General features: G+C 37.3%; 4 protein-coding genes and 2 long non-coding RNA genes across 8 annotated transcripts; 2 read left to right on the top strand and 4 right to left on the bottom strand.

The window, feature by feature from the left end:
- The first annotated feature begins 19533 nt into the window (after nucleotides 1-19533).
- LOC108609499 (uncharacterized) lies at nucleotides 19534-106269 on the top strand. Of its 3 annotated transcripts, XM_089463356.1 has the most exons (8): nucleotides 19534-19971; nucleotides 20830-21413; nucleotides 21488-21750; nucleotides 22247-23428; nucleotides 101579-102148; nucleotides 102326-102526; nucleotides 103560-104241; nucleotides 104559-106269. In XM_089463356.1, exons 2-8 carry the CDS (start codon nucleotides 21008-21010, stop codon nucleotides 105059-105061), a joined length of 3807 nt encoding a protein of 1268 aa, XP_089319482.1. In that variant the 5' UTR covers nucleotides 19534-19971; nucleotides 20830-21007; the 3' UTR covers nucleotides 105062-106269. The 3 variants fall into 3 exon arrangements, with proteins under 3 accessions (XP_089319482.1, XP_089319483.1, XP_089319484.1); XM_089463357.1 differs by lacking the exon at nucleotides 19534-19971 and having other exon boundaries at nucleotides 20784-21413; XM_089463358.1 differs by lacking the exons at nucleotides 19534-19971; nucleotides 20830-21413; nucleotides 21488-21750; nucleotides 22247-23428 and adding an exon at nucleotides 64102-64766.
- LOC108611350 (uncharacterized) lies at nucleotides 27064-28981 on the bottom strand. Its single transcript, XM_018003925.2, has 2 exons — nucleotides 28821-28981; nucleotides 27064-28763 (listed from the first exon to the last, which is right to left on the bottom strand). The coding sequence occupies exons 1-2, from the start codon at nucleotides 28863-28865 to the stop codon at nucleotides 27255-27257; spliced, it is 1554 nt and encodes a 517-aa protein (XP_017859414.1). The 5' UTR covers nucleotides 28866-28981; the 3' UTR covers nucleotides 27064-27254.
- Nucleotides 32552-37796, bottom strand: LOC149269845 (uncharacterized). The gene is made up of 3 exons (XR_016268873.1): nucleotides 37297-37796; nucleotides 36836-37171; nucleotides 32552-33900 (listed from the first exon to the last, which is right to left on the bottom strand). It is a non-coding gene; the product is annotated as an uncharacterized LOC149269845 (long non-coding RNA).
- Nucleotides 106270-107573: 1304 nt separating the features above from the next.
- On the bottom strand, nucleotides 107574-135747 carry LOC108611347 (uncharacterized). Its single transcript, XM_018003923.2, has 5 exons — nucleotides 135256-135747; nucleotides 110025-112901; nucleotides 109828-109965; nucleotides 108554-108761; nucleotides 107574-108495 (listed from the first exon to the last, which is right to left on the bottom strand). The coding sequence occupies exons 1-5, from the start codon at nucleotides 135352-135354 to the stop codon at nucleotides 108185-108187; spliced, it is 3633 nt and encodes a 1210-aa protein (XP_017859412.1). The 5' UTR covers nucleotides 135355-135747; the 3' UTR covers nucleotides 107574-108184.
- Nucleotides 135748-141640: 5893 nt separating this feature from the next.
- Nucleotides 141641-206273, bottom strand: Dyrk2 (Dual-specificity tyrosine phosphorylation-regulated kinase 2). Its single transcript, XM_018003924.2, has 10 exons — nucleotides 206124-206273; nucleotides 205386-205457; nucleotides 193835-193876; nucleotides 163495-163770; nucleotides 162026-162404; nucleotides 161067-161236; nucleotides 160709-160986; nucleotides 150276-150414; nucleotides 150026-150197; nucleotides 141641-144546 (listed from the first exon to the last, which is right to left on the bottom strand). Exons 4-10 carry the CDS (start codon nucleotides 163516-163518, stop codon nucleotides 143453-143455), a joined length of 2256 nt encoding a protein of 751 aa, XP_017859413.1. The 5' UTR covers nucleotides 163519-163770; nucleotides 193835-193876; nucleotides 205386-205457; nucleotides 206124-206273; the 3' UTR covers nucleotides 141641-143452.
- A 51-nt stretch (nucleotides 206274-206324) lies between these two features.
- On the top strand, nucleotides 206325-211769 carry LOC149269844 (uncharacterized). The gene is made up of 3 exons (XR_016269437.1): nucleotides 206325-206714; nucleotides 206935-210905; nucleotides 210961-211769. It is a non-coding gene; the product is annotated as an uncharacterized LOC149269844 (long non-coding RNA).
- The last annotated feature ends 14650 nt before the right edge of the window (nucleotides 211770-226419 follow it).

Here is a 226419-nt window from a genome sequence, read left to right as displayed (position 1 = left end):
TTATTAGGCTAACTGAGTCAAAGAAAAGAAAAGATAGATAAGCAAAAAAAAAATATATAACTATATATCTTCTTGAAAATAATACTTCAAGTCAGTTTATGCATGTAGCTTTTCTAGATTCCAAAATTTTCTCATATGATCAACAATTCCATTGCTTCCAACTAAAAAAAAAAAAAAAAACATTATTTAATAAAAAATAAAAATAATAAACTTTTAAGGAATTGTATGAGCTACATAAGAGTAGAATCCCATAGATCAAACTGCATTTCTAAACAGAACCAATATGACGAACTACATATCCAAGACATTTCTACGTAAAACCCTTCCCTTTAACATTTTTATTTTATTTTCGAAACAAACCTAAAAACCAAAACAATAAAAACAAATACCAATCCCTAAGCTAAATGCAAAAACAAAACCAATAGAATAATCCATCCTTCGAATTGAAACCAGAGAAAAACACATATAATCAATTGGAATTACAAAATTTAATCAAATAGAAAAAATTGAAAAACGAGCAGTGTATAAAAAAATACTGAATATCCCTACTCAGTATATAAATAATAAAAGAAAAACCTAGCCCAGAGAGTGCACAGCAAGTGGAATGCAAGCTAAACTGCATTACATCTGGATGTGAACGGCAAAGCAAAAGATAAAAAAATATTGATTGAGTATAAAAAAAACACACAAATGATTGAAATTTTAATGGTTGCGAGCAATAATATCTGCGTGTTGATGAATTGCATGATTTTTTTGGTGATGCAAACAATGATCGATCGATCTATTGTTTGATGCGCTGAGGCACATTCAAGCAAAGGTTCGCTCCTTTATTGCATTGAGAACAGCGAATGTATCTAAACAGAACACAAAACTATCTTTCGGTATTCTTTTATTTATAAAACAAAAAAAAAAACAAAAAAAAAACTTTTTTCTTACTCTACTTTCTTTTTTATTTTCATAAAAAATAAAAGTTAAATAATAAAAAAAATACATTAAACTATGGAATACTGAAATTTGGTAGTAAACACCAAAATGCATACAATGCTACGCAACACAACAAAAATACCAGAAAAATACTAGGCAAACAAAATACCAATAACAATGAACATCATCAATGTACACAAAACATGTACGGTGCATGGCAAATTATGTGCTTTGCTCCAGTATTGCGCGCACAACAACATACACAACCACAAGAGAGAGAGCTTTATACATACATATTACAAAACACACAAACAAATATACACACACATATATAAAAAGAGAAAAGATTCATTAGACTTGGGTCTCACAATTTCATTCACACACTCACTCAATTATTGGCTGCTGATGTTTTCATACAAATGTATCTTGAAGATCTTCCGATCAAGTCGTATGTTACTGTCCACAAAACTAGCCAAGCACACAATTTCGAAACATAAGAAGAAAAAAAAAAAAAAAAAACAACAGCATAATAGAAACAACAACAAAAATCTTAAAAATTACAATCGCATGTACATCAGGCGAGACTGAAAAATCTCAAGCGATGCTCACATGCCTAAACTCAACATAAATTTCTAATGTTAAACTTTCACAGATCTTAACATTTTACTTTTATAATTTTTAAGTTACAGCAATTCTGCTTCTCATTGTAAATCTTGTGCATTGAAAACAATCAGAATTTTTCTTTGAATATAAAAAACTAAAACTGAATAAAAAACAAACCACAACGAGAAGAACAACAACAAAAACATTAATAACCATAAAATCAATATATATTCATTTGCATAGATATAAAAAAAAATTCAAATATTTCAAAATACAATTCCAGAAAACAGAAAGAAATATAAAGGAAATAAATGTCATATGTTTAAAGTAAACTTAACACACATCGTAAATAAATCATAAAAAAGAAAAAAATAAGAATTAAGATTCAAACAATGAGCTCAACAACAACAAATATATTTATATAGCAATAGTTTAACTCGTATATGGAATGACTTAGCAGAGGATCGAAAGATTTATAAAATAACTCTTGATTCTATTTCTTTTCTGTTTATTTTTCTATTTATTTTCGGAGTTTATGAAATCTTTATATACTGTTTTTGATACCGTTTATAAGCAAACACAGAATTTTGAAACTCTACAAAAACAAAATTTTTATTTTGAATTTTCGTATTACATTTTTTTTACAATATGAACATACTTTATTTTTTAATCAATTTTGAAATTGTAGTGTTTTTAAGATTGTCGAAATTTATGGGACAGTTTAGTAACGTTAAGGTTAGCTTTTGATAAACTAAAAAAAAAAAGAGGTAAAAACCAACTGAATTCCAATCATTGCGAAAATTATATAATAAAAACTACGTATGTATATTGATAAAAAGGTGAAATTGTAAATTTTACTTTGATGATATTTGCTCAACACGATTCACATATAGTTTTCATTTCTTATGTTCAATTTAAGAGAACAAAATTTCGATCCTATTAGGCACAAACAATTACTACAAAGAGAGATCATATAATATAGAGATGAAATAAATAGCAAACAAGCTGCCAGCATGAAAAATAATAACAATAATTAATTTTAAAATATTTTATAACATTTTGTCATAATTTGAGCTCAATTTTTTTAGTATCTGAACACAGCTGAGTATATATGAATATAAATATGGAAAACAATTGTAAGACAGTCTAATTGAATATAGAGCAACAGTGTAAGGCTTGCCAATCTCTTAACAAGTAAATATTAAAGTACAGACCGATTGAAATTAAACTTAAGCAATTTTTAACAACCATCAGCAAATAGATTTAAATACTAATTACATGAAAGACAGCGCCCAAAGACAAACCAAACAAAAAAAAAGCAAAGAAAAAAATGTAAAAAAAAAAAATAAAAATAAAAAACGAAAAAGAGAAGAAAACTAAAAAAATAAGAAAAATACAAATATTAATAAATTAACAAAGTGCACCCGTGAAGATGAAAGCGCTGAGCAGCTTATGCAGGCGGTTCAAGAGTTTAATACTACATATAAGAAAGGAAAAAACAAAGCATACAAATTATATATATAAACTACATTTCTAATACATACAAGAAAACAGTTTGGAAAATGTTTCTTTCTTTCATACACAAATACATATATAATTATATATGAATGCGTATATACAATATGCATCTATATATACTATATAAACATTTCTTTTTTACACTGAAAGCAAATATATATATATATATATATATATATATATATATATATATATATATATATATATATATATATACATATACATAATATATGTATTAAATATACATATATATATATATATATATATAACTTAGCGTACTATGTAATAAAAAAATTAATAAAAAATATTTAAACGCAAATGATGAAACTTTTTCCTAAAAACTAGTTGCATTTAAATGAATTTTAATAAATAAAACAAATATACATAAACGTATATATTAATTTAAAAAAAAAAAAAAACATGCTCCTTTCTCTACTAAAAAAAAAAAAGAAGAAAAAAAAACAACTTTAATATAATACTTAATTAGAAATTAATAATAGTAAGAAGTGAAAAGACAGCAGAAAACCAAGCAAAAATCGTAAACTAGAAAATATTAAAATTAAATTAATTTTTAAAAATGAGAAAACAAAACAAAAAAAAAAACTAAAAAAAAAAAGAAAAGAAAAGAAAAAATGCGCTGATTTTTTATGTCGTTATTAGTATTTAAATTTAAATAATTGCATAAAAAAAAACAAAAATCATAAAAAATAAAGAAAAAAGAAACCAAGAAGTATATTAAAAAATAAATTAGAAAAAATTGAAAATTGGTCATTTTGACCTGAATAGTAAATTATAGAAATAATATTAAAAAAGCAAAACAAAAATAACAACAAATTGAAAGGCAAAACAAAAACAAAACGAGAAAAACAATTGTAAAATTTTAATTATTATTCAATAATAAAATATAAAAAAAGAAATGATTCGACAAAATAACAAAAAAAAAAAAAGGATAACCAGTTGGATGATTCGCAAGATTATTTTCTCTATAAAGGAACTAAGGACGAAGACGAGGCGTGTGGATCATCCGATTACTATAACTTTATGGAAAGGTAAAAACTCTAAGGCTAAGCACATGTATTAAGATCTGTGCATTATATGATAAATATCATCGGAACAGTTCAGTGTATATATATTATTTAATTAAACAACATTCAAAACTCATTTGCAAATATGTATGAAAATATAAAAACATTAAATTATTATTATTTTTTTAACTCATACATTCATCTACTTAAAAATACATTGTACAAATAAGTCGTATGTGGTTATGATCAATCATATAGAACTAATCAGCGCAAGTATTGCAATTTATATTCAAAGTGGTAAAATTTCACATCAGCTCGCACTTTTAGAGTCCTGATGTCATATTCTGATTACGATTAATCGAAAAAGTAAATTTTACCCCAACTAAAAATTCTGATGTCTCGCGCGCAGTTTGTCAACAAAAACCAGCTGAACTAAAATTATTAAGTCCTTTCTTTACAAGACCTTCTTATAACAGCTATAACAAAATAATACAATATAAAAGAATATATATCAAGCTAACCTGAACCAAACAAATCAAACGGATGCTGTGTGTATGTATAAAAACAAAAATAACAAAATATTTACGTATATATCTTCCATTTCATCTTCAATTTATGCTACGTACAAGTGTTGACAAATCTGTTTTAAATCGAAACAAAATTTTCCTATCTATATAGTGTACCCACAATTTCGGCATGACTTCTTTATATACTCCTGCTACTTACTTCCAATTCCACTATAAATTAGCTAACGATAATCGACAAAAAAAATCAATACCAATAAAGCCTATATATATTTTCATAAATCTGCACTTAGTTTTGCACTCAATATCCATTAAATTGCATGCGAATATCACCTCACATATACCTTATGTACTCCCTATTAATAACATATTATATAATCAATACTAATATAATAAATTTATTCTTCTTATGCTAAATGGCGTTGAATGTCGAGAGGTCAGTTTAGTATGAATATTAATAAAGTATTTACTTTGTGTCTGAATTATATACTAATACAAATCTTAACCCTCTTCTTAGACTGCTAACTCTACAAGGATCAAGGATGGCATAAACTTATATTAGTGAATACTAATACTGTGCTACTACAATAATAAATTAATTATTTTAGATTAACCAAAATTAAGAAAACGAAATGTATGGACTTTAATAAATATATTTTATAATGTTTTAAAATATGTGTTTTAATTGATTCAAAATAAACTACCTTATTTTATATAAATTTAAAATATAACCGCTCTTAGTTTCGGCAAGTGTGGAGTAAAAATTGTTGAGGAGCACTCAATCACGACTATCGCAGCTGACTATCGGCATACAGCACCCAAGTTCACGCAGTCAACTTATAGGTAGTCCATATGTTAAGGGTTGATTTTCAGCATCGCAGCCAACTTCACTTGACGCAGCAATTTGGTTCTGCCTTGAAGTTTGTGCCACAAATTAATGTCCTGCGTTAAGTTGGCTGCGGACATTTTTCACAAACACTTTTAGCAGAGACACAAACCCGCACGATGAGTGTGTAGTTGGGAAACAAACCCAGTATTTAATGAAACAGTTGGAATTTAAATTTTATTTGCCTCTTGGGTAACCAATAGCAGATGCCACACCAATATAATACTTCTATGTTACTGTATTTTTATCGCTACTACTAATATTATTTTAATACACAATATTTGAATACAAAAGCAAAAAGATTAAACGTTTATTAAAACTTTGGGCATTCCCATTAATGTTTTTATTGTTTCAAAAGTTTCCTCAATGCAATGACCTACTCCACAAATTTGTCTTTTCGTGAAAGAGGTAGTGTTATTTACCGTACGTTTAGTACACACAAAGGCTATCATAGAACTCATAGCTACAATCAATTGAATACTTTAGTTATTTATTTATACTTAAAGTCATTTCCTATCTTCATCTAAAGCCTCCGTATATACTTATGGTATTACTAGCTTTTAATGAAATTTATTTTTTTATTAATATTATTGATAATGTTTTTATGAAGCCATATATTATATTTATATATATGTAATAAAAACATTTTTATATTGCTGTAAGCCAAATTTCGTTCCCAAATCTAATTTTATTATATCAAATTAATTTTTATTTATTCTAAAGATCTCTGTTTCATCCTTCTTTCCCATCTATTTCGAATGCACCTACCAATGTAATTTGATTTTTATATCTATAATATAATATATCAATTTGTAGCTTCCGCCATAATCTGCAGCTGCTCCTCTCTCATTTTCTAAGCCTTCCGCAAAGTTTATATCCACCTCGCTTTGTTTACACTTACATTTTGTTTAAATATGTTGCGATTTTTTCGCACTTGTAAATCAAACAATAAGCTACACGCACACACACATAGACTCACATGAATTCACATGCTGCACTTCCGAGTGCATGAGGAATGCAAATCAACTGTAATCGGACAACAATAACAACAACAATTGAATACACAAAGTGCATTTTTTTATCTTTTTTTTTTCTGTCGATCAAAATTGCATGGCAAATACTCAAAGCAAGTGCTGCGCTTGTGGGGCATGCCTCAACGTTTGATAATGAAACCCAAAACATGGCGGTGGGGATGGGGCTGGTCAGCATCCCTAAGCCCCTCTATACACACTCAACCCCCCGCACTTAAGTGTTTGCTTTTTTCATTGCATACTTTTGTGCGTGCAAAAAATAATATGCGGCTTTTTTACACACACACACATACACACACAGGCACAACAAGCGCGGTTTAAGCTGGTATATAAACTATGTATAATACCTTTATGCATTTGTGTGTGTATATAGGCATATATTTATTGTAGTTGTTGTTTATGTAACTGGCATTCTATGTACGCCATTGCCCACGCACAATTGCGCCAGCGAACAACAACAACAACAACAACAGCAACAATGGAAAATGTAACGCGCTTTTGTTGTATATTAAAATTGCCGCCTGTCTTACTGTCAATGTCTGTACGCGCGTTTGTGTGCGCGTGTGTGTGTCACGTAGGCTAGTGTAAAGTATATAATTAACGGCATTTCACATATGCATGTATGTGCGGGTAAACGTATCGCGTATATAAGCCGCATATCCCACCCAACCCAGAGCCAACCCCCTATTTGTCGCTGATTACACGGAATACATAAAGTAAATGTCAAAAGCGATACACACACACACACACACACACACACGCAGCAGTTGTCGCTGTTGTTGTTGTTGCTGATTGAGTTTGAGTTGCTGATGAGTGCAACCGTCGACCCCAATGAACCAAACTCCCTTGCGCCAGTCCAAGCAAAGCTCAGCGACACCCCACACACACACTCACACATCTGCTGTTGACCACTCTGAGCCTACCTCAATATTAGTACACACACACACACACACCCACCATCCACTCACACAGACACATTGAGCTGCATGCTGTTTGTCTGTTGTGCCCACCCGCTGGCCGCTTCTTTCGTGTGGGCGCTTGCCATCTTGAGCGCCCCCCCACTTCAAACTCTTGTAGGTACTGTCCAGCATCTCCGCCCCTCCACCGTCTTCTACTCCTCTTTCTCCTCCAACCATTGTCCATTTCCAATGTACTGCACAATAAGCACAAATTACGAGTACGCATTTGACTGGTTCTTAGCGTGCGGGTGTTTTGGCTCAAGCTATTTGACTGTCCGCCTCCATTGGGGGTCAATGTGTTGGTTGTTGTTCAGCTTCAGTTTGTTGTTGTTGTCTTGATGGTTGTTGTTGTTGTTGGTGGTTTTTCCTCTGTACAAATTTATGTAAAGTTTTAACTTCTGCATTTGAGCTTTTGGCTTTGGGTTGTCGCTTGAAACTTATTTAGCTTAAAGAGTTTGCTCAATAAAACCAGTTTTCAAGACTTGTTTAAAATTATTTTTATTTATTCATTATTGTTAATATTATTCACTTTTTCTCATGTGATTCTGTAGTAAAGAGTACAGAACAGAAATTGTGTTTCTGTTTGGGTTTATTAATTTGATGAGATTGATTTTTATACGAAGAATATTTTCAAGAAATATACAAAAAAATATATATTAAAAATTAAATTATTGTAATTTACATTTTTATTATATCAAATTCTATGAGTTATTTAATTTACTTTATATTTTATAAGTTATATATTTTACTTTCTATATATATTTTTTTTAAGATAAATAAATAAACCTAAGCCAGTTGCAGATATAATTTATATGTTTTATTTAGTGCTTCTATATTTCACTGCGGTCAAAAATAATTCAACTGAAGTTTTACTTTAACCATATTTATTTTATGATTTTATTTCGATGCTAAATGAATATTTATTTAGCTAGGCAATAATGTTCAATATGAAATATTTTTGCGAAAGTTTGTTTAGCATTTTAATATTAAAAATAAAATATATTAATCAAGCACTTCATACCAATAAAATTACATGAATGCCCAAACCTTACTTCAAAAGCAGATTAAAAACTTAATGAAATATACAAAAAATTAAAACCAAATTGCAATTAAATATCACTCGCTCTATTGACTCTTCAAAAATGAACGTAAATTGTTTTTAATATTTAAAGTAGTTTAACAGCTACACTAAGGGCAGCAGTCAGATTTTCCATCCAGCAGGCCATTGGGAAAAAAGTTAATTTTTTATAGATATTTGAAAACTGCGAATCGCATCATTAATACTAAATGCAAAAATACGAAAGTAAAAAACTATGCAATTACATAATTTGGCTAATGGCTGATAAACAAATGCCGCATGCACAAACAACAGTGCGACACACACAAACAAATCCCACTCCCACACACACACACACACCCGCACATTATTATTATGTACACTTGATAGATACATAAGTGTTTTGCCTGCTGTTGGCAAATTTTACAGTACATAGAAAACTGTACTCGTCGTCGCCTGGCATCTAATTATATACAAACAGTGTACTTGCCAGGGGTTAGGGCGACTGCGGGGGGTGCCTATGAAAAATCACTTGAAAATCGACCAACCACTGCCCTAAAATAAACCTTAAGCCCCCCTCTGAAGCTGGCTGTGGCCAAAGCAGCAGCACACTTGAGAACTTTCAAGGGGGGAGGCGAGCAGGCGAGCTGAGATTGCCAAAGTAGGCTTAAGATTTTCTTCGAGAGAGAGAGTGCACAATGCATGAGGCAAGACAAAACCGAATATAATGCAACATTTTTGACAAGATGCAGTACGCACACACACACACACGCATGCACACATATGCACGCACAGCATGCAACTGCAGTTTGTTTCTCTGTATTGGTTTACTTTACTCATTTGCAATGTTTTTGGTAGAATGTAAAATTGAATTATTTAAAATTTAATAGAAAATCTTTGGCTTGTCTCAAAAATATATATACAAACATGTATGTATATATATATATGAGTATATGTGCATGCATTATATCAACATGCATATGCCGTATATATGTTTGTATAGGTATATGTTTGTTCAAAGACAGAGGCTTGTTGTGCTCCAGCTAAATTGTGGTGCATTATAATTTGTCTTGCTACTTGTCACAATTTCCATATGATTTGCTTAAATATTTTAATTCCTAAGAATCCAATATATATTTCATATCTACTTTTATTTATATATTTTATTTTGTACCCAAAATATTTTATTTTATACCCAAAATACCAAAGGGAAATATAATATATACATTTTCCCATTCAAATTTTTATTTGGTGTATTTATTTATTTTCATATTGCTAAGTGAAATATTTATATTTTTTTTTCGATTTTCAACTTTCTTTATCATTTATCATTTCACTTCGAAAGTTGTATAAATTATTATATATATGTTTTTATTTGTATTTTATTTATTTATTTTTATTGTATTCACATTATATTAAGATGAATATATCTATTATATATTATTGATTATCTTAACTATATTTTTAAATATTTGGGTTGCCTATTTTACTTTACTTTTTCATCAAAACATGAAAACTTTCAATAGGAATAAAAATTTAAAAATAAAAATATTTTAGCAGTTTTGTTAGAGCATATCTAGTTTGCTATATTTTTGTTGGCATTGTTTTTCTTAGCCGCATTTATATATATTAATATATATTTTATGCTTCACTTCACATACACACACACACACACACACACACACATTTACTTAAAATATCAACATCTTGAGTTTGCTTGGCAGAGTTTGAAGACGGAATCGTTTCGAATCCTCTTTTGCATCCATAGGCCATGTTATCATTTCGGTAATTGCATTTTTGTGTTTGTCGTTGTTGTTGCTGTTGCACATTGTGTTTTAGTTGTTGTTGTTGTTGTTGCTGTTGTTCGTGCTGCACTTTACGGGCTTTTGTTTCCTTTGCTCTCTCTCCAAGGGGTTATTTTGGTAATTTTCTCAAGAAAACTCAAACCTTTGCCAATGCGGCCCATAAATAGTTGACCTGACCGCTAGCTCTTTCTCTCTCTCTCTCTCTCTCTCTCTCACACTCTTTCGCTGTGGCATCTATCTCTGTCTTACTGTATGTATATAATTTGAGACAAACAAATACACACACAGCCACACATATATATATATATATAGATAAATATGTAGAGCTGAATTGCATTAATAAATATGCACAGCAGGCATTTATATAGGATACATTTAGGCGCCGTACAGCCAGCATCCTTTGTGACTGCAAAATTTATTTTGTATTTATTTCTCTTGCAGCTTCTAGTTTTTTCTTTGCCATTTTTTGTCAGCTCCTTGAGGAAGCTGCAAATAAATGAATGAAGTCTTATAATTGGACTTTGCTCTTACACCTTTTGGCTTTTGCCAGATATTTTGATATATGCACGTTGATTCGCAGCGGGGTTGGGCCATTCAATACATACCCGAGGCTGGCCATAAAATGATGTAACAAATGTACTTTTTTAATAAATAATAAATAATGGAAGCAAATTATTTTAGACTTTCGTGTAAGTCTCTGTCAGAGACAGTTGGCAGCATCTGCAGTCCTTTGAGTGAGTTTATATTAACTGTGTCGATCAATGTCCCGAGGCAAAAGGCAGCCTTTACGACTCCATAAAGCATTGACATATGTATTCCTGCCAAAAATCACGGCTTGAGTCGATTTGTCTGTGTGAAGGGGAAGCGTGAAGAGTCTCCCTTGCTATATATATAAATATCCACATATATGAAAATTGAATCAGCTGAGTCGAGGTAACTCTCAGAAACCAATGTAGCTTACTTGTCTCTCTGTAAAAATAATCAGAAGGCTGCTGCTCTAATAATCAGTGCTAATATATACATATATCTCATTATGTATATATTTGTCTTTAAGGATGTGTGCCGATCTAGCGCTGTGCGACGCTCTGTCCTGAAGCATCGACAACCCTGTAAAGGATATGGTATAATAGTATGATGATATGTTATGATAGATATTTCTGGTTGTGATCAAACAAGCAACTAATCAAATGAAAAGACGGAAAGGAGAAACGAAGAGAGCTAACTAAACTAAGCTCTCTTCGTTTCTCCTTTCCGTCTTTTCATTTGATTAGTTGCTTGTTTGATCACAACCATTTAGCAAACTAATACAGCTAGGCACGACAGAGCAGACTTATAATAAGAACTTCAAATATTTTCTTTCAATTTGTCATCCGATTGAAAGGATATGAGCATGTCAAGTTGTTTTTTTTTTTTTTTCTACATTTTTGAAGGATTTATTAAATTCTATAAAGGAATCCATTTACTTCGTTTCCTCATGCCATTTAGTAATATTTTTATTTATATTTTTACTATTAACAAATTTAAAATTCAATTACTTTTTTGCAGAGACAACAAACTTTCATCTCGTTTTCCCCCCCCTCCCCCCCCCCCCCAAAAAAAAAAACTCAAATAAATAAATAATTTAAAATAAATAAAATTAAAATAAACAAACAAATAAAAATATAATAAATATGTACATGTATATATACTTCCTTTTCTCTGTTAATGTATTTACAATTTTCTTTGCGCACGCACAGATTCAAAGATCGAATAACTTTGATAGCCGCAGCAAATATGATCATTAACGCATTGTCAATCTCATTGTAAATTGCATTTAAATTACAATCGAAAATTAACGAAAAAAAAGAATGAAAGAAGAAGAAATTAACAATCAAATGTATGGCTGAGTTAATGTATGGATGGATAAATGGATGGATGGATGGTTGGATGATATCGCATAGTTTTGAAGCTGAATGGTATTTTGTGTAATTCTTTGCCTGTTGGCGAGCCAAGCCAACAAACCAATTGATAGGGCCACTAAGTGGGAGTGGGACAGGCGACTGAGAGAGATAGAGTGAGTGAGTGAGAAAGAGGGCGAGAGAGAGAGAGAGAGAGAGAGAGAGGGAGAGTTATATGGGTGCTAGGCAGCAGGGGTTAAAAATAAATAGCATTGTACCGGCATACAGGAGTGGAGGAGGGGGAGTGGGCAGCGCAGAGCGGGCTGCTTCGAGTGGGCAGATAATGAGCGGCAAAAAAAAAACCCAAAGAGAGAATGGTTTGAGCGTTTGGTGTGTGTTAGTGTGCTTGTGTGTGAGTGTGTGGTGTGTGTGCGTGCGGCTTAACAACACAACATAAATTAACGCATATTTCAGTTGCAATTTAAAAACGCACAAAGAGCGAAAGGCTGCCGCTGCTGCAGTCGACGTTGACGTCGACGGCGATGTGGTGACGCCAACGTTTCAATTATATGCTGTTGTTGTTATTGTTATTTTTATTGTTGCTGTTGTTGTTGTTGTTATCATTAACATTGTTGTTGTTGTCAAAAGTACCAGCACAGCGCAATAACTGTTTGCCATTGTTGTTGTTGTTGTCGTCGTTGTTGTTGTTGCTGTTGCTGCTGCCGCTGCAACTGCTGCAGCTGATGCAGCTGCTGCAGAACGCACAAAAAATGAATAAAACAGACAACGCCCCTATGAGGCACACGCACACTCACACACACGCACTTGCTGAGCTGTCGCCGCGCCTAAAAGTATGCAACGCATTGGCTGCCTATCTGTCAGGCTGCATCCTGCATCCCAGCCTGCCCTCGCGCTCCCCACAAGCGCTGTACATTATTTACCTCTTCTTCGTTTTTCTGGCGCTGCTGCTGTGTGTGTGTGTGTGTGTGTGTGTGCGTTTTTTTTTGTCCCTGTTGCGTTCGTTTTTTATGCGTTTTATTGTGTGCGTGCGCGAATGAAAAATAAAATGTATAAAAATACATATAACGGTACCGCTCCAACAGTCGCCGCACACGCACATTGGCCTCGCCGTCGCCCAAACTCCACGACGGCAGCGCCAGCATCAAAAAATGAACAAAACGCAAAAGAGATGCCCAAATGCGAAACTGCGTGCAAGCAAACGGGCCGAAGCGATAGTCCTGGCCACCCAGGATCAGGGCGCAGCTATATAATATACAAACACACACGCATGCACATACACATATGTATATATATTTAAGTATATATATATAGGTGCACTGATTGCATGGCGCATATCGACGGGGCCATATGGCATAGGGCAGGGCGTAGTAGGGTCTGCAGCGAAAAAACAACAACAAAAAAATAAATAAATTGAAAAAAAAGACAGCGAGCAGAAAAAAAAAACAAAAAATAAATACCCTCGCACAGCCGGCGGGGCCAATGGTGCGTATGTGTCACGGCGACAACAACAACAACAACAAAATGCAAATAAATTAAAATAGGTTTGAGCCGCTGTTCGCGTTGTTGTTGTTAAGCTGCACAAATATATTGCAAATATATATTTATTGGTTTGCTTTTTCACATATTTTTTTTGTTATTTTCTTTGTAAATTTTTTTTTTTGTTATATTTGTTGTTGCTGTTGCGTTTTATTTTTCGGGCACCTAAAAGTGCACAACATTTTTTAATTGGGTTAGCAATTGAAATTTATCGAACTGCTGCCACGCACACACACACAATGCCCACTCACTCACATACACACACACATACACAGGCTTCCCCAGAGACATGCATAAAAAGCGACAAATGAATCGAACGCATTTGAAAAGTCGAACGCACATAAATAAATAGAAAACAAAGAAAATTGCAGCGCTTCAAAGAAATGCATTTAAAATTATTAACAAAGCAAAAAAAGATAAAAGAAAAATGAAAATTTTACCCAGCGGAATTCAATTTAACGACAATTATATTTGAGGCTTTAACAACAATTTACCTGCGGCTAAGAGCTGCACCTGTCAACTGTGCAATATCAAAGCAGACGAAGAGTCAAAGTATTTTTTAAGTAAATCCACACAAATCCTCACAGATATAAGAGAAGAAGAAGAACTTTAAGAAACTGCCCTGATTAATTTTAATTTACTTTTTTATGCAGATAGAGTTGGAAATTTCATATATATTTAATCAATAATAAATTGTATAAATCAAAATAAAAAGTTTACTAAATTAATTCAGTAATATAAAAACGTCTAGAAAGCAATTTATATTTCATAAAAAGTTTTTGGGTTCTTTTTACGAAAATATTTGAAGATATTAAACAAGAGAGATAAAAGACATAACTTTAGTTTACAAAGGTAAATATGATAAGAGAGTAAAGGCCTAACTAATTGTTGAACAAATTTATATTAAATCGAAAAAACAAAACCCACATTTTTTGCATAAATTTTAAATTATTTCATTATCATCAAATATAACAAATGAAAATATACTGAAAAAAAAACATTCAACGCTCAAAAAAATGTATTTTATAATAATTGAAAAAAAAAAAAGTTAAATAAATTATGGAAAGTAAGTAAGACATGCGGGGTATTTCAGAAACCTTTTTGTTATCTTAGTGGGCGCGTCGGCATTTATTTTCAAGTATTTCACTGCCATTAAATGTAACATGCAAAAATATACCAATACACAATATACTAAATTGTCTGTAGGCCTATTTAATTTAAATAATTCCGAAATATATATTATATTAATTTGTATAAATTTTTATTAAAAAAAACCCTATTTTACAATCAATAATAATCAAACAACTCTACCCAAATCTCTGCTCTGCATTTATTTCAAATCCTTTCAAGAAAATAAATACAAAAAAAAACTGGTTGTTCATTAAGCGAAAAGTCACATGGATTCAAAAGATGTGCGGACTTTTTATGAGTGTCCTTTGGCACAGCATCATCAACAACAACAGCAAGAACATCAGCAACTTGAGCCGCAGCAACTGGAAAAGCCAAGAGCACGATCAGCCCATCGAAAACTAAGCATTCGAATTTCATGTACAATTCTGGACCATTCGTTCTCACACACACACACACACCCAGACAGAACAGAGAACAAACTGGACATTATCTCTGCCGAAAATAATAAATAAAAAGCAGGAAGATATATCTCAAAAGAGCAGAGCATGCGGGCCAAGCAAAAGATTGCGGATCACGGCGACAGCATCTCAGCGTCTCAGCAGAAAACCCACCCCGAAGAGTGACCAGCGTCCAGATTGCCAAACTGGTTGACCGAAATAGAATAGGAGTAGCCAAAGGGGTTGTAGTAGCAGCATCTTGGCCGGAATGGATGTCAAAGTTCAACGTCTGATGCGATGCTGTGTCCAGTTTAAAAAACCGGCCTGGCCATGGATCACAGATCTCTGGGCTAAACTAAGGAAAACAACAACAAAAATCTGTTGAAATTTTGATGTGAAAGTTCAGCAGATTTTTATAAAAGTTTCATGTCCTGCCACGGATGCTGAGCGTGAGAAAGTTTCCCGAAGAAAACCAGAAAAAAAATAACAGCAAATCTAAACGAAAACTTGTTTCCCAAAAAAATGTCCTGCATTGCAGTTGCTGCGTCGCCTCAGCCCGAAGGCAGCGAGGCTGCCGAGGTATGGCCCAATGTCTTGGGCCACTTAGTCAGCGATTTATTCATGCTATTTGGCCAGTTGGCTAATTGCTAACCAAATGCCAAAAGACGTCCTCTCCTTAGACGTCTTCCAAACATTAGCTCACCAAATGGCCAACGGCTTTGGCTGTCATTGTTTGCCTCTTAGCTCGCAGCATGCCCAACACTAATTGTCCTCCAAGGAGCACGCCTGCCCGCCGTCCAGGCTGCACTACGTTGCAGATTGTGTTGCTGCCCCATGTTTGGCGGCCCTATTAGCTTAGGTATTCCATTAGGCGGCATCGATTACTCAGACATGCATTGATTTTTTCACAAGTGACTGCCAATTTCAATGCATAAACGATTAGCTGCAGTCCTTAATGAGCTGAAGCATCAGCTCATGTTTAGCCACCAGCCAGTTGCAACATTTCTGCGGTCAAAGTTTATATTTGTGTATGTGTGCATGTGTGTGTGTGGGAGTTGTCATCAAAAGGTTAGTTAATGTTACTCTTCTGTCATCTTTACTTACATACATACTGACATACTCCCATGCCATCACATATCCTTTCTACATCTTATGAACTGTGCAGATTGTATTTGTTTTATGGATAGAATATGGCTAAGCTCCTTGGAAGTATAAAAGATTGGTAGCCACAGTTACAGGCATGTTTTACTCTTGACAACTCTGTCTATAATATATAGATCATATGGTAACTGCTATTATATCATTTGATGATATTTGAGTGGAAGAAAGGAAAGGAAATTTATAGAGTATACTATACTATCGAATTTATTTCTGAGTTTGTATTTTAAAGAAAAAAAGAAAAATGTTGGCAAACTATTCTAATTATTTATAAAGGTTTTATTCCTTATATGGTTGCTTTAAAAATTAAATCATGTAACTATTGATTGAACAATTAATATTTGCATAATATTCGTAAAAGAAAAAAAAAATAAATAAATAAAAAAATTTAAAAAAATAAAAAAAATATAATAAAAATTTATTGATTTTTGTCATCATTTTAATTTCTAAATGAATAATTTTGTTGAAATTGACCAACCAAAAATGTTTAAATTTTTATCAATATAAATTGGCCTATAAGGATTGCGTCCTACGACTTTGTATTCTTTTAGACAATTGTGAATAGAAGCAAAAATATATTATCTTTCTCATATTTCACTAAGAATATTTTATAATTTAGTTTATAATTTATAATTCAAGTAAAGTATGTGCATCAAGAAATATTTTATGACTAGCGATATCTTGACTTTAGAGACCCTAATGGAATGGAATTTGTATCAACTCTTATTTTCATATTCATTTCATATTTAATTCTAAACTAAACTTTGCTTAAATATGTACAAATTCCTAAGCGAAATGAAATCCGTTATTAATTTTACTCATAGACAAACCATATAGCGATTCAATACTTTGAAGCTTTTCTGACTTTTCAGCTCAAAATGAAAGATATCTGACCCATGCCCATATCTGACCCATGCTTCGTCTGGCTAATCCCATCAAAAACAAAAAATGAAAACATTGACCGCTGTGGCTTATTTACGACCAACTTAAATGAACGTTACAAAGATTTTTCTTAGATGTTTTTAGACAAATAAAAAAGTAAAGAAAAAAATCCAAAACGAACGTTACAAAAACCGGTTGAAGCTGAAAAACTGATGCAATTGATGCTGACATATTTTGGCGGCAGAAAACAACTCGATTTTATGCAAAAACATCCAGTTTTGGTTGCTTCCTTTAAACGGGTCCAGCAATTAAGTTGAACTTCGGCTTGGCCCGATGCTGAGCTGCAGACAGAAGTCACATAAACAAGACAAGAACAGGGCGGACAGAGGCTGCGGCTGGGTAGTTGGGCTTTGCCTGGACTGGGACAGTGACAACCAATCAGCAGTCAAGACTTCAATGCAACACACACACACACACGCACGAGCATAATGAAATCAAATAGCCTAACCCTTAAAGAGATAAACGCAGAAAGGCAACTCACCCCAACAAGAAATGCGAATAGCAAGGAAAAGACTTGCGTCCCAGCAAAAGATGAGCGCATATATGAAAAATAATGCAGCATTCTTTTGAGCGCGGGGAAAAATATGAAAAAGAGATAAGCTGGAGTTGAGCGGGACTTAAATATAAAGTGTTTGTTTTAAACAGGTTAAATTAATTGGAAATTAAAATTAGAATTTCCTATTTAATAACAATAAGAAAGGAAATCAATAGGATTATATCAATTGATATGAATATCCACTAGTAGTAAATTCAACAACAAATTAAAGCTAATTGAATGCAATATAGAAAGAAACAGGTGAGATGGCTTCCCTTAAGTGCATTAAAAAAAAAAATAAAACAAAATAAAAATAATTGCCTATTATTCAGCGCGTTAAAATGCATCTCTATATATATATATATAGTATGTTTAAATAATTTTATGCCTTTCTGTTAATATTTATAAAAAACATTAGGTTTCTACCAATAGCAAGAAAACTCATTAAATGAAATATTTAAAAAAAAAAAAAAATAAGTAAAGAAAACCAAAAGTTGATTTTGTTAACACAGAAATAAATAAAAAGTTGTAAACCATAAATGTGACAGATATAAATTGACTGTAAACCAAATTAAATTGACCATATGAAGGCATGAAATGAGTTTGACAAAAAGTGAACGTGAATAATAAATTCATTTTGTAAAGCAGGAAAATAAATGTGATGTAAATTACTTTGTTTTAACAAATATTGTAAACGAATTAAATTAAATTAAAAGTAAGGCATTTACTTAATATCAATCACCAATCTTAAAATTCGGGATAAACAAATAATACGAAAATAAATAGAAGAAAAAAAAATAAAAATAATAATAAAAAATATTAATTGAAAAATTTTATAAATTTATAAAAAATAATCTTTAAAAAAATTTTTAAAAAATATTACAAAAAAAAAATAAATAAATAAATAAAAATAAATAAATTTTATGCATTTCCAAAATAACATAAAGCAGAAATGCATATACAAATATTTTTTTTAAACACTCACATTTATTAAAATTATCAATAATTTTAAATTATATAACCTATAAACTATCATACACATATTTTAAAACTTAACTAGTTTACAACTTATACTTATACGATAAATCAACCCAGTTAACTTCAACGCACACTACCAATAATACCCCAACATCCTCGTGACTTTCAAAGTAAACAAAACAGGAAAAAAGCTAAGCAAGGACAATGCCAGCTTCAAGGCTAACGAAAAGGCGCAACAGGCGTCACATCGTGGGGGTGTGGCAGGGCGGTGAGTGGAAATAACATGTGCGGGCGTCTCAAAAGCATAAAAAAAGAGAGAGAGCGTCAAATATTTGAATGCAAAGAAATATGAGACACTAGCAGCGAAAAGTATGCAATGAAAAAATGCAAAATATGCTTAGCTAACACGAGGGTGGGTTTCTGAGAGACAGAGAGGGAGTGAGCAGTGAGGTGAGAGTGAGAGAGCAAGAGCAAGCACTTCTTAAAAAGCGCAAAAGACGTTTCGCATTGAGCGCTCTCACTGGGTTGGCCCATGCCCAGCCTTAGCCTCAGCCTCAGCCTTAGCCTTAGCAATTGCGCAACTGTTGAGGTAGGCTTAAGGGTTAGGCGCATACCCTGTACTGCATAGACATGATTACTTGCTGAGCTACCCCCTTTTACTTGTGTTTTCTTTTTTTGCTCTGCCTTCATTAACTTGACTTGGGCAGTTCAAAGATGAGCGGTCAACGGGTGAACCGGTTCGCAGCCTGTCTTCGACTGCTGCCTGGTGATCCACTCAGCATCCTTGAGCAACTGGACTGGACTCTCTCCTATGGCCCATCAGCCCATCAGATCAGTTGTGTTTGAAACTTCATTTCGGTCGCGTCGCGCACTTTTTTATTGTTGTTGTTGGTTTTGCTGTTAGAGGACGAGAAATTCGTCGCGTTTTGTTTTGTTTTTCTAAATCAATTTCGTTTAAATTTAAATTTTCTGTTAATTTGCATGAATTGTTAAAAAAATTGTTTTCTTGGAATTTTTCGTTAAAGTAAGTGAAAAACTGTGACTGTGAAGATCAACTAAAAACAAAGAGTTTGAGAACCATTCCTGATTTTCTTAAAGAAATTCGAGAATTAACAAATAAATAAAACGAACTAAATATAAAATATATTTCATATACAAAATGTTAAAATGTGATTCAGTGCAGTGAAAAGTCAAGCGAATTACTAGCATCTTAAATAGTTTTACAATATTTATGAATTTTTTGCTTGACTCTTAGCAAGTTTTTTATAACAATTCTTTGAATATGTGCTTAAATACAATTTAAAAGCTTATATGCTATAGAATGTTCCATTTAAGGATAAATAAAACCAATTCTGTGACTTTTACCTCAAAATATTGAAATGATTTAGCCCAAGTCTAAAAAACTTCCAGAGTTCATATTGCTTTATAAAAGTGAAACGACTCATATCATATTGAAATAAATCTTACAAAAAAATTGTTTGAAATCTTTTCACAATATGATAGATTTAAACTGAACCAAAAACTCGCTACATTTCATTTGACTTTCGTTTTAGTACTTAAATCAAATGGTTTCAAATCAATTATAAAAACTTTATTTTTAATTGAAAACTATTTTAAAATACATATATTGAAAAAGATCACAAAACGCTATAGCAGTGTTTAAAGTTCTTATAAAATCATAGTTTAAATACATTTATATTTATTATATCGATTCAAGATCTTACCTTAATGAAATGCTTATTGTGTTTGATTTTTTTCATTTTATTCAAAATATTTTTAAATATTCTTTATTTTATATATCGATTCAAGGCATTGCCCTGATGAACTAGACTTTGAGTCCCCTAAAAATTTATCTAATCCATACATTTCCGCCTCTTTACAGCTCCATGAAGAAATATATCTAATTTACCGCTTAGCCCATTATTCTAGAAATCCTATCACAAAATCTATTCAAATATTCCCTGTTCACTCAATGCGCTACTTTATCGCTTGGACTTTGCCCTGATCAAAAAGAGTTTTTTTTTGTTTGAGTAGAACGTCCTCTGAGTCTTGTAGCTCCCATGGATCAGTCCAATGGCAAGCATCGTAGGCCCAGTCTCGATCAGGCTTCGTCCGCAGAGTCCTCGAGCTGTGGCCAGAAGCGCAAACTCTATGCAATAGAGGAGCACGAGGAGCGATCTGAACAGACGGAGCCTGACGCAGAGACGGAGACGGCCTACGATGCGGATGTGGATGAGATGGGTGAGCAGCCGTCGGAGCACCAGCCGCTGTCGCTGAGCAAATTGGCCAGCGAGCGAGAGGTGATCTACGAGCTGTTCCAACCGTGGGCGCTCAAGACCTACGGGGATCAGGCAAAGACCAAGACGATAACGCTGCGCAAGAAGGTGCGCATCCTGAAGGCGCTCGAGGGCAAAGAGCACAGCCGACCAGACAGCTCCAAGTTTCGCTTCTGGGTGAAGACAAAGGGTGAGTCTACAAACTGGACTGAAGACTCTCACAATCCTTATTCATAGCTGCATCTTTCGCCTACTCTCCCGCAGGCTTTACGACCAAGCGTCCAGAGGGCTTTGAGGAAGCGCCTGGCAGTCGACGTCGTTGCGAGCCCTTGTCCAGCACGGCTGTGCTCTCTGACAATCCCGGCGCTGTGGATCTGTTCGCCGCCTCCAAGAGCAAGGACTTCGGTCGTCGCATCTACCGAAAGGTGGCCTGCGTTGAGGAGTTCTTCGACATCATTTACAATGTGCACATGGAGCTGGGCGGACGCAGTGGCATGCACGCGGGACAGAAGCGCACCTATCGCATTGTGAGTGTAGCGTATGAGCCAGAATCATAATATTTAGTTTTAGCATTAGCATTGGCAATGGGAATAGTATTAGCATTATCATTAGTAATACTATTAGCATTAGCATTTAAATTAGCATTAGTATAAACATTAGCATTTGCATTAGCAATATCATTAGCATTAGCATTAGCATTACCATCATCATTAGCATTAGCATTAGTATTATCATTAGCATTATCATTAGCATTAGCATTAGCATTACCAGTAGCATTAGTACAAGCATTAGCATTACCATTAGCAATACCATTAGCATTCGAAATAGCATTAGCATTAGCATTAGCATTATCATTAGTAATACCATTAGCATTATCATTATAATTAAAATTAGCATTAGCATTAGCATTAGAATTAGCAATAGCTTTAGCAGTAGTATTAGCATTAGCAACACCATTATCATCGCAATAATCATTAAATTATAAGTACGTCTTATATTTTTTTCCATTATCCTCATCTTCAGATAACCGAAACATATGCATTTCTGCCCCGCGAGGCAGTCACTCGCTTCCTGACCATCTGCCCCGAGTGCAAGAAGAATCTGCGCCCCTCCTCGCCCTCGGCCGCCTCCAAGGACGATCTGGCCGGCAACGAGAGCTCCTCGGAAGTGGAAACCTATGTGAACTACTCCTCGCACACGGAGAGCTCTCTGGAGGCGGGGCCCACGGCCAAGCGTCGGCGTCACTCGAGCGCCGAGCTCAAGGCGCATGCAGCGCTGGCGGCTGCCACCGCCGGTGGTGCGGCGGCGAGCAGCGCCAGTGCCAGCCACTTGGATGCCATTGCACCACCGCCCCCAACAAGTCCCATCGCTGCGCCGCTCGCTGAGGCGGCTGCCGCGGCATCCGTTGAGGTGGGCGTGCCCAAGATACGAGTCAAGCCCCAGTTGCAGCGTCCGTTAAGTCCGCCCGTGGAGCCACAGGCTCCACCACAGTCCGTCCCACAGCTGCCCGGCGTCGACTTGCAGCTGCTCAAGTCCCGAGATAATCTTGTCCGCTATTACGATTTCATGAGACGCTTCTATGCTGGCGGCTCGCTGTTGCCTCAACCGGTCTTAGCGCCGCCCCTCTACGGCAGCAGTCTGCTGCAGAGTCTCAGCTATCCTACAGCACCAGCCACCACCAGTAGCAGCAGCAGCAGCAGCACCACTACCACTACCACCACTAGCACCACTACAGCCAGCAAGGCGACGCCGGCTGGCGGTAGCTCCTCCCCTCCCCAGGCGACTTCGTCTGGTGCACGCTCACCCACGGCCACGCCCACCGCCTCAGCTGCAGCCGCGGCAACAGCTCCTCATACACCCATCAATCTAACGAAATCTTCATTTTCCAGCTCCAGAAACGGCCAGGCCCCGACCACATCCACGCCTCTTTCTGCTGCACCGCTCAAGCTGGAGCTGCCTAGTCCGCCAAAGACGCTGCCACTGCCGCTGCCTCTGCCGCTGTCAGCTGATCTGCGTATACCGCAGGTGCTGCTGCGTGGCGGTGGAGGCGGAAGCGGCGGCGGCGTCGGTGCAGGCAGCGCTTCGACGCAGCAGCCGTTGCCGCCACTCGATCTGGAGCGACTCAAGCCAATAACATCCACATATTTGCAGTTAACTCGCAGCATGGGCCTGAGCGACGAGGATGCTCTGCGCTTCGATAATCTGGTGAGTAAAGATTTCAAATATACGCTATAAATAACTAAAAGAGGCGGGAGGCAGGCATAGACACTATTTTATAAGAGCTAGAAGTCAACCTTCGTCATACACTTTACATGTATGAGGATAGAGTAAGATAGCAGATCATAAAAATTATAAGAGCTGCTTTATAAGAGAGCTTTGCAGCAGCTAAAAGAGTTCGTGTAATTTAAATCGTCGATAAATATGATCTCTTATATTGTGTTCATTTTTCTTCCCTTTCTTATACAATTGTGCATATCTTTACGTGCAACATGACGTCACAGTTATATATACACATAAATTTTTTATTAAATTTGCAAATATTATATTATGTTTTTATAATATAAGTATTTTTACACATTTGCAATCAAGTTCTTAAAATATTATTTATACTATCATTACCATGACAATTGATTCTTAATGGTTGTTTTCATAATTATTTATTGAATTTCATAATTACCCACTTTTTATACATTTATCTAAATTTTAATAATATTGCCACAAACAACGAATTACAAATCACTTTTTATTCTATACACAATTCAATTTGCAATTTTTTTCCATTTTATATTAAATTTTTATTCAATTTAAAAGCCTTTGGCGCATATTAATATTTATTAAATACAAAAAAAAAAAAAAAAAAAAATCGCTTATATATTTATATACACATACATATGTTATCATTTTTACTATTTTTCGACCATTGTTGAGCGGCAAAACAATGAAATGCGCAGAATTAAGCAAAATTCAATATGCAAGCAAATTTTTCAAATATTTATGTCCTTTGTAATAGATTAATAATAATATTTTTTATGCTTACCGTTTTTTATGTATTCGTAGGCAAAGCTTTTTAATTAGTTGAACGCCTTTAGCTGAGCGTAACCTTTTTTATATTCTGAGCATACCCCTGCAGAGTGCACAGAGTGTGTTTGTGTGTTTAATGGCAAAGCGAATTAGTTCTCTTCATATTATCCGTAACAGTCAATATTTATTTGTGTATGGGTTAATATGGGATCGCAGCGCTAGCTGCACGTATTTATACACAGAATCCGAACCGCTCTCAACAGCAGTCAGAGAGAGATGGTGCATTTATTTTTCAGAATAAATAGCGGCCCGATAAACGAGTGGGAGCGAGTGCTAGGTAGGAATTTGTTGCGTTGAGTGGCCATTGTGAAGACAGCGCACTCACACAGTCACGTTCTTTGTGTGTTTGATCTCGTTCTGCATATTTGCACACTTGAGCAAATCGTGTGGATTGTATGCATGTGTGAGTGACAAGCGGGCCCTTGGTATTGTGTGAGTGAGAGGTTTAGCATAAGTTGTCATTTGCGCTCTTATTTTTGATCTCGCTTTAAATGAGTGTTCTTCAAATGAATAGTAGAAGACGATAAACTGCTCTCGTGTGGGTATTACGCTCAAGTCGAAGATGTACGAATTTGAGCGCCTTTTAACAACGCATCAGTCGTTTAAGCGGTGTGAGTGGGAGAGTTAGATTATTTGCGGGTTTCGCTGACAAAATGTGCTCAATTGAGAATAATAATATTAACGCGGTTGTTTTCGATTATATTTTATTAGTTTATAATCCAAAATAAATAGTGTAGTCAATATGTGAGTGTGAGTGAGTGAGCTGCAAAAATAGCGACGCATAAAATTCACAAAATCCACATGATCCCACGAATAGGATGGCGAATAAAAAGCTGTGAAAAGTGAGTGATTGATACAAAATCTGAAAATAATTTTGACAGTTATTATAGACTATTTTTGTGTACTCTGCAAAGGTATTAAGACTTCGGACACTTCGAAGATTATTCTTTATAGATTTTTATATCGAAACCTAGTTTTAATTTTTACAAATTTTATAATCTAAGCAATTTTTGTACTTTACAATTGATCGACAACAAATGTTTACTAATTTAGTTTCTTTTTTCTATGACATGCTTGGCTTATAAATCTAACGCATCTATCGCAATGTAAATGAGCTAATGAGAGAGCGAGACCAAACCATGCTACAGAAAACAAACAAAAACCAAAATCTCCAACAGCAACAACAACAACAATTTTCGGCCACAACAAATGCAAAATTACGCAATAGTTTTTTATATTATTTATTTGAATTTGTTTGTTTTTTGGAATTTAAATTGAATTCCTGTTTAATTTATTTTTTATATTTATCTATTTTTTATTACTTTTGATGCAATCTATTTTTATGCTTTAATAACGCTGTAACACGCCTAATGCGAATGCTATTTTTGTATTTTGCTTTTTTTTTATTTAGTATTTAATTGTTTTTTCATTGTATTGCATTTTATATTATTTTATTTTGTTTTCCTTTTTTTTCTCTTTTTTTTTCATTTTCCAGCTCAGTTATTAGCGCAAGTCCAGCAAAGAAAAAAAAATGTAATAAATTAGTCAAAAAAACAAATTTTAATGCTTATTTCATTTTGTGTGTTAAGCGAATATTTCTGCTCTTTGCAGTTACCAAAAACTGAAAATGAAAGAAGAAATATGTAATAAATTAGAATGCTTATTTAAATTGAAAATTCCATGCGCTTAGTTTATTTTAGACTGCTTTTTGTAGTTGCATAGTATTTGATAGTACAGGTGTTACCTTTTTCCCAACAGGTGCGGTAAGTAATTATATGGATTAATTATTTAATTTATATATAATAAATATAAAATAATATATATGGAACACATAATATTTTTTTATTTTTAATTATAATACTACAATTTTGATGCTCAAATTATATGAAATTTCTCGAAGAATTTATTGTAATCACAATCAATTTATTAAGAGAAAAATTAAATGACTTTATTGTTCATAAGCTTAAATTATTCAATGATATATTATTTTGATTGGTATATAACATTATTTATGAATTAAATAGCTCGATAATATATATTCAGCTATATGGGGAAAATTTTACCAGCTTTAACAATATATTTACCAGATTTTTCTGTCTATCTCTTTACTGTAAACAAACAATTCATATATTAGATTAAAGAGAATCAACAGCTTCCCTTACCCCTCACCTTATCTCTGTTATTTTGTATATATGTTTTTATTGCTTTGATTATTGGTCTATAGACATTCGAGTCAAGGTCAAGTCAATCCATTTTAAAATGTAAAATTGTCTCATTACACCCATTTACCAGTGAAAAAGTATACTCTATAAGAAAATTTACGAAACTTCTAGAAATTCTGGTCAAGTTTTTAGCTTGAAACAAGAAACTTAAAAATATATTCACCTAGATATATTAAAATGCATATATATAAATCTGTAAAATATATATATGTATATATATTTTGTATATAGTAAATATATTTATATAAAAAAACATTATACCCTGCTTCAGGGTATAAAATTATATCAGCCTGAATATCATTTTCATTCTTTTCTCAGTAATATATATATTCTTATATATCTTTACTGAGTTGGGATTATATTAATGATGATTAATAACCGATTAAAATATATTTACTAAAATATACTTTAACATTTACTATATTCTCTGTGCTGATATACGCGTATTTATGTGTTTTTCTATTTTCTGTTTATAGGGCTATTCCTAGTCTGGCAATCTTTAATACATTCATAGTTTTTATGATTGCAATCAAACAGTTTTAGACTTGCTCTGGGCTAGGCCCGCGCTGATAAGCTTTTATTGATACAAGTTCACATAGGCATTTAATTTGTTTACAACTTTGTACATATATATTTATATATAAGTATATTATATATATGTATATTCATTTACTTGTTTAGTATTTTAATTGTCTCACACTTCACTTGATTATTTTCACTCTACTTTTCTACTTCGGTGGCTGCTCTTGAGCTGCTCTTTGGCCCTCGTCTCCCTTCACATCGCTTAGCACAAATCTGACACTCAAGACGCGTCCATTTTGGTCGACAATCGTTTTGACCAGTTCCCCGTTTTGATTGTGAATGTCCGTTGGCGTCAGATGCACCTGAGACAGAAAGTTTTCGATTGCGCTATCCCGTGGTGGGGGTGGTGCAAGTGGTGCAGGTGGTGCAAATGCTGCGGGTGGTGCACTCCCTGTCAAGTTGTTAACGCGCACCGTTGTCTTGATTATCCTGCCATCGGGCAGGACACGCGTGCGCACCACTTCGTTGCCCAGGTCCTTGGCGCGTTGAATGTCGTCGTCGGTGATGCCGCCACGATTCAGCATCTCCCTTACATGTGGCTCCAGTTCGGCGGTCTTTGGTGGCTCAACCGAGTTGAAGTTGCTGCGATAGCTAATCTTTGTAGCGGGCAGCTCGTCCAGATTGATGTTGGTCACCGGCCTGAGGGGCTCGTCGTACGGCTTGGGCGGAGCTGTGGGCAGGGGCGGGTAATCGCTGCTTTGCGGTTGTCGGGTCGGGAAGGGCAGCGGCGTGGGCAGCGGCACGGGCTCCAACACGGGCTTAACCGTAGTCGTTGGCACTAAACTGGGTAGCTCTCCGGCTGCTGGAAGAAATCCAGCTCCAGCTCCAGGTGCGGGTGCAGCAGCAGCTCCATCTACTCCAGATGCGAAACTTGGATTCTTGAACCATGGCGGCAAACCCTGATCAAATAGGGCAGGGGTAGATGGCTGCCAGCTGGCTGGCAAGCCTCCTCCAACATCGCCGCCAATCGAGGTCCAAGTGCGAAAGAGCGGTCCACTGTAGGTGCGTGTCCTGGTCGTAATCGTGTTGCCCTGATTATCCTGCTCCGTTTTGGTGCTTGTCTGCGGCACAATGCCCGACGGGAACTCAAAGCTGGGCCAGTTCGGCTTCAGGTCTGTGCCCGCCGACCAGGTGGCGCTGCCCACAGGTCCTCGATATGTCTTGATCGTGGTGGTCACTGTGCGTCCTTGATCATCCTTCTCGGTTTTGGTACTTGTCTGCGGAGTTACGCCCGCTGGGAAGTCAAAGCTAGGCCAGCCGCGAAAACTTGGCCAATGCTCGTCAAATGGCGAATTGCTACCCAGGGTGAAAGTGCGTCGATTGCCCACGCTCGATGGCAAGTATTCCCAATCCGTTTGAGGATTCGTCGCGGGCTTGGGCGTCGACTGCGCTGGGGGCGTTGCGGTCGTCGTTGACGGCAGTTGGTCCTGGCTGGAAGTCTTGCTTATGCTTTGGCCATCCGGCGAGAGTGTGTAGGTCGTCGTATGCAGCTGACCCAGTGCATCCGGCTTGCTGACTATCACCGGCTGTTTGGTTCTCCACAATTCTCCCAAAGCCGCTGGCTCCATGCCCAGCTCGATGGCCTGGCGGGTTAGAGCAACGCTGGGTGTATCATTAGTCCCGCTGCTGCTGCTGCTGCTCGCTGCGCCGCTTAGCTGAGATAAGCGGGATGACGTCATTGAGCGCACTCAATCGAATACAAACTGACCTACCTTCAGGGCCAACAGGCAGAACAGAAAATAATTTGCACCTTTCATGCTGCGAGTGCTGAAACGAAACTGAGATCAGCACTGGAGCGGCTGCCCACTAAATAGACTCCCGATTGAGGAATTACTTTATAGCTATATAGCTGAGAGAGCTGGGCGACGATCGAATAGATAGCTATAATAAAGTATATATAGAATTGAGTAAAATCAGATGAGCGTAAGCTTGTTCTCTTGAGGTTATCGCTGATCGAAGCCTCTGGGCAAATTCAGAACTGATTGGAATATGAGAAAATTAATTATATATATATACATATTTTTTATTTTTTTTTTTCGTATATATTCCCTTTCGATGTGTTGCGCTCGACTATGAATTAAACAGAATTTCCTGGAAAATTCTATTCCATACAAAAATTAAAATTCAAGTTAATAATTAAAAAATAATACAGCATTTTAATTTAATTAACTTTTACTACAGCATTTCAATTTAAATCTATAATAAAATCATTAATAATATATATTAATAAATTTATTCGGATTTTATATAATTCAAACCATTTCAAACATTTTCATCAACATATGAAAATGTAGAAAATGTATTAAAAAAGAAACCCAAAACAAATTCTAATTGAAATTGTTGAGCTTTATTTGGGCACAAATTAAACAGGAAACAGGAACACCCCTAGCCATTCCAAATCTAGAAATCCTTTATATAAGGATATAAAAAAAAATATAGAAGATGCTGTCTGTGGCTTAGAAAGGTAGTCCTGGGACCTTAGACCAAGGTCCAGTGGCGGCTCAGTAAAAAGGTTGTTCACAGGGTAGTTTGAGAGGGAGACAGGCGTGGGGCGTAGTTAGGCTAGCTGCAGGGGTTACGGGTTGCCAGTTGCCAGTTGCCGGTTACCCATGCAGGATTTACGCTAAAAAGACGCCATAAACTTTGAATGTTGGTAGAGGCACAAAAAGAAAAAACATAAAAGTATAAGCGTCAGAAGGGTATGCATGACTAGCAAGTGCCCTGTACGTAACTGAAATCTAAAGTGTAGAATGTATTCTGGGAAATGTGGAGGAGAAGAATTTTATTTAAATGACATCATTAGGCTAACTAGCCTCTACTCTATATAAAGGACTTTATAGCAAATACTAAAAAAGTATTTGATATACCTTATGCATTCCGCTTACCACCAAGTACAGTCGTACAGCATACCCACCTTGCTAAGCCATACAGGGTGTAGAAAAAACGGACCGAAATTGGAATTTGATAGACGCCTGGGCGTCGGTCTGTGACTCGTCCTTCGACTGTCCTCGTTGGCGCTGGCAAAGTTCAGAGGCCGTTGCACGGTACACAGGAGCCGCTAAGTGGGCGGCCAGAGGTGCAGGCGGACATCGGACGTGGGCTCAAGATGGGGTTAGGGTAGCGTTGGCCGGGGCTGGGGCTGGGGTAGTGTAGGGTGAGCATGCCAAGTATTGACGACTTTTTAAAAGGGTCGAGTGACGTCGCTGCTGTTAAGGATGGGACAATGTGTGTGTGGGTGTGTGGGTGTGTGTGTGTGGGGCCGCACAGCTGTGGGCTGCGTTGGCGCGTGTAATAAACCAAGCGATTTTAACACCCGCAATGCGAAGGGTGTAGTGTAGGGCATAGGGCATAGGGTGTCGGGTAGTCCTTGGTAGCCGGGCAAAGTTATAAAACTTTACAGTTAACTAGGCTTGGCAATCAAGCTAAAAGCAAAGGCGTCGTCATCAGTGCCTCCCAAACAAACACACACACACACACACCTACTACTACTACTCCCACCCCCTCCCCCTCTGTCCCACTCTCTGTGGGCGTCGCGTCACGTCTGGCGCCATCTAGCGGCCGTTGCATGAGTATGCCAGCCGAAAAAAAAAGAAACCAACTGGAAACGGAACGGCAAGCACCTCTAAACGTGGACAGTTCTCGGCACACAAACACACACACCTGCACTTACCCACTCACACACTTGCACACCCCCACACACTCACACCCACACTCACACGCTCCTGGACGTGTGTGTCCTTTTTTTGCGACTATCCTATCCGCCGGGCTTGGCTTAACCAATGCGACGTTTGTTTGCTCAAATCGTTTCTCGTTTTAAACATTCGCCTTTTGTTTTCTTTTTCTCTGTTCCTTTCTTCTTTTTTTTTTTTTTTTGGTTTTTCTCTTGCCTTTTGCCATTCCACATTTGCCATTTTATCTGTCTCGTTCGTAGACATTGTCTGTGGCCCAACAAAAATGGAATGAAAGAGCCAGCTCCCTTTATTTTCTAACGGCCTTTTTTTTTTACCCATCGAGTCTAAATTAAAGTCTATTCAAAACGCAATATTTGCTAGAAGAGATCTGATTATTTAGCTAAGGGGATCAGAAGTGATATTGGTCGAAAATTTGTTTAATTGAAAGGCCCGATATTACAGAAGAACCCCAAATATATGGCTAAAAATATTTGATATATAGAAATTAAAAGTATTTAAGCTTCTTCAGTCAAAATATTCAGAATTTAAAGCAATAATTTTGCATGGTATATTAAATTTAAAACTCAAAAAATATCAATTGATTGAAAATTATTTCTTATATAAAGATTCCTGAACGAATTTTATTACAATAGAAAAAGTCAATTTCTCAATAAATAATTACTTTGACATTTTTATAGCTTTATGCTGAAAATATTTCTCAAAAACTTCATAATGATATTTTCTAGAAAAGGTAAAACTCTTCATTCGCAACTCCCATTATGATTTCAAAAATGTTTCTAATTTCAACAGTAATTTGAATGTTAAAAATATTCCTCGATAGACTTCCCTCAATGCAAAATTGATCTCTAATCCCTTAAGCAGAATTTGATCTGGTCTTTAATAAGTAGCTTAATTAAAAATGCTCTGTGCGCTAGAAATAATTAAAGAGTCCGCATAAATGTGGGACTACTTCAGTAAAAATTGAGAAAATGAGGATGAAGTATAAGAAAAACTAACGGAGAAAAAAAGAAAATATTTCTTGGCTTGGTTTTAGAGGAGTGCACAGGAGTTGGCCAAGAGTACGGCACGCACCCTTAGAAGTTGAAGGCAGAAAAATAAAACGACAAATGGAGCTTAGGGTGCCTTGTCCCACCAACACCCTCCCCCTCCCTTCCCCTACTCTTGTTCCCTCTGCCCACCCCACCCTTGACCGCGTCGAGGGATTCGGGCATGTCAGTCAGACTGTGTGCGGACCGAGCGGAGTTTTAGGACCGTTTGGAACATGGGTCGGGCACTTCTTCATTAATTTTCATGGCGGCACAAGAACAATGCTCGCAACGAAACCCCCAGACCAGGGCTGGACTCGTCCTCTTAGCGCCCAACTGGCTACCACTCCCCCTACGCCCCACAAAGCTCCAATATGAAAACGTAGAAAGCAGAAATGATGGGAAAAAAGAAAAAGGAAAACACTTTACGAAAGGGGAGCTGTTGCTAGTTGCATTGAATATGAAATACACTTGCCTAAGATAAAGAAGATAAATCAATATATGAATAGATAAACTAAATAATAAATAAAAGTGTATTGAATTTGTGTTAACAAAAATATTCTAATTTTAATTTTTATATTTTCTACTTGTATATTTTCTACTTTTTATATTTTCTACTTCCCAAATTTCCCGAGTATTCCCTGAAATCCGTCAATATCTGCTTATTCATTCAGTTAATATTTAATATTCAATCAAGTTTGGAATATCAAATATATGTTCTTTTTATTTTCTATTCTCTCTTTTCTATTTTCTTTTCCCGATATATGAAATTTCCTGAGAATTTCCTGAAGTTCTTCCTTAAGAAGGATCCCTCAAGTGCTGGCTACCCACTCAACTGAAGTACTTGGGTTTTTTCGCCAAGTGTATGGAAAAGTTACTCCTGCTGCCAAGTTGTGGGTGTGTTTTGTGCAAATGAGTGGAGGTGGGGATGGGGCTGGAGGTGGAGAGTCAAGCGAAGGGGGTGGCTTCTGGGGTTGGAGATTGGGGTCTGGTTAGAGCGAGCTATGCGCTGTCCTTCCTTCGCTGTCTGTCTCTATGTGTATGTGTGTGTGTTTCTGGATGGGTGTGTATTTGAGAGTGCGTCTGTGTGGGTTGATTACTTTCTGTTTTAGGTGCCTGTCCGTCCACGCCCACCAGTCCACTAGTCCAGCAGGCGCCCCCGCCCAAGCCGTTTCAGGGCGAACGCATTTTTATGTTTGCTCGCCTGGCTAGCGGTCCTTATTTTTTATCGCCAGCACAGGATGCGAAGCCCTTTTTTGCTGTGCCCCGCTCGCACCCAGAGCCACGGTACGTCCAAATGGACGACTGGCAGAGACAATTGTCCACTGAGCTAAGGGCAGCTGGAGATGTAGCGATGGAGACGGCGATGAGGATGGGGATGGAGATGGGGTAGACGGTTTTTGTTAGAATTGCAATTTTTGCGCAGAAGAAAAAGCCAAGAGAAAGCGTCTTGGCAACTGCTTTGACATGCTCCTCAGCCTCGGCCGCAGCCTCCGTCTCCATTTCCTTCTCCGTCTCCGTCTACGTCTCAGCATCTTTAGCGAAATGCTCTAATGAATTTCCGTCCAGGCAACTGGGCAACAACCCTCAAAAGAAAGCACAAAAAAAAGCAATGGAAATAAAAAACAATTAAAGTGTGCTTACGAGGGGTGCTTGGTCAGATATATAGGGGAGCGGGGGTTGGTTGAGGAAATGAGGTAGAGGCAGACGCACCCATAATCATAATTGCGCAGCCCGAAAGTGCGGACGAAACAAGCTCTAAGCGCCCCCGCCCAACACCCCCGCTCGACTTGTCGATTGTTTCTTGAACCCGTTTTTTCTTTCTAATTGTTGAGCCGGTATTCCCGTTAATTTCTTCTTTTTTTTCGCTTTGCTTTGCTTTCGCTCTGCTTAATTGTGTGCCCGGCTTGTTTTCCTTTTGGATAGCCTGTCCTTCAGCTATGTTTTCTTCTCTTTTTTTTTATTTTTTTGTAATTTTGCTGGTTAGAGCGGAATTTTCACTTGCTTTTAATTTGTCAATTTTGTGCGTTGTCTCTTGTTGTTTTCTTTTTGCTGCCTCTGTTTGCTGATGAGCCCTGAAAGTTGCCAAACAAGGTGGCAATTACTTATTTTGGCTTTTCAGTGAGTCGCGTTTTAATTACTTGAAATGGTTAGAGATAGCCGGGGATTTACATGAAACTTAACACATTTGGTTGAGGTTAGAATTGAGCACTTTACACTAATTGAGATTAATATGGACAGAGAATTACTCTTCTCTTACTGAACTTTCTATTTCTCTTTTAGTTACTTTTTGTTATTCACACAAATATTTAAAGAAAGGGCCTAAAAACTGAGCTAAGCTCTCAAAGATATATTATAGAAAGAGATAGAGTAAGAACTAGAACTAAAGCATTTACTGCACGCATTCTCTCTCACTCATTCTATAGTCTATGAGTATTTCTAGTGATTTCTGATTGGGATACCCACACACAACCACATTCAAAGAAATCACTCATAACAAGCAATTTGACTACGATTAGGACGAACGGCAAGAAAAAGAAAGCAAAAATTGCATTGCAAACGATTGAGCTTCCGTTAAATGCGAAAACAACAGCAGCAACAGCAATAATAAAAGCAAAACGATAAAAATAACAATGTCAATGATGATGATGATGATGACAAATAAACAACGGACTTAAGCCAGACAATGCTAAACACAGCACGAAAAGCAGCTAAGCATAGCAGGAGATGAAGCAAAGCGAGCGTGTGTGTGAAAGAGTGAGAGAGAGAGAGAAAGACAGAGCGAGCTGGCAAATAATGAATTCCTTTGGCGAAACGCAAATTGATAAATTAAGCGCCACTTATGCTGCAAAGTGAAGAGCCGGACAAGTAAACAATGCGAAAGGGAGAGAATGAGAGTGAGACCGAGACGTGCTGCCGGCGTATAAAAGAAATAAAGAAATGAAAACAACGGCAAGGCCACGCACAACACAACAACAACAATATGGGAAAGAAAAACGACCACAAAGTGCACGCAAATTGAAGCGGCAACAACCAAAAAAAATCAAATAAACAAAAAAAAATACAAACATAAACATGCCAAAAATAAAAGTCAAAAGACACGCACACCCGCTCTCACTCGCACTTGCACTGGCACTCACATGCAGCGAGTCTCGCATATACAAAAAGAAAATAGAAGCAAAACAATTAACGTCCTTGGCAAATGTGTTTTATTCGTTTTTGGCTGCTGCAGCAAAAGTAAAAGAAAAACTTGAGTTTCGCCCATATATAAAAGTGCAAAAAGCAAACGAAGAAATTATGCACAAGAGTGGAAGCAGAAGTAGTAGCAGCAGCAGCAGCAGCAGTAGCAGCAGCAACAGCAGCAGCCGCAGTCGCAGCAACAAGAAGCGCACAAAAAGTGAAGCAAAACAAACAAATAAACAAACAAGGCGAACAAACAACACAAAACGAGCGGCATGTCGGCGTCGCAGTCGCCGCTGCCATCGCCGTCAAAATGCTGCTGCTGAGAGCGCAGCGTTCATGTCGTGAGAGAGAAAGAGCGCACAAAGAGAAGATGACAATGATGATGATGATGACGATGATGACGCTGACGACGACGACGCACGCACACATAAAGAAATGCGCAGGCAAAAGTGTTTGAAAGCAACAAAAAAGACGAAACTAGAAAACGAGCAAAAAAAACTCAATGACAATGCCAGCAATAACAACAGCAGAAGCAACAAAACAGCCGAGCCGGAGACAACAACCTGTTGAGCCTCGTGCACACACAGACAAACACAGTAAGAGAGAGAGAGAGAGAGAGTAGCCTGCAACTCAAGCGGAAATGCAAATAAACAAACACGAGGTGCTGTGAGACGAGACGAGCAGGAGAACGAGACAGAGACAGAGAAGCAGCAACTCGCGTCGTGCTCAACTATGGATGCCTTTCATTGTATGGCGACACGCATACACATACATACACACATACGCGCAGTGGCTTTGAATAACATTATGAGAATTTCGCCTTTTACTTTTAACACTTTTTACAAATAAAAGAAAACAAAACAAAACAAAACCAACAAAAATCGCGCTCAAAATGCAAAGCAAAACAAAGCACAACACAGAAACAAAATAAAAACGCAACGACAAGCGAAAGTTGTTGCCCAGAGCCAAAGGAATTTACGACTTTTGCGAAATCAATTGAAAAGTGGCACAGAAAGGAGATGCAACAACTCGCTTGCTATTCCTTTCACTCACACGCGCAATATGTAATTCGAATGATTTTTGATTTTGCATGCTAACTGCAAAGATTTTTGTTTGCTTTTTCTTTCCTTGTTGCGCTCCCTTGTTATTTGTGTGACAAAGGATTGCCGAATTTTTTTTTGGTGAAGTCAGTGAAGCGAACGGGTCGAAGGTACATAGATGGTCGGAGAGAGTAAGAGAGAGAGAGAGGAAAGTACGCGCTGCTGGACTACTCGTATCTTTGGGCCATTCAATAACTGTTTGCGGTTGAGCTTTTGTTGTTTCGTCGTTTGATTGATTTGTAATTGCTTTTTATTGGAATTGAGTCAGAAGCTTTTGTTTCTTTTTTCTTTCACTGATTGCGTGAGTTAATGCATTTGCAATTATGATAGAAAAGCTGTAAAACAACAAATTCAAAATAATAAAGCAGATTTAAAAAAGTGTCAAGTGAATTTTGATGACAGAAAAGTTCTTATTGGATGAACGAGTTCCTATTAGATGAGCTGTGATATTGGGATTATGCATATTAGAATTGATGTTGAATATTAAATATATTAGACAAAAATTTAAGTAAATTCTCGAAGCCCCGAGAATATTCTTATCTAATATAATACATTCTAATTGGAGACAATGCTAAAATATTTCTAGTTGTAAAAAATTCAGAAGAGTTTATATTGAAGAGATTATTACAAAGCAATTTCAACTAAGTTGACATTCCCACATATAAAACCATCTCCAAATCAACGTTTCTCTAATTACGAGCAACTATTTAATATTTACATATCTTACCTCCAAGCATCCAATTAGACCATTAGAAAACGCCATCAATTTCCTTAGCTCCATTTGGCCAACAGTTCTTCATACCTTTGAACAGCTATCCATGATAAAGATGACGAAGAAGACGTTCTGGGTGTAGCATTAGTTGATGTATTTCTGAGCAGCCATAAGCATGCACACATATTTGCCAAAAGCTTGAATTATACTTTCCAACAAATTTTGGGCAAGGCATTAGTTTGACCCATTCCAAATGGAAAATAATATGATATAGCTCTCTCGCTCGCTCCCGCACACAGTCCAACTAGCTCTGGCTAGCCATCTCTCTGTCGCTAGCCATCTCTTTCGGTTCTGGAAGAAGAAATGCATTGATTATGCATGCGTAAAGCTGAATTTCTAGTTCTCCTGTGGATGCTGTTGCTGTAGCTGTTGTTGTTGTTGTTGTTGTTGCCGTTGTCGTCTGCCTTTGATCTTACGTGTGCGACTCGTTCCTTGACAATCCTTTTGCTCCTGCAGCGGCTACTCCATTTGCTCCGGTGGCTCCGGCTGCCTTTGCAGTCGCCGTCCTGTGGCAAGTGGAGGCTTTCAAGTAAAAAGATAAGATGGAAGCACAAGTTACAGACGCATACTGCTCCAAGATTTGCCCAGACCATCAAAAAAACATAGTGTTCGGTGTGTGTGCGTGTTTGCCTGTGTGTATATGTGTTGTGTGTGGCTCCTGCTGGGCTTTGTGTGCATTAGTATGTGTAGAGTATTCTTGAAAATTGTGCCTTTTGTTTGTTTGTGTGTGTCCTGCACAAATTAAAAGCATTTATGTACATGCACTTGAAGAAATTGGGTGTGAGAAGAAGAAATCTTACTAAAATTTGATACAGAAAAATTTGGGGGAAAAAAATGTATGAATATGAATAGAGACTTTTATAGATATTTAAAAGATTATTAGAAGAGTCCTAAGACTCAAAAAAAAAAAAAAAAAAAAAAAAATTAGAAAAACCTCTATATATTCATATATATGAATTTACTTTCTTTATTTTTCAGAAAGTGTTTATATAAATATAATTTTTTATTTATTATATTTTATATTTATTTCCTTCTTCATTTTAAATTTTACTACATATTTTTCGAACTAAACAAATCAATTATGAATTTATTTTATATAACATATATAAACTAAATAATACGAATTTATTTTCCTGAATATCCTAAGAAATTTCTAGATTCTCAATATAATTAATCATTTAGTTTTCTTATTCTCTGAGTGTATTTATATGCGCATACCTTTGTGCCTTGCGTCAACCTCTTGAGAGAAATTAACCCAAACCTTGGCGACAACTACTCTCTGCGCTTTTGCCTTCACCTTCGTCTACGCCTTGCCACGCCCCCAACTACCTTCGATACGAATTATGCAGAAAACTTCATTCGTTCAACATTGCGTTTACGTAACGTTTGGCCAGAACGAACTCGGGACCCAGAAACCAGAACCCAGGCCCAGCCAGCTCTCTCTCTCTCTCTCTCACTCACTCTTTCATGCTCCCTCTCTCTTTCTCTCCGTGTGTGTGTTGATTAGATTTTCTTGCAAGAAAACTGACCAAAGAGTGCACATACGTCAGCAATACATATATACATATATGTGTGTCTACATGTGTGTGTCTGTGTGTAGGTAAATGCATGTGGTTAGACATACACACACACACAGTCACACAGAGAGATTGTTATATGTGCAAGCCTTGCATTACTTTTACTCGAAGAATTTTGGACTCTGCCTTTGTGTGTATGTGTGTGTGTGTGTTTCTGTCAGTGTGTGGTCAGCTTCTTAAAATGCAAGCTAAACTGCATAGCTCATGCACATGTGCAGCGCCCACACACACAAACACACACACACACACATACACAGATGGTGCAGCTGCAGACTATCAAATGCTTGATGGGTGGGAGGAGGGGCGAGGTCTTTTCTTAGGCTTTTCTAATGCACATTTTTGCATTTCCGCCTAGAAAGAGTCGACTGCAGTGCTAGAGCGAGAGCGCCTACAATTCAAAATGTCTTATTAGTGCACACACACACGCGCTAGTGTGTGTGCAAGAGCGAGTACGATATATTTGCAAAGAAAATGCAGCAAGTTTTGTGGTTTAAGTTTCTGTTTCGGTTGCCGAAAACTCAACTTGTGGGTGTCAACACACATTGTTTATGCGTCTGTGTTGGTGTGTGTGCGTGTGTTGGCGTGTATGCTTTGCTGACTGGGCACAACAAAATTACAAATATTTTTTTTTTCGTATGGGCACATATTTAATTTTAATTGCCAGAGCACAAAGCCGAATGTAAGGGTGAAAATCTTGAAGGAAATTTGAAGCTGAGAAATAAAGGAGAGTGCAGGAAAATATGATATAAGGAGAGCTACAAGTTAAGAAAGAAACTGAATTGATAAGAAGAAGGTAAATGGAATAACTTCGAATTAGGGTCTTGAAATGGAAAGAGATAGAATATGAAATGCATTAACATATTCTAGAACTTCCAATAAAACAATTGATTTTAAAATTGTATTTTATTTTTCCTTTTTTTTTTTAATATATACAGAGTTGGCTGCATTATATTTATTATCTGTTTATTTAATTATATTTTATTGAAATGAAAATTGAAAATCTGAATTTAAATTAGACTTCTTTACTTGAATATCATTTTAATTAACAAAAACTAAAAACAAAAACCTAAAAAATGTAAAAAAAAAAAATAATAATAAAAAATGAACATAATTAAAATATTTTTTCCAACGCTAATTAAAAAAACTAGTATCTCGAAAAAAAAATTAGAAGTCAAAAACATCACATCACAAAAATCACATAATATACAATATTAAAATATTGAATTAAAAATCCAAAAATAATTCAAATACATTTGAAATAAAAACTGCCCTATTCACAAAAACATATTATTATTCGTTTTCGATATTCCCTAAAGAAGTGTGTGTTAGAGAGAGAGAGAGAGAGAGAGAGAGAGAGAGAGAGGGCGAGATTATTATATAAGAATTTCTTTTACATATCATATCATATATATAGACTTATGAATTTATAAAATTAAGCTCTTTAAATACTTCATTGAATACATTGTATTTCGTATATTTTCCTAATATAAAATATTTCCTGGAGGCAACCAAAATGTTCTCAATATGTACAATATATATGCATCACAAATATAAATAAATGACTAGCTGGAGTGCAAATTAATCTAAATGCTAGAGAAGCACAAATGACAAAGTAAATTGCTCATTTATGTATAAAACTGGACAAAAACTTCGAAGACGTTGAAATGTGGCAACAAGAAAATGCAATTTCTTAAGACATTTTACTCGAACCCCTCAAGAATAAGAACACCCAAAAATTGTGCATAAATGCATGTGCATGCAAACATGCATATGCATATATATATATATATCAATATATATGTGTGTGTGTATATACAAGCAGTCTGAAATGTTAGGCTAAAAATCAACAAAGACATAACATATACACACAAATGCAAGAGAAATATCTCAGGTGTGCGTGGGTGGGTGTCTTTTGGTCAAAATTGTAATCAAAATGCATCTTAAGAAAAATGGAAAATGAACATAAGACAAGTGCGTGCGCTAGAGCGGGATGTATAGAGCTCAAAGTGGTGGGCGATGCAGCAAATCGATAGCATTGCATACTTTTAGGCCTCAAGACGTGGGCGTCACGCACACGCACACGCAGGTGCACACACAAACATAACCATACACACCTGGCATAATAATAATTATAATAGTACAAACAAGCTCGAAACTAAATTTCCTGTTCAATTTTTGAAGAGTTTGCTAGCCATCTCTTTTTCTTACGACTATAATAATTATTATGCATACAATAAAGGTGCTAGCTAACTCCTTAAGCTGGCCAGCTCGCCGCAAGGCAACCCCAACAATGGGTCGACTCCATTCCCATCTATTGCCATAAAGGCAGCTCAAAGCCATCGATTGTCTGGCCAAGTCATTGATTAGAACAGACACACGCACACCTATACCTCAAAGCTGTTCCCTCATCAGGATAGTGCAGCTCCCATGTGTGTGTGTTTGTGTGTGTGGTTGCAAAGGTGTGGGGGTGGCAACCCTATTTATTGTGTGCGTGTCGCTGCCAAAGCGCCTTTTGTTCTACAATGATGCATCGCCATCATTATGATTTTCTCTATACACCCACACACACACACAGCTAAATACACACATGTGTGTGTATATACTGGCCATGTATGCGTGCGTGTGTGTGCTATGTTTGTATATAATTTTCCACATATAAATATGCACATTGCGCCGCAGTTCAACATTCAGACTGCCCGCTGTGTGTGAGTAATTATATTTGTGTGTGTGTGTGTTTTTCCTTTTTTTTTTTTTTTTTTTTTTTTTAAATAATTGTTTTCATTGCATTCCCGTGTATGTTTTTAGTCCGTTCTACACGGCCAGACCCAGCCCCACCTCGCCCCACTTTCGTTGTTCGCTCAACATATGCAGCGTTCATTCAATTAAACGCATTAACTTGATTTTCAATTAACTTTAAATATGCGAGATTTTTATGATCAATCTATATGAATATATATACATATATATGTATTTATGTATGTAGCCAAGAAATTATGTTTGTATAAATCGTGAAATTTATTGAAATTTGATAGCATTCAAATGTGCGCAACAGCCAAGTTAAATGAGTGCTATATGAGTGCAATATGAATGACAGCTGTAAGCTGTAAACTTAAATGAGTCTGAATTAAATATTTGATGAGAATGTCAGAAAAATATTATATATATTAATAAAAAGAATATATAATTTATTATTATATTAATTATTATTTATTTATGCTAAAAATATGTAAAACATAAAATATATGCATAAAATAATATTAATGTGTCTAAAAAACCCCTATAAAAATATCTAATAGCCAGCATACATTCAAAATACAATATCAATTCGTGATAAAAATATAATATAATATAATAATAATATATATATATATATAAATTCACCAATATGGTTCATATAACATTTTTAATATATGTATATATACATAAAATTTTTAAAACTATTTTTTATACCGACTTGAAGCTACATTAAAAAAATAAATAAATAAATAAAATAAAATAAATATCATTCTATGAAAAAATTGAATACCCAACACATAAATATTCATTAAAAAAATTTATATAATATCAACTTGTGTTCATTTAATTTTTGTAATATATATATATATATATATATATAAAATAATTAAAACGAGTTTTATACCGACTTGATACTATATTTTGAAAAAAAAAAAAAAAATAATAATAATAATAAATATAAATAAATAAAATAAAAATCATTCTATTAAAATATTAAATACCCAACATATACAGTACATATATAAAATCAATTTTGAACAAGCAAAAATTAAATAAATATTTTAACAAAATATGGAACGTCTATACATAGATATATAAATTTAAGGAATTATTAAAGAGATATGATTTATTTTTGTTATTTATCTTATTTTATTTTATTAATTATTTATATTGTCTATAATTTCTCTCATGACTCTAAAGAACTGGCTTGGTTTGCTTGAGGCCTTTAACAGCGAACCAGTAATAAATTTTACATTATCTGCTGCTCCTTTACCATTCACTTATGGATTTCCTTTCTGTCCATAGTAATTGTATAATTGTTTGTTGAGATGCGAGTTGGCTTGGCTGTGCTATCATATCACACAATCTGGGGATCACTTGATCGTACTATGGGACGAAGTTGCTGTCGCAGCAGTTAATTGCAGTATATTCTCGAATCGCTCTAATCGACCTACCTATTTTGCCCTCGGCGCTGTCTAACAGACTTTACATAATCAAATTAATAACAATCATTACCACTGACTCCCATTTCAGGTACTTTCTTTTGAAATATTTACCCAAATGGCAACGAACCGCAACTCTTATTCAACTCAAGACCTGAACACATGACCAGCACAAATTTGATTTATATAAGTAATTCTTGTCCAGACGATTTCGCTTTGCCAACTTGAACTTCAATCTTGGTACTTTTAAGAATCTTTGGTCAGACTGGCAAGTCGTAATACATATATGCTCATATATGTATATATTTATGTTTATATGCATGATGTGTACCCCTCTCATTTTCAGCTCACTTTCGTTTGGGAAACTCAAAAACTACTCAAAAGTAACTTTGCCAACTTTCGCTGTTAAATACAACCCTTTAAGTCTCCGCATCCACTCTCGCCCGTTCCTCCCCCAGTGTGTGCCTCACTCCAGGTTAGCTACCCCCTTGGAGAAGCAAAATCCTGTTCTTGAAGAAAATTTTCAGCGATTTTCTGCTGTTATTTCCATCAAAATATATACGAATGTTTTTGCTGAAATGCAAAACACAATTAACTGAAATTAAAATAGGCGTACAGTCAGACACTGTGGGGGTAGCAACCCTTATAGAGTCGTTACCCCCACCCAACCTACCCTGCCATCAAAGGCAGCATTTCACCTGCAAACTTCGGCACATCTTGTGCGAGTGCCCAACTCCCGAGCGTGTCTTGCCCGGCCTTGCCTTTGCTTTCCTTTCCTGTGCCTCGCCTTGCCTTGGTTTTTAATCACTTTGTCACCCCCGTGCTATGGGTAGCGTCATCTAATCCTAATTCAGAGCGCGCGTTTTGCCAAAACCCTTTTCACAAAATGTGCCGCTTTCACATGGGCCCGCAAAGCCCTTTCCCTGGTGCCAGCGGGCGACCCCTTCTTGTCCCGTCCCGTTTGTAAATGCAAATCAGACACAATTTTCCGACCCAAAATGAAAATTCCAAGTGAACGCGTATAAAAATACGACTTTGTGTGCCCTTTTATATACATATATATATATATATATACAATTTTTTTCAGCTCTTTTGCTTTTCGGGCTTTTCTCTCCCCATTTCACTTTGAAATGCTGAAATTTATTTTTGATTAGGAACACCCCAGTTGTGCAGGCCCAGCCTGCGCCCACCCATGTGCCCAGGCACTGCTGCTCATCATCATCATCAAAACTTCAGGCCATCAACGACCCGCCCCCCATCTAGATGATATCCTGAGTTGCGTTACTCGGTGGTCCTGAAGACTTTGCGCCTGGTTGCCTTGACGCTGATATTGGACAGGCGTTACCCAAGCCAAACCCTACAGCAGGCCAGAGCAGAGAACCTCCCCCGCTTCAACCCAAAGCCGGGAACAGTTGTAGCTATCCCCCCTTGGCACATCTCGGTTCGGTTGTGCCGTAATCCTCCACGTAAAGCGTAAACTGAGCTCGCGTCGTTAGCGTCGCCTGGAAGGACATCTTTGTATTATTTTCAACATTTAATTTGTTGCCGGCGACAACGTGGAGGAGCAGAACATGGACGAACCCATCACCCACGCCACTCTCTGTCTCTCTCTCTCTCTCACTCATTCCCTCTTTATCTCTTCTCTTTGGCTGTAACTGTGTTTCACATTTTTGGTACCGCCAAATATGTATAGAAAAGAAAATTGTCCGACTGTAAGAACCCGAAGCCAAGCCATTGCCTCCTCCTGCCAAATGGTGCGTATGTGGACTCACAATTTTTGTTGCCTCGTTTGCGCTTATCCAATAACCTCGAATCTAATTACTTTTATATATATATATACACATTTTTTTCACATAATCTCAAGTGGGGTTCGCGCAGGAAACAAAATTTTCTTTTGCTTTTCCCTTGATTTCATTTTCATTGCCCGAGTGTATGGGGTAGTTGGTTTTTGGCTTTCCTCGGGGGTGTGGTTAATTTTATTGAAAGACTACACCGTGCCAGTCATCAATTGAAACTATGATGAATGTCTTTGGATAGCATTACGAAATGGATATACGAATGCAATGCAAGTCGAGAGTAGATGCATATTAGATATCTAAAATTTCGCTGGCAGATATATTTCGCTGAAAAATAATGTTGCTATTTATTTCAATGCAATTTAAATGTAATTTAATACTCAGACCAATGAGAAATGCAAATTAGGGCCACACAACAGGTTAATTAGGGAATGTAATGTTTTTCTTTACTTCTGGCTTTAGTTGATTTATGAAATTAGTTGCAGTATTTGGCTTGGGAGAATTGTCGAGAGTTAAAGAAAAATGATTGATGTAATATGTCCATTCAGTTACTCTTTAGCTCTCCTTAATTTATGTTAAAGCTCTATCAAGTGTCTATTTATCCAGAAATATACGCTTAGTAAAATTTATATTCCTGTTAAGCTAGCGATAATTCAGCTTTATTTATTACAGTTATAGATAACTCATACATAGAAATACTTTATTCCAGACATAGATATTTGAGCAAGATGTTCTCGAAGTAAATATACTTTATCTAGAGATACACCAGCTTGATATACTTTAGATAGAGATACGTCAGAAATACTAGATTTAGGGATACCTAAGTTATAGATAGATTGTGCTAGAAATACCTCACTTAGAGATATTTTAGCTAGAGTCAGTTAAAGATAACCCAGCTGGAGCTACTTTAGGTAAGGCTATCACGGCTAGAGATACTTAAGATAGAGAAACTTCAGAGATACTAGATATACTTCACCTAAAAATTCCTCAGTTAGGGATGCCTTTGCATAGACACTTAAGCTAGCTATAGATACTTTATCTAAAGATACTCCAGGTGGAGCCATCTCAGCCAGAGATAATTCTGTCAGCTAGAGATACACCACCAAGATATATCTCACCTAAAAATCTCTCAGCTAGAAATACCTCATCCCTAGACTCCTCAGCTATAACTGCCAAAAACTTTTCATATCTCTATCCATATCTCTATCCATTCAGTAACACCCTATACAGCAAGCATTTTACTTAACCTAGATATTCCCTCTGCACAAGTCTCTTCGCTAGAAATAGTGTTAGTGCAGTTTGTTGACAGATATAAACTGGCTTTCAGCCTTTTTGACTGGTGCCAAGCCGAGCTGTTACCTCGCATGGTAGATACTTGAAGAGTTGAGCAGCTGGCACCGTTACCCCATCCATTAGCTATTTCTAGCACCGGGTTTTTTCAACCTTTTCCTCTGCTTTGGCTGGCACCAATTCGGCGATTCGCCTCAATTTTCCATTTTTTCTTTTGACTGCCATAACTTTGGCATCTTATAAGCGAACTCAGATACCCCTCGCTCAAGGTGAGGCCGAGTTAAACTCTATTTATTTCACCCCCTTTCGCTGTGTGCAAAAGCCTTTCATATTATGCAAAACAGCAGCCAGCCCAGCCCAGGCACTTGATGAGCGGCGAAAGGAAAAGCGTAAGAAAAACCCCTTGAAATCGAAATGAAAAGGCATCTGGGGTGGAGGTGGGCTTTGCAGGGGTCGAGTGAGGAGCATCTCCTTTTTGCGTCCTTTTTTTTTTTTTTTTGGGGGCTTGAAAGTAAACTTTTTGGTTGCCCAACGCGCGAGAAAAAAAGTTATGAAATATATAAAAAGAAAGTAAAAGAAAAATAAAACCTGTAAGGGATCGAATGGAAGGGTGAGTGTGAGTGTGAGAGTGGGTGACTGTGGCTGTGAGGATGTGAGACGGACCATGCGGAATATCCTTCATTAAATCGAAGAACAAACGAGTAGACAAGCAGCATGGCGACGACCAGAGCACAGAGCCCATGGCCCATGGCCCAGAACCCAAAGACTAAGCCGAAGGACGGACGAAGGGCCAGCTAGCCGGCTAACGGGTATTAGAAGGCGAAGCTCAAGAATACACACATGTACTCTTCGTAGCCCACACTGGGTAGCCAGGCAGGGAGTAGGATTTCTTTCATTTTAGTTTACCATTTCTTTCGTACCCCCACTGCCCATCAGCTTCATCAGTCCTATCCGTCCCGGTCTCCCTAACCCCGGCAAAGTGTGTGTGCCAATGTGTGGGACCCTCTTCAAATGTGTTGCCTTTGGCCTGGCATGTGGCGCGACGACCGGACCCCCATATAAACCCCCATGCCAGGAAGGTGGCGCAACAACGTTTCAAATTCAACAACGAGCTAGGACGACGACGACGACAACGACGACGACGACAACGACGACGATGACGACAATGATGAAGGACAGGGGCCGTAGATGTTAAGGGAGAAATGTCGAAAAAAAACAACAACTTTTTCTTGGCATTTGTTGAACAGGAAACCAAGTCGAGAGTGGGAGAGGGGGAGAGAGAGAAAAAAAGGCGGCGTGCCAAGCTAGACGAATGAGCCAGGGCAGCGTCTGATGTGTCCTGGGTTTGGCACAGGCCCTTGGCACGAAATGGGCATAGGACTTGGATTGTGGCATAAGGCAATGGGAGCTGTGGAGCTCTGGCACTGTGTGGCTGCGGCGCGCTGGCTGACGGACTGACTGACGGACGAGCGCGCATTTCTCGTTTTGGGGCTGCGCTGTGAATGGCTGGAGGTTTTTATTTTGGGCAAGGCAATGCCCAAGGATATGCCCGGGGACCAAATGGCGGTTGGACTCGGAGTTGGAGTTGGTAATGGAGGTGGGGGTTGGGGATTGGGGTTGGGCATCTGACTTCGTCATGTGTTAGTTTGAGTTAGGGCCAGGTCTGGGCTGGGCCGGGCATTCGCTGGGGAGGCTCGCCCGGTCGCTCGCTGCGGTAACCATGTCGCCTGATAAGACACAATGGACATATCAAATTGTGGCTTAGCTCATGTATGTGTGTGCAGTCCCCCCATCCGCCAGCCACCATCCTCGATGCACGCCCCGCTATATTCGCTGGCCCAAGGGGCGTTTGCCTTGGGGCGCGGCTGTCGCTCGAAGTTGGTAGAAATATAAATGGAATTTATGTTGAAGCAACCCCCGCCCTTCCTCAGCCCCAAAAGAGCATAGCATTTGCTTTATGTGGGAACCAGTTCAGCGACCAGTTGAAGCGGACAGCTCTAATAACTAACTGGCTGAACGTTCTAAAAACCAAAATCCACATATACAAGTCAAATATATATGTATGTATGTGTATGTATACCTGCATATATACTGTAATATAATTCCAAACCACGCCCCCTCACACGCAGCGCCGAGTCGTAGCTGCCCCAACTGCCGCTTGATGGACGCCAAGTGCCGTGGCAAACATAATGCGCGTAACGTGAAATGAGTTTTGATGTGTGGAGTGTATGACAAAGACTGACATTCGCCGGAGGAGGTAGCGGCAAGTAGGTGTAGGGGCAGGAGTAGGGACAGCGTACTATAGGGTCGTCATCCTGTGCACAACGAACCCTGCACGAGGGACAATTTGATGGCCTGGGGTCGAGGCAAGCGATGTTAAAAAATGTAAATGGTTAAATTCATTAAAAACAATTTAGTAAAACAGCAACTAGCCTGGGGAAGGGGTAGGTAGGATATGTGAAGGGAAAAGACAGACACATATGAACAGTGTTAGCTGGATAACAGGAGAGTATATCATACCTTGTCAGGTAACATTAGAAGAAGGTTTAACATTTCAGCAACTTTTTGAATAATCGGCTAAATGTTTTAATGCCAAAAACCCCTATCTAACATCGAATCTAGTTGATCTCTCGGACTATACGATATCTTGAGCTAAAGCTCACTCTCTTTTTGGTTTCCATTCAGCTGATTAGCTGCTCATATCTTTTATTTTAAATATAGCTGAAGTATCTTTGGCATATTTCACCAGCGTCATTTGATACCCATATATAAGTTTTCATAGTTCAGTTTTTTCAAACACTGTTATATTTATTGTGCACATTTCTCGCTTGTCTTTTGCGAACGTTCTCCGAATTGGTTTATTTTCCTGTTTATCAGTGGATGTTTGAGGGGCTTTAACACCATTTACTTCCAGCGTTGCTCACAGCAACCCGCACTTCAGTGCGTCCTCGCCTCGATCCGGGCCCAACCCTCCTTTTATGACGATTATTTTTATATCCTTTTCCACCCACTCTGGCGCCCACTTCTAACCAAGGATTTCGTTTCGGGCTCCCGCCTTCCAAAAACTTTTGCCTGCTACCAAAAAATGTTTGCGATTGCTTTAGTCCACACCTCCTGGCAGCCGTACTCCAGTCGGCCGGGCGGCTATCGCCCCTTGCTTGGTGTCTTAGCGCTTGCCAAGCTTAGCGCAATGGTAAAGGATTTTTGGTCTTTTATTGCACGTCAGACGTTAGTCCGTTCGCAGGACTTCTTGGTTGCCGAGTCCTGCTACTGCTGCTGCTGCTGCTGCTGCTGCTGTTCCTGTCCGTTGCCTTGGCCATTATGCTGCAGCAGCAGCATGAAAAAATTTAACGTTTATTGCTTGCGCCAATGAGCTAGTCCTTCTGCTCCTGCTCAGACTCCTGCTGCGGCTGCTGCTGCCGTTGCTGCCGTTGCTGCCTTGGCTTTGCCTGTGCAGTCCTTTCGACATTTTGTCGGGCGCCAACTTGTCCCCGCTGCTCTGCTTGCTCTCCTGCTCCAACTCCTGCTGCTGCTTGCCAATGCGGCCACGGCGTTATTCAAGCGCCCATCCCAGCTCGGGTGTTGCCTTTTGCTTTTGGGGTTCCTTTCGTCCTGAGCAGCGCCATCTTGTTGTTTTGCTGAAATGCGAAGGACATTTGATGTAATGATGCCTGGAGGCAGCCACCACTCCAGATCTCTGCTTCGCTCTCCTTCTCTGACTGTGTGTGTGTGTGTGTGTATGTGTGTGACTGTGTTAGCGTGTGAGTGCTATCAGCGAATGTTAGGCGAGGCGACTGGGGGTCCTGGCTCGTTCGTTCTGCTCTCTACTTTCTTTTTGCGCAAAAGGCTCTATGGGGGCCGTCACCGCCACCGCCGCCACCTCCGCCACCTCCGCCGCTGCTGCCGCCTGCGCCTTTTGTTTGAGTTCACTTAAGTTCAGCGCTTGGGGTTCTTGGGTTCTGGTTATTTGGTCCCTCTACTTGTGCCTTGCCTTCGCCTTCGCATTCAGCTCTATATATATATATATATATATATATTTTTTTTTTTTTTTTTTTTTGCAAAACTTTTGCCGCTGCTGCTTTCATTATCCTTTTGGCGTATCCTTGGCAGCCACTGACTCATGTGGGCGTCTTGAGCAGCGACCAAAGCGAAAGCAACGTGGAAAAAATAAGATGAATTACTTCTTTTGGCTGCAGCGCCAATGACCAACACCCAGCTCAGAGTACCCTCCTCCCTCTTTGCCACCGCCCGCCCGCCCGCCAGCCTGCCTAGTTCAGGACCCTCGGCAGCTGCCCTGGCTGGTCATCAATTTTCGTTCTGGACTAGGGCGCAGCTTTTGCTGCAAGATGTCCGTTTCATTTTTGGCGCTAAGAGGGAACTGAAAAGGAGCAGTGGCGTCGCCAATGTTGGCCAAGGGGGGGGGGGGGTCGATGGGGGGCAGGCAGGTCTTAGCAACCGAGCTGCAGGTCCAGCTATAGCAACAGCATAAGCAGTCGCTAGGAGATTAGATTTGATGGGTTTTAGGTGCGCCGCCATTGCCACAAACCAAGCGCATGTGTCCTGTCCCGTCCAGGCTGTCCGGGTGTCCGCTTTCATGTCCTGTCGCCTGGCAGACTCAAGCTCTCTCCCGTGCGGGAATATGTCTTAGGATATTATTTTTTTTTTCTGTGTGTGTGTTTGGTGTTTTTTTTTGTGGCAAATGTAACTCCATCTATTGCGCCCCCATGTCAGCGCACATTTCTTTACCAACTTTTTTGTTGAGTTTTGAGGCAAAGTTCGATTTAAGTAGGGGTGAATATTCTCGCTTTAAGAATCTGCATTATTTTCTAATTATTTCGTATTAGGCTTGGTTTTGCCCGAGAGCAAAAGGTTTTGATTGTAGTCCTTTCTGAAGTTTTTTTTGTTAGATTTTCATGGATTGATCGTAGCTCTGCTTTGGTAGGCAGAGGCAAATCTAGGGGCTAGCTAGCTTTGTTCTCATTGTTGATAGAGTCCTTCATTTTCACTGATCTGTTGCTTCTGAAGAAGTTCAAAACTTATTTTATTTATATATTATATTTTTCAGTACATTACTAAGAAATGTTTTACTGTCCTGGCAGTTTTACTGTCAATGTTGAGAATGCAAAATAGATAAAGGGGACATATAAAAAGGAGAAGGAAAAAGGATCACTTTATCTAGAATTGATCCCTTATAGATCTCATAAGCTCTAGATAAATGTTGATAATTATATTTAGATAAATAGACCCTTATAGAAAGGTTTTAAGCTAACAATCAATCCAGAGTAAGAGTAGTAATTTGAGTAAGAGTAGTAATTTGAAAATAAATCATATAAAATAAGGCAGTGGAATAATCTAAATCTTGCATTGTATAAATTGTTAGGGAATATTTTATAATTTAATTGAAATAAAACTTGCTCCATGATAGCTTTATAAAGTATGCTTCATAGCTTCCCATCTATTCTACGTCTCCAGATCGATAAATCCTATTCTCACATTGAGCAATTGGGCGCGCTCTTAGTGTAAATGTATGCTTGAATGCATTCGCAATAATTTTAGACACTTTGCAATGATTATAAAAATCCAATTGCATTTATTTGCTTCAATCAATTTTAATCAAGCTCAACTTTGCTCACAAAGCAAAGCACACACACACACACACATACACACGCACACTAACTATAGACCGAAAATGCTTTATACAAAGAAACATTTGCTCACACCTTAAGTGCGTGGGTGTGTGTGTTGGTGGGTTGCGCCTGCGGGGCGGTTTTATCTTCGGGTTATTACCGCTGAGTGTTGCCACACAAAATAATGCATTAAAGACGACAAGGAATACGACAGAAGCAGCAGCAGCACCAACAGCAGCAGCAACAGCAGCAGCATCAACAACTGCGTCGACGAGTGCTGCGAGGGGGCAAATGTGTGGGAGGCTAAACTGAGGCACTAAGTCGTCGTCGTTGTCGGCGTGTGCAACCCCTGCGAGAAGCGAGACAAATACAAACCCCCCCACCCATACAATGGCCACGTACTCAGAGCTCTGACATTGCAGTCAACCTGCCTGCTGTGCGTTACAAAATGCATTTTATGCACCCAAACCCATTTGCCACCTACACTTGCCCTCTCTCTATCGCTGCCTACGCTCCCATACCCATCCAGATCCCCATCCCCACCTCCGTCTTTAGGCCTGGCGTCTGCAGCCTATCCCAACAAAATTTATGATGCTCGCAAAAGGCCTAGTGTGAGTTTTCTTGGGCCTTTGGCCAGTACATGCTTAGGCACCAATACTACTATCTCTCTTTCTCGCTCTCTCTCTCTCCCTGTCGGTTTCTCTCTCACTCTTCTATACATAAGAGCTCTCTGGGTGCAGAGCAAAAATGCATTGCATACTTACAGGCATCTCCTGCATCGCTTGCTGAAGCATCTTAAAATTTAATGAAAATCTGCAGCTTACACACACACACACGCAAACACACACACACACATTCGCATACCCATGCACACACTCTCAAAAAGTGCACATTGTCTGCCCTCATACTTCATCATTATATGCCCAAAAATCTATATACATATCTATTTATATGCCTCTGCTTGCTTATCTGCTGTACTTGTTGTTTCTATTGCTCTTCTTGTTGTTGGCCTTCTTGTTGTTGTTTTTTGTACTTGTCAGAGCCTGCAATAATAAGTTTTCTATGCACTTAATGTCAAGTAAACAGAGAGCCAACTCCCCACACAGCATTCTACGTACTCCCCCCATCTCTGTTAACCCAGACTCTCGTAAAACACTTAGAGGTGCAAGTCGAGCAAAGGCACTTGGAGAAAGAATTGTTGAGAAGTCTATGATAGATTCATATATTAATAGATGATAATGGTAATCTTAGATTTTATATATTTCATAAAAGAGCAAAAGGAGCTTCCTAATAAATAGAGATAAAAAAAGATTTTATATGCAATTGCTACTTAATGAAAACAGACTTTTTAATTATTATATTATATACCCTACTATATATATAATATAAAATATAAATTTATGAGGGCAATTCTTCATATGACATCAAGTTCCGCATATTATATCAAATAGGAAGATATTTCATTATAGTATTTGGCAATTATAAATATATGTACATACGCATATCTAACGATTATTTCCTAAAATCAATTTATCAAAGATGTGCATACAAAAATATTTTTTATTTCAATATCTATGAAAAATAATGAATACATTTAATAAATAATTTCATATATTGATATTTTATATCTCAAATATTTTATATAATATAAAATTTATTTATATAAAATATTTGTATTATTTATTTGAATGTATTATTTTGCCTGAATTTTAAATAAATTTCTGAAATATTTTTATTTTTATTACAATAATTATTTTCATATTTTTTCAAAATAAAATATTTAAATTTCTAAATAAAAACTTGTTAAAAATTGTATATAATTTATCTAAATAATTTAGATAAATATAATATTTAGCTGTGATAATTTCTTTTAAATGTTTCGCAGTTTCACATTCATTTATACCAAAGTCCATACCTTGTACTCGATGGCAACTTTTATTCTTCTACCCACATTTGTTCGTTTCTTTTTCTAAGTGTACCGCCGAGCTCTCTACGAACTGCAACGGGCAATCTGAGCTGCTAGTTGGGGTTCGTCTCAGGGCCGGCAGCTGGGTGCTCGGCTTCATAGTTTTTGAGCAACGCATTACGCATACGCACCGACGCCCCACACACACACACACATAGTCCCAGAGTTGATTTTGAATGCAACTCCAATTGCAACGGCTTCTGCTGCTTCTGCCGATGCCGATGCCGATGCTGCTGCAACTGCAGCTGCAGCAACTTCTTGTGCAATTTTCTTAAGATTTCTGCACTGCTCCCACACTCTCTGGCTCTCGCTCGCACCTGTTGAGAGTGTGCCTTGCACGTTGTCTTGGCCAGAAATTTGTTGTTGCTGCATTTTCTTAAAATTTTCTGCAAACATTTGAGCTCGTCTCAGCCTATGTATATGAGGCTACAATTATATATGTGTATATATATATGAATTTATGTATGTGTTGATTTTGATTTATATATGTATAGATTTTTGTTGGCTCGTATATTTTGCAATTTTCCTGCTGCCTTTTGTCAACCCGCTCGGAGACTTACATGAATAACTAAAATTTTAATATATGTGTTATTAAAGTGCTCCTAAGTAGCCAAAGGGGCTTGGGGACTCGGCAGCGGCTCTGCAACTTTTGATTGGCCATTGATTGTATACTTTTGGCAGGCACTGTTTGGCTGCATTAAAATTGCAATTGCCGTTGAGCAGTAAAAACGAACTCCTACTAATTCATGCACATTAGACATATACATATCAGCAAATAAGCAGCTAATAGGATACCATGCGAGTGCCCAACTCAACACAAATTGCTAAATATATGTGCATAAATATGTGGGTGTGCGCATGTATACTCATACGGTAACTCACATAATCAAAATCGAGTCACACACGAATGGCAAAAGCTGAGAATTTATAATAATTTATTAAGAAAACTGCAAAGCAAATCAAGTTGAAACCATGTATGGGCATATATGTTGTGGTCGAAATGAAAATCACAGCATGGTAGTATTATTATTTGAAAGTTAGTCCGGGTTCAATGCACTCGAAATGCATTAAGAACTTGGGCATGAGCAGAAGATGAAAAAAATACAGAAATATGTCTGAGAAATGCTGAGCTATTATTATTGGAATTCTTCTGAGATTGTCGTCATGGAAATATTCTTGCTTTTATAATGTGATTACTTTTTCTATTATCAATTAGTTTTTTCTTTAAGTTGATTTCGTGAAGGTAGAGCAGGATTGGAACAAATATATATGCAAGATTTTGAAGTTTCCCATGTTGATTACAAATATTGCAGAATAGAAAGAGAACCGCGCTCGAAGCTGTACTAAGATGAGTGTTAAGTGTTATGAGTTGTTAGCTCCATATTGGGTTCCTGGTTTTCGAGTAGTCACAAGAGTCTTTCCTATGTCTCAATAGTCGATCGACTTGTAGCTGGAGATGATTGCATATGTTTATGAATGCATATATATGAATATATATATTCTTTAAGAGCCATAAACTTCGCTGCATAAACCTCTCAATCAAAGGAGTTTAGGGTAATTCAGATACATTTATGAAAAAGTTCTCATACGATAAATTACTACCTAAAACTCTTATTTAGATTATGATATATGTATATATAGATTATAATGATATGAAAGTTAAATTAAAACAAAATATTTTAATAATATTTTAATTAAGTTTATAAAAATGCATTAATATATTAAAGTGCTTTATATAATCGATTCTTATGATCGCTGTCATTTTGAGTGGAATGAAATTGTTTTCAGTTAAGTTAAAAAAAAAAAAAAAAAAAAAAAAACAAGTTTAGCTTGAAAGACAATTTGAGTTTCAAATTTTAGTTTAACACCAATAATATTCAAAATAAATAAATAATAATAAATAAAAAATTAAACTCTCTGTAAAAACAAAACAAAAAAAATGTTAAATTTTACCCGATTATAGACCACACCCACAGAGCGAACTATACCTGATTAACCATATCTATGAGGTATAGAAAATATATAATACACACACTCACACACACATACACACTGACCCACACTCTTTCACTCATACACGCACACATTTTTGCTGGTTTTTCACTAGCTTAACCTACCTCAATGAGCTACAAATTGTGGGTGGTTAGCGAGGGGGCGCGGGGGCGTTAGGCTGCAGTGCAGCGGCCAGGGGGCGTGGCGGCACAAGCGGCCAAAACAAACAAATGCAGCCAATAGGAAAACACGGACGCTATGAGCGCTATGAGCTATCATGCCACAGTCATAACCATAACAGTGCACTGAGCTGCATGCCCCACGTTGGCAGCAAAGCCTCTCCCCCTGCCTATGCAACACCCCCACCTAACCTGCTGCAGTTTATGGGCCATGTGCAGCCCGTAAAGCGTTGCCAATTTTTGGAGCGCGCGTCAAAGCAGAAAAAAACATTGGGACACAATAAAAGTTTCTGAATAGGCGGGCAACTGGGGTCTAGCTAAACGGGTGTTGCATAGGGATTTGTTAAGGGTATGTGTGTGTGGTGTGAGCGTGGGTCCCTTTGCCGTTTTTCTGTAGGGAAACCGGCCGCTGGCGCAAAATATTTCGATCAGGCGTAAAATGTGCGCAAAATTCAACGAGAGTTTTTTGTGCAACATCAAAAAACAAAGGGGAACGCGGCTGTTGCCGGGGTGTGGCATGCATATGCGTGGGTGTGTATGCTTTATTATTTATTATAAACACACACTCGCACACACACACACACATACACACACATGTTTTGTTGAAGTTGTTGTTGCATTTGGTCAAGCGCAAAAAATAGACAAAATGCACGCAGCGAAAAAAGACAAAAATTCAAACAAAATGTTCTATATACAATAAATGTAGCTGTGTGTTTGTGTGTGTGTGAAATGCAGTTTTGCATAGGTATGCGTTTATTATTATTATTTTTTTTTTTTTTTGACTGTGTATAGGTGTGCGGCTGTGCGCTATTTAGTTTCCTGTTAAGCTGCAGTTGCAACCAGGGCTGACAAACAGAACAGATTTTTATAGATATATTTATACAATATATATTAATACATAATCATTTTATGATCTTTTTGCTCTTTAGAATTTGGGGCAGAGTATTAAGTGTAAAGTTGCCTTTGAGATTTCAGCTTCAGCTTTGCTTGGATTTAGGCTTTTAAATTCAGCCGTAAAATATAATATAATATAATAATAATAATATAATATAATAATTTAATATAATTTTCAATCATTCAAGGAGAATTATTTTTAAAAATTTAATTGGAATATCTTCATTTTGAGTTATTTTAATATTTTACATTTTATATTAAATATTTATCAATATTTAATTAAAATTGTATTTAATTTTATAATAAATATTTAATAATATTATTTAATTGAAATATCTAATATTTATTTAGTCAATCGCTGGGATTTCTATTTTTAAATTTTAAATGTTTTATTTAAAAAAAAAAATCTAATTTATTGATTTTAAGCTATTTTAATATCTGAAAATTATTACGAAATATTTAATTGAAATATCTGATTTTTAATGATTAATTTTGACTTAGATTAATATTTTAAATTAAATTAAATATGAATTATTGAACTGAAATATATGATTGTTTTTTATTAGTTTTGAGTTATTTTAATATTTTAAATTAAATATAAAAAATTTCATTGAAATATCTAATTTTTAGTTTGTTTTTCAATTTTCGATTAATTTTTGAAATTTAATATTAAAAACTTAATTGAATTAAAATTACAGTCTTTGTCTGGTTTCGATTGAAACTGTACTTTGTTATATCTATTTTCTTAAAAATATTGACTTTTTGGGTTTTTATTGTTGACAAAAGCTGCTATGATTGATTCAAGAAATTCATATACCGTTCTGTGTTCAATATGAAGACAATTTTTGGCTAAACAATATAAAGATATCGCAACAGGTAACAGATCTGGCATCTGTCCATGGTTTAGAGTTTATGGCTCTATATTCAATATACTCAATGCCTTGTAATTTGTAGCAATTGCACATTCTATTCCCCATGCCTGGTTGCTTTGTCATTTTGGTTGCCATGTGGCACCCTGCGCCAGGCCGGCAGCCTCCGTGTGGCTGCCTCTCATACCCTGTGGAGCTTAAGTGGCAGATTTTTAATTGAATTGGCTGCAGTTGCAGTTGCATTTGCAGTTGTTGCACTTGCAGCTCACCCTTTGACCGCCACCCACTCTTCTGCTCCACGCTTTGGGCTTGTCACATTTGAATTTTTTTGCCATATTACTAACCATTTTGTTTTTGTTTTTGCATTAGTTTTGACCACCTACAGCAAAAAAAAAAAAAAAAACAACTAACACATACTGTGAATGTCTGATATTATATATATATATATATATCTATATATAGACCTATATGCGTGGGAGGTAAGGGCTGGCAGTGGGGTAGGTGCCTGCCCCCTCGCGGATATTTGAAAATAGAGGCGACTGCGCATTTTATGCGCCTCTTTTTTCTACACTTTAGCTGCGCATTTTTGCAAAATTTATATAAATATCTTATATATTATTTATTTTACACATAATATATACATATATACCTTAATATATATATAGTACATATTTTATATATTTTTTATGCTCTATAAATATTGCATTAATTTTATTTTTCTGCGACGTTTTGCGTGCTCGCATTTATGCATTTTTGATGAAATAGTTTTTGGATTTTATACAACTAATTTTATTGCAATAAAAAATAACTTGAATTTATATTGCATATATTAAGAAAAACATATACAAACATATATATATTTATATATCTATATATATTGCCTGTGCAAGATTTACGATGTTTACATTGCGATTCTGGGACGTGGGTTGATTATTTTTTCAACGATTCTTTGCACGTAAAATCAATTTTATATAACAGTCAATTGAAGTGCATATTTATTTAATATGTTTTCCATAAATATATTAAAAAAAAAACAAAAAATGTTTTACTGACTTTATAATTAACAAGTTAATAAATTTATATAAATTTTAATTAAAATATTTGAAATTTTATTAAGATTTCGCTAATGATTGTTGACAATTTATGATATATTTTGCATGGAAACTAAAAATAATGCTAAATTCTGCTTACATACCCAGCTATATACCAAGCATTACATTGCTGGATCCAGTTACATCAAAATATTGACTTCAATATGAATTTTAAACTCTATGTACTTTTGTTAACATTTTTGTTTTGGATTTAGCAGCTCATATCGAAAGCGAAAATTTGTTTTCGCTCTGATATTAAATTTCCGAATGAACGAATTTCATATCTACATAACATTTAGAAGCTATCATAAATATGATTATATTAACAGCTTTACCTTGATATAGAATTCTATTTACCTTACAGCTCACTCAAACTATGTAGCCACATATATGCCATAAATATATATATATATATATATATATATATATATATATATATATATATATATATATATATATATATATATATATATGTATATAATCAGAGCTTAAGCTGCATAGCAGAGCCAGCGCTCTACTCAATTCCAATTGAGAAACCAGAAACCCATTCAAACATTCTCATTCTCATTTCACTTTCAATTGCGTAATTGAATAGCGCTTTCATAATACCAATCAGAGCAGTTAGTTTAAGCTGCTATGTAATTAATCGATAATTAACAAGAATATCTATTAAGCGCACAGCAAGCGGTTTTCTGAGTTTTCATCCAGCGTCCGTTACCATTTGACGTTTAAATGCATAATATTATCTTCGCAAATCAATTGTCTGGCTCATTAGCCACTGAGCATATTCATTAACCTAATTATGGCGAATGCCACTTGCGACTGCTACAAGATGCGTCTGATACATATACATATATATTAATACATGTATAATTATTTGTATATATGTATATGTGTATTTATTGTATATTAATACACTTGACGCCCGATGCAACAGTTTTGTGTCTTGGGCCAGTGGCCAAGTGGCGCTGCGGAGCCAACTTAGCGAGCTTTAATTATATATTAGCCAATTGGCCTTCTCAACTTGAACACTTTGACTTGCAAATGCTAAACACAAACACCCACGACAACACACACAAGCACAAGCACACCCACACACACTCACACACACACATTAATATGCCATACACTGAGCGTAAAATGTCTACAACTTGAGCTGCTCGTAACTTTGGCAGAGTCAAGCTTCAATATAACTTTCGAGGCTCTTACAGATAAATAATTTATGCATATTCCTGGCAATTAATTCGGATTGGGAATATTCCCAGCTAATTTTCAGTAGATGAATTCTCTCCTTAAGTTTTAATGCATTTATGGATTATTTTCATATCAAGATATTTATATATGTTTAACTTGAATTAAAGAGTTTTTAGTTCAAGCTATGCGATTTTTCTTGTAAATGAATTTAATATACACCCATTGCCTTGCACTCATTAATCATTCTTGGTGAATTTTTAATATTGAATTATATTAATATTTCAGTTAATATTTGTCCTTTCTGGTATGAAAATTATTATATGGCATTTCCTTCATACTTTATTCAAGCATTGTTTTTCTGATTTCAATGCATCCGAAATATAAACAAAAAAGAAAAAGAAACAAGTTAATTAATGATTTGACAAGAAAAATTAAAGAAAAATAAACATTTGAAGCATTGTAAATTCATGCATATAAATGATTTTTACAATCAAAATATAAAATATTAAATAAAAATTTAATTGAATATCTTTTTAAAATATACAAAAATAACAATTTACATTTTACGAATTGAAATATTAAAAATATTTTTACACACTAAATATCTATCAATTTATTTTTTAATTTTAAAATTGAGCCCAAAAATATTAAAGCTTAAGAGACAATATAAATATAATTAATAAAAAAATGATTTCTATACTTCTTCATAGAGCTGAGCAGCATGAATTTCTTCAAGTGTATTTATAATATATACATAGTATATATGTATATGCATTCCATTCAATTGTTATTTGAAACTTGGAGATTCGTCGAGCGCCGTCAATTTGGCTGGCAAGTTGTAGACATCGTCTGGAGGCCTCGTCATCCACACATCATATTGTCCTTGTGGTCTTTGTTATTGTTGTTCTTGTCGCTGTTGTTGGTGTTGCTGCTGCTGTTGCTGCTGCTGTTGCTGTTGTTTGTGTTGCTGTGGCCGCCTTTTGCGGGCTGGCACGTGTTGAATGCTGTGCGAATCATTGTTGACACACATACACGATGATAGCCATTATAACTATAAGAATCAGCTAAGCCTCGACAGCCGCCCTCGCTGGCCCAACGAAATGCTAAACAATGGCTGTGTTGGGCTTGAATTGCCACTGACAGGATGTTTTGGACGCTGGCTGGCAGGGCAGCCAATTTGCAGTCGCCAGAGCCATTGACATATTGAACGTTAAGGATGCGGCATCATGTTACCACTCCACAAACTATTCAACTATGTATTCCACCCCCCACACACCCACACACCCACACTCTTCCAAAACCAACTACTATGTAAAGCTTGGTTGTGTCCCATCCACTTAACGATTTTCGTTTTTCCGTTTTTAACATTTTTTGATTGCGCCGTGGGCCGAACTGATTTCCTTCGAATTTTAGTTGGCCTGTACTACCTACCCCTTTCCCACCCCCTGCTCTCTTTAGCTATTTTGGTCAGTTTGGCGTGACGAAGACAAAAACCATGAAAGCGAAGAAGCAGAAAAACTCTGTAGACAATCATCAAATAACTGACAGTCCAATCGACGCTTGAAAGCGTTTCCCGCTCCCCATCTCTCGGAGTTGAATTGCGTTCGGTTTCGCTTGTTCCTCTTTTCCTTTTTCATTTTGGTTTTCTTGTTTTTTTTGGTTGTGCTTGGTGTGGGCGCACTTTTGTGGCTCATGCGTTTTGGGAACATTTTTGGGAATTGGAGCGAGAAAGTTTGCATTGCGGTCTGGGAGAGTCGGCTCTTTAGCTGAAGATGAAAACCCAACATAGTCGAATTCAAAAATTGGAATTACTAAGGAATTTCGGAAATGTTTGCTAGCGAAAAAATAGTTCTGATCCTGGCCACATAACATAGAGAATCGACAAGAGAGTTTCAAGAGAGAGGTTTTTATTTTTAAATACAAATATTTTAATATTAAAAATTGAAATAACCAGAATGTATATGAAAAAGAAAAAAAAAGGCTTGGAAATATTTTTAAAAAATAACTAACATTAATTTTTCAAGCAGAATGGATATTCACTTTTAGTATTTTTTTAATACTAAATATATATATGTATTTGTAAACTTTTATATACGCTAGAGAGGATTAAAGATTATGGGTTATGGATTTTTATGGACATGCATAAAAATATATGTTTTTTTTTTTTTTTTTTTTTTTTATTTACGCTTTAACTTTTCTGGTCAGAATATTTCAAATACATATTAAATATTTAATATTATACATTGATGATAGTAATATTTATAAATAATTTTCATTTTACAAATCTATAAATATGTTTAAGGATACAAAAATAAATATTTGAAGAACTTGATATGATAAAATGTGCAGATTCTCCTATATTCATCGTGCCTTTCTGTTCGATTGCATGCCCCGAACCTATTCAAGAACTTTGAGGAATGCGTTGCATAAATCCCAGTGATAAAGACCATGAACTGAACGCAAATCAAGAAGCAATAGGATAGATGCCGCCACGTTTTTTTTTTTTTTTTTTTTTTTGGGGCTTTATTTTTTTGACTAGCCACCCCAGACAGTACCCAAACCCCAAGAAACAATAAAACGATGACACACAACGTGCCCAGCCCTACGTGTCCAGTCTTGTCGAAGAAAAACAAAAATCTGTCGAGTTTTATGATCGCCGACGACGACGACGACGACGACGAGGAGGACGTCGACGACTCACTCTGAAGGCAAGCCTACAAAATTTTGAAACAGCGACGGGGCTGCAAAATTGAACTTGTGTGTGGATGGCGGTGGGAGGAGGGAGGGGGCACGCTCAATAAACACGCACAACGCCCAAAAGCCCAACCTGAAGCTTCTAGCTGAACAATTTCTTTGGCTAAAGGTAGTCGTAGCCGTAGCCATAGCCCCAGCGCTCTTGACCCTTTTTGCACTCACACCAGCGCCGCGCGAGCTCACAGAATAACAACAAAAACAACGAAAATGAAAAAATATAAAAGACGAAAAACAAAGAGACTGAATTTGCCCGTCGCTTTTTTTCGCTTTTATTCCTTTCAAAAACTTTACGCTGGCCAAACGCATAACCCCCGCCCGCTCTCGCTGGCCCGCCCCCGCGCGCGCTCACTCGGCAGACAAGCGACAACAACGTTGTCCACTTTCGCACTTGCCTTCACGGCCTCCCTCTCGCGCTCGTTCGCTCTCTCGCTCGCTCACATTCTTCACTGCCCGCCTCCTGCTCTCGGCACACGCACAGAGCGAGTCGCACTGCCCGCCACCTCCTGCCCCCTCTGTACACTCCGTACACTCCCCTGGTTGGGTTGTCCCTGCCAACAGTATGACGGTACAGCAACAACATTGCCGGCTCGTCGTATATTTTTCTCATTTATTTTTCAAGCTCTCAACTCTGGTCTGCCAACTTTACCAAACACCCGACTCCAGCCCCAACCCCAATGCCACCCCCAACCAACTCAAACCCAGTCCAACCCAAAATGCCGCAAAGCATGCTTTATTTTTTGTGCGTTTTTCATATCCGAAACGCCGACGAGCACCCGCACACCCCTTCTCCACTTGCCCACTCGAATTCACAGTCACACTCACACTCACACTCACTCTCACACTCATTCACTCACACAGCGACCTCCACAAACCGCGCCGTCCGTAAACCAAACGACGAACCGACCGATCCCAACCGGCCTTTTTTTCGCCATGCCGGCGAAAGACAAAAGCAACAACAACAACAACAACAACAGTTACTCTTACTCACACCAGACTGCTTACAATCCGACCCACACCAACAAAGCCAATGTGCGCGCTCTCTCGCTCTCGCTCCCACTCTCTCTTTCTCTCTCTCTCACTCCGTCTCTCTCTCTCTCACTCAGTCTCACGCTGCTGTTGCATTTTTGTTGGCGACGCGCAAAAAAAGCAACAAAAATAATTGCCATTTCCCCCTCTTCGGCCCGTTCCACACAACAACAAAAGCAAAGCAAAAAACAAAAAAAAAAAAAAAAAACCTAACACCATGCCTCCCACTCCCATTGAACAGCAACACCTCACACCCCGCAGCCTCACCCCGCCGGCCCAGTAGCCACCCAAACCATTCACAAAACTCGGCACTCAGCTGTTTGTCAACTCATCTGCCGTCGCCATCCGCTGTTACTCCAAAGCCAAACTCCGCTCTCTCTCTCTCCCCTCTCTCTCTCTCACTGCTCGGCCGTCGCGTTGGTTCGTTGACGCCGCAGCTGCCGTTATCGGCGTTTCTCTGTTTTTGTACTCATATCCCTCGGCTCGACCACGCACTGTGTATGCTCGCCCATTGCCCATTCGAGCACATTGTGTTGCACACTTTTTGGCATTTGCCTTCCACACGCACGTTCCGCGTTCTCCATGTGCTTTTTGGCGGCGTCCCACATTCAATTCGCCTCGCATAAGCGCATGTTCCGAGCGCTCTCTCTCTCTCTCTCTCTCTCTCTCTCGCTCTGTCGCTGATTCGCTCTTTCGCAGGCTTTGGCTCAAGCGCGCTCGCTCTCTCATGCTGCCGCTGTCGGCGTCGCTGGGCGCTAGCGCTAGAAAACGCATTTGTCTGTCTCTGTTTTGGTCAGTCAGCAGTTGGCTTTCGTCGTGTTTGGTTCGCCTCTGGTAGAGCGCTCTAAACTCCTGAGAACAAATCTCAAACACAATTATCACAGAACAGCCGTTAGCGTTTAGTGTGCCAAAAAGCGTTCGCTTGTTGCATTCGCCGCGAACCAGAAACAACAACGAAAGAAAACAAAATAAATAATAAGAAATAAATAGAAATAAAAACAAAAACAAAAGAGCAAGGATATAAATATATCTAAAACAATACCCACAAAGTGCTAAATGCAAAAAGAAAAGTTAAAATAAAATTGCGCCAAAAATATCAAATTTACAGTTTTGGATATTTGCATGCACTTTTCAGTCAACAAAATTGCGCTAAGAGTGTAAAGTGTTTAGTGCTAACGATAATACTAATAGTTGCCTGCTGCATTGCAACTTTGATATCATCGAGTTTTGGCAACGTTTGCGTCAATTCGATTATATAGTTTTTGGTCAATTTCCTTACACACAGCAGGCAATCGAAAAATTTGCCAAAATTCCGAAAAATCCGAGAAAAACACCAAAAACATCGACACGTACCGCATCGGCAACCGGTGGCGGTGGCGGAGGTGCTGGCGGCGGTGCCACCACCAGCACAAAGATGGCTTCTAAAAGAAAAGCCTCGGTGTTGCTGCACAAGGTGAGTTCAGATAACTCCCAACTTGATAACTCCAATCGGTCGACATTATTTGACAAACAGTTAGTGAAAATCTTTTGAAATTTGTTTGCGTATTCTGGCGAAAATGTCGAATATTTTAATGGTCTCCTTACAGAAATTTTCTAATCTTAGTTGCACGATTCTTGGTATCTCCATTTAACTTTGACTATATATAATCAATTCTTTTGAAATGCAAATTGTTTTGCCCTGCCGACCTTAAGATTTTAAGAGCGCAACAGATTTGTCTCTGCAGGCCAAGGCGCAACATGTTCTATTAGCTAATGATTGAGTTCAATAAGATATCTGATGATATATACATAGCTATATGGGCTATATGTTATCTGTTATGATATTTGCGTATTGTTAACATTGATATATATAATTTTTATAAATATTAAATTTATTAAGAAATAATAATATTTAAATATACTGAAACGATAATATAAGCTATTATTATTTAAAAAATTTGAATACAAATATTTAAATAATTCTTTGTATTAATAGCAATTCTTTTTCATATTGTTTTATTATATATTACAAATTTAATTATTCAGTTTCAAACACAATTCTTTTCAGCTCTAATGAATATATTGATGTGTAATTATAATGAAATTGTATTTAAATATTATTTAATTAAATAATAATTTCGTAAATATGGAATACATAGAAATTTTGATTACATTTCAGATTATGAAATTTCCTTTTGAATAATCACCTGGAAAGAAATTGAATTCATCTCACATTTCGCTAAGCCTATTCCACTTCTATAGAATTAATTTCTTTAGATAATTCTAAGCCTCCAACAATCGCTTACCGAGCTTATGCCCTACGCCCAATCCACCAACTCTCAAAGTTCACTGGGTCATTTGTAACCCTTTAGCTACCACGCAATTTGCTTGCCCACAAAGAACTCACTTTGAATTTTAATTTTTTGAGGAACTTCATTAGCCACGCTTAACACTTTCACTTGATTTCCCATAATTACATTATTACAGATAAACAACTATTTACCTGCTCATGATGATGCTCTAGAATGTTAAGTTGATCTATGCTATAGCATCATCATTTCTTTGCACCTTAAGTATTATCTATGATCTATATTATTATCTATATTATTGCAATTCAAACAAGCACGCACAAGTCAAGCCCCGACCCCTTATCATGCCTTCACTTTAAGACACATATAAAACCAATTTAAGAGACTCGCAAAAGAAAAAACAAAAACTCATTCGCTAGTTTTGCCTCTGCCTACCTGTCGTCTGCTAAAGAGAGAGAGAGAGAGGCAGAGAAGGAGATGAAATCGAAAAGAAATCATCGTAGACAGTTGCACAAAATATTGCTAATACGCCGCGTAGACAGCGGCAGCAGCCGCATAAGAAAACCTGCTCATAATGCCGATTTGGATGAAATGGCGCCTAGACATGAGGGCACACACACACACACACACTAATGATATACGACTATATATATGTATGTGCGTATGTTGAGTACATAGAAGCGCGAAATGAGTTGGCGGGTGTGAGTGTGTGTGTGTGTGTGATGGTCGTGGCAATGGGTGTCTGCAGCCCAAAATGAAACGCAACACACAGACACAAACACTCACACCTCATGCACACACACACACAGACAGACGCTCACTCACATAGAGCGAGCGAAACACGCCCCCTTCTCCAAAGGGCGCACATTTTGCCCTGCACGGTAATTCATCAAATGACGAAGACGCGGGTACGATGGGACGAAGGCAAAGGCGCTGCCAACGCCAAATGCCCGACGGGTTGCTCTTGCAAAGAGAGGGTGTTGTGCTTGTTGTTGTTGTTGTTGTGGCCGTTGGAACTTGGGCGCCAGCATTGCCGCCACAAAAGAAGTAAAGCTTCTTGAGCCAAATGCCGCGCTATGTGCCCGCCCCCCAACTCCTCGTCGCTCCCCAAAAATCTCCCGCAACCGATGTATGTAACCCACACACACATGGCCGCAAAGACCAAAGACTGTCCAGCACCCAGTCAAGTTTCTATGGGGCTGCTTATGCGTTCAGCTCAAGCAAGGGTATACCAACTATTTTAGAAAGTTTGTGAAAGACGGAGGAGAGCATAGAAGTAGGAAGAGAATGAGGAGTTCTTAAGAAATTTAAGTGAGAATAAGAGAGTTTTGGGTGTACATTTTGTAGGAGATTAAAAAAACCTTAAATATATGAGATGTATTTCACTGATTAATATAAAGCATTAGCTCATTTCTGGTTCATTAAGAACTTTCTAGAAATAAATAAATAAAATTAATAAAGTAAATAATGACGATCATAAAATAAAACTTATATTTTGTTCAATCTGAACTTTGCAGAATTTTAAAATAAATAATAATATTGACTCAAATATAAGGGATCATAAAATAAAACTTATAACACATTATGAACTAAAGAAAAAAATTAAATAAAATAATAATGAGCACAAGAATGAATAAAATAAAGAGGATCATATAAGAAAATTTTTAATTTTCCAGATGTAAGTGGTGCTTTAACAATGTAATGAATAACACAATAATAATATTCAAATTTATTTAGATTTTTTTTTAAATTTATTTCATTTTTTACTTGGAAGATAATAATTAATTCGTTCTTATTTATTTTAATATGCATTCTATATTTTAGTCGAGCCTTGAATAAAAAAAATGATTTTATTATTTCCTTTGCAATAAAAAAAATAAACTTAAAAACAAATATATCAAATTTATTTTCCAGAAATATACAATATTGTTTTAAGTTTAAAACCTTATAGTAAAAGGTTTCAGTATTTTTATAGACTTTTTAAAAACTAAATTTTATTTTATGCTTAAGATTTTATTATAAAAATTTAAGCGAGATTTAGTGGCATTCTAGAAAAATCATTACTTAAATTGAAATTAAAAAACTTTTCTTTTTTTTTATAAAATATTAAATTGAAAGTAAATCACTAAATAATAAAGAATTGTTTGATTAGTAGTTAGGGCATTTCAAATGCGCAACACATATGAAAAAATGTTGCGCTTGTTTGTTTATTGCAAATATGGGTGGGTCAGCCTAGGGTTGGGGATTGGTCATAGAGGGGCTGCCAAGACGAGCCCCCAAACCCGTGAAGCAACAAAAGCATCGAATTTTGTATATAGTCAGCGGCATTTGTATATAAATAGTGGTGTGTGTGTGTGAGTGGGTGTGTGGGCAGTTGTGTATTGGAGTGTGTGTGTGTGTGTATGTCAAAAGGAACTTCAAGTCAGGCGAGGGCAGGGACTGTGACGCTATATATTTGAAGGGATGTGTGTGGGGGAGTGTGAGTATGAGAAATGGAGTTTGAATGTGTTAGTGTGTGTGTGTGAGTGTGTGTGTATGGTCAAGCTTTGTGCTTAAGCGCACATAAGCCGCCGCAGGACATCGTGTCGAAAGCGTCTTTCGGTTTAATTTCTACCTAACCTAAATCTATACAATACTTAAAGACTGAAGAAGAGTTGCAGCAAAATAAATTTGTGTAATTTAAAAATGGAGTCAAAGTGCATACACTGAAAAAAACAAACAACTTTAAACATACATTCATAAATGTATATAAATATATTTATGATAAATATAGACCATTCCATATAACTTTAAATATACATAAATGTCTATAAATATGTATATGATAAATATAGAACATTTTCCATATGGCAAGGTATTATATAAACCGTTAAATGGATTGAAGTGTACAAGTCCTTTACCAATAGCAGCTCCAGACAACAGCTTCAACACTTTAAAGATTTTTTGATTTGATTCTTTCACCTCCAGTATTTAAATCCTGACTTCCAACTTTCTGTCATTCTTCACTTTGGAAAATGTGAATTTTTCCCGAGTTTTTTTTCTCTTCTTTTCAGTTCTATGAGTGTATCTTGTTATGCTGCTCAGCTGTAATCAAACATGATTTTGGTGACGGTGACGTTGCCAGGCGATTGGACTTAGGGTTGGGCTGGGTTCGCTCGAGCACCCCAGCTCATCAATTTCGGGGTTGGGGGTGATACGGTTCACACAAACTTTAGATGCGAGATGCGAGCTGCAGCCTGATGGTTACACATCTCAGCATTAGTGTCGCAGGCAGGCAGGCAGACAGGCAAGCAGGCAGACAACAACGTGCCAGGCGAATCGAAGCAGACGAGGGAACCAGTCAATGTCGTCGACAGGAGCCCGGACCCGGACCAGAACCAAAACCAAGCACTAAGACCCGGACCCGGACCAAGATACGGCCACGGGCACGGGTAAGGGTACAAGTGCGGGTGCCGGTATGGGCAGCGTAGCCAGGAAGTGGGCGGGTATTGAGTCGAGAGAATAAGAAGGAGCTGCAGGCTTTGCGACAACGTCTTTCGACTTGGCTGTCTTGGGCCATTCTCCATCTTCCTTTCTCTAGTTTGGATAGATGTTACGGAAAATTGCTTACGGTTTTTTGCACACACCAATACCCACACTCACAAACCCACACACACATGTCTTCCACACATGAATAGATCAGGGACATGAGGCTGGGTGGGCTGCTGCTAGCATCACATCATACAAACAGACAAGTTAGACAGCCCAAGACCCTCATCTGCTCATCCAAGGCATCGAAAATAGAAATAGATGACAAGAAAACCGACGAAGACATTTGCCGAGTTACCTCCCAGGGAATGGGCATGGGCGTCTAGCAAGAGGAAGACTGTATCCCCTCCCAGAGATGAGGACGACTTTGGCTAAGGGCAAGCGACAAGCTCGACGGGTTACATTTTGGCTGATGCCACAGACACTGCGAGAATGAGTTGATACACTCGATGAAGGGCGTGGGTGAGCGTTGGGTAGTTTTGCCCGAGGGTTGAGACTTTGTGCCTTGGGGTAAAAGAGGCGGCAGTTGGACATGATAGCCCTATAATTATGGCATCCATTCTAAGCTCTGTGATTAACTTTCCGACTTTAAAAACCAAAGCTCGCTGGGAATGACAAACCTAAAATAAAAAGGTTAAAGAATTTAATAAACTAAATAAAACAAGTTTCATCGAACTTCTCATATTAGTTATAAATCTGCAGGAGTGTTTCTCAATATATTATGTTAGCTTTAGCAAATTTGTCTGTAAAATTTATTGATGGGCTAAAAACAAAATCTGCGATACCAGAATTTATCGATAAATCTGTCTTTTCATCTGCATTATAATGATTATTTTAAGAATTTTTACCATACTTTGCTGTGTGTCAATTGCTTTTTAAACGAATTTATATCGATAGCTTTCAACAGAATGTGTCGATAATATTACAGATGTCAACATCTATGATCAAGAAAATATATAAATATATTTACCGATATCGTTTAGATGAATATCATTTTATGTGTGTATCGATACGGTATGTATTGATCATACTTTTCGAATATATTTTGGTATAGCATTGCTTTATATTCAACCTATTGTATGTATCGATAAGACAGGGAATGATATAAGCACGTACATATATCATATATTTAATAAAAATAAATATGCGATTTTCGCCGGTATCGATATATGTACAAATCGATAACATAGCTTTCTGTTAGTATCTACTAGCAATTTATCTATAGTTTTATCCTATGCCTTGCCTTCAACCAGCACACGCCCTTACCCATTCTCAGGACATACTTTGCCATTTCTCTTGGTGTAGCTCATCACTTGCTTCTGGGCTTACGGTACGAGCTCCCCAATGCGCCCTCGGCCATTCACAGACACATTCAAACACATGCACAGAGCGAAGCACATACATCCATATAAATAGCAGCCATCAGCTCAAAGTCCTTCCCCAGTAGAAAACGTAGCATCAGACTCCATGCTCACGAAAAACCTGCCAAGGAACGTCTTTACGTACTGTCAAGCGCAAAACAGACAAACCTAGGTGGGCCAACACACCCACCCATCTACACACACACACACACACACACACACTAACACACATTGGCAGCTGAACTGAACTCCATCTTGGCCAAAATGAAGGAGCTGCAGCTGTGGCAAGCAGAAATGTATTTCAGCTACAGCCACAATCAAAGTTGCTGCGAAAACTGAGTTAGAGGCGGGCACAGACTTAGCTCAGCCCCAGTCTTAATACGCACACACATCCACACACACTCACACACACATTCTGGAATCCCACATCACAAAAAGCAAGCCCGACAAGCGATGCCGCCTCTAATACACACACACACACACACACACACACACACACACACACACAGCTCTCACACTCTTTCCGAGACACACACAAAAACAATGCCAAAAGTTTCTACAGAGAGACAGAGGCAGAGCTTATGGGCGGGATAGAGGCGGGACAGGGCGGCTTGCATTGGGGTTTGAGTGGTGGCTAGGGGTTAGCTACAGGCGCCTCACCTTGCTGCCAAGTTTCGTTGGCTTGTCTTGCCATGTTGCCAAGTCAAAGGCTCCATGCACTTGGGCGATGCCCGTCTTTGCCCCCTTCCCAGCCCATCGCTTCCAAATTCTATGCTACACTTTTCATAGGCACAACCTCAGCCACACACACACACACACACATGTGAGGCTGTGTGTGTGCCTGTGTGAGAGTGTCTTCGACTTTGGCTTAGTATTTTTGGTTAATTTTCTTGCAGTTTTAGGTTACATTTTTGGCTTTTCCCCCAATGCTGGCTGCCACGGCCTCTGCCCACATTCAATCCACTGCCATGCCCGCCAGGCCTTTCACTTGTGAAAGACGTTTGCTTAAAAGCCACCACACCAACAATACACACACATACATAGGACACCCCCACTCACACACACACACATTCGCCTTCGCATTTAGTTAGTTTGTGATGCTTTTTAGTGCCAGGCAGCGCACGAGACATCTTAAAGGGGTGCCGGCACACACATGTGCCAGCAGGGTCGGGTCGGGCTCGAGTCCTGCCCTGCCCTGGCTTGCCTTACCCCCACGCATTGCTCAACCCCACCCCTACTCCTACCCCTACCCCTACCACTACCGTTTGCCACTGTCGCCAGCAGGCAGCATACAAATGAAACCCATGTCAGTTTTGTAGCAACTTGTGCCCTGCCCTGCTCGGCTGCTTCGAGCCCGTACCGCCTACACCGTACATCGTCTGATCTCAGCTTGGCTCTAACCACTTTCTTTTGAGCGTGCTGCTTACCCTTCATTCTATGTTTTTGCTGGATTTAGCTGATGAGCCACGGGCCCAGAGCGTAGGCAAAGCCAACAAATTTTTATGCTTTCTGCCTTTGTGCGCTGTTCATCAGACGCATTTTACTTTTATTACGTCGCTCAACCAGGAACCCAACTTCTCCTCACATTTTCTTTTCTCTTTTTTGGCTTAATGAAAACGAAGAATCCCTTCTTCTAAAGCCCTATCCCCAGAGCAACGCCCAGCTAAAAGCCAAGGTATATATACATCTGTATAAGTATATATAAAGAGAGTCCAGCCTTGGCCACACGATTGATGTGTAGCTGCTGCTCCTGCTGCTACGGCTGGCGCTGCACACACTTGAAGGCGTCACCAGCCCGAATGTCCTTCGCTTTCCATCCCAAACCCCAACTCTCCAACGTCTTGCCCCATCTGAAGCTTATTGCCAGCGACAGTACGCGGACGTTGTCGCCCAACCTTCCGTCGCTTTTTCTTGGCACACAAAAGCAAGCTAAACCCAATCCCCAAACCCCAAACCCAATCTAAACCTCTAGCACAAACATGCCCAACCCCCCGCGGTACTTTGCCACTGCCTCTGCCTCCGACTCCAACTAATGGTCGCCCACTCGAATGCTCAAAACGCCAACACAAAACGATTCATCTTCTTGTGCTTTCAATCCCAAACCGAGCCACAGCCAGCCAGCCATTGGAGCCAACTTTTCGCTTAGCTAAAACGTTGGCCTTCATTGTTGAAGGCACGTTGTTTTTTTTTATTCCTTTTGCCTGGCATTCCCCCTTTTCCTTTTGCTCCTTCTATTTTTTTCCTTTTTACTTTCTTGCTATTCCTTTGGCTGAGTTTTTGGCTAGAGGCCTTATCTTTGGGGCTTGAGCATCGTCTTCAATGTAGCCTGATGCTGATTCACAGCGAAGCCTGATGCCTGCCTCCCCATCCACACACCAGCCCAATCGTCTTGCCTTACAGTCCCCGGATAGCTGGCAACAGCAGTAGCAGGAAAAAAAAAGGTTTCCGGTTGCGACTTCCTTTTCGACTACAGCGCACTGGTCGCCGCCTCTCACAGCACCGTCCGCTCGGACACCAGAAGCTCAACACACACAAATTAGAGAACTTTGCAGGCAACATTCCTCGAGGACTCTGGCCAGGCACAAAATATTGGAAAAAAGAAAGAAATTATATTATTTATGTATACGTGTATAGAGCTGCAGTAAGTGAGATAATGAACAGCAGTTGAAGGGTGCAGCAGTATTCTACCTACACTACCAGCCTCTACTATAGAACTGCTGCTTGAATTGGGATATCATTCGGCAAAGCTATTGTAAAAATGAGTGTAAAGATCTTTAAAAAATGAATCGGAGCAACTTTTGAAAACATTCCGAAAACCCCCAATGAAATGAAGAAATACAGCTGTCTTCCAGCAACTTCTCTCTCAATATATATAAAAAGAGGAATCGGGGAGATTTCATGGAGCAAAAGTTCTACAATTTACTTTAGTATACACTCATACAAAGAAACTCCTACGATCGACAAAAACTACTTAGACTGCTAAATATAGGTGAGAAATGCTCGGAATTTCTTTAGTATGGGTAATTCTACTTAATTTTCCATGGACTACTTTCGTAGAACACCATTCGAAATATATTAAAACTCAATCAGAGCTTGTCGCGTCTCATCAAATATACAATTTTCTTTTGCTTTAACACTTAAGTCACACCTACAGTCGGTAAGGGGCTGCTGCTGCTGCTGTTATATTCCCAGCTCGGGTTCAGCCTACAGCTAAATTAGCTATTGAGTGCGCACGCTAGAGTCCTAGTTGCTACCCTCTTTCTTTGGCTCTGCCCCCACTGCTCCCGCTGCCATACTACCCCCTGCTTGCTATCTAAGTACCCCAGAGCAGTACCTTCCACGGCCACTTCAATCTACTTGCTCCCACTATCATCAAACTGCTAATGAAATACGCCACGTAGCGTGCGCCAGCAACTTTTCCCTGACTCTAGGGGTAGTTGTTGCTGTTGGATTCCTACGCCCTGCTATTGAATTACTCAAGCATCGCTGTAGTCAGCCTCGACGGCGTCGTCGTCGACATACTCATCGGACCCCGGCTCTGGCAACTAGCTCAAGTCAGCAACATTTCAGCGAGGACGCTGTCTTGTACCCTTTCAACGGTCTTGTGAATCATGGGCGTAGACCATACTCCCACCCCACTAACAGTAGTCCCCTTTCTAGAGCGCACCGAAAAAAAAAAAAAAAACCAAGCAAGAAAACAGAATAAAACAGAAAAAAAAATATAAAGAATTTTTTATTCTGCAGGCGCTTTAACAAGAATATGCGCTTTATTTTCTACTATGAATCCGGCTATCGGACCGCCGCCTGCTGCCTGCTGACGGTTGCCAGCGGCCAAGGTGGTTGCCATTGGAGACACACAATGGAATGAATTGGCAAATATTTATAGTTTAAATATTAATATGTGCTTGATATAGCTACATATATATCCATCTGAACAGCTGAAGTAAATTATCAATTGACCTCGTTTTAATTATAAATTTAAAGAATTTTTTATTTTTAAATTTTCAATAATTTTTGGCAGCTTATTATATATCTTATATGGTAATTTTTTTTTTTTTTTTTTTTAAATTTTAATTTTTTTTCTATATAGAAAATATTAATATATCGATTTTCGAATAATAGTTTTATATTTTCTATATTGAAAGAGACTTATAGAAAAATTAGTTATACTTAAAATATAACTATTATTGACATTTCATACCATTGCCAAGCAATTAATATTTTAAAAATTTTTTATTCAGTTTTTTATTATTTTTTAATATATAAACAAATTTTCATCTTTGAAATACTTTTTAATATTTTAGTTTAGCCATTCTATTCTTTAACTCACCTCTCTACACTCATCACTCTCTTTTCGTTATATCCATCAACGATATCGATAATTATTTATTTTATTTTTATTTATTTTTAAATATTTTTATATATCTCTTTAGTATATATTTACTTATATATATCTATATAGTAAATTGAAAATGTTTTTGATTAATTATCAATTACTTACAGTCTGGAAAATTTGTTATATATTTCTCATATAATTTTTTAAAAATCATACACAAAAAATTTCAAGTTTACCTTCGACAACTTCATCGATATACATATTATCGATAACTGCTCTGTATGATCTACCTCTCTGACCACTGTGATGCCAGCTCGCCAACTTTGTCTGTTTTCTTTGATGCTGGCAGCTGCCCTTCGCCCACGGCCGCTGAACACACCCCACATCCCACTCTCTCTCTCCTCCTTGCTTTACCTCCCTTGCTCTCACTCTCTGGTTTTTTCTGTCTCCCTTCTATTACTTTACCCCGCCTTTTGTCATGCTCCTGCTGAAGCTTTTGCCTTGTCCCATTGTTGTTACCCACACACAGATGACAGTTGGGATTGCTGCGAGTTCCCTGCCAAGCGAAAAGCAGCGTGAGCTAACCTAACCCTTCAGCAGCTGCCCAGCCCACACCCCTGTAGCCCCCCGCCCCACCCAGTGGATGGTTACCCTTGGTACGGTCACTGTCTGCCCCGTTTTGCTTACTTTGCCAGCGCAATTTTTATACAAAAATTTTCTTGCCCACCAACAGCTCCTGCCACTCGGCGCATAATTTTTTGGGGGTGTGGATGAAAGGCAGGAGTGGCAGCAGAAACACGAGCAGGAGCAGGAGCAGGGGCTGAGCAAGGCAAGAAACGGAAAGTAACGTAACGGAAGGGCACCCTCGCGAAGAGTCACTTGGCAGTGTGGTGCTGTGGGGCAGGGGCTGTGGATGGGGTGCGGACTGGCGACTAGAGTACTAGGGTACCGAAAGGACTAAAGGACTAGTTCACGCGGACGTCGTCCGCAACGCTTTTTATTAGTATATTTCAGATGCTTCGCGCTGCTGTTGCTGCTGCTGCTATTGCTGCGACGCCATCCACTTCGCTCCCACACTCCAGCCACCCCACCGCTCCCCTGCTGCTGTCCTGCGCCAGCGTAGTTCTTGCTCATCAGTGTAGCTCATGGGTTGTCCGCCTCCTGCCGGCTGGCGACTGCCGGCTGCCGGCTGCCTGCCTTGCGAGCTGCCTTTGCACGTTTGTCCATTTTAAGTTTGAGCTCAGCCCGTGGCACTCATCCGGCAGCGTCGAGTCCTTCAGCTGTGTACTGTACCCAGCGCCCTCGCTCCCCATTCCTCTATATGCTCAGCCATCCCCGCCGTGCGCTCTGCTAGCTCCTCATTTATTTTGCACCCACGCCTGCCAGGCAAAGTTTGTCTTGCGTTCCGTTTGGGTTTTCGTTTTTTAGATTATTCCTTGCCACTCGCTCCATTCAACGATATTTCGTTCTTCTTCTTTTTCTCTTTATTTTATTTTATTTTTTTTTTTGTTGCCATTTCTGCTGCTCTGTTATCATCCTGGGCCTGGGCTAACGAGCATGTTACTCCTTTCGTTGCCTTTCGCTTTTATTATTATGCTTTGGCGCACATTCCAGCAGAGAGCGAACAAAATATAAAAAAAATATAAAACTTTTGTACCGCTGCAGCAATCCCACACCCCAAGCACAAGCCCAAGCGCCAGCTCCAGCCCCAGCTCGAGCCCCAACCATTATTTAACCCCTGCGTTGCCTGGCTACCGTGCCCAACGATTCAGTGTGCTGCAAAAAGTTGCATGTCCGAGACTCGGAGTCGAACTCAGACTCGAGCTCGGACTCGAACTCGGACTTGGCCCCAGCCCCACTGGGCGTGGGGAGGGTAGGGGATGGGCGCATATAAAATAATAACAACTAACTAAAAATCCGTACGCTTTAGCTGCAAAATCCTTTTGTTTTGCCAGCCCCTCGCTCGCTGCCTGCACGAATAAAAACCCTAAAAACTAGTCGCCAAAAAAAAAAAAAGAAAAAAAGAGGGAAAATAAAAAACAAGACTGCGGGGGCTTTGTAAAAAGAAAAAAAAAAAACAGAATCTGTTTGGCCCGCTCGAATTCAACGTTTCGCCTACAGTCAACATAAATTCTGTGCCCCTCTCCCAGCCCCGCTCCTCCATCCCTTTGGCCTGGCTGGTAAAGTTTATCAGCGTTAGCCCCGTGCTCAATCCGCAACCCTGCAGCCAACCCCGGAGCCAGCCAGCCAGCCAGCGAGTGCTGCAACGACCCCGACCGCTTGTTTGTCTTACTTTTGACCTCTATAAACGTGGCGCCGGCGGAGGCGCTGGTGCAGCAGCCGATAATAATGAATTAGAAAGCTGGCAAAAAGCTGCAAGCCCGAATCATATGAAGTGCATGCGGGTGCACATCGAGATCAGCTGGATAAACTATGTATAAACAGCGCTCTTGTAATGAACTTGACTAGTGTTTACAGCGCAAAATACAAACAGTGCACGTGGTGCTTATGGCAAAAGTATCTAATTGGCTGTTATGGGCTTAGTACTAACAGTGCTTCACATAGGAAATAGATAAATTGTTATAATGAATTATTATAGTTTAAATGCTGCAGATAAAGTATTCAAATATGTAGCCATATAAGCAAAAGTTATTCACATAGGAAGTATATCAATATTATAATGAATTATTATAGTTAAATGTTGTAGATGAATTATTAATATATGTGCAAGTGTCGGTAGGGGCGTTATGACGGCAGAGACCTTGTTGATCTCTTAGTTGATCAATTGAACTATGGGAGACCGTAGAAAACTCTGAAGGTTGTTTTAGCCTTCGTTGGCTAAGGGATGGTAAAACGACTAATAGGAACTAAATTTCTTCAAATGTATATTTAGATTACTAGGTAGCACAACTATGGATACATAATATTTTAAAAAAATATATAAAGAGTACAACAAAAAATAAATAGAAACATGATTGCTTAAAGTTCTATTATATTCTATTTATATTTATTATTATGTTGTAGGATTTTGTATAGATTCATATTATTATAGAAATTATAAAATAATTTAATTTACATTTTTATTTTTATTTATCAAATATAATTTTTATTTATTTTTTGTAATTATTTATTTGTTAGGAGCATGAGACCTCTCTGCATGCCCGCTTCATGCTCCCACATAATATTATAATATATAATAACTAATAAAATAAATATTATGTTTGATATAAAATGTACGCTAAATTATTCTATAATTTCTATAATAATAATTTTCGAAGAAAAACTAAATATATAAACAATATATTCCGCATCTTAATGAACAAAATAGTTTGACAAATAATATCATTTTTAAAACATTAAATATTTATATCAGCGTAATGATGATACTTATCTACAATAGATCTTTAACTACCTCTAAATGTCTCTTGTATAACTCAACTAATTCAGTTCAATTACTTTTAATCTCATTTCAGGTAAGCACTGACATCAGACCTATATAACAGAATTACAATTTTATTGAATTTCCGTAGCCTCGTGAGTACAACAAATATTTTGGGCAGTTTGTTTGCCATTAACTGTTTCTTTAACACCGTTTTTGTTTTTGTTGTTCTGGCCTATTTATGGCGCCACGCTGAAAAATGCTCACAAAAACTTGGTAGCACGGCGCACTTTATAAACGCATAAAGGCGCACAAAATGAAATGAAAAATGTTCTCTCTCTTGGCGTAAGCAGCTTAAAATTAATTTACATGCAACTGGCAGAGTAGCGAGTGTTTGAGAGATGGGGGAGTGAATGGGAGAGAGTCGGAGAGCGTGGAAGATGGGAGCGGAATCGGGTGTAGTTGGTTTCTAGGCTCGGGGAGGCACGAAAAAATATCCAGTTGCAGTGGCATAGAATTATACATTTGCCGGCGGAAGTTGAAAGTGGCTGTCGCGTTGCACACACATACACACACACACAGATACACACACCCACAGGTTAGTGGGGTGGTCAGCATACCACCTAAGCCCCGATCCCAGCCGTGTTGCCCCTTTTGCAAACAACGGCCCAACCCACCCACGCACTTAATAATACGGTTTATTAGCGACATAAGCACATCCGAAGCTGGGCGCAGACATTTTAATTGGTAGGCGAGTGCATGGTAACATAAAAATTATAGTCGAGTGCAGCAGCATTAAGGGCTGCCACTGAGAGTGGGAGGGGAGCTGCTGCTGCACCCTGTAAACAGTGTCTGTCAGTCAGTCCATCAGTCAGTCCGCCAGCCCGTTAGAGACTGGGGCGTTAGGCAAGGGGCAATTGAAATGTGGGATATACTCGTACTTCAATCATTGGCGCTACATTATTTGGATTGATATGTATATATATACATATATCTTTCAATATATAGATACAATAAAATCCAATTCATAAAATGGACATAACCTTTTTCTGATACAAAAAAAAAAAAAAAAAAAATAAATAAATAAATAAGAAAAAATAATAATAATAATAATAATAATAATAATAGTAAAAAAACAACAATAAAGCTCAGATTGGTTGACTTTTATTTATTTATTTATATTATTGCACAAAAATTCATCTAAATATAAATTTTTAAAATACTGATGAGCTTAAGTTTTTCATATATCGTTAATCGTTAATATTTTTCGAATTTTAATAAGTTAATTAGAATATCTTAAACTTTTAATGCGTAGGATATTTTTTTTTTTTTTTAATATGGGCAAATCGAAATATTCTTTTTTATATTTTATATATATAATAAAATTCTTTTAATAATAAATATTGGGTATTAGTATGAAATTGTTTTCTTCGAGTTCTACATAAAATACGTTATTATGTTCGCTGATATGATGATACGGTCAAGATCTCTACCTCTCTCTCGCTCACTAACTCTTTGTCCCTTTTTAATTACAGTCTATCTATTTCTAATGCTCAATAGGTTTCTTCTTCTTTCTTCTAGTTGTTACAAGTAAATTTCAAAATAAATTCTAATCCTTCTATAGTCTATAGTTTAATTTGAGCTGGATTTCTAAAGACACTCTGCATAATTTTAAGAATCTCTAAACTTGAGTGGGAGCTATAGATATATACGTTCTTTTTCCTTAGCCTTAGCTGTGTCTTTAATAACCCCCATATACCATATAGATATATACGTTCTTTTTCATTAGCCTCAGCTGTCTCTATCATAATTTTTAGCTCCTCTCCCAGTAAATCGCCCCTCAGCAAAACACATACGCTTAATTTCTGCACATGGTCTCTAGCTTTTAGAGCTCTTTTAACATCCGTCTGCAGCGTCAAACCAAAGTCTGCTGCACAGTGTAATTCAGCGTTTATGAGGGGCAGGCACACACACACAGCCCGAGGTGGAGGGAGCGGTTAGTCCGTGTCGGATCGCTCGTCTTGCCCATTTAAATGCGTCGCAATGTTGCGCTGAAGTTGCAGCTTAACATTTTTCGTGCCTCGTTGGAAGTGCTCGAAAAACAATTCCGTTGTTGGGTATTTCAAGTCGGAGGTTTTACAAAATCAGAAAACAGCAGCCGGGAACCCTTTTCACTCATTTGCTGCTGGCTGTTTGGCTGGCAGACGTATGAATTTTCCACATCCCTAAATCGCTAATCTGCTACGCATTTTTGCTGTGCCGCAGACCCTGCCACACCGAGCCCGGATCGCCCGGCGCCCACTCCCCACGCCCACTTGGTAATAATTTCGCTGTTTCCTTTTTTTTTTCCTTTTTTGTTTTGCCCACTTTCCACCTACCGCGCAGTCCATGGCTCTCTCCTACTCCTGCTCCCACTCTCGCGGTCGTCCTGCTGCTGTTGCACCCAAGCGCAAATCGGCAACTTTTTAGCTGGAAAGTTTTGGCGGGTTTTTAGCTTGTGTTTCGGTGTAGGGCTCAGCCCACCACACCACCACTACACCCAACATACCCACACACATATGTGCGAGGGCGCGATAAGGCGTCAGAGAAATTGAAATTGTTACCGTTTGTGAAGGTTGCCGCCAACGCTAGACGCAGCCGACACCGACGCCGGCGCTGACGCCGGCACCGACGTCGACGACCCTGCCAGCCATATTCTGAAGGTGTGTTAACCCCCCTTCACCTCGGGGGAGCTGGCAAAATGGAGAAGAAGGAAAAAAAATGAAAAGGGACCAGCGAACGCAACTTTCGCCTCGGCGAAGGTTGTAAAACCGCCAGCGACGACATGGGAAATGTGAGGAAAATGGTGGAAATATGAAGGGAAAATGGGGTACGGGTCTTGGGGCATAGGGCATGGGGCCGTTCCGAGCATTTTGTGCTGCTCTGCCAACTTTCTGGCGCGCGCGCTCGCAAAACTCAAGTGCGCTTTGGGGACGCGTGTTTGTTCTGCCAAAAGGGGTTTGGGGCGTTGGAGGGGAGGTCGGAGGCATTGGCATTACAGGAGGTGTGGCCGGGTCTGAGGCGTTGTTGATTATGATGGCACCGGCCATCAAATTGAGAACGGCGGGCGACAGCAGCAAGGATGTGGACCTTGGGCTTGGGCTTGCCTTTTGGTCTGGCCTGGCCTGGCCTGGCTTGGTTCGGTTTGGCTTGGCTTCGCTTGGCTTGACTTTATTTCGGTGCGGACATCGAGTTAGTCTAGAGAGCAGTTGACTCAGCATCGGGCGTAAATTGCATTTCAAAATGACTGGAAAATAAATTGGATTAAGGCGGAGCAAAATGATGCCCTACACGAGCTATAATATCAACAAAAAAGAAAAAAGAACAAAATATATATTTATGCTCATATATAAACAATTTAGTTTAAGAGCCAATAAACTAGTTTTGTGGGGTGATAGGAGAGAGAGAGTTTTAGAAGGAGAGAGAGAGAGAGAGATATGAGATGATCAGCTTAAATTTCAATTCAGATCTTGATTTTCTGCTGGTTCAGACTTCATATCTAATACAAAAATTTTGTGTAGAGAGATGAGAGATTGATTTATAAAAATATTAATCAGACTCAAAAGTTTACTTATAGATATATTTCCTTATCATGCTCAGTATTGCTAATCTGCAGCTCTATTCCTCTACCTATGTATATATGAACACTATGTTCCGCCTGTTTTAATCACTCATTAACGCATTTGTTCACTCTATAGCATATCTACTCTCATTAACATCTTTTAGTCTTCTTTCTTCTTTGTTCGTATTTCTCCACTCGCAATCCTCCATCTCAGCCCATCGAAATCTTACAATTTCTGTTCAGCCCATTTCCTTTGCAAGCCTTTCAAATGAGCATTCATAAAATTTCATAACATTTTGGTAGCGTCCACCACTTCACAAAAAAAGTTCAATTCGCTGATAAACCTCTCGAACCAAAGAGAGACATCCTCAACCCAGCCCAACCTAAAACAAACCCTTTGCAGCTTGCCTCCTCGGCTGCTGCGCGTTGTTATCCAAATAAAAAGTTTTACTCTCTCTCCCAAAAATGTTTGCTGTATTATCTAGCTGGGCTACAAAAAAAAAAAAAAAAAAAAAAAAAAAAAAAGGGCCACATTTTCACCATGGAACAGAAAAAAAAACAAGAAGAACGGAAGAAATATAAAAAATGAGCGAATGTGAGCAAAGCAAAGAGAAAAGCCCACGTGAAGCGATGCCAACAACAAAACGTTTGGCGCATCTTTTGGGATTTCTTGCCTCGTTTAAAAATCATTCAAGCAGCAGAGCAGACGCAACCTAACTCACACTCCCCACACACACCCACACCCACACACACACACACACACACACACACACAGAAACAGCCACAGTCAGTGGCACAAATTGTGTCAAAACCGTTTGGCTTTGGGGAATGGTAAGGGTTTGCAGCGGAGGTTTTCTTTTTTTTTTTTTTTGTAGGGGGAGGGGAAGGAGGGTCCACCTCTAAAACGTTCGTTTGGCAGTGAGTCAAGCCCTGGCCCAGCCCACTTTATTTTTATGTTTTTGCGCAGCAAGACGCCCCCCTTTTCCCCTTGCCCTGGCAATCGCAACTTTGACGCCTAACGAAAGAGGCAGCAAATAATTCATCATTTTGCCTTCAGACTTCAGGCTGAGCATTTCCTGTGCCCCCAGCCCAGTTGGCTCTGCCACGCAGCTTTGGCTAAGATGTGCGCCTAAACTTGGCCCAGCGAACAGTCGAGCAGCCGAGCAGGCTAAGAGCCCAATTCCAACCTCCAGCCCCCAGCGGGCAAAAGGAAGCAGAAAAAAAATATATTATTTGGAACGGTTTATCATCAATTTTATGTGTGATTTTTCTTTTATTTCCTCTCTGCTTTTTTCTCAGTTTGCGCTTTGCTTTTAGTCCCTTTCTCGCCCCTTGCCCTCCTCACCTGTCCAGGCCGCTCTGAGCTCTGGCAATGAGTAGTCCACCCCCCTCCCTCCATCCGCTGCCGCTACTGGAGGCTACTCGCTGTGACTCTCGCTGTCTTTGGGAGTGAAAATCAACTGAAATTCGATTTGATTATGATTTGTTTCGATTGGAGCTGATGGTGGAGTGGTGCGGGTGGAGGTGGAAGTCGTAGCTGGCGGATGTTTCCACGGCAAACCCACTCCTAGTTCCACATTGCAATAAGTTGGAGTCCATGACTCTTGCTGGGAAAGTTGAATTTGATTTTTCGCATTGCTTGGCAAGGCAAAGGACTCATCATTTAATGGGATTTCCAGCGACAGTTTCCTGCCCTCTCTAGCTGTATACAGTGGGGGTGAAAATAAAAAATATAGGAAGTTATACGAGTATTTTGATTAGATCAAAAATAGACTCAACTAAATACCGTTTGCTCATAGCTTGGGAACTAGAAAAACAAAATAACTAAAGGCATTGTATTTGAAAGAAAACAAAAATTTTACATTAAATAAATTTGAAAAAAAAAAACATAAATTTTAATTCATATATAAATTTGGAAAATTAAAAAAAAAAATATATATATATATATATATATATACATATATATATATATATATATATATATATATATATATAGATATATATATATATGTGTGTGTATAAATAAGAATAAAATACAAGTTTTTAAATAAATTAATTTAAAAATAGATATTAAAGTAGCATAATAAAGCAATTAAAATATTTTTTGTTTATTACACTAAATAGCAGGAAAATCCCGAGTTCAGTTTAAGATTTACCGTATTTCCTTAATAAAATTGCAAATGTTTCATTTGCAAATATTAGCTCTAGAGACATTTCATTATTATTTAATTTATTGCTTCTTTTTAAGAGCATAAATATTTGGTAGGTTTCCATGATTTAATACCTGTTCGTTTCGTAGAGAACACATGCCACATGCATATTTTATATGTATTTTGTTAGCTATTGTTTAGTTTTTATGAAAAACATTTATTGGTACGTGGGCTGGCAAAAAACTGTCAAAGGCAGGGCAACGCATCAATCAGCGACAGCAAATGCGAGAGCCAAAACAATACAACACAAATTAAAAAACAAAACAAAACAAATTATAAACACAAACATATTTGTATATGACTTTTTTTTTAATTTTTAATCATTTTTTTTTTTTTTTAAAGATTTTTGTTTAATTTTGCTGACGTATTTGTTATGATTTTTTGGATGCAAATTTTTAGTTTGTTTAATATTTCAAGCGTTAAATATTTGATAGCACACATTCGCCGTGCAATACAGTTAGCTACATAAAGCAGCGCATATATTCACTCATTTTTTTTCTGTGAATCCCTTCAAAATTTACATGTAATGAAAAAAGTGGAGTAAGCACAATAGAAATGAATTTAAAAAATTAAATATATACAATATATTGTATGTATAGTAAGAAAAAATAGATGATCCTTTTGCTGTATTTGCAGTATTTGCATATTCAAATAATTTTTTATACACACAAATATATATATCTACATTATTTATTAAATAGGTATACCATATAAAAAGCCAAAGAAAGCAGTCGAAATGTTATTGCACACAGTGCGTATACGCGACGTACGCGTTTGCATAAAATATTGGCATATGTATGTGGCAGGGGGCATAGAAAAATCAGCGCCACGCCCTGAGCCATATTCTATTTCAATTAAGCATTTTTTATATATTTATTTACGGACGTATGAATTTTATAAAATTTTTTCGCATTTTATTTAAATAACAAATATGCAATTTTTTGCCATGCTTATCGAATACACAGGAGTTGTACACTGAACGAAAAGGAAGAAAGAAAGAGAGAGAGAATTAATGAAGAGATATATAAATATTTAATATTTGAGAATTTTGAACTAAGAAAAAAACTTCAAATTTCCCCCTCTGAACTTCTTAAATTTATTTGTTTAAAAACTCATATAAATCTGTATATGGAATTCAAACTATTCTATCAATATATATGATCATATACAATTTTTTTTTAAATAATAAATATTACTTTATTAAGTAATATTATATTTAATATTTTCATATATTTTGGAATTTTTTCTGAAACTTATTTTCTCACATTAAATAAAATTTATAAATAATAATTTATTTTTAATCAGTTAGACAATCTTTTCTCTTGGTGTAGATTTTTATGTGAAGCCTTTTATTTAATTTATTGTTTGCATAATACTATGATTTTTTTACAAAGCAAACTGCTGGCAATTAAATATTTTTATTAAATACTTGACAAGCGAATTGCGAATATTTCCAATTTGTTTCCTTTTGCCAAATAGTAGCAGGAGGCAGGAGCCATGAGGCATGGCCAAGGCACACCTTATTAAATGAAGCTGCAGAAGATGAGGTTTTGTGGCTGGCATAAACTGTGCGCTTATTGTTGAGACACTTGGCAGTCACTTGCTGCGCTGCTTGTCAGTCGCTCGTTTTGCGTCTCATCTGTCAGCACTTTGGGGCCGGCAGGATGAGCAGGACATGCAGGAGATGCTACGAGTACTTGGCGTACTCGGACTCCTTGCATGGAGTCCCTAACGCTGATTTGCGTTTTGGATTTGCATATGAATTCTCATCATGAAGTTTGATGTAGCTGTTGTTGTTGTTGCTGTTGTTGTTGCTGCTGACGACATTGCACTGCACAGTTAACTGAAATCTATGGCACATGGCTGCCCCAACTCTAACTCCACCCTTACCTCCTACTTCCACCCTATTACACTTGACCAGCAAGGCATTAGGCATACGCCGTGTGTGCGTGCCGTCGTTCTGAGCTTGCGAAAATATCATCACACTTTAGGCGTGAACAGACTGCAGCAGCATCAGCCAGACAATCGGGTGTTGGGTCTCTGGCACGAGCCAGAATGCAATGTTGCAGCAACAGCTATGCGATCAACTGCACTTTGTGCCTCATCTGCCTGTGTGTGCGTGTGTGTGTGTGTGTCTATGCATTTGTATGTGCAAAGCTGTTCCCATTTCGCACGCCTCTTTATCATAATGCGCAGATTTGGCCCTAGTCTAAGCGTTTCAAACAAATTTTGTGGCTTAGACATCTTGGCATGCTTGACTTCATTTTGATTATAAACAAATAGCTCCATAATTTGGTTAGTATACTTACATTGCAAAAGAAAGATCATAAGATTTTGTTTTCAATAAAAAAAATTAATAAATAAATAAAAAATAAATAAAATATTATATACATAATTTTACACACACACATTAATAAGCCTAATTAAAAAAAAAAAATAAAATTAAAAAAAAATACATAATAAATGCAGTTTAATAATTTCGAAGAAATTCAAAAATATATAAAAAAAAACTATTTAATAAATAAATGAATAAAAATAAACAATAGCAGAGATTTGTTAAAATGTAAGAGTGAAAAAAATTATTAAAATATATTAAAGAACACATCAAAAAAAAAAAAAAAAAAATCAACAAAAAATAAATATAATAAAAAAAATCAGTTCAAAAATTTAAATTTAAAAAAATTAATATTATTAATAAAAAAAAATTCGAAAGCCTCAATTTGAGAACCTAATTAAAAGCAATAATAACAAATTATAAACCAATTTATTATATTACACTGATGATGTTTCTCAACAAATTTAAAAAAAAAAACACCCACACACACACCCACGTACACATTCAAAACATAAGTCTCTTTCGTGAATTCTTTCAAGTAAAAGCACTTCACTATTTAATTTTGCTTGCCAACAAATCAACAACAACTTTTACACTAATCATAGCTATTGCCAACAAGTCCTGCCACGCCCCGTTTCACGCGCACAATTCAAAAAATTAAAAAAAAGAGGAGGAAAAAAAACGCCGCCTACTTGCTGCCAACACATTTGCCTACTTTTGGCTCTCCGCACACACATTTTACGCGTTTGCATTTGCATTTGGCAGTGCGGACGTGCGACTCGCCCCGCCCCACCCCTCGTGCCTAATGCATTGACTAACGGCACATTATGCGTACGCGCCGTATGAGTGATTTGTTGCAACAGCAACAGCAGCAACAGCAGCAACAACAACAACAAGAGCGAAAAAACGTAAAATGAAAATGAATAGCAAAAACTCGCTTTTGCCACGTAAAAATAAAATGCAATTTTTGTTGCTGTCAGTCGTTAAAATTATTGCGAGAGCGCGCCCGAAAGTGGGTGGCATTAACTGGCCCCCCCTGCAGCCACCCACACACACGTATACTCTCACTGGTTGTGCGTGTGTGTGTGTGTGTGTGTGTGTGTGTCGGTCGGCATTAATTGTGATGTCTGGCGTGGTCGGACGCTGAGGCTGATGAGTAAGTAGATTTCCTTGTATGCAGCTGCCTGACCAGAACCCGCTCCCCCTCCACCCCCAGCCCTTCGCATCCCACACACATCGTGTTGTTGTTGCTGTGGGTATTGCCTACTTTTTGCACGCACTGTGGACTGAGTTATATGCGAGACGCGGCTTCTGCTCCTTTTTTTTTTTTTTTTTTTGTTGCAGTTGCGCCCACTTTTTTTTCTGCCTTACCTCATTGATAATAATGCCACCCCCTGGAGCCGCGCCTCTCGCCTCGCTTGGGCATCGGCTGCAGTCGCGTGGCTGTGCGCTTCGTTTGTGCGTTGCACGCGGCGTATGCGTAATATTTTTATACAGGCACACACACACACACACGCGCAGGCACTGATTGAATAGGGGCATCGTCCAGTGAGAGAGTCGTGTTGTGCGTGCAGCGCGAAAAAAGGACCAAAAAAGCTCCGCCTTAAAAATATGCGCGCACCAATTGCCATTTGTGTCTCGCATGTGTTTTTTCTCTCTTTTTTGCACGCACAACGGCCCCCAAATGTGCGGCCTATATGTTGCACACAGTTGCTGTAAATGCAACAACAGCAGCAGCAGCAGCAGCAACACCAACAAAAGTGGAAAATAAAAAGCTGCAGCTGACAAATGAAAAGTGCAAAAAGTGCGTAAAAATTGCAGACAGCGCGCTCTGTCTGGAGCGCTTGTTGCTGCTGCTGCTGTTGTTGCTCTTGTTGTTGTTGTTGTTTTATTTCTCCTTTTTTGTTGGCCAAGCCATGTTACTGGTCCATGGACCTTGGCCGAAACATATGGCAACAAAAACTTCACATACTTGTAGGCGTACTTCTTTTTTTGCTACCCTCGACTTTTTACGCACCTCTCGCACAACAGCTGGCCGCACGTGGAGAGGGTTGCAATGGTTGGTGGGAGGGGGTGGCGAGAGAGGGATAGTGTGTGGGTAGGTGTTGCGGACTGCGGTTAAGTGGCCAAGCGAGGAGCAGTGCAAAGTTGTTGCGGTTACGAAGGAAATGGGCCTCAATGTCTGACAATATTATGTTTCAATTTCTGTTTTGGAAGGGTGGAAAGCTCACATTAATACATACAAGTATGCACACATATATATGCGTACATACATACACACATTATCTATACATATGTATATAAACATATTGATATAAACGAAATGTCGGCAGGCTGGAGGTTATCTCTGTGTGACGCGAAATTTGACTTGATGATTGAAATATTAATAATGTCTCCGGGGAGGAAACATATTAAGTTGCGTATTTATGCACATAACAGCCAAATGAAATATGTCTTTGGTTTTTTTTTTATAATACCGAGGAGCTATTTGACAGATGGAAAATGGTTACAGAATTAAATATTAAATAATAATAATAGTGCTTAAATGTATCAAAAAGTTGGCAGGAAAATAAATTGCTTTTGTAAAGTGAGCTTGGACGAATTAGAGGAGTAGCAAAATCTATGAACTTATCCAATAAAATAATATCGTTTTTGAGCTATGCGGATGTAGATGAATTCAACTATACATAAGGCTAGCAGCTTTTCATATGAAAAACAATTGACTATAAAATAAAAAAATTGTTGAAATTAAATTTAAAATAAATTGATAACAATTAATAATATTTATTAAAAAAAAAAAAAAAAAAAAAAAAAAAAAAAAAACATTCATATTGAAAAAATGCTTACCCAATACAAAATATATATATTTTTAAATTTATATAGAAAACAAATATTAAAAATTACTATATGAATTTATAACTGTACAAAAAGAAATATAAAGTAGAATTGAAAAAAAACCTTGAAGAAATACTTTTTATCCCTTTACAAAATATTTAGATAATAAATATAAAAATATAGATAATATATAAAATGCTTATTTCTCCCTTTAAATTAAACTATATATCAGTATTTAATTTTTAATACGAGTATAACTCTGTTTAACATATTTAAAAATTTACATATTTGATATTTGAAAACATAAAAAATTAAAAGTAAATATTAACTCCTTCTTAAAAGTAACAAAAATTTCGCTAGTCTCTCTATCTTTATCTCTAATAATATATAATGTTTTCGACCACTCTCGTTATCCCCTCTAATCACAAAAAATACCCCTTGCGTACCTTAATCTTTTGTATATGTATGCACCTAAATGTCAGTCCATACACCACTGGCCATGGCAAGTGCACATTGCACATACGCCACGTATGCGTCATTATCATTTTTTTTCCTCGCTCTGCTTTCCTTTTATAAGCGCACAACCCACGCACTAGCAGCAGGAAAAGCTGCCATTCTGGAAATTTTTGCTGCTGCTGCTGCTGCAGTTTGTTGCATTGTCCAAGGCAACTAAAAAGCGTTGGCGTTTGTATGCACAAACACGCCCCTTCTAAATGGATATGTAGGTGTGGGAGTTGGTGGGGGTGTGGGTGCATGTGTGTTTGTAGTTTTCTACTCATTTTTATGTTTTATGCTTGCCGCCAAGCGGCAAATGGACAAAGTGCAACAACAATTGGCGGCAAAAAAATGCAGCACCAATGAAAAATCAACAAGAGAGGGATAGAAAATTGAATAAACCTATAACGAAACACTCTTATGAAAATATATAAAAATATGAAAATACAATGAATATAATAATAAAATAAAAATTAATTGAAGATTGTAAATAAATAATTTTAAATCAAATATTAAATTATTTATTTTATTTATAATTATTTATTTGCAATCTTCAATTAATTTTAATTTATTTTATTTTATTTTTCAATTAAATTACAAAATATATAAATTTTGAAAAATTAAAAAAAGAAAAGTAATTAAAACGTTAAAATATTTATTTATGATTATAATATTTTTTTTTTTAAATCAGACCATACATGAAAAATGATATGAAAAAAATTAAAACTTTTAAACAGAAAAATTATATAAAACCATAGTGAATGCAAAATAGATAAAAATAATATTTAACATACAAATCAAATCAGATTTCAAAAATAAAGTTAATACTTATTCTTCTAATTCAATGCATTTTGACAACAAGCAAGCTTACATAGTTTATATTCCCTCTCATAGAGTATTCGCTGGAACCCCGAAATGTGCAGCATAAAATCGACGGTTTAGTGTGCACAGTTAGGCCCTCTGTGCAGTATCCCATTCCGTGTGCACAGTGCCCCATTCCACATGGTGCCTATACACCCCAGGCTCCACTGTATGCAGTGACCCTCCCCCTCCCCTCCCCCTACCAGACCCACCGCGTTTCACTTTGCATTGATAGCATTGATGATGTTTTGGTTTACCATTTTTGACCCATACGCCGGTCCACAGGCTGCAGCTTATGCAGGCGAGTGCCCCCACCCGCGGACGACTGCCCCCTGGACAGAAAGAAATATAAAAACCTGCAAATATTTATATAAAAGGGCAGGCCCCACAGCCACCCAGCACCCGCCCTATGCGCTAATGTATATATTTTCAATACTTTTTTATTTCTATTTGCCAAAACAGCACGTGAGCAGCGAGCTTAAGTCGGGCGTGTAATTGTTTCAGCGTCGCGTACTTTTGGGCGGCACTGTAACTAACGCTATATGCCACTCAATCACACAACAACAATAAGCAAGGGAGCTGTCTCTCCCCCCCCCCCCCTTTCTCTCTCCTCTCTCTTTGCTGCTGGCACGCGAATACTATTTGTTCAGCTCCCCCAATAAAGAATGCAAAAGTTCTTTCTGTTCCATTCCCCTCGTGTATTTGGCGGCGTTTCGCATTTGAGTCCAACTAGGCAACGCCTGCAGCGCGCTTAGCCTTTGCTTTCGAGTGTACCGCACCTTGTCTGGCTGATTAGTTTATGATGTGGTCGGGCCGGACAGCGATGGGGGTTTAGATTTACGGGCTTTCGACTGGGATTGAATTGCATTTTTATGCTGCGAGTTGAAGGTTGCTTTAGTTTCTGTTTTCCTTTTTTTTTCCTGCTGTCGACCACATGCAAAGTTCACTCGCTAATTTGAGTGGACAAGGAACAAGGGGCGACTAGGCGAAGGGGTGAGAGCGTGCTAAATGTATGTTTTGTCAAGGAAGTCGTTAAGTGCTCAACATAATTTCAAGGCAATCAATTATGAAGTACTTTTAGTTAGAGTTTAGCAGGGTAGCTTTATATTTTCTTATTATTATTATTATTATTATTATTATTATTATTATTATTATTATTATTATTATTATTATTATTATATTATATATTATTTTTGCAAGAGAAATATAATTGCTAGCTATCATCCTTTTTATTGTACTATCAATCACTTTTATCTTTGTCCCGCGATTACTTTAACGTTGAGCATGATCGAAAATGCCTCAATAGTCTCCTGACAGCGTCAAAAGGATATTCGTAATTGAATTACTTTAGATATGAAGCTAATAAATAAATATAATTTTACAATAATAGTTAATACAAAATAGTTGGCAATAGTTCTTTAACTTGTTTAATTTATACTTTTACAGTTATTACTATTCTCTTGCCGCTTTTTATATACCATTCCCGTTTATAGCTCTGTAAATATATCATTTGTGAATTCGCATATTTTCAACGCTTTCATCGGCCCTTTGTAACTGTCTACCTATGCATATTTTTTGCGCTGAACCATTGACCCTCTAAATCCCACTCGATGCATATGACTTTCTCTCTGCATCACTCCCTCCCCCTCTCTCTCTCTCTCTCTCTCTCTCTTCCCACTCTTAACTCTTGCGCTTTGCTAATGGCTGTTAACATGACTGCCAACTAATTTGACATTGCCCAGCGCCCGTATATATATATATATGTATATATATATTTTATATATACTATATATATACTATATATATATATATTAAATTCTATTTTGTTTATTTCAATTTTTTTACTGTTGTTTTTGACTGGCCTCGTCGCCCATCCGTGGACAACTCAGGAGAGTAATTTTTTTTTTTTTTTTTTTTTTTTTTTTTTTGCAATTGCTTTGACTAACGCTCGCGTTTTGGTGTTCACAGCCCTGTTGGAGGCAATCGTAAATGGGGCTACATGTTTTACAATATATACATATGCATATATATTTTAGCATATACAATATATATATATATATATATATATATATATATATATATATATAGATACATACCTACATGCATATAATGCACTTAGAGACTGCAGCTGCATTCGAATGATGCAGCGTAGAACTGAAGAGAGCAAACTGAAATGGAAAACATGCATATGGATATGCTGTTGGGTAAATATTTATGTGCATATTGATGCCCTGGAAGCAGTGCCCAAAAATGATATTTGATTGAGCTGGCTATATGAAAATAGTTGGCTTTTTGCTTGAGCTACCTTTGTCTAACCAAAGGAAAAGGGGGGTTAAATGGAATTTAGCATAAGTCCAAACACAAAGGATGCAAAAGCAATGGAGAAATGTGAGGTAGTAACTTAAGAGCAGAGGCAGACCAGCTTGAAAGAAAGTGTAAAAGAAATTTGAGAGGACTGGAAATAGAAATAGAACCTTGAGAGATTTGATGAGATATGAGGAACAGCAAGGAAAGACTAATAGACATAAAATCAGAAGCTAAAGAGAAATTCATGGGAGGTGAAATAGCAAACTCATTGAAGATTGAGAGAGACTTGGGCTTGAACTAGAAGTGTCCAGCTCAATTCCATCTTTTTCTCAAAGATATTACGACTCTCTTATGAGACCTAGGATAATATACAATGAGAGTTCTGTTAGAGACAAGTCAACCTAACAAAAAGGTACGATATTGCAGCACACATTTAATGCCCCATGTCCAGGTCTTTCCCTACATTTCCAGCAATTTTACTTGGCACTCAAATACCCCCTCACTTGCCCAATAAAGTGTCGATGGGAGCGACATATATAAGTCAAATACTTTTTGCTTTTTGGTCGCTATGAAAACAACTCGAGTAAATATTTATTTGATTGCATTCTCAATTTGAGCTGAAACTGTGCACACACTCCCTATGCACGTATAGAGATGTCTATATATGCGTATGTGTATAAATATGTATATATCTAACATTTGATATTGTCTTGAGCAATTTCTTTTAATTTCTTCAGCACGATTGCGTAGTTAAGTTTTCGAATTCTCATTAGACTAAGTTGCCAGCCCACAGACACACACATACACACTCACACACACGCACGCACACAGAGACACACATACAGAGAGCTATCTGAAGAGCTAGACCGACTCTGACAGACATCAGGGCTGCACCGCAATTCCCCTCCGTTCCACCCCCTTGGGCTGCTCTCAAAAGCAGTCAACCCCCGAAAATCCCCCCAGCACAGCCCCCTGCCAATACCGTAACCACAAAAACTTTGCAGCTTTCCCAAGACTGAGATGGCAATACGTAGCCTGAGCTTGAGACAAAAACTAATGCATATGTTTAGGCATTTTAATTTATATACGACAACCCACACACACACACATGCACACATAGGCAGACACTCAGACAGGCAGGCAACTTCTAAGAAAGCTCACACATGCACACGAGCTAACCCCAGCCCCTGGCAGCGTGCTCTGCCTCTCTCACCCCCGCCCCTCGGCTGGCTGCTGCCGGCGTCGTTGATAAAAGCAACTTCCATTTCATTTAAACTACAATTTTCTTGACAGCGCACAGAGGCAGCCGCCTCAGCATCCGTTTCGTATGGTTGGGGGCTGGATGGTTTGTTGGTTGGGGTTGGGGCTGGGGGCTGGGTTGGTACGTTTTGGGCTAGGGGTTGGCAACCCTTTCACGCACTTATGAGTTAAACGCAAATTTTCTTAGCTGCCTTTTAGGCGCTGAGTCTCTGAGTCTGCACAAATATGTCATCGGCAGTTGGCAGGCACAAGCACTACACACACATGCACACGCACACTCATTCCCTCTCTATCGTCTCTCTCTCTCTGTCTCTCTCACACACACACGTCGCTTGGTAATTCATTATGCGTGTGCTTAGAGGCTTTTGCAGCATTGTAGTTGTAGTTGGAGTCGGCTGCCTGCTTTTAGGCGCAGCAGACAACAATAACAAGCATATACGCCCAAAAATTGAAACCTTTTACCCCCATCTCTGCAGCCCCTCCCCCGCACCCGGCTGGCCTTGCCTTACATTGAACTTGTATTTCCCAGCGAACGTTTCCAATTTGAGTCTTTGGCTTTCCTTGCAAGATGCCACACAGCCCGCATACTTCACTTATTAGGCATGACAAGCAGCGACACTGGGCTATGTGTGTGTGTGCGTGTGTTCTGTGTTTGTGTGTGTGGAGGAGCTGCTGTAAAAGGGCTACAATTTGTCTACTAAAAACTTCAAAAGCGACTACGTTGCGACGCTCGCAGCCCTATGCGAAATAAATGCTCGGATTTATGTCTAACTCTCTCTGTGTGTGTGTGTGTGTGTGTTTGTGTCTGTGTGCGTGTCTTGCAGGTGTTACCCATACGCCTAGTGGGCTGACAGCGTACAACAAATTGCTTAGCACATCGCGTCGCCTGCCCGCCCGCCCGCACCTATCCCCTCGCTGTCAAAGTCAAGGTTGCCCTAGGAGCAGCTCAGCAGCTTAAGTCAATGCCAGCCTCCAAAGTTGAGCCGAACTCCTAAGCCGAAAACTTGTACATAGCCCAGGCACACGCAGCTCCTTCTCTCACTCTCTATATACGTATATTTCTTTAGATATATATGTATACAGTTGTCTGTATATATTGACTTGGTCCAAGCTGTGCGCCTGTGAAGACTCCCGGCGGAGTTGCTCAACTTCACAAAAATGTCAGTCGTTTGGTTCCTTATGCTAGATTTAACCCCAATCCTCACTCTTCCCCCGTCCTCTCTCTCTCTCTCTCTCTTTCGTTCTCTGCAGTTGTCCAGCCAGCTCTCGTCCATTGACTTTGTCCTGGACGCAGCCTTCACAGCAGCACCCTTAGCCCCCACTCCCATTCCCATTTTAGCTCCCCAGTTGCTTTTCTTGTACCGTTTTAATTAATGGAAAATTTGTACGTTTTCTTCTTATTCATGTGGTCGTTTCTTCAATGCCTCAAGCAAAGGGTAACTTGAACTAAAAGAAATTGCCAGCTAGCATTGAATACGTAGCTTAACCTAAACTCCCACAAAAAACGAAAATCCCCAACACTCGCTCCCTTTATTCAACCCATCCTTCCGGCGCCCTTTGCAGTCCCAGCCCAAGTCCAAGTCCAAATCCAACTATTTTGGCCTCTCATGTTGCGCATCTTCGACTCCTCTGTTGGCTATTTTCGTTTGACAGTGGACAAGATCCAAATTGCCATTTGGTTTCCTCTTGGTTTGATTAGAAAATCGACTTGGGAGTTGTTGCTTTAAGTAAGTTGCATCACTTTTTATTAGGTAACAGCTGCGTGTTTTTTCTTATGAAAGGAAGCAAGTCGTTGGCTTCATTAACTCCAAAGAAGAGACGAGAAAGAAAATGAAATGAATTCTAGTGGAAAATAATATTGAAATCCTTAGAGTTGCGTAAGGAATTCCTTACAAATACAATCAAATTATGTATTTATGTATCAGAGGGAGAGATATATACCTAAGTAATTCCTTGGCGAGCATCCAATTACCTAATTTGCACTTGTTTTAGCATCTCTAATCGGAGGTTTATCCAGTTCAATCCAAACTGTTTCCTTATGATTATTATACGACTTCAAGTTGTTGTAGAAGAGAGGCCTCAGGCAGAGCCATCACAGGGATGGCAATCATTGGGAGAGTTACACACCCACTCTCACAACTCCAACTGCTGCCTTTTATGGCTTACGATGTTTAATAATTGATCATTTGAGTTATTTCATCACAGGTATCAATTGACTTTAACAATGCACTGAAATATTCCGAGCTTATTTTAATAGCATATACAGTACCGAGCAAAAATGAGTGAATGTTACAGAACTTTGACTTTCATCACGCATAAAAATTAAACCATACCAGGAAATCAACAAATTTTTTTGTGTGTTTGTTTATTAGTGTATTCTTAACAAATACAAAAAAGTTGCAAGGCTAAATTAGCAAAATTCAAAAAATTAGAAATAAAAAACCGAAAAAATCCACATAAACTCAATTTTGCACGTTTAAAAAAAACTACTAAAAACTAAAAAAAACTAAACATTTTTAATATTTAGTCCAAAACCCTTATTAGCAATAATTTTGTTGACTATTTTTGGCATGCTCTCAGCCAAACTTTGAATCATTTCTTTCGGAAATTGGCTCCACTCCGCTTCTACGCGCTCCCATAAGCTGTCAATGTTCGTTGGGGCTGCATCATACTGTCCCAGCCGTCTTTTCACTATTGAACACAGATTTTCAATAGGATTGAAGTCGGGATAAGATTTATATATAGACTCTATATGTATGGAGCGAAAATTAGCTTAAAATTCTGCTTTCCTATCCATTCCTAAATAATCTTTACAGCATGTTTTGGATCGCCATCTTGTTGAAAACCCTTTCTCTGTGGGGACACGCACATTTATCAGTGAATTTGGGAAGATGGGTTTGAAGAATATTCATATAATCCTTCCTCTATGTAGAGGATCAACGTTCTACCAAGAGAAGCATCCCCAAACCATAATGCTGCCGCAGCCATGTTTGACGATTTCCTTTACATGATGTCGTTGAATGCGTTCCCCAGGTCTGCACCAGCAATATTGCTTTCCATATGATTGGAAACGGTTAAATTTTAATTCATCTGACCAAACAACTCGTTTCCAATCATAAATGCTCCAGTTTTTGTGATCCCTTGCAAATTTCAAACGCGCCTTCACATTTTTTTCGGACAATGCAGGTTTGATTTTTAACGAATGATACATATCCGAAGCCACGAATTTCTCTTCTAGCAGTCCATTTGCTAACATTTTTATTAATTACTAGAGAAACACCCTTTGGTGCTAGCAGCTTGTTTTTCTTAATTTTCGACATCATTAGGCGAGCATCAGAGCCCGAGAACAGTTTTTTGCAACCTTTGACTTGAGTTTTCGGAGTCAAATTTCGGCTGATTCAAAGCTTTTCGGCAATAATAAGCGAAGGAAATCCCTTCCCGGTCAGGCACACACCACTATTTTCAATGTCGACTGAAATTTTCCACATTTTAAAATTATATTTCACCAATTATTTTAAATTTGTTGCGAAAAGAAAATGTGCTTCAAATCGCTTTACAAATAAGAATATTAAAAGGACTAAGATAACGGTAAATCTACATGCTCAATCTACGACTAAGAAGAATACCCAAGGAGCTAAGTTATGGGGAAATCTGGATGATTTCGGCTGAGAAGAGAAGTAGAAAAGCCAAAGTATTGGCAATTATGAAACGTGCAAAATTGAGTTTATGTGGATTTTTTTGGTTTTTTATTTTTCATTAATTGAGTTTAGCTGATTTAGCGTTGCAACTTTTTCTATTTGTTAAGAACAAACTAATAAACAAGTATAAAAAACAAAATCTTAATTTGCTTGTATGGTTTAATTTTTATGCGTGATGAAAGTCAAAGTTGTAAAACATTCACTCATTTTTGCTCGGTACTGTATATCATAGCTTAAATGTGCTAGCAAACTGAGGCCATAGTGGCTTAGACTCAATGTAGAATAATTTATAACAATTTAGATTCAAAATAATTCATAAAAAATAAGCTGACTTGACAATATATTTGCAAACAACAGTTGAGCGTTTGATTCCATACGCACTTTTCCCAACATCAACCGAAAACAAGTAAGAAAGCTCTAGTCGAGACTGCTCGACTACGAGATCCCCTGAACCCTTGGAGCAATAGATATTTCAATAATTTTTCGCGTCTTTCAGCTTACACAAGAAACACGCACACACACACAGGCATACATATACACACACGCATACAGACACACATACACACACACACACACGCATACATACACAAACGCATACACACACATACACATACACACACACATACACAAACACATACACACACACATACACAAACACATACACACACAAGCACCCACGCATAAACACGCATGGGCTGCAGTGTGCGCTTACTATGAGAACTTAATTGTTTAATAACTTTTTTTATGGACGTACGATCTTCATGAAACTTTCAGATTATGATTATAACATGGATATGCATGTAATTGCCAAATCACAAGTCTCTAGTATTTGAAATACGCTTTTTACAAAAGTGAGGGTGAGGGGGTGAATTTAAGGGTGGGGGGTAAATTTTAACAAAAACCGAAATTGTATAAATTGCATATAAGCATACATTAAAAATTTGGAGACTCTAGCAATAAAGGTGTAGAAGATATAATTTTATAACTGGTTTTCGATAAGGTTTTTTATCGATAAAAAAAGATCGGGATGAGTTATCGAATTTTAATGATAAACTTGATATGCGCGCTGTAATTACGGACATTTTAAAAAAAATTTGAAGTCTCTAGCTCTTATATCTTCTGAAATCGACGCGTTCATACATACGGACAGACGGACAGACGGACAGACGGACAGACGGACAGACAGACGGACAGGGCCAAATCAACTCAGCTCGTCACCCTGATCAAGAATATATATACTTTGTGGGGTCTGCCACGCCTCCTTCTCCCTGTTACATACATTTCAACAAAACCATTATACCCTGATTTCCCATTGAAAATGGGTTCAGGGTATAAAAACTCATGCTCATTCGCTTTCGCCTTGAGCAAGAGCCTTCGGTTCTTTTTGACTTTGATTTCGGCTTGCCTCTTCGTACGACGAACATCATTCAGGGAGCGAGCGGATTGACATTCGCACAATGAAAGTCAGTCAGACTCAATGCAAACGGTCTTCACACACACATGCACACACTCAATACACGTATGCAATTGATGTGTTTAGCGACTCTCGCTTACATTCCAATACATGCACAAAAGACTTTTGGCTTCATTTAACTCAACCAAACAGTCCGAATTAAATAAAACCTCCGATCATGAGCGAACTCGTTAAAGAGCCGATGCAATCGATTGCTCTCAGAAGTTTTTCTTAGTGTGTGAATAAAATACCATATCTGCAGATATTGAGAAATGATGCATAGTTATATTAAAATTACTTTATTTTATTTTCATTTAACTTCCTTTGTGTTCAGTTTTTGTCTAGTGCTAACTAAATAAAGCTTTAGTGCCTTAGATCCAAATCTAAATAAAACTTTTTGCAGCAACTCTAATGATCAACTGAGGTGATCAATAATGTTTCTCTAAATCTAAGAGAAATCCTAAAAGCTAATGTTCTTGATCTATAGATAATGCCATAACTCACACTGCTTTCTTTTGATATTCTAATATTAATATTCCTTTAAAGGAAATTCCTCAGCTAAGACTTTCTATGCCTTAGCTGTTGTTTGGCCTCACCTTCCATGTTTTCCATGCCCACACAGAACCGCTCTCTGCAAATAGACAAAAAAAAAAAAAATAACAAAAATAAAAACAAGTAAGAAAGCTCCAGTCGAGACTGCTCGACTAGGAGATACCCTGAACCCTCCAAGCTGATATTCTAATCATTCTGCACTTCTTTTATGCACACATACATACATATGCATCCACACGCACGCATAAGCCTGCGCTCTGCTAACTGCGCAGTAAGCAGCGACTGCGCTTGGGCTGCGCTGCAGTGTGGGCAATATTATGAGAATTTATTTGTTAATTAATTTCTTTTGTAGACATACGATACATTAATGAAACTTTCAGAGCGTAATTATATGGTGAATATGTGTGCACATTCCAAAGGCCAAGTCTCTAGTATTTGAAATGCGTTTTTTACAAATTGGGGGAGAAAGGGTCGGGTATCCAAAATCTGTAAATTACAAAATCTTTGTATCGATTAACTTTTTATACAACGCAAATTTGAAGACTCCAGGTCTAAAAATGTTCAAATTAGGCCAAAAAAAACAAAATCAATTTTTCGATTATTCTCGATAAAAAAGTTATCGGACGATTTATCGAAAAAATAAAGCAAACTCGTACTGCGTATGGTACTCACGAGTATGCATGCCAAATTTCAGCTCTCTAGCTCTTAAAACTTCTGAGATCGACGCACTCATACGGACGGACGGACGGACGGACGGACAGACGGACAGGGCTATATCGACTCAGCTCGTCGCGCTGATCAAGAATATATATACTTTGTGGGGTCTGCCACGCCTCCTTCTGCCCGTTACATACTTTTTCACAAAACCATTATACCCTGATTTCCCATTTTCAATGGGTTCAGGGTATAATAAGCTAATGCACACACATTTTGGTGTCCGCATAATCAGACTCTTTGACTTAGCTGGGATGCCTTGCTCCGACTGAATGTTAATTAGGAGCCATGTTCAAACTCATTTTCATTTGGACTGGACTGCTGCTCTACCTCCCTTTTTTTTCCTGCTTCAACTTCATTTGTATTGGCAGCTGAACCCCCTACGAGGCAGCATCTAGCAGCGAGCAGCGGACATGCGGGCAACCACTGTCCTGCAACCGCAACCCAAGGCACATAAGGAATGAACGAGAGAGTGGGTGTGAGAGAGGGTGGGAGGGTGAGAGCTGAGACGGAGCCAACGTCTTGGAGTCGATCGAAATGTTTCATTAGAGCCATGTTGGCCACAAATAGCAGAGACTTCGAACGTACCCCAAAAACTTGCCGTTATACCTTACCCACTCCCCCCTGCCCAGTCCTAACCCTCTCGCAAATCCTGGCAACTAATTTGCAGCACAGCATAAAAGGCAACAAAAAAAGAGAAAAGAAGAAAACATCAATCCGTCGGGTAAAAAAGAAACCCCGACTCGACTTTCATCTTGGGCAAGAAAAACTTTGCTGCGAGTGCGGAGCGCGGGGCAAAGGGGGTGGAAGGCAAAGTCGAGGGGGGTGGAGGCGCTTCTTTGACGCTTTTTGCGCATACTTTTGAATGGTCTAACGAGCTCTGGGGTCTGTCGAGTGGAGCAACCTCGACTAATCATTGGGATTTTGGTATATCGAACGCTGTCCCAAAAAACTTTGTTGTGCGGTCATTGAAAGTTCTCCAAAATTGAACTTGTGCTCAGCTCAGTCCGACATTCCTTAACCAGAACCCAAACTCTGCTCTTATTCTATAGGAAACCATACCAGCAGCACCGGCCACAAGCACCGACACCAGCAGCCTGGTTGGTGTAGGAGGCGGCGGCGGCGTCGGCGGCGGTGGCGTTGGAAGTGGTGCTGGTGGTGCCGGCAGCGGACTGGTTGATATTGCCAACAGCCTGAGCGGTGGCGGCAGCGGCGGCGGCGGCGGCGGAGGTGGCATAACCAACGAGTCGGAGGCCTACGCGGGCCTCATGAAGGATGCGGACAAACTGAAACTAATGCTGCTCGCCTGGAACTACCAGAACTCGACGGCTGTGCGCAACGGCACCGAGGGACCCGACCTCAGCGTTGTGGGCGGCCTTTGGGCGCAATATCAGAATGCTTTGGCCCAGAATGCGGCGGCGGTTGCAGCGGCCAACAGTAAAATGGACAGCTCGCTGTCGCCGGTGCCCAGGCAGGATGCGCCGTCGCCCATGGAGGCGCAGGACGAGACGAACTCGTCCGGCCAGAAGGAGGAGGATGAGGTTTCCGAGGATGACTCTGATGACAAGCTGGACGAGAAGCTGGCCACCCCACACGATCCAGAGCGGCTCAAGGCCTTCAATGTGAGTAATGTGCGAGAGTAAGAGGGAGAAAGAGAGAGAGGGGGAGGAGAGAGCGCGTCTCGTCTCTCTCTCATGCCGAATGTAAAGCGAACGTTGCCAATGCTGCCACTTGAAATGGCCAGAGAACCACTCGAATTTCGTAATCAATGCTCATGCCTCTCTCCACTTGCCTTGCAGATGTTCGTGCGTTTGTTCGTGGACGAGAATCTGGATCGCATCATACCCATCTCGAAGCAGCCAAAGGAAAAGATTCAAGCCATCATCGATTCGTGCGCTCGACAATTTCCCGAGTTCAGCGATCGTTCCCGCAAACGCATTCGCACCTATCTCAAGTCCTGTCGCCGCAACAAGAAGACACGAGACGGCTGGGAGAATACGGTAAGTGGAAAGAGTTCATAACATAAGAGATGATGATCTTGCAATGGATTACCAAGCGCATATAGCATAGTCATCATTTGGAGAGAGATCTAGAAGATTTATATATAGGGGCTCACGACTAGGCATTGAGTCTCAAGAGCCTACAGTGATCTCAAAGTTTCAAATATATATTTATATTTGGCGGAATTAAATTTATTAATGTTTTATTTAGTAAAATTGTTCTTAGTATATTTTGTATTTTGTATATTTATATTTATTATATATTTAGATAAACGGATTCGTTTTTTTTTTTCTATTTACACAGAAATTCAAATTATCGAGAATTTTCGAGAACGTATTTTTTCAAGAGGATAGAATTTTTTGCGATTTACCGCAATTTTTGTTTTAGCGGGGCTCATATTATCGAGACTAGACTGTATTATATTTACTAAATATATTATTATGTAATCTATGCTATTTTTATGAAGGACACACTTTTTCACTACTTTGCTCATTTCCGAACATTATTATTTATTTTGTTATTTTTTTTATTTATTTATTTATTTTTTTTTAATTTATAAAATATTGAAGCAATTATGATATTTTTAATCAAAGTCAAGGACCTTGCTACTTATTTAATACAGCTGTATGTGTAAAAAAAGTACAGCTTATACCAATATGGAATATATGTATATGGAATATATATACTTTTATAATTTTTTCATTATATATGTACAAATATACATGAAAACGGAAATTGGCTTTGAGATCTTTTTAGCCACTTTTCCTCTCCTAGCTGCAGATTAGCTTGAATTTACTCTCTGCCCTTCAATATTACGGTATTACGATAGCTAACAAGAATTGACTTGCTAGAGCTCATGGGCTGTAAGATTCGACTCAACAGATTTGGGGACTAAACCAAATTCCAAATTCGAAGATTACAAGAGAAAAACTAAGGCTACTCATTGTTTATTCAGAGCAATTATAAAATTTATAGAATTCATATTTATAAATAACATATTTAATTTTTTTTGTTTTTTTTTTTTTTTTGCAGACTCGACCGACGCCCGCTCACCTGACCTCCGTGCAGGCGGAGCAAATCCTGGCCATCGCCTGTGAGAACGAGTCGATGAACGCGAAGCGTATGCGCATTGGCCTGGAGCCCATCACCCACGCGGTGCCGGCGCCGGGCAGCGTTGTGGCCGCCGCAGCGGCTGCCGCAGCGGTGGCCGGCACCAGCACCACATCCGCAAGCAATGCGGCGACCGTCACCTGCACCGCAGCCGACGCGGCTGGGCTGAGCAGCGTGGCCGCCGCGGCGCTGCCATTTGTGAGCGCCGTCGGCTTTGCACGCTCCACGCCCAACTCGGAGCATGCGGACGGCGCGTTCGGCGGCGCAGCGAACATTGCGGGCGCGGGCAGTGCAGGCGGCAACAGCACCAGCGGTGCAGCTGGCGGCGGCACAGGTGGCATGAGCTCTGCGCGCAGCTCTCCGCTGGCATTGAGCTCGAATGCGAGCGTCGGCAGCGCCACTGTAACGGGCCTAGCGCTAGCCAACGGCGGCGCCGGAGCATCCAATGGCGCCGGCCTGCCCTCCAGCAGCCCCTATACCACGGACTTCAGCTCGCCCTCGGCGGCCTCGCCCTTCGTGGCAGCCGCAGCCGCCGCGGCCGTCGCAGCCGGCCGTGCGCCCAGCTATCCTGGCTACTTTCCGGGCGTCGCCAGCCTGGGTAATGGTAAGTAAACATCTACAAGCGCTGCGCTTAAATGAATGCTCCATTGATTGAATGAGATGAGCTTGTTGAGTCTATTAATTAATATAGTTGTAAATGAGGTGGAACTGAAAGTGAAAGTGGAAGCTAAAAAGGAAAACAAAGAGTAGAGCAAAGCCAAGTGAAGTTTCAGCTTTGAAAAGCTATATGAATGATTGCCAATCTATAAGTGTAGATTCAAAAGTTCTTGAAGTCAGTTTTCCTAATATTAAATATCTAAAATTCTTTATTTAATTTGGTTTAACAACAATTTCAACTTTTCTTTCGCTTCTCACTTGCAGTCACGCCCACCGATCTCTCCATGAAGCCAACGACGCTGGGCGCTGGCAGCGGCCTTGCCAGCAGCATCAACAGCAGCAGCAGCAACAACAACAACAGCATCAACATCAACAGCAACACAGTCAGCGCACAGCTAAGTGCCGCCAATCTGGCCACACTGAGCAATGCCAGCAACAACAATGCCCTGGTCACAGCCACACAGCAGCTGCAACAGCTGCAGCAGCAGCAGCAGCAACAGCAACAACAGCAGCAGCAACAACAGCAACAGCAGCAGCAACAACAGCAGCAGCAGCAGCAACAGCAGCAGCAACAACAGCAGCAGCAACAATTGCTGGCCGCCTCGGGCGATGCCAATTGCTCGCGTGTGGCGCCCATCCTCCCACACAAGCTGAGCCCCAACGAGGTGACCGCCGCCCGCCAGGTGATCTCGGCGTACAGGGAGAGCGCCGCCTTCCTGCTGCGCACCGCCGACCAGGTTGAGCAGCTGCTCGTGCAGCAGCAGTAGGCGTGGCAGCAGGCAGCCTGGTAAGCGCCGCTCACGTTGCTATTCGGTGGTGGTTGGTGGTTAGGGTGGTTAGGGTGGGGCAGGTGGATGATGCTAGCCTTGGTGGGTCACTTTCCAGATTCAAGCGACGCTTAGCGCGCGTTTGGATTGTTCCTATATAAATTTAAATTTTAATTAAATTACACAGCAACAGCAACAACAACAACACACAGCAACTAAGCAAACTAGCAAGCAAAAACAAAAACAAATAGTCAAAGCATAGATGCAAAAAACATATAACGAAACAAAACAAAAGTAAAACCATAAATAGAAACAGAAAATAGTCAAAAAGTTCGTTTTTAACAAACATTTTAAGTGTTTTTTCCTCCAAACTACGTACAGCATATTACAAAATAGAATTAACGGTAAACAAAACAAAAATATCCAACAGCAGAAAAAAATACCGCAAATACCGAAAAAATAAACAATAATTACGAATCAGTATATATTGCAATTTATCAAATCAGCAAATTTAATTGTTTAATTGTTTTCTAGTTCAAAAGCTCGTAGATAATACTAAATAATTTCCACAAACTTTTAGCTTAAAAGTAAATTTAAAAAATATATATACATTTTTAAATATATTTTAGAATTTTCAACATATGGAAAATATTTGTTTTTCAAGATTTACAACGAGTTTTTGAACTAGAAAAGAATTCAAACTCTTAAAACACAAAAGAAATAAAAATAATTAAGAAATCAGCAACAGATTTACTAACTACAGTGTCTACTAAAAGTAAAACTACAATAGCCACGCCCAAAGCAAACTCACACACACACACACAAAGTTTTTGTTGAGATTTTAGAAAATTAAAAATTATGAAATTATAAAATAAAAACAAATTTTGATGCTCTACTTAGAGCGAAAATTTCCGGCCCAGTTTCATGTGCGCGATTTGTTAAAAACTAAATATAAAAATACAAAAAAAAAATTAAATAAATAAATAAAATATTTTATTGTATGTAATTAAGTTGAAGTATTGTTGTAAATTTTAAGGCGTATCAGCAAAGAAGGCGAGAGTAAAAAAAACACGTTTTAAGGCAACAAACCACGAAAAATAAAATTATTTAAAATATATGAAAACTATGAGAAAACACAGGGTGATACTTTCAGAAATTAATACAAAAACAAAAGAAACCAAAAAAAAAAAAAAAAAAAAAAAAACAAAGTAAATACTAAGCTAAAATTTAAAACAAAAATTAAAATGTGTAAAAATATAAGGCAAGCGGCATGGCGTAGACGTTGGTATATGTGTATTAAAAAAAAAAAAAACTAAGAAAAAAATTAAAAAAAAAAAACATATTTATATATAAAATTAATTTTTGGCATTTAGTTTTTTATGCTTTGAATTTTAGTTTTTGAAAGAAAACTCTGATTTTACATTGCTGTTGACTTCTTGATTACTTTTATGCCTAATTAATTAATTGATACAAGAATTAATTTATTTTTTAATATGCATATGAAATACGAGAATAAAATATTTAAATACAAAATAGCCATTAATGTTTTTTGCAACTATAAATGTGCATGTAAAAATAACAATATAAATAAACAACAACACAACAAAGGAACTCAAAATTAAATAAAAAGAAATCGATTAAGATCCAGATGCAAAGCAAATTATAGAATTTAATAACATAAATCAAATACAAACAAAAAGAAGGAAAAGGCAAAGAAAAGGTATTTAATCAGCAAATAAATTAATATTAATTATACGAAACGAAGGGAATTCAGTTCAGAAAAAGAAAAGAAAATGAACGATAATTATAATGAAAGAATAACGAAAATTTATTAATTATAATAATTATAATAATAATGGATTGGTATTTGCATAGTCAAGTAAACTAAACTAATTAAAAAAGTCCGAAAGAAAAACAAAAACCAAACCATTTTAAAAGTCGACTTAATAAAGAATTTATGAGAATTATATGTATATTAAAAAAAAAACACTTGTTGATATTTATTTAATATTTCTATAGACAGTTTCAGTAATCGAAAACTGTGCAACTTAGCAGTGACGCTTACCTTTAGTACAATTTGCCTCAAACTAGTTGTTGCCACCCTTTGCGCAGTGACTCTCAAACTGTGTTTAGCTTACTTCAGTTGCTTGACGTGTGCTCACTTTACTTACCTTTCAACAGTAGCTCTCTAACTACGCTAAACATGTTTCAGTTGCTCTTAAACTTTACCAGACTTTAGTTGTAGCTGAACTATAAGCAGTCGCTCTATAACTGCATTTAGCATATTACAATTGCTCTCAACCTACGAGAAGCCCCTTCAGTAGCTCTTTGACTGTATTTTTCAGCGGCTCTCAATCTTCGCTCTACGTAGCGCAGCTTTGTTCAATGACAACAAAACTGTATAAAGGTGTCTGACCCGAATCTACTCAAAATGTATTACGTATGCACATACTCAGCATGCAGTGACGCCACAACTGCAAAATTGCTTTCATTGAAATCATTTAAACACCTATATATATATATTTTATATTTATTTTTATATATTTATCATTTAAAACATATAACGCTTTGCATCGTCTTAATTCGATTTCTTAATTGTAAATAATTTTAGCTTGGATTTCACGACCAAACAATAAATTAGATATGTATATAAAAACTGCCTTAACTTTAACCCATTTGCTGTCCTCTTTTTTTGTCGCATTTTCTAACAAAACAATATCTTTTGTACACTCTTCTTTCGAAAATCTGTTCGGTTTTTCTCTTTCACTTAGATTAAACTATTTCTATTTTTAATGACTGTTTACGAAAGCGAAAGAAAAAACATTACAGAAAATACATTAATGAAAGCACCGAAACTTTTTGTTCTCTGCTTAATATTTCGTTGTTGTTGTTGTTGTTGCACCAATTCTGTAGAAGAACGCGATATTTGTGGCAAGATTTCACTAACAATTTGCTGCTGTTACGTATTTCAACTATAAAGAAATTTACCCCCCCGAAAAGTTTGGTCGACGCAACCAAAAAAGCAAAAAAATACGCCAATAAAAACTTAATCGACTAAGAGCTGCAACAGTTTAACCAACGCCCGCTGTCAAAGCGGGGCCGTAGTCGCAGGTCCGGGCTGCTCTACGCCAGCACACCGTCCAGTGCGTGAATGACACCGTTTGTGGCGGGAATGTTGGAGGTGACCATCTGGGCATCGTTCACCTTGATCTTGCCAGCCGAGGTCTTCTGCAGCACGACCGTCTTGCCCGTGTACAGCGAGTCCTTCACCTGATAGAACCGCATGCCGGCCGAGTACAGTGCCCCGGGCACAATGTGCTTCATGGCGAACTGTTCGGCTGCCTCCTTGTCGGTGAAGAGCTTCTCCAGCGTATCCGAGTCCAGATCGTTAAAGCTCTTGTCCACCGGTGCGAAGACTGTGTACGTCTTGACACCTGAAAAGGAATTTGGTTTAGTTTCCATTACGTTCAACATATCATCAACATTTCTTACCCTTGCCTTGCAACTTCTCGGACATGCCCGAGGTGTACAGTATCTTTAGGAAGTTGGAGAAGCGACCCTCGCGATCCGATTGCAGGGTCTGCAGCAAATCGCCCACTGGCAGCGGGAACATAACACGATCCACCGCATGCGCCACGCCCTGCGGTATCTTAATGTCCTTCTTGTTCAGCACAACCATTGCTCCATTAATGGTGGTGAGCTGAAATTGAGTGTGGAAACGTATGTGAGTGCAGTTTGATTGAAGTAGATTGATAGTGAGTGAAAAATTCGTATTACATTGAAGTTGATACTAGGTATAGCCATATGGCTAAGGGAATTGTAAAGTGAAATGAGTCGGTCGTCTTACTATAAGCAATATCGACTGGCCCAGTAAAGCTCTCGGAGCTGTAGGTATAACGTCAATCAATCAACTAGGCAGTCAATCGTTATGTCAGTCAGTTAGGCAGTCAATCAATCATTCTGCTTTTATCGACAGCTAGATTGGAGGCTGTCTCTTTACATATCGGTCAGTCAGTCAGTCAGTTAGTCAATCATTCAGTAGACAATTAGTTGAATTTCAATGTCTATTACTCTTCTAGTTTGCTTGTCTTGATATATGTCAATCAGTTAGCTAAACTACCTGTATCGTTATGTACTAGTCGTCAATCAGTTAGTCAATCATTCTGTAAGATTATCAATTAGCTTGTCTGACAGATTTACTATATGATTGATTGACTGACTGACTGACATATAGAGACAGCCAGACGTCTCTTTCCATAGCAGTCAGTCAATCAATCATATAGTAAGTCTGTTAGTCAAGTTGTCATTGTCTCTATTACTTTGCTAGTCTGCCTCTCCCTTTATACATCAGTCAGTCAGTCAGTCAGTCAGTGAATTATTTAGTTAGCCCATCAATCAGCTAGCTAGTCTGCCTACCTGCCCAGTCAGTCATCTTGCACAGCTATTGTAATAGAAAACTATCGCCTAGCTCTTACAGCTCTAGCTAGTAATTAATCATCAGTCAATCTGACCGTCAATCCTACAGTCAGTCAATAAGTTCGTCTGCTGCACTGACTGACTTGCAACTCTTTCTCTCGTGCTCTCAATCTTAGTGATGGGCGATTCAATCGACTCAATCAGACAAGCCCAGCTGAGTGCTCTTCCCACTCAATGTCCCAGTCAGGCGTTCTCTCAATCCTTTAGTCCCCATGATTGTCTATTTTCGATGATTGTCTGTTCCATTCGGTGCATTCATTCACAAATTCAGTATCCAAATTTGGGCTTACAGTGACATCGTTCCACTCCTGATCGTGCATGTTATACTGATTGACGCGCAGCTGTGTGCCCGCCAAGGACACGCCGGTCATCTCGTCCTGCAACGTGGCAATCTCAAAGGCGCCAGGGATGACATGATGCAACAGCAGCTGGAAAATAGAAATCCATGTGAGTACACAGAGAGTCAACACTATGAGGCACCACTTACACCACTCAACAGTCGAGGATTCGATTGGAACTTCTCCTCGGCGCGCTCGGGTCCACCGAGCTGGACGAGCAGGTTCTTGAAGGCCTTGTCGGTGGGCACGAAGATCGTGTAGGGACCCGTTTCGTTGAGTATGCTGTCCAGGCCACTCTGGCGCAGATACTTGGCCATGGCGAAGAGTCCATTGCTCTTGAGTATCTGCAGCAGATCCTCACTGGGATTCGAGAGCACCGATGCACCGCCCGTGGAGGCCGCCTTCTCCGTGTTCTCCGTCTCCTGCACCAGGGCATCGGCGTATTGTGCTGGCGTCTGTTGCTCCGGCGTCTGCGCGATGTCCGAGAGACGCTCAGTTACCACTGGCAGATGAGTGGAGGCGCCGCCCGGGTAGGACGACTGCGTGACAGGTGAAGAGTGATAAATGGGTCCGGGTGTGGTGCGGATCAAGCTGGCGGCGGCGGCAGCGGCGCTGGCTGTGCTGCTGCTCTCGTAGACGCCCGTGTAGCGGGGCGTATAGGGCGTGCTGGTGGTGCTAGTGGTGCTGATGGGCGGGCTGCTGGTGGTGGTGCTGGTGCTGGTGGTGGATGTGCGCGATGGGTGATACTGGCGGTGGTTGCTGGGCGCGTTCCTCGAGACGAACGGCGCTGGCGTAGTGGAGGTCGTCGTATATATTCTGGCAGTGGTTGTGGTCGGTGGTGGGCGAGTGGTTGTCGTGGTGGTCGTCTGTATAATCTTGCCGCTCTTGATCTCCACAACCTCATCGTTGGGCAGTGTCAAGCGATAGACGGACGGAGGCAGCTTGATCTCTCCGCTGCGGATGCGCTCCAGAATGCTCTCGACCTCGGCGCCCGTTTGCTTCGTCTCCTTCTCGCCGTTGGCCTTGACGCCCTGGATCTTGAAGCTGCCGTCGGCCTGCTCCTCCAGGTACACATATGTCGCCTTCTTCTTGGGCGGTGCGGTGGGCGGTGCTGGCGTGGCCTTGGCAGAGTCCGAGCTCAGGCCCTCGATCTCGTAGCCGTCGGGTATGAGGCCACGCTTCGCCAGCTCCTCCAGGGTGGGCGGGCTGTCCGAGTCGGAGGTAATGACCGCCGAGCTGGCAATGCTGTTGGCGCCATTTGTCACGCCCTGGATATCGCCCGCTCCGCCGCCGTACAAGGCAGCCAGGCTGGACAGGTCGACGCCGCCGGGCAGTGCCTGGGCGGGCAGCGTGTCCGACTCCTGCGGATCGGGTGAGCGTAGTATTTGCACCTTGCCACCGCCGGGCAGCACCAGATCCTTGCTCTTGCTAGGCGCCACATCGCTCAGACTGAGCTTCGCCTCCGAGCCGAGCGCCTGCTGGGCCAGCAGCGCCTGCAGCTGGTCCTGCGAGTAGGCCTGTTGTCCCTGCACAAGATTCGGGTCTGTGGTGCGGATGACCTGCACACGCTGTCCATTGGGCAGCACCAGGTCCATCTCATCGTAGGTCTTGTTGCCGGTCAGCGGCTGCTGTGGCGCCTCCGACAAGGCAGCCTTCAGCTGCTTCAGCAGATCCTCCCGGGCAATCGTCTTCACGGGCTTCTTGCTGCCCAGCTTCGTGGCGCCGTATTTGCCCAGCTCCGCCTTCACCTGGGCGTAGATGTTCTTCTTGGGCGTGGTGCTAGCCTCTGTGGTGGTGGTGGTCGTAGTGGTTGTGGTGGTGGTCGTCGGATGCTCCTTGTAGTACTGCTGCAGAGCGCTGTTGAACTGGCTGTACTCCGTGGGATGGGCAACGGGTCGGCCACGCGGCGGCTGCACGTACTGCGGCTGCGGCGGATAGTTGTTGTGCTGGCTGATGATGGTGGGCAGCACATGCTGCTTGATGGCGTGCTGCTTCGCCAGGAACTCCTCGTGCTGCTGGCGCACCTTGTGCTGCGACTTCTCGTACTGCTTGGCCACGAACTGCTCGTGCTTCTGTATCAGCTTCTGCTTGTATTCCAGATCGGCGGGCTGGGCCTGCGGTCCGTTGCTGATGAACTGATGTTGTTGCGGGGGGAATAGCTGCTGCTGCTGTTGTTGTTGTTGCTGCTGCAGATAAGTCTCTCGCGAGGGCTGAGCGGGAAAAGCTGTCGAAGGCAGATTGTTAAAGATTTGCGGCAGGGGTAATCCCAGCTGTGGTGTCAATGGATATTGCTGCTGCTGCTGCTGTTGCTGTGGTTGCTGCAACAATTGCTGCTGTGGCTGTTGCTGTTGCTGATAGTTCAGTGGCGATTGCTGCAGTGTCTGGAAGGTGGGCACGGGCGCCTGACTGGGCAGCTTCTGTGTGGTCTGTTGGCCAAGTTGTTGGGGTTGCTGGTAAGCGAATTGCTGCTGTGGCAATGCCTGCTGCTGCTGTTGCTGCTGCTGCTGCTGCTGATAAGCCTGCGCTGGAAACGCTGTCGATTGGAGTCGTGCATCGGGGAATTGCTTGTGGCGCTGGGGCTGCTGCTGCTGCTGCGAGCTAGCATAGTTGCGCAAGTCCAAAAAGTTCTGGTGGTGCAGGTCAAGATTGCTGGCAGTTGAGGGCAACTGTTGCTGCTGTGGTGCTTGGGGATATTGTGGGGCTGTCTGCAGTTGATTTTGTGTGGAGCGCTGGAACTGCTGATTAATGGGAGGACTTTGCTGCTGCTGCTGCTGCTGATGTTGGTGTGGCACTTGTTGCTGCGGCTGCTGCTGTTGCGGGTATTGCTGCGAGAAGCGATGCTGCTGCTGGTGGTGCTGCGGCTGCTGCTGGTGGTGATGATGGTGGAGATGTTGCTGGCGGTGCTGATGCTGCGGCGGTATGGGCAGCTCCACGCCAGCTTGCAAAAAGTTCTGTTGATTAAATTGCGGCAGATTCAGCTGACGGCGATTGCCATTGTGAAAGGGATGCGGATGCAGATGCGGTGGCTAAAAGAAAAGACAATGATTCTATTAGCCAAGTAATCAAAAATATTGGCTTAACAATATAGCGAGCTTAACCATGTATGCCTCACATACATATTTTCCATAGGAGTAGCTGGTGAAATTTAGTTTACATCAAATGAACTGCAACAGCAGACATTGACAACTCTTCACATGACTTAATAGGGGAATGACCATATCCACAGCAACTGGATTATATTGTGGATCGTTACATAATTTGCTATTGACACTAATACGAAAAACAAAAACCAGATTTAATGCCAGCGAAATTGAAAACTGGCAGCAGAAAATTGATCATTGACTGAGCAAAAGTGGGCTGGTTCCCCTTTTCGAACGGCCGCCACATCGCTCATATGAACCAGTTTTGTTGTTTGTTGGCCAAAGCCTGCTCCATATATGATAGCTACAACAACACTAGTGCGTCTACTGTGGGTCCTTACAAAAGTCGAGCAAAAGTGAGTGAAGAGAAAAAACTAGTCAAAGTCATGAACTTGCCCGCATTATGAATGTTATGTTAAACCGGATTACAGCTAAAGTGAAGCGAAAGTATGGCAGTGACGTCACAGCGAGCAAATTTATTGCTTTTATTCTTTCGCATTCCAATGTAAGCAGAAAGAGAGCAAGCGAAAGCCAGAACAAGTAAGGTTACGAATTTCGAAATCGAAAGAAGAGCAACAAGACACACTCAATTGAGCTTTTCTATGCGTATGCAGTTAATGTTGTGAGCTACGAATTTCGAAATTGAAAGAAGAGCAACACAAGGGAAAGACGCACTCAATTTGAGTTGCGCTCACTAATTGAGTTTGAGTTTCTTTCGTTGTCGAAATAAGAACAACATAACGGAAAGACGCACTCAATTTGAGTTGCGCTCACTAATTGAGTTGTTCTATGCTCTTCGCTGCCACTGCGTATGCAGAACGTTCTTCGTGTCTTCCTTTTTAACTACTTTTCTATGTATTGTGAGTGTCAACTATTTTCGAAATCGAATGCACAAGCAGACTAACTCAATTTGAGTTGCGCTCATTAGTCGTTCGGTGGTTTTCGTTGCGGCTGCGTAGGCTGCTCATATTTCTATTGTGTTTTAATTAAATTGTTTTGTCTATTGAGCGTTAAATAATTAAGCTTGTATTATTAAAACCTAAGTGATTGCCATTTTTATATAAATTGTATTGAATACAAATTGTCAACTATTGCAGAATCGAAAAGAACACAAAGCGAAACGTAAAAGACGTGATTTCGAAATAAATGTAATCGCACAAAAATATTATAATCAGCTGAAAGTGTACAATGTTACATGGCGTGTTGGAATTATGATTACAGATAAATTCAAAAGAGAGATCTTGATGAAGCCATCAAATTGCGTCGCCGTTTACAAAGTGAGACATTTGATTGGCGCCATTTGCTTCCGCACAATTGATGAGCTGTTGCTGAAAAGAAAGAAGAAGAAAAACGCTGTGCTGCAATGGCCAACAATTTCTTTTGTTTTCAATTGTTGCAGTTGTACAGCCGCCGCCTGGGATCTTTCACAAAACTTACGCAGTCTGAGGTAAGGTTTAAAATGCTTGTCATACGCACCGCACACGCATTCCAGTCGGATTGGAATAAACTGGAATGATGCGGCACAATGAGAGAGAGAGAGAGAGAAAGAGAAACGCAGCAAAAACACAGCGCAGATAAACAGTTATTCAACGAGAGGAAGATGAGCGGCGTGTGCAGGTGTTTGTGTTTAGTTAACGGATAAAGAGTGGCTGGCACAAAGACTTATAAAATGCTGAGCAGCATGCATAATTTTTATCGCTCAGAGCCCATAAATCTTATGGCTTTTGCATTATCTTACGACATTTGGGATGCGTCTGCAAGATTTTTAGTTTCATTTATGCCACACCAGCCGTTCCCCCCACCCTGCTGCTGTACCCCCAGTGGCTTTTTCTTTTTTCGCATAGTACTCGTAATTATGTTGTTGACGCTAATGATGCAGCTCATCATCGGCGCAGCCGTCGAAGCTGCCATTCGCGTTAGCTGATTATGCAACAGCCTCACACAAAGCAGCAACAACAACAGCAGCAACAGAAACAGCAGCAGCTGCAGCTACTGCAGCAGCTTCTTCTTCCACTTTTCCACTTTTCTTTTGTATGGCTGCAAAGCCGAACAAAATTGTTGAGTGAGTCGGATTTCCAAAGGGCTTTACGGATTGGCGCTCTGTGATTTTTCTCCTGAACTGAGAACAGTCTTGAAAAGCGTATTGTTATTATTATGGGGGCCGTCCTAAGTATTTCCAGGAACTAAACTTCATTTTTTAAATTTGATTATAAGTTAAAGCTTCAGAAATATGAAATTATGAAGGAAGGAAGCAAGGAATTATAATTTCATAGGAATTTAAAATTATATTAAGGATTCTTAAAAATGAGGTAGAGGAAAGATAGTTAAAAAAAAAACAAAAACCAAAATGGACATTGAAATGAATAACAACATATGTCCATCCTTAAATTCATTTCAAGTTGTTTACAAAATATTAATTTTATTATTCAACATTTGGTGTACAGTCGCACATTTTTATGGGCAAAGCAGTATATTAAATCCGTAGCTGGATTTAGCTCTTATTTAATATTTAATATTGACGCAAGTCACATATACTACAATTACATTCCATATTATGGCATATCGCTAACCCGACAGCTAATCCATTTATACAGGGTTCAGGACCTTGTGGCTTGGCGTTCAATGACTTGCGTAGCATCCGTTTCTGCTAAAAAGAAATATTTATTTTTTCACACAAACCATATCTTTTTGACGATTTTCTTTGGCTTTCGACATAAAAGTTTCCCTCACTTGTTTTTTGACAAATTGCGCAGCTGGTGAAAACATCAATCAATCAGTCATCAATCAAGTGCCCATAAGCATTGGCACTGTAATCAGCCAGCCAAACATCTCGGATTCTGCCTGCGCTCCCAGACTCAATGAGCTCTCTTAACCGAAAGGGCTCCATAATAATTTGGCGTCATATTTCATGGGGCATGGAGCATGGAGCATGGAGCACGTTACAAACATGTTAATTTCACGGCTCACACATGCAAAGCGGCTTTCGTTTCTTCACTCCGACTGCCCCGCCCAGCCGAGTCTCATGAATGGGCGCTACGCATGCGCCTAGCACTTTATACCTGGGCCGAACAGGTGTAACCGTGTTGTCAGTTGCGGTGCTTGTCACATGCCAACACGAGACCCACATTAGCGCTGCAATGTGGTTTGTAGTGGGGCGGCTGTAGCTACTGGCCGAAGGTGTCAATTGTGCGACAATCGGAGAAGTGTTGGTGTCTCTTGAAATGAAGCGATTGATCGAAGCATCAATCAAGCCAGTGGCCATGTTCCAACAGCCATAAGACAATTAATCTTCATAATTTTTGTTTTTTACTGTCGATTCGAGTGAAATTGGTTTTAATGATTGGCAGCTGGGATTTTCATGAGGTCGAACGAATTAGCCATTTGTCGGGCTGCGTATAAAGGTTTTTTTTAATCTTAAGTATCTACTTCTATACATTTTTTATTTCATTTCTAATTCGTAATATTTATTGTTCATTTGCAGTGTGCTGGAATGTTGATGGATCTTCGTGAGTAAAAGTAAGTTTTTGTTTACTTTTGATTTCTTTTTAATTTCGTTTGTAAATATTTTCTAATTGATGTATATAATTACCCCTGGAAGATAGCTAAATGCTGTGAGGTTATTCAGTGTATGTCAGAAGTGAGTTAAATTATTTCATTGAATTCAATTTTTATTCACTCAAATCTCTTTATTTTTGTATTAGATGGTACATCTTAATGGCTATACGATGGATAGGTACTCTATGCAGTTAGAAAGGCATCCAATATGTGTCTCGTTTATTGTAAACTATTTCAAAGTCTGTTCAATCAATTTCGCTTTTCAAATCCTCACGAAGGTCAACAAATAAAGTTAGGTTAGGTCGCAAAGTGCCGCAATGAAAACGCACAACTTTCCTAACCTCACTTTTCTTTTGCTAATGTGTGAAGAGTGTGCGTGTGTGTGTGAGTCTATAACATTTACCTAATAACTAAAGTCGATAAATAACATAAGATCTATTTGGACAACAAAGAAAGTAATGCCCAGCCCAAAGAGGTGTTTCTTTCTCTTTCTTTCTATTTCTTGTTTATTACGAAAGCGTTGCATATTAGAGCTGTCATATCAAATGAGCATTATGCTAATGAATGGAGATCGGCTATTTAGATTGGAACGTGTACATGCATGTAGAAGAAACCGAGGCAGGAGAAGAAGTGAAAACGAGTTTGAGAGAAACAGTTTTTCTCAGCTCATATTTGGGGCGTGGAGGCATAATGTTATAACTGTCAGTTACACGACTCTTTAGCTTCGACTAATTTGTTAATAAGTCATAATTGATTTCACATCACACGTTGGCAATTAAAAAACAATAAAAGCAACAACAACAGCACCAAAATTATTTTGTTCGCGCCGAGCTAGATGAGCCTCGCTGTCTGAAATCTTAAGTCGGTCAAACGAAAGCGAAATCTCAAAATCGAAATTTCTTTTCGGATTCGGTTTCGGTTTCTGTTTCGCTTTTGTGGCTTTTGAGTGAAAGTGATTTGCGTACACTTGCTGATCCATAAGACGCTCCATGTTCATGTCAGAATCGTAATGCGCTCCCAGAAATCTTTTAACTTTAAGATCTCTTAACTCTTCAAGCTCTCAGCACTCAGCTCTCAGCTGGAGTTGCAGAAGTCCAACACTGAGCGTTGTCTCATTTAATTAATTGCCTCGTGGCCATAAATTCTTCAAAGTAATCATTAAACGCTGCGCCGTTGCGCAATGGGCCATGAGTAGACGCTTTGGCTTCAAGCCACAAAAACTTCAGGTACGCCAATTTCAATTTCAGTTACAGGCCAAAGAGTCGTCAACTCCGTCCGTCGGCCAATGGCATCCAAAAACTGTGCGACTGGCCAAAGTTGGCCTCGTTAGTTGCTGTTGCGGCTGCCTTTCGTGTTTCCTGTACAGGCCCCGCTCCTAGCAATGCACTGCACTGTGCTGTATTTGATTTTTGTTTATTTCTTTGGCGCTTGACTTGTCTCAAGTTGTTTTTATATTTCTTCTTTTTTCTGTATTTTTTGGGTCTCTTTTCTAGGGCGCCTGCATTTTTGGCCACTCGTCGAGTTTTCAAGGTTCTCTCTGCTCAGTTAGCTGCGATGCTGCCTTCTAGACGTGTTTTGTGATCTGCAGATGCACATGTCAGTGCTAGAACAGATTTCTTATTTTGGTCATTATAAATGAGCTAGGCTAAGACCTTTTTCTTGTTTGTTTGTTTGTTTGGCCTGCTAATTGGCTGCTCTGAATAAAGCTTGTTAACTGCTGTCAGCGGGAATAAACGTCAGCGCAGATTAGAATCCGCTTCATAATAATAATTGAAGCTAACTGATTTATTGCTGCTGTCAATGGGAAACTGCTTACACTCAATCACGTTTAGCAACTGGAGCAATACACGAGGTAGTCCAGTTACGCTTATGTATTTCCCTGGCTCATTCTTGTTGTATATACAACATATATAGCATATATAAAGCATTGTTCTTGTTTACCTTTTATTCTCACGCATATTAATTATTAATTTTAGGGTTAATGTGATTCTGATTACACATTTCATACGCCTCTTCACTGCTTAGCGTATTCGATTATGACATTCTTACTGTGCTTCACTTGTGAATCTTTTCTTTATACATTATTCTCACGCTTGCGCATTCTAGCAAAAGAGCTTCATTGGATTGATTGAAATACTGTCTTATACACCTCTTCCAAGCGAAAATAGTATATTAGGTTTTTTAACGTTCGTCTTGCTGAACATTCGTCTATCCATATGAACTTTACTTATTTCTAGAGACTTGGAGTATGAAATATATACTACTAAATGTTATATACTATACATTCTACTATAATATTTAATATACTATAATATTTCCATGCAGTTTAGCTTCATTCCCGATACATTCTATTGGCTGTGCAAATTTATTGAGTTTCTATTTCAAATGAATCCACTCTCTGCAGTCATATTCGCATTCGCAGCTGTAATCTGAGCTGAAAAATCATTTTCTCAGTCCACTTCACGTTCGATAGATTGTGCAATAGCTCTAAATCTAAATTACAGTGACTCAACTGGTAAGTCGATGGCTTATCGCAGATCGTAAAGCGCAGACTTAACTGAGAGATCGTGCACACATCATTTTGATTGAATCTGCAATGAATATGCATTTAAATGGAGATCGACAAAGAACAACGACAGCCGACAGAAGACAGGAGATGGCAGACGGCAGTCGGCAGTCGGAGAGGAGATCTTTAGTCAATTGGTAAAGCGAACTGGTCGGACGCCTCTTTGGCCATTGCCACATGGCATCAAAAATGTGCATAATAAGCATTTGATGTTTGGTGTTGGCTGTTGACCAATCTTGAAGATTTGGCAATTGGCCTTTCACTTTTGTATCGACAAATGGCTGCAGTTAGCAAACCAAAGCAAAGCAAAGCAAACCCCAAACCCTGTGCGAAGCTAAAGGCATTTTAATTGCCTACAAAATGGTCTGCGCTCTACGCAAATAAGTAATTAATTCGTGGCCGAACAAAAAGAATGCACAATAACAGCAACAGCAACAGCAACAGCAACAGCAACAGCAACAACAACAACAACAATAGCGACAGCAACTAAAAGAGAAATTTACATAAAATTGTGTAATTGACTGAAATATTTCTGGCTAAAAAAAAAAAAGAAGGTGGAAGAAGCAGCAGTTGCCTTTCAGCAACACCTACAATTGCGTCCAGTTAAGGCGAGAGGCGCAACGCCAGTCGGTCACATGAAAGCCACCCCAAAAACAACAACAACAACAGCAACGATTTTAGCCGCTAGCCACAGAAACAATTGAAAGTACCACAATAACAATAACAATAACAACTACAGCTACAACAAACGTTATTTAACCAAACGCTTTGAAAAAGAAACTTGGTCAAAAGTATTGCTTGATATTATCATCCCGCTCCATTCCATCCCAACCCGCCCCGTTCCTTCGCCTACTACCGTCCGTCAGTTCATCCGAGGCGTTGCTAGAGTAGGAAAATGCTCGTAAAACTGTTTATAAATTAGCACAATTTGTCTTGTTCTTGCTTTTGTTGTTGTTGTTGTTGTTGCTGTGAATTGTGAACAGTAACAAGTGAAAAGTGAGGTAGCAGAAGCATTTTTTAGTTTGGATTAGTTTTGAGCTATTCGCGTGGAATGAGCCTAAACAATGTCGTTAAGCAAATTGTGAATGAGTATGAAAAACAAAAATTTAACATTGTGAATGAAAAAAGTCAAAGTTGTCATAGAATGTGAATGAATTATGTAGTTGAAAACGGGAGAGATTTTTCGTGCATCATCTATGAAGGCTAATCAAAGGCTTTTGTTTAGTTAGTTTAATTAGATAATTATTGTATTTATGGCGTTCTACATTATTGTTAATGTGAAAAAAGTGAATTTACCACCAAAAAGATGACAAAGCTGCTGAGCACTTGAAGACAATTTTGGAGCACACTTACAAGCACAAATGATATAAGTTGTAAATAGGGATCACAGCAGAGTAATGTAAATTAGGTGTGCTTATGTGTTTGAGTGTGCTCTGAGCGTGAGACATCTTTAAATATATGTTAGACTTAAGAGAGCTTATTATAAGAGAGATTTTCAGCAGCTGAGCCGAACAAGAATATAGTCAGTTTTTGATAAGTTTTTGATAAGTACCAAATGCAGTTCTTGGGCAATTCTTTAAGCGTATTAAATATATATTATTATTTATATATATTTTATTTATATAACTTTTATAATTTATTATAATTTTATATTTAATTTTTTATATAACTTTTAAAATGTATTAGGAATTTCTGCTTTTAAGAATTAAAATATCGAAATAGTATGAAAATTTATTTTTTTTAAATCTTATTTAAAAAATAAACAACAAAATAGTAGACAAATTTATATTTAATTTTTATTTTAATTTTGTTTATATCTAATAATTAATTTTGAATGCTTTTCTTAATGTCATCAAAAAGAATATGACCTTAAAAATTTATTTTTAATAAACATATCAAAGTAAAGTCTTTAAATGGCAGTGCTCAGCTAGAGCACATAGAAGTTTTCCACTTTCAAGATTAATGCAAGATAACTTCTGCTTCCAAGGTGTAAGTCAGCTCAGGAAATATAACTTAGTCCGATCTACTAGTCATATAGCATTTTTATCTGCTTTATCCATAGAAAAGTCTTTGAATGCTTTAAGTTGTTATTTGCTCAAAATATGCTCTTTTTTTCAGAAATTCTTTAAATATTTTAGTATTCTTTTCCTATAAAAATGAAAAATAAATCTTGGTTTCTCTCGTTGTAACACTCACATTTAAAAATAGATAAAAACCTAGAAAGTCCGCTTGGTGAGTTGATGCAAAGCTTGATGCATCAACCTCAATCCACAGCCATATATATTCCGTTATGCTTTTGGCAAATGGAGGCTCAGCCAGCAACAGCAGGGGGAGGGTCAGCGCCTGTTGGAGTTGCTTGTCAAATTGGCTTCAATTTGAGCAACTGTTGCTGTTAGTTGGTTAATGGCAACTTTTGCATCTGGAAGATGCGAATGGTGTGGCGCAACTGGCAGGAGATTGCATAAGTATTGCCTGTGGCTGCCACTATAACAACAACAACAACAACAAGTTGCAGCTAGCAATTAACGCAATCAGAAATGTTAACACTTGCCACAAGCAGCGGCAGTGGAAATGTGTGTTGCGCATGGGGCACACTAATTGAATGTGTGGCATGCAAATTAGCTGGAATTGGGCTAAAATGCCAATGGCCAAGAGTGAGCTGTGCCCCAGCAGTTTCCTGACTGACAACACCTACGCGTTGCTGCTGCTGCTGCTGTTGCTGTTGCTGCTACCTGCAGATCTGCCTCGTGTGTGTGGCATGCCCAATTTGACACACACACACCGACACTTTACGAGCCACGAGAGATTTATGGTATCATTAGCGTCAACTTTGTATCTGTCTGAGCGCTTGAGCTTTTCAGCAATTGTAATTTAAATAAACCCAGTTTTTTTCTCTTTTTTTTTTTTTTGTTTATTTTTTGTTTTTGGCTTTTGGCTTTGTTGGTCAGGCTTTAAGCTGCCTGAGAGAATCGAGGTTTATGGGCCAGTTAATTTAAATGTTCATATGGCTAATTGCAATTGTTTACTTCAAGTCGACTTGAGTTGCTATTTACTAGGAGAAAGACTTATTAACAAAGCTGTGAAGAGAAACATGAGTGAGACGAGAGGTTTTTGATTAGCGGAAATAAAAAGTAAGAGAGAGGGAAAGAGAGAGAGAGAGAGAGAGAGAGTGAGAGAGAAAGGGCAAGCAAAGTTGTTTACCAAGCGGGAAAGTTCATAAAGGTGATCTAACGAAACCGAAAAGAACTAGAGGCATTGTAGTTAAAAGTTTATATAAATAGATTAAGAAATATTCTAAGAATTTGTTAAAGTGAGATGGAAAATGATTAAATGACGTAAAGAGAAGGCTGAGTGAGAGAGTTGGGATGAAAGACAAGAGACAAATGTACATCATTGAATGGTGAATAGATAGAATGATAGCTAGTAGGAGATATAGATCGAGAGGTTGAGAGTTAAAGATGAATGAGAAAAAAATTTGAATAAAGATCGCACAGAGTTAATGAATAAGCTATGAGAGAAGCATAGGCATATGAGTCAAGGAAAGCTTTCGATTTTCTCAGCAATATTCTTAGAAGTTTTCCTTTTAAATCTGTGAATGTGCAAAATGCGGGTAAGCTTTTTAAAATACCACAAAGAAGTCAATAATTGCATAAAAAGTAAACTCGCAATTGTCTGGCTAAAATATCTTGAAGCTATGGCTCCCCCATTTATTATTGTCCAACACATTCGACTCGGCACTTTGTGCGCAGAGGCTGCAGTTATTGAAATATCATAAAAGATCTAACACTTCATCAAGCTGACAAGCAAACAACTCAATTTCAGCAGCAGCAACAGCAAAGCAGCACAAACAACGTACGCTCACAATATGCAAGTCAACAGCCCAAAAACAACAACTAAAAAAAAGACAATAATGATAATAATAATAACAATAATGATAATGATTATAAATCATAAATAATAACCTTTAAAAAATACCCATAATTATGGTTAGACAAATCGCGTGCTGTGTAAGCATTAAAGACGCGAAGACGAAGATTTGTCGAAATAAATTCAAATAGATATATGCGAAAAATTAACTGCAATTTTACTTTCCAATTCAATAAATTTAGCGCACGCAGTACGCGACGTTGCGTGTCTCGCATGTGTAGCTCAATCTGTATCTGTGGCTGTAGATGAGTCTGTTTCGGTATCTGTATCTCGGCAACTATATAAAGTATCTGCAGTTCGTCTTTTGTGCAGCTTCAGCTTCGGCTTCAGTTTGCAGCAGACAGTTGGCCAAGATTTATTTGCTTTACTTGTTTCTTCTTCTTTTTTGTTGTTGCTAGCGGACAGTCGAGCCAACTCGTGTTGGCCAAAACGTAAACACAATGGCCACGCGAGGAGAACCGTCAACAATTGCGCTTTCATTGCGCTGCCACGCCTCGCACATTTTGCATTTATCTGGCACGGACTGAAATTCAAATTTCATAACACTAAACTAAAGTTTCATTGACAGTCGCAGACGCAGCCCTCAACTACAGTGGACACGCCCCAACGCCCCAAACTCTCAGCTCTCATCAAAAAAAGTGATTCAGTCTTTTGTCTAGCTTAGCGCAGCCTTTTGCATAACTTTAAATCATTATTTTTACTTATTATGTCTTCAATCTGTGCAAAAACTCAAAGAGATATACATATATATGTACATATATATATTATTTATATAGTACGTACACTTGTATTTGCTTTTGTATTCATAGATATTCAATGCTGATTATTTGTCCACTCATCTCTCGGGCTGTCACTTCAATTGAGGCGTTCGATTGCAATCGACGCCACGTCCATTATTGAATATGGGTCACAAATAAGCCGCCAACTCTATGGGCTGAGCTGTACAACAATATTTGTTCAGATGAGTTGCAAACTTGACCTTTGTCTGGTCTTACGAATAACTAGAAAATTTTCTACGGTCCGTGAGAGGTCTTAACTTTGAGGCTGCACTCGTCTGTGTGGGATTTGTCGAGTGAGCTGAATGCCGACAGTCCTCAAGATTTTCTTTGCAATGTGAATATCGATTGAGTTGCATATAGAAATGAGCTGAGCAGACTTTGTAAGTAAATTATATTTATAGAGATGCCTATAATAACAATATATGATTTATGCAGATTGTACTCTTTCAATTGATAAGGCTGCATATACTTATAATATTCAATTTGGGCAAATGGTAAACTAATGATATATTAAAAGTCATTCTTTTAGTTTCTATATATAGACTGAGGTACGTGTGATATTTCGTTTGCATAAATATTTTATTATTATTATATTATTATCCAGATACAGTAGAACTAGACGGTCAGCTCTCTTCGGATCCCAAATTAGATTTTTATTTTGAATTTTATAGACAGTCTATAGTAAAGTTTAAAGATTTCCAGATATATATACTTGAGAGATATATTAAAAATAAAATAAACTAAATTAGAAAAGCTTTTATATATTTAAGAAATAATTGATAAAATATATTTTATTTCTGTTACACATCTTGAGTGCTTTAGATCAATATAAATAAAAGAGCTCACGCTCTTTGATCTTTAGATTTTGTATAGTTAAAGAATTTTTTAATTAATTTTTTTTTTCAATTTTTAAATACTTATAGTTATGACCAATATATAGAATTATAAATAAATATATACTTATATCCCTGGCTAGCCTGCTGGCTCTTCCAATCTTCCACATTTACCTCAATTGCAACTCTTACTCAAGCATTCCAGTCGCTCAGCCAAAACCTCAGCTCGCATAGCTAAATTACAACTTTACGCTTTAGATCTTTCTTGAAATTTCATTTTAATGCATTAATTACACATTAGCATTAGCCGCATATATACATGTACATATATGTATATATATATTTTTTTTCTGCTCTGCCTGTGCTGAATGCATTTAAACATGCGATTGCATTTTTCGCTCCTCTCCGTTTCAGCTACCGCAAAGTTGAAGCAGGCTGACTCTGTGTCAATTGCAGCTGCTCCATTGTTTGCCGAAATGAAATGAAAACTTTTGTGTGCTCGTATTTCTTCAGGTGGAATTCATAATTTATAGGTTAGCAGTGCGCAAGGTAAAAGTCGAAATCTGACGACACGAAACAGAATTCTGTTTTATTTGGTATTTCTCTTGCTATTTATTTGCCAGAGCGCAACAATTAAGTCATTTTCAGATCATATCGACGGGCCTCAGCCTGAAACTCCTCCAGCTGCTGTTGCTGCTGCTGCTGCTGCTGCTCGACTCATTCAGCCGTGGGTCAAGTTGTCGTCGGAATTCTCCCGTGCCCGGCCGTTGGTCACGCAAGCTTTGTCGCTTTTCCGCGAAGCGCTGTCCCTCGACATGCAAATTGCTGTTTTTTGGATGTCTTGGGTTTATGGCCTGGCCGTGGAAATGCACCGCATAAGTCAAAGCAGTCAAAGCAGTCAGAGTAGTCAAAGCAGTCAGAGTAGTCAAAGCTTATGCTCCGAAGTCAGTAAACTTTCGCATTTTTTCGCATTTCGTGACAGTTTTTAACAATTGCCTGAACGACGCGACTTTGTCATCGCTGGACGAGTGAACTGACCATTGTCAAAGGGGTTAATAACCCGACTGTGTACTGGGCTGGGCCAAAAAGCTAGCTCTTTAGCGGTGTGTTTAACAAATTGACTGTTATGATTGTAGAGAATGCCTGTGATGCGAGGAACTGCAAGAGCTGGAATTTCACATGGAAACTGCATCAATTCATGGGCATGTGAGATTAGAGTAGGGCTTGGAGTGGGGATTGGAGTTTTAATAGGTATACTTAGTTGTGTGTTTGATTTACTGACCTACTATATAAATATAATCTTTGTGTAGAAAGGGAATAGCTACATTCTATGCTACTCTATATATTTAAATAATTATTGTAAAATCAAGTATTATTATTTATTTTGATCAGTTTCTCCCCTTTGCCTTGATTAGCGCCTTCAAATATTTTCATTATTTATATCAGTTTTTCACCTTTTCCAGCATTATCGGTATTTTATCAGTTTCTTGATTTTTCTAGAATTTAAATGCATTTTTTAGAGCGCATTCTTAAACGTTATAGCCGCGCACTCACATTTATGCACGTATCTGTATAGATGCCACGATGCCATGCTATATCTCTCGTTCTCTTCTCTCTTCTTCCACTCTCACTTTGCTTATCTCTAAGACAGTAGCTATTTGTGCCTTTTGTCTGTGATCCATCAACTGCTCAAATTGCCTCCCTAACTACAGGCTTTGGCAATCAGCTTTGCCTTTCTACTCTTGCATCACTTCTAGCCCAGCTGAGGCTTTGCATAATGCATTTGTCCAGTCTAGCCACTGACTTCTGCACACTCCACATTTATATGTTTAAGTACATATTATCATATTTACAGCTAAGGTCTGATGCAATTGTGTGCTTTAGCACTGGGCACACATGTTGTGCGCCTGTTTCACGGCTACGCCGACGCAGAGTCACAAATGACGATGCTAACCCACTTCACACTAGACTGCGGCCAGAGCGCAGGTTATGCCCAACAAGCGACCAACTGACAGCTAGCTACCAATCCAGCAAACAGCCCCAGCACCAGCTTCAGCGCCAACTCCTACTCCTACTCCTACTCCACCTACAGCTGCAGCCTCTGTCTTTGCCTTAGTTTTTCTTCCACTTTCAGTTTTTTAGCTGGCAGAAAAAACACTTTTTGCAAGCTTCGCTGAGTTTGTGCTTTTTTCTTTATTTTTGTTTTGTCTGTTGGGTTTAGTTATTTTCTGTTTCACTGTATAACCACTTCATGCCCATTCCCATTCCCATTTCCATTTCCATTCCCTGTTGGCTTCTTGCAGCGTGTTGCGCCTGCCGTTTTCCACAGTTGCGAATAACACATTTTAATTTGTTTTTGCTGCGCATTTGAGTGCATCAGCTGAGCATGCAAGCCAGCTAAATATGAATTCGAGGCTTTCGATTTCATTGAAGTGAAAATGGCCCAAAGCCAGCAAAATATATTATAGAAACTTGCAAGTGAGTGGTAGAAGAAGATTTGCAAAATGAAGTTTAGTGTAATGCGAAATTTAAATAACTCCCACGACCACCCACCCCCGCTCATTCTCTATAGAGACAGCATCCGTTCTGCAATCAAACAATATCCATTAGCCAGCTACATAATTTGAATATCCATTCAAATAACCTTTCACCTTTCCAACTTGGGTTTATCAAACTTTTTTTTTTTCAATTACCTCAATTACTATCGTGCAAAAATTTTGCATTATTTTTATACCCTGAACCCATTTTCAATGGGAAATCAGGGTATAATGGTTTTGTGAAAAAGTATGTAACGGGCAGAAGGAGGCGTGGCAGACCCCACAAAGTATATATATTCTTGATCAGCGCGACCAGCTGAGTCGATATAGCCCTGTCCGTCTGTCCGTCCGTCCGTCCGTCCGTCCGTCCGTCCGTATGAGTGCGTCGATCTCAGAAGTTATAAGAGTTAGAGAAAATTTGGCATGCATACTCGTGAGTACCATACGCAGCACGAGTTTGTTTTATTTTTTCGATAAATTGTCCGATAACTTTTTTATCGAGAATAATCGAAAAATTGATTTTGTTTTTTCAGCCTAATTTGAACATTTTTAGACCTGGAGTCTTCAAATTTGCGTTGTATATAAAGTTAATCAATACAAAGATTTTGTAATTTACAGATTTTGGATACCACGCCCCCTTCTCCCCCAATTTGAAAAAAACGCATTTCAAGTACTAGAGACTTGGGCTTTGGAATGTACACACATTTTAACCATATGATTACGCTCTGAAAGTTTCATTAAGATCGTATGTCTACAAAAGAAATTATTCAACAAATAAATTCTCATAATATTGCCCACACTGCAGCGCAGCCCAAGCGCAGTCGGTGCTTGCTGCGCAGTTAGCAGAGCGCAGGCTTATGCGTGCGTGTGGATACATATGTCTGTATGTGTGCATAAAAGAAGTGCAGAATGATTAGAATATCAGCTTGGAGGGTTCAGGGTATCTCCTAGTCGAGCAGTCTCGACTGGAGCTTTCTTACTTGTTTATTTTTTTTTTTTTTAATGAAATTTTTGTGTTTTTCGATAGCTAGCAACTTGGCTATAAAATCAATCAATATTTATTATCAAATTAAATTTTTTTAATAGCATATTTTAGAAATAATATAAGAGATTACATATATGTATATATGTATATTTTAAAACATATTCGCACATAAATATATAGATTTACATATATATAGATTTTAAATAAATTCTTTTATGAATATGAAATAAATTCATCCATTGATTCACTCATTCAATGAATTTAAATTCAATGTACATATAAAAATATGACAGATTTATAAAAAAATATATCAAATTTATAGCGTAATTAGAAGATTTTTTTTTTTTTTTTGAATTTTTAATTAAAACAAAATGTGGACTGAGTGAGAGAAAGAGAGATAAAGCGCGAGAGAGAGAGAGAGAGACTAGAATGCATTTTCAGAGATGTCATATTTTATATATATTTTTTAATTATTGCATAAGCTCTTCAGTTTACCTTTTTCTACACGCTAAACAACTCCAAAGCTTATTCAAAAACAATATATTTTTTCTCATATGCATGCAGAGCTTTCTTTTTTATTGAAATTTTGATTATGTTTTCAACGTCGAACACCGCAAAAATGTCATTAAATTATTGTTTTTGGCGCAAACTCAAAGTGCAAATCAATAGACTGGCTTTTGCAACGGCTTGGACACCCACCAGCAGCAGCAACAACAACAACAGCAACAGCAACTTGCTATGTTAGGTAGTTGTAGAAAAACAAAAACAAATTATGCAACGGCTGCGCTGGCTTGCAACATCTTCGAGGCAGGCCAACCAACCCAAGCGACCGACCCAGCCAGATCTTTGAGGCCGCATTGCTTGAATCTTGTTTTGGAGCTCTCTCGCAGCAGCAGCAGCAGCAGCAGCAAACGCTTCTTCATTTTCACCCAGCAGCAACAACAAAAACGAAAGTGCAACCAGTTGCTGGATGCCACAGCAACAGCAGTTGCAGCAGCATCGTCTGGGTCTGTGGGCTTGGTCGAACGCTTACGTGACCGGCGACGAGGATCGTTTGACTTTTTGTCCATATTTGTGTTGAGTTATGGCGAGAAGATGCAGCAACAACTGCAACTGCAACTGCAACGGCAATGGCAACGGCTGCAGAAAACCCGTTTTACGTGGCGTATGAGTAATGCGGAAGTTGACACTTGCTCGTGCTCGCTGGTGGGTAAAAATTTGCACTCTGATATATTTACTGCACAATTGCGGCACTAATTGCGGCAGCTCTCTTCAGCTCCCCTCCCCTTCTCAATTAGACCCGGGCAAAAAGATGCCAAAACTCATTTGGTTTTTCGAGCCCAAGCCTCCAATATTAATGATGCACTCGCAACGAAATTTGCTAAACACGACGAAGAAGATGGCAACAAAAAATAAAAGTGATGAAGAGTGGCAGGCGGAGGCAGAGCAAAAGCGTCGCCTCGCCGTGCAACCTGTCAATAATCAGCGATGAGTTATGTCGCAGACCCTTTTACTTTCTTTTCTCAGCGTCCACACTGCCCGCCAAAAGTAGAAGCATTAATGAGCTGCCCCAGCCACAAGCCATGTGAAATTTTTCGCTCAAGATTTATCTATATAGATATTTTAATATAAATATATGGGCGTAACTAATACAGCTTGCAGATCAGAGTTCGTAATAATGACTTAATAATTGAGGGAGACAAGCTATAAATGAGGAAATCATTGTTGGACTCGGCATGAGAATGTCTGTGGGAGATGTTTTGCGAAGCGTTGAGAGGGGGAGAGATGGGATGAGAGAGAGAGAGAGAGAGAGAGAGAGAGAGATAGAAAAGACATAGAGGATTGCACTTAATTTGTATTGCTTTCATTGAATTAGCTTCCACTTTTCTAAATAAGATTTGGTAAATTTCATAGTTAATGATGGATAGGCTATAATTGCCCGACTATATTAGACATTATTATTATTATTATTATTATTATTATTATTATTATAAAATAAAATATTTCTTAGGCATGTTGATCTTTTACATTTGTGTGATATTTTATTTTTAATTAATTACTAAAGCCAAAATTATTTGGTGCGCTGAAATGCTATATCTAAACTAAAATATTTAAACTATTGAATCTATATCCTATTCTGAAATATGAGTATTCTCTCATCTCCCTCCTCATTTTACGCTTTGCTATCCAAAATGATGTGAAAAACTTTGAAGAAATTCAGATAGAGGTTTTCATAACTTGATTTTTTATTTGTTTAATTTTTGGCATTTTCTTTAGATGTTTCGTTTTTCTGCTCCAGCTGAACTCTTTTACTGGACATTGTCCTTAACCTTTTGTGCAGCTGTTCCGTTGCCTTATTTGGCTTGCACAATTTTCCAATAGGAGATTTTGCTGCAGTTGCCAAGTTGCAAAGAAAAACGTGTCAGACCAGATTGCTGCCGTCTGTCTATACCGCTGCCGCTGCCGCTGCATCTGCCGCTGCCTCTGCCTCTGCGTCTGCCACTGCCGCTGCCTCGGTCTATTGACATAAGTTGGCTGTGGCAACAGCAACACCAACAGAAAACGGCAACGGCCTGCGATTACAACAGGCAACAACCCATTGCAAAGTTTTTGGTAAACAAGAAAAATAAAATACGTATTTTTATTTGGTTGTTTTGTTTTGTTTTGTTTCTTCTTTTAGCCACATCATCATCTTCCTTTTGTCCGCGAGCAGGAACTGGTCACAGTTTAAAGACCAAGTCAAGTCGGCTGGCGGCTGACGCTGAAGTTTCTTTTATACGATGCCTTTGCCTCTTTGTTTTTGGTATTTCTTAATTTTGCGCCTGATATCAAAGTGTATGTTGTATACGTATATAGATTTATATGTATGTGTGTACGATGCTTTGCGTTTGCAGTTGCCTTTTTGTGTCGTGTAAACAGAAATTGCCAGCGACAAACAGACAGGCAACAACCAACAACTGTTCAGGCCTTACAGCAGCAGCAGCAGCAGCAACAACAATTCAGGCAACATCTGTCGCCCATCATCTAAACCATGTCCAATGCTCTCCCAGCGTCCAATTGGCTAGCCATGTTACGTTGGCTTTACTGTCGCCTCCCTGCCAAATAGTTGGCATAGCTTTGGAATTTTTTTTTTTTTTTTTTTTGTGTTTTTTTGTTTTCAATTTCTCATCTTAATTTAAATTTTTTTTATACATATCTGTTGACTCTTCAATATTCAATATTTTGCTTTCACTTTCGATTGTGTGCGAGATGCGTGAATTAATTATGAAATAGCTGGGCAAATATGTGTGTCGTAAGACGAGTTAATTGCTTTGAGATGGGTTTAAGATTCTCAAGAGGTTTAGCTTAACGTATAACATTGGAATGGTGTGGAAAATATATAGTAAATCTATGCAAATATCTGCTTCATTATGAAACATTAGTTCAAGTAAAATTCATAAATTATACATTTATTTTCTGCAATTTTTCTTTCTCATGAGTCGTGCTATAAATTATAGAAAAACTTTTGTTTTCATTCGAACTAGTATAAAAATGACTATAAATAAAAGTTTAAGATTTTTATGAGACTTGGAGTTACATAGAAAATATTAAAAATTAAATGCTAAAAAGCTTTTATTTATTTTTTAATTTCTACATTTTTCCTTTTTCATATTTCGTGTTATAAATTAATTAAATTATGGCTTACTTTTATTTAATTAAAGAAATCTTTTCTTATTTTTTTGCAAATTGCAAAAAAAAGAGTAGTCTATAAATATCTAGGTCTATGTCAACTATCTGCCATTAGCATTGTAATAGACTTACGGGGCTAGCGAGCTGAGCTATGGCATTTTTAATTGGCTGCTGGCAACAATAACCGCAAGAGAAGAAGAAGAAGAAATGATAATAATAATAAAAAATAAGCAGCATCACTTATTTTGGTACATTGAGATCTGCTGCAGGCAGCGGCAACTGTCTTAAGATACTTTTGTGTATCTTTGTATCTGCGAGATACGCGCTTGACAGGCCCTTCAACCTGTTTGCGATTTATTGTATGAATTTCAAGTTGTAATTTCTTTTGATTTTGTTGTTTCGTTTTTTTTTTTTTCATATATATATTTTTTTTGCGCTTGTATTGTTGTTGTTGTTTTTGGGGAGTGTAGGTCCGTCATTCTAGCAGGTTTTGTTGCTGTTGTTGTTGTTGTTATGTGGAAAGTGGGTCAATCGAGAGATCTTTTATACAAATATATTTTGGTTGCATATTTATCGAAAACATAAATTTTTTTGTTGCCGCGACAAAGAGTTAATGGATTTGTGCGTTAAAAAATGAAAGTTGCTTGGCAACTAGAATTTTAGAGTAGTTCAAACTTGACATTTGCTGAGGTGTGTTGCCCACGCGCCCCATTGAACCAATTATATATACCTACATATAGATGTAGACAAAGGCAGACCTATAGCCTGGTCGGATTTGTTAGTTAAAGCTCGTTAAGTGGCGCCAGACTGCATCAAATGGCGTCAAATCGGCTTCAATTGGCTTGCATTGTATCACAAATAAATCGAAGTAATTGAACGCTAATCACACGCAGAGCCAATTAGGCAGCCCTCGAGTTGGATTTTACTTTGAACTCGCTTCACATTTAGTTTAGAGTGGCCCAACATGATTGAGTTGTTGCTGTGCCTGTCGCTGCTGCTGTCGCTGTCGCTGTTGTTGCTGTTGTTGCTAGTTGAGAATTAAATCGAATTTCAATTTCAATTTCGTTGAAAATGCTCGGGCGGCGCACGTGGAAAAGTGAACAAAATTGTGACTCTGATGAAGCGCTTGATTGGACAGCGGCAGTGCCAACAGTAAATGGAAATAAAGCCAAAGTGTTGAGTGTTGAGTGCCGAGTGTTGTTTGGGGCAGGAAGTGCTGCTTAGTCAAACAAATTGAAAATGTAATTGAGCATGCGATTCGCTATGATATAATCCACATTATGAAATCAGCTAGCAAAGGATGCAAACTATGGGAAATATAAGGGAAAACTACTTGAAATTCAATAAAAATTTTGCAGTAGAATATTGAATAGATATTGATTGGGATTTCGCTTGATGATTTGGGTAATTTATGCTGGAAGAGAGCCGAAACTACCAAGCGCCTCTATATGCGCTTCTCAAAAAGGCTCTGCATTCCCTTGACAACTTTTCTCAAATTGAGTCACAAAATGAGAAACTGATTCAACTTTAACTGCGCTTTTTAGTGACTCGAGCTGACTTAAGCTGAAATTTCATTTGTGTGTGTGTGTGTTTTGGTATCATAAAAATTGGTATTTAGCCCAAATATTATGAAAATACGTTTATGCAACGAAAGTGTTACGTTTTTCAAAGCAGACAACAGATGAAACAAATCCCAATTATGGACATTAGTTCATCCGCAAATCAAAGCCAGCAGCAGCAGCAGCAACAACAAAGAGCGAAAATGACAATCAAATTGGAAATATCATAAATTGTTGCGGCTGCCAGTTGGCAACTCTGAGGCTGAGGCCATGAAAGTGAAAACTAACTATAACAGCGGATGCCACAAATGCCGCATTGACCAACAAACAAAAATACAACAAAAGCTGCAATAACAACAATAGCCAAGGGATAAGCTAGATAGATAGATAGGTGTTCGTATCTCTATATAAATACATATATTTGTTGTTGTAAATAGCTCTAATAGCTCTATCAATTATGTTGGCCGCAAGACTTTGTTAATGATAATTAATATGTATGTATTACAACCCATACATACATATACATCTATATACATCAGTCTGTAACTGACCTAACTATTGAATGTCGCCTTAGAACTGAGATTCCCTTAGCCCACTTGACTCAGTTTCTTGCATATCTCTTTTTGTTTTCAAAGCGAACAGGTTTATTATCATCTGCAACTCTAAGCGTTGCCATGACTTTGTGGCTTTTACTCTCTGCTTCCTTTGCATCTTCAAAGAAACAAAGAAGATGCTGTATATAAATATCCATATATATGTATATATATAAAAAAAGGGAAAGTTCATTGAGGCAAGTCAGTTGAATATTTGTACAATTAATATGAAAATGCCCATGAAAATGTTTTGAATAATTGAATAATTTAGTCTTGGGCTTTATATAAATCTCCCTCAAGTGTTTTGGGGAATTTTTGAAATTTTCCAAACGAAAATTGCATAATATACAAATCCGTTTATCCGCATTTATCTCCTCTGTTGGCCATTCATCTTTTTTTTTGGCCTATTTTTGCAGAAACTTTCCTAAAATCTATGTCACATCCACTTCAAATAATATTCACAACTAGAATACACAATAAATATTTGCATAGCGTTCAATGGAAATGCAAATGGATTTATAAATCTTTTCAGTTTCTATCACATTGTTGAGGCTCTGTATTGGGCACATATTTGAGCTCTGTCGCAGACTTTTTATAAACATTGTCTAGGGTTAACTGGAACGAGTCCATTTCGATCTCAATTTGTTGACAGCCACAAAGGCAATTGTCAGAGTGTATAAAAATACCATTTAATATTTATTCACAATACATATCAAAATAATAATCATAACACAATATTTAAATAGAAATTCCGCAAAAAATGAATGGGGTGGAAAATATATTATTTATAAACTATTTTAAGCAAAGCAAAGGTTTGACCTAAAATCTGATATAAAGCAAAAATATATTAATTTCATGATTTGAATTTACATTTAGCTTTTATTGAAAGGCGGTTAACCTTAAACTATATTTATTTCAATTAAATCATATATGCAATATTTTCTTTACATATATTTTGGCATTATTGAAAGTCAGTGAATCTGAACAATATATTAATTTGAATAAAAAAAATATTGAATATATTTTTAAACTATTATTGAAAGTCGGTTTAATTTAAATATGTGAATTTCAATCAATGAAAATATTCAAACTATTTTTTTTATAGATTCCTTTACAGAGACTTTAATCTAGGACATTTATTTTCATGCTCATATTTGAATGAATGTTCATTAATTGTGTTTAAAATAATGTTACATTATTTCCAGCTATATTTGAATATGTTTTTCATAAAACTTACTCCATTATGTTGCACTACATTGGGCGGAATAAATCCTTGTGCATTCGCCGTGATCGTCCACAGGCACAAAGTGCCCCAAAGAGTCAACAAAACTCGCATGATTCACACCGATTTCCGCTAGATAACTTGACTATTTATTTGTTGAGGTTTTTCCAATTTACAGTTACAGCCTTGATTTTTCTTGAATTTCGATTAATCAAATATCGTTGCACTATGTTCGAGTACGAGAGAAAACATGAAGTCAAATTTTTCAAATTGTCAAAAACACAAAACTGAAATCAACTTTTGCGCTGGAACGTTTTCTATTTTTGCCTTATGCCTTATGCAAATGCAGTTAGTTTTTGTTTGGCGCTTGGGTTTTCAACTATTATTGTTTTATTTAGTATTCCGTAAGCGTTGGCTGCCGCGGAGTCGTCAGTCGAGTGCTAGCCGCAGACACGACTTGTCTGGTAAAAGTTCGATGCTTAACTGAAGATCATTAAGCGTTTGGTAACAATTTAAGCCAAGCCAAAGCGACGAAGATGCCAAAAAAAACAAAAACAAAAGCAACAACAAAAAACAAATATGCGAACGACGTGATGCGACGATGAGCGTCGCAACATGTTGCTGGCAACACGAGCAACAACGTCGGCAGCAGCAGCAACAGTTGCTGAGAGCGCGTTCGGTGCAAAGAGAAAGCATCGAAGAGCGGCTCGGCGGTTGAAAGAGAAAGTGTTGCTGGTGTGCAACATGAGGAAATGCCACGCTCTATACCGAGCTGTATTTAATTTTGGTTTTGATTTTTTGTTCACCTCTTCGCCGTCTTCTTCTTCTTCGTCTGCTTTGCACAGCAAATGATATTCGCTCTTCGCGTTGCAGTCTTTATCGAACCAGAAACACTTGGCTAGACAAATATGAAGCTATCTGCACAGTCTTCGATTGCAGACGCCCCAAAATCACGTAACTTCCGCACTCGGAAGCGTAGATAAGAACGCCAATTGAAGGCGTACGATTCGTAATGACCATAAATGCCTTTTAATAGCCGGCCAAATGAAATTGCCGACATCATCATTAGCATTTACGAGACCCAAGTGTCACATAGCCCCGCACAATGGCAACGAATATGTGTTTAACATTTCGTACAGATCATTAAAACTGCATTCCAAGCACACACCACGATCCGACTACAGTCTTCAAGTGATTCATTTTTTACGCATTTTTCACTCTGATCATAATTACCAAAAGTAGATGATTAATGTGGCCGGCGTTGTCTTTCCGCTATATTTTATGGAGAGCTAGACGGTAGCTCGGACCGGACCTGATCCAGCTGAGATCGGCGCTCCAATTGATCAACCCCATTACGCACTTACATCATCGAAAATCGATGAATAATCGTTGCAGGTTGATTTGATCTAGTTTTACATAGACCGAGAGAGGGCACAGCATGACGCTGTTGAACCGATCAAATGGATCGCTAATAATTGATGTTTCGCATTGATGAAGCTTGCCGAGTGCCTAAACTGGACAGTCATTTATGATGTTAGCTGGTGGTATTCATATCTAGTATCAAGGTTACGCTAACATCGAAAAGTCTGTGAATGTCAGATCAGTCAAGTTTTTAGTGTTTTGAAGGAATTCGAGCGAAGTACAGAGAGCTGAAGTATTTAATTGATCTGCATTGGGTGGAATTCATTAAGCTGCATTTAATCAAAACAACCTAAACGAAGATCTTCTGTTGGATAAATTCATTATGCGCTTCGGTATTTAATTGTTTTTTTCTTTTTTAAGTAGTTAAACATTCCTCAGTTATTAATGAAGATAACTTGAGCCCAAAGGCATTTACAAGTTTCTTGGATTATAAATATGGCTCTATCTCAAGTACATCTCTCTTAGAGTAAGCTCAAAGTAATTACACTATATTATATCGGTTATAGCGGTATATTGTCTTTAACTATTTTACTGTTATTAAATTGACAGCAAAATTCTTCTCTTTTCAACAGCCTGCTTCTTATCTACAAACATCCACTTGCTTTCTAAGACATTGCTTAGTTCATATTCAGCTAAGATTTATAAAGAATTCCTCCACAGATCATCCTCAGCTGCTCTCACTTTGCCACTCCCATAGATCTAATCAAAAGTTTTCCTCCATCTCTGATTATCCAATTGACTTCCTCTTGTGCAACAGCTGGCTGGCTATTGGCCGGCCAGTTAGCTGTCAATCTGGTGGCCCTTATCAAAGCGCAGCCTGGGCCACTCACACAAATTATGGCATTTGCTGCTTTCCAGCAATTATCGCAGCAATTTGCTGTGGCTCGAAAAATTCGGCAATGCGACGACTAATCGACTAATCGACTAATCGGCAAGTCCGTCAGGCAAACACTTCAACGCCAGCTTTCATTAATAAAGATTTTCACTTTCAAACGCAACGCAACAGATATGAAATATGCAAGCAAATGGCCCATTAACTCTATGCCCAATGCAATTCTAGAGTAGGTCTCAACTGCGGACCGGATAGACGAATGGGCAGACGAATGGCGGAATGGACGGACCGACCCCTCTAATCGATACGAATCTATTCGATCTCCAGTTGCATTACATAAGCAGCTTATCGGGTTTCGCTCTGGTCACTCTACACCCCACAGATAGACAGCGATAGTGGCCTATGCTCGATTTGACTGATTCGATGATGGCGCAGGTTGGGGCTGCTGCCCAACCAAGTCCAATGACTCGAGACGTTGCTTCTTTTGTATCCGTTCGATGCTTTAATTTTATTTGATAGCTTTCTTTGTTCAGCAATCGTACGGCTAGAAAAGCCATGATGACTATAAAATCTATATGGAAAACACATAAAACAACAACAATAATAACAACAATCACCTGTTTTTGTGCACGTTAATTCAATTGGCTTTGTCAGGCACAATAAATTATCGAATGGGAAAAATACCAAAATTTCATTGAAGAAGTTTTCTCCGTTTTGTCTCAAGTGTTTCTAATGATGCTCAAATTTCTGTTGTTTTTTAAGAGTTTTCAGTTTAAGAGATAGTCAAGATCTTCAAAATAAAATAAATATTTAATTTAATTTAGTTTGACGTTGCGCTTTTTATGTAGGATATTTGAAGATTTTGCTAAATTCTGAGGAGGTTTTGAGCAGCTGGGGGTTTGACCTTATTTAAAGCAAGCTGTTTTTGAAAAGTATTTATATTTATTATTAATTTTTATTTTTTTTATTTTATTTATTTGTTTCATTTTTTTATATATTGTCTTTATATATAATTTTTTATTATTTATTTGACGTTTTATTTGAATATATTTTTGTATAACTATATTTTTATTATTTATATAATTATAATTTTGTTTATATAATTATATTTATAATTATATTTTTATTATTTATATTTTTAGACTTTTTATTTAATTAGGAAGCATATTATGCTAGAGTATTGAATAATACAATCTCCTAGTCTGGTTTATTATTTAATTAAACAAACTACAAGACGATATTTAATAAGAAACCAAAATGAAATATAATAGTGTGGTATTATTATCATTTAGTATAATATATTTGTTATTAAAGCTAATATTTAATTTATTTTATATCAATACCCATTAGAGTTTATTTTCGCAACTATGTTAAAAATAACTTGTATAAGCATTCTTTCTCGGATGCATCAATCATTTGAAATCGATAACTATAATCGGACCATCTGCAATTTTTCTTATCTATCAAGTTGTTAGTCATCCATAAGTCTGCTTTCCATCAAGTCAGAAATCGCCATATTGACCTCAGACCCGAGACGTGACGGCGGAAACATGCTGATCGTAATAAAAAATTCATCTGTTTAATTTTTCGGCGTGGCCCACCTATAAATGCGTCATAAGAGGCTGCAGATAAAACGAGATGATATAATACGACGAAATGAATATGTTTTTGTACTTGAGATTAACCTAACTAAATTATGTTTTACTCAAGTGTGGGAAAACGTTGAAGGCGGCCAATTTAGAATTTGTTAATTTTTTGGCATAAATCTTCAGATAATTGTAGTGGGGCGGGACGGGGGCAAAAGCCTAATGGCTGGGCAATATTTGTGCAAGAGATTGATGAAAAAGCCAAGTCACAGAGCAGGCAAAGCCAAGCCAAAGTCAAAGTTAAATAAAAACAACAGAAATCAAAACATCGGCAAAAGCCCACAAACAAAAAAACAAGACTAAAAATGCTGTGTACAGCGTATGGCAACAAGAAAATGCTGCAGGGAGAAAGACTTTCACCTTTGCGATGAATGATCAACGCAAGAAAGAAAGAAAGAAAAAAAAAGAAGAGTCGCAGCAGCAGCAGCAGCAGCAGAGGCAGATAGAAGCGACGGCCTTCGAGCTGCCATGGACCCGAACTGGAGGCTTAAACGACAACAAAAACAAGTGCCAGACGATGACGACGCCGACGACGGCGATCATCATGAAGCTCATCATCGATGATGATGAAGAAGAAGAAGACGCGGCAACAGCAGCAGCAGACTAAAAGTTTGCGTCAATAAACCTTTAACTCAATGAGAGTTACGCGTCGCGCTTATCACTCGAAGAGCTCAATGGGAATTACTATTATTATTTTGTTTGTTTAGCTTGGATCAACGATCGTTGGATCGTGGATCGTGAAGGCAACTTTTACTTTTCATTCCAGAATGAAGATTTTCTACACACACACACACGTAAAGAAGTGGGCTTATACTTAGAATTTTCGCTTTCTCGTCTTTTTCTCAGCGGATCAAACCCCCACGCAAAACACTTGTCAAGTGCTTCACATGGTGGAAAAAGTGAAAATCATTCATGATCTTCACAGTCTGTCAGCGATGTGATGTTAAGCTGCAATTGGTACAGCTGTGCCCCAGCATCCATTAGTCTTTAACGAACTGTATGCCATTAATAAAATCCACATTTGATTCACATTATCTCCTGCAGATAGCAACAAAAGCAAGGCACACGTGCGGCGGCTATTACACAAATGCTCATTTAATAGATGCCCAAACATCAGACACATCCATAATTCGGATATTACACAACTCATGCAACTAGAAAAAAAGAAGGAGAAGGAGAGGGAGAGGGAGAAGAAAGGCAACAACAACATAAAAAAGGTTTGCAAACAAAATTAAATTAACAAATTGTTGCCCCAAAGGTATTTGCAAATGGTGTCAAAACGTTGTGAGCATCAAAAGACACACATCAATCTGACGGAGGGCAGAAGCTGAGGTAGCTATAACTTAATCAAAATAAATTAAAAGAAAAAAAGTTACATTTAATCAGCTGTAAATTTTATACAGGTGGAACAGCTCATCGCATAAGCAGCTCAACTGGTAAGATTTCTGCTAATTAATTGGTGAATGGAATAAATACTAGAGATAGCTTCGATGATCGCTTGATGAATATATTTTTTAGTTAAATTAGATAATCGTTTGTAAATTAGGATCGATGGCTACAAAGATCTGTGAAATTTGTATGATATAAGTGCGACGAGCAGCTCTTCTGGGTTAGAATATCGAATGAGTGGAATAAATAGCTTTGACGATCTGAAATCGGAACTGTATATTAAACTCATTTAATAGCTGTATATAATATTACATATATAGAAGATTAGAGAGTTGACTCTTACGAAGTCAAGCCCAGATTACACATACAAAGTGTTACCTGCTCTGCAGAACATAATTATGAAATGGATATTATAAAGCTTCAAATGTAGCCTCTGAGCACATCGTGGTCTTTTTTGAGTTTATATGAAACTAATTTACTATATAGTAAGAAAATATGCAAAAATCATAGCCAGTAAACACAGTATTATATAGCAAATCAAAATTCTATTCAGCAAGTCAGAGGATGAATATATTTTACTGCATGCCTAAAAGTATGCTATCCTTTTAATTTTCTTAAAGCGACAAAAAGCTTAACCCTTATCAGGGGCCATGGGGCATGGCTCATTTCATCCCATAGCATAATCCATTTAAAAAGATTGAAGCCAGCAAAATCTTTGTCTGTAAAATTAACATATATATAATAATAAATGCGCAAGTTTTTGAGTACATAAGTTTTTTAAATTTATTTTTCAATTATTGTAATTGTATTGATTACATGTTGTTGTTGTTGGTTTTCATTCTGGTTTCTACACCATTAAATATGATTCATTAATTAAAAATTGATATATTTGTTTATAATTAAAAGTAATTTTTGTTTTTGTGTTTATTTTTTTTTTTATTTTTTTTTTTTTTTAACTCTTCTTCATATAATTTAATACTAAACTTTAAATTCGAAACTCACTTTGTAAATAACGTTTTGCATTTTTTAAATTTTATTTTTTAAGTTTGAAAAATGAATAAACGTCACATAATACATAAAAGAAAAAATGATATAGTAGTAATAGTAGTAGTTAGGCAGAGAAATATATATATTTTGATATATATATATAAGAACATAAATAATACATAAAATAGGCAGAAATTATTGTGTATATAAGCTATATCGTGATATATATATTTATATGTATATATATTCTACGACACTATCAAAGTCATGAGCAAAATTTGCATTCTGTTTACAGTGATATCTAAAAGTACGTACACAAAACATTGTTCATACAGACAGTCTAGGCTCCGACTTATAGTGAGCGGGGGAGGGGAACGTGTTATAAAGAGTATTTGAGGAAGGGGATAGGGCACATTGAGGGGCATCTCTGCTCTTAGCTAACACTCAACTGTCTCAAGAGTGTGTCTGTGTGTGTATATGTGTTTCAAACTTTGATTATAGTAAAATTGTATTTATTTTTGTTTGTTTTTCCATTAATACGATTTACATAGAATTAGTTAAAGTTTCATTTCTTATATATTGTATGTTTTCTTTTTATTTTTTACTTTTTTTTTTGTGTGGTATTGGCAATAAATTGTTGTTGTTTCATTTTATCTTGTTTCTAATCAATAATTACGTAATATTAGTTTATAGTTTAATATAATATGTGTGGTGTGTATACTCATTAGATTATGACATGTTACTTGCACTATGTGTGAGTGTTTTGGACATATTCAATTACAAAACGATTCCGCATCGAGATCTATATCGATTGCGATCTTTCTCAAATTCTCTCATGCAAAATACAAACTTACGTTAAACTTGGTGTCAAACTTGACGCTCAATTGATATCGAACCTAATCCAGTCCTAGGTCAGAATGTTTCAGATAGGCCGTCTATATCTAGCTAGAGATATATATTTATCTATAGTTTATATAATTAACTGGGGTATTTTCGATTTGATAATTTGGTGGGTCTATGAGGCTCCCTAGCAATTGGGAGTTATTTTAGTCATAAAGAGTTCTACATTTGAGCTTTGAATTGATGATGAAACATTCCAACTTATAAATATAGTCACAATCTCTATTTGTAACTAATAACAGCCTTGATACTGTTGCAAAACACATGGAAGCTGTATGGAAATTGTTTACAGATTTTGGAGTTGAATTGCTTACATAATATGCATACATGTGTATATCATATAGATGTATATATATAACTAGGTTATGTTATTCCATTTTATTCATTTTCATTATTATTATGTTAGTTATGACATATCAATTTGATCGTGTTGAATACAGTTTTGCATGAATGCACGTGAAAAGGCGTGGAAGTCGTACGAATACTTTTGGGAGAGAAATACATTTTTAGGAAATACAAATCATATATCAAGCTGTATATGTATATTTTAGCTATGGCAGTAGCAAAAAAAAAAAAAAATCAAATAAAATACAATAAAAATAAAAATCAATGAAATTAACTGAGAATACTGCAAGACTGTTGCAAGTGTGTCTGTGTGTGTGAGTGTGAGTGTGTATATATCAACTATATATCATATAACTATATATATTTATATATATATATATTTCGCATATTTCATAAATGTCTGTTTGCAACCGGATAAAGAGAGACACACTTAATACACAATACACATACATATATAGACCTAAATACGTACATACATATATATACACATATATATACGCATATATACATGGATACATATATGTATAGCTAAACATTTACAGCTAGGTTTTTGTGGGCCGGCAGCAGCAGCTGCCTACTATTCCTCCCGCAGATCAGCGCACTGCTGTGGACGCCACTTCTAGCTCCAGAAGTCCATCATATTGACCAGCTTGCACTTCTTCAGCTCGAGCTTGGTGGGCCGCGCCCTAAGTCAAGCCCGCCCAAAGATCGCCCGGTCGGAGACATCGCCCGTGGACTGAGAGTGTGACATGGCCACATTGGAGCCGGCACCTGTTATCTGGCCACCCACCTGGCCCACGCCCACGCCCACGCCATGATGATGATGATGGTGCGTGGCCGTGGCAATCGTCGCCGTGGATGCATTGTGATGCGTCACATTGTGATGATTGTGCGCCAGCGTTGAGCTGCCGTATTTGCTGCTGCTGCTGCTCCCATTGATGTTGCCGTTGCTGTTGCTGTTGCTGTTGCTGTTGCCGTTGGTCGTGTTGCTGCTGCCATTTAGATGCTTCCTGGTGGCGGCCGAAGAAACGTGGTGGGTGCTGCCGCTGCCCACGCCGCCGCAGATGCGATGCAGCGAGTACTGCTGCTGCACCGACTCCAGATCGGAGACGCTCGAGGTGATCTTGGAGCGCACGGCCACCTTCTGCATGCTGTTGTATTTGTCGCTGGCGCTGAGCTTGATGTCGGGCAGGTGGCCGTTCGACTGGGCGTGGCCGTGGGCATGGCCATGGCCATGGGGCTGACGGGAACTGCTGCTGCTGGTGATGGACTTGGTCGTGATGGCCGCATTGCTAACGGCTGTGGTGCTCGTTATGGAGGCAACCACTGGCCCGTTGCCCGGCGAGATCTCTGCAAAGTTGTAGCAGGAAGACTTCTGGGAGACACTGTTCAGGCCCGAGCTGGACGAGCTGGTGGACATGCGGCAGCTGCGATGCCGACTCGACGCCGATGGCTGCAGGAACTCATGATGGGCGGCCTCATCGGGCGTCATCCGCTCCGCGGGATCCCACGCCAGGCACCGCTGCAGAAAGTCTATGAAATAGCGATCCTGACAGTGCAAAATCTGTGACAGCGACTTGCTGCCCGGCGACCGCTTGCGGCCCTTCGTATTGGTTATGCAGCGCGGCGCATCGCGCGAGTCGAAGAAGAGCCGGCTGCGGCGAGCCACCGAGATGAGCACCTTGGGCGGCAGGCCCAGCACCTCCATAATGCAGGCCAGCTGCTCCACCTCGTTCTCGCCGGGGAAGAGGGGAAAGCCCGTGTACAACTCGGCCAAGATACAGCCTGCAAAATACGAAAGTTGTCAAAGTAATTAGTATTGATTTCAATGCGCTGTAAGTGAGACAGAAGCGGGTATATTGGGCGGGTGAGTAAAGCTAATGGACTTAAATTATAGATTATATATACTTTAAGTTAATTTACATTTATTTTTTATTTTTGATTTTACTTTAAAGCTCAGAGACAGCTGCTTGACTAGGAAGCTATAAAAAGTAGAGGGTATTAGATAGGAGAGCAAAGAATCGGTGGGAAGAAGAGCTGGACATACTGAGTCCATCTCAGAGGCAGCTGTTTGACCCTGAAGCTAAACGAGGTATTTTCTACTCGTACGAGGTATTACGACTAGAAAAGTAAGGGGCATCTATTTGGAAGTTAAGTAAAGAGAGAGTAACAATATTATTAAAGGAGACAGAATATTTTATAGTCGTACAGGGTATTAAGTAGGTGAGCAAAGGCTCAAGTTATACAGAAGAAATTGACGTAAAGTGTCCATAGAATCGCAGAGTGAGCGGAAATATTGTGAATTAATATAATATAATATTGAGACAGGGTATTTTCCAGTCGTCCAGTCTGGCTTCTGGCATCGCTCTCACTTGTCACACATCAGTCCCAATGTCGTTTAGCTGCAGTCATTGTGGTTGCCAGAGAGAAATTGAGTGACCTTGACTCTGAACCTTCTCCGGGACAAACACGTGCCCGAGCTTGACCGCAGGACACACAGTTTACAGTTTACAGTTTACATTTGGCAGTTCATAGTTCATAGTGCGGCACAGTTGAGGGACTCTGGGGCATTATTTATTTGCTGCTGCAAAGGGCTTAAGTGGCTTTTCAGGGCTGTGCAAGTGCAGCGCGCGCATTATTGATTCGATTGTCGAGGGACAAGCCGATGCATTGGGCAAACTTGATTTAGGAATGCGGCTACTGAGTCATCAGATGACTCGAGGAGTCTGGGTAAATAGATGAGATGATGACAGTGATAAATTATTTATAATATACGAGAATATAACAAGCAATATCCGAGTTATTTAAGCTTAGTTCTATGGTTTCTGTCTTTAAAGTGAATCCAGTAATCGAAATCTTCGTTTACTTGCACACAATTTCTATCTGGCTGCATTATTTTCTAGAAGCACGCAAATTATTGATTTTATATAATGGATATTATAGGTCTACCCATAGCTTTTATCTACATTAATATTATGTTGTTTATTTTCAGTAAACCCTTTTATGTTTGCTCTTTATTAATTCAACTCCATGGAAACTGAACAAGGAAGTATTTCAATTCAATTCTTGATCTTAAAGTTTACCAAATTATTAATAAGGATATTCTCCATTCTAGAAACGGCCAAAGAACGCTCCACTGTCAACTCTATAGCCTCCACTAAACAAGGAACTTGCACTATGTCAAATTTATTTATATATAATTTAAGATTGTTTAAATATTATTACTGCTATTACAATTTAAGATTTAGTTACTTATTTGACATTTAATTAGAAATTAATTTGAGCTTTATCTGACTGGAAAAACTTTGGATTAACTATGATGATTATGACTACAATTGCTCCACTTTCATCTTAGCCTGATTTCCGTTGGAAACATTGAATTTAGCTACATCTTAATTCTGCTTTAGCTAAGTTAGATCAGTCCTAATTGGTATTAATTTAACTGAAAATCTTTCGACTAAGTTCTGTCAGCCATAATTAGTATTACTTGGAGGTTCAACAGTGACCATGATTTTCATTAAGAGAGACAGTTCTTCTAGCTATCAATGTGTGTGTGTGTGTGCGCGTGTCTTCCTATTAATTATCTTCTATTCTTCCAAGCACAGCCATTACTTCCGTATCAGTTGAGCCTGCAGTGCATTGCGCCTGCCTTGTCTCATTATGCTTCACCTATTTGGCTGCCAAATGGCAGTGTTCAATTGCTGCACACGGATATCGCGTTGCCCCTCCACCTCCCACCCCTGGCCAGACGGCAGCGCAGCGCAGCCAAGTGTAAAAACACGCACTATGCCAATTAGCAGCAACAGGCAAAAGGAGAGCCGAGAGCCAAGATAGAGATAGAATGAGCAGGTAGAGCAAGCAGTAGTCGAGCGGGGCGGGGGCGGAGGGGCACTCAACAAGTGAGGCAGGCGCGGCTAGAAGTTTATGTCTACAACAATATTGCCGGCCCCTTGGCTGCCCTGCCCTTAGCGCTGTGAACGTTGCTTCCTGTGGCGCCCGCCCTCGCCCTGCTGCCACATATCCTTTTAGCGGCCATTTCCGACTACGACCACGTCCGGTCAGCAGCAAAAAAATATATATGTATATGTATAGATATATCGTGAGCTAAGCGCTTCGCACGCTCACAACTGCCTCATTAAATGTGCACAAAACGTGAGATATAATGGATATTTCTGTGTGCGTGTGTGTGTATGTGTGTGTGTGGGAAGGAGTCTAATAAAAGCTAGACTGAGTTTATTTTTAGCCACTGTCCTCCTGACTTCTTTACGAATGAAAGCTCATGCGGGCGCTCACTTATTTGACTTACTGTGCTCACAGCAAATGGGTTACGTGTTGAATAATGTGACTCTTAGAGCAGACAGCTAGGGGCATGCCTCCTCTGCTATCTGTGCCACCTGGTATAATGTGTCAAGTACTGAATGGGCGTTGAAAGGGATCAGACCAGGTGAAAGTGAAGCAACTATTTTCCTTTTGAATATTTAAGCAAAATATTTGTTTATCCTGCTTTAAAATAGATGTTACGCTCAGAAACATTATGCCACTCAAAGCTACCGAAGTAATTTCTGATGTGTGATCACATAACATTATTTGACATAAATAAAATAAAATTTAATTTTATATACTTTTTTTTTACTTTTTTTTTTATTTTTATGGAATTCGCAAAGTAAATGTAAAAACAACTGAAATATTAGGCGAACAGAAGTGGCTAGAAAGTAGCTGGAAGGCTCTTGAAGAATCTTATTGCATACCCGCTAGAGCTGTTTGAGCCTAATCTTAAATTGAGTATATTATGTATTGAGCGATATTTTTGAGTCTGGGATATAACTGTTATCTACGTCCGCCATTTACGTTCTTCCTTGTAGTCGTGCTTACATTATAAATAAATAAAAAGCAAATAGCCCGATATAATATTTTATTTTGGCTTTTTTTTATTTGCCTTCTACTTTTTAGTTTACGTTTTTATTTGGGTTAGATAAATTTTTCGCAAACATATGAACAAAATACCAGGTGAACAGAAATGGTTAGTTAGAAGAGCTGTGAAAATGTTTATTTTTTAGTCTAATCTCAAATTGAGTCTATAATGCATTGAGCGCTAATTTGAGTATTCAGGATATAACTGTTATCTATATCCGCCATTCCTTCCTTCCTTCTAGTCATGTTTATATTTTTTTAAATTCTACTTTTTAATTTAAAATTTTATTTGGGCATGACACATTTTTGCGTAAGAATATGAACAAAATACCAGGTGAACAGAAATGGTTAGAAAGTAGCTAGAGGAGCCGTGAATTATATTTTCAGCTTAATCTCAAATTGAGTCGATTATGCCTTGAGCGCTATTTTGAGTCATTTTGATATGACTGTTATCTACATCCGCCATTCACGCTCTTTCGCGCGATTTGTGTGTTCTTATAAAGTTTTTTAAAACAGAATAATAAAAATAAGTAAAGTTATAAAATTTAATCAATATTGCACAAAAATCTGAACAAAATACCAGGTGAACAGAAATGACAGGAAACAACTGAAAAACGATTGCAATTGAGTCATCGACTGAGTGTTTTTTTTTTTTTGGGAATAGAACCGTTATTGACAGCGGCCATTATCGCTTTTGTCTTGGATCTCCAATTACAGTGCGACAAGTACAAATATTACATGAGCAAGGGAGTCAACTATATATACGTTATTATGCTCTCGTTCTATTGGCTGCTAGGCAGGGATAACAGCACAGACAGAAAGACATTTTCATATCGAGTAGGAGTTCCAGACATTACCGCTTTCTCTTTTGATCTCCTTTCTAAGTTAGCATAGCAGAATGAGCAGTGTGGATAATATACATGTTCATACATATGTAGTATGTATGTATGAAGTTTGAGTAGGTCAACTGTTAAACGATGAGTACACTGTGTTGGAAGTTTAACAGAAAACATGTATGCATATCTGTATATGTATTTATATGAATATTATTGTTGCATTTTTAAGGTAATGAACGTATAGTAAAATATTTATGCCTACATTACATATATACAAAATATTAATTAAGTGGGAGGTTCAGAAGAAAATACCCTAAATGAGTATGGGGTTACTAGGTAGCGAGCTTTTATCCACCTTTAAGTATTAACAGCTGAGGAGACAGCTTAGTTATCCGAGTTATCCACACGCGCCATTACCACCACTGAGCCTTTAAATAATGCGCCATTACGCTCTTGCTTTTGATCTCCTCTTATGTTCTCATGCAGAACAGCATGTGAAACGTAAGTGTGAATAGCTCGGCTGCTATGCTAGGATTACAGCGCTGCCAGAAAGGCGCTCACCAACTGAAATCGCTGCTGAGCTAGTTTAGAATGAACTGTAAAGCTCAACCGCCATTAACACTCTTGCTTTTGATCTCATTTATGCAGATGTTAGAGCTGCAGAGTAAGTAGCACAGATGAGGAGTGAGTGTGAAGAGGTCGGCTGCTAAGAATTGAGTGAATTTCTGTGGAGAGTGTACTCCTATAGGAAATAACTGTTATTCACAATCGCTCTTGTGTTTTATTTTGTTTACATATGCGTGTGTGTATTGCAGAACGAGTGCTAACGTGAGAGAGAGGGAGTCGACAATATTTATTGGTTTGATCTCGCTTTATATATTTGTGCTGTTACGCGAGGAGTGTAAACAGTGAGTGTTAGCCAGAGCGCTTTGAGTTGCTGTTTAATGACAACACTTGTTTATCGTACGCGTCTGATTAATGAGGCGATTTACTTTACGCAGCTCTGCTGATTGGATTGGTTGCTAGATGCACGTGCGTATTTTAAACGCAGTGCTTTAATAAATAATTATTGTCGTTTAAATTTTACAGAGTCCTCGCTTTGCCAACTTCCATGTCAATGGTTAAAAATGGCAAAGCCACGTAAAGCCCGTTGAAAAGTCGCACACGGCAAATGTCATTCGCATGACCCACTATTAAAAGGGCTAACCCTCTTTTTGCAAATACACTCGCACAAATGCCGGCCACATGCAGCGTGGCCATAAAACTGTGTATAAAATATTTAAACGCTGTATATAACCACTCCTACACACCACCCTCCCACGCAGTTATTTATAGGTGCAACGTGTGTGCGACTGTGAGTCTCTAGCTATAAATTTGCCTGGCAAATGCAGAAGGAAAAACCATTTAAAAATTCATTTTCATTGCAATGGGGCGAATGTGGGCGGCGCTCGTTGTACAGATATTGCGAAATGTGCTTTAATTAAAATCGAAAGCCCAGATCCAATCAATTCACTTACCCAAGCTCCACATGTCGATGGCGGTGCCATATTGCAGGCCCAGTATCACCTCCGGGGACCGATAGAATCTCGACTGTATATAGGTAAAGATTTTGCGATCCCCATAGCAGGAGCTGCCAAAGTCGATGACTTTGATTGAGCTGCTGCCGCGCTGCTTCAACAAAATGTTTTCCTGATGGCGAAAATTTCAATACAATTTTAATTAAAATTCAAGCACTAAATAAATCAAATAAATCATCTGTTTACTGACCGGCTTGAGATCACAGTGTATGATATTCTCTTTGTAGAGCAAACGCAGGCATTTGACAATCGAATTGCAGAAGCGTCTGATCAGACTCATGCTGAAACCGTTGTAGTTGTTCTTCTTGATCAGCTCGTACAGATTGAGACTGCAAAGAGATAGAAAGAGAAAGAGAGAAAGTTAGATAGATCGATTAAAAGACATGACTCAGCTGCGCAACCCCAATCGATTGTTTACTTTAGTAAACTATTGGGACTTTGGCATCAACAAAAAAAAAACAAAAAAAAAAAAAAAAAAAACGCCAGGCAAGCGCCGGCCGCTTAAAGCCCACAACAACGATAAAAATAACATGCATTGAATTAATTTGCATTGCATGTCGCACACAAATTTGGATATATGACGATAACAGGCAACAACAACAACAGCGAAAGGCGAACAACAAACTAGGGACTGTGGGCGGGATCGAAGCGACAATTTGGCAGACATACAAAAGAGACGTCGAAAATATTTAAAATTTAGACTCTAAGCAGAAGGCAGGCGACGTTGAAAAAGTATATATATTATAAGAAATATATTTAATTTTAGCAGTAGTATTTAATTAGTATTATATTATTTCTACCAAAATATAAAATAAATAAATAAATATGTAAAATGAAAATCATATCAATAATCAGTCAAAGGAACAGCTAATATAAATATTATTAATTATTATTAACAGATTATTTTAACCAATTTAATATTGTAAAAATAATAAGTTACAATAAAATCCTGAACGTTCTCATATCTTCCAAATATTTCTATAACATTTTTACAAATCCAATAAATTTCAATAAATTCATAAAAATCTTAAAAATATTTTTATATAAATTCTGCAAAAGTATTATTATTATAAAAATTCTATAATAATGATAATTATGACTATGATGAAATGGTAATGAGTTTCTTTACTCTTGAACATTTTAAATATTCCCAATATTATTATAACTTATAATTTTTGTAGAATTTTTATAGCTAATTCGTTTGCCTTTTCTGACTCGAATTCTTTGAAATCAATGTAACATAACTCCATAAAAGTCATACAATATAATAATATTTGTCAACTAGTGAAATAGACTAGAGACTTGACTAACCTATATATACCATACGAAGTGAGAGACTATTGTCAGCAGATAGTCTGGCACTCAGGATATCTCTTAGTTGTTCCCCTACTCTACTGTCTCTCGCTATAGCTATTGAACTCTTACTTATTTATAAATGCCTTTGTTTTAATCACCAATTTTAGTATTCTATCCCACTGTGCATTGCCGTTTCCAGCTCCGTTTTGTTGCTCACAATTTGTATTTACTTTTCTGCGCTTTTTTCGATTTTCAGTTTTTGTGATTAATTAACTGATAACAAGGCTGTTGTTGTCGTTTTTCTGCTGTCCTTCGCTATATTTTTTTGGCCAATGTCATTGCAAACGCTTTTTATTTGCGGTTTGGCTCCCACAACTATTTCCAGCTGAGCGAATTGCTCAAGTTTTGTCAATTTTTGATGGCTGTCAGCTCTTTGGGCTTTTGCGTAGCAGTTGATGAGTTTTTGGCTGTCCCACACACAACCTCATCATCATCAGCGCCATCGTCATCATTATTATTGTGGCATGTGCTACCCCTAAGCTTCTATCATCTCTCTTTGATTGGCACACATTGCTAGTTCTGCTGCTTCTTCTGCTTCTGCTGCTGCTGCTGCTGTTCGCATATCACATTTCACATGCTGCGCTTAGTTATTGAACTCTGCTGACCACACACATTCAGCTGCTGCTGCTGTCATTTCCGGTTCCGCTTGGCGCTGCCTGTGCTGCCCATGTCATCGTCTATAAATGCCATCAATAACTTCATCAATAGCCGAGCTGAGCTGAGCTGCACTTATTACTGCGATGCTCTGACCTAGAAAGTTGCCAGCCCCAAAGAGATGCCAAAAGTAATAACTGCAAATGGCAGGACATGCTGCGATATTTGTATACGATTTGCTGGTATATATAGGTATTGGTATATATGGTATATATGTGTGTGTGTGTGCTTAAGTAGTTCACTTGGCCAAACTGATGAAATTTGAGCTAAGCTTAAATTGAGCAAAGTTGCCCTAATGGAAATATGAATATGAAGTAGTTTAGTCTGTGAACTTTGGGGAAATGTTTTTGATTGACTGACGAAAATGAACTATGGAACTTTGCGAGAGATTAAAATAATCAGACTTTGTTCAAGACAGGAGCCAAAGCTGCATGAACTGTAAAGTTGCCAAATAACTAAATGTGGCATCATAGTTTTAGTTAACTTTAGACATTTCAATTTTTTATTATATCATATTAGTATCAGATATACTTTACAAATTGCAATCCTGCTTCAATAGGTAAAAGTCGCTTCAATCTTGTTTAGCATAAATAAAATAACTCTTTAAGTAGGCTTAGCTCTTCCATCCGCCTATTTACATCAATTATGATGATTGCTGTTCGCATTTCGACAAGCTCAAGCTCATGTTAAACATGTACTAAAGTCTAAGCCAATTAAGAAACGTTTCTTATCTTGTCAGACAACAAGTCATAAGCAAAAGAGAGAGGAAGAATGTGAAGGCGAGGGTAGCCAGAGATTTTCTGGTGTTATGCTGAGACTTTAAGATCTAAAGAGAAAAGACAGGAACATTTATGCCTAACATAGATAAAATAACATAGATAACGTACATAAAGTACATTACATATACAACATATATCAAATACATACTATTGATAAAATAACATAACATAGATAACATAACGCTTATAGCATACATAAGATATATAAGATACAGAACATTGATAACATATCATAACATATGTAAAGTTACATAACATAATTAACATAACATAACATATGCAAAGTTTAAAAACTTTAAGGTCACATTTTAAGTGTGAATGGCTTTAAAGAGTATTGTTGTTGTTGTTGTTGCTGTTGTTGTTGGCCAACATCTATTGATTGACGTCGCATAACAAACCAATAAGAAAATCATCAAAATGTCATAATTTCAATCGAGCGGGCCAAAAAGAGCAGAGCCACTGCCATCGAATGGCATATTATAACTGCATTATGACATGCCACATGCCTATCGACGACACGGCCAATGTCAAGAGCGAGACAGCAACAGAGGGCGAGAGCGAGAGAGCGAGTTTGGTGTACTTTGGCTGCTCATGAACTTGAAAATGGTGCTGGCTCTGCAACTATTTGCATCTCCCTTTCTCTCTCACTCGCTTTCTCTCTGTAATTTGATTGATTTGCCAGCTGCTTGCAACATGAACCTGTAACGAGCCACTAATGCAAGCATTTAGCGCCCCAAAATGTCATTGTCTAAGCCATAGTCCCACGCCCCCGCCATAAACTAAACTAAACTAAACCAAACAACATAAACTTTCGAAGGTTGCCCTCAGCTGCAGCATAGAACTCGCTTGGCTTTGCCTACTTTTTGGCGGCCTGTCAATTGGCCGCAAAATGAATTCGTTTCGCAACGCAAAATGGTGTCACCACAAAATTTTCACTGCACCAAAATGGAAATTCGATTTGTTTTTTTTCTGTTGTGTTGGTTTTTGCAAATTGATTGACGACCAAGCCGGAAGCACTGGTCGACTGTTGAGAGTGGCGAAATCCAGAGATTTGCATAGCGAATAGATGGATGTGGGCAGCTGTATATATGAATCTGAAATTTATTTACCTAGAAAGAGAGATTTACAATCGTATATTTAGAGCTTTGAGTTGTTCCAGAGAAGGAACAAAGATACAAGAGCCAGTTCACTTAAGCAGCTCATAAATATTTCGTATCACTTAGCTGCTCATTCATTCATGTTCAATAGCACAATTAGCTCAAGGTGGTTCTATGGAAGAAGTAGTTCATGAGCTACTTATTCCTCAGCCATTCACAGCTCATCGAACAGCAGAGTTCATTCTTTATTACTCATTCACTCATTACTCATTACTCATTCTTCATTGATCAATGAACAGTTCATGCGAATTCCCACTCAGACAACGCTTAGCCGTTCAGCCCTATTGAGTGCTTAAAAAACGAGCTCTTTAATATACCAATTATAGCCTATGGTTCAGCGCCTTCAGGCAACAAGCTATAGACTCGTTATCCCACTCTTTCACTCTCTATCCTCCTCCCCCTCTCTCTCCTCCGGTTAGCCTTTTGTTTGGTTTACTAATTAATGATGCTGTCCCTGGTTCAGCGACAACGACCTTGATTTGGTTAGACTAAGCGCCCGACTGTCACATTGACTCAAGGCTGAATATCCCCGGCATATTTATGTGTGGGCGACTCGCATTTTAATTAGTGCAAAGCATTCGCTGCCTTAGCACGGCTTGACACTGAATAGAATGGAATGCCAAATAAATACTAGACATAAAATATTTAAAGAGATTGCACTGGCATCAAATGAACACGATAAATGCTTGCTGTCCTTGCTGAAAGCTTCCAGGACCTGCACTGCTAGGAAACTTCTTCACTTAAATCAAATTGCCAAATTATGAAATGTATGGAATTAGCTATTTTAAAAATTTATAGTTTGACATTTATATACTTAGTACTATAAATTAATTTAAATAAATTTAATATATATATATTTTTTAAAATTTTTTTTGTTTCTTTTTTATAAATTTTATTATATATTACGTTTTTTTAAACTATATATGTTTTAAACTTTTGTCATGCAATTAAGGGTATTTATATTTTATATTTTATATTATATATTTTTATATTTATATTTTATATATATATATATATATATATTTTTTTTTTTTTTTGTTATTTTGTGATATAAACATATTTATATTTATTTATTTTTTATTTTTAAAATGTATTTTTAACATAATTTCGCACATTTTAGTCTATATCAATATTAATTTATATCCATTATTTTAACTGTGTAAACACTATGTCTCTACATTTTCTCAAGGATCTCTTCATTTATCTACATATATAAATATATCGCTATTTTAACTGGCGAATAGCAAGCTTTATGCCTGGCAAATGTCAATTAGCGGTAATTACTGTGCCACGGCACGGCATAATAATAATGGTAATAATAATAATAACCTACATCAACAACATCAACAACAACAACAATATCAACAGCAAACAACAGCTGTCAGCCAGCCACGCCCACGCACTCCTGTCCCCATCCTTTACTTTGTTGATAGTAACTTAATTCCCAGTTGCTCAGTTCGTTCGCTCTCTCCAACACTATCTCTCTCTCTTTCTCGCTCCCTCTCTGGTAATTGCAATCTACACGCTAAGTGCAAAAATTAATTTACAAGAAAAAACAACCAGTCGCAGGACGCTGCTCATTTGCATATAGACCATGAGGCGGCTGCCATGCCATCTTCCTCTTCTTCTTCGTCCTTTTCAGCTTCTGCTCCTGCCTGACCCACACAATTTTGCTGTGCATGCTGTGCGTTTTAATTAAAAGTCTCTGAATATCCAACGACTCGGACGCTGCTCAACGCCTTGTCACAAATGGACGATTACATGGCTCCTGACAGCATATCGTATGAATTGCATATGAATACAAATATACATATATGTATATATAAATACATATATACATGATTCATATTGGTGACATGACATGAGCTTCGCCATAAGCTAAAAGTTAGCATGGGTTAGCTTTAAGCAGCTTTCACAGCTCAGGGATCGTTCGTGGTATACAATTTATTTGCCAACAGAGCTTTACAGAAAGTTATTTAGTGAAGCTTAAAGGGAGCTTAATAAAAAGTGAGCGAAAGTGAAAACATCATAACTTGATAATGTGCTTACAACATTTGGTTTTAAAATGAGCTTTTAGGGATCAGTAAATATGCTCAGAGCCTTAAAAGAGCTCAATGAAAGGTAAAAAGTTTCGATTGATACTTTTCCGGATTAATTTGGTAGTATAGCAGTTCTGCTAAATACATAATAGCTTAAAAGCTGTCACCCCACTTTAAATACGCATTATTATTATTATTTTTTAGACTCATTCACGAAAGTGAAAGAGTATACTGTTTTTATTTTTATTTTAATTTTTTTTTTTTTTAATAAATATGAGTTTTCTGAAGCTTTTCAAGGTTGATCTAGCAGAGAGTTATGTATCTAAAGCAGAGAAGCAGGTTTCAGATCAAGCTTCATATTTAAGGTCTAGCAGCTTTCAGCTTTAAAGGAGCTTTCAAATAAATTCCAGCATGTGCTTGAAACATTTCTAACATTTCTAATAGCAAATGTCACTCATCCCTAAATACTTTTGCATTTTATATTAACTTCAATTAATCATTGTCCCAGTTTGATTTAGCTTTCGCCTTAAACAGCTGCCATTAGTTAACGCTCTAGCTTGAAAAAAGCCAACAGCTCATCTAGATAACATTATTTGATTATCTCATCATGTGCAAATTGAAAGGCAAAAAAAAAAAAAAAAAAAAAAACTACATTCAAAGACCCGAGACATCAAAATCTTGACACATGGCCCAAATGAGCAGTAACAATGGCTGAAAGAGAAGAGAAGAGAGAGAGTGAAGTGAGAGGGAGAGAGCGTGGAACCACTCTGCAGCAGCAACCAGAATTTATGACCCTGACACCCACAGAGACCGCACTGAAATTTGGCCATGACAACATCGTTTGGCAGCGTCATCCACGTACACACACACACACACACAGGCACACACACACAATATGCTGCATAGTTATGGTCGTCGCACAGTGTGACCATATTGTAAATGTGACCATCTTTGGCAGTTTTGGCAGCTCATTTTATCGCTGTCGCTGTAAATTACGTGTCCGCCCCACAAAACATGCCCCGATGCCATGCCAAATGGACTCAATTGCAGGTGGCAGCGACTGAATGTGTGTGTGTGTGTGTGTGTGTGGGTGAGTCGAGTCAGACCTTGTCCTTTCTCGTCCCACATGTGCGTGTGTGTGTGTGTGTGTGTTAGGCTGCAACGCCCTGGCTTATATTACACATAAATTTGCTTACCTTACCTATTTACCTATTTAGCTGCCTCTCAGCCTCGCGCTGTGTCTATTTCGTTGAGTTTTTGCTGTCTGTATTTCCGCAGCGAAGAACATGCTAATTAGGCTAATAAGCTTGTGGTTTTTTCTCTCTCTCTCTCTCTCTCTCTCTCCCTTTTTTGTCGCCCTTTAGAACTAACCCCTGCCAATTAGCAAAGTTTAAGCAGCAAGTGCATTCCATAATTGCAATTACCGCGAAAATTTGAGAGATTCTGGGAGAGGAGTTGACTCAAGTTGAGCTCATTTGAGTAAAGCTAATATAAATTTCTTGTGGCCATCACATTTAGTCAAATATTTCGCTCAATCAATCGGGGAACAACAAGTTTCGCTGCTATTTCCGGCAGCTCATGAATCAGCCGCTAATCCACTTAATCAACTCAACTAACTCAATTTGCGAGTTTTGTGCCCGACAAACAACAGCAACAACAACAACAACAACAAATTAACATGGGCCAAATTCAATTGCGTGCACGTAAATTTAATTACGTCAAACTTAAGCCGCGCAATTTTGTTTACTCGCTCAAAACAAACTTTAAACTTTGCCAGCAACGAAGGATTCGCCTTGCATCCCTGCCCCAATCCCTGGCCTGGCCATGGTCAAAAAACAGCCAAAAAGTAAAATGCGCACTCGAGCTGCTGTTTTGCGGCTAATTAGTGCCAAAAAGCACAACAACAGCAACTAAATAAATTAATTTACTTTGTGCATGGAAATGCTATTGAAATTCTTGTTCGATATATGGGGACAGCAATGGCCGCCAGATGGCGTGCTTTAAAACCATTGCCAAGAAATCGCGAATCTCTGGCGAATCGCGAAATGTCGCAACGAGCCGAGTTAGCTGCAATTAAGACAAATTAAAGGGAAATGTCAAGCGGCCGACGGTAGGGGCGTGGCACAAAGCAGGAAACGGAAACAAGTCAATGGCTAAGAAACCATGACCTTCAACAAATTGTAAAACTTTGCTTTTCTTGTTTCATTTTTTTGTTACCTTTCACTGTTGTCATATTTCTTTCCTCTTTTAGTTTTTTTTTCTTGTTTTTTGCATTTTGTTTTTGGTATCGCGTGCTGCCATATTTGCGTTGCCAGCTGTCTGAGCTTTGACATATGCAGGCAGGCCGCGTGAAAGAGTGAGTGTGTGTGTGAGAGGGAGAGAGACACAGCTAGCAAGTCCATGCAATCAACACCTGATATGGGGCTGGCTGGCTGGCTGTCTATCAATTAGATTGCGATTTTATCGCAAAGCAACAACAGGTAAATATCTATAGGCACACACTCGCACACACACACACACACGCAGCCAACTGCATTTTAGCCACGAGCCAGGCTCACTTCAGGCCAGCGGAAAAGTAGGCAACACAATATTTAAATTGAAATTGATAGCTGCGCGGCGCCGCCTGCGGTTTGTTGTGCATACACATCCGCTGCCTGTCAGTTCGAGTGTGTGCACATGTGTGTGCACTGTGTGTGTGTGTGTGTGTGGTCTGACATGCAGGCAAACTAAAATGGAAATTTATTTGCTTACTCGCATCTGCTGGCAGCTGCATTTAAATTACCTATAAATTGTTAAAGCATTTTTATGGCAAACTTTAATTAAGCTAGAGAGATTGCAGAATAAGGTATTTTTGTAATATATATATGGTTATTAAGGACTCGCACACAGTGGCAAATACGCACAGGCAAAAGGCGTTTTGTAGGGCTTCCAAAGTAGATAAGAAGAGCGCGTGTTGGCTTTGTGCGAAGCCAAATGAGTTGCCCGATTGACAGCATTAAGCTTAATGGCTTTTGATATATATCATATAGACATACATATATGCATATACCTACATATATATATTCGTATATATGTTTTATATGTAATAAAGCTTCTGCTAGAAATATATTCTTATTTTTTTTATATATACAATATTTCCTTTTCCTAATCTGATTTGATCTTTTACTTAATACATATTAGATTGATATAAATTAGTAAAGTTGTCAATGAAAAATTGACTCTGCTTTTGAGAGTCTAGATAGAGTCTAGACTCATTGAGCTATGATATGTGTTGAATCATGTGAATGTGTATTATCTAGTAATAAGTAATTATGAATCAGCAATAGCATATGAAGTTGGATTAGTAAGAGCGGGAATGCGGCTCAATCTACCAGTGCTCTCTCTCTCTTTCTCTCTCTCTCTCATTCTATGATCTCAGCTTAATACACTGTGGAAGTGTATCAAGTAGAGAGCCCAAACTCACTTTCATCTTGAGGAATCAGCTTGTTTCCACAATATACTCTGCTGAACTGTGCTCTTGACAGAGAGTGAGTATCATCAGCTTATGCAGTCTATTCTGCTGAGCTCTGTTCTCTGCTTTCTGCTCTCTATGCTTTCACTGCATTGGAGCTGTGCAGAGTTAACTACACTTATATGTATTCAAGTGCCTGAAAGAGGCAGCATGAGTGGGTGTTGGACTAGTCAATCGAAAGAGTATTTTAATCGATGCATATAATTGTTCACATATATATATATTGTCTACAGAAATTATATTAACTCTTTCGTTTCAGTTGATATCCTTGGATTATAAAATTTTCCTCATATATTGACAAAAGTAATCAAACTCAAATAAGCGCATACAGAACTATAATAATAATTTTGCCATTATTTTCAAGTAGTTTTGTATGCTTTTATAAACATATATATATGAACACAAATATATGTACATATGATAAAGAAATGGCTGCCTAAGCGCAGTAATAAAAGCAATTAAAAAGCGTTGTCAAATTATTATGGCAAATCACTTGAGTTTTATGGGCGACATTAATAAAGAAAACGCACAGCGATTTATTACGAGCCCATAGAAAAAAGGAAAGCCAAAATCGAAAGCACAACAACAACTAGTTAAACACATATATGTGACACACACACACACACACATATCACACACACGCTGCTAATATGTGTGTTAATAATAGAATCTACTCGAATCTGAGCAGGTTTTCCATAGCTATTTATAGATGGGGTCGTCTCTCACACACACACACACATGTTAACTGTGAAGTAGTGGGGGCCTTCGGTTGCCAAGGCTAAAAGCGCAACAGAGGATCGGCATAATGCGTGCTAGGCACTTGTCAGAGCCAAAAAGAAGGACTTGGCATGTCCCGTAATAGCCGCAACGCACGCAAAGGGCAAATAAAACAAAATGCGGCTGAGGAGGAGATGAGGAGAAGTTGCGAATAAATTCATTTAATTCGTGTGGAATGCTAATAGGCAAATGCGTGGAAGACGCGTTTTTAATTGGCAAGTTAAGCAAGAAATACGGCGTATTATTTGCACAGTGACAGCCAATCAAGGCGCCATTGACGTCACAGCATAAACAATGTGGGTAAAATCAACAATGAATTATATTATATATACTCTATATGAGTGGCTCACCTCATCAGCTCGAAGGTAATGCACAAATGCCGGCGAAAGTACGTATAGTCCAGCATGTGTATTACGTTATGAGATCCATCGGCGTCCTTTTCGCGCAGCTCGTCCAGAATGTTGAGCTCTACGACGGCCTGGTTGAGGAAGCGCTTCTTGTTTCTGATTATCTTGATGGCCACGTGTGTGTTGGTCTTGTGATCGAGTGCCCTGATCACCTGGCCAAAGCTGCCCTTGCCAATCACCTCCAGAATCTCATAGCGAAAGGCTATATGATCGTGCTCAATCTGGCATAGGGATAGACAGTACAACAAAAGTGTTAGCAAAGCTGATCGCATTCATATAGACCATATTGATTTTCACTTACGATCTTGTAGTTGCCATTGTCATCGTCATAGCCCAGATTTGTGGTGCTGGCTGTCGGGGCGGGCTTGTAGTTCTTGCTGGCATGCTGGCCAAAGTACCAGACCTCTTTGTATACCTTCAGCTCTTCGAACTCCAGATCAGTCAAGTAGTTGCGATATTTTTTGACAAGCTCTGAATAGGTGAGGAGAAGATATGAGAGCGTTATATAAAATGCACATAGAACAATAATGTTTTTTTTTAATTATTATGGCAAATTTCAGACAAGTATATTGGGTAAGGAGCAGGTTTGAGTTGGTTATATGGTTATATATATGGTATATAATCTCGTATTATATGTATTATGGCAACTTTGAACTATATAACTAGCTAGAAATAGTTGACGAATAATAATTATAATTATAATAGCAACTTTTAAGAAGGTCTAAATAAACCAGGAAAAAATGTAACAGATTTACATGAAATCTTTAAGGTTCGAAATCTTTTACTATAATTATTATAGCAACTTTTTGACAAGTTATAATTGGGCGAAGAGAAGGTTGAGCAGTAAGTTACTAAGATGGTAATCTCTTATTATAATTTGTAGTGCAACTTTTCAATCTGCTAACAAATTTTTTTGCCATAAAATTTGCATTGCAACTTCTTTAATCTTTCCTTTCACATCTCCCTCCCTCCACCTTTTCATTTGCTTTTTGATGCGCTCCAGCATAAGTAATTGAAAACTAGCCCACGTGGCAGATTTATTGCGACCTTGACCTCGTTTGCATACAAAATTAATTAATGCCACGCCTTCTCTGCCAGCCCACCTGCAGCCTGAACTCAGAGAGCGTGAGCTTTGCTAATTCGCATTCGATGCCAGCGATGCGTATGAACCCCACGCACTAAAAATGCAAACATTGCGAATGTTGACAAGACTCAAATTCCGACAACCCCTTAGCTGCCTCACCCCCTGCCACTACCCACCTGATGGTGTCATGGGCGAATTGCATTTGAGCTCTGCACTGCCCGTGCTGCTGGCTGAGTTGCCGGAGCTGCCGCTGCCACTGCTGCTGTTTGACTTGGTCGAGGAGCCGCGCTCGTTGCCGCTGCCGCTGTTTGTGGTCGAGCAGGAAACGGGGGAGCCCAAATTGTTGTTGTTGTTGCTGCTGTTGCCATTGCCGTTCTGTGTATTTGCTGTAGGCTCGTTTACATGGTTGCTGCTGCCATTATTGTTGTTGTTGCTGTTGCCGTTGCCGTTCGTGTGCCCGTCGAGGCGTCGCCCCACATTGCACAGCAGTGGCAGGTCCAGCCGCGAGCTGGACAGACGCACATCGCGTCGCAGCTTCTCGTTGTCCAGTTTTATCTATGGGAGCAAAAGCAAACAAAATTAATAATTTAATTAATTAATTTATAAATACATATATTTAAAAAAAATATAAGCTAATTTTATTTATCACTATTAACATAACTATTTACAATATATACATATTTTTAACAAGAGAGCTTAAGCTGACATACACATATTTAATATATTTATTATTGCATACTTTGTGGCTGCGCCTAGAAATTTATTTTCACTAAAAATCATTACATACTTTTATGAGCTTCTGAAAATGTGCAAACTTATACTTTAATTTCAAAAGAGTTTCACTTCAAATTTAAACAAGTATATTGTTATTAAAAATTATTGATAAATTATTTTAATTGTTAATATATTATTATTTATATGCTCATTATATTTACCTCAATTATATTTTTATATTGTAAATCCGTTACAACTTATTTTACATTAATTCAGAATATTTTTTTTTTTTTTTTAATTTATTAAAGTAGTACGCGGTAGTAACCCTTTGTGAGTCTATTAGATTTAGTTTTTTAACTGACCTTGTGATTTTTATTCTCTCATAATTACACCTTATAGATATCTTATAATTGTAGTCTATCTTCATTATATTTTTTGCTCTCATATAATGTTGTATATAAATAATACCAAATATTACATCTGACTAGTTTTGCTATAATTTAATATATTTCACTTCAATTTTCTGTAATCACACACTTATAGCTTATGTAGATATAAATAAATATTAGTTTTTGAAATATAATCTATATTATGAAACATTATTATTATTATTATTATTTTTAATTTATTTTTTTTTTAATAATGTTTATTAACGTCATACGGGGTACTCTAGTATTCCTTTTTGAGATTATTATCTGCCCATAATAATATTGTACTACACTAGTTTCGAATATTCATTTCTGGTAGGAAAACATATATGTAAATAATATATTATATCATATCATAAACTTCCTAATCTTTTTTTAAAAATTTTTTTTTTAATTTTCAACTCTTTGTTTTATGACCGAAAATTTTTACAATTCTTAATTGTATATCTATCCAATAACTAGACTCTAATTTGCCTTTCTTTATCAATTTTTGAGCTACTTACCGGCATTTCACATCGATCCAACATTGTGCTGAGCTATGTCTCTGTGAATGTGTGTGTGTGTAGTGTGTATTGTGTGTGTGTATGGATGTGGACTTTCCAATGTTAACCAAAATGGCACAGTGAGTGCTGTCGCCTCAGGGTGTTGCTTAGTGGTTGGTTATTCTTAGGGAACCGGCCACAAAGAGTTATTATTGATAACCAGCTGTTGGGCAATAGATCTGCGGGTCGCACAACATTTGTGTTGTTGTTGTTGTTATTGCTGTTGTTGTTGGTTAACTGCAAAGGAAACAAGTTGAGTTCGATAAGTAAAAATACCAAATAAACACATTAATTATATGCTAAAACTGAAACAGTAGCTCGCAGTTAAACCCTTGACTTTAACCCTTGACGGGCAACCAATCAAAGGAATAGCAACAAGAACAGAATATATAACTCGAATACGCGATGCGCATACAAAGTGCAAACCATAAATAAAATGCTCAAATGTTTCCCTCTTAAAAACCATAAAAATATCAAATTAAAGTAGAAAAGCTGGAGTACCCTTTATTTTTATTTTTTTAAAGTAATTTGAAAGTGATGAAAGCAATGTTAAGCTGAAGCTCAAATTTAATCCTAAAGATCTTTAGATGCATGAAGAAATTGAATTGAAATAAAAATGAAAAATTTTTGATAAAAAAAAAAAAAAATTTGTTATGAAAAAAAAGATAAGAAAAATTTTTATTTGTAATAAATATACATTATAGAAATATTTACATAAGTAATCGAAAACTCAATGCTGATAAACAACATTTAAATGAACTTCCTCAATTGTCCTGCCATAAGTCTTTTCCTCCTTATATACCCCATTTATCCTTTTCATAATGAGTATTACGTACAAAAAATATTCAACGACTTGTCAAAACATAACCATAACTAACTCAAAGCCTTCGCCCCCCTGCAGCAACTCGAATGTCAGTCAACGGCATTTAGCAGTTTTCATTGTCAAGGCGGTGTTTGTCGGCAAATCATCAAAAGGCCCCAAACTTTATTAATATTTTTTTTCTATTTTTTGGGTATATTTTGAGGGAGGCATTCGAAACAGGAACTCGCCTATGCACTTGTGGGCCACAACATAAGCGGGTGGCGCACAGTTGGCCTGCAACTTGGTAACCAAAAAGTCATGGCCAATTATTGGCTTTTTGTGTGTTGGCCCTTTATGTTTTTGTGTGTGCATTTCGTAGTGTTGGGGGCGTTTCAGCCACAAACAGTCAGTCATCGAGTCAGTCAAGCAGTTGACACTGTGTGTGTATGTGTTATGGCTGTGCATTCAGCGATATGCATAATAATCCTAACCCTTTACTAGGGGCCGCAGCAACCCCTCGAAATGTGGGCGCACAAGTTTGCTGCGCTTCACAAGTTTCTCTATGAATAGCAACATAATGAGTTAACAGTTAGGCGAGTACACTGAGCGCCTAAGTGGGGTTGCTCTTGAAATAGAAAATATTTGTGAAAATGCAAAAAGCTTAAAAAAATTTTAAGTTGCAGCTCAAAAAATATAAAAATTATAAGCAAACAAAATTTTAATAAATATGAGAAATTTTTAAATATGTATAAGAAATCGTAAAATAGTTTTAGAAATATAAAATTATCAAATAGAAAAATTATTATTATTTAAATAAAACATTATGTTTAATATCTAAATAAAATAAACAAAAACTTTTTTTGTTTTAATTAAAAAAAAAAAAAGGAAATAATTTTGTGAAAATAAATATATATTTAAACACATATATATATTTTTTCAAATATATGAAAATCAGTAAAATTGCAAATTTATAAATCTAAAAAAAAAAAAAACAACAAATTTTCCCCTCTTTTAATTTATTTGATTTCTTTTTATTTTCTATTATTGATTTTATTATTGTATTGTTTTGTATCATTTCGCATCGATATCATATTCATTCATCCTTCAATTAGCTTTTGTTTTTCCCAGTGTACTTAACTGTGTTTGTCACATTTCAAGGTGCCATTGCGAGAGCTCCCAGCAAGACTTGTCTACTTCCTATGCTTAACCTTTTCCTTCAGCTCTTGATATTTTTTGTGTGTTTTCTTTTGGGTTTGTTTCTGACATGGACTGGAAAATTTATTGGCTTTTGAAAAGTTTTCTGTCATAAAATCATAATTTACAGCATTCGTTTGCCACGCTGAGTTTTGGATCAACTTGACAGTTGTTATGGCATCGGTGGGAGTTGGGCTGGCTTGGCTTGACTTGACGTTTTTCTGCAATATATTTAAAAGCAAGCTGTCTCTTCTGGCCTGTCGGTCGATGAAGCTAACCATTAAATTTGGGTTTTTTGTTTTCTTTCTTTGGACTTTTTATTTTTCGGATAGCTCGTCATCTCGTCGTCTGGGAGCCTGTCATTAAATGCAGTTTTGTGAGCTGGTTTACTTCAGTGGCTTTTCGCAATTTCTTATATAGAAAGCGGAGTTGGGCAACATTAAAGAGCAAATGCCATAAGCCAGACAGCCAGACAGCCAGAGAGCCAGCTAGCCTGAGTCTCGGCTGAAGTTTCACATTGTCTGGCGTAATTTGATAAGCGAAAGTTTCTTGAACTCCGCACCGCACAGAGACACAGGCCAATTGCAAGGCTGTCAAATTATGACTAAAAATAGCTGTCAAAGCTATTTAGAAGGTGGGCCACATTCAAGCAGGCTAAAGAGCAGCAAAATACCAGTTACCAGTTACCAGTTACCAATTGCTTTAATTACAATTGAATAGCAAATTCTATATTTGGGCTAAAATACATTTGGCATTGCTTTGACGCCCACTGTCATTTGATTAATTTGACTGAGTATGCTCATTGATATCTGCAATTTCTATGGCTTGGCATTGAGATTCAAATGTCAGTTTCAATGCTAGTTTCACAGCTCTCAAGTCAACGAAGATGTGTCAGTTGCTTTGGGTTTTTTCTTTCTGGTTTCTGATTTGACCTTGTACAAATTGTGATTCAATTTCAATGCGCAAAAGTCAATATCAATTACACGCTTCCATTGCCAAAATTAGCTAATGCCGAAATTTGGGTCATTCTTGACTTTTGCTAATCCCCATTTAATTTTAGCTCTTGCATAATTTCTTAGCCAATTTCACGTTGGTCTTTTTGCCCAAGCGACCCAAAACATTAAAACTAAATATAAAACAATTAATTTAAAATTTCGACGTCAAGTGTCGCAGACCCTAAGTCAAAAAATAAAACAGAAATATATATACAAGATATAGTATATACAGACTGACACTAAATTGGTCACTCAGAGTAATTGAGTCTTTGGGCACCGACAAAAACACAAAAGAAGAAGAAGAAGAAACAAGTGAACAAAAAATAAGCGGGCAAAGCCAACTTTAATGGCAATAAAACTGTCAAGAAATTTATGTGCACAATTTGTCAATTTCCAGGCGAGTTGTATTTTGACAAGCGCGAGAAAATCATTTCAATCGACTCCCCGAAGAAGCCAAGAAATAATAATAAAATAATAATAATATTGTGCATCGCTTTTCAAGTGCATTTCGTTTGCTTAATAAATGTCAATTGCGTTACTTTCTGCTTCTTCTTCTTTGCTCAGTAAACGAAAAAAAAAAAGAAAAAGAAAAACGAGAAAACGTGACATTTTGTTGTTGACTTTTGACACTTGCAATCAGCCGAACGGAAGATTTATATACAATTTTACCGTTGACTCCGCAAATCGCATTTATGTAAATCAACTTTTTTCTCTCTATTTGAGCTGGTCTCACTGAGCCAAAGAGCAGCGCAAACCTTGCAGCAAATGTCAAATTTGTTGTAATCGGGGGAGTGTTGCCATTTAAATTGTTTGGCTACTTGACAATTTTTTACCAGGCAGATGTTTCTTTGCGGTTCTTAGCATCATGGCATATTCTCATTGGGCATGCCCCGCAGCATGTCAAAATGTGATGCCCTATCAAAAGACTGGGCCTATTGTTTCGATTTTTGACTTATTAAAATGTTTTCTTTTGATTCTCTGACGCCTCAAGTGCCACAAAATGCCAAAAGTTGTATCACAAGCAAAGAGATACAAATTGAAATTCAAATTATTCACTCGTTTCCCTTATTTGTTTTGTCTTTCTTCTTTCTCGGACATGTACACACTTGTAGATCGTAATGGGAAGCTTCGAAGCATCGCGTGTAAGGTTTATGGAAAAGGTCTTTGTAGCTATTGTTCCACTGCGATTCATTGATTTGTTTGGGATCAGCTCAAATATTCCAAGCATTTCTGACACATTGATGTTTCGGGGGTAAAAAAACACATCAGAGGCCTTTGATCTTGCCGTGGATGGAAGTGCTATAAATTTATAGCAGCCCAGTGTGTGTCATTCTCACTTCAGATGTATGCTTGGCATGGCATTTCAAATATATTATGGAATATTTGCGAGCTGCTACAAGCTGCCATAAATTTATAGCAAGCCTCAAAATTGTATTTTACAGACAGTTACATGCACTTCTGCCAGATTTATGTACTGCTATAAATTTATATCAAGTTAATATAATTTCAGCTGTAAGCCATTTCTAATCGTTCAACTCATTATGTCAATTTTATAGTTCAGTTCATCGTGCTCGTAATGCTTACGTAGCATGTTCAATTTTGTTAGAGCTGCACATAAACAAGCCCATTTATGGCTCGCTTTTCGTAGCCCATTACATGCTTTCTATGCCCACAATAATACGCCATAATTTGAACGCAACTGCATTTGTGCATGCAAGGCTCGAATTTCGGGCGAATCCACACAGAAATTCGGGCCACATAGCTCAATTTGGGCGCTGGTAGGCTCAATATATGCCATAACTGACCCACGACAAGGAGAAATGGCACTTAATCATACGGCACACCAGGTTAAAGCACAATCGAAGCCAACAACATCGTTTGTCACAAACATTTGGCGTGGCCCAGAAACGAATAAGAAGGTGCCCTCAAAAGAGAGCCGATCACTAAAATAGCCGAGAGTCGGCCGCGAGCAACATGCTATAAACATTTATATGTATTTCTGTTACATTTAATTTGGCGCTGGCACGACACATAAGTGAAATTCATTTAGTTTTCATTATTACTATTCACATATATGTATATACAACCTTTTTTTTATTCTTTTTTTGCAAAAGCAGGCCAGAAATCGCATGCCACAATAATTTTCGTATTGCCGGCATTAACCAGCTAACTAGCAAGTGCTAAGCTAACTAAGCGCACAGCTAACATAATTAGCCACGCCTCCCAGCCATCGTACGCCCTGCGCATACCCCAACAAATGTGACCTCATAAGCTATTGACCCAGTAACCCCAACCCCCCAAGTAATGACCTCTGGGCAAAATGTCAGCTAATCGCGTATAGATTTCAACAGCGACAACTGTCGACTACCGACAGCCGACTGCGGAGCGGAAGTACCCAGCGTTGTGCTTGAAAGAGCTTACACTGGGTAGAGGTGAATTGCTAGAGGGGGGGGCAGACGGGCGCAACTGGCGTTTGGTCAAGCGGATATAAGTCATCCATGGTGGAGGTGTTTTGCCAGAGGAGAGACCAGACAAGTGTTAAGCTGTCGGTATTTTGTAGTGAAATATTTTTAGTTTATGCTATGGCGGAAAGTGCCATAAATAGGCTTATGTCCCCTTTTACACACCATAAACTGGGAACTGTTGGAAGAAGCGAAAAAACATACAATATACTAAGAAAATACAAGCAGAAGAATTAAATATCACGTTTTAGCTATTGCCATAAACCTATGGCAAATGTATTAAGAATAATTTATGCGACAATTACGAAGATCATTTACTTTTAAAGAATAAGTTATTAAAACGACTTACTATAAAGTGCCATAAATTTATGGCATGATTATAAACGAAAATTAGGTAAGCCGCACTTATTGTGATCTATGTATGTATTATTAGTGATGAATTTAGAGGCTGCTATAAAGTGCTATAAATTTATAGCAAGTCTAGAAAATGAATTTTATTAATTTTACTGTCCATTTTATGGAGATATGTGGAGATAGCAATAAAATGAATGAAATGCATGCAAAGGATAAAAATGTGAGCCACCCATTAATATAAATAAATATGAAATATTTCTCTTATAACTTGGCACAGTGTAGGGTATTATAGAATCTATTTTTACGCACAAGCAAAAACCTGCGCCGTGCAACAGTTGTCATTCGAGCACAAGACAAAAAAATAGAAACAATTCAACGACAATGCCAGGCGTGACATATAAACCCTAATACCATGGGCAAAAAAGAGACAAACGAGCGACAGCTGCCGGGCCGGACCGTGCCGGGCGCACGTTGCGTATGTGTAATAATCGAGCAGCAAATGGTGGTCAATGCACCAGAAATGCGCGATAGCCACACTCTCATCCACTGTCCCCTAAGCTGCCCCCGGGCCTGCCAGTTAGCGTTTGCTAACAAAACAACAATTTTAATAACTTCCGTTCTACAAACATTGAGTCTCAACTGAACCCAACTCAACTCGGCTTCCCGGAGCTCGACTCCACACTTTTAGTTTTGGCTGCCGGGCTGACTGCACAAAGACAATGGACATCGAAATGTGAACCTGGGCGGCTCGACTTTTTGCTCTCCCTCTCTCTCTATGTGTGTGTGTGTGTGTATGGTGTTTGGCTTTGGCAATAAAAATTGGTCTAAGCCAGCAAGTGCAGCGCTGGCTAACGGTATTTGTTATTTGAGCCAAGTTAAGAGGGGTGCGCATGCTGTATATATGCTTTATTGAGCCCAATTGGCGCAGCGCTGAAAACAATCGTAAATCGCGGCAGTAAAAGTGCATTCAAACGGCTGCTCCCCTGAGTAGTTGTTGTTGTTGTTATCGTTGTTGCTGTTGTCGGAAAATGACAATTAGCCTTGTGCTGCAGCAGTTGTTGTTGCAGTGGCTGTTATTTCTAAGCAGCCACCCCCTGCCGTCCCGCCCATTTGACAGTTGACTGCATTTCTCACTCTCCTTCTAACTGTCTCAAATGTAGACACAGACGGTCACGGAAGTCTATAGCTGTGATTGAGTAATATCTAGCTGTAAGCATCTGCATCTGTATCTGTATCTGTATCTGTATCTGTATCTGTATCTGTATCTGTATCTGTATCTGTATCTGTATCTGTATCTGTATCTGTATCTGTATCTGTATCTGTATCTGTATCTGTATCTGTATCTGTATCTGTATCTGTATCTGTATCTATATCTGTATCTGTATCTGTATCTGTATCTGTATCTGTATCTGTATCTGTATCTGTATCTGTATCTGTATCTGTATCTGTATCTGTATCTGTATCTGTATCTGTATCTGTATCTGTATTTGTATTTGTACCTGTATCTATTTCGTTATCTGTATTTGCATTCGTATCTGCGCCAGCTGCCAGTTGCAACGCATTGCCAATTTTGTTAATAGCTCTGACAATCTCTGTCTTCGTCGTCGTCGTCGTTGAGCAGGAAGCGAAATACAAATGTTGCAAAGCGCATCGATATTCGTTTTTATTTTTCTCTCTTCTTTGTTTTTTGCCAACGGCCCATTTATTTAGCTTAAATCAACTGTGGGCAGTTAAGGAGCAGCTAGCGAGTTAGAGGGGCGTGGCTATCTGTAGGTGTTTTTTTCTGCTTTGACATGCAAAACCTAACAACTTATTGAATGCAGATATTTTCAGCTGCTGAGGTGCGGCCCAAAACGAGCTTGAGATCAAAGCGAAAAAATTAAATAAATATATAAATGATAAAATATATAGCTACAGACTTATGAACAACAAATAAAGTTCATTTAAAGTCTCCCAAAGCCTGGTGAATCGGTGCCATAAGCAACTGCTTTTTATTTATATAATGTTAGCCATATTTTTGCAGCCAAGATATATAGCTCAGTGAGCATAAACACGTGTTGTTCTAGAGGATAACATATATCTAAGCCGAATTCAACAGAACAGATTAGCTCTTTTCATTTATGTTTTGATCTTTTATAAAGTTCAGTGAACCGACATAGATTTTGCAATCAGATACAAAAGCTCGAAACAAGAGACAAACTGTGAAAATTAGCAAATGTTGATATCCAAATTTGAAGATGTTAAAAGAGTTGTACGCAGCCATTAGCAATTGATATGTTTATCATATCTAGCCATAAAACTAATATTTGGAAGGAAATTTACATAATAAATGAAATCAAAATGATATTTCGTCTGCCCGCCCGATGAGCTCACGAAATTAGAACATCAAACACTTAAAAAGCCATCATAATGGTAATAAAAAATAAATAATAATAAAAAAATGAGAAAAAATTGGGCAACATCAAAATGATCTTTGGCTTATGATAAAACTTTGATGAAGTAGGCGAAGCAGCAGCAGAAGATTGTTGTTGATGCTGCCCACTTGATAATTTCATTAGAAATTTTTGCGCAACATCTAATTAGTTCTGTCTCCCTCTCTCGCTATCTCTCGCTCGCTCCACAACAAGCACGAGTCAAGTGTGACCCAGTTTCTGAAAAAAGCATTCGCTCAATATTTCCATAAAACTAAAAAACAAAACTCACGACAATAGAAAAAAAACCCTTAAACTAGAATCACAATTGCGCTTTCCATGCAGGCAACGTCTAGTCTACAGAAATAGTAAACATTGTGTAAAAATAACACTTGATTTACAATTTCTCAATCAATATGTGAGGCTATAAATATAACATATAGAGTTTTATTCAAGGCAATTTGTGAGACATTTGACACTGTCTTGAAGTATTCTCCATGACTGCTGCTGCTTTTATTTTTTTATTTATTTATTTATTTTTGTTTTTGTAATCGAAATCGAAAGCAATTTCTCTTTGCCGCCTAATTGTCAAAAAAGAAGAAAAACAGAAGAAAAAAAACTGACAAACAACTGTCAGTCAATCAAATGTCAATTGTGTGCGCCTTGCGGTTACCAAGCAATGGAAGGGGGAGCGGGTTGGGGGAGTGGCAACAAGGGCTGGCAACAGGCTGAAGTATGGGTGTGTGTGTGTGTAAGATGAGACGAGTAACTAATCGACCGCAAAGCGGGCTCCTACAAAACGCAGCTTGCGGGCAGCATCTGCAGAAATATCAGTTTCAAAGACACACACACACACATACAGTGATACAAACATCATGATTGATCAGCGTGTGTGGCAAGTGCTCATGTTGTTGATGTATCAATTTAAGCTGAGCCAAAAGACTTCAACCCACTCGCTTCACAAACGAAACGAAATCAACAATTGAAACTTTCTTTAGAAATTGAAATGAAATACAAGAGCTGTTCAAAAATCTGTCAGTCAGTCAGTCAGCCAGCCAGTCAATCAATTAGTCAGCATATGCATTTATTGTAAGATGTCTTTTTATAGCTACAAACATTTGAAGTGTACTTATAAAAACAGAAGTCGCGAAACAAGAAATATGAAGCAATGAAATAAGCTAAATCAATAAGTTCAATCATTCATTGGAAATTCAAATATTTGTGATGGGATTTAGTTTATATATTATTATTATTATTTTGCTATTACTTTATTTTTGATTATTTATTAATATTATTGATTATTTATTATGATTATTATTTTTTCTATATTTTATCAACCAATCAGTCATTCATTCAGTCAATCAATCAATCAAGCATTTAAGTGAAATAAGTTAATGTTGACTCTCAATTGAAACATCATCAGTTGGTCACTCTGTCAGTCAGTCAATCAATTAGCTAGTGACTCTCTCTCTACATGTAGTGAGCTCAACTATATTCACTCTTATATTTCTGATTCGATCGATCGGTTCACGCTGATTTATTTCCTCTACTCCACACTCGCCCAACAGACTCACTCGACTGATTTCGCTTACATTACGTTCTTTTGAGCGCAACCTTGACGTTTATTAACCCACAAGCGCCTCAAGTTCAATCACAAGCCAAGAAAGCAATAAATACGTACACATACATATATATTTATACAAACATATATATACGTATATGAACTAATCAAAATGTCACACTTTCCATGCCCGAAAAAAAAACTGAAGTAAAAATAAAAATCTGCTGACAGCTGACAAGCCAAACGAAACCAAAAATCAAAAGACAACAATGAGAGAAGTTGAAAGAGAGTACGACTAGATAGATGCCCTGTAATAGTTACTATAATATAAAGATGATTAAAAAAAAACATTAAATGTCATTAAAAAGTTTGAGAAACTTATTGTCAAACAAGTTTAAACCAACATGTGGCCGTTTACAGGGTATCTGAAGCAGATCAAAGCACACGCAAGAGCGTCCACAACACGAGGGGCGCATTACTTTACAATGAGCCATGGAATATGCCAGCAATTGCACTAGGCCCAACAGATGGAACTCGCTGAGTGGCAACAGAGGCGTGGCAGGGGCGAGCCGAGATACTCGACGTTCAGATTACAGCGGACAGCGGACAGACAACAGCAGCGACAACTATAGCAACGACGACGACGACGACGACGACGACAATTGCCTCAGCTTTGGCGTTAATGAACATGAGCACACTTTAGCGAGCACTCCCCGTATGGCCACAGTGAGGCACGCTGACAGACAAACCGGACAGACCAGGGCATAATGAATAAGAAGTGAGCGTGAGAGAGAGAGAGTGAGAGAGGGGGGCAGAGGCAGAGGCCGGGGGATGCGCAACTGTGAAAAAAAAGAAATACTGAACAAAAAGCATTTTAACACATAATAATATGAAAATAATTGAAGCAATTACAAAGGAGAGTGTGTGAGTGTGTGTGTTTATCTCGGACTTGAGTGACAGTTCGCGGCGATGAACGATCAACGCAATTAGCGTTAGTTATAGTTTCCTTATGATGCCCATATATAAACTGTTTGTGACAATTGTTATATAAAAGTGTGTACAGATCTGGATAGTACAGAAAATAAAAGCTTTATACCAAAGAGTATGGAGCAGGAAGTAGAGAAGAGGGAGGGGGAGAGGCAGAGAGAGAGAGAGAGAGAGAGAGAGCGAACGGTAGAATATTAAGTGTCAATAATAAAGGGATTAGTATTGAAGATGTGTATGGAGTTGTGTAGAGCGAAAGAGCATATAAAGCATACGCGGCGTGAGCCACAGGTTAAGTAATATTGTTATATTATTTTATATTTAATAATAATAATTACTCTGTCTCTCTCTATCTCTCCAATCACTCACCTTCTTCAGTAAGTGAGTGGAAAGTGACAGAAAGAGACAAAAAGAAAAGCGAGAGGGACAGGAGAGTATCAATAGAACTAAATAGATGCACAAAGACGGAGATCTTTTTTGAATATCTCTCTTTCTCCAGTCTCTCTACATATTTCTTCTCACTTGAGTATCACTCCTACTCTTCCACTATTCTAGTTGCATCGTTCAACAGCTTCAACCTTCGTCTATTGCTCTACTCATGTCTGACACACTTTCCTCTATTTCTATATGTGTCTCTCTTTCTCTCTCGCTCTCATCTCTAACTCCTTAAATCTACAAAATCTGCACAACTACCATTTCGCTTTGCAGATTACTCAACGTTTTGTACATCACCTGCTCAATGCTCGTTTAAGTTCAGTTACAAATTGCACTGCAGCTCAATTGCAGCTCAGCTGCAGCAGCGATGCCATTTTTTAGCAACCACAAAAAGCGCATTGATTACCCAGCAGCTCGGCCAGAGAAGAGCTGGCTGGCTCTGCCAGAGCTAAAGTAGAAACCACAAATTGCAAACTACGCAAAAACCCATTCACTGCACACATAACCCTTAACCTGCCCATGGACACTCACTCCCACACCCTCGCCCACGCCCACTCCTTTGGCTGCTGGCTTTGACTAAAACACACAAAAGTCCATTTGGCTAAAAAGCATCTTCTCAAGTGGCTAAAAAGAGAGCACGCAAAAAACCCAACTTAGAACCTACTTTTAGTAAAAGTTTTTTCTTCCTTTTGCATTATTTCGGCAGCAGTTTTATATAACACCTGGGCCAGGTAAGTGCAGCCTTGCAAACAGACCACAAAAGCAATCGACAAAATAAGAGAAACAAAATGTAAAAAGCCCAGAAATATGTTTTTCCTTGAATTGCAATGTGTTGTTGGCTTTTGATAAATATTTGCGCCATTAAAACTGATTTTTTTCTCTCTCTCCCTTTTATTTTCTCCTTTTATTACGATTTATTTTTTATGCCCTCATATATTATATGTCTCAACTGATGTTTGTTTACTTCTTCGTCATTTGACTTTTCCAATTCGTTTTGCATTGAGGCTGGGCAGGGTTTTTTTTTATATTTGTGTGGAAGAACAAGCGATTTGCATTGTTTATCGATATTATCGGATTCTTCCATTAACAACTTGACCTAATTTTTGTTATTTTTATTATTTTTATATTTGAATTTGGTTATTGACAATTACGTAAGACTACTGCCGTCGTCATCGTAGTCTATTGTAAATGATATCTTTTCAGTTAGACACAAAGTTTAGTCAAGGCCGTAACTAATCCATTCACTCGTCTTATTCAGCGGCTCGCCGCTGCAGCATTGCGAAAATTTGATTTTGATTTTTCGATTTACTGCCAATTTTCTACAGAGCAGGCAGAAAAACAAAATACAAAAAACACACCGAAATTGAAGCATTCATTAGATCTCTTCAGGCAAAACCAAACAATAAATTGCCAATCGTCATGAAAACTAACGAAAATACAAAACACAAACTGAAAATCTAAAAACCCCACGAAGCGCAAAGCAATTAGACATGCAATACTCGAAAGTACTCGTAATGTCATATTTGTAATTAAAATTAACATCGTTTTCCATTAACAAACCGTGAAGTTGTTTATTGAGATATCTCGCTGAGTTTCGTTTGGGGATTGTATTGTAAGCGAGTAAAACTTTGCTGGGAAACTTTTTGAATTTCCTGAGAGTCATTGGCTATCATCTATATATCTATATCTGTTTCTAGATATATAATACAAAATATACTATATACTAAACTGAGCTGTTTGTCCTCTTACATAAATTAATAAAATAAAAGATTTATATATATTCAATTTACGATTAATAATAATCCATAAATACATCATGCATTATAAATATGTTCAATTATAAAGAAATCCGCTAAGAAAAACGATTTATGATATTTATCATAAGATTTTTGTTTCCTTTTTACAAACTAGACATAATTAGTATAATAAAATATTAAGCAGCTGATATAAAAATATAAAATAAATTATTAATTAATAATAATATCCTTAAATTATATATTCAAAATAATAATAATTATAAATAGTTAAATAATATAATATTTATTTCCTAATACATAAAAAAAACACACATTTAAAAAAATATATTTTAAAGAAATAAATAAAATTTTTTGAATAAAGTGCAAATAAATATATAAATAAATAAAATATATATATTTCGTAAAATAATATTCAAAAATGAAGTACTATAAGTTTAATTTATTATTTATCTAATAACTAATTTCAAAATAATGCCATATAAATTGAACAACATAATAAAAGTTATAAGTTACGACTGCGATGAAAATTTCTTTTATAATCTAAACTCTATTGAAATTGGTGTGCCATTCGTAAAAAATTGAATCATTTAACAGTTTCCCATACTCCTGAAATGAAAATTTCAACAGTTTTATAACAGTGCAACTATTGCATTTACTTTCTAGATTTAACATTTGCCACACAATGAAACTACTAAATCTTTTTTAAACAAGCCCAAACCACACACTACCTATCTCTCTCCATCTCTCTTCCTGTCTCTATCCTGTCTCTTTCACTCACTCTTAATCCAATGGCTAAATTGACATTCATATGCGATTTATAAGATGCAAACTAAACGCTTAAAGCGCTTCAGACAGGTCATATATCAACTGGAGCAGGCAGCAGACAAACTGTCAGCTGTGGCTCTCCCTCTCACACAGTCTCTCCATCTCAGTTGCACTTACTGTGGCGCGAATCAAAAACCAAACGCCGACAGAGAGGCGCAAAAGTCGAAACTCGTAAATAAAAATGTCAAATGAATTTCCATAAGAAAGCACGAAGAAGAAAGAAAGAAGAAAAGGCACAAACTGAAAGTGGAAATTCGAGCGAAAAATGCGCATAGAAAAAAATAAATAAAGAAACAAATATTAAATGGAAATGGTCACAAAAAGTGTCTGTCAACGCATATATTTCATTTTTTTAGAGTTCAACATTCATGAATTGTGAAGTGAGTGAAAAAGTAAAGTAAAACCGAAATACAAAGACAATGGTCAGGCACAGTTCAAAGTAGGTTTGAAAAATTTGCCTGGCCAGCTAATTGAGAAACAGATGGGAGCACCGGGCGGGCAGTGCGAGCTAGTTGGCTCTAAACCCTAACACGTTTTGACCACACTCAGCTGGACGCAGTCGATCGAAACCCGCTAAACAGGCTTTTCAAAAAACTTTGAATGCGACTGCTGCGGCTGCCTCAGCTGCTGCTGAGATGCTCAGGCTGCTGATGCAAGTGTTGCAGGTTTCTTGAAGATCAGGGTCCAGGCCAACTGTTTGTTGTTGTTGTTGTTGTCGCCAAACGCATGGCTACTCCTTGTTGTTGGTGTTGTTGTGGCTGTGGGCACTTAAATGCTGATTGTTAAGGTTAATGCACTTGAGTTCGTTGTCGCTTCTTTGCACACCAAAAAAAAAAAAAAAAAAAACCCCAACAACTTGAAGATCACAGATTTTCCACAGCTTTAATGTGCATGCACCAATAAATGCTCATAAAGCCTAATTAAGTAAAGCTCCATTACCCAGCTCTAAGCCTTGGCTAAAATTTACAAAAGAAAATCAAAATAACAAAATTTTTTTTTTTTTTTTTTTTTTTTTTTTTTTTTTTTTTTTTAACATTTTGTGCAGTTTTCACTTTAACAAGCGGCTAACGCAGTTTATCTCGCTTCGGGACAAAATTATTACGCATACGCATCGTTGCACAGGCAGCGAATGCAGCGCCGATGTCACAATGCTGCTGCTGCTGTTGTTATCTTTTGACATGATGTGCATTGTGCACTTTCACTTCTTTGGCAGCCGCTTAATTAAACAAACATATTATTTAACTGCCTGCCATTTAGCGAAAGAAAAAGTTGTTGCTATTCAAGAAAAAATATTTTGTAGAGATTTTTTGATGGTGGAAAAGTGATTTCAAAACGAAATTTAATTAAATTTGACAAGTCATTGTTTTATAGCACAGATTGTAAAATAATATTAATATCAATTTACATTTTGAATGAACAGCTGAAAGCTTTTTTTCTGTCAATTATTTGATTAAGGTAATAAATTAGTATTTATAGCTGCACGTACGGCCGTGCTAAGCTGATTTATTATCAAATCTCTTTGAATATATCAACAGCTTAATGAAATTGATTACATTAACTGCTGCTGAAATATAGTTATTGAATGAAGTTTTACTCTTGCTTGGTCAGGCTTTAAGCGAGCTATTTATTAGTATTATGACTATATATTTCTGCTTATTTATTTAGAAATATTTATATTTTGGCACGTGGCATGTATTATGCATTCTTGGAAAAAATAAATTTTGGTTTCAATTTACATAGAAATTTTCATCGCATTACCAACTTAATCAAATAAATGCTTTGCTATAATAAATATTCTTCTGAGTGAGTCATTCCAGATTTAAGATGAATTTCTATACAAAAAATGTTTTAGGCTTTAGCTGCATTAATATGTATCTGTCATATGTCAAAAAATATAATTTTTAAGAGCGTGAATTAAATTTAATTATCTATCATTTTACAAAACAAATTCTTCAAATGATTTGTTATAATTTTTTTTTTAATTTTTATTGTTATTTTTATTTACTATTATTATTATTATTATTATTATTATTATTATTATTATTATTATTATTATTATTATTAATATTATTATTATTAATATTTTTTAACTGGCCATTTTCTAAAGAACCATTTATATATTTTTTTATTTATATGTATTTATGTTTTTTCTTTTAATTTCCAATTGCTTATATTATTTAATATAGGGTATCACATGAGTTGACCATTTTTTATGAACATTTCCACTTTTATTAATAGTTTCGCTCGCGCGTTTTTCACTTAATTGATTTGAACTTGTGGAACAACTAAATTTAACCAAATATTTGTGCCACATGCGCTTCAATCTTTTTCCATATGGATATCAATCGATGTTCCCCATTTGATGAATGCCATCAGAAATTTTCCGTTAATTTTGGGGAATATATGCAAATCGTATATCGGAAAGAAATTCGCATGATTTTCGCTTTGTTTATGCTTGAGCACACGTTTCGTGCGTACATAAAACTTTTTATATTTTGGTCAGTTTTATGCCTGTGCTTAAATGGGTCAATGTTGTCAGCGTTTCTTAGCGGATTTGGGTCAGAAATGTGCCTTGCATACGAGTCGCAAATAAATCATAATTATTATTATTATTACTAACCTTTGCTGTGGCCATAAAAGCCACAAGACGCACACCGAGAGGAAGTTCTTAATTAAAGTTGAGAAAAGAGTTGGAAGACAAACATATATACACACACATATATATAGGTATATCTATATAGGTTTTTTTGTGGGTTCTTCTCTTCTGCTTTTTACTTTTTTTTTTTTTTTTTTTTTTTTTTATTAAAAACTGACAAAGGCGAATGCGTTAAAGTGCCTAGAATTCTTTGTTATGGTCGAGTAATTTTTGTTGGTTACATTCGAGTTGCTGCAAAGGTCAGCAGCGGGTGTGACCTCTCTGTGTGGAGTGTGTAATAACAGTTATGTTATAACAGTAACGGAAATAAAAGAAAAATAGAAATGGAAAAATGCGGAAATTTAAAAACCTGTTGCCCCTCTTATATGAAAAAAGAAAAGGTTTTCACTGCAGAGCTATATCAAATGCCCTTTGAAGTATAAGAATCTGAAGTATTTGGCTGACATATTTACCTGGAAAGAGAAGAAAAGGTGAGCCTTGATTAATATAAATGGAATTCAAAGCATTAAGAAAACTTAATATTTGCTTAAGAATAAATAGAGAGTTATAAATGAAAACAGACAGAGAGAAAGAGAGAGAGGAATAAATCAGAAGTACTGTTTCTGCCTTGTCAAGCTCTCGTAGAATTCGAGCAAAATTCTATTGTTTATCTAGCCTGTCACATATTATTTATAAATTTCATTCCAATCAAGGGAAACTTTAGCTAAACTCATTAAAGCTCCTCAAGTCTTAAGACAACTTCCTGAATCCTAAAGTTCTCTTTAAGCAAAAAACCTTTAATATCAAAGTTTTCTTGGCTGAAATCCGCTTGAGCAGCGGAACTATGCATAGAAATGACTTCCTTGTTTGCAAATTCAGACGCTTGACATTTCTCTAGACGATTTCTATTGATTGGCCGCAATTCGCAACTTCCGATTGTTGGCCATTTGGCAGAGGGACAGACAGTTTAGTTTGTCTGTTTTTCTTCGCTTTCCTTTGCTTTTCCCCCCGATTCTCGTTTGGCTCGACCGCATAACTGAGCAGCGACAGGAGGCAGCTTGCCATCTCTTAACCGGGCCATGATGCTCTGCCGGCATTTTTAAGGGCAGCCAGGGTCGTCGTGGCTATAAATACTCTCTCTCTGTACGAGGTGTGCTCAAATTCGGTTTTTTATTTGTTTCTCAGTGGCATGCAATAAATTTGTATGTTTTCTGGCCAGTTGCGAGACGCGTTGACAGCTGTCGCTGAAAATGTCTTGAGATGCTTAAACTGAGATTTCCCAGATATATATATATATATATATATATATTTCTATATTTACATATATATAAATATATATACTGTGTGAGTCCGTTAACGAAGCCGTTTGCTCATTCATCTCGTTAGCGACAATAGAAATCTCTTCCACTTTTCACTTTTCAGTCAGCTAACAGCCACGCCCATCTTAATTGATTGATGGCTGCACTCGCCGCGTCTAATCAATTAATAATTGTGCAGCGGTATTTGCTGTCCGTCAATCTGTCAATCAACTGCTGGCTTACATCATAAACCAAAGTGTACAATATCATGTGCATTAATTACAATCCTCGCATCGGTTGCATCAGTTGTTAAGCAGTCATTGAACCAGCTGCACACACAAGAGAGACTCCAATTCCAGGCGTTTCCAGTTGCGCCGAGTCGAACCGACGTCAGAGCCAAAGCAGGCTGCAAATTTCACCCAATTTCCTATCAATTGGCTATTCAATTTTTTACTGAATTTCTGTCTTCATTTTTATTTGTTGTTGTTTTTGCAGTTGTCATAGCAACAACAAAATCAGCTTTTAATATATAATAAAAGAGCCGTAGAAACACACAAAAAATGATCCGAAGCAGAAAGAAAGATAGTTTGGAAAATTAATAACAAACTGACGAAGACTCTATACACTAGAATGAAGAGTTGTATAAGAAAGAGATATGTGATAAATAACAATGTGATAAATTAATGATGGAATTAAAGTAAAGTTACAGTTATATAATTTTAGTAAAGCCTGTTGATAATACTCAAGAAGTCAAGTGCGGAATACCAAATATATATAGCAAGAAAAAAATCAAATATTTATATATTTATATATGTAATACTTAATATTAAATATCACATTAAATATATTATTATATTATTAAAATGTATGTACCTTTGAAATAATGATCTCAAAGGTGATTGAATGAAATAATGATCTCAGAATATTATAAATATACATGAAAAATAAAATGGAAAATTTGATATGAACTGTCTATTGGAATTTGCCATAACAAAAGATTTTTCTGAAATTATACTGCCGGGTAGAAATGATAAATATGTAGGACATATACGTCGGAAATGTTTATGTGAAAAATAAATTACGAGTGCACTGTCCAAATTATTTATGAATAATATATATATTATATATACATAATATAATTTATATATAATATATGAATATAATATATTGATATAAACAAAGAATACATGCATATATTGTCTATTCAACCTAAAAATAATAATAAATATTCTGAAAATCATATTATAAATAAAATGTAATATAAATACAAAAGATATATTTAATTATATTCAAAATATATATTTTATATTTATTTATATTTATATATAAATAAATATATGTGGTAGTGGATAGGTGCTTATTATAGATGTGTCATGTTTTTATATATATAATTGATATAAATAATAATTAATTATGTATATGCAATGTGGCCTTCTTTCACATCTTACGTAGTTAAGATCATAGTCAAAATACTCAGTTTCTCTTAGTGTATTCAACTCGCTGCTGGTGAACGATTTTGATTTAACAACTGCCAGCAGCAGCAACAACAACAACAACAGCTGCAGTCGCAGCAACTTTGTTGAACAGTGCAATCAACTTTTTTACTGCTGCTGCCTGCCTGCCTGCCTCTGGCCACTGACCATTGACCGGCACCTCGACATCGACATCGACTGCGACTTGGACTTCGACAACGTCATCCAGTTGAAGGCGCTGCTTAATAAGAGTGGAGCAGCTGCAGCTGCGCTCGGCTTCAGCTTCAGCTTCAGCTTCTATCAAAAAGGCGCACTTCATTTGACCAGGGGCTAATTTTGTTGTTGCCTTTCTTCTATTGGCAATCAATGCTGTCGCCTCCTCCAACTTCAAGTCGAACTCCCCGCCTCCTTCTCCGTCCCTCTCCAATTGCTGCTTCATTAGAGCCGCTGTCAAATTCGTTGACTCTGACCTACGTTACGTTTCGCTCCGCGCTTGATTACAGACTCTACCTCGGATACGATCTGCCTCTCTCCCGCTCTCACTCGCCCGCTCTCCCTGTGTTTCTTTCTTATCGAGCCATGCATAATTTCAACTTTGAAGCTGATCAGGCACAAGATTTGACATGCTTTGTAGGTCGAGCAGAGTCGCGTCGACTCGATATTGCTGCTGTTGTTTCCATCGTAATTTATGAGTTTCAAGCGGGAGAGCGCATTTAAATTTCAAATGCCAATTGAATTCGTAACGTTTGATCAACAAACGGTGGCAACTACATGGCATATATTAACATACGATATTATTTGTGCAGCCCAGATCTTCAAGACAAATGAGAACACTTCCTATTTTTATATTGCAATATTATTTCTGGCTCAGCGTAAACTTCCTATGCAATACCCACTCACTTATCCCAATTGCTAGCACACAAAAAATTCCTACATATTTCACTCAAACTTCCTGCGATTTGTGTATCCCCAGAGAGTTGCACATGTGGAAATCTTTCAGCCGCGCCTCTTAAGCAATTGGTAAACAAAGTTCTTGAGTTTGTTTTGCTTTGGTCAATTGCTACCTGTTGTTAAATGAAGCAGAAAGTAAATAAAGCAAATAAATCAAGTGGCAGCAGCCACAGAACAGAACAGAATCGTGGTGCAAGATCAGAAGACCAGACGTGCTGCGATATCGACCCAGTGACCAAGTTATGCATGTGTTAGCCAGGTCGATAGACGTTGGCCAAAGAGAAAGGAACTCGTATTCGGCGTCGTTTGCCCCCGAAAGAATTTATGAGATTTGCTTCTGCTTCTACTATTTTTTTTTTTCGTTTTTGAGTGTGCGCGAATGTGTGCTCAATATATAATGAAAGATCGTTCAGAGGAGTCGAAAGGCGGCACAGCACAACTAGAACGGCAAATGGGAACAGTTGCTGCTGCCGTTGCTGTGGCTGCTGTTTTGAGTGGCGCCCCCTGGCGGACGAATTTGTCATTGCATTGAAAATGAAAAGCGCGAACGAGTTTTACAAAACGTGAGTTTTTATTTTCACAAATCTACTGCCAGATCATTTCGCTGCAGCCGGCAAGTGAAATCGATATTGAGACTATTGACTAGCGTGTGTCTGTCTCACTAGAGATGAAAACGAGACAGAGACAGAGAGAGAGAGCGAAAGAGCTGACTGAGATGCCTTATAATTTGCTTTGTTTTCCCAGTGAAAATTGCGGCTGTCGAACATCTTCACTTTGCTCATATTTTTCGCGCATTGCTTGTCTAATTAGCGCTGCTTTCCAATTGTCTATTGCTAACGGTTGCCACACGTTCCAAATTGTAAAGCCACGCCCCCTGTATCGCCTCATGGCGATCGCCCACTAAAATGAAATCAAACGAAATCTTTTACGCGCCAATTCCTCGCATACTTTACGCTGTTTAATCAGCACGTAAATGTTTCGAGCTTTTATTTTTAGACCCAAATGAAACAGTTTAATTGAAAATGCTGCAATATGGCACACACACACACACTCACACACCTGTGCATTGTATAATGGAAAATGTTGGCGCAATGAAATTATTTTTGGCAAAACTAATTGCCGCGTGCCCGAAAACTAAGTGCATATCAAAGTCAAATTAAGAAACGAAATTCTTACATCAGATGCAAAGTGTTGCAAGATATAGCAAGTCAATGAGCAGAGCTTAAGCTGAATGTATAAACAACAGCTTGATATTTGTGTAAAACAAATCTATTTTCAGGCTTACCCTAGGAAGAAGCTTTTGAGTATTAAAAGAAAACCCTTTCTGAATATTTTCTTTGTCTACAAATAGTTCACATTTCCATTTAAAAGATTATTCTATGTTCTCTTATCAGATGCGAGATGTAGAAAGCAGCTTTTAGCCTTCTGTGTGTGTCTGCAGCTAATGGGCTGCGCTTAGTTCGAAGCTAGTCAAATATACTACAAAATCTTAATAGACGAAATCTATAAAAGTTCAAGCTATCAATTTTATATATAGAAATTATACATTTTTCAGCTTTTAAACAGATTTCATTGTCTTCAAATCGTTCACATATGAATGAAAAAAATAAATAAATAGAATGAGCTTATTCTACAGCAGGTGCAAGTTGTAGTATGAAATTCCGGGCAGAGCTTGGATTCAGTGCATAAAAATCAGCTTGAAATTTGAATATGTACATCAATTGTATATTCTGTAAAAATGAAGCTATAATATTTTTTTTTTAGTTTTAGAAAGTTTTGTTGGTATGAACATTGATTAAATCAGCATTACATTTATTATTTTTATTTTTTTTTATTAGAAATCGGTTTGAGTTAAGTTTTTTTTTTTTTTTTTTTTTTTTTTTCTTGGTTAACAAGTTTTTGTTGTTTATTATTACTTTATTATTATTAATTATTTTGTTTTATTTCTATTATTATTGTTTTTTATTATTATTATAATTTTTTTTATTTATTTATTTATTTTTTTTTTTTTTTTGTGGTTGTAAGTCGAACAAAATTGATTTTGATTTTTGTATTGAGTATTTGGTAGCATTTGTCTTAATTTCACTTTTCACTGCTAGGCTTATTACATCATTTATAAAATATATTGAAAAATAATATACTATAATTATTAAAAAAAATATACATATATATATTATAAAATAATAAAAAATTCATAAAAGTCAGACGGGCTTCTAAAGTTAGAATTGAACAATTTGATTTGGCTTAAGAGTTGTGCTTGCTCGCTCGGAGCTCGTTTTACCTGTGCTCGCTCAGCCTCAGTTCGCATTCATTGCAGCTGAGCAAATGACAATCAAGACATTGTTATTCTCACCTCCTCAACTCTCAATTCCTTAAATCAAATATTATTTTTTACATATTTCACATATGGTAAAAAAAAAAATGAAGTAAAATAAATAAAAACAATTTCCTGTCCCTGCTTCACACATTTCCTGTCATATTTCTATTGCCCTATCGTAAACTGCACGCCCATCACATTTACATGCAGAGCTCAACACATTATAACAACTTGGTTTCGTTCCACTAAACATCAACCATTACCATCTAGCGTGGAGCCCATTACGCGCACATTCCCAGCCTGGACAAATTTATGTAAATTCTCGCAGTCGTAATTTTATTTTTATTCTCTTTACATGCTTCAGCGAACTCCGCTGTAACTAGCCTATTAAAGTATCTCCTAGAATATGATGCCAGCATTTTGACTTCTTTGCTTTTTATAGAGTTTTTTTAACTCGAAAAAAAATTAGAAAACATAATTTGATGTCGTTGATTAGTTAGCTGCTGGCGAGAACAGGCGCAATAAAATGCGGTTTACTTTTTAATGGCGGCGCGCAAATAAAACAGATGATGATTCAGTCCGAGGAAGCTGCAGCAGAAAGAGATTCCATAGGCCAGGAATTTCATTGCAGGCAGAGCATAAAAATTACGCAGAGATAACTGCACGAGCAGCATAGGCAAAGGCAAATACATATGTGTGTGTATTGAGGAGAGCACATGACTGAGAGATACCCTGTATTCATTTACCTGAGCCATTAAGGCAATTGTCTGAGCAGAGCATTTGCTTCGGCTGAGTTTGTTGTGCAGGAGTGAGTTAAAGAGGGAATGGAACTAGGAACAGTTTGATTATATATTAAATATATGCTGCTCTTAAGAAAATTAATATAAAGGTAATATAATTCATGAATAATATGATCTTCAATATAAATATGAAATATATGCTGCTCTAAAAGAGAAGGATATAACTTTTGAAATTTAAGATCAAGACAAAATATATTGATAAAAAAAAAAAAAAAAAAAAATGCATCAAATAAATATAATTGAATTTATGGAATCGCTATACTAGCTGAACTTGGTAAAAATTTCATTGGAATATAAAGAATTGGAATAGAAAGAGAAGTGTAGAATTAACAGAAACACTGCAACCAGATAAAGCATCAACTAGTTATAGCAAATCCTTATATTTTAAATAATTAAAATCTAACGCCTTTTATCTTAATGACAATTTAAGGAAACTTTCAGTTTAAATATTCAATTAATTTGGAGCATAATTAACTCTCAAGTTGGCCTTATCAAAAATAACCACACAGATAAAGAGTAATATTTACACTAAAACAAATGCCTCTCCTAGGCCTGTTGCTCAGCAAACGATAAACTATACCCTGTTGCCCAGTCAATGTTAATGAGCCGAGGGACTCGCCGAGCAGCAGCACAGCAGCCCGAACTAATAAACATGCCCCACGACAAGCACTGCACGCAGATGGAAAGAGAGAGATGGAGAGAGAGGCAGAGATGGAGTGGGACAGAGCTGCCCAGATTCCATATGAAATATGTGGCAGGCGGTCAGCCACAGCTGGAGTCTCGAGGACGGTGGGCGAGGGGCTGAGCACAGTGGGTGCAGAGACTGCATATAGAGCGGTTAAGTGGTTTGGCGCGTCACGCTTTAACGGCTCTCTGACAACGGGGCTTGCCCATGCAGACCCCGGTCCCAGCCTCAGTCCCATGCCTAACCCCTTTCTATGCTCAGTTCAATTGGTTTTGGAGAGTTGTTGTTGTTGTTGTGTTTTTTTTTTGTCAGCCACTTTGCAGCGTTGCAAGTTGTTGTTGTTGCTGTTTCTGTTTGTTTTTGTTGTGTCGACCCTTTGACAAGTTTTTGCTGTGCTGCATGTTCTTCGTGCTTCATTCGTTTTTGTTTTGTTTTCATTTTTGTTGTGTTTTGTTTTTTTTCCTCCATCGGAAGTTGTTTTGTTAATTTATGACTTTTCCAAATGGAATTATGTCTACCCCACACACACACTCGCACACACACATACAGGAAATGCAATTAGTTTTTTTTCCCCCACAATTTCATTTTTGGGAGTTCTAAATTGGCGGCTGCTTAGTCTTTGGCTTTTTTTTTTTTTTTTTTTTTTTTGTTCCTGGTTCTGCCTGTGTGTGTGGCCGAAATTTGACCCACATGTTGTTCAACTTTACGCTGCAGATGGTCTCGCTCGCTTTTTTATGACACATTTGACAAATTAGTTAAAAATTTACAGCTCGACGTGCTGATAGATGCGACGCGAGCATAACTCGAAATGATGTTCGAGTTTGCCAAACGACAAGAACATGTGTAGCCGAGGAGGGTTCGCAGAGTTCCAGCAGAGGAGGGTGAGGAAACTTTATGTTTCTGATGGGCTGACGTTGGTGGAAGCAAGTGAAGAAATTGTTTGAAAATTCTGTTTAATTACTATTAATATCTAAAGAGTATGAGAATTTATAATAGTTTTTAGTCTTTAGCAAAAGCTCAAGAGTTAATACATATTTATTTAATTAAAGAACTAAATAAATGCAATCAAATTTTAATATAAACTTGGTAAAAATAGCAGAAATAGTTTAATCAGTGATGATCGAAGTTGCCTTTAATTGAAAATATACAAATTAAAATAATTTTAATTATCTGAAATCTGTAATATTTGGTAATTTTTAAGAAAATTTTAGGTTCTGAGTGTTTATATTTTTTATGTTTAACGGATTCAGTGTCTGAAAGGGTTATATAAAATTAAAAGTTTACAAAGCGATTTTCAATTGAAATTGCCAAAGCTTTTATATGTATTAATCATAAACGAATAAAAGCCACGAATAACTCGACTAAAAACCACAATACTTAAATAAATATTTACCTGCATATGTATTACTATTTAAAATTATTGTAAATATTTCGCTTTTTTTCAAGTGAATAAGCAGTTAATGTAGCCACAATGCATTACACACAAATAGTTCTCCAAGCACTCATATGAAATGCCCGACATAGGCGATTAATACGCAAATATTCATATCGAGCAATGCCCCATTGAGAGAGTCAACAGCCCAAGAACCCGACAAAACAAAAAACAAACAAAAAGAGAAAAGAAGCAGAAAGAATAAAAAAGAACTCGTCATTTCTTTTGATCATAATTTGCGAACAATCAGCTTTATTTACATACAATTGCCGTCTTTTGTTTTTCACTCTCCATGGCCAGCGGCACATGTGGCGTTACCTTTCCGACTATATCAACAAATATACAAATATACTCATGCATATATATATATTTGTATTAATATTTTCTGATATGCCACTTCCTGTTCAATATTAAGCGATAACAACGTGTGAAATGTCAGATTATGCAGTTGACCACATATTTATTTGGTCTTTATATTTTATTTATTTATTTTTGGCGATAAGCTTGATTGACGATTTATGCGATATTATCAAACCTTGACCACCTTTCTGGCAGACCTTCGGCCGCCTTTGCAGCGTCATCTGTGACTATTAGCTAATAGCTAACACTCGCGATTACGTCTCCGCGCTGCAGTTTATTTATATATATATACGAGTACTAAATATATATGTGGGTCTCCCCCAGCTGTCGAGCATCGTGCGAATTCTATATAGAATCACGCTCACAACTGTTGGCAGCATTTCGTAATACTGCGATAAAGACGCCTTGTCTATCTTCTATCACTCTGCTGCAGAGGGTGAGCGGCTGAGATTGAGTTGAGATTAAGGGTGGAGGCGATGCGCTGCCTTTGGCTCGTCTTTTGTTTAGTGTGTCAGTCTAAAAATACCAGACGTACGTCTATTGTTCTCTATCTCCCCCTCACTGCTTGTTGTTGCTTTTGCATTTTAATTGTGCATTTCAGCTGGCGAGCAATCGCAATCTTGTGTAGATGCTCACTCTCTGCTCGTATCTATGCCAAATTGTTGCATAGCATATACCAAAGGAAAAACTAAAAATGTTAAAAATTTCGAGTGATCTAAGTAAATGTTACACATATTTTAAAGTTGGGTGAAGTCAAACAAAATGTGGAATTAGCTCACTCATTTGAGTAGAATATAGATCACTGTAGGCTATTCACTGTTGATAATAAAATTTAAATTAGGAACTAAGTACAAGCAGCTATATCTTCTTTTACATATCAACAGATTTTAAGATTTATTTATGCCTCCAGAAAAATTCCTATACACATATATCTGCCTCATTCACTTTCAAATTGCCATCTTCTATTTATTTATTTTTTTTTTATATTTTTTTTTTCAGCTACTCTTTCTGTGCATTGGATCTAAATGTGAGGCTAGTCACAATCATCATTGAAGCATGTGCTTACATGTAATATGTTTAGCTTAATTGTTGCTACGTGCATTTTGTTTGCTATCTCGGTGGGTAATTGTTGCTTATTTGCTTGACTGGCTGCGCAGCTCGGGCAGGCTCAGCTCTTTGGCTGCCTCTGCCTCAGTCTGTGCACATTGTATAATGTCAATTACTTGTGATTTACGACAGCTTAATGATAGACGCAGGCCGTCTCGGATTCGGACTCCGTCGTTGACTTGAGCTGCTAACAATTTACATGATGTGCGTTTAGCATGTGATGGATGCGCGATATTTGGCTCAATGTTCTTGGCGGCTCAGCGTTGCATGTAATTGGACTATAAAATGTTGCAACGACGTTGCCTGTGGCTGGCTGGTCGCAGTCGCTGCCAAAAGGGCCATAGCATTCAAATTGTGGGCTCCATAAAATGTCAACAACTTGCCACATGCCCCCAGCCCCAAATATCGCCGCACATTCCACACTTTAAAGTTTGTGGTGTGACGCAATGCATTACAAAAAGTTCATTTCCAGTTTATATGTTCCTCTTTTAACATAACGGCTTTAGCATTTGATTATGCATAGTACGAACTGGGCACAGGTGTTGTCGGCTATTCCAAACTCACTAAATAACAATTAACCATATTTGGTTGGAAAAAATGTCTTATTTTGCGCTCTTGCTAAGCCTCGATTTTGGCAAACGACTTTTTGGGGGAATGCCAATTGTTGCTTTGAGTCAGCAAAATTCGAAGGTGACAATGGGTCGATAAGTAAGTTTTATAAGTATATCGATTTGAAGCGAGGAGCTAAGCGAAGTAGTAAGACAATTTTTGTACTTGGAAAATATTTAGATAATATTTTACAATTAAAATACATATTTTTATAGTTGAAAATATATTCATAGTTTAACATTATTAAATTATTTATATTAAAATGTGTGTTTTTCGATTAAAAATCGATAAGAGCTCAATGTAATTTGCTGTTATAAATATAGATATATGTGTTTTCTTTAATGGTGAAAAAGTAATAAAACTGAAATCTATCCGGTAGATAAAATTTCATATAGTAATCGATAAACATATAAATATTATTAGGCATGTATTTATATTCTTGAGAGCTATCAATATATGAATTAAATATAATTGTTTAATTGCTAATAATAATCGATGAAAAATCTATATTTTATTTTATTTTTTTTATCGATTATTATATTTTTTTGATGTATTATTATACTAACTTAATATCTATAATAATAGAATCATATGTATATGTATAAATATATATATATATATTTTTTAAATATATATATATATATTTTTTTTTTACTAATAATGCTGCTTTTTACAATTCTCCATTGTACTATACAGGTTCATAATTCATTTATTCATAGCTTCTATAATTTGATCGATACAAACACTTATCGATCTATATTTTAGTTTCATATGCTAATATGCTAGGCATCAATGGTGGCTCTTTAAGCAGCAGCCTGATCAGCAGCTTCCAGCTGTTTTACATTTTCTCAACATATTTCTTCATTTCTATCCCATTGTTTATCTATTTCGTTTTTGTCGTTTTGTTACTTCTTGCTGAATCACACCAATAATTCAACAGGTTCTACTTTAATACAGCTGCCCGTTGCTTTGGCCACCGCACCACTGAGCCACCTCCACCACCGGCCGACCACCAGTCGAGCGACTACCGAAAGGGAAACGAACTCATTGAAATTCTTGACAAGTTGCGCGCGCGCGAATTGGGTAAAATAATAAAAGAACGCATAAAACCAAGGCGAAGAGAAAATTATATACATATGAAAAGAAGAACACCGAAAAGAATATAAGTAAAGTATAAGAATACGAAACAAACAAGCGACTTAGGAGCGCGGATCTGTGAGAAGTGGCGACCTCATGTGGTGCCGAACGTGTTTTCCTGGGTTGTCAAATGCCTGCACACACGCTCAGGCCAACGCCTACGCCTACGCCCTCGCCCTCTCCTTAACTTGAAGCCAGAGTTTTTCCAAGTTGTATTTATTGGTTTGTTCAATAAGGCGCCGCAAAGTGGAAAATTCGCTAAATATAATATAATGTAATAAGCCGGCAGTCGTACGCAAAGCCTCTGGCACAGTAGGTGTGCTGCTGTCAGCATAAAACTTTTAATTAGAAGAACCTATATACACGGTATATGGGTATACAAGTTTTTCCTCAAAAGTCTCACAATGCGCAGCTGCCTTGAAAGGGCGTGCAGCTAAGCTAAACAAAAGACCAGCTCAATGACAGCGTCAGCAGCAGCATACCATAGAAAAGTATCTCGCGGCAGCGAGTGTCTATGAAGTTGCAAACAATAACTTGACACACATATATAGATATTTGCTTCGGGGGAGTATGTGTGGAGTGTGTGTGTGTGTGTGTATGTATGTATGTGCGACTGGCTGGCAAGCATTTATCATACAGGAAGCACTCATCATCGAGCAGTGCATTACACTTTTTGCATGCCAAAGCAGGCAGCTTCTGTCTGCATTTGTGCATGAGTTGAATGAACCGCGCCTGGCACCTTTCTATTACATTCTCAAATGCGCTGATTAAGCAGTTGCCACCAACAGCTGGCAACTGGGTCGGCAGCTGGCCGCCTGACTGAGTCAATACACAGCCACCAAGCGCTGATAACTGCGCTGTCTGTGCCCCGCCAGATGCAGCCAAGTTTTGTATTGAAATGATTAGAGTTCTCGCTTTTATCTTTTCGTATACACACTTAAGGCGTCGGTATTTATGAAAGAATTTATGATTGTTACATGTGCACTATGCACGCTATCAACTGTGACGGAGCTTGGTCACTGACTGGGTCAGTGGAGCAGCCAACTTGATTAGCGTTAGATAAGATCTGAATGGAATTTTGTGTGCTGCACTGAATATGATATGGTAGGAAAAACAGTGTTGAGACTGGGCAAGAAATGAATAGTTTAACACGTGCTGTATGAATGTTAAATATTTTTAAATTGCTGTAAGAATTATTAAAATAAATAAAACATATCTGATAAAATATCCCAAAAAATAATTGAACGAATATTGCTCTAAATCTGTTTTTATATTTCTTATCTTAAAAAAAAATTAATATAAATTACGAAATAATGTTAAATATATATCAAGAGAATTGTGATATTTTCTAGCAATTATTATGCGAAATTCAAACAAATTGAATGCAAATTATTATTCGACTAGTGGATTAACTAAGATGATTATATATCCAAATATATTCAAATATTTAACACTCTATCTGAAGCCTACCTACTCTCACAAGGCTCGCACAGCTTTGCGTTTAATTAAATCTTCATTAGACATGATATATCGTATATAACCAAACATGAGCCAAGTCAATGAACTATTAACCCCTGAGTGACCCCGACCAACACAAGCTCTTGCATAAGAATATTTGCCATTCGATACGCCTACAACGTATTTAATTAATTATTAAATTTAGATATTTTCAAATTATTTTTCTTTTTTTTATTTGCGGCTTTGAAAGTTGAACTCACCTTTAGACAGAAATATTATTTGTTGCGCAATTGCCGCGACGTCTGCAAAATGAAGAAATACAAAGAATAAACATTAGATAAATGCCAGCAAGAGCTATGAAGATAAATGAATTATAGATATTTCTGTTTATGTATATATCATAAAATGAGAAAGGCTGCATAATGTCAGCTTGTAGTTATTGGTTCTGAAAATTAATCAATGCCGCAATGTCATAAAGCAAGAGACAAGAGAACATGGAAATAAGAAACCATTACAACTCATTAACTATCATAAAGTTGACGACGACAAGCTTTACCTATACCTATAAAATTCCAACTGAACGGAGGAGTGGAGTCCACCCACCCTAGAACGGGGCGAAAACTTGTCAACTGTAACGCAGGCAATCAACAGAGAATGCATAAATTAATATAGGTAGGAATAAATATGTATGTATAAACATGAAATGAAATGAAATGATATCGACTGTGACTACCACAGCGCTGACCGTGTACGCCAGTCTAAAGTCAGGGTTACTTAGCGAGCGACTACTGTACTGAAAGGGCAACAGCACACGCAGCTAATTTCATGCTCAGTTGCACAGTATCTTTTATAATTGATAGAGCGCAGTGAGTAGAGACTAGAAACAAAGCAACAAAGGACACAATTATAAAAAGTTGTCAGCATATAAAAATTATCAAAGTAGTATAATAGAGCTAATTGGAAATACGCACTGCGGCCACAACAACTTGAGAACTTGTTCAAAGCAAACGAACTTCAAAGATTGATAATATAACCAAGTTAGTTCTGTACATAACAGAGTGATAAATGCACTTTGAAAACTATTCAGACCTTCGAGAAATTAATGACGCAGTTTTCCTAAGGCGATTTAAAATACTTTAAATTTTCGTAGGGTTCTCAACAGACTTATTTAATGAATAGGGAGCCAAATTTAACAAGGAAGACAACTGCATAACACTCGTTCACGAGCCCCAAAAAAGGTAGTTTTGTAAAGTATTTGTTAATTTCTTCGTAAATATAATATAATAAAAATAAAATATTTAAATTTTGTATGTATGTTAATTAGTTTTTTTTTATTAATTTATATATATATATATATATATATATATATATATATATATATATATATATATATATATATAATTTTTTTATAGTTTATTTTATTTTATTTTTTTTTTATCATATACATATATATTTAAATTATATATTTCATATTATATTATATATTTTAGATTTTATTTTTTATATTTCATTTTTTATATTTATGCATTATATATATTTTTTGTTCTTTGGTTTTTTTATTTTATATATTTAATTTTTTTTTTTAAATATATTATATTTCAAATTTTATATTTTAAATATTATATTTTATATTCTATGTATGATATTTTTATTAATAAATTAAAATTTTTTTTATATATTTTTTTACACTCCATCATTTCCCGCAATCAGTAATATCTTAAGTAATTGTACACATACTTAAAATTTTATGTATGTACTTATATATTTTTCTTGAAGTGCTCTTCAGCTGTTTGTGTTTACTCCACTCCTAAGCGTCCCCTTCCACGTGTAGCCTTTAGTTATTTATACATTCACAGTGTAATACTTGTATTCCTTTACGACTAGCCCATAGATTATTGTATTATTATTAAGTTTAAGTTCGCGGCGAGTCTCGCTCAATTGCCATTAGCCAACACATGAACAGGCCGCAGCTGGCACTCGACGCTCAATGTGAGCTGATGTAGCTGTTGATGACAATGTACACTGAACAGACGACTCGTTAGTATCCATTAACAGGCATAGCTATGCATAGCTATACTCTCCAGTTATCAACAGTTGTTACAACGAATTGCCAATAAACATTGTATAGCTTCCTCACCCAACGCTCTTTTAGCTCTGTCTACACTTTTGTCATCGTCTCATCATCGTTGCTGTCGTTGTCCTTGTTGGCGTACGTTTACCCCTCCACATTTGTCTTGTTTATTAAATAAATAAAATTTGCATGAATTTATTTAGCTATTTGCCAAGGAAGGATATGGATAAGCGCTTTTGATTAGCAAACACATGAGAAGTGCACTGATTCATGCATGATTCGGTAACGCGTGTTGTCTCAAAATAAATCCTTGACCTTGGCGTCTGGCTGTCAGCCACGCCTAGCGAACAGCACTTAAGAAGAAGACGCATCGCTTGCTCGTTCGGATGAGCTCAGCTTGGCATTTATACCTTGACCCAACCCAACAGACCAAACCCAACCCAAGCTCAGATCAGCTCAACTTCTCTTGAACGCTGTCCAAGTACTCGTAATAGCGCGTCAGCCATAAGTTCCGATCTTCAAGTTCCAGTCGTCAGCGTCATCGTACCCCCCATCCGCCCCCTGCTAAAGTGTAACTAATACGTAGCTGGCCCCCTGGGAGTACGCAAAACCCGAATGGACTGCTGCTCTTTGATTAATGAATATGCCGCTACTGTTTGATACACAAGCGCTGCCCATGGAGGGGCAGCCAGAGGGCGTGGCGCACACAAAGCATAGAAATTTTTATGCACGTTTTGATTTGAATCGCTTGCGGCGTGAATCTTGCCCAGGTTGCCACAGATGCCATGTACAAAAATTATAGAACTAGAAATTATAATCAAGACGACTTAGGCTAGGGGAGTAAGCGGGGCGCAAGGGGATGACTTCGGGATCACTTGGAAGGTCTGCTGTCCGGACGAGACTCTCAGTTAATCGACTTTAAGTGGTCGTCAGCTCGCATTTAAATGCTTGCCACAAATCTCTCTCTCTCTCTCACTCTAGCTCGACGGCAGACCTAGTCAAATTAGTTGAGTCAGCGTTCAATGCTAAGCATATCATTTGTCTTTTTCGACTCGATTGTTGGAAGTTAGAGAATGCCGCGACGGGGCTCTGTCTTGGGCATCTGTAGCCGCTTGTTCTGCTTGTCTAGTCATGCAAGAAGGGGGCTAATTAGCGACAATCATATAGCATACTCTTGCAAAGAGGGTATTCAACTATTCATATGAATCAAGATATGAATTCATGAAAAAGCGCAAAGCTTTGAGCTGCAAACGGATTCTTACAGAGTATAAGATATTATATAGGTATATAGATAAATGGAGTAAAAGTATCTAAGAAGTATAAATTATATAATTAATATATATAATTATTCTAATTTTACTCCCTATCTACTATATTGAAATATATTTCTATTTATTCGTTTCAATATCGAGTTTCCGTATGATTTCGACGGGTTTCTAACTCATAAAATTTTCTCATCACTCATGCAGCTAAGCTTTAAATTGTATTTAAATACTTTACCTATCTCCATCTTACTCTAATAAATATTTCAATATTCTATCAAATTAAAATTCAAATAATTATATTATACCTATATATATATATCTATCAATTTTACTTCAATCAAATATAGCCTGCTGTTTATATTAATATTACATCATATATATAATCATATATATTTTTTATAGAGCATCAAATATTCGTTATATCATTGCCATAAATTTCTTTTACCTGCAACTCGAGCTATTGTCTGTGATTATTACGAGCTCAATGCCAGCCACTTGGCGGACTTAAACGCCCAGCACTTTACTTGACCAGTTTTGTATCTCACAGATACATTCCATAAAATAATTCACAAATACATTGCATAAAATGTACCAGAGCTTTTGTTGCAACATTTTTCTTCTATATATTTTTTGTTTTTATAATTAAGCCAAATATTCAAATAAATTATCAACTAGAACAAATTGCTGTCGCAGGGAGCTGAGGCAGGGGGCGCCGCCTATCAGTTGGCTTCGCAGCTGGCACAGTAGCCGCGAGCTCGCTCGGCTTTTGTGTTTGTCGCATTGTTGCACAAAAGTTTTACATGATAATAAATTTTGTGGGCCACAGCAGCGGCAGCGGCAGCAGCAGCACCAGCACCAGCAGTAGTAGTAGAGGGCGTGCTGTCTACTGGTATGTGTGTCATGAGAGCTGAGCTTTTTTTCTAATTTTTTTGTTTGTTTTTTTTTTTTTGGGTGTAAACGAGTTGAGCAAGCGAGGCAAGAAGATGTTGCCATTGTAATCTGGTCTGAGATTCTTACAATAGCAATAGCAGAGTGCGAAGGGGAGGCAGGAGAACAAGCAGCAGCTTGCATAGTGTTGGGCAACGAACAAAAGCAAAATAGCTGCATAAAGGAATGACTGAAATATTGTAGACGATTTGCATATGCAGCTAAATTGAAAGTGATATCTTAAGCAAATGTTATAAATGAACACATTTCTAAGCATTTCTATAACTTGCTCAGAATGTAAATGAAATTTTCTATATAAAAAATATGCAGAAAGAGAGCGAATAAGAAGAGGAAGGGTCTAAAGCATAATACAATTTTATTTGACAAAAGCATTATAATCAAAAAGGCTGACAAATTAAATTGCATTGATTAGCAAATGGATAAGATAATGTATGTATTTTATTTACATATAAAAAAGTTTCAAATAAAAGACATACTAATATAAATTATATATATATATATATATATATATATATATATACCTAAAAAAAAACAAGTAAGAACGTTGCAGTTGGGCGTTACCGACTGCGGAATACTCATTCACATCCCATCAACAATTTAGTAGTTAAGTTTCGTTCTAATACTGTAGAATATACACCTCATTTTTGGTCAGTTTTTAGAAAGAGATAACGTTACCCTAACTGCAAAGTTTGAATGCTTACCCTAAAAAAATGTGAAAATTACAGGGTATTTTTCGATATGCCACGCCCCTAAAGAGGCGTAAAAATTATTTTTGGGGAATCGATAGAGGAGGCTACCAGTAACTCAACTATCCTCAACTATAAATTTGAAGCTTCTAGCTATTATACTTTAGGAGATATAAGCTTTTGCGGTTTGCCACGCCCCCTGTGCGCGGACATATATCCGACAAAACTTTTTGGTCTTGGGTGATCAGTCCGAGTATATATACAAAATTTGAGGTCTCTGCCATCAATAGTGTCCAAAATATAGGAGAATTTAAAAAATCACTATATCTCCAGGTCCGATTTGCCACGCCCCCAACGGGCGTAGACTTATAATTTATCTTCAGACTTTATAGACTCATACCATTAGCTGACGTGCAAAATTTCCGCATTCTAGGTTTACAACTTTAGGAGATACAGTTTTATCCGATTTGCCACGCCCCCAATGGGCGTAGATATATCCGCCATAGCTCGTGATCTTGGGTGGTCAACGCGGACCTACATACCAAGTTTCAGCTTTCTAGCTCTTCAACAAACATGATTTCTGGTATATCGGAAAATGCATTTTCCGATTTGCCACGCCCCTAGTGGGCGGATCGGGAAAATTTTAACACTATAAATCGGAGATATACACGAGTATGTGTTCCAAATTTCAAGTCTCTAGCTTCAATAGCGCCGAAATAGATTGCGTTCATACGGACAGACGGACGGACGGACAGCAAGACGGACATTGCACAAAACCAATATACTCATTTCACTTTCGTGAATGAGTCTAAAAATAAATAAAATAAAAAAAATAAAAATCTGTTTGCAAATTGATGCTATGGAATTTATTTAAATATTTCGAAAATGACATATTATTTATATAATCTAACAAAAATCTTAGCTAAAGAAAAAAGTTAGAATTGTTGCTTGATATATACATAAAAGTTCTGATGTTTGATATGAAATATGTTAGAAATGAAATAGAAATCATTTTAATTATAGGATACCTAACAGATTATAAAGAAATAAAAAAAAATAAAAAAAAAAAATAAATAAAATAAAATAAAATAAAAATAAAGAAAATTTAGATTACAATTTTTAAAATGATATGAGATAATACTAAATTGGATTAGTAATGTATGTTAGTTATAAAATATATGTATTTAGTTATAAATCACTTTAATAACAATTAATATATTATTTATATTTTGTTTTATTTTACTATTACTTTTTTTAAGTTCTATGAATCCTTTTTGCTTTAGTGCGTTTCATTATTTTATTTATAAGAAAACATAAATTTTATTTTTAGAAGTCTAGACTTTCACTTAAATAGGTTTATTTATGTATAATACCATCGATAGCACGAAACACCAACTATAAACGCAGTTAAACCGCGTTAAGCTGATTTCTATTAATCATTCATAATTAATTTCCGCACTCGCATATCACATAGCCTTCTGCTATAAATATATGCATATATCCATATATTAATATGGATAAAGCTCATTAGCGTACGAGACGAATGAAATTCCTTTGCTTTGCTTCGTAAGCAGCGCAACGCGTAGAAGATGAATCTATTCTCAATACTCGTTCATGAAATCATTAAGAGTATATTTGTTATTGTGCCAGTGAAAATATATATATAGTGTGAAATGTATACGCCCTTGGGGGCGTGAATAAACTGGAATATCAATCTATCTATCTGCTTCATATGCTAATGGTCTCCTCTTCAGCTGAAGCTATGAATAATGTAGTCCATCCATTTTGGTCGTGGCAAATACATAATATATCGATACATGCTTGCATTTATCTGGCTGGGCATTATGAACAAGTATTATACAGTCGCTTCAGCTCGACTTCACCATATTTACTCGATTTTTGTTTTGCTTTTTAAATGTTGGTCACACTTTGTTAATGCAAATGCAAATACCAAGCAAGTGCTTTTCAATTGTTGTTGTTGTTGTTGTTGTTGTTTGGCATGCGTTTAATATGCAAAATATGCATTGCTATTGCTATTGTTGTTGCTGTTGTTTGGTGCCACGACAAGTTGTGGCTGTCATTTTGCGTGATTGCTCATGCGACGAAACAACAAAAGAAATGAGTTATGAATTGCATTTGTGTGTGTGTCTACTTAGGTGAGTGCCTGTGTATTCGTGTCTGTGTTTCGGTTGTGCTGCTGTGTGTATATATTATTACAGGCTGCAATAAATCTTAGTCAGCTTGGACCACAGGCATGTGCGGAAGTTGTTATTGCCCAAACCAGTTAAATGATAAGGCACACATAGTCGACGATTAAGATCGTATATATACCACAGATATATAGTATATAAATAGCTGAATGTGCACATGATAGACGGCAGGCATTGAGTGAGAAACAAGGATAATGCAGGTAAGAAACAGCGAGAGTTTAGTATATCTTACATAAATACATATATTTTAATTAATATTTAAGTAAAGCTGCTTGCAAAATTTTTAGAAATTAAAATCTTATCTTTAAATGGAAATACCTAAAAGAAATAAATATAATTGAGGCATAAATTACGCCTTTTTTTTAAATATAATTGTTTGTTTTTATGAATCATTTTAATTTTAAATATTGAAAAAAAAGGTTAAAATTGATTTTTTTTTTTTTAAATTGTTAAAGAATTTTTTAACCTATGATTTCTAATATTTATATGCCAAGAGCCCTTTGAATATCTATATATTTTTGTTGTTGTTGAGATGAATTTCACGGTCAGAAGGAATCGCAACAGATACCATTAAGAATATAATAATAATAAATATGAATAACTAGCTGGCCCGGCAAACGTTGCATTGCCCTCTATATTATTTCTAGGTATTTTGAATTTTTGAGTGCTCGCTAGAAAATGTCGTGATTCTAGTGTTTCGCCATAAAGCAGGGAACGCAATGGCTCTGGTGGAGGAACCACTAATGGCAATGTCACTTTACCACTAAGGCAGCACAAACCGGGCGTTTCACCAGCAAACTTCAATGCGCCACAATGCTGGCAAACAACGTCCATTGGACCAATGCAAACTAAACGATTCAAGCTATAGTCAATGGTGCAATCATATCGAAACGCTTCTCGATTCAAATCAATCCTTGAACCATTTCTTATTGCCCATTTCACGGGCTGCCTCTCTTTGAGAAGCACGAATTAAGCCCCTTCATTGCTGGGTACTAACGCGGAGCCTTCCTCGGGCGATTTCTCGCTCTTCGTCAGATAATTGACTCGCGCTATTCCGTTGCCTAATTGCATTATGGGTCCGCCGGGAAAGATTAGATCTTCTAGAACGCGGCATTTTTATTAATAGTAATACTGCCCTCGCACAAAACCATATAAAACAATCGAGAAATATAAATATAAATAATTTACACAAATTTATGTTTGAGACAAAGAAATACCTGAACTTTCAAGATACATATTTAGCTTTTGCAAAAGTCCAAAAATATAAAAAGCCAAAAATACACTTTTTAATAATTACCTTTTTTTTTTGAATTTCGAATTTTGAATTTTTTATTTATTTTTGATTAGTCAGGTTTTAATCTTTTGATTTTTTTTTAATTTTTGCAGATTTTTGATTTGAAATATTTATAAAGTTTAAAAGTCCAAAAATATAAAAAGCCAAAAATACACTTTTTAATAATTCACTTTTTTTTTTAATTTCGAATTTTGAATTTTTTATTTATTTTTTGAACAGTCAGGTTTTAATCTTTTGATTTTTTTGAATTTTTGGAGATTTTTGATTTGAAATATTTTTCTTTTTGATTTGGAAAAAAAAAATTTTTTTTTGTTTATTTATTTATTTATTTTTTTTTTTTTTTTTTGAATAGTCTTGTTTTTTTTTTTTTTTTTTGAATAGTTTTTTTTTTTTTTTTTTTTTGTTGAATAGTCAGGTCTGCTCGAGGCTGTCTCGAGTTTTAAGTGCTAATACACTTTTACACAACTCTCTTTTATATATATAGATATACATATAACATTTTATAAAAAAAAAATAGTAAAAAAATATTCTTGATGAGCAACAATCAGGCAAGACGATTCTGCTCAGCTGTCTGTGGTCGAACTATGAGCTATTATTTCTATATCAAATAAAAATTCTCCACAAAACTCGCAGATCAAATTTACTGGCAATTAGCGACAAGTTTCAAAACGATTAGAAACAAAATAAAATTTTCGATTATTAGGCATGTGTCGCACGTTTCTCGTGTTAGATTCCCAGCTTGAACAAGATTCCCCCGAATAAAACATAAACTTCGACTACACCAACTACTATTTAACGGCTCCGAAATTGCTTAAGCATTCAGAACGCTTCGCTTTTAACACCAAGCCTAGCTGACATAATTATTATTATCTTTACTTTTTAGCACTTGACGCCACTTGCCAGAGTATCTTTATCTTGTCATCTGCTTAGCGAGCCAAGTTAATTTTATGATGTTTCATTTGTGACTTCCCCAATGAACCCAATTTGGGTTTTTGGTCTTTGAAGCGCATGCTTATTTTATTTTTCTACTTTTTTCTTACGTTTTTTGTTCTCTTGTAGTTTATTTATTCTTATGCTGTTCTTGCTTTTATTTATATTTACTTTTTTGTGCGACTTTACGAGCGTTTCTCGTGTGCAATAACCTTGCCAGACTTCGCAACAAAGTTGACTTGACTCGAGTTGACTTGACATGGCAGCTTTACAAAACACAAAGCGCAAAATCTTAGATAAGCCTCAAATTGCGTTTCTTTTATATGTTTCACACTCTTCTTCAATTTTTTATTTATTTTTTTCTTGTCGTGGACAAGTCGTTGCTAGCATGAAAAGTAACTTCATTGATTGTTCGTTTAGTGGCGCCTTTTTTTTTTTTTTTTTTTTTTTTTTTTTTTTTTTTGGTATTTACAGTTCTCTCTTTCTCTCTGTCCTCGGCCTATTCGTCAACAATCTTGAATGTTTCTATTTAGCTTCCTACACACTCTCGCCGCACGCAAGGTTAACTTTCACACACGTCTCTCATGGGAATTGCTTTGTTTCCTTTTACAGTTTTGTAATATACGTAATTCCAAATTGATTTCGATATATTTGCAATTTAGTGCACAAGGTTGACATTGCGACATTTTGAGGTCTTCTTTATTTCGAAATGGTTCTTATCGCTCGACGCTCCCTCCTAGGCACATATCGTATGGCGTTTGCAATTGTAAATTAAGTAGACATTGTCATTGGATTATATTTCAAATGAAATATGATTCGTTTTGGTTTTTTATATTTATTGCTATTGCACATTTCTATAAAATCAAGTTCTAGTTTATATTGATTATACTATTGAATTTCCTTTGTTTGAGGCTTGATTTCTGTTTAAGTGGTTCGCATAGTCAAACTGTTCGTTCCATTGTCATTTGAGTACTTGTACTTGATCTGAGTTTTTATATAGAATACATGCGTCAACAGGATTCAGCTGCTTAAAATGAGGATATCCAAAGGATATGTAGGATATACTCGAGATATTCTAGAATGTGGAATCTATGTAACCCTGATATACATATTTACATTTGTAATCAACGTAAGCCTAGTCTACTTTTCATCATAGATTTTCGGTTAATTTAAAAAAATTAATCAAAAATGAAATTGCAATTGGGTTCCAGCAAAGAGGCATTAACTAAGTCAATAAACAAATTTTCATTTTCTTTTTTTTTTTTTTTTTACAAATTTTAAAATCTAAGATAAATATTTAAAATCTATCATAATAGATCATTTACATCGAATAAAAAAGATTAAATGCGTTCTTCACACTCCAGTTAAAATATTAAAAATACTTGTTGAAACATCTCCCATTTTACATTACTACTAAATTTTGTTGGCCTGTGTAATTGTCACTTGTTTAAGTTGAAGATATTCCAATAAGCACGCATTAAGTGACGCAAATCCATTCAACTTGAATCACGTGGACTTGACTTGTGTTTCTAACCAGCAAATGTCTAAATACATGCTCAATAAAACTAGCCATTTTCTAGCTATATATACATACATATATATGTATATGTATGTATGTATTCATGTGCGTCTGTACGATAATAGCGTGCACACACATGTCTCGCCTATCAATATCTATGCAAAAAAAAAAAAAAAATAATAATAAATAAATATAGAAATATAGAAATATAAAACAGAACCTCGAATACGCCTTCTTGCATGGGCGTCGCTATCATTGGGAAATTGTTGGCTGCATAAATTGCGTTGCATGTTTATTAAATTAAATAACTGCAAGCTGATATATAGTCGCACAGTGTGTTAATGCGACAATTATTATGAACTCGAATTTATAGTACATAAATTTTCATTTAGCCCCAGTCCACAGAGTCGCAATTCTGCATAATTATTATTATTTACTGTGGGCTCAACGATATCTGGTTCTAGTTTCAGTTTCAGCTTCAGCTTCAGCTTCAGATTGTGCGCCATTTGCACAGCTGGCGCTGCTTTGATTACGCTTCAAGTGCAGCTTAATGCTTTGTGTAGGAATTTTCATTAAAAAAAGTCAACAAAATGAAAAATTCAAATGAAATTTAAATAGAAATTTGGCTCCAAGAATGCAAATGAGGTTTTTCCTGAGCACAATTTCAAATGAAATGCAGTATGAGCGGATTATTAGAAATTTCTGTATGCTTCAGGGGGATATACATGAAAGTCTTTTAAGTGCATAATTATTAAAATAAGTTTGTATAAATTACAAATAATTAACAATAAAAATCTGTACGAGTCTTAATATTCGTTTTAAATTGTTGTCATAATATTATTGAGCTCGATTCTAAAATACTCTTAAATAGATTTATCAAAAACTTACCTAATATTGCTTATGAGTTGCTTTTTGGCACAAGTTTCTCAATATATATGTAACTTCTATATATACGTTTTTCTGTAAGAAATAAATAGATGGGAAAATAATTAATAACAAAATATTTATTTATGATATAAATGCTTCAATAAAAATCTAATCAAATAAACAATTTATCATATATACAAGCAAAACCTTTTCCGTAAGCCCCCTTTAACCCACTTACAAATGAAATCCGTTCAAACCTTTTACACCAACTAAAAGCCCTTTGACCCAAATTTCATAGTTCTCACGACTGAATAGGTTTTTCTTATCGCCGCATTACGAAACCCACGTAAATTATATATGATTCCCATTGAGTGTATCTAAACAAAATGATAATAAAATGTGTTTCCAGTTCGGTCTAGGGTATTTTTGGTGCAGCGCCTGTCTGCCCCATTATCGCTCCCACTGATAAGCGTTGTAAAACGTTAATAATCCATAAGGCTAGAGGGCCCCTTAATCAGTAATTGGGGGCGTGTGAATCAGTTGACAGGTGGAGATAAGTTGCAACAGCTGTCGATAGAAACAAACCAAACAGAGAAAGAGAAAGGAAGAGAGACGGAGAACGAGAGCTGGATTGATAAGCCAAAGTTTTCTTATCGATTTCAATTAAAAAAGACTTTGACTTTAGCATATATATGTTCTATATAAATACATGAGCATTTGGCACAATCAATTTGATTCAGCATTGTGAGAGACACTAGCCTTGAGTTGGGAGCGCTATAAGTATTTGCTGAACTGGGCTCCAGACCATTTGGATAACTATTGAAAGTTTCTTCAGAACGCAATTTGATAGGCAAAGATTATAATATAATAATGCTGGAAAACCAAATTGAATGGGTTGGATTTCTTGAACATTTATTATAGAAAATTTAGAATTTTTAAGCTAAATCTGCAATAGTTTCGACAAGTAATTCCAGGCATACTTCTTGCCTACTCGATTCGATGCGATGTCATTTTATTTGATTTTCGTTTTTCTGTACACAAAACTTGTTTAGCTTTTGTATTTGCTTACGCTTATATAAATGGCTCTCGAGGGTCCGTTTCGCACATAAATCAGCTATACAAACAAATGATAAACACTCGAATGTGTCCGAGCAACAAATCAAAAACTTATTAAACAGCATAAATTTCGCATTTGCCAAAAGCTAAAGACGCGCGCAATTTATCACAGATTTAACTGCAGCGCGCCTTTTGACAAAAAGAAATAAAAATATTAACAAATGTGAACAAGGAAAAAAATGAAAGTGTCGACGTTTTGGAGGATCGCCTCTCGGATCGTCTTCTGGCATCTGGGTAGGTATATGGGGTGTGTTGAGTGCACAGCACGTCTCACACATTTTTGTTGTTTAATTTAAATATGCAATTTGCATGCATGCGCAATTTTTTATTTTATATTGAGGAAAAGAAAACAAACAAAAAACAAACAAAACAAAAAAAAAAAAAAAAGCACGCAAAAGATGAACACAAAAAAAAAAGCAACTTCCTTATTTATTTAGGTTTACTTTATTTCCAGCTGGAACTCGACGCACTCGAGCGCATTTAATTTATTATTAACGTAAATTATTTATGCTTTAAGCAACGAAATATTTTTTGGCATTTCTGATAAATCAATGAATTTACAACAAAAGAGAATCGTTTTGTTAAATAAATTTACTGCACAAAAGCTGACATAAATTAACTGAAATAATAACAACAAGTGAACCGAAATTATTTGCTTTGGCTCTTCAAAATAAAATAATAATAATAATAATAAAAGCGCGCCAAATGAAGGAAAGTAAAAGAAGAAAAACATGAAGCAAGTGAAAGCGATCAATAGAAATAATAATATCTATTACTTAGCAGCTGTTGTGCTGATTTATATTGCAGATCAAAAAGTATTTTATTTATTTTCATATGCCACAAAGAGACAGTGAGAGAGAGAGAAGGCAATAGCATGCCAAATAAATAAATAAAAAATCAGTTGTAAAGGCACTTGAATTAATTGTGGCAGATTTTTTATACATACGTCTACGTAATATGACTGGGACAACTTTTTATTGATAGGACCGTTAAAGTAAATTGAAAAAGTCAATAAATGGGGCCACAATGCAAATGAAAGAGAGAGATAGTTCAAAGTGTCTTTAATCAATTGCCAGTGATACATGTTTATTGCAATATTAAATGAGCAAATTGCGTTTTTAGCATAGGGTTCAATAGACGCCAGCATTTAATAATAAAACAATAAAATTGTAATAAAAATGTAAGAAAAAAAATATGTCATAAAAATACCTCGTAGTTTCAGGCTGCCAAAGGCAACTCAAGTCTCTTGTCTCTTTCTGCCAAGAGCTCAGTTATTTCCCAGCAAATCAAATTCAAGTCAAGGTTCATGCTCAACTGCCCTGAGCCTGGACCTTTGGGATGTCAAGGAGCCGAACAATAGCACAATTAACGCCAGCCGTAAACAGATATTGCGCATACGCCGCATGGCACATGCCCAAGTTACAGCTTCGGTGTTATTGTCTGTGGCTATGAAATGCACTCGTATCCTGTGCACAGCATTTTGAAAGCAACTTGTGTGCAGCTGCTAATTTAATAGCCAACGAACAGAAACAACAACAACAAGAGAAATATGATTAACCACAGCAGCAGCAGCAGCAGCAGCAGCAGCAGCAGCAGCAGCAGCAGCAGCAGCAGCAGCAGCGCAGCGCCAGCAAGCCGAAAGATACAAAATGAATGTTGCAATCTGCATGCAGCTTGGCAACAACAAGAACAACTGCAACTGCAACGGCAACAACTGCAACTGCAACTGCAATTGCATGATTTTTGTTTTTGGCCTGTTGCGAGTCATAATGAAACCGAAAGCTGGCAACGTGCATTGGCCAAACAGTTGGCGTAAATTAACGTTCAAAACAGTTGAGTGAGAGACCATTTACACAATTTTTTTTTTTCGTACAATTTTATTTTTTTTGCATCTGTAATTTTTTTTCCGCTTTTTTTTTTGTGCACACCTCGATTTTTTTTCGCACAGCAGTTGCTTGGCAAACACAACTGATCAGCTCGGCGGCGGCCTGCTTTATGGCTACATTTTGTGACCGTTGCTGCTGTTAAATTTGTCGCTGACTGACTTATCGGCATCTACATAAGGTAAATGCTTTTCATTTGCATTTTAAGCACCGACGGCTGCTGAGAAAGTCAACGCTGGGCATATTAGTGCTCGCTAACGAGAAATTCGCCAAGCATCGGTTAGAAAGTATAGCTAACGAGTTAAGTGTAGCTGCTTTTCTTCATATGTGTGCTCATTGCAAAGTTCATGGTAAATTTGATTCGAGTGCAGCTTAGTTACGCATTTAGCTCTTGGCTATATGGGGTTTTCATATATGTATATAACTCTCTTTTATTTACTTTTGCAAATATACATATACATTTAGTTCATGGTATACTTTTATGGCTTTATGTATTGCAGCATGAGCTTGTAAACTATACGGCAAATGCTAATACTCTTCAGATATACTAACTATTAGATATACTTATATTCTAACTTTAAAATATGCTAGAGCATCGTTGTTGTAAACTTCATGGTAAAATGATTTTTTTTATTTTTTACTTTTTAATTAATTACAGTTATGTTTTAACATGTTCAGTGTATATTTGAGGTTTAATTATATATATTTTTTTAGCTTAATAATTAATTAGCAATTAAATTTCTATATGCACACTTATATTGTTATGATTAACCGTGTTCATTGTAAAGTGCAAGTCAAATAAATTAGAATATAACATTAACATTATTTTATGCTAGCTAACTTCCCAACATTTTTCAGTCTCGAATTTCATATATTTTTTCAAAATTCTGACCTTAATTTTAATTTTTAGTGTTAACCATTCGACTTAACATTTTCATTGTAAAGTTTATGATAATAATTAAGCAAATATATTATATTTTATTTGCACAACTAAATTTTTTTAATACTAAATTCATTATATAAACGCAGCCGCAATTAAAACTATTTTTTTATATAAATTTCCGTAATACTTTTTAGAGCAGAAAATATTTAAAAATCCATTTCTATATAGTGCACATAGCTCTAAGCCGAGTTTTATTCGATTTTAATGCTCATTGTTGGAATATGAAAATTACACTTACAGCGGAGAGTTACGAAAAGTGTAATCGAAAAAAAAAAAAAAAAATAAAATAAAAATTGTTGCCTGCTGTGCGGCGAGTTTTCAACACATTAAGAGCGAACGAAACGAAACGATCGTAAATAATATGTGAAATATTATTATAGTACGCTTCAAATAACATTTTCATGTTATAATTTTTGGTAGAGTACATATTTTCTGAGCTCCCCAACTATGCGGTGCTGTCATGTCTTTGGATTTGTGATCGCCCGCCTACTTTTTACATCATTTATTATGTGGGCAAAATCGTATAATGGCTGCATTTGGATTTTAAATTACATTTAACTGAGAGGCGAGTGAGAAGAGAGAGGGTGCAGAGGGGTAGTTGAACTAGGGATCTATGAAGGGGGATTTAAATCGTTGCATGTTGTGCGTGAGTGTGTGCGTGTGTATGTGTGTAAGTGCGGCACGCTTCGTTGCATGCCCCTGCGTTTATCGGCTCGCTCAGCTGCAACAGCAACTGCAACTGGAACTACGATTGCATTGAATGATTGAATGATTGAAGGTAGTCACAGCGCAGGCAAGCAGTTTAAGTTGATTTCTGATTTAGTGTTTTTTTTTTTTTTCTTTTTTCTTTTAGTATAATAGATACAGGTAGAGAGGCAACACTTGTAGCTACAATTTGAACTGTAGGCGTTGCTGTCTGCTCGCTGGGCTTTTGAGTGTCAAGAACTAGTCTTGGCCATAAAAGAGAAACCGGCAGCAATGTGCACCGAATGCACCAACAGGCCAAATGTAATTTGATTGTTGTTACTCTGGCTCTTGTTGCTGTTGTTGTTGTTGTTAAAGTTCAACCAGTTTCATGGCTGAGCCAAGTTGAGACTTTTATGGTAACTTGCAGAAATCAGCAAATAAAAAGACAAAAAAAAAAAGAGTTGACTGTCAATGCGCAGGTTGAAGTCATGGCTAAATACCTAGGCCATGGCATGTCGCTGAAAGGGCGTTTCTACATGCTCTTTGCCAAGAAGTAAAGTCAACAAAATGGAGCAGAGTAAAGTCGTATATGAAGAGCCATAAAGAACCAAAGCTAGTCTTCAGCAAACCAGCTCAGCTTCGCTTCTTTTCTTGTGTGTGTGTATGTGTGCTACTATTCTACATAGATCAAATCGAAAAGTTAAGCATATCGAGACTTCACCTTCCACTAACTATTATGACCTGCTTAACAAAGTCAATAAACCCTTTAATCAACCACTTAATCAAAACCAAACGAGCCACAAACAAGTTTATTACGCTGATCTCCATTATATAAAGCCGGACTCAGCCACTAGAAAATACTCCAAATAGTGAGGACGCGTGCACTCGAGCATTGCGAGGCGAGAACAAATGGTAAAAAAAAAAGAATAGAATGGCGTATATATAATGATAAACAATAAATATATAGAATATGTAGTATAGCAGCTAGCATAGCGTAGAGCGAGGGCAGTGAGCAGCTTATGTACATAAGTAAGGTAAGTACGAATAAGTACCTACGACAAGGCGAGAGGCGGCGCATCGACTTTCAAACAGAAAGCGCCTATGAACCTGGCAACCGGTTTATTTTTTCAGCTCTCAAAGTACGACTACAAATAGCAAATCCCGAGCTCGAGTATCCATAAACCAAACAAGCGACAGAAGAAACAGCGACAGCAGCCGAAGCAAAGGGCAGAGCGAGTGTGGAAGATACTTGCACGAAATCGGGTTTTTAGAAGCTGCTGGCCTGGCCAGCCGCAGCGCAGGTAGATGCACCCCAACTTGGCCAGGAGCAGGAAATTGTTGGCCCAGACCAAAGCCACAAGCCAAAGCAATACACATAATGTACGCGCTGCACTGAGAGAAATCACCAACTAAATTAGTTTGCAGAAAAATGTGGAATTTACAAGGGGAGCAAATTGGGAAAATTAAAAAATAAAAAATATGAAAATATAATTTTAATGCTTTAAATAATACCTAAGTAAAACATATCGATAATTATAATGTAATAATTATATTAAATGTCATATCATTATGTTTTTGTTATTTTATATCCTAGACGAGCTAAAAAAAAAATAATTTGAAAAAGTAATGAAAAAGCAAAAAAAAAATATTGTTTATATAAAGTTGTTATTGTATACAAATATGTAAATAATAACTAAAAAAAATAAAAACGAATTATTATTAAATGAAATTATTATACAAAAATAAGTATATAAAAATAAAAATAAATATATTGGGATTGTATACAAATAAAAGACTTTTTTCCCTCTCTTTATTTTTCGATCAAGCTCAATTTTATTTTAAAAATTCTAATTATAATTCTGTACATTTTCTTATTTTATTTTATTTTTTTTTAATTTAAAATAAATATTAAGATATTATTTTATTATTATTTACTTTCGCATAATTTAAAACCCAATTAAGCCAAGCTCATTTCCATTATAGAGTATTTCTCAACTTTATGAACAGCCCAAATTCTTTCAGTGTATGCCCACACTAACAATAAGTGTTTGTGTATGAAGCCTTTTTGGTCAATGGCTTTTGCTGCGCAAAGATCACTAGCAGCAGCAGCAGCAACAACAGCAGCAGCAACAATAACCAAGAAGTTGCCCCAAAGTTGGGGCGACGTCTCCAACTCCATTCGTCTACATCATCGTCATTATCATCATTCATTTTTCATTTTTCATTTTTCATGGCTGAGTGCCTGCCATGCAGTTAGCTCTGATTGTTTACAGCTGCCGTCCGTCGTCTGCTTTGTCTGCCTTCGGCCGTCGGCCGTCCGCCGTCTGTCGTTGCCAGGGCCCAGTTCCAAGTCCGAGCTTGAGTCTGGGCTTTGAACACTTAAAAAACAAAAACAGGTTTCGCATTGCGCTCAAGTCTCGCCCCAGAGGCGTCGCGCGCACAGCTGTTGTTCCAGGCCAGGTTCTGAAATTTAATATGTTCTCTACGCAGGATGCAGCCAGACGACGACGACAACGAAGACGACGGCCAACTAACACGGACAGACAACGCACTCAACTGCAGGCCAGCGTTGCTGTTAGCCAGGAGCTGTGACTGCAACTGCAACTGCAAATGCTGACTGCGGTTTGACCTAAAACTTTTTGAAGACAAGGCGTCGCGTCGCGTCGCGTCTCGTCTCGTCTCGTCGAGTCGAGTTATGTCCGTCCGTCATATGAAAATGTTAAAATCTTGCTTTGAGCCCCAAAGCTTTGCTGTTCCGATTTATGTCTCGCCTTTGTTTTGGTTGCGGTTCTCCCTCTCTCTCTCTCTCTCTCTCTCATACCCTCTCTCTGTATCTCCGCTCTGTTATATTCGTATGAATACACTTGATGATGATATCTTATAAATGTGTCATCATATAGGTAACGGAAATACATAAGAGCTCTTCATATATGATATACATTCGAAGTACTGAGGGTGCTTCGATAGTCGTGTCACGCTAACTGTATATTGACAAAATTAATTGATCAGAGGTTAAAGTAATTCTTAAAAAACATTTTTTTTTAGTCTGGGACATTTTTATATTTATTATATAATTGGTATTTTATTAATTCTGTCATAATTAATATATTTTCTTTATTGACGTATATCTAATATTAAATATCTGTTACCTAGGAGGTTCTATTGCTTCCTTTTGCCTTTAACCGTTAATCTTCAGTCGTCAATTTAAAATTCTTCATTCTTCCATTTTAACTTTTATATTCAATATTAAATCTAATATCTTGTATTTTCTTCGAACCATTAACCATTTGATTTCTACTTCTACCTTTATATAATTTATATTTCTTCTATCATATATTTTGTTTTCTTTCTTTTATCTTCATATCTTTCATCTCCCATTTTCTAGCATTTATGATATATCCTCATTATTTTCTTCTTCAATCTGATATTTCACTTTTATTCATATACACATATAATATACTGTAGAGTATTTAATCTGAGAGGTTCTTTCATTTAAAAATTCTTTGTTTTACTTTATTTCAATCTTTTTTCCTTTTTAAAATTTTTTTTTTTTTATTTATTTTTTGCTTTGGTACAACTCATTATTTTGCGGTTGAAGAGGTTCGTTCTGGTTGCTGCGGGACCAAACTTTAGCTTTGGCGTTGAAGTGCATAAATATACAATTTTTTTCTTGTGTTTTTCGTTTTCCTTCTGTTTATTTTTTCTTGATTTTTTTTCTGTTTTTAAATTTATTTCTTTACTCTTTTTGTGTAAAACGGTAAACAATATAGCTTGTTGGGTTTTGGCATAATCTCTGGGGCATTAATATGCTATACTATGTATGTCTGATCGTTGGCTTAGTCAGATTTCAACGGGTTCTGCTGGTGGGTGAGGTTCAGTTGTGCTGAGTTGAGATGGGATGAGTCGCAAAACGGATTTTCGTTGTGGTCAGCGTGCGCCACTCAGTCACAGAGAATCCGTTACTAACGGTTTATTCTTTCCTTACTCTAAATCGATTTAAAACGCGGCTAAGGAAATGCCCAAAGGGCATCAAATGAGCACACACACTCCCATACATATACATATTTATTTATTGATATACGTGTTTGTGTGTGTCTCCCCATATGGTCAGCTGCTCAGATTTATTTCAGCTGCCATAGAAGGCTTTTGAAACTCAATTAATCTCAATTAGCTTAGGTTTAATTTGTAGCCTACGCTGGAAAACTTTAATGATTGTTTATTTATAGTTAATTACTGTATTTTGTAGATGTTATTAAAAATAAATAAATGGCAAGAAGTGCGAAAGATATAAAAATAATTAAATTAACTATTAAGCTATAATTTTGTTTAAGAAAAAAAATATTATAATTTTTTAAATTTATTTTTTCTTTTGCAATATATTTTTTAATATTTAACAAAATTTGCAATTATTATTTGGAATGAGCATTTACCCCAACAAAAAAATTAACGTTTATAAATTTGTATATATTTTTTTAGCTTTGCTTGTTTACAGTTTTTTAGTCAACAAAGAAATAAAAGCGATGGAATTATCAATTGGCAACAAAACAAAAAACGCAAAGTACAATGTCAATGGGGCCCAAGTTCAGCTTTGAGCGCAACTTACACAACTTAAAGCCGAACAAAGCAAAATGCCAACAGAGAGACAGATATAGTAAAGAAAAGAGAAGGAGAGAGCATAGGTGTGTGTGTGTGTGTGTGAGGTGGGCTGAAGTCGAAAAGGTGGCCACACCAACAACTAGACGAGACGCCTAATTGAGTTTGTGGGCAAACAGCGTCACCTGCGTCACCTGCATTTGGCTAGACTCGTTGTGCCCAAAATGTTGCATTGAGAAATATTTGTATAGAATTATATAATGATAGATGTGACATATTGATCGATTGAGAAATGCATATTAAGTGCGTTTGCCTGTGGGCAGCCAGACGACGGCGATTCATAGCGACTTTTTATGGGCAAACATTTTGGCTGATGAAGAAGCTTTTTCATTTAGTTGAGCCCACTCAAAAAATGAATATAGAGAAGAACGAGACAGAGAGAGAGAGAGAGATAGAGACTGCAGCTGCAACAACTGGTCCATTGATTACTTTTGTGTCTGCAGCTGATGAAGCGATTGTGCAATTAGCTACAAAGAGTGAGAAAAGGAGAGAGAGAGAGAGAGAGAGAGAGAGAGAGAGAGAGAGAGAGAGAGAGAGAGAGTGGGCGTTCAACAACAACAGCAAATGCAGTTCATTATGTATAATTCATTATAATTTCTTGATTTTCATAAGCTGATTACGAGACAAGTGAAATTGGTTATAATTAAAATTAATTAAGCTGTCAGACAGAATTTAAAAAATACTAAGGAGTCATCGTGCATTGAGGAAGTGCAACAGCAGTAGTCAAGTTTTTAAGTGCACTTATAGACATGTATATATATAGAAGTGTGAATAATGAGTAAGATATAATTGTGCTTAACAAGTAACTCAAATTAGTCATAAAATATTAATATTTATATATGTATACAAATATTACTTAATGCAATTGGATTCCTTTGCAGCTCTTTGGCTCTCTTCGAATTCTGTCCACTGTTGCTTAAAGTCTTTAAGCAGTAAGCTGCTCCCCTGTCTAGACAGCAATGCCATCGTCATAATCATCATCACTATCATCATCAGCAGCAGCAACAGCGCTTAGGTAAATGCTGTCAAGGTATTAACACTTGATTACAAACGTTTTATAAGCAATACAAATAAGTTGGCTAATTACAATAGCCTTTCCGTCCGCCCGTCCATCCCTCCGTTCGCCTATTAAGAAGCTATTTAGCAAAAGTGTAAGTGGTAATTAGAGAAAGAGAAGGCATGAAGAAGAGCGAGAGAGAGAGAGAGAGGGAGGGGGGGGAGGACACACACACACATAGTGAGTCAGTGAGACGAGAATAGTTGTGTAAATGCCAATGCTAAAAATTTAATTACAGCTGCGATTTCACTTTTTTATAGCTAAACGTTTTTCCTCATAGACTTGACCCAGTTGTCGACAAGTGGCCAAAAAACAAAACAAAAACTGAAGAATTCATAATTCGAAAATGAGAATAATATTTGATAATGTGTTAGCAGCTGAAGTTGTTATTGTTGTCGTTCTTCTCGCTCTTTCTAGTTAGTCATCAGCTGACGCCGACGACGACGCCGACGCAGAAGCTGACGCCCTCATGCGTGTGCGCATATCCGACCAAGACCCAATTCTCAGTGACAAAAGGAAAATTGTTATCAACTTGAACGGGCATATTGAATGACAATTCAGTACCATACACACACACACACACACATACTACAACAACAATTAAAAGACTCGTCTAGTTCCTTCGAGCACATCAAGAAACATACGCAACGACCTCAAAGAGACACTCCATGGACGACCATCGGACAGGCCACCTTCGCCGCTTGACAAGTGCCAAACGCCACCCACGGAAATGGGAAAGTTTCGAAGGTCTGGCAAAAATATTTTTTTGTTTTGCCTGACAGCTCTGCCCGTGACAAACCCAAAAACACACACACACACACGCATACAAGTCAAAGAGTTGACTGTGGGCTGTGCCGAAAATTAAATTCACTTGACGATATATATATAGTGTATGAATGTTATAGTATATCGATGTGTATGCATAGCTATTATAGGTCCGCTCTAATTGTCAATAGATTCTTGAACTATTAGCCAAGGTTAGGCTTGGCTAACTTAGATAATATACATATGTAATTTTATAGTTTTTAGCACTAAATTCTAATAAGACTAAGAGCTTATCTTATCACAATTAATATTATCTTCATGTTGAAAATAGAAATTAATTAAAAATTTAATATATTAAAATATATATTGGTTACATTTTTTGTATTTTTATTATTTTTTTTTTCTTTACCAAATTATTTTATTTTTATTTTGAATTTTATTTCAATTATTATTTATTTAGTTAGTTTTTTTTAATAATTATTTTAATGTTTTTTTTTAAATTATTTTTTAATATATTTTTCTTTTATTTGTATATATATGTTTTATTTTTTTAATTTTTTATTTTTTATTTATTTATTTATTTTTTTTTTTTATTTTTATTTTTATTTATTTATTTTTTTTTTTTTTGTTTGGCTAATTGGTTATAAATCGAGATTGGATTTAAAAATCAAAATGGGTTTCATTCTGAAATATATTAGAAGCTTAGTCAAAATGTTACAAACTATTTTTGAGCTAAGTCAGTCAAGACTCAACATGATTGCAGTCTGAGCCATATGAAAAGCTTGGCCAAAATGTTTCAAATTGTTTCTATGTTGATTTGTTGCCGATTTCTATCTGCTATATAAAAAGTTTGGCTAAAATCTTGCCAAGACAGTTGGCAGAGAAAACCAGCATGATATGAGTCCGATCTATTTTAAACTGATTCACTTCTAAGAGACAAACAAAGACAAAAACACATTTTAAGACTTTCTAATATAATGTTAATCACATAGCTCAACTTATCTTATCTAAAATATATTTGCAGAGTCTTAAGCTGTGAGCCTGCATATCTTAATTATCTAATATAATGCCATATCGCAGACAAGGGGAAATTCCACTAGAAAAGCCAATTGATGAGCTTTACGCTTATCGATTTTAGCTCAAGACAGTTTTAATCCACCGTGAGTTCATTTCATTTAAATAAATATTGTATATATGAACTTTTTTGCTTAATTTAATAATTATTTTGCTCTATTTCTGTGTGGATGTTGCGCGCCTAATCAATTTCAATTGAAGGTGTCGCATGGCACTTGTTAAGGCTGATCTATTGAAGGCCTAGAGAGGCCTATCGAGGCCTATAACACACCGAAATAGCAACTGACGTAGGCGTCATAATTGTATTATAACACTTAAGCGAAGGTCATGCGAAAGATGTCGAGCGGCTAAACAGACATCAGCTTTCATCTATGAGTACTATGAGTGCGGCTAATTGTTGAAACTGCCCAGAGAGTTGATCCACTTTGTGCCTACCTTTTAGGCTCTGACACAATCAGACAGCATTTTGACTCACCGAAACTGCAAAGAGAAATAAATAAAGAGAGAAGTGTTTTAGTTTAGTCATGAAGTTTGCACTTAAGCACTATAAATTGTTTATAGACCTGTGATTAAAGTGTCAATAAAAAACAAAAACATAAATTGCAAAAGGGAAATGCCAATTACTTATAGATATACATATATAACTGAAGAGCGATTGGCAAATGGTATTCACCTTGAAGAAATATATTTTCTAATTGGAAGAATTCGCATGTGCTAAACTTCAGCTCAAACTCGATTGCTCCAAATGCAAAGAGAACATAGATTGAAAAAATATAAATTTGAGCATTTTATACACATACATTCTTATATAACCTTTCTCTTTATGTATACTTTGAACTCTGACTTATAATACCTTGAAATACATGTTTATATAGCCAACAATTCTCCCACAATAAATTAATTGCTTTGCTGCATTTAAACATAATAGAAATCAAACTAGTTTCTGTACATTTGTTTGCTTTTGTCGCTTATCTAGATTAGACTTTCAAATTTTTTTTGTTGAATATCAGATATACATATATAACATTTAACTAATTGCGAATAGTTATCATAGAAGTTGTCAAGATAAGCGAAACTTAAAAATAAAATCGATAAGGAAAAGAGTTAGATGGCTCCAATTGGATATGCTAGACTCTAAGATACCCTGAATGCATTGTAACGTTGTTGTTCTGAGTTCAGGGTTTGGCTTAGAGCAATAGAGAGAGACAAAGATCCAATGATCATCTCTAACTCCGTTTCATTCCATTTTGTTTCATTTCATTTTCAACTAATCTCATGGAAATGAAACAAGGAAAGCCTCATAATCTCTTGACCGCGTATAGATTTCCACCAGCTTTCATTTATCAATCTCAATCCTTATCAAGCTCATATAATCCTCTTACATCAACAGCTGCCTCTTACAGAGATCTCAGCATAAACAATATACCCTATATAAGCATTTCTCAAAGGGTTCCGACTATAGGAAACAGCAAAGCAACCTCGTCGTTCGTATCATATTGTAAAATAATGTAGCATTGAGTATCAAATGGCTGGGAAGTGAATAGAAATTAAATAGAAATAAAATAAATAAAAATAAAAAAAAACTGCACTTCCTGTAGAACAAATCACATTGCAATCAGCTGATCATTTCGTATAGCTAGACCAAGAAACCCTATATAGCTCCAGCCATACATAAATATATACATATACATATAAATATTCATTTATATATATGTATGCAAGTATTTGTTTGTTTGTTTGTATGCCCTAGACATGTGCCGCTAGATTTCTGATAACTGATGCCAACACTTGTGACGCACTTGGATAGGGGAATACGTGACTCTACAATTCCTAAATAGAAACGAAGAAATATAGAATACAGTAGTTACTCAATATGGGGTAACTCTTATTTGCATCAGCAAATATACAAAATTGCATTAAAACTGTATACAATTAATTAAAATATTGCATAATAATTTATAATGATTCATGTCAATGTTATCAAGTTCTGTTTAGCTAGCGTTCACTGTTACGCTTCATCTTCATATACATATATTATATACAAACATGAATCTATCTATTCAGACTCACAAACGTTTCATTCTGCTGCTGCTGCTGCTTGACAACTGATTATTATAGTTTTTTTTTATAATGCGCAAAGCGTAGACCGCCGTCTTTCACTTCCCCTCCCCCTCTCTCTATCATTCTCCCGCTGTCTCACTCTAACAATTCCAACACCTTTGTTGAGCAATTTGCGTATCAATGAATTTCGTGTTGTTTTCTCAGTATTATTATCTATACGCTGTCGGTCGCGCTCTCTCCCGCTCTCTCTCTCTACTTCTCCCCTTCCGCCTCTGAGTATTACACCTGTTTGCTTAGCTTGCCAATTGCAAGATTCATCCGCCGCTTCGGCGGAATCTGAAATTTGTCATCAAAATTTATGCGGAAGCTCGTGTTTTTATTTTTGGTTTCGCACACTCGCATTCCAAGGTTTTTGGGGGTCTCCCTTTGTGATAAGCTTCCCAAACTTTTCTGTGTCATTTGCCTGGTTAGCGCTGCTCATTGATAAGCTTCACGTCGATTTCCAATTGCTACGAATGACGCTGCCATTCCATATCAATTCAATTTGATAAGGCCAGGCCAACTCATATAGAGCCTATCTATAAAATAATATTCCACTTTATATTTATTTGTATGTACCTATAAAATAAATGTGATTGTGTGTATAAGGTGAAAGTATTTCGAGGTATGGAAATATTGATAGTACTTGATAGATTTTATAGAGTGGGTAAGCCATCTGAGAGTAGAATAACCTAAAGAGGATAAATGTAAGTATTATGGTTTCAAATAAACCTGAATTTTGATATGGGCTTATTTCAAAGAATTCTCTAGAAAGTAAACAAAAATAATAATATTTATAAATCAAAAACTTATTTCAAATATACATTAATCTTAAGTTTGAAAACAATCTTATACAGGGTATGTCAAGTATTCCCATATAACTGACACCTTTTCCTTATACAGGGTATATGCTAGTCAGCTCTACCCATGAAAGTCCCAATTTTTTCTAGCTTCCAGCGATTTCTGTCGCTATGAAATGATAGTGCAGCACGCATAATGCCTTATGTTTGGTCTCATTCTGCTCGAATACGTTTTTCTTTTATTGGGGGTGCCAAGAACTTTGTTGCCCGAGTTCAGTTTTGGGTTCCTTCTAATCTCGTTCGATTATACACAAACATTTGGGGCGTGTGTGCTGCAGCAGAGTATGTAGAATTTTAAAATTAGGCGATCGACTGACTGCGTGTGGATTTTCTAGCGTAAAGATTCTCTATAAAGATTTGTGTGTTATTTCAGATTAACAACATGAATGGCATTGACCTTGCCTGGGCTGGGTGTATTTAAAGCGCTTTCGAAATGTTTGATTGCGATTTGTGTTTCCATCTTATTTAGGGCAAAACTTTAGCAAAACTTTTATGGATCTACCTTATCATATTTTTTTGTAATTTTTGACCGCGACCTCAAGCAGTTTTGTTTTTTTTTTTTATAATATTTTTATTTTTTATTATTATTATTTTTATACCCTGAACCCATTGAAAATGGGAAATCAGGGTATAATGGTTTTGTGAAAAGTATGTAACAGGCAGAAGGAATCATCGCAGACCCCATAAAGTATATATATTCTTGATCAGGACGACGAGCTGAGTCGATATAGCCCTGTCCGTCTGTCCGTCCGTCCGTCCGTCCGTCCGTCCGTCCGTCCGTCCGTCCGTCCGTCCGTCCGTCCGTCCGTCCGTATGAGCAAAAGGATCTCAGAAGATATAAGAGCTAGAGAGCTGAAATTTGGCAAGCATACTCGTGTATACCATAGGCAGTACAAGTTTGCTTTATTTTTTCGATAACTCATCCGATAACTTTTTTATCGAGAATAATCGAAAAATCGACAATGTTTTTTCAGCTTATTTTGAGCACTTTTAGACCTGGAGACTTCAAAATTGCGTTGTATATAAAGTTAATGGATACAAAGATTTTGTAATTTACAGATTTTGGATACCACGCCCCCTTCGCCCCCAATTTGTAAAAAACGCATTTCAAGTACTAGAGACTTGTGCTTTGAAATGTACACACATTTAAGCCATATGATTACGCTCTAAAAGTTTCATTAAGATCGTATGTCTACAAAAGAAATTATTCAACAAATAAATTCTCGTTATATTGCCCACACTGCAGTGCAGCCCAAGCGCAGCCGCTGCTAGCTGCGCAGTTTGCAAAGCGCGTGCTTATACGTGCATGTGTATGTATGTGTGCATAAAAGAAGTCCAGAATGATTAGAATATCAGTTTGGAGGGTTCAGGGTATCTCCTAGTCGAGCAGTCTCGACTGGAGCCTTCTTACTTGTTTTTATTTAATTATGAGCACAATTCATGCAAAAAGCGTATTTGGCTGCTCTTCTGGAGGGGTTACGCGCTCGTCTAACGGCACTTTTGGCACCCAAACAAAAATTAAAAAAAAAATTAAATGAAATGGCGCAAATGCCAAAAAAAAACCTTAAAAAAACAACAGCAACAACTGCAAAGTAAATACTTATGGTAATAGCATTTGAGGTCCGTTAGGAAACGGAGCAGTTGAGGGGCTCGTATCGTAAGTGGGTTAGCTGCTTCTGCTGCTTCTTCTTCTTTTTTGTTTTTAACTTTATTTTCATCTCCATATGACACTTCAACGGGGCCATAAAGAGTTGAAATTAAATATATATGTATACAGATATATATATAAACAAATGTATATATATACATATACAAATCACACCTGAGGGCATGCGAATAGTATAGTGCCACTATTTTGTGAGTGTGCGTGCGTCTGTGCGTCTCTTGCCAAACGAAGCGCAGCAACAACAAAATACAATAATATATTACATTAGAATTTCTAAGCAGGGCAGCATTTGCATAAGCAACTGCGTTTTATAGCAGGCAGACGGCGAGAGAGATTGCTTTTGGCTACATACTTGTATATTTATAAATATTCAATTTACTTTGCCAACGTTTGGAGAGCGCTTGGAGAGCGAAACAGCATGCATAAGCAATTTAAATATGCGGCTTGGCTGCTGAGTTTTATAGCAGCGAGCTGTGGTGCAGACGCTGTCAAAGCAGCGATCTTTGTTTGAGAAGAGACTGAAGGACGAAGATAAATGAGCGAGAGAGAGAAAGAGAGAGTGAGTGCTGTAAAACAGTGAGCGATGAAGCACTCAGCTTAAATAAAGTCGCCGTTACATAGCGAACATCTTATATAAGCTTGAGTTATATAGCATTCAGCTCTGCAATAAACCGCATGCTGCAGCTTTAAAGGAAAATAACTTAGCAATAAAAGAGAATTATGACTGAGAATAAGAACTTAACAGTCTCTATTTTTAAAAGATAACTATGGGGGAGTATTACAATAAAGGAACAAAATACTATCAGCTAATAATACTTTAATTATTAAAAGAGTTATGAAATAGAGTAAATACTATCAAAGCTATGTATATCTACTCTTAATAGTCCAAATCTCCTCAGTGAAATGTAGAACCTATTTTTAAATCAAATTATGGAGCATGTATCGTTTTATAGCAAATGGCCTTGTATATCTCATATGTATCCCTTTATACATAATTTTTTATTAACAAAAACTCAAGGCATAATTAATTAAAAAATTTCCAAGCAAAGAGAATATTTTACTAGCGTATTTTATAGCACAAGACCATTTATAGCAGCCAGCTTTTATAGCTAGCATGAAATGGAAAGCTGAGCAAAATCGAAACTCGAACACGTGCTACAAATCGATTACAAGAAAATAGCGCAACAAATCGCAAAACAAAAACAAAACAAACTAAGATTATTAAAAATTCTCTTCAGCAAACAAAGCGTTGATTAGTCTCAAAGGGGGGCCCCAAAAAATGGAAAAAAGAATAGCAACAAATGCAGAAATTTATTTTAAAAAAATAAAATTGGCTTAAATCTAGGTAAAATTTCACTCGTATCGGAACGTCAGCAACTATAACCGAAGAGGTTTGCTCTCTTTGTCTCCCTGTCTATCTCTCTCTCTCTCTCTCTTTCGTCCGCCTTCTCTCTCTCTCTCTCTATCTCTATACTTTAGCATGACTCGGCTGTTGCTTTGATTAACCCTCGTTTCGATGCTGATTTAAATCTTCTTTGGCAACAAAAGTCTCAGCCCCCTTTTGTTCCCCCCTTTGTTCGCCCCTTTGACTGCTCATTAGTGAACCGACGAACGACATTGACAACAATATCGATGCTTTTCTAAATTGATTTTTATTTTTTAGGTTCTCTGCGCTCTTCTTTTTTAGTTTTGTGCAAAAGTTTCACCTGCTGCCGGTTCGCTGATCTTTTATTGATTCACTATAACCACACAAAGTTGAAAAGAATTTCCATGAGTTTTCATCAAAAATTTTTCTATTCAGCGAGTCACCGCCGTGCCAGTCAAAAGCCATATACTTATGCTGGGCCAAAACACAGAACTAATTTGCCAAATGTATTTCAATGGAAAAAGCTGCTTTAAAAACCGCAAAAACAGCAGAGCTTTTCCAATCGGATGTCACCGCCCGCAGAATACTCATTCACGACCTTAACGTTGCCAGATCTGTTTTCAGATTTGCCACGATCCCAATGATATTTATTAGTTTTACGGGAATCAGTAATTTAATAGTTAGATTTTTCTTCTAGATATTAGCTTTAAAAGTGTAGAATATATATCCGCTATATCATCATTTATGATCTCTATTCCAACTTTCAAACCTTTAGACATAAGGAAGAACACCAATACGGACATTGCCCAAAACTAACATGCTCACGTCACTTTCCTGAATGAGTATAAAAACATATATATATTATTATTTCAACGCTAAATTCAATAAAACTTTGAATAGGTAAAGTGCTAAATAAATAGGCATAAAAAACTGCTTGGAAACAAAACGAAACGAAAAGAATTAAGTAAACAAACATAGTAAAATTGTAAAATTAAGCATAAAGCCGCAACAGCTCGCTTATCTGTAAACATCTTGCTAATGTCAGCTACTTTTATATAGTATATAGTATAGTATACATAGAATATATAGTATATAAATAGTATATATATATACCGAAAAGCTGAACCTTATCGGCCTGGTACGTTTACCTCAAGTGGCGCTACGAATTTCTCAGTTCTGTTTGTTTATAAACAAAGCAAAACACAACAAAAGTTAAGCTATATACATACATACATATATATACTATAGGTCGGGCGGAACTGTGAACGGGCTAATAGATTGAATGAAAGCTTCGGGCACAGATGTTCGGCAATTTGTATTCACAAATATTATTGAGCGCAATCCAACACCTCGCAATTATTTATTGCAAATGTCATCGGACCCAAGAATATTTAATTGATATTATACTTAAAACATCGGTGCTGAGATTTCTGATTAGATTTATGACTTCGAAACGTGCTATATTTTGGCAAAGACATCTCCATAATGCGATGTACATATATAGAAATTAATATAATATATGTGTTTTTTTTCCCCTTTTTTTTTGCAATCATAAAAGTTTTTAAAATTAATTTATTGTCCCATAAATCATTCACCATAATTCAATCTGATTTTTGGTAAGTGATTATAGGATACAGTTTAAATCATTTAATATGTCAAATATGTTTACATATATATATTCGCTTTGTAAATTTAATCATAATTTATTATCCCAATTTAAGAAATTTTCAACTGGGTTAACTTAAATAAAGCTCAGCTTTTTAGCTCATTTTTAGTTATAGCAAAATTTCTACATCAAATACTTAATAATTATTATTTTTATCTGTTACTTAATTTTCTTTTTTTCTTTTTGTAATTTATTTTTTATTTTTATCTGTTACTTAGCTTTCTGGTAATTTTTTTCATTCATCAACTTAAATATTTTTAAAAAACATTAACAACAATTGTTTAGCTCTTAATGTTTCTATTCAATTGTTAAATGAAATACTACTCCACTATAATACATATAATTAATTTGTATATAACTATTTTAATTCATTCTACTTTTATCTTTGATTAAAAAATGTACATTATATTTCATCCTTTTCATTTTAATGAATAAGAAATGCAATTAAAAGAGTTTTCGTGCTGCAACTTCATTTCATATGAATACAGAAGGCAAAGCAAAACTCCTTTTATTTCGCACTCGCTCACACTCACAGCACACACACAATGTCCTTTTCTTTTTTTTTTTCGAAGAGATGCTGCACAACTCTCCCTGTTCTATGAGCTCAGTTGCAAAAACTCTCTTTCGCTCTCAGCTTTTGACATAAAAAAAGAAAACAGAAAAAACAACTTCATGCAGGGCGCGCAAAAAAAAAAAACACATTCCTATTTTGTTGTTGTGGTGGCTGCAGACAGACCAAAAGGTTTCTCAATTGTCTCTGTGTGTGTGCAAGCCTATGCTGGCCGTAACTGTATTGAAAATGTGCTTCTTCTTTACCTTATGTTTATTATGGTTGGTGTTGCTGGTGCTGTTGTCGAAGCCCAAATTCTAATTGGAATCGCTTTAGTAAATTGTTGAAACACTTTTAATTTGTTTTGTTAAACTGTTAAACACTTTAGTATTGAATGAATATGAATATTATTTTGTTATGCCGTTAGATTTTTAAAATTATTTTTATTTATTTTATTTTTTATGCAATTAATTTATATTTGCTTCTTTCCCTCTGAGCGTTTCATTCAAAAAATTTTTTCGCGTCGTCGCGTTGTATTTGATTTACCGTTATTAACGAATTTCACTTTCAATTTTTTCTTACGGATTTATTTTTATTTAAATTTTTATTTATTTTTAACTGAAAATATTGCCGCGTTTTATTGCACCGACTCCGATTACGAATAGAACA

The sequence above is a fragment of the Drosophila arizonae genome, chromosome 3 (genome assembly GCF_054131065.1).
Source record: "Drosophila arizonae isolate 15081-1271.41 chromosome 3, UAZ_ARI_1.0, whole genome shotgun sequence".
Taxonomy (NCBI): Eukaryota; Metazoa; Arthropoda; class Insecta; order Diptera; family Drosophilidae; genus Drosophila; species Drosophila arizonae.
This window is presented reverse-complemented; position numbering and strand designations above follow the sequence as displayed.

Bases quoted from the DNA above. Each gene is read 5' to 3' on its own strand.
- LOC108609499 (XM_089463356.1), top strand. From the start codon at position 21,008: ATGGATCAGTCCAATGGCAAGCATCGTAGGCCCAGTCTCGATCAGGCT. The intron at 21,751-22,246 runs GTGAGTGTAGCG...CCTCATCTTCAG, and splicing joins AGAAGCGCACCTATCGCATT to ATAACCGAAACATATGCATT. The intron at 102,527-103,559 runs GTAAGTGGAAAG...TTTTTTTTGCAG, and splicing joins GAGACGGCTGGGAGAATACG to ACTCGACCGACGCCCGCTCA.
- Dyrk2 (XM_018003924.2), bottom strand. From the start codon at position 163,518: ATGTTGGATCGATGTGAAATGCCG. The intron at 162,405-163,494 runs GTAAGTAGCTCA...TTGCTCCCATAG, and splicing joins TGGATCGATGTGAAATGCCG to ATAAAACTGGACAACGAGAA. The intron at 160,987-161,066 runs GTAAGTGAAAAT...TCCCTATGCCAG, and splicing joins ACAATGGCAACTACAAGATC to ATTGAGCACGATCATATAGC.
- LOC108611350 (XM_018003925.2), bottom strand. From the start codon at position 28,865: ATGAAAGGTGCAAATTATTTTCTGTTCTGCCTGTTGGCCCTGAAG. The intron at 28,764-28,820 runs GTAGGTCAGTTT...CGCTTATCTCAG, and splicing joins TCTGCCTGTTGGCCCTGAAG to CTAAGCGGCGCAGCGAGCAG.
- LOC108611347 (XM_018003923.2), bottom strand. From the start codon at position 135,354: ATGCGAGTTTTGTTGACTCTTTGGGGCACTTTGTGCCTGTGGACGATC. The intron at 109,966-110,024 runs GTAAGTGGTGCC...TCTATTTTCCAG, and splicing joins ATCCTCGACTGTTGAGTGGT to CTGCTGTTGCATCATGTCAT. The intron at 108,762-109,827 runs GTAAGCCCAAAT...ACTCAATTTCAG, and splicing joins AGGAGTGGAACGATGTCACT to CTCACCACCATTAATGGAGC.